At 41.2% G+C, this 288,358-nt stretch overlaps 1 pseudogene; it reads right to left on the bottom strand.

The window, feature by feature from the left end:
* Positions 1 to 151,542: 151,542 nt before the first annotated feature.
* Positions 151,543 to 257,402, bottom strand: LOC125458649 (solute carrier family 2, facilitated glucose transporter member 8-like; annotated as a pseudogene).
* Between the last annotated feature and the right edge of the window lie 30,956 nt (positions 257,403 to 288,358).

Raw genomic sequence — 288,358 nt, 5'->3', positions numbered from 1 at the left:
GCAGTATTCCAAGTGCGGTCTAACCAAAGTTTTATAGAGCTGCAACAAGATCTCACGACTCTTAAACTCAATCCCCCTGCTAATGAAAGCCAAAACACCATATGCTTTCTTAACAACCCTGTCCACTTTGGTGGCCATTTTAAGGGATCTATGTATCTGCACACCAAGATCCCTCTGTTCCTCCACACTGCCAAGAATCCTATCCTTAATCCTGTACTCAGCTTTCAAATTCGACCTTCCAAAATGCATCACCTCACATTTATCCAGGTTGAACTCCATCTGCCACTTCTCAGCCCATCTCTGCATCCTGTCAATGTCCTGCTGCAGCCTACAACAGCCCTCTATACTGTCAACGACACCTCCAACCTTTGTGTCGTCTGCAAACTTGCTGGCCCATCCTTCAATCCCCTTATCCAAGTCATTAATAAAAATTACAAACAGTAGAGGCCCAAGGACAGAGCCCTGTGGAACCCCACTCACCACTGACTTCCAGGCAGAATATTTTCCTTCTACTACCACTCACTGTCTTCTGTTGGCCAGCCAATTCTGTATCCAGACAGCTAAGTTCCCCTGTATCCCATTCCTCCTGACCTTCTGAATGAACCTACCATGGGGTACCTTATCAAATGCCTTGCTGAAGTCCATATACACCACATCCACAGCTCGACCCTCATCAACTTTTCTAGTCACATCCTCAAAGAACTCGATAAGGTTTGTGAGGCATGACCTGCCCCTCACAAAGCCGTGTTGACTGCATTTGATCAAGACATGCTCTTCCAGATGGTCATAAATCCTATCCATCAGAATCCTTTCTAACACCTTGCAGACGACAGACGTGAGACTTACTGGTCTGTAATTGCCGGGGATTTCCCTAATTCCTTTCTTGAAGAGAGGAATTACATTTGCCTCTGTCCAATCCTCAGGTACGACTCCAGTGGAGAGCGAGGATGCAAAGATCTTCTCAAGTGGCGAAGCAATTGCATTTCTCGTTTCCCAAAGCAGCCGAGGACAAATCTGGTCCGGGCCTGGCGGCTTGTCAATCTTAATGTTTGACAAAATTTTCAGCACATCAGCTTCCTCTATCTCTATCCATTCCAGCATGGACACCTGTTAATTATGAATTTATTGACTGAGAAAGAAGGAGTAAATGCTGGACAAGGAATGAAATTTTAGAAATGTGCAAAATGACTGTTTACGTAAACGAGAGTAATACAAAAACAGAGGCATTGCTAAAGTTTACTATGAGTTATGAAATCAGTCAAACAGATGGGAGTCTGCAGTTTGAGAGTAATGACTGCAATATGGCAAAGTTTAAGACTCAATGTGAAAAACTGCCAAAGCGCAAGTTTAGTATATTTCCTGAAAAAAAGGAAAGTATTACTATATTTAAGGTGTCATGCTCAATAATATGAAAAATTAAAATTAGGAAAGCCATGTTTAAGGAAGTTAATTGGACAAATAATGGAAAGAATGGAAAATATGAGAAAATGTAAAGCTGAGTTGAATAAGGAAAGCCAAGAAGAAGAAAAAGGGGAGAAGTTAAAAAAAAATGAAAAAGATCAACAAAATAATTTGGAGGTATGACCGAAAAAAGATGGATTTAAAAAAAGGTAATGTATCAATGAAGGGATAATAGTCACTTTGCAGATGATGATCAAAAAACGGCGAGGTATTTAATAAGAATTTCATGTAGGTCTTTGTTAAAGAGAAAATGTCAGAAAAGAAGTGAATCCTGAAGTGGTTAAGACGATGATTAAAATCATGATGGATGAAAGGAAAACCTTTCGTTAGAATAAAGGAAGACAAAGTGCTTTTGCTCAACAGAATATATCGTAGGATCTTTAGAGAGATGAGGAGGGAAATTGCTGAGGCACTAGATACATATTTCTAGGTTTTCTCTGGAGTGGATGTGTCCTGGAAGAAATGAGAGTGGCTAAGATTTCATAAGGAAAAAAGGACGGAGTTAAGTTGGGTAATAACAGAGCAGTGAATGGCTGGTGGTTGGAGATAAAGTCTTTAATTTGGATGACATCAACAAATTCTATTTCATCAGGCTATATTTATGGGGAGTCAGACTGCTCGTCCAGACTTACATGGAAGCAGCAATGCATCCCTGGCCATGCTTCTTCCATGACACTCACTTCTGATGTGGGTCGAACCTGTGAGCTGTTTGCTGAGCCGACATTATGCTGGGTTCATGTCTAGCAGCCTGCAGCATTAGCTTCATGTCCTCGGCCAAACTTCTGTTCCCATTTGCTGGCCACATGCTGATTCTGGTTCAGGAAATTGTCTTGGAGTTAAGTATTGCCTTCAAGCTAAAATCTTTGTCTCATAAAATCTCATAACATCTAAATATGTTGCATACCCTAGTTCCTTCCACCTCTGAAATGATCTTACCCAAGTGAAATTGATGCAAAAGAAAACTATGTAACAGCATCAATCTAATGCCTGTTTTATCTTCCATCAAATGTCAATGTTCAGCCATGTTAACATTCCAGATTACATGGAAAATGGTGAAATGGGAATAAGATGGGTAAATGTGATGGGAAATATATGTTCTCAAAGAGGGGGAAATGCTGGCAAAAATGTCGGCTGAATGTTTCTTCTCCACGTGGCAAATCTCGGCAGTTCTTTTCTATGTTTTTCCAGCTTTGCTAAATTTTTGGAAAGCGTTGATGCTGAGAAGGGCTAAGACCTATAACTGAGTTCCATCACAAATTACTCCTCCCCACTCCAGAGAAAGATAGTCTAATAATGCCAGGACACTGCAATTTGAGGGCTTTGGTATCCTTGACACCACATGATCCATTTCCTTCATTCGCCACCCACCCCCCAAAAAAAGCAAACATCTATTTTTTGAATAAATGCAAGTTTAGCTTTACAATGTTACATGCTCTTGTATCTAAAATGAACCCTATTCAACATGCCAATACTTTTTGCAATGCTATAACAGAAAGTTGCATACAATTTTTCCACTGTACCTCATGCCTCAGAATCTGATTCATCTGCTGGAATCATGAGCTAAAGGTTTACCCTTGGCAGTGGCCTTTGGTGCACATTTCAGGCTGAATGCAATCAGTTCAGCCAGTACCAGCTGCCAGACTGACAGTGCTTAACATTTCTTGTCATAGGGACACAATAGTTTTCACACAAAAGAAATAGTTGATTCTGTAATGAAAGTTCAGATCATGCACTAACCACTCATCAGATATCTGAGATTAACATTGACAGTATTTGCAGATTAGGACTATTTTGATTTCTTCACTAACCTGTGAAGGATTCATTTGACTTTCTTATATCTTCCTTTCTGACAGGTTATATGTCAGTGTCTGGTATGTAGGCCATTGCTTGGCAGATGAATTATTGAGCTGTCAGATAGTGGAAAACTAGAATTTCATCTGAATGGATGGTGATTTCAACAGAAAAAACAAAGCAGTCAATAGAAAATAATGCAGTCTGTGAGATGCACTTTGGATATCAATGGGTGATCAGAAACCTTTACAGAGACAGGGATCACTTTAATTGATGCTAACTTCAGACAGGCCTTGTTTACTTGAGAAATTCATACCACAGTCAATCAATACAGCTATGTCTCAAGAAGCCAACTCTGTCTTTTTCTTAGCAAATTACCTGTTGAATAAGCAAAGCTCAGTGGATCAATAAGTCATTTTTTGATGGATAAGTTAACACAATATTTTGTGGGATTTTATTAGATTGTCAAGTTTGTTTTAGTTTACATTAAGTAGTTCTAATATCTAGGCCAGTGTAGAATTTGATAAAATGTCATAATATTATGTTGTGGTGGTATGAAAATTAATAGATGAAAATAGCAATACCGATCCCTGCACTTCTGTTACATATATAATTAATTGCCTGTGTGACTCCAAGTGTATTTGGTTCAAATTTATGGTTAAAGCTCATGAAATGAGAAAAATCATCAAAAGTATTATGAGTGCAAAATCAACTAAGTGTAATATTTCACTTCAGCACAAAGTACAATGAACAGAACTATTTGATTTATACATTTATCTTACTAATGTAAGATGACATCAGAAAATGTTGATGATACTAGGCCAGAAAGCCCACAACCTTCCTTCAATGATATAAGACTGACAGCAGACCATCCAAGTCATTTCAGTGACCTCTGTGCTCCACAACAACAGAATTCCTGGTGTCAGACCATTAGCACAGCCCTGGCAGGCATTTTGCCTGGTTGTCAGAGCTGCTGAGATACCCACTGAGTGAATATATGCCAGTAACCAGCTAAAGCAGCGTAGTGCGAGCAGGTACAAAGCAAATATTTCTGGACAAACTGAGGTCTGGCAGCATCTGAGGAATGAAAACACAGTTAATGTTTTAAGTCCAGTGACCCTTCTTCAGAACTGATAGTATATAGCAAAAATATGATATTTATGGTGAAGACAAAGAATGAGGTGGTGTAAACCGGGGTGGCATGGTGGTTCAGTGGTTAGCACTGCAACCTCACAGCACCAAGGACCCAGGTTCAATCACAGCCTCAGGCAGCTGCCTGTGCAGAGTTTGCACATTCTCCCTGTGTCTGCATGGGTTTCCTCCAGGTGCTCTGGTTTCCTCCCACAGTCCAAAGGTGTGCAGGCTAGGTGGATTGGCCATGCTAAATTGCTCATCGTGTTCAGGAGTGTGTGGGTTATAGGGGGATGGGTTTGGGTGGGATGCTTCAAGGGGCGGTGTGGACCTGTTGGGCCGAAGGGCCTGTTTCCACACTGTAGGGAATCTAATCTAATCTGAAGGAGAGAGATAGTTTTCTTAAAAACAATTTTAGACCCTAAACACCTTCCGTGTCTTTTACCCACTCCCAGACTTCAGAGCCTATCTTTATCATTGCTTTACAGTGCAGCCAATACATTTTCACCTACTTATGGTTCTCATTATCAGATTTTCTGTCTTCTGAACATGCTGTTAATGCCTTCTTTTTCTCCCAAACTGTTATTCTCTCTTTCTAGGCTCCATCTCTGCCTACCATCTCCTCCCTTTTTCACCTCAACCACCACCACACTTCTTCAGCATAAATACCACTTTTCCTAGTGATCATCAGTACTGACGAAGAGCCACTGGCCTCAAAGCAGTAACTTTACTTTCTGGCCACAGATGCTGCCAGACCTGCTGAGTTTATCCAGCAATTTCTGTTTCTAAGTCACATCGCCAGCATCTGCAGTTCTTTGTTTTATTGAGGATGACTATAAGACAATCACTGTGTGTTAGGTTGCTGTAAACAAACAATCTTCAACAACCCAATGGACCCTTTTGCCATCATTATAAATGACATGCACATGTGCAGGAGCAGGGATTCTGGTGCATGGTATTGTACTGCTTGAAGACAGCCTCCCTTCATGTTGTTCCACTTCAAAAGGCTGGACATAAAAGGCAATCCCTCATCCTCTCACATCCCATAGGAAATTTCAACACATTATGGAATTGTATAACTGAGTACCTGTCTAATTTCCACCATGGCTAGTCAGCAGTATCCTTTTAACATGTTCGTTTCATCCTTCTCTCAAGGTAACTCAAGTATTGTTTGCAATGATAATTTTGCTTCACTGTAGTGCAATTTCAGCAATAACAGTATTTAACTCAAATGTTACATCAGAACAAAGAAACATAGGAACATAAATAGGTCAAGCACCCTTTAAGACAGTTCTGCTATTAAAATCACCATGGCTAACCTGTACCTCAACTCTATTCACTTGACCTTGTTCCATATCCTTCAATACCTTGCCAAAATTGAATTCGATTGAACTAGCTGGGGTAGAGCTGCAGATTTAGAGACTATAGCAACAAAATTTGATCACACAGTACTTGCATCTTTTGTGTTACCGTTTTGGGTTCAAGATGGCATCCAACCCACATATATGCGCATCTAAGATAACAAAGTGTGGAGCTGGATGAACACAGCAGGCCAAGCAGCATCTTAGGAGCACAAAAGCTGACGTTTCGGGCCTAGACCCTTCATCATAAAAGGGGGATGGGGAGAGGTTTCTGAAATAAATGTGGAGAGAGGGGGAGGCGGACCGAAGATGAATAGAGGAGAAGATAGGTGGAGAGGAGAGTATAGGTCGGAGGTAGGGAGGGGATAGGTCAAGGGAATGGGATGAGGTTCTTCAGGGCATGGTTGAGTAGTTTCAAGGCCGAAGATATTACAAGAGAGTTCCAGTGGGAGAGAGATCCCCTGAGGTTGGTCCGGAGGGAGGAGGGTAACTTCTTCAGGTTAGGCATCCCTAGAAGTGACTTCTCTCGGTTATCTCGGTTATTTTGGTTCTCCAGCATCTGCAGTTCCCATTATCTCTCATATGTGCATCTAACTCTGATTGTGCTGGACAGCTGCTTGGGCAGGTTATTATAGCTGGTACAAAAACGCACTGTAAGTATGACGAAGTTGTGATATACAACATTGGTTTGAATCCATGGTGCCATGTTTGAAGCTGACTGGTTCGGCTAATACAGCTAACCTTTGACACAACATAGCTGAACAAATGTTCAGCAACAGGAAACATTCCAAGAATGAATTATTTAAAGGGATCACGTTCATGTTAATTTTTGACTGAGAATAGAGGCAAGCTTTGGTAGCACTTCAAGTAGCTTACTACTCTGTTCTGATGTTAAAAAGCAGACAGTATTAAGAGTTTAGAACTATATAATTAAAACTATTCAAAGACATTAAGAGTTTCAATTATATAACAGGATTCCTAGATTTATTGGTAGTTCTATTGCCTCAGATCAAAATCATTGTATGTTGGAGGAGGGAACTGGAGGTGTTAAAATAATTCAGGAATTTCAAATTTTGTTGATGCTGTCTTTATTACCAGTTCAGGATTTGAAACAAATAGTGTGTGTCTTAAGTGCCCACTGTGTTTGCAGCGCCCCTTTAATTATAGGCATCAAACTGAGATAAATTGAGTTGAGGATTGAATTCAAGTTGAAATCAGCCAAGATATTATTGAATGGTACAGATTCAGTGGGTTGAATGACTTACTTCTGCTCCTATGTATTATTGTTGTATTCTAGCAATTTGTAAATTAAAACAGATTAAATAATGGTGGGGACAACAAAATGTAAGGCTGGATGAACACAGCAGGCCAAGCAGCATCTCAGGAGCACAAAAGCTGACGTTTCGGGCCTAGACCCTTCATCAGAGAGGGGGATGGGGTGAGGGTTCTGGAATAAATAGGGAGAGAGGGGGAGGCGGACCGAAGATGGAGAGAAAAGAAGATAGGTGGAGAGAGTATAGGTGGGGAGGTAGGGAGGGGATAGGTCAGTCCAGGGAAGATGGACAGGTCAAGGAGGTGGGATGAGGTTAGTAGGTAGATGGGGGTGCGGCTTGGTGTGGGAGGAAGGGATGGATGAGAGGAAGAACAAGTTGGACTAGTTTTGGGATGCAGTGGGTGGAGTGGAAGAGCTGGGCTGGTTGTGTGGTGCAATGGGGAAGGGGACGAAATGGGCTGGTTTAGGGATGCAGTTGGGGAAGGGGAGATTTTGAAACTGGTGAAGTCCACATTGATATCATTAGGCTGCAGGGTTCCCAGGCGGAATATGAGTTAGGGTTAGGAAATGCTACACCTGTCCCCACACCTCCTCCCTCACCCCTACCCCAGGCCCCAAGATGACATTCCACATTAAGCAGAGGTTCACCTGCACATCTGCCAATGTGGTATACTGTATCCACTGTACCCGGTGTGGCTTCCTCTACATTGGGGAAACCAAGCGGAGGCTTGGAGACCGCTTTGCAGAACACCTCCTCTCAGTTCGCAACAAACTACTGCACCTCCCAGTCGCAAACCATTTCCACTCCCCCTCCCATTCTTTAGATGACATGTCCATCATGGGCCTCCTGCACTGCCACAATGATGCCACCCGAAGGTTGCAGGAACAGCAACTCATATTCCGCCTGGGAACCCTGCAGCCCAATGATATCAATGTGGACTTCACCAGTTTCAAAATCTCCCCTTCCCCAACTGCATCCCTAAACCAGCCCAGTTCGTCCCCTCCCCCCACTGCACCACACAACCAGCCCAGCTCTTCCACTCCACCCACTGCATCCCAATACCAGTCCAACCTGTTCTTCCTCACACCCATCCCTTCCTCCCACACCAAGCCGCACCCCCATCTACCTACTAACCTCATCCCACCTCCTTGACCTGTCCGTCTTCCCTGGACTGACCTATCCCCTCCCTACCTCCCCACCTATACTCTCTCCACCTATCTTCTTTTCTCTCCATCTTCGGTCCGCCTCCCCCTCTCTCCCTATTTATTCCAGAACCCTCACCCCATCCCCCTCTCTGATGAAGGGTCTAGGCCCGAAACGTCAGCTTTTGTGCTCCTGAGATGCTGCTTGGCCTGCTGTGTTCATCCAGCCTCACATTTTGTTGTCTTGGATTCTCCAGCATCTGCAGTTCCCATTATCTCAAATAATGGTGGGGAATGGGATTTGGAAAGCTGGCTTAGATGAAAGACATGTTTCAGTGAGTAAAACCTCAGTATTAGTGCCACTGAAGTGATGCTGACTATTTCCCCTTGTTCTTTGTGGCGCTCATTCCTCCACCAGTTAAGTGGCATGGTTGCAGTTGTGCACTATATTATATGAGAGATGAAAGTTTGCTGTAAGTATCATACAATTCATTTGAGTGATATCCCTGTCATGAATACATAACTAGAAATATGTGCAGGTTATAGCATGTGAGAGTTGCAAACATGTACAAATATGAATTACTTTGAATATTGTGTAAAGGAATGTGTGGTAAATGGACCAATGTGTGATGTTACAGATTCAGTTAATGGGTTATAGCATTTGAAAACATATTCGTTATACTTGACCACTGTTCTGGTGTCACTGAATGTCTTGCAACACTGTCTCCAAATTCTTGGAATGAAACTGATACCATTGACCATAGTTGTCTGCTCCCAGTCCTTTTCAGAGTCTGAACAGGGAACGTACAGCTTCTCCGTGAATAGAGGAATTTTCTTGATTATCCATGGACTGCGCAAATGTCTCCAGTGCTACATCAGAAAATTGTGGATACCACTCTCTGCCAAGTTATGCCATTCTGGCCTCTTTCTGAGAGGAAACGGACTGATAAGCTGACAGACTCCATATCTGCTTCAGTCAAAAGCACCTCTCCTTTGAGAGATTCAGACCAGTTTTATGCAGTGCAGGATAGACTGAACTTCTAATAGCTTCTCACGATTTTGCACTTGCTGCCTAGGAGAGCATTTTGTGCTGACTGCGATCATGGAAATGGGGAGCCAGCACAGCATTTGCACACAGCTGCATGAAAAGTAATGGACGCAATTAACTGGGTAGTGCAATTTCCAGTTCCACTTTGGGCCTTATCAGATATCCCCACCTGTACTGCACATTCAGCTGCTTAATATTCTTCAATATGACATAAGTGTTTTCTACCCTTGCTATTCTTCACAGTACATTTTTAAATCTGTTAACATACAGTTCTAAATCTGTCATTTCTTCAATGCTCTGACACCATGGGGTATTATCCTAAGTCACCTACACATCGTTATGAAATACTTTTATTTTATTATTAATACAGTTTTCGCCTGGTGAGTCATAATTTACACATACTCTTGAGAAGCTCAAATAATCCTTCTGCAAATAACTCACATTTGACATCTCAACTGGTATTGTTCAATTTTAATTACTTACAAACTAAACTTGAATAGTCACTTTTTAAAAAAAAGTTATTAGAATGAATCATTATTAATAGATCAGATAACTTTGAATACAACATTTGATAACATGTAAAGGTGTGCCTGTTAGGCAGATTGGTCATGCTGAATTGTCATAGAACATAGAACATAGAAAATTACAGCACAGCACAGGCCCTTCGGCCCTCGATGTTGTGCCGACCTGCCATACCGATCTGAAGCCCATCTAACCTACCCTATTCCATGTACATCCATATGCTTGTCCAATGACGACTTAAATGTATTTAAAGTTGGCAAATCTACTACCGTTGCAGGCAAAGCGTTCCATTCCCTTACTACTCTCTGAGTAAAGAAACTACCTCTGACATCTATCCTATATCTTTCACCCCTCAATTTAAAGCTATGCCCCCTCGTGCTCGCCGTCACCATCCTAGGAAAAAGGCTCTCACTATCCACCCAAACTAACCCTTTGATTATCTTATATGTCTCAATTAAGTCACCTCTCAACCTTCTTCTCTCCAATGACAACAGCCTCAAGTCCCTCAGCCTTTCCTCGTAAGACCTTCCCTCGATACCAGGCAACATCCTAGTAAATCTCCTCTGCACCCTTTCCAAAGCTTCCACATCCTTCTTATAATGCGGTGACCAGAACTGTACACAATACTCCAAGTGCAGCCGCACCAGAGTTTTGCACAGCTGCAGCATAACCTCATGGTTCCGGAACTCGATCCCTCTATTAATAAAAGCTAAAACATTATGTGCCTTCTTAACAGCCCTGACAACCTGGGGGGCAACTTTCAAGGATCTGTGTACATGGACACCGAGATCTCTCTGCTCATCTACACTACCAAGAATCTTACCATTAGCCCAGTACTTTGCCTTCCGGTTACTCCTACCAAAGGGCATCACCTCACACTTGTCTGCATTAAACTCCATTTGCCACCTCTCAGCCCAGCTCTGCAGCTTATCTATGTCTCTCTGCAACCTACAACACCCTTCGTCACTATCCACAACTCCAACGATCTTAGTGTCGTCTGCAAATTTGCTAACCCATCCTCCTACGCACTCATCCAGGTCATTTATAAAAATGACGAACAGCAGTGGGCCCAACACCGACCCTTGCGGTACACCACCAGTAACTGGACTCCAGGATGAACATTTCCCATCAACCACCACCCTCTGTCTTCTTTCAGCAAGCCAATTTCTGATCCAAACTGCTATATCTCCCACAGTCCCATTCCTCCACATTTTGTACAATAGCCTACTGTGGGGAACCTTATCGAAAGCCTTGCTGAAATCCATATACACCACATCAACCGGTTTACTCTCATCTACCTGTTTGGTCACCATCTCAAAGAACTGAAAAAGGTTTGTGAGGCATAACCTACCCTTCACTAAACCATGCTGACTATCCCTAATCAAAATATTCTTTTCTAGATGATTATAAATCCTATCTCTTATAACCTTTTCCAACACTTTACCAATAACTGAGGTAAGGCTCACTGGTCTATAATTACCAGGGTTGTCTCTACTCCCCTTCTTGAACAGGGGAACCACATTTGCTATCCTCCAGTCTTCTGGCACCATTCCTGTAGACAATGACAAGTTAAATGTAGTATCCAGGAATGTGATGGTGAAGTGGGTAACCCAAGGTAAATACAAGTTATAAGGATGGGTTGGAGTGCTCTTTGGATGGTTGGTGCAGATTTGCTGAGCCATATGGCATCTATCTGCACTGTGGACGTTCAATGATTCTATTGTACAATAACTTTCAAATCTACTTAAGAGTAAAATGTATTCTTTGTAATTTTATTAAAGCAAACATGCTCAATCAAACTTTTTTTTTCAGATACTGATGCTGAAGCAAATACTTTTGAAGCAATACCATGAGGCCATTTGAAATTGAATACAATGACTTTCACTCTTTGATAATAAACAGGGGTGTAAAGAACTTTGGTTTATTTGTGAGAAACACTAAAGGCATCGCTATTGTAAATGGTTGTCCGTAATGATTTGGATGTGAGACTTAAGTGCAATTCTTCCAAGGTTGCAGATGACACAAAATCAGATGAAACTGTAAACTTGAGGATGATTGAAATATGTGCCAGGGCATTTAGGGAGACAAACTGAGCAGACGGAAATTTGGCAGAAGGAATATATATACATTTGTAAGATTTCTAAAAGGTGAGAGTCTGGAAAATAGTAAATTTCAAAGGGACCATTGAAAGGACTTCTGAGAAAGGGTCACCAGACCTGAAACGTTAACTCTGTTTTCTCCTCCCCAGATGCTGCCAGACCTGCTGAGCTTTTCCAGCAACTTTGTTTTTGTTCCTAATTTACAGCATCCGTAGTTCTTTTGGGTTTGATTTGGTGGCTATTTCTCCAGATTGGGGGAGGGCATTCTGTGACCAGGGACACTCTTAAAACGATGGGGAGGCTATTTCAGGGCAAATCCTTCTCCCAGCGATTGGTGAATCATTGAAAGTCTCTGCTCCAGAGGGCTTTGGATGCTCAATGATTAATTATTTTCAAGACTGAAATTATTGGATTTCTGCATATTAAGAACGTTCAAGGATGCAGGGATAGTGGAAGAAAATAGTGTTCAGGTAATCAGTCAGCCATGATTTCCAAGCAAAGGTGGAATGAGCTCAAATGACTGAAAGGTCCATTCCTATCCCTATTTCATACATTCTTACAATTGACACAAAGTGTAAAACATTAATTCTGTTTTGCATACTTGGCATATAAGTCAATTCCTCTTTCCACTTGGGCATGTTACACTCATATTAGTAGTCAGCTTCGATTGTGAATCCCACAAATACATTTTACTCACTGACAACTGGGTTGCAATGGGTCAAGCAGACAATACAAGTTGTGCTGCAAAGATGCACAGGGCTTTAAGGCATGCCCTTTCCCTACATTGTATGGTGTTTGGCTTTTCAAAATGGCAATCACCAAAATCTACATTCACTTTAATATTTGGCATTGAAGACAATCCCTTTATTTTAGCATTATTTGAGGCTCCGAGTGTTGCCTTATACACTGGCATCTGTGGTAACTCTTGTATGCTGAGTGATCTATGCTATGTTCGTCTTATCAGAGGCCCTTCCTCAACTCCTCCTGAAGTAATATGATGTAGAGGAGACATATCATTTCTATACCAATTAACATGCCCTCTTCTAGATATTGGAATCATTCATTCTTGGGCAATCTTTGGAGGTGCAGATTTTGTTGACCTTATTTTATCGCATCTTGCTGACAGTCGGAGAACTGTATCTTTCCCCTTAATAGCACAGAATCAACATGAAATGCATTAATAGCTGAAATAAATCATTGCCACAGCTTCCCTGGTTTAGAATATGGTTAATTCATGAAGGTCTGAATTCTTTGTGAATTTTTTAGAAAGCAATTATACATTCAGTCCGTGTAACTGAACAAAAAAATGCAATGGCTACAGTAGAGATCTGTAGTGGAGCATGCTTGGAAATCATAAACTTTAACATTTATGTGCTAACTGAGTCACTATGTTGACAAGAAAATGTATCTACTTGGAGTCGAATCTTGTGAAAGATACAGGGATCTCAGCTGCAAGGCTGGAGAGCCAGTGAGATTCCAAAGTTGTCTGTGCCATTTGGACACTAATGGGACATACGTGGGTATTCCCTTAGGATCAGGTGGCTGCTGTAAGTCCAGCATCCATCTGAGGCCAAGTTTTGTCACCGGTTCCCAGGTTAGAAGTGGGTAATGAAAAGAAGCCATGATGTGGAGGTGCCACTGTGGGATTGCTGGGCACAAAGTCAGAAGTCATATGACACCAGGTTATAGTCTAGCAGGATTATTTGAAATCACAAGCTTTAGGAGAACAGCTACTCACCAGGTGATGAATCTTCATCTCTTGAAGGAGCAGTGCGAAGAAAGCTTGTGACTTCAAATAAACCTGCTGGGCTATAAACTGGTGTCATATGGCTTCTGATAATGGTGGGAAGGGTTAGACTGAGAATGAGATGGTGGGGCAACAGCAATGGCAGAATGATGGTTCTCTGTGCCTCACACCGCCACCAAAGCTCCGGTCTGGTATCAGGTACTTTGATTAGGTGCTGAGTTGTTTTGACATAGGCAACGATTCTGCCTTCTCTCCTCACTCTCCCTCGGATTGACCTGCTTGCCATGTTTTCCAATGGAGAATTCCCTCATCACTGCATGATGAATCCCAGCAAGGGAAAAATGAGGCCCTTAAGGATAGAATCTTTGGAAACGCAAAGGATATTGCCTTTGGTTGGGTAGCCAGCAAGAAACTTTTCGCCACTTCTTGCGCCAACAGCAGATCTTCCCTGAAATCAAGGGCCCTGAGACAGAACTTCAACTTACAGAGAGTTGCTGGCTGCTCTTTTCTACACAGCAGCACAACTAGGGAAGTGGTGACTGCTGCTAGCACAACGTTACCTGAGTCTTTGGGTACAGGAGGGTTCCAGGCACTGACAAGTGAGGGCTAAAAGAGGTGTACAGAGTAGGGGATGTGGGAAAATGGTCAGCAGCAAGGGTAAAGTGTGGCCTTCCGCAATGTTCTATCACCAGGCAATGAGCGTGTTGAATAAGGACCCTGGCTGTACTTACACTTATACAGGGCTTGCTTGTTATACACTCCACCAAACCCTATATAGTGAGTCCCTCACCCACCTTTGTGTTCAAATCAATAATGGCAGAACTTATCAGTTGAGGGTGCTATTGGCTGAGAGCCTCAGATAGCAGCAGATGGAGAGGCTGACCATCCTCCTGCTTAATTAAGTGCAGGCAGCCCCTGCATTGCAAACAGATTCAGTTTGTGAGACTGTTCACATGTCTGTTGGTACGCATGTCAGAGCACAATGCAGGGCAATTTAAAGGAGCTGTTCACAAGTCCAGGAGATGCCTATAGATCAGATCTTTAAGCTTAAACCTTTGAATGCAATTGCATTCCTAAGTTGGGTGTTTGTAAATCAAGTACCCTCTATATTGGATTTACCACCAAATGCCCCGCAGGAGAGAGCTTTAGACTGCAGTGACCATGCAAGGACTGGAACTGGGCCATGAGATGTCCGCTTCGGATACTCCTCCATCTCCAGTAGAGTAATGGAGGCACCAGCTTTAAGTAGAAGGTGTTTTTCTCCCACACAACTGAAGAACCATGAGATAAGGTTGATTAACCTTGAGTCAATGTTAAACTATGAGGCAAGGAGGAGCTCATAATATTTCCTGAATGCAGTGACTTGATGGCTTCCTCAAAGTCTTTTATTTATTTAGGGGTTTTGTGGGCTTGATCAGCAATTATTCCCCTTCCTTAGTTGCCCTTGAGAAGGTGGCAGTGAGCTGCCTCCTTGAACTGCTGCAGTCCATTTGGTATAAGAATAAGCGCAACACTGTTAGGTAGGGAATTCCAAGCTTTTGACACAAAATGAAGTGAAATATTTGAAGACTTATCTGAAGTGAAGTACAGGCCAAAGTGGCAGGCCATCCATGCCAGCTGATCAGACTCTATGATGTTAAAGGTCCATTGCAGGTATATAGTTGATGTTTATGGAAGACACATTCCACAGAAGCACAAGCTCATGGACGTTTACAACTGAGGAGGCATGATGTTGACACCAGTCAACAAAGATCTGTCTATACTAATCCCATTTTCCATCTTTTGGCCAATAGTCCTGGAGGCTTTGGCAACACAAGTGAATATCTAAATACTGCTTAATTGTTACAAGAGCTTCTGATTCATCTGTCCCTTCAGGCACTGAGTTTCAGATTCCTACCACCTTCTAAATGAAATGTTTCTGTATAAATCTCTTCTGAGCCTACTGCCTCTTCTCTTAAAACTATGCACCTTGTTATTGACCCTACTAATGGAAAATATGCCTTTCTATCCATCTCAACTGTGTCCCACAATTTATACATCCCCACAACATCCTTATTTGCCTTTGTTGCTCCAAAGAAAACAACCCTGGCCTATCTCATCCTATTCAATCTTTTCTCTGAGCTCAGAACCCCCAGCCCAAATGGCATCATGATTAATCTCCCCTGTACCTTCTCTAGCACAACCACACCTTTCCTATGATACCATTACCAGAACATCTATGAGGTACTCCAATTTTGGCCTAATCAGTATTTTATATGGTTCCCATATAACCTTTTTAGTTATTTGTGACTTTCCCAAACCACTTTCAGGAACTTGTGAATATTCACACCAAGGTCCCTCTGATGGTCAGCACTTTCCGGTGCCCTACGATTCATAGTGTAATCCTTTACTTTGCTTCTCTTCTTCAAGTGCATTACCTTATACTTTTCCATCCTGAATTCAACTGCTTTGTCTACCTGATTCTCCCAATGTTTACTGCAGCCCTCCTTACTATTTGCCACCCTACTAATTTTCATGTTGTCCACAACCATTTTTATCTTGTCTTATATCTTTTTATCCTGTTTTTCAGTCCCAATCATTAATACACACCCAAAGTGTAAGAGTCCAAGCAGCAAGCCCTGCAAAAATTACATTGGAAACAAACTTTCAGTCATAGAAACATTCCATACCATTACCCTCCGCCTGCTGCCTCTCAGCCAAATGTGGATGATCCAACATTCTGCCTTGCCTTGGCTCCCATTTACCCACTTATTAGTCCAACTATGAGGGACTTATTAAAGTTCATGTATTCTGCATGAAATGCATCAGGACTTCCAACTACCTCCTCAGAAAATTTGAACAAATGATCAAATATGACTTAGCCTTGACAAATCCATGCTGAAAATCCCTGACTAACCTATGCTTATTTGAATGTAGACATGGTCTGTCCCTCAGAATTTTTTCTACACCACCAATGGTGGACTGGCTAGGCAGTAATTCCATCACCTATCCTTTTTTAAACTATATAGTACTTTAATCAGGCTGGCCCTCCATTACCCCACTCATGCCCAAACTAGAATTGAAAATTCTGTCTTATATTTTTTCTCTCCCCCCGCCCCCCCCACCCCCCCTTACAGATTTGGATACAGCTCATCAAGGACTGTGGATTTATCCACTTTTCAGAATGCTAAACTTGCTTGTACCTCCTCCCAATCTATGTTAATTTCTTGAAATACTTCACAATCCTCCACTCCAATGTCAATGCCTGCGTTGTTTTTTTCCATTGTGAAGACAGACACAAAGTATTCATTGAAGCCTATGTCCATGTCTTCCAGGTCCACAGACAGATGGCCTGTATCACTCTCAATTACCCCCTTACTTTAGAGATAGTAGGAACTGCAGATGCTGGAGAATCTGAAATAACAAGGTGCAGAGCTGGGTGAACACAGCAGGCCAAGCAGAAGGGTCAGTTTTCCTGCTCCTCTGATGCTGCTTGACCTGCTGTGTTCATCCAGCTCTATACCTTGATACGCCTTTACTTTGTCTGGTTATTCTGTTGCTCTTTGTGTTTTTCTGTTTTCTATGTGTCAAAGCTTAATATGCATTATTTTTAACTCCTTAAGGGGCTCTGATCTCAGTGTCTGATTTAAGGTTCTCTTTTTTTCTTTTAACTATAACTTTGTATGACCCTTGGCATCCAGTTCTCTGGTCCCACCTTTTATCTTTTTGGAAATGTATTTGCCCTGCACTCTTGCTATTTCTACTTGAATACCTCCCACTGCTCTGACAAAGTTTGATCCGCAAGTAGCCTATTCCTAATCCATTTCGACCAAATCTTACCGTCTCTTTGTCAAATCATCCTTTCTCCAGTTTAGAACTTTTATTCCCAGCCCTTCCTCATTCTTTTCCACAACCATCTTAAAACTAGTTAAGTGACAGTCACTATCTCCAAACTGCACCCCAACTGTTATATCTTCTTCTTCGAGGACTCAATTCCAAATATTAGGTCCAGAATTGGCCCCTCCTCTGTTAAGCTTTCTGTACGTCAATGAGAAAAGATCTCCTAGATGCAGTTTAAGAAATCAATTCCCTCCCTACCTTTCACATTATAACTATTCCAGGTCATATTTGGGTAATTAAAATCCTTTAATATTGCTACCGCAGTATTCTTACATTTGTGTTTAATTTGTTAACATATTTGATCCTCTGTCTTTCCACATCTATTTGGAAGCCTGTGGCACATTTGCAAGGACATGTTTGCCCATTTAGTTGTTTTTACTTCTTCTCTTATGGTCCTAATGATCTTGCAAGATATAAACCCTCCTCATGCTGTAATTAATTCCTTAAACAATATTGTAACTCCTTTAATTTTCATTCTCCATTTGTTCCCATCTTTAGCGGATCTGAATACCCTACAGCCAGGAATGCTGAGCTGCCAATCTTTCAACTAAGTTTCTGTCATAGCAATGATACTGCCTTCTGCCTATCAGTGCCTTTAACTCATCCATCTTATTCTTCACTTGAGTTGCATTAACTATATATTCCATTTAATTTCTTAAGCAAACATAGAGAATGCTGGAGAAACTCAGTGGGTCTGGCAGCATCTGCAGAGAGAAAGCAGAGTTAGTGTCCTGAATCCAATGTGATTATCTTCAGAAACAGTAGCATTAGCAAACATCCTTATGAGGATATTGTTCCAGTTCATGTTCAGACATAATCTGTACAACTTGTAACAGTCCCATTTACTCGAGAAATGGTCCCATCATTTCAGGAATCTAATGCCTTCACTCTCGCATCATTTCTCCAGTCATGCATTCATCCAATCTATCTTTCTATTCATATACTCATTATCCAGAGATTACTCCGCTTAAAGATGTGCTTCTCAATTTTCTAACTAACTCTCTAAGGTCTATTTTCAGGACTTGATTTCTCTTTCTTCCTATATTCTTCCTTGAAATATGGGCGATATACTGTTCACCCTGCCACTTTGAGAATGCTCTGCTGCCATTCTCTAATATCTCAGAGGCAAAATACCACCATGGAATCACATCTCTGGCTGCACAGGCATCTGTTTACTCCCCTCACTCATGGCTCACCTATCATTATTGGCCTTCCACATTTCTTCCTCACTAGCCAAGCAACAGGGCCATCGAGGGACAATGCTGTGGCTGGCCTCCACAGAGGAACCGTCATTCCCACTATTTTCCAAGGCTAAGAAATGTTTATGAGTGAAATACACTTAGGTGATTTCCCTACTGCCTGCCTAGTCCCCTTCTTTGGCCTGATGGTCAGCCACCCCTCTCTTCTTGCACCTAATTCAACTGTGGGATGATTACATCCTGCAACATATTCTCCACTGATCTCCCAGCCCCATGGATGCACTGTAATGTGCCCAGCTGCTGCACAAGCTCCAACTACCAGAGATTGAGTTGTATCAACCAGAGGCACTTCCTGTACACATGGTCATCCAGGCCATGAGGACCATCGAGGATTTATTACGTAGTGCATGACATCCAAATCATAGGCCTGTTCTCCACAAACATACCTTGACTAAATAGAATAAAAATAAACTATTGCTTTTATTTTATGCTTTCTCCTACTAAAGCATAAAATAGAAAAATCTTAATCTTGTTTACAAACAAAGGCCCACTCAGGCCTGTCACCAGTCTGTCTGCTTCACTTTAAGGTTCCTCTCTTCACCCACTCCTCTCAGTGAAACTGACCTTTTACTTTGTTTCAAAAATTTACTTCATTGATAAAAATATCTTTAAGTATATTCATAATCACCAATGTAGTTCTGTTCTGTACAGTGGCAAAAGAAGAACCAAACATTGGAGTTTCACTCTATCCAACAAACAAACCAAAGATATTTCTTTATTTCTTACTCATACAAGATTATATTCATATATATTTGAGCACCAGAAGGCTTTGGATAACTGAACAGACTCCCATCTACATTCAGCAGCAAGACCTCAGACAATGGTCTTTGCCCACTGCGCCTTGGCAGCAGCTGCCCCAAGCTGTAGTGCATCCTTCAGCACATTGGCCTGGATCTTGGAATGTGCCAATCTGCAACACTTGTTCAAGGTCAACGCCTTGCTCTGGAAGACCAACAAGTTTCAGGCAGACCAAAGAGCATCTTTCACTGAGTTGATGGTCCTCCAGTCGACATTTGTCTTGGTGTGCATCCCAGGGAACAGGTTGTAGAACACATAGCCCTGCGTCATGCAACGACTTGGGATGAACCTTGTCAGAAACCGTTGTATCTTTCTCCAGCTTCCTCTGCAAAGGCACATTCTAGAAGGAGATGTGCAACAGAATCTACTTCTTCACCACACAGCCACTTTGATGACAGTGTGCGGCGACACAGACATACCAGGTGTACAAGAAGAATCTCACAGGAAGTGTTCTTCTCATTACCAGCCAAGCTATGTCTTGGTGCTTGTTGGAAAGCTCTGGTGATGAGGCATTCTGCCAAATGTCTTTGACAGTCTGCTCAGGGAACAACCTGATCAGATCCACCCTCTTCTTTTCCTGCAGGCTCTCAAGGTTGCTATGTGCTGACCACTTCCTGATGGACTGGTCGTCAAAGATGTTTCTCTTTGTAAATTTCCCCACAAATTATGCAGCATAGTCCATGTACTTGGAGAATTCCATAGCAACAAGGCCAAACCCATCCTTAGTAATACCCTGGACAGGTAGAACATCAGTACATAGTGATACTTGGTGTTAGCGTGATGAGGGAGTACACACCATTTGACACTGCCACACACAAAGGTGGCCGTCAGGATGAGAGCTGCATTGGGTACGTTTTTCCCCTGCTTATCCAGAGTTTTGTATATGGCGTCCCTGTGGACATGGCCCATCCTAGACCCCAAGATGGAACAGAAGATGGCTTGGGATACTCCAATGTCGCAGATTCTGGGAATGGATTAGACATGTACAACAACAAGAGAGATTGCTTCCCACCTGATGTCTAGGTTCTTACCTGCAATGAAGAGGGAATAGCGCTCCCAGAACCCTAGTTTCTGCCTCCCCTCAGTGATAGGCTCTTCGTAAGTTATTTTGTCCAATCTCCAGTCCCTCCAAACTGTATTCCTAGCACCTTCAAGTAATCTGTCCTGTCCCATTCACAAAGAACATCACCTCTATTTACTTTGGGTTCCAAGGCCAATTCAAACTGGTTGCAAATGCTCATGAGCCCGCACACAGCCAGTAGATCGGAGCAGAAAATAGCAACCTCATCCATGTACAGGGAGGCTTTGACCAGCAGGCATCTTCTGCCTGGAATAGTCACCCCCTCTCAAGTTTACATCCTTTCTGAAGGACAAAGTGTCTATACAACACACAAACAAGGCAGTAGTGAATGGCAGCCCTGCCTGACTTTGGATCTGATCTGGATCTTTCTGATTCCCACCCATCAATTGACACTGCATTGACAATGTTGGTGTAGAGCAAATCTGGATCAAATTAAGGGTTCTCTCCCCACAACCCATGATGGAGAGCACATCTGACATGTAGAAATGCAGGATTCTATCAAATGCCTTCTCCTGGTCCAGGCTGATGAGGCAGGTGTCCCTCCCCCTGTCCTGTACATAGGTGATCCTTTCCCTGAAGAGTGCAAAACCCTCAGAGATCATCCTGCCCAGTACAGCACAGGTTTGGTGGGAGTGAATCACCAACACACGGGCAGACCTAACCTGGTCGGTGATGACCTTAGACATGATTTTATATTCCATTCAGCGTTGGAACTGGTTGCCAATTTCTAACTTCCTCCCTCTTCCACTTCCACTGGTAATGCGGACAATGCTACCTTTCCTCATGGATTCACACATGCTCCCCACCAGGACCATTTTGTTGTGCATCTCTAGCAAGTACTGGCCAATCAAATCCGCCTGAGCTGAATACAACTTGCCTTGTAATTCGTCAGTTCTGGGAGCTTTATCATTTTCTAATGATGCGAGGACCTTGCTCAACTCTTCCAGAGATAAGAGTAGGTCCTGCCTCTCCCATGTGCTGTCATCTAGGACTGACCACCTGTCAAAAGGTCCTCACTTCACCCACTTCTTGCAGAGATGCTGATCCTCTCTCTTGGAGTCCTATCTTCAACCACTCTGCTCAGTGAGGCTAACTGCCTGTCACAGAGACCTCACATCATCTGGCCTCCAATGTCCCTCAGGCCTCAGATGAGCCTTAGGTTTCCATTCAAACCATCTACAGGTTCAACTCAAAAATTTTTTTATGCACTAGATTCAATTGCCGTTTGACATCTTCATCCAGCAAGGTATGAATGAAATGGCACAGCTTTTCAATCAGTTTTGATTTCTTTTTATATTTAGTTCCAAAGAAAAACCCCTTATTTAATGTGCCCACTCAAACAGCAGTCTCAAAAGAACTGGCTGCATTCTTTATTAGTGACTTCTATTGATTAGCCAGTTTACTAGCTGCATGAAGTGTCAGCTAATTCAAATTAACATGGTGCTCACAATCCTTGACAATGAGCTCACTGATATTTTGGAGTTTAAAGGTGACTTAATATTAGAGCAAGTTGTCCAACATTCTAGGTAGACTGGACGAAGACCCTGTAATAAGGATGTGATTCTGCATAATTCTGAGCCTTAGTCCAAATCCCTTGTTTGGCTGGCCCAAAGCTGCATGCCTCAGCCAACAAGAAGCCACCAAATATGAACAAAAAGTTAGGAAACACTATTTTGATGTGATGGCTTTGTGCAGCATGGAACCATCATAAATGGAAAGATTGTCCAATAGTGACAATTCAGAGCTTTCAATGTAGTTGATTTGAACAATTTAATAAGGGTTGCAATGCAAAACCACTTCTTTAAAGTAAATTCAGCAGATCACCATCACAATGAAGGAGAACCAAGCAAACTGAACAAGTAGAAGTGAAGAAGGTATGGAAGTTATGCACTGGGCCATATTGAGTTGATTAGCCCTAGAAGGGCCAATCAGAACTTTTGATCAATCACTTCAAAATTTAACATTAGTTTTCTTTCTTGATTCTTCATCCTACTGTACAGTGGCCTTAACAGTATACATTCAATCGCCATCTGTAAAGTTACAAACTCTTGCTGGTATTGACCTTTTGGCACTATAGAAGCAACAATTACCTACAATGATGGCATTTTAAAATAGCATATTTATATTTTAAGGAATCAGAACAAGCCTTGGTACATTAGCAGCCTACTATGCAATTAAGTCTTTAGCAGGTTCAAGACATTTGTGTCAGCAAGATAATTTCTGGCTTGGTGATAACTCCAGATGAGATGAAGACTAAAGACAAAGACAAAGACAAAGAAACCTACAGCACAGGAACAGGCCCTTCGGCCCTCCAAGCCTGCACCGATCAAGATCCTCCGTCTAACCTGTCATCTATTTTCTAACAGTCTGTGTCCATTTGCTCCCTGCCCGTCCATGTACCTGTCCAAATATATCTTAAAAGACGCTAACGTGTCTGTGTCTACCACCTCCGCTGGCAACGCGTTCCAGGCGCCCACCACCCTCTGTGTAAAGAACTTTCCACGCATATCTCCCTTAAACTTTCCTCCTCCAATTATTCTATTCTATTCTATTTTGTGAGGAATTTCCATGCCCAGAAAATTGCTTCATTCCTTTTTGTGAGAACTTACTCAGCTCCCTGCGAAATATGAGCTTTTGCCTAAAGAAAATTGGACAGCATTTTGGAAAGATTTCTGATAGCTTCTTCCTTGATCTGAAGCCTATTGCTCATAAAAAATGATATTTTGTTAAATAAAAAAGATTTTCAAGTTGCCCAAGAGTTTAGCAATGTCATGAATCCAGTCTGGTTAGTTTAGCAGAAGATGAGTCTCTTCATTTTTCAGGGATTCATAACCATGTTTTCTAAACACACACACACAACACATACACATACACACATATACACAGATGCCAAATCGGACCTAGTTTCCTTGCTTCAAGAAATAGATGCTGTGGTGCCTAACACTTCAATTCTTTATACTTATATGTCAAGATTCCTCTTACTCTCTTGCAGATCACCGAGAAAAGAACTGTTTAGTTAGTCTTATGGGAAAGCAAATTTTCATATCTGCTGCTGCTAATGAGGAAGCTCTCCATATTGAAGAAATTATAGAATTCCAGTACTTTCTTCTTTATAGCTCGGTCATTTTGGTGGTCCTCCATGCAGCAATTTGGCAGGATATTCCTGCTCAATTTTTCCAAGTGTACAGGGGACAGGAAATTGCATATGCAGGAAATTTGTTCAATGATATTCAAGAATGACAATCCTGTCCTACTTTTGTATGAGCATCCAGAAAATTCCTTGTCTTCCGTTCATGCTCCAGAGGCACTAACAATTGTGATAACAGATAATATTAAATTTCCTCTTATCCCTTCTTTTCATCTTGGTCTCCAGATGCAGTGTCAGCAGTCCTGACTACAAATCTACAAGTGAATGCAGCAATCTCATGAAGACTCATTCATCTCTTCATCCAAAAATTGAGAGTGCAACACAAGACCCCATGATGCTATGGGTGTTGCAGTTGCAATCCAATGGTGACCCTCCTCAACTCTTTGTCAATGGCCCAGCTCTACCATTCAGCAGTCTTTCACTGTCAAATTGCGCCTTCATGAAAAAACTTTGTGAAAAGAGGTAAAATTCCTTATGGTCTACTGAAGTGGAAGTATTGGCCACTCACTGAGCATCCATCAGTCTTCATCCTGATGAATTAACTCGCTGGCCACCAATCCTTTTCGTGTTATTATCTTTGGGAAACTGTTACAATTGCTTTTTTTTTCCTTTCAGCTACTGAAAATATAGTTCCAGACTAGCCTTTCTACTATTATCCTATGCCATTATGATTGATCACATCAGGGAATATTTCACAATTGTCGTAGCATTTCAATCTGCGAACAACGGAACTTGAGGGCATATGGTGCTGTTGAGAAAACTAACAGTCTTAAACTGAATAGCTTAGTTAAATGTTTCATTTAATAAAAAAAAGCTGAAGTGCTTTTAGTTGGAAACTGGAAAAGTATTGGTAGGGGTTTTAGATGTAGAGATGTGTTAAAGTAGTATAAAATTAAGACTTTGAGGTAATTGGTGGCATTGCTGTGACCTTAGTAATTCTGTGTTCGCACAGTGCATGCTGTTTTGTACTGTTACTATTGGGTATAGAATAACAAGAAATATAGATCAACTCATTAACCTGAGAGTTGGCCTGAGCTTGTATCAAGACCCAAAAAAAATCCACGGTGGAATCAAACCAAACAGGTAATAAATCTGATGTGGACGATACACGGTCTGTTAGTGGCTGTACAGCTGATGATTACTGAAAGTATCTCTGAACCACTTTACTATGAGCTTCCCCAGTATGTGTGGACAGATGGAGTGGATAAGTTCTATCTGGATGACTTTCCCTTCGCTGACTACTATCCATTGAAGCATCGCCCAATTTCTGACAACTCCCTTCTCTTTCACAGTCCTGACTACCTCCTACACATGTTCATTGGCCTCCTCTCGCATTCTGAGAAATGTTTGCATTCCAATGGCAAGCAGCTCAAACTGGGATGGCCTTCCCCTCAGAGTCTGAGAACTGGCTCTGGGAACCATTAACTTTTAATGGTCAGAGATCTGAATGGCCATGATCCCAGTTTTTTAATCATTAAATCCAGAGAACAGCATGTAATTGAATTCAAAGGTATGTTAACTTGACTGAAGGGCCTTTAAAATGGTGTTATCAGTCAAGCCGCACAGCCTCCCTGTCACCATATCATTCTATAGTTCCAATTCTCTACCAAAACCATGGTTCCCACTCGAGCGGGCTTTTATAAATTTCATGTGGTGAGAATGTAACAAAAGAGACAAGTCTGGTGCAAGTATGTGTACATATTCATGGGCGCAGATAAGTGGCTTCCTGATTTCTTTGCTGCTTGACTAATAAGTGAGCAATATTCCCTTCTGCGCTTTCATCTGTTTGAAGAGAAAGACACATCCATAAGCCACATAGAATTCACAAGGTAAAATTTGATATTTGCACTAGAATTTAGAAAAAGGAGCTGTGAGATTGTTATTAAGGGAAGTACACGTGGGAAATAATGGATATTTTTGTACAAATCACATGTTTATTTTCATGTTCATTGTAAAATCATAATGTAATAATCTTATAATATTTTAATAATTATCAATCTTGCAGAATAAAAGTTGTGGGCAATGGTACTCACACTGACACTTGTAGTGCAATGTGAATGGTTCAATGTCCAGAAAACAGAGGTGAATTGATGAGCCTAAACCTCTTCATGTGCTAATCTTTCATTTGCCTATCTCACTGATTTTGTTAGAGTAAGTGCATAGCTATTTCAGTGATTACTTTCTTCCATCTTGCTTCTGGACAACGCTGTCACAAGTTTCTGTTGAATGAGTGAAAATCTGTTGAATCCACTTTGTTGAAGTTAAGACCTGCACTGTGTTATTAACTTATAACAGAACTGTGGTAACGATGCATAATCTTGCTCACTATTCAGCTATGCCTGTTCTGAGCTGAGGCAATGAACACAGGGTTTATTTATATCCCAATTCCTCACACAATTGTGCACCAGTTTCTATGGTCTGAAGCAACGAGCACACAGTCTTTAATCTGCAAATACATATCAACATATTTTAAAATACAAAAGGAATATATCAAATTAGAAATGGGCAAGAATTTCACTACCACTTTCATTTTCAACAGTTATTCTTTGCTTGTTTGTCATTACAATTAACATGTGAAATATAGCTATAAAATCTAATATTTTAACTAGTGGCATTGCCATTTTCAAAGCAATGCATCCTCATAAAAGATTCGTAAACCTAAGTTGCTGTTTTTGTAAGTACACTCAAGTGCTTCACAACAGATGTAGTATTTCAATTATAGTTGCTGATGCAATTTCAAAGAACAAGCCAGCCAGTTTATAGAATAAGATCTTCAAAACATCATTTGAATTCATGATGAGATAGTTTGATTATTTGAGGGAGGGCATCGAATTGGGTTCACTGATCACCATCAAATGTTGGAATGGAATATTGTACAGTCACCTGTGAGGGCAGATTGGTTCGCAGCTTAAAAGCTCATTTGAAGCACAGTAGCTCTAATAGTGCATCAATCTCTCCTACTACACTGAAAAATTAAATTAGATTTGATTAGATGCCCAAATCTCTGTAATTCAGAGCCAGAAGCCCTCTGATTCAGAAGCAAGAGCACTTCCACCAAAGCTGGATTGGCAGGTAAGCCTCAAAGCAATGAAACTGTAGATATTACACTGATTACAATTACTTAGCTCAACAACAAAACAGCATTTACTGTGCGGCTGCAGGAAGCAAAACACGCCCACATATGATATCTGGTTCTGGTGTTGTCTTTAGCTGCGGGACTATTTTTGAGAGATTGTTTCATACCACATTGGCAACAAACTGACTGCAATATAATTCAAGTATCTCCCAGGCACATGGTGTAAAACTTCATTTTATAGTTTATAATACCTCTGAGTGTTCTGCTGGACTTTCATGGTTTTTAATAATAGCAACAGCTGTCAGGCCAGATTGTTCCCATCCAACACAAAAAAACTTACTAGAACTCAAACATGATTCACAAAGCTCTATATAGTCTGTGAATACTTGAGAAAGGAAATAAATTCATCTTTAGCGAATCAAGGCACTGGTGATAGAGGATTTTATAAGTTTCTTGAGTTAAAGTTCCATAATTTCAATAACGATCAGGAGAAAAAGCCAAGATGAGTTCCCTATATGTTTAAACTTGGAAAGAATATTTAAAAACCCTTTGCCTACCCCATCAATAAAGCAGTGAATGAAGTCAAAGAGCTATCAATGGCTTCTGAATTGGTTCTGTGCAATCATCGGTGTAAGTTTCACACCTAGGTTTCAGAAGATATGTGAGAGTTCCATTACAGGCAGCTAAGGATCAAATAAATTATATAATCACACTGATGATTATATATAATCACAAAGGCACTGACAGAGGCCATTCAGTCCATTGTGTCTGTACCAGCTATCCAATCAGTATTATGACTCAATCCCATACTCTGGCCTTATCCCCATTTCGTTTCACATTGTTTCTATTTAAATACTTATATTGAATGCATCTTGAATGCATCAATTGATTCTGCTCCTACCATACTTCCAGTCATTGCATTCCAGTGCGAGCCACTTATTGAATCAAAAGCAGTTTTTCTCTCACTTTACATTTGCCACATTTGTCAACCATTTTCGACCTGGCATCTCTCTCGATTTTGATCCTTTTATGAGGGAGAATAATTTCTCACTGTCAACTCTAACCAGACTTCTCATGTTTCCGAAAACTTCCAGCAGATCTCGTTTTAGCCTTCCTGTCTCCACAGAGAAAAGGACCAATCTCTACAATCTATCCGTATAACTTATGTTTCTCCTTAGAACAATTTGCTAAGCCTTTCCAAACTCTCTTCACCTCCTTTCTATAATGTGGAACACAAAATGGTACACAATACCTGAGGATTGACAAGTATCTCATATTAGTTTCATATTGCCTCCTTGCTCTTGTACTCTAGACACCTAATGATAATACTTGGGATACTGTATTTTCTATGAACTAATCTCTCCAATTGTTTTGATACCTTCAATGATCTATAAAATATATATCTGCTGCTCCTCTATGCTGTTAAATAATGTAAATGCTATTTTGTTTTAGTCCATGTTCATCTCATCAAAATGTATTACCTCACATTTCTGTGCATCAAAACTCAGCTGCCGCCTATCAGTCGACTTAACCAACTTGCCTCAGTCCTTTTTGGAGTTCTACACTGCTCTTCTCACAGTTTACATTACTTTCAAGTTTAGCATCATGCACAAACTTTGAAATTGCTGCTCAAAAACCAATATCAGTATCAATTCTAGAGTCCAATACTGACACCTGAAGACTCCACTATAAACCTTCCTTCAACCAAAAAATATCCGTGGAAAGCTGCTGTCTGGTTCCCATCAGAAGCCAAATTTAAGGTGGAATTTCTTCAGCCAGATGGTGGTGAATCTGTGAAACTCATTGCCACAGAAGACTGTGGAGGCCAAGCCATTGAGTGTAATTAAGACAGAGATTGTAAGGGGATCATGATTAGTAAGGGGATCAAAGGTTACAGAGAGGAGGCAGGAGAATAGGGGTAGGAATCGTATCGGCTATGATCGAATGCCAGGGCACACTCGGTAGGCTGAATGGCCTAATTCTGGTCCTCTGTGTTAAAGTCTTATTATTTAAGGTTGCTTGGCAGACAACAATTACTCTGCAATCCCACAGCTTCCAAAAACCAGGCATGATTTGAATGACCCCCTTGATCAACAGTTGGGCCTAATGCTTATTGTTGCCAATGTAAGCAGAGATCAAGTGGCCTTCCTTATCAGATATCGAAGTTCATGGCCCTCTAATCTGCTTCTAACAGCTCTGATTAGACATGAGTGTAACATGGATGCATGGAATGTGGCTTTTACACAGGAAAAATTAGCATGTCTTTTTTTCATGAGTGGCTTCCCTGCATATCAGCCATTCTCACAATGTTGAGGGGCTCTTTGTCATTATAAAATTCCAGGGACAACACATGATGAAAAGAAGTGAGTTCTTATTGCTGCCAAATTGGTTGAGTACAACTTTTAAATCCTTCCACAGTACATTAATGGCAGTCACTACAAGTGGGAGAAGTTCCTGGTTAATCTTGTAACAGAAAGAAATTGGGGCCTCTACCATCATCATTCATAACTCTCACCTACAACATGCCTGTGACTTCTTGGAAGTCTGCTGATTGAGTTAGTTACCTGGAAGGCCAGCATATATCAGCTTAGTATCACCAACATAGTGTTCAATCACTATCTGTGTTGGAAATCATAGAGTTGTGGGTCAGCTACTTTCAGGCTCAAGAAGAACATAGTATAAAAAGGAAGTCCTGAGGCATGTCAAGGAAATGTTCAAACTTGCCACCAGTTCTTTGTTAATTTGTGTTGAAACTACAAGTTATTACTTTCTTGTGCATATTGAAATGGCATCTGAATCGTAAGTGCTGCGCCTTATTTTCCCCTAAAATCTGCATTATTCCAAAAGCTATTCTCAATGATGCACCAGCAGTTTTTTTTTTCTTCTTTTTCCACAAAACTTACCATATAGACTTTCAGAAGGGGATTAATCCAATTTAGTATCAAACAGACCTAGTTTTGCCTGTGGCAATGAGATTAGAATTATTTTGTTCCAACTCATTTTATTTAAGCACCTTAAATAGCTTTAGAAAACAGAGGCTTCAATTCCATCTGTCTAGGCTGGACTGAATCCCAAGTTCGAGACATAAAAACATTTATATTCTCACCCACTGTGCCACCTAGTCTCTCCATCAGCTGTTTTATGAAGCATTATTGGCATCAGAACTCTAGAGCCATGAAGGAGTTCATCGCCTTTCCATCTGCTATATCCAGGTGCAGAAGAATGAATAGAAGTGAGCAGTTACATGAAGTGTGGGGGAGGAGGGTGGAAGAGAAGGTAGAAACTCAATACATTTGACAAATGGACCATTTCCAGTATGATTTGCCATTTATCTTAATAGGCAGGAAGCAAGTATGAAACTGTAAACCAGAGAACAATTTCTCTTTTGTCAGGAAGTAATGCAAATTAGTGGCACGGTAACAGTTATCACGTGAAATACATTTGTTGTTTAAACTGAAAATTTAAGTTATCACCTTGCTGAAGGTAGTCATCATTATGGCTTGTTGGTGCCCATTTGTGTCACGTTTTGGGCAATGTTGCAATATGGAAATCTTTTGGAGAAAAACATTTGCAAGTGGAGGTTGAGCATCAATTTACAAGATAATAGAATAGCTTTAAATTTAACTGTAAATTCCCTAAAGCCTGGTCAGTAGGATATTTTTGCCATTATCCAAGTTACACTTCACATGTTATTTTATAGTACATGATCCCCTTCATTGCCACTTAATCGCCTTAGTCAAGAATAGCTTTCACTGCCCCAAGGGCAAAACCCTCCATTACGACCTGGTGATAAATGGATCAGCCAAACAGTGACAAGGCTCATTACAACCTTCTAAAGAAAGCCAAACAGGTCTTGTGAAATTAAAGAGCAGGCATTTAGAAAACCTTAAATCCTGAGCTGTTCCACACAATGCATGTATCTGTTTCATATAACAGTTACTTGCAAATACCCTAATAAACATCAGCCTTTTGTTTTTTTTGCTTCCAGCATGACGCACAATTTTCAAGGTTAGTTGATAATAAGACATTAATGGATAAACACGTAAATGAAGTTTCAAAATCACATTGTGTTGAAGCCGATGCTTCAGTATCCCATAGCTGCAGAAGTATTTATATATCATTTGGCTTGTTTATAAAGACAGATATGAGTGATAGGCCGTAAGTAACTCAATATGTTGTCTCAACCTGACAATTCAGGCTTCATTCATTTTCATGAATCGAGATTTGATGTTGTATGAGAGCAATCAATTTCAAAGAATAATTTTTACTAATTTGTTCTCTGTTTTAATGAACCTTCGAGCTATGAAATTAGAATGATCGTGATTGACAAATCTGTTCGCTTCTCATAGTTATGCAATTTTCTGCCTGCTATCAGGCTTATGCCAATTTAGTGGCATTTGGAGATTAACACTTCAACTTAAACCTTCCTGCAAATTCTGGCATAGGTGTAACTGATGGAATCAAAACATCAATGTGTTCAATTCTTGGAACCTACTCAATAGATGTTCCCACACTGGAAATTTAGCATATTTATAGATATAAAATCATATTTTCTGACTCCTTACTCAATAATGTATTTAAATGCCAGAAGGCATATTCCAAACCAGTAACCTTCTACTTGTGATTTTATATTCAATAAAATGGAATTGGGTATGACGCCAGAATAATGACGGTGGGGTGGTTGGATTAGGATTGAATGCAATCTCCAGATTTTGGTCTGGAGATCTTTGCAGTAGTTGTATACTCTTGAGGAGGGGAGATGATGGCCTAATGGTATATCCCTGGACTGATCGCTTGATGGTCAACTGAGAGCTACAAAGGAGACGATGGTGAATTGGTAATGCTATTAGACTTGGAATTCAAAGGACCAGGCTAATGCATTGGGACAGCATAAGATTAAATTCTAATATAATGAAGAGTCACAAGACTTGAGAAATTAACTCTGCTTTCTTCCTGCAGTTGCTACCTGATCTGCTGAATTTTGCCAGCAACGTTTTTGTTTCAGATTCCAGGATCCACAGGTTTTTTTTAATTTTTGCTGAATATAACATTTATACTCATGTACAATAAATAATTGGATTGAAGTGTAAAAGAGTGGTGAATTTTTCAAGGCTAAAAAACACTTAAAGCACTATATACTGGAGAATTAAGTAGTAAATTAGATAAGGCAGTATAATGATCTTATGACATGTAATGAGTTCCCGCTACAGCTTGTAGCAGGCAAAAAACACGAAAGTGAGTAGGGTAAAAACATCTGTAGTTAATGATTACAACAAGGCAGATTTAACAAACAAGTTGAGGATTTGGAGTCTTTGCTGAAGACATTGAGCTACACAACAGGGAAGAGGAAAGCTACCTGGACTCTTTGATCCAAGACCCAGACAGTTTCAGTAATTAAAATTCAATGTGTTAATTCAGGGACAGGAAGGTGTGACTGCAGATGAGGCAGGTAAGTGAACCCAGGAGATAGCCTCAGGCCCTGCAATTTTCCAACAATTACAAGAATCTTTTGTAAGTTGTGTGGGTAAGAGTAGGAAAGGCAGGGAGGATGAATGAGCTGACCACGGTAGGGAATCCTTCAATTGGGGAAGAAATATGTTTGTAGCCATGATAGGTCACAGTAAGAATAGAGGGACAGATACTATTCTGTGCAGCTGTGAGCGGGAGTCCCAAAGGCTGTGTTGCCTGCTCAGTACCAGGGTTAGGGACATCTCCTCATGGATCCAGAAGAACTTAGAGTCTTAGAGGAGAGTTCCTTTTGTCATTGTCCACATTGGAATCAACAATATTGGCAAGAGTAGAAAAGATGTGCTACTAAAAAAAAACTTTGAACAGGTAGAAGCTGAATTAAAATGCAGAACTTCCAATTTTAATAATGTCAGCCTTACTACCTGAATCACATGCCAACCGGCATAGGGTAAATAAAGTGAAGGACTTAAAGGCTTGGCTCAAAGATTGGTGCAGGAAGAGTGAGATTCAGTTCTTGGTGTACTGGCACCAAAACTGGGTTAGGAGGAAGTGTTTATAATGGGATAGACTTCACTTAAACTATATTGAGACATGTGATGTGGTGAATCAAAATATCAGAGCTGTGGAGATAGATTAAAATAAAACTGGGGTGGAGGGAGTAGTTGGAGTGCATTTTTTTGGGGGGGGTGTTCCTGGAAAAGGGAAATGTGCCTTAAATAAAAAAAATGAAGGATGTGGTAGTCAGTCATGGTAGTGTGGGATCAGAAAGACAGAGTATATAAACTCTAAAAGAGAGGCCAGTAGAGTCGAAGGGAAAATAATGATTAAAAATAAGCTCTTTAGTTAAATGTACTTAACATTTGGAACAGCATAATTGAATTAATGACACAATAAATGTTGATAGGTGTGATCCTATAGGAGATTGTGGAGAATTGGGTGCAAAGAGTTCAAAATTGGGAATTAAAAAGAAACAGGTAAGTGATTTTTTGAAAGGGCAGGAAGGAAGAAAAGGATCTGTTGGGTCTGTTCGTACAAAATGGATAAAATATGATAGCAAGGCATGATCTTGGATCACAAGTTGGAGACTTCATATGAGTGAAGGGAAGAGATTAAAAAAAGGGAAGGAGAAATTGATGCAAGTCATCTATACTCCCTAAAAAGCGTGGGGGTGAAAATGAGAAAGGACTATTTTTGAAAGAATGGTTGTAAAGGATGGCTGCAGTTTAGGAAGCTGGTAACCTGACACCCACTGCAAGCAACATGTAAGCAGCTATTTAAGCAAGCAATACTTGAGTTTTAGGTTGTAGATAATTTGGAGTCAAAAGGAGAAAGATTGCAAAGGCAACAAGAAAATAACTTGTCAATGGTCTAGTAACTATTTGTCAATATATGTATCATCCCATGAAAGTATAAAGTTAATGAACCTAAATTCAAACAGATTTGAGTTCCTTTTGGATAACTGAGTAGGAAGATGCTGTAGCTAAAATTCACAGGCACAGGAAATGAAAAGCGACAATACTTTTGAGTTGGAACAGTGTTGCATAGCATGATGGTTCTGAAAGAATGGGTGATGATGTTACATTAACCGCATACCAAACTAATAAAGTTGTACTGTGTTTGGGTGGAGTGGTTGAGATCTGCATGAGTCTCAGAGAGCAAAATATACATTTTGCAAAGCTCCTGATAATCCAAAGTAATTATGTCAATCAATAGATCATTTAAACAATGCATATTGTTATTATGCAATAAATTATAATTGTTATGTAAGAAAACTGCCTCTTCTGTTAAAATTCACCATTATTCTCTCCTTTATCACTGATAATTAAATAGATTCTAGGCTCTACAGAAAGAAAGGAGAGATGGTGGAAATTAACCCCTCAAAACAATATCCAGCATGAAAATCAGTGGTGGGCAGAGAGAATCCATTTCACTGTGAAGAAAGGAGAAAGAAATTTTTGAAAAGTATTTACCACTGTAAGAGCACTAACACTTTAGAAAGACCCAGAATCATGACAGTTTCACCGCAGACATCATCTCCCTAGCCCTATACTCATCCCTAGAAGATCTGGATTACTAGGACACCTACATTAGGCTCCTATGTATTGATTTTAGCTCTGTCTTCCACACCATAATTCCAGCTGAACCCATGTCCAAACTCCGAGAGCTAGGACTGTCCCCCCCTCTGAAACTGGATCGTCAATTTTCCAACCCTCAGACAGCAATCTCAATTCTACAGCTTCTGACAACACCACCTCCACAATAATCCTCAACACCAGTGCCCCACTGCATTATTCATCACCTTACTATATTCTTTATTCACTCAAAAATGTGTTGTCAAATTGAGCTCTAAATCCATTTACAAATTTGCTGATAACATCGCTGTCATGGGTTGGCTCTCAAATGACCAAACAGCATCCAGGAAAGAGATAGACAGGTTAGTGGTATGGTGTAAAGACAACAATCTCTCTCTCAATGCCAAGCAAATTAAAGGAGCTTGTCATTTACATAAAGAAGTGGAGTGGAGTACATGTTGCTGTCTATATCAATATTACTGAGGGGAAGATGCTTGAGAACTTCGTATTTCACCCGTGATCCACCCTGGTCCAAACATGTCAATGCTACAGTCAAGAAACCATACCAAGACCTCTACTACCTCAGAAAACTAAGGAAATGCAGTGTATCCTCAATGACTTTGACCAAATTTTATAGATGCACCATAGAAAGCATCCTATTCAGTTACATCACAGCTTGGTATGGCAACTTCTCTGCTCAGGATCACAAGAAATTACAAAGAGTTGTGAACTCAGTCCGATCCATCACAAAAACAAACCTTCCTTTCATTGACTCCACCTACACTTCTACTACCTTGGGAAAGCAGCCAACACAATCAAAGACCTCTCCTACACCAGTCATACTCTCTTCCACCTTCTCCCATTAGGCAGAAGTTAAAAATTTTTAAAAATTGTACCAACAGATTTAAGAGCAGCTTCTTCCTCACTATTATCAGACTTATTAATTGACTTATCATCAATTTGAGTCAATCTTTGTTTGCACATTTTCTGTTACAGTAACACTATATTCTACGATCTATTCTGTTACCCTGATCTACTTACGTAAAGTATGATTTGTCTGGTTAGCACGCAAAACAATACTTTTCAAATCAAATCAGCAGCTGAAACACAAAAACTGGCACTGAGCAGAGGCCATGGGAGCATTATCAGGCTGAGTTCAGCACATCAAAAATTAAACCTTCACCAAGAACCTGGTAAGATTTGCAGAAAGAATAGTGTGGGCTTAGGAGAGAGAAAAGACTGGTCATACCAAAAATTGAGCAGAGGACTTAGAGCAGGAGACTATGAAGGCAGTGTGTGAAGATTTTGAGGGAGCAATGGAAAATGTTGTAAAGATGAGGTATGGGAAGTGAAAGGAATAAAAAAGAGAGGCCTCAATTCTCAACACAAGCATTTCACCATTGCAAATAAACTCCAGGAGGCACAATTGCAAAGAACAGTGTAAGCATCAGAAAAATAATTTATAAAGAAGCTGTAGAATTGAGAAGGCTTCATAATTGACATGCGATGGAAAATAGTAAGTTTAGAGCAATTTGGGGGGAAAAGAAACTAAGCAGAAGAACAGAAGTCAAAAGAAAATTAAGTTTCAAAAGAATTGGAGTACCTCAGATTTAAACTTGGATTCTGACAAGAAGATTTAGGTATACCACAGCGAAAGAGGTTTAATTACAACATTGTACAAAGTCAAGTGCATTGTTTTTGAGCAGACAAAGGTGGGAATATGTTCATTTTGCTCATGAAGAAAGGGGCAACTCTCATCTTGCAAAGTTAAGGAAACTTTCTAGAAGGCAGGATCCACCATTTGCAGTGTTTAGAATGGTGTAAAAAGCCAGTCAGCAAAACAGAGATTTCGTATTGTGGTAAAAAACAATTTAAACACTTTAATCTTGTACTTCACTACAGAACATCCACTTAACCGAAGTTAAAGCTTCATTAGAAGAACTTGCATGTTCAATATCATTAGTGTTATTGGAACACAGAATTTAAAAAGGAAGAAGACATTTTAGTGACAGAATTTAACACCATATTAATGAAGGCACAAATGCAAGTTTAAAAACAGCAGATACTTTTGTCAGTGTCAATACTGTGGTACACCAATGCTTTTCAGGCTCAGATAATGCCCATCCATAACAAAGGAACTGTAAGTTCGTAAAACTGTACATTTTTTTCTGAGAATGTGCTGAAGTAAGTTGCGGTTTTAGAGCAGAGAAGGGGTAAAAATCCATACATGCAAATGTCAACGTGGTAGATTTTCTGCCTTTCAAAAAGATGCCCCAGGCACTCCTGGGAGAAACTGATGGTTCAAGCAATACAAATTTCACAAAAGGTGTTTATGCCAATGGTCATTAGTCAGTTTTAAACTTAAGACAGATTGAGTGTCACTATCCTTTCAGATCAATTACTGTAGCCTGAAAGAATAGAAGATACAGGTTAGAGTAATGAAGCTACGTGGCATAGCAGGAATATCATTTCCCTATGAGATACATTTCAACATAAGCATTTTCAGATAGAACAGATGGCACATATGATTTATAGTCGGGAATGCCCCCTTTTGAGCACCGCCGTATATTGTTGTGCACATTATTCATAAAGTTGAAGGACTTCGACAGTGCAGTATTAGATCTTCCTTTAAATGGGATACTACAAATTGGTCACACGATTAGACAACCTGAATCCTTGATGCAGCATCACATTAAGGCAAGTTGCTAAACCCTGATCTTGTTACCTGCCCCAGAAATGTCCACATCCCTTTATAAACCAATTCCAGGCACAATTTGAGGAAGCAAGCGGAATGAGCATCCATGTACTTGTTGACTAATACAATGAGTGGTGCTCAGGCATAGTTATCTACCCAAATCAGATGGGTCCATCAGTATATGCAGTGACTTAACAAAGCTCAGGGTAGCAAGCGAAATTCATCCCATGATTATAAATGATGAGAGATTAGTGAAATTATCCAAAAGCAGAATTTTTGACAATGTTGATGTCTATGATGATCCGGCAGGTCTCATCAGATCAGAAGCTAAGGCTACTTACTACGGCTATCATTCCATTTCGAGGTATTTTATTTCACAAACTGCCATTCAGGACTGTCTCTGCCTCAGAAATATTCTAATATACGATGCCAAATATATGACAAGCCGAAGAAGAGTTCATGTGCTACAAGGGTAGTATAAAAATATATGATCACTTGCCTCAATGTGATGCTGCATCAAGGATCTTTACAGCGATCTTTACAGTTTTCAAGCAATTACAGTTTGAACAGCTCAGTCTTAATAAAAAGTATTGGTTTTCAAAGGAATCTCTTTGCCTCTTCAGGCATTGCATTGACAAGATAGGATAAGGCCAGATCAACAAGAAACAAAGGGTGTTAGGTCTCTGAAATTGGCTTGGGACCTGCTGAGATTTCTAGGTACAGTAAACCAGTTGTCAAAATTATTGCTTCACCCAGCAATGATCACTGAAACCTCAAAATATCTTCTTAAGAAGACACAAAACACTTTTGGGACTCACATCATGGGGGTCTTTTCCAAAAGATTAAGATATGCTCATGTTTACAGACATCCTGAAACATTACACTGCATCCCTTCCAGCTACCAAACATGCAGATACTTCAGCTATAAGCATAGATGTGGTGTTTCTTTAGGAGCAAGCAGATGTATTTCAGTAACTGTTGAAATATGCCTCTAGACTATGATTAGACATGGAGAAGTCTTATGCACTTATCAGTAGGGCCGATCAAGGATTGTCAAGGGAATTTATGCACAGAGCCTAAAGAGATAGAAGAGGTCCTTGATGAATACTTTTGTTTGGTATTCACAACTCAGAGGGACCTAGTTGTTGAGGAGGACAGTGTGAAACAGGTTGGTAGGCGAGAGGAGGTCGCTGTTAGTAAGGAAGATGTACTAGGAATTTTGAGGAACTGGAAGATAGATAAATCCCCCGGGGCTGATGCAATTTATCCAAGGGTTCCATGGAAAGCGAGGGAAGAGATTGCAGATCCTTTAGTGATGATCTTTTCATCCTCACTGTCCATGGGTATAGTGCTGGAAGATTAGAGAGAGGCAAACATCATTCCCTTGTTCAAAAAAGGGAATAGGGATAACTCTGAAAATTATAGACCAGTTAGTCTTACGTCAATGGTAGGCAAATTATTGGGAAGGGCTCTGAGAGATAGGATTTATGATCACTTGGATAGGCACAGTTTGATTTGCAATAGTCAGCATGGATTTGTGAGGAGTAGATCATGCCTCACAAACCTTAGTGAATTCTTTGAAGAAGTGAGCAAACACGTGGGAGGAAAGTAGAGCAGTGGCTGTGGTATACCTGGATTTAAGTAAGGCATTTGATAAGGTTCCCCATGGTAAGCTCATGTAGAAGATAGAGAGGCCTGGGATAGGGGGAAATGTGGCAGATTGGATTCAAAATTGGCTGACCTTTAAAAGGCAAAGGGTGGTAGTGGACGGAAAATATTCAACATGATGCTCAGTTAGGAGTGGTGTAACTGGGCCTATCATGTTCTGTTCTCGATCCTCTTCTATTTGTGATTTTTGTAAATGATTTGAATGAAGGAGTGGAAGGGTGGATTAGCAAGTTTGTGGATGATACGAAAGTGGGCCATGTTGTGGACAGTGCGGAGGGCTGTTCTAGGTTACAAAGGGACATTGATAGGATGCAAAGCTGGGCTAAGAAGTAACAGATGGAGTTTAAACCTGAAAAGTGTGTGGTGATTCATTTTGGAAGGACAAACCTGAAAGCAGAATACAGGGATAATGGAAAGATCCTTGGCAGTGTGAAGGTGCAGAGGGATCTTGGGCTTCAAGTTCACAGTTTCCAAAAAGCTGCTACCCAGGAAGATAGAGGTGTTAAGAATGCGTATGGTGTGTTAGCTTTCATTAATAGAGGGATTGAGTTCAAGAGCCGAGAAGCTATGCTCCAGCTAAACAAAAGCCTGGTTCAGCCACATCTGGAGTATTGTGTCCATTTTTGATCACTTCATTCCAGGAAAGATGTGGAAGCATTGGAAAAGGTGCAAAGGAGATTTATCAGGATCTTGCCTGGAATGGAGGGAAGGTCTTACAAGGAAAGGTTGAGAGAGCTAGGGCTTTTCTCTTTAGAATGACGAAGGATGAATGATAACTTGATAGAGGGGTACAAAATGATCAGAAGTATAGATAGAGTGGACAACCAAAGACTTTTTCCCAGGGTGGAGGTAGCTATTAAGATGGGGCATAGTTTTAGAGTGAGTGGAGGTAGATAAAGGGGAGACATCAGAGGTAGGATCTTTACTCAGAGAGTGGTAGGGGCGTGGAATGCATTGCTGGAGAGCGTAGTGGAGTCAGCCTCATTAGGGGCATTTAAGCGGCTATTAGATAGGCATATCTCTGATCGTATAAGGTAGGGGTGGAGGTTAGATAGACCTTAGGATTAGGGTAAAAGTTCAGCACAACATGGTGGTCTGAAGGGCCTGTACTGTGCTATACTGTTAATAAAGTGTGAAGCTGGATGAACACAGCAGGCCAAGCAGCCTCTCAGGAGCACAAAATCTGCCGTTTCGGGCCTAGACCCGTCATCCTCTCTCTCCTTTCATCCAGCTTCACACTTTATTATCTTGGATTCTCCAGCACCTGCAGTTCCTATTATCTCTGTGCTATACTGTTCTTTGTTCTATGTTCTATGCTCTATCAGAGAAGAAGGCTGCCCTGGACACGTGGATATGCAGGATATTTTCAGCTTATATTGTTGGCCTAAAAGTGCTCCTAAAAAACGAATGATATACAATTGTTCGGCAAAGGTTCTTCATAGCATATAAAGATTCTACGTCTATCTCATAGAGTTTGCTTATGAAACAAAATTGATACAAGGGAATTTACAAATAGTAAATGTGGTCTCCCATACAACTGTTTATAGACTTAAAATAAATAGTGAAGCATTTTTTGGTGAGGCTGAAACCCATACTCAGACCACAGTGATACAATGGCCAACAACTCCAAACAGGTTCAACTACACACAACAAAAAAAAAAGACTGAGAATATGACTTCATTAGTCTGTAGCATGTCAAAGATTAGTCAGATTAAAGGCTGAGCGAAGAACTATTTTGAGTCTCAACGATTTTTCACAATTAAAGATAATTTTTTGGTGTTTGATGAAAGCCTGGTCACGCCAGCTTTACTGCAGCAACATACTCGAGACAAGATGCACTAGTTCATACATCTAAAAGGAGATTGAATACCTCATAGGTGATTGTGAAACTTATGTTATTCAGTGGCCTGTACACTGGAATCCATTGATCCCCATGACATCCCCCACAAAACTATGAAAGCAAACAGGAACATACCAACTTATGTTCAATGAATATTCTTACCTTATTGCTATCACCTTTTCTTCTCAATGCATAGAGGTAAGAAAAGTCAGTCACTACCACAACAAGAACACCAGTCAAATACCAATATTTTCTCTGAACTCTGCCTATGTTGCCATGCAATAAATTCCCTTGCTATGTGAAAAAAAAACTCACCATCCTCTACCATTGATAATTAGGTAAGCCTCAGACTTGGCAAACAGAAAGGATTTGTGGTAATTGGTACAAAATACTGCTGATAAAGAAAGGAAGGTTTGGATTATTTTGTACTACTCAATAGAGCCACCAGTCAAACACTTTGATACAGTCAAAAGAAATAAATAATGTTTAGTAGAGTTAACAAGAGGATTAAATAATTGTTGCAAAAGACAATGCCTCAGGCTTTCCCTCAAATATTCTGTAGCTATTTAGAACATAGAACATAGAACATAGAACAGTACAGCACAGAACAGGCCCTTCAGCCCACAATGTTGTGCCGACCATTGATCCTCATGGATGCACCCTCAAATTTCTGTGACCATATGCATGTCCAGCAGTCTCTTAAATGACCCCAATGACCTTGCTTCCACAACTGCTGCTGGCAACGCATTCCATGCTCTCACAACTCTCTGCGTAAAGAACCTGCCTCTGACATCCCCTCTATACTTTCCACCAACCAGCTTAAAACTATGACCCCTCGTGCTAGCCATTTCTGCCCTGGGAAATAGTCTCTGGCTATCGACTCTATCTATGCCTCTCATTATCTTGTATACCTCAATTAGGTCCCCTCTCCTCCTCCTTTTCTCCAATGAAAAGAGACCGAGCTCAGTCAACCTCTCTTCATAAGATAAGCCCTCCAGTCCAGGCAGCATCCTGGTAAACCTCCTCTGAACCCTCTCCAAAGCATCCACATCTTTCCTATAATAGGGCGCCCAGAACTGGACGCAGTATTCCAAGTGCGGTCTAACCAAAGTTTTATAGAGCTGCAACAAGATCTCACGACTCTTAAACTCAATCCCCCTGTTAATGAAAGCCAAAACACCATATGCTTTCTTAACAACCCTGTCCACTTGGGTGGCCATTTTAAGGGATCTATGTATCTGCACACCAAGATCCCTCTGTTCCTCCACGCTGCCAAGAATCCTATCCTTAATCCTGTACTCAGTTTTCAAATTCGACCTTCCAAAATGCATCACCTCGCATTTATCCAGGTTGAACTCCATCTGCCACCTCTCAGCCCATCTCTGCATCCTGTCAATGTCCCGCTGCAGCCTACAATAGCCCTCTACACTGTCAACGACACCTCCGACCTTTGTGTCGTCTGCAAACTTGCTGACCCATCCTTCAATTCCCTCGTCCAAGTCATTAATAAAAATTACAAACAGTAGAGGCCCAAGGACAGAGCCCTGTGGAACCCCACTCACCACTGACTTCCAGGCAGAATATTTTCCTTCTACTACCACTCGCTGTCTTCTGTTGGCCAGCCAATTCTGTATCCAAGCAGCTAAGTTCCCCTGTATCCCATTCCTCCTGACCTTCTGAATGAGCCTTCCATGGGGAACCTTATCAAATGCCTTACTGAAGTCCATATACACCACATCCACAGCTTGACCCTCATCAACCTTACTAGTCACATCCTCAAAAAACTCGATAAGGTTTGTAAGGCATGACCTACCCCTCACAAAGCCGTGTTGACTGTATTTGATCAAGCCATGCTCTTCCAGATGGTCATAAATCTTATCCCTCAGAATCCTTTCTAACACCTTGCAGACGACAGACATGAGACTTACCGGTCTATAATTGCCGGGGATTTCCCTATTTCCTTTCTTGAAGAGAGGAATTACATTTGCCTCTCTCCAGTCCTCAGGTACGACTCCAGTGGAGAGCGAGGATGCAAAGATCTTCGCAAGTGGCGAAGCAATTGCATTTCTCGCTTCCCAAAGCAGCCGAGGACAAATCTGATCCGGGCCTGGCGACTTGTCAATCTTAATGTTTGACAAAATTTTCAGTACATCAGCTTCCTCTATCTCTATCCATTCCAGCATGCACACCTGCTCTTCAAAGGTTTCATTCACTACACAGGTCGTTTCTTTCGTAAAGACAGAAGCAAAAAACTCATTTAGGGCTTCCCCTACCTCCTCAGGCTCCACACACAAGTTCCCTATGCTATCCCTGATCGGCCCTACTCTTTCTTTGACCATTCTCTTATTCCTCACGTAAGTGTAAAATGCCTTTGTGTTTTCCCGGATTCCTTCTGCCAAGCCTTTCTCGTGCCCCCTCCTGGCTCTCCTCAGACCATTTTTGAGCTCCTTCCTTGCCTGCATGTAATCCTCTCTAGCTGAACTTGACCCTAGCTTCCTCCACCTTATGTAAGCTACCTTCTTCCTTTTCACTAGAAGCTCCACCGCTCTCGTCATCCAAGGTTCCTTTATCTTACCCCGTCTTGCCTGTCTCAGAGGGACATATTTACTCATCACTCCCAACAACTGTTCCTTAAACCATCTCCACATGTCTATAGTTCCCTTACCATGGAACAACTGCTCCCAGTCCATGCTTCCTAACTCGTGTCTAATCGCATCATAGTTTCCTCTTCCCCAATTAAATATCCTCCCATTCTGCCTAATCCTCTCCTTCTCCATAGCTATGTAGAATGAGAGAGTGTTATGGTCACTATCACCAAAATGCTCTCCCACCACAAGATCTGATACCTGCCCCGGCTCGTTTCCGAGCACCAAGTCTAGAATGGCCTCTCCCCTCGTCGGCCTGTCAACGTACTGCGTTAGGAAACCCTCCTGAACACACCTTACAAAAACAGCTCCATTCAAATCTTCTGCTCGAAGGAGGTTCCAATCAATATTAGGAAAGTTTAATCTTCATGGAATCCCTTCGGCCATCAAGTCTACACCGACACTCCAAAGAGCATCCCACCCAGACTGTCCTCCTTGATCCCATCATCCTGCATTTTTCATGGCTAATCCACCCAATCTTGCCTGCTGGCAACAAAATTAATCAGGGCAGTTGACAGTTGAGGCTTTCGAGTCGTTATTAATAAATCAATTAAAGTCCTTAATTGATGGCAGGCTGGGAAGATCGAATGTGGATCCTCCTGCCTAGAATCTCCTATGTATCTCCCTTGTGCCAACTCATCCAATTACTTACCGTTGCCCCAATACTTCTGGGATAAGAAACATTCTGAGCAACAGTAAAGAAATACGATGTATCTCGATGCCTCATTAAGTACAATATGAAATGGTTTATATTTTGAGGACCTGAACTCTGTAACCTTAGGCAGATTGGGCATTTTAGAGCCTTAACACAATGTGTTTGTTCTGTTAGAACACACTTCGTAAGTCTTCATTAGTGACCCTTGTAAACTTTTTACTCATGACCAGTGTGGTATTCTGCCTTACTTATTCTTGTCAGTCTTCTTCCCTCTGCTTCATGTTATAAAGCAATAATTTTAGACACCTGTGCAAAGATATATTGAAATAAGGCAGTAAAGTGCCTACTGCTTGGTAGTTGGAATTGTTAAATAGTTTGAAAATGCTAGAGATCACTGTATGTCAAGAAGCATCCATGAGGAGAAAGCAAGCTGATGTTTCAAGTCTAGATGACTCTTCATCAGAGCTGAAGTCAAGGGTGGAGGGGGCAGCATTTATGGAATAATGGGGTAGTGGGGAGTAGAGGGTGGAGTGCTGGAAGAGAAAGGATGCTGCTAATTCAGATTAAATGATCAGAATCTAGAGAATGACTGAACAATAATGTGTCTAACTGCCATTGTTAAAAACAACTGAACCCATTATAATGGAGTGTCAGTGGTTCACCTCTCCAAGACACTGCTGACAGAACACATTATTATTGTCTCAATCTTCAATTCTTGGATCCTTACAGAATACAAAGTAGAGCTAAACTTAAAGAAACTCTCAGTAAGAAAGAACTTCTGTTTATACGATATCCTTTATGACCCAGAGTGTTGCATAGATCTTCATAATTAACAAGCTATTCTGAAAAAAAATTACTGCTGCAATGTTGAGAAAGAAAGATTTAGCAGTTTAGTACAGTCAGATTTAAACACAAAATGATCACATTTGCTGAATAAATATTGACCGAAGCACCAAGAAGAACTCCGTTTCTTTTCAAAAGGAATTGGCTACATTCAGGAAGGCTAGACCAAGGGATTCTGTTGTCAGCCTAACCAAGAAAGTAAGTAACCACCAAACACGGCATTAAATAACTTTACTTCTACCTTATCATTTTCATCAGCACCACCCATCCACTCTTTCATTTCCAATGTAGCTCCTGACCCCAACCAATGATACAGAGCTCAGTTTCACACGAACTCAATCCCCAGGCCTAGGTCACTGTATCCAATTCCCAGATGTGATTCTAGATTCCTTTCCCTGCTTGTTCTCTGGTCCCAATACAACCTACCCATCAATCTGGGCCCAAATCCCATTTATCTAAGGGCCACTGCAATGTTAACAGCAGCTTGATCTTTCACTATTTGTTGTTGGTGGATCCCCGTTGCCATTCTAGCTCAATATCCAAAAATGCTCAATATCTCTGTGAAGTGCAATGTTTCACCAACAAAGACTGTGTTCCAGAGATCACAAAATTCTGGGCCATTGTGATAACCATTCCTTAATTTAAAATTAAAGTTAGCTGCAGGGCCCAGAATTACACAATATGAAACATTGGCATCCAGTGCACAAGGCAAGCACAACCATTATTGGCCTTCATGTATCTTGCAGGCTTTGGACTAAAATTCCCAAGTGATGCTGTTGAATAAGCAGCAGTTTTAATGAAGCAAGAAATAAAGATGATAAATGTTTTCCTTCTTATATATTATGTAAATCCAAGCATATTCTGTGAACTGAGTTGCTGTTCACTTTCACAGATATTTATCACTGCTTTGTATAAAGGTTACAATTTACATAATTTATTTCCTCATTCCTGGAACATGTAATCTATATTCAGGCAGAATAACATGAAAATAATCATTTGTTCAATCAAAAGTTATGCAATAGAACCTTCAGACTCTTGACATTTCTTAGAATCACTTCATGGGGCAAGTTTAGCATACATTGAGCTAGTGAAGGAAGGAAAGAATATTAACTTGAAAATAATTGTCTCCTTATCATACATTGACTTGTCAATAGATTATAACAGATATTTGACTAGAGTTTTTGTTTGTTAAATTTCAAAATAAATCAGTTTGGTTGTCTTTGATAAGGAGTTGCCATGTAAGATTCTCAATGGATATTCTGCATAGAATTTTCTCTTCCTACAGCCCCATTCTCAGAAAGCAATTGGACAGAAACATATGAAGGGTCTAGACCTGAAATGTCAGCCTTCCTGCTTCTCTGATGCTGCATGGCCTGCTGTGTTCATCCAACTCTACAGCTTATTATCTCTCACTCTGAATCTCTTTCTTTTTGCACTGCTGTAATATATTTGATATGCACCTCCTTTACCAGCTGTCAAAACCACCCACCCCAATACAGGGAGGCATATTTAAACAGCAAAATAAAGATGTTCTTATGTGTTGTGTTGTACTCCCCATCATTGCAGCATTTCTGAACGAGAACAGTTTCTCCTTGTCTACTCTACCCAGGCATCTCATGTTTTGGAAAATCTCCATTAGATCTCTACTTAGCCTTCTTCTGATTATGAAATCCCAATCTTTCCAATCTATCCTCCTGAGTGAAGATTCTCATGCCTGGACCCAGCCTTGTACATACCGTTCATGTTTTTCCTTTCCTAATCTTTTCTGAACACTTTGTACCCAGGAATATTTAACACCCATTCCTCATCTTCATTCAGAATCTTAAGTAAGGGTAATTACATACAAATGAGAGTAGAGTGATGGTTTGATGGGCAATGGCAGACATTTGTAAAAATAATTCATGACTCACAGCAAAGATATATTCCAGTCAGGAAGAACGATTCGAGGAAGGGGATAACTAACCATGGTCAACCAAAGAAGTTAAGTGCAGTACTGAGCTCTTCCTTAAGGTCTTTGTTACCGCCACAGCATCATATTTTCATGTGGCAATCAGCACTTGTTACTCTCCAATCGCACTTACTGTACTCCACATATTCACATTTGTGCACAGTAACATTGGTTTAGATTTTTATTATTGGCTCTGATTCTCCATCTTCATCTGTTGACTCTCTATTCCATATATCAGGGCTATGTGGCTCTTCAAGTATTTTGTACCTCCTGGCATTATTCTCTCTTGGTTCCCACTCCACATGCTTTTTTAAAGTCCTTCCACTTGCAAGGCACCCTCCAAGAAACTCAATTTTTGCTCTATTCATGTGTAAAGCTGTTTGGTTTGTATAACTGCTATCTCTCTCAAAGCTGTTCTAGTGTTCTAAAACACTACCTCCTGCACCATCTTTCTACCCACACATTAATTTGCTTTATTCTCCTATGTCTGTACTCACCTTCATATGATTCTGGGATTCATCAAGCAATTACTACATTTGAGGTCCTGCTTACTAACTTTCTACCTAGCTCCCTACATTCTAATTGCAAGACCATATCCCTCTTCCTATGCAATCCACATGACTTCTCGCTGTTCACCTTGATGCACAAGAATGCCATACAGCTATCTGTGCCAGTATTGACCCTGGTATCAGAGAGATAACATACTAACATGATACCCATGTGCGCTCCTCTGATTTTCATACCATTGATCTTGCTTTCTTTTTCCTTCCTTCCCCTTTTTTATTTCTTGCCCTTGACCATTCTAATCCATGATCATTCTTTTTTTCATGTGAAGCCTATTCCACCAGAAAAGCTCCCTTCCACCCCTAGTACTGGTATCAGTGGCCCATTATCGGAAACCCCTACCGCCCACACCAATATAAAGCCTTGCTTTTAATCCAATGTCATTATTTATAGTGTTCAGGTCTATTGGTGGCTCAGGTTGTAATCCTGACATTATTACCATAACAGGTTTAGGTCTTAACAGTTCACAATCTTTCGGCAGAACCACCTTGTTTTTCCTATCAATGTTCTTGGCATCAATGCTATATGAATCATATAATTGACAATTTATTATCTTAAGAAACAAAAGAAGAAAAAGACAAGGGTCCTAGACTCATATGGAAGACTTTGTTTTTACCTTGAAGACTGGCATTATTGACCAACTGCTTCCCTGTACTCATGTTATGTTGTAGTTCATAACGTCACTCAGTCGCTGGTCATACTACAGGTAGGCACCTCAAACTGCTCCTTTATACTCTCTGAGTCATATCTGAATCTAGAGATTTTATATATTGCAGGAAATTTTACTTAAAAAATCTCTATTCCCCTCCACACCAAATTCCCACAACAAAATAAATTCCTCGATTTTCCACCACTTCATGTCAACATTTACACCTATCATACATATTTACTGATCATCTTACATCAAATTCATTTCTTAGTTGGAGCTATAGTAATCTGTATCTCATTTAAACTCATATAACAGAATCTTAAGTGTTATTGGAATATTATTTTTATATTCCTTAATAATCATAATTTCACTTACATTTCTCAAAAGTTTCTCCAGCTTCAGTGCTTGATACCACTGATGCTATATCTATATCATTTATTTTTTCTTGCTAATTTTGCAAATCTGACAGCTTCCTTTTCTTAAAGCCCTAAATTTAATTGATAAGCTTCATGAAGAGAGAGTCTTTTTCTAAATGCTGTCATAGTCTACAGATTGCTCTTCTGACAAACTGGTATGTATATTCATAGATGTACATATCAAAATACCTCATGACAGCCAGATTTAAAAAAGTACCATTTGGTCATTTTTCCTGCCCAACCACCATTTCAAATGCGGTAAAATATTTTCTTTCTTCCTTTATTCTTGGTTTTTTCTCTCTAAGTTGTCTGATCTCTCTCATATCTTTGAAGTTCCAGCATTTTGGGTTACATTTTTGATGTTATTTTCTTTTCATTCTCTTGCCTTTCCATTGCTCTTTCTCATTTTATTTCTCTAATTAAAAATGTTGCTTTTTTTATTGGATCTTAGTTGATTCTAGTGGTTACACATCCAGTTCAGGTTTCCCTCCTTTTAATTAAAATGCTTGATAGACTTTTATCAATATTGCACCCCACAACATCCTCTATTTATTTCAGCCTTCAATTTATCTGCTAAGCTTTTCAGTTTAGCCTCAGTAGAGGTTTCAAATAATCCACCATTATGTTTTCTACTCTTAGCAAAGTCTTAACAACATTCCAAGGCACTTCTGAAAATCCAATCTATGCAATAAACTTCACCGGAACGCTCCTGCCTTATGTCTAGAACCACCCTATTCTTATTTATTAAAAGAAACACAGCCCATTTAATGATTTTTGATTTAATAATAGGCCTTGCTTTGCTTTTATCCCTGTTTATGATAATACTGGACAAGTCAAAACCCAGAATGACACCCAGCTTGATAGATTATATGGTTAATTTATATTGCCGGTAGTCATTTTAATGGAAGAACATAAGGTTACTGCACAAAAGAAAACTAAAAGTTTATATATCAAAGACAGAAAAATCTTGCTACAAACTGCAATACATGGTTTCAATCTATTTCTCAACACTGTCATTTTAGAGAGATTATATTCCAAATAAATATCATTCTTATCTCAAGTTTAAGTTTTTTTCCTGAACTGACTCTTTCCTATGTGCTGTTGCAACTGTTTTATGATTCCTTTTTGAGCAAGCTGGCATGAACAATTCTGATGGCCTAAGCTTTTTCAGTTCTAACAACTTGAAAACTTCCATAAAAACTTTCTTGGCTTGACAGTTTTGCAAAGTAAAAACACTTTGACTATCATGATTGGTTCCTCTGAATTAACTGGAAAAAACCTGATTCTCCTGCCTGGAGATAACTATACTATTGGCCCGTGATTTGTTTGTAAGCTCAGCAATATAGATATTTTACCCATTAATGCTACAGGTGTCTTGTCAGCCTGACAGACTGATTGAAGTCACATATATCCTTAGAAATGATATATTTAGTTCACTGCTTCAGAATAACTTTCTGACCTTCTTAGAAAAAGCATTAATAATCACAAAACTGATCTAAGTCCATCTGCCATTACTTTAAAACCCAAAGCCAAATGATAATAATCTATATTAGATACCTTTAATCACATACACCTCTAATTATAAATTAACTAAATCTTAAAACTAAATTAAAACAAGCACCAGAACTTACCACATGTATAAGTCATATTCTGATGATGTAATTTGAACTTAGTTGATCAGCAATGATTCCAATTAAGTTTTTCTGCCTGGTAAAGATAGCTGGAGTTAAAGCCTAGGCCAAAATAAACCTTAGCAGGTGCATATCTATAGCTGCTGTAAATTTGAAATAAAGGCAAAAAAAAGGAAATATTCAATAGGCCTGGCAGCATTTGTGCAGAAAGAAATAAAACTAACAACTCAGATTAATGGCCTGAATGCAGATCTGGAGAAAGGTCATTGATCTGGAGTATTAGTCACTCTTTTTTTTCCACAGATGCTGGCAACCTCCTGAATAACTGTGGCATTTATTTGAAATAAAATGTTTTACGTTCCTTGTCAGGCTAGGAAGAAACAGATTCAAAAGAAGACGTTTGAAGCAGATTTATATCAGGCTTGAAATGTTAACTCTTCCTCTCCTCACAGATGCTGCAGGCTTGTGGGATTTCACCAGGACTTTTTGTTTTATTTCATGTTTCCAAAACCTGCAGTTTTGGCTTTTATATTACATAGGATTGGGTAGGGATGATCACACATTGCAGGATCGTGGCCCATTTCAGACAAATTGAGGATTTTCTGATAGTGGGGTTCAAATTTGATGTAAATAACCTCATTGACCCTGGGGAAAGCTCCTATACCTCTTGCCCTAGAAACTGCAATAAAGTCACTTCTTTCAGGAATCTGGCTCTTTTTATTTCCTTTAATCTTTTGACAACTCATTGTTAAAAAAAAGTATTATAGTGGAGGCATTCAGCTTTCCTGAAAAGATTTTACTGACCAACATAGGTCCTGAGAGTGGATTTGTCACCTGTCCCCATGAACAGCTCCCATTAAAATCAGATGTGGACCGGTGACATCAAGTTTTGTACATTTCATTTTTAACTTCACTTCATCCGATAGTTTGCAAAAATAGGCTCTCATTGTAATCCAGTACAATTGAAATGGTAAACTGCTGGATTGGTTTCACTTAATTTATTCTGCAGATCAGATTACACAACAGAGGCTTCTTTAGGGATAACTGCATCAGTGGCGTCTGTCTCTGATCTGGATTCCATACCGAAAAACATAACTCATAGTTTTCATTCAAAATCTGGAGATAATCTGTAATAAATATGTTTAAAGACAAAAACACTTCTAGGAAAATGATGGCTGTTTGGCGATTACATGTGAGTTTGACATCAAACATAGAAGATAATCTTAAACTACAACTTTGATCAAGGCAGGCAAAACCAAACTTTGACTTTCAACATTTAGTTTAGACTTTGTTAACTATTTTATGAGGTCATGAAACAAAACTCAAAGTAACATGTGATTATGGATTCATTAATTCATTGAGTCATAGAGATATACAGGTCGAAAACAAGCCCTTCGGACCTACTCATCCATGCTGACCAGGTGTGCTGAATAAATCTAAATAAATTTATTTATCCTAAATAAATAAGTCCCATTAGCCAGCATTTGGCCTATATCCCTCTAACCCCTTCCTATTCATATACCCATTCAGATGCCTTTTAAATGCTGTAATTGTTCTCCCCTCCACAACTCCCTCATTCCATTCCTATGGCAGTTCATTCCATGCCAATTAACTGCAAGATAAATACAATATCATTATTCTGAATAATTAAAACTCTTAAGACTGAGCAGAAATATTCACTAATTTTTGAAATTGTAGAATATCACAAAATGAGAAACTTTTGTCTTTCTATAAAACATTTAGCTCTTGAGTAGCTAAGTTCCTGCTAGGCTTCTAAGGTGATAATGGGAACTGCAGATGCTAGAGAATCCAAGATAATAAAATGTGAGGCTGGATGAACACAGCTTCTAAGGTGATTGCTTTGCAAAACATTTCTGCAAGAGAATGCATACATTGGACAAAGCCTATGATCAAATAAATTGTACTTGGTCAGCTGGAAAAAAAAATTGGTTTTGTTGGGTGAATAACTTATTTTCAATCCATGCTTTCTAATTTTAATTTTCTCCTGTTCTATCCATTAAAATAAATGTTATGTTGGTGCATTTTTCCCTCTTGGCCAAGTATATAGCCATATTACTTGTCATGAAATGGAAGTAATTTTCTGTGTGACACTGTGCCTGGAGAGGAAATCATCTATATTGTGGATGATGCTCCTTAAGGCTACTTACTGGAAGATAGGCCATTCGAGAAAGGTGTTGAGTGCTTGTGTTCATGTCTTTCATAAACTTGAATTTATTGTAACAAGACACTTGAAATTAGAACCATGTAAAGTTGAAACACTCTGTTCTCAGAGGCATGTTCTGGAAAGGCAATTCAATGGATAGTTTTGACAGTACAGCTCCACTTTGGTTTTTTTCCCCCCCATGCACACCACATAACATAAACTAATCCTGACTGATGAAATGTGATGTTCACTTATTTTGGGGGGATTTCTTTCAAGGGGAAGGTGAATTGTTGCTCAATTGTGAAGTTATTTTAAGAGACATAAATTCAGTTGTACAATTCAGTACCTAAGTGTTTTATGTTGGGAAAGTTGCCTAATTTTCTGTCAAATAATGTTGCCTTTATTCCCAGGCTATTTATGTTTAAATGCAATAAGTTCTGATTGTTGCCATTAACAAGAATTTTAGCCACTGATTTCATTGCAGATCTTCTTTCATCATTTGGCTCCAAGGCTGGGAACCAGATTGTTTAGTTTATTTGTTATGCCTAATTACTGGTAATAAATTAATTCAAGGAAAGCCATAGTGCCCAAACTGCAGCTTCATGAATTAAACCTGAAATAATGCTGCAGTATCCACTTGTAAATGAGTGTGTGTTTTACAGCTTTTAAAAGTGCAAATAAAAACCAACTAGATTAGTGTTATTAGCATCAAATTTTGCATCAGGGTTAAGTGGACGGATTTTGTGCCGTCAATCCACAATATCTATGTAGAATCTCATGCACTTATAGTGTTTGAATCCCCAGAACCCTGAGGTTTCAGGATATCAGTTTCAGCAAAATGTAAATTAGCAATTTTTTGTGACTTTCTTTCATTAGGCTATTGTTCCATTCGGGCATTAAAATAAAAACAGAGATTGCTAGAAAAACTCAACGGTTCCTCAGAAGCCTTCCTTAGAACTGGAGAGCTGTGCTGAAGAAGGGTCACTAGACCCGAAAAGTTAACCCTGATTTCTCTCCACGGATGCGGTCAGATCTGCTGAGTCTTTCCAACAATTTCTGTTTTTGCTTCTGATTTCCAGTGTCTGCACTTGTGCAGCTTTTTTACTCCATTTCATAAATTACTGAGAAAATAGTGATCGTGAGGGGACGGGAGGACGAAGGGGAGGACAGCGGAATGTGGACAAAAATAAAGTTGCTGGAAAAGCTCAGCAGGTCTGGCAGTATCTGTGAAGAAAAAAATCAAAGTTAATGTTTTGGCTCTGGTGACCCTTCCTCAGAGCTAGAGGAAGGGTGACCAGACCCGAAATGTTAACTCCATTTTTTTTTCTTTACAGATACTGCCGGGCCTGCTGAGCTTTTCCAGCAACTTTATTTTTGTCCCTTGTTTAGAGCATTGCAGTTCTTTCAGTTTTTATAGGAGAATGTGGAAGTTGATCAACTTGCCTTTGGTATCAGTTTTGCAATTTGGGCTGGCAGACTGTTGGCCTCCTGTAGGAACCAATTAACTCTGCTATTTTTTAAAACTGATTCATGAGATGTGAACATCACCAACAGAGTCAGTGCTTATCACCCATCTCTAATTGTCGTTGAAGAGGTGGTATTTAGTCACTTTAATGAATGGTTGCACTCTTTGTGATATGCACTTGATGTTGCAAAGATTTGGAGCATTTCAGGTTTTTGTCCTGATGACAAGAAAGGAAAAGTGATATATTCCAAGTCAGGTGTGTGATTTGGATAGGCAGATGCATTTGTGATCCTTGTTCTTTTAGGTGGCAGAGCTTGAGGTTTTGGAGGATGTCGTCAAAAGAGTTTTAGTGAGTTACTGCAACTCATCGTGTTGATGTTACACATTGCTACCATTTTGCACTGGGTAAGGGAGTAAATGTTTTTGATAGTGATGGTTTGCCAATCAAACACTGCTTTGTTCTGGTCACTGTCAAGCTTCCTGGGCATTGCTGAAACAACGTTCAGCCACGTCAGTGGGGTGTATATCATCATACTCCTGGCTTGTACCTTGAACATGGCAGACATGCTTTGATATGTAAGACTCTCATTTGCCCTGGAAAGGTTCCATCAGGCTAGAAAGTAACAAATTAAACTCTCCTATTCAGGAAGGGAAGGAAGCAGAAAAGCGGAAACAGGCCAATTGGTTTGATGTTCATCATGGTGAAGATATTCAAATCAATTATTAAAGAAGTTATAGATGGGTACTTAGGAAAGATTCAAGGCAGTTGGGAAAAATCAGCACAGTTTTGAGAAATTTATCCAATTTTTTAAAGTCCTTTGAAGGAGTAATATGTATTGGGACTAAAGGGGAGCTAGTAGATGTAATATACTGAGATTTTCAGAAGGTATTTATTATATAAAGTAAGAGATCATGCTGTAGGAGACAATACAATAATATGGCTATTAGATTGGTTGGCTAGAAGAATATAAAGAGTATGAATTAATGGTCATTTGCTGTTTCCAATGTGTGCTGCGTCAAGCCTCAAAGGGATCTGTGTCAGGGCTTTAGCTTTTTATAATTTATATCAATGGCCTAAATGATGGATACAAAGGAATAGTGGATAAATTTGCAGATAGCAGATAAATAAGGTAGTAAAGTGCGCAGTAAAGATAACACAAGGCGGAAGCAACAAAAACAGAACTTGCTGGACAAACTCAACAAGTCTGGCAGTATCTGTGGAGACAAAGCAGAGCCAACTTTAAGAAGAAGGATCACTGGGCTTGAAACATTAACTCTGCTTTCTCTAGACAGATGCTGCCTGACCCATTGAGTTTTGCTAGAAATTTCCATTTATCTTTTCAATTTCCAGCTTCCACTGGGAGCAGGGCTGGGAGTTGCAGTGGATTGAAGAGTGGGGCTTATTCAATTGACAGAACATGGATGTTTCATCATTCCTGCAGGATGGTCCCAGTCTCCTCCTATGAAGGATAGAATTCTCTCTTCGTAAGGTACAAGGAGCATCATGACAGGAACCCCTGGGCCTGTCCAGGCCCTTCCTGCCCTGTTCTGGGCTGTCTGCTCCTAGAATTAAAAGGAAGGGGATGAAAGTGGGTGGCATGGTTGTTTGTAGTTTGTACCTGTTCAAATCACAATGTAATGCCCCAGGCATTGCAAAGACCATGAAGGTTGAGTGGTGTGAGAATTTGGACAGTGAATATGAGCCAGTAAGTGAAGGTGTTGCAGGCAACAAGGAGACTGGCAAAGCTTTAGCCTTGTTAAAGGATGGTTGCAACAGTAGAGATAAAGTAAGTGTGAGGGAGCAGAGGAAAGAATGTGACACTCACCCCAGCAGAGTGGGGAAGGTCATTGACCTACTTGCGGCTCTGCTAGCCATTTGTCAATACTATGTAGACTATACTGAGCTTTTTGCTAGCTTCGGAACAGACTGTCAGGGTGTGATGTCATGGGTTTTGATGCTAGCTCTTACTCTGGGCCGTTAGGTGCCTGCTGGAGAATTGTGGCGACACATGTCTGACATCTTCAGAATGCCTGTCTACCAGCAATGAAGGCAGGTTCAGTGTGTCAGTGCTCATGCGGGTGCACAACAGCCTTTTGAACATGGTACAGGCATTCAAGAAGTTAGCCCTTCAACAGATATTCACTGAATCGCAAGCTATTCCAGGACACAGTGCATAGTAAGATGGTAAGTCGGTCCATCAGTTTGCTAACAGAGAGTGAGAAATCTTGCTAGTCCTCACAGCATTGTCGCAAACTCGGTATCAAATACTAATCCTGTCTCTACACTGTCCCTCTTGTTCAGTTCTTGCCCCATGTTACCATGCTAGTCAGCACAGTGAATAATGCATCAAAAAAGGCACTAGGCCAAAAACAAATAAGGGGTTCAGTTCAAAGCCTCAGTCTGATAAGGTCAGGAAAAAGGCTAATTCTTAGATTTATCTCAACTAGTATAGAATACATAAGCCACAGGAAATAAATATTAAACTAAGATGAAACCTTGATAAATCATAGTATTGGGTTGCACACTTTAGGATGTTTCAATTTTATAGAGTTTAGTTTTGAATGCCCAAAACTCCAGGCTTTTCTGGAGGTACCAGGAGTGAAAAGATTATCTCCTAAGTTCTATTGCAAGCAACCCGGAGAAAGGTATCATTTTCATGTAACTACATTTGCGGTTTGTACTTCTGCTTCTCTGAACATCTTACCTGACAGCTGCTGGCACAATAAAGATACTTGATTACTGAGGTCCCAAAATTTACACAATAAATAAAATGATATTTTCAAACTGCAGGAGAGCGTCAAAGTATTGCATACCCTGTGATCAAGACCTAACCCTAAAAGTAGTTGCAACCTATTGGATCAGATCTGCCAGTGAATGGACCATTCCTGTTCCACTGAAACCATGCGAAACCATTGTGTCAGTGAATACATGAAGAAGTGTCACATAGACATGGTCTATGAATGCAGACCTCACTGGTGAAACAAGACTCCAACACAAAATTACTGCTTTCAGCAGCAGCTTGCAAACTGGAGAACAGGACTGTTTTCTGACTGAGGGCTTGCAGCTGTTTTAAACTAACATTCTAATCTTTTGATCCACTTTTATCAGATATATGTTTTGTGATATTTTACCGAGCTTGGAAAGTTCAGCACATTTGTTCTGTTAACTGATTTTTATCCTTGTAGAATTATTGTGTGTTATGACCAAGCAGAGAGTTCAAAAGATACAGAATAAATATATGGCAGGAAGTGAAAATCTTGCCAAACATTATTGAAATATGTGACAGCAGATACGACAAAGTGATAACTAACAACAAAATACTCCCACTTCTTGGCTTTGAACTGAGCCCACATTCAGGAAATGTCCATCTGTGAAACAATGCATATAACTCACTTCTTAAAAAAAATTTTGGTCATGAAACAATCCATGGAAACAATAACTTTTTTTTCTTCTTCTGTTTCAGTATTGGGAAGATTCAGCAGGTGTACAAGGTCAGTTCATGTTGCGTAAGCAGCTCAGCAGAATTATGAAGGCGGATGAGGGGGTGTGGGGAGGAAGGAAATTAAACATATTGGCTAGTACTGAAGAAGTTGCAATTCAGAATTAAGGAGAATGAGGTCACTTTGAGGTGAGTGGACACAAGAGAATTTTTTTTTACGTTTTTCTGATGTTGCTTGCGATTTAGAATTCCCTTTCAAAATGTGCATGTGTCGGGGGAAATCACAGCCCAGCTAAACTGTAAAACAATGAGAATGGCTAGAAACGAGACCAGGACTCGTTGTACAGGGTCACGACTTTCTGACCATATTTCTAAGATGACAGTCTGACCAGTCTTAAACAAAACCATTAAAATAAAATCAGGTGTAGAGCTGGATGAACACAGCAGGCCAAGCAGCATCTGAGGAGCTGCTAAGATGCTGCTTGGCCTGTTGTGCTCATCCAGCTCTAAACCTTGTTATCCCGGATTCTCCAACATCTGCAGTTCCTATTATCTCTGAAAATAAAATCAGGAACTTCTGAAAGTCTTAAGTTTAAGTGATTCCATGGAAGACACCTGATGCACCATAGGGCTACTAAAGATATTCTAATGAAATCTAAGCGACCTAGCAAGCAGAGGTAAAATTCTGAGCTGTGGAGATCCACACTGGTGTGTGTGTGCGTATGTGTGTGTGTTTGTTAGCTTTCATTAACTCTGACTATTTTAAAATCCTGTCGTTAAAAAGTACATATGAGAAGGGTGTTGCTATTTGGGGCTACAAATTACCCAGATTAATGTAGCAACATTGTAATCAACAGTGATGCTGTTCGAAAGAAGGCAAAATTCCTCCTGACTACTGCAGGTTTTTCTAAGGATTCTAAGGTATGAATCCAAAATGGGAACGCATGATCCTTCTGGCAGATTGCACTCTCTGCAGATCTTTAGTGTACACTCTTTCATTTTACCCATGCATTATATCTTCCTTTGCAGGTGAATAGAATGGAAGTACAGCCTTCACAGTCCAGAGATAACATTTAGGTCACGCTTCACCTTCATGTTGTTTGGGCACTGCCCACTGTATAAAAGTGAAAGAGCCATGATTACTATGTCAGAACTGGGCATTCCCCCTCCTGAGATAACAAGATGTAGAGCTAGATGAACACAGCAGGCCAAGCAGCATTAGAGGAGCAGGAAAGCTGACATTTCAGGTCTAGACCATTTCTGAAGAAGGGTCTAGACCCGAAAAATCAGCTTTCCTGCTCCTCTGATGTTGCTTGGCCTGCTGCGTTCATCCAGCTCTACACCTTGTTGTCTCAGATTCTCCAGCGCCTGCAGTTCCTACTATCTTTGTAACATGCTTAATTGGTCCATCCGTGCACTTCAGCTGGACTTAATTTGGAATAAATCTAGAGTCAAAATGTTCAACATTGTGCCTACTTAGTTTATCATTGGCAATGGTGTCACTCTGATGCTTGTTTGCAGTTCAGATTCCAGTAGAGAGTGGCAGACCATTGTGCTCCCCTGATGAAGCAGAGGAACATGACGGAAAGATTTTTCCTCAAATATCGTTTGCCTAAATCTGTAGACATTTGTGCAAAGGTCAACAGGAAATTTAATAAGTTAGAACATTTTACGGTAGGGAGGGTTGTACACAGTCAGAAAAGGAAATGGATTTGACATAAATATTTTTTCTTATCCCATTCAGTCTGGCATTTTTGCCGTAACTTTGTTGAATGCTGATACTTGAATGATATAATATCAATCTTCTAATGGTCCTTTATCTTTAGACCTCAGCTGACAAGCTGAATAGGTATGATCAAACAAGTGACACAATGGGTGAGAGAGCTCCTGTAGGTACAGCATGTATTACTGGGGTTTTACATGAAAAAAAGCTTGTATTTCTGAGGTTTAACTGGCTGAAAAATCAGAGTTTCAGATCAATACCGCCGAACAATTGTGATCAGAGATAATGGGAACTGCAGATACCAGAGAATCCAAGATAACAAAGTGTGGGACTGGATGAACACAGCAGGCCAAGCAGCACCTTAGGAGCACAAAAGCTGACGTTTCGGACCTAGGCCCTTCATTAGAAAAGGTGGGTGGGGAGAGGATTCTGAAAAATATAGAGAGAGAGGGGGAGGCGGACCGAAGATGGAGAATACAGGGGGGTTGCAGTGGGAGAGAGATAGTACAGGAGAGTTGGAGAGTTCTCCCTATTTATTTCAGAACCCTCTCTCCGTCCCCCTTTTCTGATGAAGGGTCTAGGTCCGAAACGTCAGCTTTTGTGCTCATAAGATGCTGCTTGGCCTGCTGTGTTCATCCAGCTCCACACTTTGTTACCTCGGATTCTCCAGCATCTGCAGTTCCCATTATCTCTGATCACAGTTTTAACCTCACTGTGAAGCCTCTTCCAGGATGCTTAACCTGAAGAAGTTACCCTCCTCCCTCCGGACCAACCTCAGGGGATCTCTCTCCCACTGTAACCCTCCTGTATTCTCCATCTTCGGTCCGCCTCCCCCCCTCCCTATTTATTTCAGAATCATAGAACATTACAGCACAGTACAGGCCCTTCGGCGCTCGATGTCGTGCCGACCTGCCATACCGATCTGAAGCCCATCTAACCTACACTATTCCATGTACGCCCATATGCTTGTCCAATGATAACTTAAACGTACTTAAAGTTGGCGAATCTACTACTGTTGCAGGTAAAGGTTTCCATTCCCTTACTACTCTCTGAGTAAAGGAACTATCTCTGACATCTGTCCTATATCTTTCACCCCTCAATTTAAAGCTATGCCTCCTCGTGCTTGCCGTCACCATCCTAGGAAAAAGGCTCTCCCTATCCACCCCATCTCACCCACTGATTATTTTATATGTCTCAAATCACCTCTCAACGTTCTTCTCTCTAACGAAAACAGCCTCAAGTCCCTCAGCCTTTCCTCGTAAGACCTTCCCTCGATACCAGGCAACATCCTAGTAAATCTCCTCTGCACCCTTTCCAAAGCTTCCACATCCTTCTTATAATGCGGTGACCAGAGCTATACGCAATACTCCAAGTGCAGCCGCACCAGAGTCTTGTACAGCTGCAGCATAACCACATGGTTCCGGAACTCGATCCGTCTATTAATAAAAGCTAAAACACTGTATGCCTTCTTAACAGCCCTGTCAACCTTTACCACTTTACCAACAACTGAGGTAAGGCTCACTGGTCTATAATTACCAGGGTTGTCTCTACTCCCCATCTTGAACAGGGGAACCACATTTCCTATCCTCTAGTTGTCTGGCACTATTCCTGTAGACAATGATGGGTTAAAGATCAATGCCAAAGACTTGGCAATCTCCTCCCTGGCTTCCCAGAGGATCCTAGGATACATCCCATCTGGCTCAGGTGACTTAGCTATCTTCACACACTGTAGGATTTCTAATACCTCTTCCTTGTGAATCTCAATCCCACCTCGTCTCGTAGCCTGTATCTCAGTATTCTCCTCGACAACATTGTCGTTTTCTAGAGTGAATACTGTTGAAAAATATTCATTTAGTGCTTCCCCTATCTTCTCCGACTCCACACACAACTTCCCAGTACTATCCTTGATTGGGCCTAATCTTACTTTCGTCATTCTTTTATTCCTTAAATACCTGTCGAAAGGCTTAGGGTTTACCCTGATCCTATCCGCCAACAACTTCTCATGTCTCCTCCTGGCTCTTCTGAGCTTTTTCTTTAGGTCTTTCCTGGCTACCTTGTAGCCCTCAAGCGCCCTAACTGAGCCTTCACATCTCATCCTAACATAAGCCTTCTTCTTCCTCTTGACCAGAGATTCCACTTCCTTCGTAAGCCACAGCTCCCGTACTCCACAGCTTCCTCCCTGCCTGACAGGTGCATGCTTATCTAGGACACACAGGAGATTTACCTTGAATAAGGTCCACATTTCTAATGTGCCCATCCCCTGCAGTTTCCTTCCCCATCCTATGCTCCCTTAATCTTGCCTACTCTCATCATAATTGCCTTTCCCCCAGCTATAACTCTTGCCAAGTGGTATATACCTATCCCTTTCCATCACTAAAGCAAACACAACAGAATTGTCGATAATAAAGTGTGAAGCTGGATGAACACAGCAGGCCAAGCAGCATCTCAGGAGCTCAAAAGCTGACATTTAGGGCCCAAACCCTTCATCAGAGCATCAGGTCAAAACATCAGCTTTTGTGCTCCTGAGATGCTGCTTGGCCTGCTGTGTTCATCCAGCTTCACACTTTATTAGCTTGGATTCTCCAGCATCTGCAGTTCCCATTATCTCTAACAGAATTGTGATCGCTATCACCATCCACCTTTTCTGATGAAGTGTCTAGGCCTGAAACGTCAGCTTTTATGCTCCTAAGATGCTACTTGGCCTGCTGTGTTCATCAGCTCCACGTTTTGTTAAGTCGAACAATTTTGTTTGTATTCTGAACTCTGGCTGTTCTTTATTGAGGAACATCGTGTTTTTTCAAAGTTGATCATCATTGTGATTTACCAGATTGTGTATGTTTTTTTTTCTTTAAAGAGCAAAAGGATTGTTGTTAAAATTGAAAAAAAAACACTAAGATGTGCCCTGACAGGTATTGCAGATCATGAAATCTCAATGATACAGGATTCTCAACAGACTTAGTGAGCTATTGATTGATAAGGTTCTTCTACAATCTGACTGTGTACAGCAATGAAGTTCATCAGTGAGATTCCGAGTACTTTGCTAATAGTTTCTACTCATACCCAGGAAACTGACTTGAGATAAAAATAACTTCTTTGGTTGTGAAACACAGATAGTTAGATTCTCAGAAAAGCTTTTAATTAAGTTTGTTGTATCTTGTTGCAAGGCAGAATGTCATAGGATTGGATCCAAATTTACCTCTGTTGGCTAGAGGGCTGGTTTGCACTGTACAGTGACTTTGGCAGTGTGGGTTCAATTCCTGCACTGGCTGAGATTACCATGAATGTCTTTCCGTCTCAACCTCTTCCCTTGCCTGAGATGGGGTGATCTTCAGCTTAAACCATCACCAGTTGTCTCTGACGCGAGTAGATGTTCTCTACAGATCATTTAGGCCTTGAGCCCTAACCTTCTGTCTTGAGCCCTGCCAGACTTTGACTGATACATCTGAGAGATGCTGAGAGTGACGTGCTGTCTGGCTCTCTTTTTAACACCACACTCAGAATTTGGAGCCTGGAACATCCCTGTTGGGGGCACCTGCTGCTTAGCTGCCTCTAAAATTTGGTGTTTATGTCTGCATATGTTTGTAAGCTTGTCAGAACACAAATATAACACAAAAACACTTGTCTGTCTGTCAACTAGAAGTAATTCACACTTTCAGGCCACCTCCAGACGTCGTTTCGAAAACATTTTTGCACATTGCTGTTTTAGACATTATTCACTTTTTTCATACATTCTGCCCAATCCTCTCTTGATCACTCAACTTGGTAGAATTATATCTTTTTATTTTAGTTTGATGCTATCTTTAACTGTCCTAGTTACTCAAGGATGGGAGTTGTGTCTCTCCTTATTGCTCAAACATGTGTTTTCTTAATATTCTGAGCTATCTGTTTAAATGTTTGTCAAAAAAGCTCTGCTGACTAGTACCTTAACCTAGTTTCCCAAATCCATTCTCAAGTTGGCTTTGTCTTTATACCTGCATAAATGCTTTACTTCAGTTTAAAAGAGTTGTGTCTTAGTGACTCTTCGTTCTGATAAACTGAATGTGAAATTCAATCATATTATAATCACTGGCTCCAACAGGTGCCTTGCATTTAGATAAGGATCTATGGATAGATCATAGAAATCATTAAACTGTTCAGCACAGAGACAGACCCTTTGGCCCAACTCATCCATGCCGAGCAGATTTCCAAATAAAACGAGTCCCATTTGCCAGGATTTGGCCCATATCCCTTTAAACCCTTCCTATTCACACACCCTTCTCGATGCCTTCTAAATGTTGTAATTGTACTAGCCTCCACCATTTTCTCTGGCAGCACGTCCCATACATGCACTACCCTCGGCATAAAAAGGATGCCCCTCAGGTCTATCTTAAGTCTTTCCCCTCTCACCTTAAACCTATGCCCTCTAGTTTTAAATTCCACTACTCCTGGGAATTCACCCTATCCATGCCCCTCGTGAATTTATAAACCTCGATAAGGTCACCCCGGGTCTCCAACACTCCAGGAAAAGTAGCCCCAGCCTATTCAGCCTTTCCCTAAAGCTCAAACCTTCCAAAACTGGCAACATCCTTGTAAATATTTTCTGAACCCTTTCAAATTTCAGAACATCCTTCCTGTAGCTGGGAGTCTAAATTTGAATGCAGTACTCCAATAGTGGCATAAACAATGTTCTGCACAGCCACAATATGAGCTCCTAATTCCTATACTCAATGCACTGACCAATAAAGACAAGCGTACCAAACAACTTCTTCACTATCGATTTTTATTTGGACTTCTTCACTATCCTATCCACCTGTGACTCAACTTTCAAGGAACTATGAACCTGCACACCAAGTTGTCTTTGTTCAGTAACTGTCCCCAGGACCTTACCATTAAGTTTACAAGTCCTACAGTGATTTGCTTTTCCAAAATGCAGCACCTCACATTTATCTAACTTAAAATCCATCTGCCACTCCTCGGCCCATTGGCCCATCTGTTCAAGATCCTGTTATCCTCTGTGGTAATCTCCTTCACAGTCCACTATACCTCCAATTTTGGTCTTATCTGCAAACTTATTAACCATACCTGCAATATTTATATCCAAACCATTTCTATAAACGATGAAAAGCAGTGGACCCAACACTGATCTTTGTCATGGGCCTCCAGTCTGAAAAGCAACCTTTCACCACCACCCTCTGTTTTCTACCTCTGTGCCACTCCTGTACCCAAATAGCTAGTTTTCCCTGTATTCCATGTGATCTAACCTTGCTAACCATTCTACCATGACAAACCTGTTGAAAGCCTCACTGAAGCCCATATAGGTCACTTCCACTGCTCTGCCGTCATCAATCCCCTTTGTTATTTCTTCAAAAAACTTAATCAAATAAGTGAGACATGATATCCCACACACAAAGCAATGTTCACTATCACTAACCAGTCTTTGTTTTTCCAAATACATCTAAATCCTGTCCCTCAGGATTCCCTCCAACAACTTGTGCACCACCAATGTCAGGATCATGCATCTATAGTTCCCTGGCATTTCTGTATCACCTTCCTTAGATAGCGGCATAATGTTGGCTAATCTCCAGTCTTTCGTCACCTCATCTGTGGCTATCGATGATTCAGCAAGGGGCCCAGCAATCACTTTGCTAGCCTCCCACAGATGTCTAGGTTACATCTGATCAGGCCCCAGGGATTTATCCACCTTTATGTGTTTTAAGTTGTACAGCACCTCCTCCTCTGTGATCTTTCAAGATGTTGCTACTTATTTTTCCGTGTTCTATATCTTCCATATCCTTCTCCACATAAACACTGATGCAGTATACTCATTTAATATCTCCCCCATCTCCTGCAGTTCTACACATAGGTAGCCTCGCTAACCTTTATGGTGATCTATTCTCTCCCTTGTTATCCTTTTATCCTCAACGTATTTATAGGATCCCTTTGGATTCTCCTTAACCCTATTTGCCAAAGCTATCTCATGTCCTTTTTGTGCCCTCCTGATTTCCCCCTTAAATATATCCCTACTGCCTTTAAACTCTTTTAGAGATTCACTTGATCTCTGCTATCCATATTTGATAAATGCTTCCTTCTTATTTATAACCAAAGTCTCAATTTTTCTAGCCATCTAGCATTCCCGCCACTACCAGACTTGTCCTTCACTCTAACAGGAACACATTATCTCTGGACTCTTGCTATCTCATTTTTGAATGCTTCCCATTTTCCAGCCGTCTTTTTACCTGCAAATATCTGCCCCCAATCAACTTTTGAAAGTTCTTGCCTAATGCCTTCAAAATTGTCCTCTCTCCAATTTAGAACTTTAACTTTTAGATCTGGTCTAGCCTTTTCCATCACTGTCTTAAAACTAATAGAATTTTGGTTATTGGCCCCAGAGTGCTCCTACGCTGATATCTCAATCACCTGCCCTGACGCATTTCCCAAGAGCAGATCAAGTTTTGCATCTTCTTTAGTAGGTACATCCACATACTGATATAGAACATTTCCTTGTGCACTCTTAACAAATTACTCTCCATCCAAGCCCTTACTATTATGGGAGTACCACTGTACATTCAGGAAGTTAAAACCCCTTATCATAACCACACTGTTATTCTCACAGATAACTGAGATCTCCTTACAAATTTGTTTCTCAATTTCCCACTGACTATTGGTGGGTGGGCAGTGTTCTTTCCTGTCAACTGCTACAGGAAACTATACACCAGAACAAACTAGCCTGGGCCCAAATTCTAGTTCGATGTCAGTTCAGTGTGCTGGCTGAGACATAAGGATCAGTATTATTGGAAGAATGTAAATCAACTTTTCCGCTCCACTCGAGTAATTACCACCAACATCTCTCTGTAATCACATATCCCAAAGCTGCCACTGTACATGCCTTTCACTAAAGTCCATAGCCCTCTGCTCTCGCTATTCCATGCTGTATGCCCACTCACACAGCTCGTCCTCCCAAACTACCAAACCTCCCCGTTCTTTTTGCTTTCTACTCACTCACTCACTCACTCACTCGGGGCACCTATCTTGCTTGTGCATCATCACTAACTGCTCTTTCATTCAGTTCTATCATAACCAATCCCTCCCTTCATCTCATTGCATGAAGAATTGGGTATTAGCTGGATTTATAACCCCACAGCACTCCAGCTGACCTGCCTGTAATCCTTGGACTGATTGTACTTGATCTGCAAGACTGGCCATGACTCAGTCCTTGGATTGCGAGGACATAGGTTCTCCAACTCTACTAAGAGCTAGCTTCTGATTGACCATGACAAACATCTTGGACCAGAATTGGATGAGGTCTTTGACTGAATGAGGGTGGATCTCTGACTGACAGTCGACACATTCTCCAATGGTCACTGCTTGTCTTTGAATTTCACACACAGCCCTTTGTTTGAAGCACATTGTACTGTGTAAGCTGCTGTTGTATATGTGAGATCGAATTTGGACCGTTCCGAAATGCGTTCAGCCTTTTGATTGTTCAGTGCTTTCTTCAATTACAGACAACCAGCCTGATCCTCTATGCTAAACAGCAATGTAAGCTGCTGATATTAACAGTCTGAATTTGAGCACTGGAGACCATATTTGATAAGAAAGCAACACTGACCCACGCAGAGGCTGGCAATCTGTAAATCAACACTGAAATCAGTGAGAATACATTCAGAAAGAATTGTGAATACACTGAAGCAGTAGCCTCCAAGTTAGTGTGAAGTGAGTGAGTGCTAAGAAAGCCAACTAAGAGCCACATGATGCATTTTATGCAAATTCACAAGATGGACGTGTGACCTACACATAAAATGACCTTGCAAAAGCGTACAAGTCAGCAATGTCCTTCAACTTCATAGCAAAGTGTTGAAAGACTGGAGTGGTGTGCGAGTTGTCACAGAGCATGCATGATTATATGGTAATGCTGTTTGTTGATGCCAATTTGCATGTACAAGTAATGAGGGGGATAGTGCCATTGGCATGGAACAATGTTAATGTGAAGCAGCAGGTGGATGATGGTGGTGACAACTGCTTGGTGAGATGCAGCCAGCAGATACAAGCAATGATATACAAGTTGGGAATTTGTACTGGCTAGTTTCTTGAGGAAGGAGAGGAGAATCAGAAGCACCATATGAATAACATCAATTGGATATTTAATGAAATGTCTTTGCACAACGGAGGGGGAAATTCCACCATCAATCCTGATCTTGAAATCTTAGGATCTTCTTTCTCTATTGTACAGTTGCTGACCTTAATTAACAGAGCTACCCCTTCACATTTTCCTCCTTTCCTTCCTAACTGTCATACACTCTTGAATACTCAAGTCCCAAGCCTTGCCATTTTGTAGCAATGTTTCTGACTGGCCATTAGATCATAAAGACTTACTTTAGGTTGCATTGCTATTTCATCTGTTTTGTTACAAATTATATGTGCATTCAAAAGTAGAGCTTTTAATCCTCTCTTTTTGCTATTATTTTAATCTCAAACGCTATCAGCTGTTTTGCCCTTCGATTTACACCTTCTGTCTCTGTCTGCCCTCTACCACCCATTGAAGCAATTTTCTTGAAATTACATTCTTTGTTTCTTTCTTTCATGGGATGTGAGCATTGCAAACTATGCCTGCATTTGTTGTCTATCCACAGTTGCCCTGGAGAAAACAATATAACTCACGTGGGACAATCCATCTGACATACCCACAGCGCTGTTAGGAAGGGAATTCTAGGATTTTTACATGGGGATAATGAAGGAATGGTGATATAGTTCTAAGTTAGGATGTTGTTTAGCTTGGATAGGAACATGTAGGTCATGGTATTCCTATGCACCTGTGCCCTTATCCTTCCAAGTTTTAGAGGTGTGAAATTCATTTTAAATATTTTTATCTCCTGTCGGAAAACCAATAATTGTAGACTGATGAGCATTTATAAAGGAAATGATCTGAATTACAACAATATGGTGTGGTTAATAGTATTGACTGTCTGCAGTGTACCTGTGATAATGATCGTTGCTTCTCTGAAGCAGCTAATTTCTCTTTTCACTCCAATGAAGCAGGAAATGTTTGACATGCCAACCACAGAGTGCAGAAATCTCAAAAAATGTGGCAGAGAGAAACACTTACAAGTCTTGTATCAGAAAATTACTTGAGGTGGTGTGGTTTCAAATACGTACATGCAAGTAACTGCACTAAGACAGGGGATTCTGAATTTGGGGCAATTCAACCAGATTACACATGATGTACATTTATTACATTTACAAGTTGAAGAGTGTTCTGATGCCCAGGTTGCCCATGGTTCAAAAAGGAGATTGCCACTTGTTATCTGCCTTATCATTGATAATTGATCACAGGTCTCATTCTTGGAACAGAGTGTGTTGGAAATCAATGCCATTCCACCTTCTTTCCACCTGCTAGAACTAACCTGCCACTGACACCCAAATTCCACCTGATTTCTATTTCATTGATGGAGGCTTACAAGTCCACCTCCACAAAATTGTTTCATATTTTCTGGATCTCTGTCAAATTGTTATCTCTCTTTTAGCTCTCACTGCTAAATTGCCTTGTGTTTTTCCTGTAAAGCCACAAAACAGTGTTACAGCACCCAGTCAAGCCGAAAGTCCACACAATGAGCCAAGTGCTGATTTCTGTTATGGTGGTCCAGCAGCAATTATCATCTAGATTTAATATTTTGAAAACTGCTCTTTCATTTATGTGAGGTTCCGGCAAATTACTCCCATTTTACAGTGGTTCTACGCTGATCACTGGAGGCAGCATATATGCAGATCATTAAGAAAATTTATCTTTCCAAAACATCAATCATATAACTCATTTCCATTGGAGTAAAAGCAGGTCAACTCATCAAGACAGAAATACTAGATCGGGACGGCATGGTGGCTCAGTAGTTAGTACCGGCAGCCCGGGTTCAATTTTGCCCTCAAGTGACTGTATGTGTGGAGCTTGCATGTTCTCCCCATGTCTGTACTGGTTTCTGTTGGGTGATCCACGTTTCCGCCCACAGTCCAAAGATGTGCAAGTTAGGTGCATTGGCAAGATGAAATTACCCATAATGTTCAGGAATGTGTGGGTTAGGTGTGTAAGCCATGGAAAATGCAGTGTTACAGAGATGGGTTGGGTCTGGATGGGATGGTCTTCAGAAGGTCAGTGTGGACGCATGGCCTATTTCTACACTGTAGGGATTCTATTCTATTTTGTTCTAAGGAGTAATTCAAACTGCTCCACTGAATGTGATTTGTAGCTTCTGGGAACTGACTGAAAAAAATCCCGAAATCTTCATCAGTTTAACTGAGAGGGTGAAGAGCATCAAGCTCCTCAGAGTGACGATAAACAATGACCTGTCCCGGACTTCCCACGTAGATGCAACAGTTAAGAAGGCACAACAGTGCCTTTTCTTCCTCAGAAATTGGGTAATTTGGCATGCCCATAAGGACTGCCGCCAATGTCTACAGATGTACAATTGAAAGCTTACTGTCTGGGTGCATAACTGATTGGTATGGCAACTGCTCGGACCAGGGCTGTAAGAAACTGCAGAAGACGGTGTGCACAGCCCAGACCATCATGGAAGCCAACCTTCCGACCACAGACTCCATTTACAGGGCTCGCTGCTGCGGAAAGGTTGCCAACATCATCAAAGACCCATTGCACCCTGGGAATGGCCTCGTACAAGCTCTTCAATCAGGCAGAAGATACACAAGCCTGAACACACACACCAGCAGGTTCTTCCCAACATTATCACACTGATGAATGGACTGTCTAGCCTCAAATAACATGGATCTTGCTAACATTAATCTCACCAGCGTATACCTGTGCAATATAACATGCATGACCTGTATATCTTTTTGATCTGTACATCCGTTTCTTGCTGCAATCTGCCTGTACTGCTCATACACAAAGTTTTCCACTATATTTTCTGAAGAAGGGTCTAGCCCGAAACATCAGCCTTCCTGCTCCTCTGATGCTGCTTGGCCTGCTCTGTTCATCCATCTCTACTCCTTGTTATCTCAGATTCTCCACCATCTACAGTTCCTACTATCTCTAAATCAAATTTCTGTCAGTTTAGGTAATTTGGGGTTGACTAATGCATCATTTATAAGCATAGTTATATTTGAATTGATCTTTCAATGTGCTGCATGTAATGTAATGTAGAGTGTGCACCTCTTTAATACAACCATGCACTCTTCCTTTGTTCTGTGTGCTGTTATATATTATAAAGTAACCTTCACAAAAACCATATGAATATTTATATTCCATTCTTTCCTACTTTCTGAATCGACATCAAGATTTACAGCAGCTTTATTTACAAGGGATTATAAACAAGACTTACATATGTGTGAAACTGTTTGGCTAACTAGTCCAGCCTACTGGTTATATTTCACTCAACTTCCTCACACCTTTTTACATCTGAACCATCTACTGTCATAAGCATCTATTTCCTTCTCCCTCACAATCTTCCCTTTAATTTCTACCCAGTCTGGTCACCCAATGCTGTTTCCCATTAGTATATACTATATTAATATATATTACTATATTACTACATAGTTATTATATTAATGATAATGCATTAAAATGTGAATATATTATCATTAACATAATAACTATATGTTACTTTTTAATGTCCATAATAATTTCACTTGCAACAATAAACATGAAAGTTTAGAAATTATCAGTGATGTTATTTATGAAATGTTGAATGCATCTGTGCCAATTTTTTTGTCCATAATGTTAATATGAGTGTCATTAACTCTTTTCATTTAAATGTGTGACATTTCTCTCATGATAGGAGAGACAGAGAATAGCAGCCAGAGGACGTTACCTCCATGTTGATGTAATCTTTCAACTCTGTCAGCTGCATCAGAAATATAGTATTAGAGCAGGTGGAGGGTTAGAAAATGTCAAATCTGTGCAGAGATAATGTCTTTCAAAGGCCATTTCTTCTAAAGTAACTTGATTATGCAAAGATTACTGTTCTTGGAGAAATACATATACCACCCTTAAATAAATCTTTACAATTTCAGCACTAAACTTGCTGATGATGAATAAATAAGTTGGGTAAAGTTTACTGGCATCATAGGTGAAATTAACAACTCTGTGATATGATCATTCAAAACCAGGTTGTGCACTATTTTTAAAATCTATGCAGATTGTTGCTGCATCTGCAGTTACTTAATTATGAGTTGTGTTTCATTTTCTCAATTGGATTGCATGTGGTTCATTTTGAAAGTGTAATTTTCACACATCTCTCAACATTTGAATTGATAAATGTGTCTGTTGATTGACTAGGAATGATGCAATGATTTATAACAAGGCTCTAGCCTAATCAAGGAACCCATATGGTATTATAAATTGTAAAATTGATGCTCGTGTATAATTTATAAATGGCATTGATTTAAATTGGCTTTAAAGTGTTTTTGTGCATCCCTTAGGTGGGTGCCACAATACAGGACTTTACTTGTGACTTTGTGGAAATAAAGGCCAGTTGCTGTGAGGTTGAAAGTTAAGAACAGTTGACCACTATTCCAAGAATAAGATTGTGAAGACTGGAAATTGGTATTTCAAGATAATTAGCCAAATCTCATTTCCTGAAAACGATAGTTCACCTGTACCATTGGGCTGACAATATAGAAATTGTGTCAAGCCTTTCAAAGTACTTTTTTAGAATTCATTTTTCGAATGTGTGTGTTAATGGCTGGGCCAGAAGTTAATCCATATCCTTAGCTGACTTGAAAAGTTAGTGCTAAGCTGCCTTCTTAAACTCTGCAATCCATCTGGTTGGAGCAAATCCACAATTCCCTTGGGAGGGAATTCCAGGATTTTGAACAGCGACAATGAAGCATCAGTGATACGAGGTTATTGACTTGCTCACTGAGCTGGCTTGTTCTCATTCAGACGTTTCATCACCATGCTACGTAACATCATCAGTGAGGCCTCTGCTGAAGTAATGTTGCCCAACTCCACTTTGAATTTATACTGTCCGGTGAGTAGCGTCATTCCCAGTTCTGTTCTGTATGGGTTTGTATGTGGGGTCCAATTCTATGTGTTTGTTGATTACAATATGGGTTGAGAACTATGTCTCTAGGAATTCCCACGCATATTTATGTTTGGCTTGCGCTGCAATGGGAATTGCTAGAGGCACAGTTCTCCACCCGTAATGCAATCAACAAATATATAGAATTGGACCCCGTGTTCAAACCCATACAGAAGAAAACCAGAAAAGACACTACACACCATAGTGGACCAGACTGTATAAATTCATCATTTCATCGGACCCTCACTGATTAAGTTACCTAACATGATGACGAAACGTCAGAACGAGAGCAAGCCAGCTCGGTGAGCAAGTCAACAACCTTACCCGCAACCCGAGCTACAAATCTTTGCTAAAACCTTAAACAGTGATATATTTCCAAGTCAGGATGGTGAGTGAATTGAAGGGGAACTGGCAGGTGGTGGTGTTCCCATATATCTGTTGCCCTTGTCCTTCGAGTTGCAAGTGGTCATGGTTTTGGAAGATGCTGCCTAAGGTTCATTGGCAAAGCTCTGCAGTACATTTTGTTGCTGTACACAATGCTGCGACTGATGGTCTGTGATAGGGTGGCTAAATGTTTGTGGATGTAGTGGCATTCCTGTGGGCTGTTTTGTCCTGGAAGGTGTCAAGCTTTTTGAGTGTTGTTCACCTGCACTCATTCAGACAAGTGGAGAGTATTCCATAACCCTCCTGACATGTGCCTTGTAGATAGTGAACAGGCTTTGGGGAATTAATCCCTGCAATGTTCCTAACCTCTGACCTGCTCTTGCAGCTGCTGTATTTATATGGTGAGCCCAGTACAGTTTCTAATCAATGGCAATCCACAGGGTGTTGATCATGGGGGATTCAGTAATGATTACACCATTGAATATCAAAAGGCATTGGTTGGGTTGCTTTTTGTTTATTGATAATGGAGCAGGGTTGTTTCTTATCAGTATGGGCAAGTTCAACAAATTACTGCGTTTTGCCAAAGTAAATTTTCAAGATGAATTTTAACAGTTTTTATTGGGAAAGCTGTATAAAGGACATGGACCAAGGATAGGTGAAATGGATGAATAAAATTTAGATATAGATTCTCCATAATCTAACAGATTGATACAACTAAATTGAACGGCTGAATGATCTACTCCTCTGTCTCTTCTCACATTTAACTGTTTACTTCTAAGACGTTGTGCATTTCAAACACATTTCATTAACGTTGTTGATTGTTTTTCTGGATTACATCTAATTATATTTTACTCAGCTACCTTGAATACTTAAAATCTGCCGGTTCATTCTTGGATTCCAAAGTGGTGACTACGTGCAGGTGATGCTGCCCTGTATGACTGTTGTTATAGAGGAAGAGAATGTTAGAAAAAGGAAGTCCCTTGACATTACAGAAGACTGTGAAAGGTTCTTAGCTGAATTATGAAGCAATCCTAAATAAAAACTGCAGATGTCGTAAATCAAGAATAAAAACAAACGTTGTCTACACAGGGACAAGGACTGCCTTATAAAAACAGAAGTCGTTGGAAAAGCTCAGTAGGTCTGACAGCATCTGTGAAGAAAAAGAAATCAGAGTTAACATTTCAGATCCAGTGACCCTTCCTTGGAACTGGACTGAAACTTTAACTCTGATCTTTTTTTTCCACAGATGCTGTCAGACCTACTGAGCTTTTCCAGTGACTTCTGTTTTCATAAGGCAGTCTTTGTACCTATTTAAGCTGCTGGGTTAACCAGCTGGCAAGTGGACTGTGCCCTACCACTATTCCTGGCAATGTGTTGATTTCCTAACCATGACGCACTTCACATTTCTGCTAAAACCAAACAGCTGGGCAAATGGCAGGGAGTAGATCCTAGATTGAAAGTTTTTACATTATGTTTCCTGCCTTCACTTTGAACTACCTGCTTAGGGAGTTTAACGCTACCCCCAACACCAAATGGCTCACACTAAAGAATCCTCAATTCGAAGATGGAGATAGGTAGTTACTTGTACTCTTCTCATAGGTTCCAGATTCCCTCCCAAAGCTGTTGTACACTTCAAACATCTTACTACAAGGAACAACAGGATGGTGGGAAGATATAAGCATAATCCCTGGCTTGCTATTGGCGAACAAATTCTATGCCCTTGTTTTGGAATTGTATGTATTCCTAACATCTGTTGAAACTTTTCACGACTCACATTTTTCAATGTAATTTGAAATAAATATTTTAGCTAATTTTACTTAAAAAAAACCCTTGGCCTACAATTGGTCTCTGAATTCAGAGAAAGTTTATTTTTAAATTATTATTTCATAGGATCTGGGAGTCACTGGCAGTGCCAGCATTTGTAACTCATCTCTGATTTCCTTTGGACTGAATGAATTTCTGAGGACAGTCCAGAGTCAGCTGCATTACTGTGAATCTAGAGCCGCATTTAAGCTAGACAAGGTATTTTTGGCAGATTGCCTTCCCTGAAGGATGTTAATGAACCAGGGATACTTTAACAACAATCAAAAATACTTTCATGGTCACCATTAGTGAGACTAGCTGTTCATTCCAGATTTATTAGATTCCTGAATTTGAATTCCATCAGCTGCTATGGTGGGATTATGAATTCATTTCAACAGGACATTATTTTGGATCTCAGAATTACTAGCACGTTGAAAAAGCCAGCATCTCCCTATATTGTGTTGTATATCATAGCACAAGGACACAGTCAATCCATTATGTGGATGACTACAGATAGAGGAATCATTTATAGCGTAGTTCATGCATGGCTTGAAAAGAGCTATGGAAGGAGAGGTCAAACCCATCTGACAATTAAAGTTGGAACACAAGTCCTCAGTCTGTTATATTGGGAATAGAGATCCCCTCCTAATAATTAAACCTGAAACACCCAGAGAAGCTCACCTCACCTCGCCTAATCCGTTAAACTGTTATAGAGAGGGGGAAGTTAAATGATAAAAATCCCTGATATATTATTTATAATTAACAAGTAACAATTTATTTGTTTAATCCTGAGAGTGAACAAATTACCAGAATTACTAACTAACAGGACAATTCCCCCTTAACTACTAACTATACCCTAAGTGAACAAAATTCTGCTGGTATGCTGTGCCAATAAACATAAGTCCCACTCATGTAGACCCAAGTAAGAAGAAAATACACTAAAACTTACTCTCTCAAAGTCTACATGCCTTTCTTCTGTTATTCTCAGGCCATAAATGCTTTCCTTCTGTGATTGGGCTGTCAGGAATGTTTTCTCTGTGAACTCCTCTGTGAGGACTCTTAGCTAGTAGTGCCACAATATCTTTCATGGATAGATGGGGCTTTCTCAGCAATTTGTTGTGAGAGTGAGATGCTTATTTCTCTGATGATGATTTGCTCTCACACCCATTTTTAAAATCCCTCTCTTTATATATCTTGGATGACGTTTCAATTTTCTTCCAGCCGCGTTTGTCCAAGGTTGTCAAAACCATCAGATTTAAATTCAATTGGTTTTTAATTGTGAAGTGTTTGTTTTAAATTAATTAGCTGATTCCAGCTAGTTGCCAAAACATCAAAACAAGCCTAAAGTTTCCAATCACACAGCCAATTGATGCATGTTTCAATTTCAGAACTGGCTGTGCATCTTCAGCTGCTTAGACGCATTTTCTCTATAAATATCTAAGCTTAGAAAAGCACTTTACCTCTTAAAGGAGCCACACACTCTTCTCTTCTTTTTGCAAACAAATTCTAGCTTCCTGCCTTTTAATTCATGATTGCTCTGCATAATTTTGTAACAAAAACAGGCAGCTTTTGGAAAATAGGGGACAGGTAAGGGAAACATCAAAATTCATCTAGAATAGGTTCAATTTTTCAGAGTGGGTTTACTGCCCAGTTTGAGTCATGTTTGAATTAGCTGGCAATTTGCAGCTCATTACATGATCACTCTGCTATAGCTGAGCAGATGTGTTGAAATGACAGGCAGATTGAGTCAAGAAGGGGGTGGTGGACAGTGAACACAACCCAGCATTCTTGATGGAGCTGCAGCAATCCTATAAATAAAAGAGACTTTCAGTAATTCTTTTCAGGCAAACTGCATAAGGCAGGCCTTGAGCACCCAACCAGGCAGACAGGATTCTCATTCCAGGTCACCCATAAGATGACAAATGACAATTGAAAAGTGAAACCCATCTTTACTTACAGGAAATGCAAAACGGTCACTTAAGGAGAAATTATTTGATACGAGCCCCAATATTAAGAAATAAAAACAGAGTCTCTCAACTTCAGTGATAATGGGAACTGCAGATGCTGGAGAATCCAAGATAATGAAATGTGAGGCTGGATGAACACAGCAGGCCCAGCAGCATCTGAGGAGCACAAAAGCTGACGTTTCGGGCCTAGACCCTTCATCAGAGCGGGTCTATGCCCGAAACGTCAGCTTTTGTGCTTCTGAGATGTTGCTGGGCCTGCTGTGTTCATCCAGCCTCACATTTCATTATCTTGGTCTCTCAACTTCAGATGGGTGCATGCAGTGGACACACGTTTGCAGCATGGACTGAATACTGCTAGTGGGATGACATGATTCAGAAAAGGACAACCCGTCTCTTCATGGAACAAGTGCTGTTTTAAAACCAATCTGAAATATTATTTGCTTCATAGCATATACATGAGATAACAAAAATGAAACAATGTGAGTGCACCTTCAACAAGGATCAATACAAACATGTCAACTGAAAAGGCACCAATGTTTTAAAAAAAAATTCTTCAAACAATACTTTTATTATAATTTATTCTTGGAATGTAAGCATTACTGGGAAGACTAGCAATTATTGCCAATGCCTAGCTATTTTAAAGATCTTGTTCTTGAACAGTGTACTAATATTAGTTTAGTAGAGCTGACAATCACAAAACTACGATACAAGGGCAGCTAAGAAACAAACACATTAATATGAAAATACGTAAAAATGAGCCCACTTCTGCTAATATAAATGCTCATTTAGCACAAATGGTTAGTTTAACATTAAATGTTACTTTAAATGTGATTACCACAAATTTGCATTTTGTATGGTCAATTAATTGCTGGAGAGAAAAACTCCTGTATGAAGAGAAGAAAAAAGCCAATGAGCTGTTTATTAAATGGCTGATCTAACTAAAATAACTCAACCAGTTACTTAGCATAACAAAATGTCAAAAAATGTGCTTATGCTGTAAGTCAAAATTGTGTACGATTAAGTAGTGCGAACATGAACCAAATCTTTAAGTCATTACATTGAAGAACAATAGTGTCCTATACGAACGGACTATCCATTTAAGCAGCAGATATCTTTTAACAGAATAAAAAGGGAAATCTTGAAGTTGAGCTGTATCCATCTAGTTTAATTTACTACCTCAGAAGAAACAATTTAACACTAACAACGTAGTAATGTCCGTTTTTCAACTCAGTAGATATTCTATTCATTTATACATGCTTAGCACTTGCATGGAGACCTTAAAATTACACTCAGCTACTGCTTTGAATGTGCAAATTGAAGCAATCATGATTCATATTCAATTAGATGAAACCATTAGATGTTTTCACAGGAAATGACAACCTTATTGTTAATGATGTTTGTTAATTGTGTATTTTCCAAATAATTACACAACTATAGTTCACTTCCTTGATGGAGTTCTAAAAGTGGTGGTTGTTATTTACAGCATGTATGTTGTGAAATGTGTATCCAGTTGTAATGTCTTTTCCTCTACAGATACTCAGGTGATGGTTGCTAGTGGAATCACCTGATTCAGTTACTGATAATCTGTTTATTCAACAGAACCATTCATAGAGTCATACAGCATGGAAACAGACCCTTCGGTCTAATTTGTATGCCCTAACCAGGCATTCCAATCTGATCTAAGATAATAAAGTGTGAAGCTGGATGAACACAGCAGGCCCAGCAGCATCTCAGGAGCACAAAAGCTGATGTTTCGGGCATAGACCCTTCATCAGAGAGGGGGATGGGGTGAGGGTTGTGGAATAAATAGGGAGGGGGGGAGACGGACCGAAGATGGAGAGAAAAGAAGATAGGTGGAGAGGAGAGTACAGGTGGGGGGATAGGTCATTCCAGGGAAGACGGACAGGTCAAGGGGATGGGATGAGGTTAGTAGGTAGGAGATGGAGGTGCGGATTGGGGTGGGAAGAAGGGATGGGTGAGAGGAAGAACAAGTTAGGGAGGCAGAGACAGGTTGGACTGGTTTTGGGATGCAGTGGGTGGAGGGGACGAACTGGGCTGGTTTTGCGATGCGGTGGGGGAAGGGGAGATTTTGAAGCTGGTGAAGTCCACATTGATACCATTGGGCAGCAGGGTTCCCAAGCGGAATATGAGTTGCTGTTCCTGCAACCTTCGGGTGGCATCATTGTGGCACTGCAGGAGGCCCATGATGGACATGTCATCTAAAGAATGGGAGGGGGAGTGGAAATGGTTTGCGACTGGGAGGTGCAGTTGTTTATTGCGAACCGAGTAGAGGTGTTCTGCAAAGCAGTCCCCAAGCCTTCGCTTGGCTTCCCCAATGTAGAGGAAGCCACACCAGGTACAATGGATGCAGCATACCACATTGGCAGATGTGCAGGTGAACCTCTGCTTAATATGGAAAGTCATCTTGGGGCCTGGGATAGGGGTGACGGAGGAGGTGTGGGGGCAAGTGTAACATTTCCTGCAGTTGCAGGGGAAGGTGCCGGGTGTGATGGGGTTGGAGGGCAGTGTGGAGCGAACAAGGGAGTCACAGAGAGAGTGGTCTCTCTGGAAAGCAGACAAGGGTGGGGATGGAAAAATGTCTTGGGTGGTGGGTTCGGATTGTAAATGGCGGAAGTGTCGGAGGATGATGCGTTGTATCCGGAGGTTGGTGGGGTGGTTTGTGAGAATGAGGGGGATCCTCTTTGGGCGGTTGTGGCAAGGGCAGGGTGTGAGGGATGTGTCGCAAACCATTTCCACTCCCCCTCCCATTCTTTAGATGACATGTCCATCACGGGCATCCTGCAGTGCCACAATGATGCCACCCGAAGGTTGCAGGAACAGCAACTCATATTCCGCTTGGGAACCCTGCTGCCCAATGGTATCAATGTGGACTTCACCAGCTTCAAAATCTCCCCTTCCCCCACCACATCCCAAAACCAGCCCAGTCCATCCCCTCCCCCCACTGTACCACACAACCAGCCCAGCTCTTCCCCTCCACCCACTGCATCCCAAAACCATCCCAACCTGTCTCTGCCTCCCTAACCTGTTCTTCCTCTCACCCATCCCTTCCTCCCACCCAAGCCGCACCTCCATTTCCTACCTACTAACCTCATCCCACCTCCTTGACCTGTCCGTCTTCCCTGGACTGACCTATCCCCTCCCTACCTCCCCACCTATACTCTCCTCTCCACCTATTTTCTTTTCTCTCCATCTTCATCCGCCTCCCCGTCTCTCCCTATTTATTCCAGAACCCTCACCCCATCCCCCTCTCTGATGAAGGGTCTATGCCCGAAACGTCAGTTTTTGTGCTCCCGAGATGCTGCTGGGCCTGCTGTGTTCATCCAGCCTCACATTTAATATCTTGGATTCTCCAGCATCTGCAGTTCCCATTATCACTGATTCCAATCTGATCTATTCCCATTTGCCAACATTTGGCCTATATCCCTCTAAAACCCTTCCAATTCATAAACCCACCCGAATGTTTTTAGGTCATACCTTCATTCATGTTCCTCCTCAATTTTTTATTAATCTAAATCTAACATTGAACTCCAGTTCGCATTTTCATCAAATGTTTACCAGATTTTCCATAAATGAATCTGTGCTGTGTGCTTTAAACCTACTCCTTGCTAGCTGCCAACTCCTAAGTCTTTGTGCTGCAGCTTTCCTGGATTCATCAAGGCTTCCCCTTAGAAAAAGGTTTGATTCCATAATTTTTCAATTTATCCGTTACCATGGCGATAAAACTATAGAACCCCTACAATGTGAAAACAGGCCCTTCAGACCAACAAGCCCACACTGACTCTCATAGCATCCCACCCCCCTGTAACCCACCTAATCGACACAACTCTGAACACTATGAGCAAACTAGCATGGACAATCCACCTAGCCAGCACATCTTTGGACTGTGGGAGGAAACTGGAGCACCTGGAGAAAATCCACACAGACACGGGGAGAATGTACAAGCTCCACACAGACAGTCAGCCAAGGGTGGAATTGAACCCAGGCCACTGGAGCTGTGAGGTAGCCATGCTAATCACTTAGCCACCGTGCAGTCCTTCCTAGAAGTCTGTGCCAACTACCCTGTAGGATACCTGTAGGGGAGGCAATCACCTAGCAGCATTATCGCTGGACTGTTAATCCAGACACACATTCTGGGCTAATGGGAACTGCAGATGCTAGAGAATCTGAGATAACAATGCGTGGAGCTGGATGAACACATCAAGCCAAGCAGCATCTTAGGAGCACAAAAGCTGACGTTTCGTGTTTAGACCCCTAATCAGAAAAGGGGAATGGGGAGAGGGTACTGAAATAAATCAAGAGGGGGTGGAGGTGGATCAACGTTTGATAGAGGAGAAGATAGGTGGAGAGGAGACAGACAAGTTAAAGTAGTGGGGATGGAGCCTGTAGAGGTGAGTATAGGCGAGGAGGTAGGAAGGGGATAGGTCAGTCCGGGGAGGACGGACAGGTCAAGGGGGCGGGTAAGGTTAGTAGGTGGGAAACGGAGGTGCGGCTTGAGGTGGGAGGAGGGGATAGGTGAGAGGAAGAACAGGTTAGGGAGGCGGGGACGAGCTGGACTGGTTTTGGGATGCAGTGGGGGGAGGGAGATTTTGATGCTTGTGAAGTCCACATTGATACCATTGGGCTGCAGGGTTCTCAAGCAGAATCTGATTTGCTGTTCCTGTAACCTTTGGGTGGCATCATTGTGGCAGTGCAGGAGGGATTTAGTTTGAATCCCACCATGCCGGATAATGGAATTTGAATTCAATAAATATCTGGAATTGAAAATCTAATGAGGACCATAAATCCATTGTCAATTATCAGGAAAAACCCATCTGGTTCACTCATGTCCTTTAGGGAAGGAAACTGCCATCCTTACCTGATCTGGCCTACATGTGACTCCAGACCCACAGCAATGTGGTTGACTCTTAACTGCCCTCTGGGCAATGAGGGATGGACAATAAATGCTGCCTAACCAAGAACATCATCATCCTGTGAATGAATTTTAAAAAAGACACATGATGCTTGTAATTTTGACAACTCTTATTTTCCCGGAACATTGAAGGAGCTAGATGCCTTATAAGGATGGTCACTGACACACAACGGCTATCATCTGAAGCCATGGCTGATGACTCTGTTATGCAACCCCAGACTGATACAAATCATAAATATTACGCAGCCCGTCCTTTGAGCAGGGACATCTTGAGGCTGACGATAAGCCTTCTGAAGACGAGGCTCTGCTTGGGTCCGTCTAGGGAGTGCCTTGCAGTACACACTGAACGAAGTGAGGCACCTAATCCTAGAGTTCTGTGCTCTGCGTAGGGATATGATAGAGGTTGACAAGCTGGGAAACCAAGAACAGTCTTCTGAAGGGGAAGATGAGGACATTGACATGAGAAATGTCATCTTCTGCATGATTGAGTGCTGCAGGTTCCAGTGTTACAAACCAGACAGGATGTAAGTGGCACCCAGTTACAGTAAAGGAGATTTGGGTGCAGTAATCATTCATTTGCTTTTGAAATTTTTCTCAAAAGGCAAGCAGTCAGTTTTTCTTATGAAAGGCAAATGTAGTTTGTGTTTATTTTGTTCAATATTACTGGTGTTGACTAAAAAATTGATTGGTTTGAAGTATTTGAAGGTGGTCCTACAGTGAATAATGATACGATGCTTGCCTACAGGCAGCATTGATGACATAGAGCAGGATATAAGACGAAAGTGGCGAAGGATGAATCAGCTGTATGTTTTGGTACTTAACCAGCAATAGATGTAGGAATATACACTTGAATGTGGAAGGAGGTGTTAGCCTATGCACCCTGAGAGGCATTCCGTTGTGAAAGCAGTTCCTTTAAGCACACAATGAAGTGCAACTCCAGACTGCCAATGCTTTGGTAGGTGCACAGCTCTAGTTCAAAGATGACATTGGTGCAAGGGATCCCAGGATAGCTCAGCAATGATAAATGTTTCTGCTTATGATCAGTCGGAGAGTCAGGCTGGCTTAGACAGTTGGGAAGCCTTAAGAGAATGGAAAGAGAATTAAGAATACAGGGGTTGAGACAAGTTTGGGGTAATAGTTAAAAAAGAAGCTTTGCAGAGAAGAACCCTGCATAAAACTTAACAAAAAATGACATTTCAACAAATCTGGGCAAGATTTAACCCAGACTGTTTCCTGAGCGATTCGTTGTCTTGTTTTCCTTCCCCAGAGCATCACCTCACATTTTTCTGATTCGGTTCCATTTGCCACTTTCCTATCCACTTGACCACTTCATGAATATCTTCCTGCAATCTACAGCTACCTCCCTCACTATTCACAACACAGTCAATGGATAAACCGACATTTCCTAATTACCATCAGTTATGAGGAAGCGTGACCGGACCTGAACCACTAATCCTGATTTTTCTTCACAGATACTGCTAGATCTGCTGAGCTTTTTCAGCAATTTCTGTTTTGCTTCTGATTTACAGCATCTGTGATTGTTTCATTTTTTGCGGTCAACTGTTGCTTGTTTTCAAACTTTTTGATCGCAGCCCACATATATAAATCAAAATTATTGAAATAACTGCAAAGATCAAAGGAATTAGATCTGTATCATGCAGAATCTTATTGCAATAATATCACCTATTGACCATTACCTTTGCATCTGCCAATTCGCTAATTTTGCATCCAACCCATCGCTTTTAATCAAATCCTAGGATCTTCTACTATTCCGACTGTTCATATGAGATTTTGTCAAAAACCTTGCTGAATACCAGGAAGACTATAACAACTGCAGCACTGTTAGAGTCCTCATTGATTTTTCATTATTTTTACTTTATTCTTTTACCAATTTTGATTTGGAGCTGTGAACTGGGAACTGTGAGCTAAAGTTGACTTTTGGGCTTGGCTAACAGCTTGTGTGAAAAGATAAACAGACCAAACAAGTTTTGGTTTATTTGTGAGACCAGATCTGAAAGTTAATTGTGGGTTGGTCCATCATTTAAAGGTTTTGCATACACTTCATCACTGGGGAAGAGCATTATGTTTAAATAGATAACCAAGGTTTCCTGTTAACAAGGTCAAAACCTTAAATCGATTCCGGCAAGTCTGGAAAAGACATCATGTTAAAGCCAATAACAGATGTTGAACGGTGACTGTGAGCTGATGGAGGGGATGGGCAGTCTGTCAGGGAGTGGTCAGAGTTTGAATTGGGTTTTGGACTGATATAATTTTCTGTGAAAAGAAACCTGCCTATTGAGATATGCCATGAAGATTTGAAAACTCCCTGCTCAGCGTCCTGTACCAACTCTTGGACTTTCAGAGAATGAAAAGCTAAGTTATGTGTAACTACCTGTATCTGAATGAACTGTATAGTGACCCTGATTGACATCTTCAGACATCAAGCAAGAAACCATTATCTATGCCTGCAGAAAGAAGTGTTGTGAAATTCACGTAAGCAATTTTGACAGCTTTGATTTAAAAAAAAACCTTAACAGTGCTTGTTTTTATTTGGGTGAATGAGGCTGAAAATGAAGGTTTTTGGATTTATTGAATAGGCCAATTACTTTGCTTGGCTGTTTAATAGCCGTAACTCTAGTATTGTCCTGTTAATAAATTACTGGTTCTTCCGTTCATGACGCAAATCAGTATCTGGTCTTGGCTATTTGCAGAGTCGGAGACTGAATTTTCAAAAGTCTGCTGAGAAACCATTGGCGTCAATTACGAGGGTCTTCGAAGGCTTTAAGTTTATTATGTTACAAACACAGAGGTAGAAAGGCTAATTTCTGGCTGTCCATCTCTGTGACACTACCCTCACTCGTCCTCTTACTCAAATGGAGCTAAATAATCCAATGGCACTATTTTGAAGAAGAAATCTCCCTGCTGTCCTATCCAATATTTATCTCTCCATTATAGTAGCAAAAAAACTTCTTTGTTATATGGCTGTTTAAGAGTTTCCTGTGTAGTGGTTGGCTGTTGTATCTACAAGTGACTGCACTTCATAACTACTCACTGAACTGTAAAGTGTTTTGCAACATCTTGTGGTCATGAGAAAACATTATATAAATACAAGCCCTTTTCTCATTTAGCAAATACTTCACACTTCCCTGTTAACTGCCAAACCTGACTCACCTCCTCCCCCAACTTCCTCATTCTCTTGATGTATTCATAAATCATCTTCAGGTATTAGTTGGCTTTTTTCTCACATGTTGCATGTCTTCTCAATGCTTTCCTCATGTTCTTTTTACTTTAATTCCCACACTTTCTTTTCATTCAAGGGTCTCTGCAGAAATCTGTTCTTGATTTTTGCATCTGTTTTTGCTGCATCGTACATTGTTTGCTCCTTGACAGGGAGGGAGGAGACACATCTAGATTTTGGATGCCAGAGAACATCTATGATATCCTTGCCCACCTGCCTGAGCTGCAGTGCACTCTTTCTTGGAGTCTCACTGTAGACCCAGTCTGTAATCTCTCAGATGCATATTATTTCAATATCTAAGCTGATATTTTGAGTATAGGAGCAAAGAGGCCCTTCTGCATAGGAATTGAGTATAGGAGCAAAGAGGTCCTTCTGCAGCTGTACAGGGCCCTGGTGAGACCGTACCTGGAGTATTGTGTGTAGTTTTGGTCTCCAAATTTGAGGAAGGACGTTCTGGCTATTGAGGAAGTGCAGCGTAGGCTCACCATGTCAATTCCCGGAATGGCGGGACTATCATATGTTGAAAGATTGGAGCGACTGGGCTTGTATACACTTGAGTTTAGAAGGATGAGAGGGGTTCTGATTGAGACATATAAGATTATTAAGGGATTGGACACTCTGGAGGCAGGAAGCATGTTTCCGCTGATGGGTGAGTCCAGAACCAGAGGACACAGTTTAAAAATAAGCAGTAGGCCATTTAGAACAAAGTTGAGGAAAAACTTCTTCACCCAGAGAGTGGTGGATATATGGAATGCTCTGCCCCAGACCGCAGTGGAGGCCAACTCTCTGGACACTTTCAAGAAAGCGATGGATAGAGCTCTTAAAGACAGTGGAATCAAGGGTTATGGGGATAAGGCAGGAACTGGATACTGATGGTGGATGATCAGCCATGATCATAATGAATGGTGGTGCTGGCTCGAAGGGCCGAATGGCCTACTCCAGTACCTGTTGTCTATTGTCTATTTTCAAGAGTGGAAACACATGGTGATGCTATGTCTTAATAATCATTTGATTTTCTGTGTTACTGCTAATGAGCCAAGATATGACCAGAAGACCAGTATCCATAAAGAACATAAACTGCAGCATACTAATCTAAAGATGGTATGTAAGTTGCTCTGTAAATAGAAGTTATCTGTTTGTCGGTGAAGTAAATCTTATTGCATTTTTTAAAAAAATAACTTGAACCTAAGCTGCTTCCCAATCCAGTGTGAGATTGGTAAATCTGAGTTTAGAAACAACATACAAGATTAGAGCCATTGAGTCTTCCATTTGTTTAACTGTGCTTCTTATCTATGTGAGAGAAGAAAAAGGGCAAGGTTGTGCTGATGTGGAGAGAGTTATGAGATGCTTGGTTAACCCTTCTGCAATTTGTAAGTTTAAGAAGATTTGTGGATGAGGATAATGTTCTATATGAGAACAATGCATATTGCCATCATTATTGATTTAAACTGAATCATTGGCTATGGGTTCAGCATTGCTACTTTCAGTCACGACCAGCGTGATCTCCATCCTGAGAGTTATCACATTCTCACCTGTCTGTCTCCTGCCAGTTAGTTCCTGCCCCCTCCATTTTTACATGCTACAAGGGTAAGTGGAGTACAACTTGAGTGTGTGGCACTCCATTGGGTGATATGGCTGCCATTCTTGTCTGGCTGGTAGTGTATGAAACCTGTGCAATGTGATTGTGAGGCTTGCAGCAGTGCTGAATGTGCTCTGAGGAAGGGTCGCAGGACCTGGAACTCAAATTTTTTTCTTCACAGAAGCTGCCAGATCAGCTGAGGTTTTCCAACAACTTTTGTTTTTGTTCCTGAATGTGTTGGGTTGAGATGAATTACATGAAGGTCAAGTCTGAGCCCCGAGTCTGCAGATTGTTGCTCATGTTGTGTTGTATCTCACAGTCAGTATGTCAGTATAAATTTCAGAGTTATGTCCCTGACATTTCCACAATCATCATGTCAGGTGGCCTGAAGGTATAAAGGTCTCAGCCACCACCTCAACCTAGATCTCTTGAAGAACTGCTACCAGAAGAATTCTCACCTGCTATAAGCAACAGCTTAATACTAGCTCGAACATTTAGGTCCTCTTTTAATTGTTTTATCTAATAACCATTTGTAACAAATGTCTGTTGGACATTTCAATACATTATCTACACCGAGTTTTTTTTTCTGATATGAGGATAATACAAATATTGCTAAGAAAGATAAACATCAGGTAAAGACACCCAGCTGAAGATAAAAGCCTACATAATGTGAGTTATAGGTATCTGATTGATTGAGCAATGCCAGAAACAAAGGCTGCAGTTAGTGGGATATGACATTTGAGGACGCATTCACTGACTTTGACTACTTGCGTGGGGATATTGAATGCTACTGAGCATTGCAGCCAGCTTCTCAGGGCTTGATTCCTGGCATTGAACTGTATGGCTAACCTACAAACTTTCGACCGTGTATGTGGGTGGTTGCTGCAAAATCTCCAGCATTATTTATTTATTTATTTATTTATATATCTATCTCTATCTACCTACTTATGTATCTATTTATTTATTTTTGACCAAAAAGTATAGACATAAATAATCTGCTAAATGAAAGAAAAGAGTGAACAGACAAGATACAATGAGACTTAGAGTTCCATGTATACAGATTGCTAAAACACAGTAGCCAAGTAGTAAGCCTACTGGTAAGTAAAGACAAGGATATTTTTCTATGCCTATACAAAGCCCTGGAGCACTGTATACAGTTTTGGGACAGGATACATTGACTTTGGAAGGAATTTGGTACAAGTTCTCTGGAATGTCACCTGGCTACCAAGAATTAAATTGCAGGAAAATATTACATAAATTGGATTTGTTTTCCCTGTTATATAAAAAACATTAAGGTGCAATTAAATTGCTGATTTAGTGCTATGAAAGGAATTGTTTTGGTCTAGCAATTTTATTTCTGTTGCTCATGAAATCAAGGACGAAGGGACATAATATAAAATCAGAGCCAAGTTGTTCTGGAGAGAATTTACAAAAAACATTGTTTAGAATGTGGAAATTACTACCAGCAGACATGGTTGAAACAAATAGTTTTGAAGGTCCAAAGGAAAATGATACATCAAATAGGGAACAGAAAAACACGCCGAAAGGCTGAGGTGAGATATATTGAATGAGAGGGAAGCCATGTGGGATATAAACACCTGCACAGGCCAGTTGGATTAAAATGCCTGTTTCAGCATTCCTTCATATTTCGATGTACCTTTTTTAAAAGACTGAAATTTTCTCCAAGGAATCTGCGCAATTTTTAAGCTCAATCAAAAGTTTTAAATTTCAGACCTTTCTTTTGTCAGCCAGGTGAGTACGGATCAGTCCTGATCTGATTAAATTTGTGAGCACGCAAAGGGCATGATGGGCCTTCTTTTTTGTTCCAATAAATGTCATTGCTGATTATTATGCAACAGATAACTTCTAAGCTGATAAAACAAACTGCTCATAAATCTGAAATTTTGGTTAATGTGAGGAAGGAGCAACTAATCCTCTCAAAACAATGATACAATGCTTTTTAAACTATCAACATACCTGTATTTACACACATACAATGTAAAATATATCTCCTGAAGTTTTCTCAGTGCAAATTTCTATGATACTTCAATCATATTTAATAAAATTTTAAATGATGCCAATTCTTTCAGTTTAGCAATAATTCTAAGGGGTAATTGATTATTAAGGGTTTTTAACACCAGTACACCACAGCTCACACACTAATCTTCCACCAGTTATGTGGAATTCGGTACAAACAATAGACAATAGGTGCAGGAGTAGGCCATTCGGCACTTCGAGCCGGCACCACCATTCTTATTATGATCATGGCTGATCATCCACAATAATATTCTCTCACATTCCTCCAAAATAACTACATCGGAAGTCACATGGCACCAGGTTCTGGTTCAATAGTTTTAATTGAAATCACAAGCTTTCAGAGTGCTGCTCCTTCATCAGGTCCACTTTCTGTCACTTCTGACGTTGCCCATCCCAGTCCAACTCGGGCACGTCCACATCAAAATAATTGCAGTCAGCTTAAAACACAAACATGGGGCGCCACGGTGGCTCAGTGGTTAGCCCTGCCGCCTCACAGCACCAGGGACCCAGGTTCGAATCCAGCCTCAGGCAACTGTCAATGTGGAGTTTGCACATTCTCCCCGTGTCTGCGTGGGTTTGCTCCGGTTTCCTCCCACAGTCCAAAGGTATGCAGACTAGGTGGATCGGCCATGCAATATTGCCCATAGTGTTCAGGGGTATGTGGGTTATATGGGGATGGGTTTCGGTGGGATGCTTCAAGGGGCAGTGTGAACTTGCTGGGCCAAAGGACCTGTTTCCACACTGTAGGTAATCTAATCTAATCTAAACTGTGTTGTTGTCACATTAACCACATATGCTTATTTTGGAGAAAACACATACCCAGGCCATTCTCATACTGTTATAATTATTTCTGAACAGGGAAAGGTCAAATTCTAACACTTACAGAAACTGAAGAGGAATACCCAGTGCTAAAAACCACTGTCTACACCAGGGGGAAGCACTGCAAATAATAGGTAGTCAGGCAGGAGAAGATCTGGCAGGCATGATTTAATTTCCCATTGTGCGGTTCGGAGCTCTGAGACACAGCAGTCAAGATTAGTAGCTAATAAACTCTGCTCATTTTGATAGGACTGCTGGCAGTCCCATAGTTCAGTTTGCAAATGAAACAGAAGTTCTCTCCTGTGATCAGTTGCAAGGATGCCACAAGAGATCTCTCAACACTTGTCTTCCTGCTTGAAGTATTCTGCCTTGGTATAGAAAAGAGCCCTTCCTGGACATGCTGAGAACAGATTGTTTAGCATGACTCTGGGGGTGTTCTCCTTTCAGCAATTGTAAAGATCCTTCAGAATGATCATAGCCATAATTATCTTCCTTAATTTGCACCATTCAGAAAGAAGTATCACAGACTGTCAACAACAGCAGATTGTAAATCAATTCCCATGGATAGGAAGCAATAACTCATTGGAACAAAGTGATTTAATGTCCGGGAAATTTTGGCTGCTCTCATTTCACCAGCATTGAATCACCAGAAGTCTGGAACACAAAACCCTATTACAATGAAAGTTTTGAAAAATTCCCAGGAAAACAACAGCAATGCTTCCATTTTGTGATTACAACATTGAGGTCGACTGCAGAAATCTTTGCTGCTAAAAGTTCATTGATTTTATCAAGCACAGACTATGTAACAGAAATAACATACTATCAACTTCTGAAGAACAAAAAGGCGAGGCTCAGCTGCATGTACTCCATTGGCACTGCTTCAGACAATAAGTGCAAAAGACAAACATTTATTTTTACAGGTGCTGATTGGTCTACAGATTATTGCCAAATTTCAAGTCAGATTTCTGGACTTTTTACCTAAAATGCAATCACTTCATGGGAAATGAGTGTGAATCTGAATCTGACAGCGAGTCCTGAATTATTCTAAGATTTTATACTATACAAAGTCAGTAGATGCCTTACTGGATGTCTAGCATTCATGTTATGGGTGATGCAGAAATCAGATATGTGAGCTACTCAGTGACTGTAACGTGGAGAATAGATAGCATATGCTGCTGGTAATAACCTGGAGGATGCCTTGAAGACAATCTTACTCTTTCAGAGTTGAGGGGATTTTGAAATTTTACAGCAAAAGCATTTGCTAAACTGGCTCCACCCATTCTGCCGATGTCACATACAGTCTGTGGGTGGAGACAAGGAGTTTGAAGCTAATTTACAGAAGAAACAAGATGCCTGTGCCAAATAAAGACAAAGAACTGCTGATGCTGGAAATTAGAGCTCTTAATGACGAGCCACTGGACGCAAAACATTCTCTCCTCATGTGATGCCAAACCTGCTGAGTTTTTCTGGCATTTTCTGTTTTTCTTAATCTGTGCTAGCTTCCTAAGGTCGTAGTATTTATGCCTGACCAAATGTAGTTGTGATTATTGCCATCATGCAACAAAGCTTCTTGTTTTCCAAGAAACAGTGCCTCAGATACATCACTGTGGTATATCTTCTACTGCTAACAGGTGCAAGATAAAGCAAAGAGAGGGGGAAATGGATAGCTGTGAAATACCTCAAGCAACATTTGGCATGTATCACATATTGATAAAAGGATAAGTACCATGAGGTTCCAGTAGTGGTCAGCCAGGATAATACCACAAGTTTGTAGTTGCTGAAATGAGACAATGACCATGTACATATTGTACAAAATGCAGCGAAATGGGATTGTGGGAGATATAGCAGTTTGGATCAGAAATTGTCTTGCTGAAAGAAGACAGAGGGTGGTAGTTGATGGGAAATGTTCATCCTGGAGACCAGTTACTAATGGTGTACCACAAGGGTCGGTGTTGGGTCCACTGCTGTTTGTCATTTTTATAAATGACCTGGATGAGTGCGTAGAAGGATGGGTTAGTAAATTTGCAGACGACACTAAGGTCGGTGGAGTTGTGGATAGTGACGAAGGATGTTGTAGGTTGCAGAGAGACATAGATAAGCTGCAAAACTGGGCTGAGAGGTGGCAATGGAGTTTAATGCGGACAAGTGTGAGGTGATGCACTTTGGTAGGAGTAACCGGAAGGCAAAGTACTGGGCTATTGGTAAGATTCCTGGGAGTATAGATGAGCAGAGAGATCTCGGTGTCCATGTGCACAGATCCTTGAAAGTTGCAACCCAGGTTGACATGGCTGTTAAGGAGGCATACAGTGTTTTAGTTTTTATTAATAGAGGGATCAAGTTCTGGAACCAAGAAGTTATGCTGAAGCTGTACAAAACTCTGTTGCGGCCACACTTAGAGTATTGCGTACTGTTCTGGTCATCGCATTATAAGAAGGATGTGGAAGCTTTGGAAAGGGTGCAGAGGAGATTTACTAGGATGTTGCCTGGAATGGAAGGAAGGCCTTACAAGGAAAGGCTGAGGGATTTGAGGCTGTTTTCATTAGAGAGAAAAGGTTGAGAGGTGACTTAATTGAAACATATAAAATAATCAGAGGGTTAGATAGGGTGGATAGGGAGAGCCTATTTCCTAGGATGGTGACAGCGAGCACGAGGGGGCATGGCTTTAAATTGAGGGGTGAAATATATAGGAAAGATGTCAGAGGTAGTTTCTTTACTCAGAGAATAGTAAGGGAATGGAACGCTTTGCCTGCAATGGTAGTAGATTCGCCAACTTCAAGTATGTTTAAGTCATCATTGGACCAGCATATGGACGTACATGGAATAGTGTAGGTTAGATGGGCTTGAGATCGGTATGACAGGTCGGCACAACATCGAGGGCCGAAGGGCCTGTACTGTGCTGTAATGTTCTATGCTCTATGTATGAGTAGAAATCCAGAACCGCAAAAGAAAATCCAACCCAAGACATCATTTTCAGTATTTTATTTCCCCTTTTAAGCAATACCGAGGGTGAGGAGGTGCACACAATTGCTATCTGAGAGGTGAATGGTAATTGCTGTTCATCCACAGCTCCCTGCAATATCAAGGCCATAATTTTCACCACAGTTGCTTAGATGAAAAGCACTTCAAAATGGAAACTGTCCATCAGAATACCTTTTCTAAATGCCAGCAATTTTAGCTTCCATAATTGTGGGAATATTTAAATTAGAACTATTACCCATTGACTTTCCATCACTTATGTCTGCTTACAATTTAACAAACAAATTATATTTATATCTTTTCATTCTTTATCCACCTGTATGTATCTTCTATCAACAATTAAAGCAAGATAAAGATCAGATAAACAGGATTTTCAATCTTGAAAAGGGAAAACCATGTCATGTGATTACTCATCATTAGAACAGAGGCAGCCTGTCGATGCAAGTTAGGAAGAAAGAGAACACTTCAAGAGAATTTTTGGAAATAAAATGGCCACAACTGTCATTGGGGAGGGATCTTCTCCTCCACTCGATAGCTTACAGTTGCGACCTGCTGTACCAGTACCTGGAGTGGAAGTGTTTTAAGTATTCTGGATTGCTCATCCCTACCCCTTTCCCCAGTCAGCTTCAGGAAGACTACCTCCTTTCAGCAGCCGTGTTCCAGTCACTGTGGGGGTCTTGCCACTAAACAGTAAATTCATAACTTGTTTGAAGTGGCTACCTACCACTTGTGAGGAGATAACCATTGCATTTCTGACCTGACCCTCTTGAAATTGGCCCAGAGACAAGACAGAGCTGAACAAGATACATGCTCAACCTCAGCTGGAGCATTGTATACAGTTCTTGGCACCACATTGTAGGAAGGTTGTGAATGCATTGGAGAGAATGTAAAAGCGATTTAAAAGAAGGATTTTAGGGATGAGCAACTTCAGTTTTGAGGATCTTTTTGACCAGGTTAGAACTGTTCTCTTGAAGTGAAGAAGACCAAGAATGGATATGATGGATGTTTTCAAAATCATGAGTGGCCCAGATAGAGAAGATAGGGATCATCTATTCCCACTTCTAAAAGGAACAAGACCAAGAGGAAATAGATTTAAAATGATTTGCAAAAGAAGCAAGGGTGACATGAGAAAAAAAAGGCATTTTTATTCAGTAAGTGGTTAGGGTCTGGAATGCACTGCCTAGAAATGTGGTCAAGCTAGGTTTAATTGAAGCATTTAAGAGAGCATTGGATGATTATTTATATTAAAATAGTCAAAGATACGGGGGCAAAAACAGATATGATGCTCTAATATTTTGGGGTAGATCTGTAGCTCGGGTTGTGGGTGTTGAGGTTGTTTGGCTCGCTGAGCTAGCTTCTTGTTTTGCAGACGTTTCATTATCGTGCTTGGTAACGTCTTCAGTGCAGCCTCGGATGAAGCTTCTAAAGCTGCACTGAGGATGTTACCAAGTATGGTAACGAAATGTCTGCAAAGCAACAAACCAGCTTGGTGTGCCAACCAACCTCAAGATATGATGCTTGTTTGAAGAGCCAATGAATGGTTCCCTTCTGTGTTGTAATATTTCAGTGATTCTGTGATATTGGCATAACATTCTCTGTCCAGCCACTTCTGGTCCCAGATAAGACCGCAATTTGCAAAGAGCCTCTCATGAACTGGAAGTCCATGAGGGAGTATCCAAGGTGATGCAGTAAAAAGCCACAAGTAGGCAATTAACTAGATTGAACGATTGAAAGACAAGCAGACTGGATGACAAGTATATTTATCATCATCTGCCAATTACATTGGGTCATCCATTTGGGTGGTAGTGTGTCTGGTATGAATTAAGAAAATTCACATATACCAGGGTTTTGAAAACTATGACTGACACATTTTTTATAAAATGTTTTAGGAAGACATCACTCGTGATGCACTGTGGAGGACCGCCACTGCACATTGTCAGAATCATAGAATCTCTGCAAAGTGGAAAGAGGCCATTCAGCATCTCCAGTGCACGCCAACCCGCCAAAGAGTATCCCACCCAGCTCGAACCCTGATCATATCCCCGTAACCCTGTATTTCCCATGGCCAATCCACCTAACTTGCGCATCTTTCAACTGTGGAAGGAAACCCATAAAGACATGAGGAGAATGTGCATACTTCTCAAAGATAGTCACCCAAGGCTGGAATCAACAGGTCCTTAGCACTGTGAGGCAGCAGTGCTAACTACTGAGTCAATGTGCTGTCCCTAAGGTTATTAACATGAAATCTAATGTATAAAAATACACAAGACAGCTGAACAAACAAATATCAGAGATAATGGGAACTGCAGATGCTGGAGATTCCAAGATAATAAAATGTGAGGCTGGATGAACTCAGCAGGCCAAGCAGCATCTCAGGAGCACAAAAGCTGATGTTTCGGGCCTAGACCCTTCATCAGAGGGTCTGATGAAGGGTCTAGGCCCGAAACGTCAGCTTTTGTGCTCCTGAGATGCTGCTTGGCCTGCTGTGTTCATCCAGCCTCACATTTTATTATCTTATGAACAAACAAATATGTTTGCTATCCAATGCTTTCTTTTCATATGATACACACGATCACATCTCAATTTTGTTGTCAGGAGTGAGGTGCAACCTGAAGTATAGCCTTACACTCAAGTCTCTACTTAGTTATACATCATCTATGTGTGAATGAAGAACAAATGCATTATGAGCAGTGGCAATGTTAAGCCAACAATATCAGTGCAATAATGGTTAACATGTTAGCATGACCCACTTTAATGAACTTCTAGGTTGCTGTGATTGGGTATCAGAAGCAGATCTGCTTGCAATGCTACTTTTAATAAGATCAAAACTATAAAAAAAAAGAAAAAGCACACTCCTGCAGAACATTTATGCTGTATTGTCAGTGCTTAATATATGCTTAAAAATCCTTTTTATCATGAATACTAACATCAGAAATAAGTGATGAAGATAGTCTCAACCACTCTGTTAAAATGACCCAAAAATATTCTATAATGTAGCCTGGCGCTGAATTAATTGAAAAAAAACTACTGTTCTAATTATTTTGTTACTGGCAGACTGAATGTGCATGAATAAGTGGTGCTTTTCGTCAGAACATTGCAAGATATTGACGTACTGTTATTTATCAAAGCTGTAGGCTATACTCCTACAGTTACTATTGAGATATAAGATGACTTATGCATAACACCTTGACAGGGAATAGATTATCCCTTAAAATCAACCACTGGAAAGAATACATTCAGTTCAGTTTAACTGATCATTGTACTTTATTTCCTTTGAGAGATTGAAGTTCTTTGTCTTAAGAATAATGTCAATCATTACCAAAATGGCTACTTACAGTAACCAGAAGAATTTTGTTGAATGTATTTGCTATTTCTCCCACTAATTTCACCAGAATGAAAATCGAGACATTTCTACAACACACAGCAAATCTAATGTATGAGGTCTTTAAGCAACTAACAAATACAAAAGTTACTGCAGGATTCATTTTATAAAGTGATCTCCTAAAATCTATTGATTGGTTTCTATGCATTTCTTCTCATGCTATCTATTTGAAATATTTTTTTCTAAACTCAGTAACATGCTGCTTAAAGCACTGATATTAGCTGAAGCACCAAGAGTTCCATACCTAATCAGCAGGATAGTTTGATAGCACATTTTGACAATGCACATTTGATCTAGACAGCAGGCAGATACTTTAAGCTGAACCTTATATTTTTGTTTTTGGCTAAGTGTCAGTTTCATAGAGATTCATGAGTGGTTCCTCTCCATGAGGCCGTGCAAGACCACTTCTCATATCTTTTGAAATTTGCTTTATCAACTATGTACCCTACCCTAACTGAGCCCTCATATTTAATTCTAGCCTCAGTGGACCCAGACTCCATCGGCCCAGCCATTGGCCTTCCCAAATGAAGGAATGGCAACTAGGGACAGGAAATCTGCTCCGCTTTTCAGGTGCCAGTCCCTTGGCAGGAGACAGGGCTGTGCGAGGATTACCCAAACCCCTGAGTGATGGCTCCCTGACTGCTTTAACCCTACCTGTGCCTGGACTTAACATGACCCTACTTCAGAGGCACTAAATAGGCAACTTATTGCTCACTGGAAGAATCTTGTCGGAACTTAGCTAAATGATGCATCACGTTGCTCTTGACATCCACAAAGGCTTCACTGGGCTTCTTGCATGATTCTGCCTCATTGCCTTGCCCACATCAGTGAGACCTCTATCAGATTCCACTCTTTAGTTGCAGTGATGTTATTGAGGCTGTCAATCTAACTGTGAGGTGATGAACAGAGTAAACATAATTTCTTTTATTTGTTGCCCTTTAATTTATTTTCTATTACAAGTGCAATCTGCTCTCTTTCTCCTCTTGCATTTCCTACAGCAGAAAACCCAGCACATTTCCAGCTGCCTCTGTTCTGAAGAAGAATCCTTTTGGATCTGAAACATGAACTCTTTCTTCTCTCTGTTATTAAACCTTTGTTTTACTGGTTTTGCATTACATGCTTTCCTCAATGAATCATCTCACAAACAATTCTTCCAATGTTGTGCAGATCGTTCCTGACCTTCAAAATCAAGTTCTCTGCAACTGTTCTTATATCTGCCCCCAGAAGATTTCTCTCCAGCTTCACGGAGGTGATTTTTCATCTCCATGTGTAAAAGCAGTTCTAAAAGGTGCAGAACTGCTGCTTATCTCATCAGAATGGTAACGTGCTAATAGCAGTCAAATTTTGTGGGTCATACTATTTGCATAATTATTCACAGCATCCTGCTTAGCTTTGGGACTGTTACAGGGAGCATGATGCTTGTGGGAATCTTTGTGCAGTGAAATTTTGAGTTAGCGGGACAGTTAAAGGGAAATGTCACAATTCTGAATTTTTTCAGTAGGACAAGTTCAAATTTATACAAATGATCTCAAACAGTTGTTCAGGCTCCTATTTCAGGCATGGGCTCACGATTATTCTGCCTGCATCGATATAACAGATGGTACGTTTCCAGCTGTCCATCAGTGTGCATTCACCCCACAAAAATTGATTTTTCTTCACAAAATTGACGTGTCACAAAATATCCAGGCCTCTGTATGATTCAAACTCAAAAAAGAGACTACTTTTGACACCAAGTACTGCGCACCCCATTGGATAGTTCTAAGTTTAGAACAGAGTTATCATGTTTTAAGAAAGGAAACTCTACCTTCTAATCTCTGAAAACATTAAAAATGACTGGTCCAGAAACGGTGTTCCACATGGTTATGTCCTTTGCTGGCAAGGGAGATTCTGCCCGTTGTGTTCGGCATCCAGCCTCTATTTATCTTAGACCAGCAATTTAATATAGCCAGAGCTTAAAGTGGTACTATACCAATTTTTCAATGTAATTGTAATTAGGAAGGTTATGTTTGTGATGTTCCCAACAGGCAGGTCATTTAGGTCCATGTGCTTTTCATTTACTAAGTCAGCATGAAACAAGGAGGTGTGGGCTGCAGATTCCTCAGAGGAATCTTTTATATAATTTTAGAAACTCTGTCTTATAATTGTAGATCTGTATCTTTTTAATCGTTCCCAAGAGTATTAATTTTTAATAAAACAGTGTTCTGCTTATTTATTTGAAGGTAATTGAGAGGTTCTGATGATAGTAAGGTATTTGACACTGTGTAGGACTGAAGTAAAATGAAGTAGAAAACTTATAAACTATTGATAATTGAAATTTTGTGGGTAACGTGTGTCATAAAGTATCTGTCCAGTGATTAGCTTTCTTTGTCATTGTCAAACATTGTCATGGTTCATGAGCCACAAGTGTATTCAATTTCAGTGACCAAGACATCCAAGGACAACATGCTGAAATAGCACAAATGCTGTGAAACACACCTCTTTGCCATTCACTGTCCAGACTGTAAGCCATGGCTCAAAAATCAAACATAAGTGTATTTTCATAGTCTGCGCAGTCCACTAATTCCTCTAAAAATTGCCCATTTTTGTCTACAGATATTAGATAGTACCATCATTTTAGGGATTTATTACAGGGCTGAAATATTGAGTAAAGTAGTATTCTTCTGGATGTGAGTTTGCTCGCTGAGCTGGAAGGTTAGTTTTCAGACGTTTCGTCACCATTCTAGGTAACATCATCAGTGAGCCTCCGACGAAGCGTTGGTGTTATGTCCTGCTTTCTATTTATCTGGTTAGGTTTCCTTGGGTTGGTGATGTCATTTCCTGCATTGGTGATGTCATTTCCTGTTCTTTTTCTCAGGGGATGGTAGATTGGCTCCAAATCAATGTGTTTGTTGATGGAGTTCCAGTTGGAATGCCATGCTTCCAGGAATTCTCGTGCATGTCTCTGTTTGGCTTTCCTAGGATGGATGTGTTGTCCCAATCAAAGTGGTGTCCTTCCTTATCCGTATGTAAGGATACGAGTGATAGTGGGTCATTAGCTGTGGTTAATTAGCTGCTGTTTTAGTGTGCTGGTGGGTTTGTGGGCTACCCTGATGCCAAGAGGTCCGAGTAGTGTTCTTTAGTTTTCTAATACAGAAGAAGTTTTCTTATTAATGTTATTTAATGTTGATTATTGTTCTCTTATGTTCAGAACTAAGTTTTACTCCTAATTTAAAAAAAGGCCATAAAATCATAATAACATGCAGCATAGAAACTGGCCCTTCAGGCTACCATGTCAATGCTAACAAACAAACACCAAACAACACTAATCCCATTTACTTGGCCCATAGCCGACTATGTTGTGGCATTTTAAGTACTCAGGTTTTGGTGCTCATGAAATGAAAATGCAAAAGGCGGGGTGGGGGGTGGGAGTATACAAGAGTTATTAATCCAACCTTGTAGACCAATCCAGCAAATGGCAAATTGTCACTTGGAGAATATTGAGCAGACTTTTCCCATTTTCTGCTGAAATGTTTCTTTGCATGAGATTCATGATACCCAATGACCATGGCTCAGAACATCTTTCTTCACGCAATCTTCCACTTTTCACTTCAGCTCCTGGGAGGGCTTTTATTGAGGAAATCAACGCTGCAGAGACCTTCTGCCATACACACTGCTGCTGACACACTTAAAGTCCAACTGTGTACCATTCAGGTGCTGCCAAACAGGGAGTGCCCTCACACTATACTGCTTGAGCATTCCCACCAGAGAAAAGAGAAGTAAACTTCTTACCTTGTGGACAGAGACCTGGAGGTGCTGATGGGTGGAGTGATGGAGAGAACAAAAAGGCATTGAGTTTGTGGCAATCCTTTCTCCTGCAGACCTGCACAAGAGGCCACACTTTCAGACCAAGCTAATCGAGATACAGATTGCAGTCTGGGTTCAGTGCTGTGTCCCAGGAATAACAGCACACAGAAGTGTAGAAAGAAGGAGATCTTCTACACTCTGCAAAAACAGGAGTCACCTCCTTCTCCTTACTGTGTCACTCTCATGGGTTAGTACGTATTCCATCTCCATCACTCCACATACCACTCACCAAGGATCATGGGCCACAATTCTCAAGACTGCATGCACCATTTCCTCTTCATGACTCTCTCCCACATCATATTCCAAAACTACAGACTCTTCCTGCCTCCTGAACCTGCTACTCACTCTTTCGGAACAGGTCCCCACCTGTCCTCCTCCTGCTAACTGCCACTAAATGCCTTTTCTTCTACTTCCATCATACCCAACCCTCTCTTTGTCTCATTTCAGAAAGCAGGGGCCCATTTCTGGATTGATGTCTACATAGCACCCCGAATGACCTTCCTGTAATCCATAGAGTGGTTGTATTTGACACACAGGACTAACCATGGCTCAATTCCTGGCCTGCAAGGACATGGATTTCCAGATCAGAGGGATAATTTGTCTAATTGACCCTGGGAATATATTGACTGGATTAGGAGCAACCTCTTCATTGACTGTGACAATACCTCGTGCGTAGCTCACCTTCACTGCACTAATGACGACTTCTCTCTGATTTTCACACATGCCCATTTGTTTGAAGCATATGCAGTTTAAATTTTTTGAGAAGATTTGTAGTTTGGGTTATGGATGAGCTTGTAGACATGCTCACCGAACCGGTGTGTTTGGTTGCAGACGTTTTGTCAGCCTGCTAGGTAACATCATCATTATGCCTTTGGTGAAGGGTCGGTGCTCTGTCCTGCTTGTTATTTAGGCACCGCGGTTTGCTGGGATGGTTGATATTACTTCCGGTTTCATTATTCTGCGGTTTTTACATAGGGTCGAGTCCGAAGAGCGCTCCTCGTTATCCAACCCAAACTCTGGGTCTGCAATGTAGATGACACCTTCATGATTATCAACTGCACAAGACTAGAAGAAACCCACCAACACATAAACAACATCCTCGCCAGAGTAAAGTTCACAGAAGAAGAAGAGAACAATAACCAATTATCCTTCCAAGACACAATGGTAGAACGTGAGGACAGGGAACACCAGACTAGTGTATACAGAAAGACGACATATACAGACCAGATGCTTAATTATTCCAGCAACCACCCCAACGTCCATAAACAGATCTGCATCAGCAGATTATTCAAATGGATCACAACACATGCAGTAACCTGGAATTGTGTAAAGCAGAACAGGAGCACTTATACAGAGCCTTTAAATGGAATGGTTACCAAAAAGCCAAATCTGCCACAGGCCACAATAAGAAGATATGAAATGGCCAGGCATGCTAATAAACCTACTGTACATCAGAGGCATATCAGAGATGACCACAGGACTACTCAGACCCCTAGGCATTGTGATAGCCCACAAACCAACAACCACCCTGCAACAGCTGCTGACAAACGTAAAGGATCCCATGCCCATAACAAATAAAATTAACGTAATATACAAAGAGCATGCAAGGACTGTGAGAAACATTACATAGACCAAACTGGAAGACAACTGACAACAAGAATACACAGACACCAACTAGCCACTCAGAGTCATGACCAATCGTCACTGGTCCCAATGCACACAGGCAAAGAAGGACACGAATTCAACTGGGACAACACATCCATAATAGCACAAGTTAAACAGAGACATCACAGGGAATTTCTGGAGGCCTGGCATTCCAACTGGAACTCCATCAACAATCACATTGAACTGGACCCGATATACAAACCTCTGAAAAACAGAACTGGAAGTGATACCAACCACTTAGCAAATCAAGGCATATAAATAACATATGGGACAGAACACCAAAGCTTCACTGGAGATGCACTGATGATGCTAGCTAGCAGGATGATGAAATGCCAGCAACCAAACCCACTGGCTAGATGAGCAAGTCTATCACTGCACATGTAATTTGTTTGCTGCATAAATGCTGGTAATACGAGAGGAGCACTGTTGATCTCGCACCATGCCAAACATTGACATGTCCATCCTCTTTGACTATTAGTTCCTCTTCTCATGATAAGTTGCTGACAACTTGAAACTGAGCACTAAGCACTTTGTTTGCAAAGAAAGCAACATAATGATCTACAGAGGGCAAATCGGTCAGTGCTACAGGCAGCGTTTACACCAAGAAAGCAATCTGATGTGTAAAACGGCTGGCAATCTCCAAGTAAGCAGTGAAATGAGTAAGCATTAAGAAAGAAAGCTCAGACCCATCACATACAAGCTGTGCAGGCACATGAGATAGCCAATCCCTGAAATCCCTGAACAAAAAAATGTTCTGTTCAAAGTAAGGTCCAGAGGAAAGTGTGAATCGTGAACCCCTACAGTGTAGAAGCAGACCACTTAGCTCCTAGAGTCCATACCGACTGTCTGAAGAGCATGCTATCCAGATCCACACCCCCACCATTTCCCTGTAACCCTCCATCTTCCATGGCTAGCCCACCCAGACCGCACCTCCCTTGTCAAAATGGGCAATTTAGCACCTGAAGGAAACCCACACAGATATGGGGAGAATGTGCACACTTAACACAGTCACCTGAGGGTGAAATCGAATCTGTGCCCCAGGCGCTGAGAGGTGGCATTGCTAACTACTGAACCTATGTGCCATCTCTGAAGTGGGTGAAATTTTGTTTGAGAGCAGGCAATGATGTGATGAGGATACTGGCTTTCTGATGCCAATATGTGTGGGTAGAGAGTCAAGGAAGATGGCAGCAGTGGATCATGCAGAGGTGCTGCTGTGAAGAGGCAGTTGTAAGGTGACTGAGGCAAGTATTCAACATCTGCAGGCACCAGGTACCTGTTTTGATTTAAATAGAGAGAGTTTGCATGAACTATTTACTCAGTGTAAGAGGTGAGAATTGCAAGTTGCATTAAATAGGCAGGTTGTGGGCTTTAATAAAATGGAAATGCATGAATATAAAGTAGCCACTGCTCAGTGGTGATATTTTGAAATTCCCATTTCAAGTTTGAGGGGAAAGGCTTTCTTAATATCAAAATTCTGGCTTTATTGTTCTCTTTATTTCCCTATCTTTCTCACTATTGCTCATGCCAGCAATGTGACACAAATACACCATTATTATAGTGTGGTGCCCAAGGTGACCCCATTAGTTCAAGGGATTTGAGCATTTACTACACAACACGAATTGGAAAAATTGTAGCTGTATACATAATCAGGTAGAGTTCCTGCATTCAGTACAATCATTTCCAGAGGAGAGTGCCCAAGATAGTGTATGGTTTGAATTCTTTTCTCCCTGAATTTTCAAATCAAATATATCTACACAATTATGATATCAGGCAAATTACATTGAATAAGATGTATGACTGACTAACAACTCTCAGGTCTAAGTACTGTGGATTTCTGTAAGTTAAGGATTTAAAGATGAAATGTAGATAAGGAGCGAATGAACTAGCTTTAGTATTGTTTCTGCACAGATTGAAAATCAATGATTTAGCAGCTTATTTTGCAACCATTTATTTGGGAGTCAATTAAAAAAACATTTGCAGCCCATTGCAGAACAAGTCGGGGGTGGAAGGACTGGAAAAATTGAAAGGAGTCACATTGGGATAACACGGATTTTCAGAAAAAGGGCTGGATGCAAGCTGGCTGCCCACTCAGTCGAGGTGGGTGGGCAGGCTAAATATTTAACACTCTAATCGATATAGTTGTTCAGGCTGACTTGGCATTTTGACTGTGTTGAAGAGATTTCCTACGACTTGGAAAGGTCACTGCCTGCATGGAGGCACCATTGATTTGGGTGCAAGAAAGAAAGCTCACAACATCCCTAATCCAGGAGTCCGTTTGCAGAGCTTTCCATATTCCTAGCTATATAATTTGATGTCTCTGAGGACATGTCCATGTTGAGGTGCCCTTGACATCTCTTGACAGCCTAAGCAATATCTACATCTCCCTGAGGAACTGTCATTATTCCACAGCTGTTGGCCCTCTGGCAGAGAATTCATCCAATGGTGGGCACGATCAATGGGGCATCCACTTCTTGAGTATCGGCAACATCACTCCTGCTGCTAGCAAAATGCAGTCTCTACATCCCAACTTGGTCCCAGGCCAGAATTCCAAAGCTCCAAGTTAAAATCTTGCTGAATGACTTTATGTATTTCAGTGGAGGTCTGACAGGTGTTAATATCCACCTGAGAATAACAAAGCAAGAAGTCAGGGAGACAGAGAAACAGAATATTGCAATGTTTTTAAACCACTTTGTAAGAAACTCCATAGTGAAAACAAAAAGGCAACAAAGTTTCGACTTCAACTACTCATCTATCAATTGGGATGCAAATAATGTGAAATGCACAGAATTGCAGCACTACAAAGCAGAAGTAGGACATTGAGTCCATCATGTCTGTACCAGCTCAATAAATGATAATCATTACTTAGTGCCAATTTCCAACTTTTTCCCTATACCCTTATGTGCTATTTTTATCCAAGTGATCATCCATAGAACATAGAATATTACAGCACAGTACAGGCCCTTCGGCCCTCGATGTTGTGCCGACCTGTCATACCGATCTCAAGCCCATCTAACCTACACTATTCCATGTACATCCATATGCTTATCCAATGACGACTTAAATGTACTTAACGTTGGCGAATCTACTGCCGTTGCAGGCAAAGCGTTCCATTCCCTTACTACTCTCTGAGTAAAGAAACTACCTCTGACATCAGTCCTATATCTTTCACCCCTCAATTTAAAGCTGTGCCCCCTCGTGCTCGCCGTCACCATTCCTAGGAAAAAGGCTCTCCCGATCCACCCTATCTAACCCACTGGTTATTTTATTTTTATGAAAACAGCCTGAAGTCCCTCAGCCTTTCCTCGTAAGACCTTCCCTCCATACCAGGCAACATCCTAGTAAATCTCCTCTGCACCCTTTCCAAAGCTTCCACATCCTTCTTATAATGCGGTGACCAGAACTGTACACAATACTCCAAGTGCGGCCACACCAGAATTTTGTACAGCTTCAGCATAACCTCTTGGTTCCGGAACTCGATCCCTCTATTAATAAAAGCTAAAACACTGTATTCCTTCTTAACAGCCCTGTCAACCTGGGTTGCAACTTTCAAGGATCTGTGCACATGGACACCGAGATCTCTCTGCTCATCTACACTACCAAGAATCTTACCATTAGCCCAGTACGTTGCCTTCCGGTTACTCCTACCATAGGGCATCACCTCACACTTGTCCGTATTAGACTCCATTTACCACCTCTCAGCCCAGCTCTGCAGCTTGTCTATGTCCCTCTGCAACTTACAGCATCCTTCGTCACTATCCACAACTCCACCGACCTTAGTGTCGTCTGCAAATTTACTAACCCATCCTTCTACGCCTTCATCCAGGTCATTTATAAAAATGACAAACAGCAGTGGGCCCAACACCGACCCTTGTGGTACACCACTAGTAACTGGTCTCCAGGATGAACATTTCCCATCAACCAACACCCTCTGTCTTCTTTCAGCAGCCAATTTCCAATTCAAACTGCTATATCTCCCACAATCCCATTCCTCCGCATTTTGTACAATAGCCTACTGTGGGGAACCTTATCGAACGCCTTGCTGAAATCCATATACACCACATCAACCGGTTTACTCTCATCTACCTGTTTGGTCACCTTCTCAAAGAACTCAATAAGGTTTGTGAGGCACGACCTTCCCTTCACAAAACCGTGCTGACTATCCCTAATCAATTTATTCTTTCCTAGATGATTATAAATCCTATCCCTTATAACCTTTTCCAACACTTTACCAACAACTGAGGTAAGGCTCACTGGTCTATAATTACCAGGGTTGTCTCTATTCCCCTTCTTGAACTGGGGAACCACATTTGCTATCCACCAGTCATCTGGCACTATTCCTGTAGACCAATGCCCTCTTGAATGCCTCAACAGAAAACAGAGGGCATGGAATTCTCGGATTGCATTCGAGAGTTTTTTTTTTAGTGAGCATATAAAGCAAGCAGCAAGAGAGAGTACGGAATCCCAGATTTAGTCTGAGGAAAGACTATCATCTTCTCGAGGGCAACAAGGGATGGGTGATAAATTTTGGCCCAGCTAGCAACATTTACATCTGGAAGCGCAGTAACAAATGAAGCTGAGGAGGTGGATAAAGTTGCAGTGGGTGATCATTTTGGAGTTAGTAATCAAAATATAGTTAGATGTAGGATCATTGTGGAAATCAAGAAATGTAGAACTGGAGTAAAGATTCTAAATTGAAGCCAGTTTGACTTTACCAAGCTGTGGTAATATACAACAATTTTGAAAGTACATCTGTTGCAAATCAGCGGAAGGCATTCAGAAGTGAGATTCTACGGGTACCATGCAGACAAGTGTCCACAAAGATTAAGAGCAGAACTGCAAACTGTAAAGCTCCCTAGTTATACAGAATCTTATAGTGTAAGATAAGCAAAGAAGAGAGATCATGACATTGCCAAAAATGCTTTATGAAGCTTAGAGGAGTATTGAAGAGACTGTGTATAGAAAGGAGACTGGGAAGTCAAAGAAACAATACCAGAAATTAGTGGCTGGTAATATTAAGAAAAGGCCAAATATATTTTATCAGTACGTTAAGAACAAGAGAATGCCTAAGGAAAAGGTGAGTCCTATTAGGAATATAGACAGCAACTTGTGTGTGGATGAAGAAGATTTGGGCAGGATTCTTAAAGGCTTCTTTGGATCGGTCTTCAAAAAGTAAAAGGATGACACAGGCATTCTAGTTGAAAAAGAGGGGCTGTGGAATATTGTGTAAAATAAACATAATGATAAGGGAAATACTGGAAGGACTGACCTCCTGCAAGAAGAAGATATCATCTGGGCCAGATGAATTGTATCCCAGCCTGTAAATAAAGCCAGGTAGGAAATAATGGATATTCCGAGGATAATTTTACAATCCTCACTTTATGGAGGCCAGGCACCAAAGCATTAGAGGTTTGTGAACATTGTAACATTATGCAAAAGTAATGCAAGGGATTGACTAAATAAATATTGGCAAGTCAGTCTGACTCTGGTGGTGAGAAATTTGCTATCATTAAGACTGAGAGGCAGGTCTAACTGTTATTTGGAGAGCTACAGATTAATCAGGTGTAGCCTACTTGGTTTTGTTCAAGGAAGGTTATTTTCTTGCTGAATTCATTGATTTTTTTGACACAATAACAAGAAGAATTGAAAAGGATAGAGTAGGTGATGTTGCCTGCAAGCATTTCAGTAAGGCATTTGTCAAAATGGTCAGAAAAAAACAAAACTCATGGGCTAGAGGAGAATGTGATGAGTTGGGTACAAAATTAGTTCAGTAAAATGAGACAATGGGTAATGGCCAATCAGCGATTTTTGCAAATGGAAAACAATTTCCAATAGTGTTCCACAATATTCAGTGTTGGGTCCATTTCTGTTTGTGGCATGTATCTGAATGGCTGAAATGTGGGAGGCGTGATTGGGAAATGTGCATATTACACAAAAATTGCCCAAGTTGTTGATTATGAAGAGAATAGCTATTGACTGCAAAATGATATTAGTAGTTTTGTACAGTGGGTGGAAAAATAGCAAATAGGGTTCAATCAGAAGGAATTCAAAGTATGTCTCTAGAAAGGCAAACAAAACATAATAGTATGCAATAAACAGAAGGCTAATGAGAGGGTTAGAGGAATTTAGAGACCTTGGACAACAAGTCCTCTGGGAGTGACAAAATAGACAGATAAGCTAATAAAGAAAGCATATGTGAAACATTCCTTCATTAGGTGAGGTATTGAATAAAAAAGCAGGGATGTCATGCTGTACCCGAGTAAGACAATAGTTCGGTGAGAACAGGAGTTAGGTGTACAGTTCTTCATTCTACCGGAAGGGCGTAACTGCTCTCGCGAGACTACATTGGAGATTTATAAGAATGTTGCCAGGGATTAAAGATTGCAGTGATGAGGAAAGGCTGGAGAGGCTCGGATAATTTTTGTAAGAACAGGTGAAGTTCAGGAATGGCTCAACTGAGGTGGACAATATAATGAGGGTCTTGGTTCGAGTGAAAAGAGAAGGCCTGTTTCTCCTAGCAGACAAGTAAATTACCAGGGGCAGAAATTTAAGTTAATAGGTAAAAGGATAAGAGGGAACATGATAAGGTTTTTGACCAGAGGCTAGTGGTTGTGTGAGATTTGCTGCTTGGTTGAAGGTTGAAGTGATAACCTACGACTCATTCAATAGGAACCTGAATCTGGACCAGAAGCACTGTAACTTGCAAAGCTACACCTGATAATGTTTTGGAGAAGATTTGTAGTTCAGGTTGTGGATGTTATGGTTGGTTGGCTCGCCGAACTGTCTCATTGTTCAGCAGACGTTTCATTACCCTGCTGGGTAACATCATCAGTGCAGCCTCCGATGAAATGCTATCAGAGATAATGGGATCTGCAGATGCTGGAGAATCCAAGATAATAAAGTGTGAAGCTGGGTGAACACAGCAGGCCAAGCAGCATCTCAGGAGCACAAAAGCTGACATTTTGGGCCTAGACCCTTCATCAGAGAGGTGGATGGGGTGAGGGTTCTGGAATAAATAGGGAGAGGGGGGAGGCGAACAGGAGATGGAGAGAAAAGAAGATAGGTGGAGATTACAAGAGAGTTGCAGTTGGAGAGTGATTCCCTGAGGTTGTTCCAGAGGGAGGAAGGTAACTTCTTCAGATTAGGCATCCCTGGAAGAGGCTTCGCTGTGAGGTTAAAATTGTATCAGAGATAATGGGAACCTAACCCTATCTGCAGTTCCCATTATCTCTGATACAATTTTAACCTCACTGCGAAGCCTCTTCCAGGGATGCGTAACCTGAAGAAGTTACCCTCCGGACCAACCTCAGCGAATCACTCTCCCACTGCAACTCTCTTGTAATCTCTAAGCCTTGACCACCTATCTTCTTTTCTCTCCATCTTCGGTCTGCCTCCCCCTCTTTCCCTATTTATTCCAGAACCCTCACCCCATCCCCCTCTCTGATGAAGGTTCTAGGCCCGAAACGTCAGCTTTTGTGCTCCTGAGATGCTGCTTGGCCTGCTGTGTTCATTCAGCTTCACACTTTGTTATCTCCGATGAAATGCTGTTGTGTTTTCTCACCTGGTTTTTAAGCTCTGAAGTCCGTTGAGCTGGATTACCTCGCTTCCAGTTTTCCTTCGCAGTGGAATGTATATTGTTTAAACTGGAAAAAACACACTGCAGCAGCACAGAGCTACGCCAAGAGAAAGAACAGTACCTCTTCCAGGCGTTCAGGGACAATGGATATCTGAAAAACTGGGTCAGAAGATGCCTACTAAATGAATGACATCAGGAAAATACTACACGCCTCGACTCATCACCCTACCTTACATCAGGAACACATCTGAACTAACCACAAGACTCCTATGACCACTGGGCATCAGAATAGCACACAAACCCACATCAACCCTCCAACAACTGCTCACCCGAACCAAAGACCCACTACCCACCATGGACAGGACCAATGTCATATACAAGATTCCCAGCAAAGACTGAGGCAAACACTATGTCGGACAAACAGGAAGGAAATTAACAACAAGGGTGCACAAACATCAACTGGCTACAAAAAGACACGACCAAAACTCACTCACGGATAAGGAGAACCATCAATTCGACTGAAACAACACCAAAATCCCAGGACAAGCAAAACAGAAACAAGCACAGGAATTCCTAGAAGCTTGGTACTCCACAAAGAAAGCCATCGACAAACACATAGAGCTAGACCCCATGTACACTCGACTGCAAAGGAAAACCGGGAGTGAGATAATCCAGCTCATCTGACTCCAGAGTTCAAAAACCAGGTGGGATAACTCAACAGCGCTTCATCGGAGGCTGCAGTAACGGTGTTACCCACCACGGTAATGAAACATCTGTGGAATAACAAACCAGCTCGGCGAGCCAACTAACCACAACTACAACCAGATAACTGGTAAATGAGTGAAGAGCTAGCTTATTCAGTTAGTGCAGTCATGATGGACTGAATGGCCTCTTTCTGACTATAACTGTTCTATGATTCTAACTAAAGCTTGGAACCCAGGACTGAATGATATGGACTTATGTGTTTGATACAACAACTTCCTTATTTGGAAAACATTGATGTTATTTACTTTGTAGTTTATGCAAAGATAACTGGCATTGCTTTTAATAGAGTCCAATTATAACTGCTATTCTTTATTTTCACTTTACTGCAGCTTATTCATTGGTGGAAAGTCTCATCTGGTGAAAAGGATACTCGATCAGCCTTACAGAGAATAATGAAATGTACAGGTGCTAGACATGAATTCTGAGTTCGGGTCAGAAAGGGACACTCAAGCTGCATTCCCAGGCCCCACTATTATATGATCAGACATGGAGCACCGTATGTCAGTAGTGTCAAAATTAAATATTTGGACAGCTTAGGAGAGCAAAATATTCCATTGTGTCCAAGGAGCATTTGGGGTTCTGGTTTGCAATCAATTATTTTCTGATTTTTAAGTGGCTCAAATCACTCCCAGATCCCTGGTTCCAAACATTGGACTTATTTAGGGAATGTGAAATGAAGAAGGCAGTATGCAGATGTTTCATGGCAAAAAAACCTCTGCATTTAACCTACAAAAAGTAAGCATAATAGGAGAAATACAGGTAAATGCAAGAAACAAGAGAATTGATGCTATCAACTATACTGAGGATATTACTACTATTAAATACACTCTGCGCTCTATTAGCTCTATTAGACACTATGAGAACCTAAAGACAACAGGTTTAATTACAGAATCTTTAATCAGGCTTCCTACCCTTGGCGGCCCAATGCACTGTCACCACCTGCCTTCCCCTCCCTACTCGCTAGGTCAGAACTTTGGGGTCTTGAGAGTTTCAGCTCACCACTGAGGAAAACAATGTTTTAAAGTGCATCCAGTTGCTGAGGTTCTTGTCACTGGATCTCTTCCTTTGTTGTAGGCCCATGACTGGAAGTCCTTGTCCAGATAGCACTTGTTTGGCTGTCTCCCTCTTGAAGGTCATGACCTTTATTCCAATTATACTGTTGGTTTTGCTTCCCAATTATTGCCTCTCGGTTCAGCCTCTGTGGTTCTTGGTTCTGAAGCTGCTTGTTGGGGCTGGAAGCCAGTGGGGAAGCTGTTTGTGTAGAAGCTTGCTGTTGAAAAAAGCTCTCCCTCAAGTGAGAACAGACTGGGCATTACACATACTGTTTGTCCCATTATCTCCCCTCAGATCTGTGTTTCGTATTATGTTTCAGGCATTTCTTCTGAAGTCAATTGCTTTCCTGATCATTAAGAGTATGATGGGCGGCACAGTGGCTCACTGGTTAGCACTGCTGCCTCACAGAGCCAGGGACCCGGGTTCAATTTCGGCCTCGGGTGACTCTCTGGTTTGCAATTTGCACATTCTCTCCGTGTCTGCGTGGGTTTCCTCCGGGTGCTCCGGTTTCCTCCCACAGTCCAAAGATGTGCAGGCTTAGCGGGTTGGCCATACTAAATTGCCTCAAGTGTAGATTAGGTGAGTTATCAGGGTATAGGTCTGGGTGGAATGCTCTGAGAGTTGGTGTGGACTTATTGGGCCGAAGGCCCTGTTTCCACACTGTGATGATTCTGTCATTCTAAAGTATGTGAGAATGAATTTTGATTGAAGTTGAATGTTTGGTATCTCTGTAGGCCCCATATTGTCTTTGCAGGGTAGCCTGAGATGTAAAAGTTGCCTCGGGCTAGAGTATGATCAGTGTTGGTTGATCGCTCTTTCAGAGAGGAGGAGTAAATTGGAATTCCAGGCTGAACAATAGTCACAGAGAGAAATTGCCATTCTTCTGGTTCTGCAGTGCAGCTCCAATCCAGGGTATTTGACCAATATTTTAGACATTGGAGAAGTCAAGGGCCTTGTCCAGTATTTTAGATGATGGTAATTTTTGATCGATCCTACAAGGAGTCTCCAAAGTGCCAAATATTTACAGACTCATTTTTAGATTTAGAATGGTAAAATTCCACATCATCGTCAGCCTGGTGAAACATCGCAAAACACTTCACAGGAGTGTGATAAAACAAAATTTCGACAGGGAGTTCCACAGATCAGGGTGGCTGACAGCCCAGCCAACAAGGGTAAAGGCATTCAAATCAGGGGCTAGCATTGTTCGAAAGCAGATATCTCAGATGTAGTGATTGTAACAAGGTCACCTGGGGGACCTTGTAGAATATCAATTCGCTAATTGGGGCTGTTAATCTGGCCTAATTAGGGAGCCCTGGCTGACAGGTAAAAACAGGAGAGTCAGACTTCTTGTTCATTCTGAGTCCTGGCTCTGAGGGAGCTGGATCAGTGTCAAGGACTTTCCACATGTAAATAAAGAGTGACTTGCTGACAGGATACCGGTAACTGTGGAGTTAGTTCATCAAAAGTTTATAGGATGGGAAGATTGTATGAAAAGAGGTGGTGTGAGAGTTGGAAGGAGAGTCCTGTAAATTTCTGCTTCATCATATAAAAGCAATATACTGTGGCTGCTGGAAATCTGAAACACAAAGGATGCCAAGGGACTTAGCAAGTCTGGCAGAATCTATGGGCAGAGAAACACAGTTAATGTTTCAAACCTGGTATGACTGTTTCTGCTTACTTATTACTGGCAACTGTAACATATTCAGTGAAAACGTGCAAGTGGGCAGCATTTTTGGACATCATTGTTTATTGTTCCCTTTCAGTAAAAAATATTCATTATATATTTAAGAGTGAAAAACTGATGCAGTTTTATTCATACACTTGAAAACATCTTGAAATAAAACATGCTACAAAGAATCACATCTCCCACCTGTGAACAACTAATTTTAAAGCACTCAAAATGACTAATACAAACGATGCAGAGACATTTACTATTTTTACTGGCTGTGCCTGGTTCTTAGCAAATTGTAAGAAAAGCAAAATGCGGCACTTGCTGAAAGTCTGAAATACAAGCACTAAAATATTTAAGAGGCCGAGCAGCATCTCTGAAGTCATCCATAAAGCTAAGGCTTTAAATCAAAGGCTTTTCATTAATGATCTGCTGATCATTTTCAGTTTTCTGTTTTTGTCTTAGGAAATTGATTTCACTTCAAAGCTTTTAAGTCTTCCTGAAACTAAAAAAAATAAATGTTAAGAACCTACTCAAGGGCCCGCAGTTCAGTTTGCTCTGGGACCATGCTTAGTTTGTGGATGGGGTCAAATATTACGGCAATAGTTTTAAAACCAGTGCAAGTAGATTGCACAGAACTGATTTGCATCTGATGTAATTTTTGCTTGAAATTATACTCCACAATTAAGCTTCTCCTGCCTTCTGTTCGAGACTTCTGGCTAAAAATTGCAGCCTGTCCTTCAGCCTTATTTTTTGCACTGACATGCTAGGCTGTTACATCATTGTTTATGGAGACATTTGTGGAGCCTTCTCCCGTAGTGAGTTACTTGATTGTGCCACCATTCATTACTAATGTGACAGGACTGTAGATCTTAGATCTTATCCATTTGATTGTTTGATCATTTAACTCTGTTTATCACTTGTTGCATGCACTGTTTAGCATGCAAGTAGTCCTGTTTGGTAGCTTCTACCAGGTTAACATCTCACTTTTAGATAAACCTGGTATCGTTCCTGGTGTGCCCTCCTGCATTCTCCATTGAATCAGAGTAGATCCCTTTCTTGATGGTAATGGTTCAGTGGGAGTTGATAAATTTATATAATTGGAAATTTGTAAGCCTAAATACGAAAAAGTGATGAACCAATAATTGTTCCAGATGGGAGCCTCTTCCACTGGATTCCAAAATAAATCTAATTTGGATGTAGTGAAACATTTCTCGCTGGGCAGGAAAAGGATAAAGCATATCAAAACTATCAGATGGGACTCAAATTGGCCAACATAAGAAGCTGTGTTCTGACTAATTTCACCATACTTTCGGTGAAGTTTAAGGCTGAGATCTGCAAAATCTATGTGATCTATTTGAGCATTGATGGTTTGCACAAAAGGTGAAGAGTTTTTTTGCTTTAAGCAGTTATTATATATTTTTTCAGCAACATCGGCACATCGTTCTATGATGAAAAATACCTCAATAAACCTCTGGAATATTTATTGAGAGCCTGAACTTTAGCAAAATCAAGTTGAAAATAATAAATCACCACACTTCAAAGCTCTGTCTTATTTTGATGCCAAATTAAAAGTTTAGTGTGATGTCACATTTTAATAAGTATCGAACAAAAGTGGAAGTCGATTCTCATCACTGAAAGAAGTGGGATCTGTGTTGGGAAATCTAAAATTATGATTTTTATCACTGTAAAAACAAACATCCTCTACTTCCCTGAGCCTATGCTATTTTCTTATATCTTTTTCACAGGTTTAGAAGGCTGTGGGCTAGCTTAGTTGGCTAATTGGCTGATTTGCAGTTTGGGTGAATGCCAACAGCATGCGTTCAATTCCTGACACTGACCGAGGTTTCTTATGGCATTGTGGCTTTCAAGCAAACCACCACTGGATGCGTCTCTTCCTAGTGAGAGAGAAGGACTGTGGTAACTTTATCTTCCCATATTTTAGACTAAGATTTAAATGTTCAGGTGCCTTTCACTTGGAAAAATATTCCTATGTTTTTGATACCCTAAAATATCTCCAAGTCTGCCCCATTCCATTGAGTGTTTTGAAATAGGAAAGACATGATTTGTTTTTCAGTTTCATGGGCATTTGGAGCTGAAAGCTACTATGTTGATATCTGTGGCCATTCTAAAGACTAGGCTGAGTTCAAAAAGTTACTGGAGTACACAGATCTATTCACAACTAAAGTTAGCTAGCTAATCAAAGGCAGACAGTTGGAATAAAAGGGTCATTTTTCAGGGTGCAAACATGTGACATGGAGTGCCACAGGAATCAGTGCTGGAGTCATAATTATTTACAAAAAAAAATTAATGACTTGGATGAGAAAAGTGAATGTGTCATTTGCAAGTTTGTGGATGCCCTAAACAATGGGAAAGGCAAGTGTGAGTCTGCAGATGGATATAGACAGGTTTAGTGAGCGGCTGATCCTGGATATGGAAGAATTAACTTATCAGGAAAGGTTGCATAGGTAGAGCCTGTATACAATGGAATTTAGAAGAATGAGAGTTGACGTTATTAAAAACACAATTCTTCGGGCACATGATGGATAAATATGGGGAGAATATTTCCCCTGGCTGGAGTGTCTAAGACCAGAGAGTATAATCCGAGTAGAAGGAATCGGAGATGTGAGGAAGAATTTATTTTCTTAGAAGGTAATGAATCTGTGGAATTTTTTTGAAGAAGAATATTCAAGGTTGGGAGAGAGATTTTTAATCAGTAAAGGAATCAGGGAAAAGTAGGAAATTGATGTTAAACAGCTGTCAAATCAGAGATATTAGGAACTGCAGATGCTGGAGAATCTGAGTTAACAAGGTGTAGAGCTGGATGAACACAGCAGGCCAAGCAGCGTCAGAGGAGCAGGAAAGCTGACATTTTGGGTCTAGACCCTTCTTCAGAAATCAGTTGTGATCTCATTCAATGGTGGAGAAGACATGTCAGGCATACTCTGTATGATCTTATGGACACATAATTTGCCTTTGATGTTATTCTTTAACATATTGTTCTTTGTTTATACCTGAGATCTCATCTAAGAGATCTGGTACAGCAGTATTGACACAGGTTTGAATGAGAGTTTCAGTGGAGTGTTGCAGATATTTTGTTCACCTGCTTCCATTGCTATCACTTGACTGCTGACAGCAGGACTGGTTGAATGGCAATATATTGTATGACAGAGTGAGATGAATGAGGGAACATGGGGTGGACACGAGGAGTACAAGGGGAAATAGAGAGGCACAAGAGTGGTTAAGGAAATTGAGATTTATGGGGCACAAGAATGATGCTTGGCCAATTTCTTTGAGACCTGAACTAGTCTTCTGCCTAAAACATTTTATTGGATAGGCTTTGACTTGAATTCACCACCTGACAAGTAATAATAAATTAGTAAATTAAGAGACTCTGATTCTTTAAATAAATTGATGGCCTTGAAATCTGTGTGACAGGACATGGTGCTTTAGCAAGAGTTGGTACTAATATAAATAGACCTGTTGCATCCACAAGGGATAGAAACACTGAAGGAAGTTGAAAACTGATGTAAAACAAACAATAACCTTGCTCTCACTTCTTATTGTCTTATAAACAGCAGACTTTAAGACCGGGTTTGAACAAAGAGTTAGATGCCCCAGTGGACAATTGTAAGTTAAGAAAACTTGTGAAAGGAGAGCATGAAGCTGTCAATTAAACATCCTGCATATCTTGCAAAAAAAGGTATGCATATAATTATAAAAGGTGACGTGGGACTGCAGCTGAGCACTTTAGTCAATTGGTGAAGAGTGTATTCAACAAGGTTGACCACTTACTGGATGAAATGTTTCAATCCTTGTAACTTATGTGCAACTAACATTACAATTAATTGTTAATTGATGCTCCTAACAAACCTAGGAAATACATTACTCAAAGAAAAATTAAACAGTAACATTTCATTTTTTTCTCATGAATCTCAAATCTGAACAAGAGGGTAACCTGCCAAGGGTGGAAGATGCTTTCTTATACCAATAGAAAATCGTGAAGAATGTGTCATCTTTTCAGAAGTAAATCATGATATTATAAGAAGAAGCGTGTGCAGCATAGGACATGTGTATTGTATGGGTAAGGAATATTGTACTGTGAAGATGATGGAATTTATCCCTGCTACTATAGCCACATGGTAGGCTAAGGTCAAAATGAACTGTGTGGAGGAAGGTTTAAAGTAGAAATCTTTGAGGAGTGCAAAGGGAAGAGTATAGTTACCAATTAATAGTACTCAGCTTTCTTTTGACTGTTAATCTTTAGAGTACTCTCTTATATTAATCTTCCAAAAGTAAGTTGAAGATTTTCCTTTCAGATTTTTGTGTTGCTTCAATTATAGAATATAGAACATAGAAAAGCACAGCACAGTACAGGCCCTTCGGCCCACAATGTTGTGTCGTGGAATAATCCTAATCCAAAAATAAAATAACCTAACCTACATTCCCCTCAGTTCACTGCTGTCCATGTGCACGTCCAGCAGTTGCTAAAATGTCACTAATGACTCCGCTTCCACGACTATCACTGGCAAATTATTCCATGGCTCACAACTCTCTGGGTGAATTAGTAGTCTTGAATCTACAATAGAGTCAGTCCCAATTGTTTTAGTATAATCATTAATGTTTTTGATGTTGTAAAATAGTTCTTGTCACTCTTTTCCCCAAAATATTGCATGATCTGCATTTGTGAAAATAATAATCTAAGTGTCTTAATTTACTGTTGTACAAATGGATATGTTGCTAAGGTGGAGCTGTTATCACAGCTGGTATCCACTCTTATGGATGTCATTAGTGATGCTATTCTGTTTTTTACATTTCTGATCGGCAGTTTAGTTAAAGTCAGTACAAATAGCTTTAAAAGGTTTGGTGTGTTTAGGAAATGCAGACAGGTACAACATTAACAAATGTACAAATATTTTATTTATATAATCATCGAGAAAGCATTTTATATCTCATGCTCTGTTGAAGTAAAACCAGTACATTTATATTCAACTAACTTAGTTACATGCTTTACACTTCTTTAGGAAATACTACAGGGGTGGGGAAAGGTATCACTATAAAGGCAGCACAGAGACACGAGGCAGAAAGTTCAAAAAAGGAACATAGAGAATGAGGGAGAAACTTTTCTGTAAAGGAGTGTCTACCTAATCAAGTCTATGGTAAGTTTTGTGTATATTTGCCTTGCAATTACTAATATATTGCCATGTTTTGAAAGAAGTTATTATTAATGTTTACCAGCAATGATAATGGTTACTGTGAGTTTTCGTATTCATCAGTTATAAACAAATTTATAAAATTGTTTTAAATCCATTCCCTCATGGTAAAGTTGGCAGGGCAGTTCATGCATTGTGAGTGCTGGGTGTGGGAGCTCCTGGACATCACTGTGATTCAGGATAAATATTAAATGCATCTACTGGTAAACATAGTCAATGTTAAAGATGGTGACATGGTGCTAAGCAAGCAGTCTGCTTTGTTCTAGTTTGAGGTGAGTGTCTAAGGTGTTGTTGGAGATTAACTAAGCAGGTAAATAATGAACATTCCATTGCTCTTCCAAATGCACAAGTCGTCATTGTTGTAGGTGTGATGGTTCAGAGCTCCTTCAATAAATTTGTGCTTTTTCTCACATGTTCACCACAGATGACCTGTTCAGAGATGTAGCATATGGAACACTGTCATAGGAGTCATTGCAGTCTTGGTGCTACTGCAGACAAAGCATGGAAGGAGACAGCAATTGCAACTAAGTCAGCAAGCTCAGCAATGTCCAGCAGCTGCAACTCAGACTCAGAAGATTGCTTAGAAATCCCTTAATTGGCTGGATACTGGAAAAGCAGCAGGTGAAGATCTACTAAGAAACAGGAGGAGAATGATAACAACCCAAATCTACATTCTCACAGCCAGTTTCTTCAACTGTCTGAAAGACAGTATACATGCTGATTCAAGATGTGCTACCCTATCTTCTTGGAATTGTATCATCTGCTGCTCAGAAGGACTGGTACCTGTCAAGGTTACAGCTGCCCTAAATTTTTATCCTTGCAGCTTATTTCAAGCTGCAAATGGGCATCTCTGTGGAATCTTTGAAGCTTCTACCTGTAAGTGCATCTCAGGTGAAACAAATATAATTTTCTCCATATCATAACCGTGCATACTCCACCCTGTAATAATGAGAGTTGGGCAGCTCAGGCAATAGGATTGCCCATCACTGGTGGTAATGCCCAACTACAGACCTCTTTAGAATGCACCCATGTCACCAACTGAGAAAGCTTACACCCCATGAATACCCGATTTAGCTGTGGCCATTGATGCCAAATTCTAGATAACTGCACCTGATACCCTGTGAGCTGCTGTAACTCTTACAAGGAATAGATCTCTCAGCTTCCTGCATTGCTCTCAGTTACTTGGGCCATACAAGGATGGCTGCTTTGAAACCACGGGGCATCTGCTCCAAACATAGCTCAAGATACTGATATAAGACCCTCAGGATGACACAGAACAAATACTCCTTACTCTTCAACCAGAGCCAGAGTTGACCATAGCTCTTCTTAAAATGACGTTTCAATGCTTAACCCATTCCAGCAGAATCTTACATTATACCCAGAAAACGTGTCCTGCACCTTTGTGGTGTGATGTGCATTTCACAACTGGCGCCAAGAAAGGTGGGGGTGTCCTGTATCCAGCCAATTAAGGGATTTCTAAGCAATCTTCTGTGGATGAAGATGAAGCTGAGGATCAGGACATCAACAATGTTGATTGTCCAAAAAGCATGGAGGGTCAAGAGAAAATGTAATTGATGCCTACTTCCAGGATAAGTGAGCTAGATTTCAACTTTCCTTAAATGTTTAACGTTTTGCTGGTATTCTAGCAAGCAGCCCCTCCTTAGCATAGAGGACATGTCGACCTTGTGATTTTTGCAGTCCTTGTTTTCGTGCTTTTGAACAAATGCCTCATTATCCAAATGATTGCATGGTTAATGTCGTCATATGATCCCATGTTAATGCACATGCACATAACAGCATGTGCTGAGCACTGGGCGAATAAGTAACAGTCAGTGCTACATTGCACTAACAAAGCTTAGTGTCAGTTTAAATCTAAGTTTAGTTTGCACTTGAACAATCTGTCTAAATCTCATATTGTTGTGCAGGGAATTCCATTACCTCATGAGAGGAACCCTGAAGAATTTCCTTTTGATTCCTTCGTCATCAGTAACCTTTCAATGTTTCAGAGTATGTGTAAACTGAAAAGTTAAACTGGCTGATTTGGATAAGAATATAAGATTTATGACTGGTAAGTTTGCAGATGACATCAATATTGGTGGTATAATGACAATGAAGATGGTTATCTAACAGATGAAAGAGATTTGATCAGATGGGCCAAGGTCCAAGGAACAGCAGATAAAGTTTAATTTGGATTAATGTCAAGTGTTATATTTTGGTAAGACAAACCAAGGCAGGACTTACATTGTTAATGGTAGGGTCTTGTGGGCTATTGTTGAACAGAGGAACCTAGGAGTACAAGTTCATAGTTCCATGAAAGCACTGTTGCATATAGACAGGGTAGTGAGGAAGGCATTTAGCACGCTTACCTTCGTTGCTCAGAGCATTGAGTCAAGGAGTTGGGGTGGTAAGTTGCAGTTGTACAAGACATTGGTGATTCCATTTTTTGCACACTGCATACAATTCGAGTCACCCTGCTATACAAAGGATGTTATTAAACTAGAAAGGGTGCAGAAGAGATTTACAAGAATGTTACCAGGACTGGAAGGTTTGCACTATAAGGAGAGGCAGGCATGCTGGGAATTATTTTTTCCCTGGAGCGTCGGAGGCTGAGGGATGACTTTATAGAGATCTATAAAATCATAAGGGGCATAGATAAGGTGATTAGCCAAGGTCATTATCAATGGTAGGGGATTCCAAAACTAGAGGGCATAAGCTTAAGGTGAGAGAGGAAAGATTTCAAAGGGGTCTTAAAAATGTATATGGAATGAGTTGTCAGAGGAATTGGTGAAGGTTGGCACAACTATAACATTTAAAAGACATCTGGATAGTACACAAATAGAAAAGGTTTAGAGAGATATGGCCTAAATGCAGGCAAATGGGACTAGTTCAGTTTGGGATATGTGGTCAGCGTGAGTGAATTGGACAGAATGGTCTGTTACCATGCTGTGTGTTTTATAAATGTTTTAACATCTTGAAAGCCAGCATTGAACCAGCAGCATTTAATGTGATTTTTCTTGCAGATTGGTGTGTTAAGGGAGACTGGGCATGTAAAATGTATATCTTCAATCCTCGAATGACAGCATGCTCCCTTGAAAAGCTGATGGATAGAATGAGCTTTTCCCTCCAGAGATATTGTGGAATCCTCATTCCATAGTCTCACTCCTAAGGTGTGTGTAAGTGTGCGATAATTAGTACTCCATTTATTTGAGTGTGCAGGTCTCTGCTGGCTGCACGTAGCACCAGCTTCCGAAACTGGAATTCAATGCGTCAACATAACAATCACACCAACCAGCTGTGCAGCCCCTTAGAGGGAACCCTAGTAATGATGTGAGCAGGCCAGGCCTGAGCTCAATTCCTGCAAATTATGGATAACTTCATTGGTTATCCACATGAAAGGGCAAAGCCTCAGCTGCGTCCTCAACAGCACAGTTCAACGATCCCTGATGCTTAATTCTATTTGCATTCAGAGATTCAGTTACTTATGAGACAATGCGCAATGCTTGGCCATTGCAACTTCTTTTATCCTCAAGATTTTGGAAAAGGATGCTCAGCTCTCACATTGGTCTGGCTTAATTGCATCTAGTCATGAAAGTTGTGCTGCAGTAGACTCTTTAACAGTGCAGGTGAACATGTATTTACATTGGTACGATGATGTGTCACCAGTGTTCCCTTCAAATTTTCTGTCCCGATCTCCAAGGCCTGTGAAATGCAAATCACCACACACAGAATGTTGCATCAGCCATGCATCTTCGAGGGAACATAATGTGTGATGTCTGCAATCTATATCCCCTCAATAAGTTTTCTTCATTCTCTGCCTCCCAGTAGAAATAAGTATAGTCTCAAATTCTACATCTTCTTAGTTCACCCTAAAGGTTTGGTGGACATAGCCAATCATTCCCTGGTGCCTGCTGACAGAGACCTGCCCAGTTGGATGATGTGGAGGTGCCGGTGTTAGACTGGAGTGGACAAAGTCAAAAATCATACAACACCGGGTTATAGTTCAACGGGTTTATTTGAAATGACAAATTTCAGAGCACTGCTCCTTTGTCAGGTGCAGTGAGAGAGGGCGCAGAAACACAGAGTCTACAGGCAGAGAGATCAAAGGATCATACAACCAGTGTGAGTGAAATGAACAAACAAAAACTGACTGATGGAGAACTCTGTTAGAAAGGACACATAAGTTCCAATTGATTAAGATGCAAATTCCACAATCTGTTTCAAGTCACTGCACTGAGATAATTAAAGGTTTTCTCAGTGTCTGTCTGACTTTCCAAACTTCAATCAGGCAGAGATGCAAAAGGTGACATTTCAGGTCAGACACAATTGTTGGAGTGAGGCCTCAGTAAGAATCTGTCTCTGCCTTTTAACCTGGAAACAGGCTAGTTTTACTCCAAAAGCATGAATTTATAAAATGCCATGTTGACTGACTGTGATTACAAATTGTGTGTTTTATAAATATAATGTACCTGCAAATGGGAAGTGTGTGTGTGTGTGTGTGTGTTGTGTGTGTCTGTGTGTGTGTGTGAGTGAGACACAGAGAGAGAGTGTGTGTGTGAGAGAGGTGATGCTGTCAAAACAGGGCAGTCGGGAAGAAATTACAGATTCAGAACAGTGTGGTGAGGACACCTGTAACATGACCTGATTCCAAGATCATAGCTGAGGCCGTCTTCACAGATATGGAAAGTGGCTATCTGTCTCCGATTGGTGATTCTGCGTTGTTGTGTATCTTGAAGTCCACCCTGGGGGATGCTTCTCTGAAGATCGGAAGCTGAATGCCTTTGACCACTGAAATGTTCCCCAACTGGGAGGGAACACCCCTGTCTGGTCATTGTTGTGCGGTGTCCATTCATTTGTTTTCGTAACGTCTGCATGGGCTCACCAATGTACCGTGCCTCAGGGCATCCTTGCCTGCAGCATATAAGACAGATGATATTGGCTGAGTCACATGAATATCTGCCGTGTAAGTGGTGGGTGCGTTTCCATATGTGATGGTCATATCCATGTTGAATATCTGACATGTCTTGCAGAGATTGCCATGACAGGATTATATAGTGTTGTGGTTGATGTTGTCCTGAAGGCTGGGTAGTTTGCTGCGAACAGTGGTCTATATAAGATTTGGTGGTTGTTAAAATGGATGAGTGAACACCATATATGATTTATGACTCTGACAAGCTGCATCTCCTTGGTTTGTAGTGCTGCAGACTTGGGGGATGCAGTGAAGGTAGAGAAGTTGAATGCGTCTGGAATGTCTTGAGAGGAAGCATCTGGAGGTTCCTTTGTGTTGCTCCTCCCTCCTATGTGTATCTGCTATACCACTCTAACTCCCCTGACAGGGAGGGCTACATGGGATAATGTTGAGGTCCCTTGTTCGCTTGCCACTTTGTCATGGATACTGAACACCCACAGTTACAGTGATGGTACATATAACCTGAAGACACTATTTGTGCTCGATCTGAGTCTCTAACATAGGCACCAACCTGTCTGTGAAAACAGCCAGACACATGAATACTGGAGCCAGCAGGGGACTGACAACTGTGGTGGACTCCCTCATCCTTTAATTCAGTTTACCAAGTGCCTCTGACAAACTTCCCTGCTGTTCTTGCACAAAATACATTTTGCCAAATCACTACAGAGCTTGAAGAGGGGCTCGTCTTCTGCCTGGAGCTAAGCAGATGCCTGGTTTCTGGCTATCTTCAAAGTGTCAGAGGCTTGGGTGTCTATTCCTCGACCTGCTGTGGAAACATGTTGGTGATGTGCTGAGCAGGCTGGACACCTGATTCTAATCTAGAAAGAGAATCAAGAAGGTGAAGGTCACAAAGATGGTACAGGCTGCAGTCAAAGCCTTGTCTGTGAATCCTCTGAGAATTAAATGGCTTCTTCTTCAGAGGTGAAAATGGAGCTGAGGGTCTCCTGCATTGACCTCTTCCTAGTGAAGGTCTGCTGGGTGTCATTAGTGCCTGTATGAGAGAAGAGAGGGACTAGTTGTGTAAGAGTGATTAAAAAAAAGGTTTGTGCAGTTTAAAAATGAATGAATACTGATGATAATGGGAAAGCAACATGAGGCAGCATAATGAAAGTCCCTGGGTTGGTTGCCCGTAGAGATTCCCAGCCCTCAGATGGGATGTTCTGATCTCCTCCAGATAGATTGACTTTTTTCCTGTGTCTGTGGAATGTGGAGCCTAATATCTGCATGTGTTGAACCTCTCATCTAGATTGTGGGTCAAAATTTCTCCACTGAGATGAAAGGAGGGGCTATAATGGAAGTGGATGGAACAGCGATCAGTGGTTATGTGTGAGCTGGAGAAGTGATAGTGTTTCCCAATGAGTGAGTAGGAATGGCAGATTTGCAGGGTAGTTTGAGCGATGGAGAGGCTGAGAGCCATTGAGAGGCCATGCTGCTGCATTCAATAGTGAGAACTGTAGTCCATGCATCTTGGTGTGAGGTGTGCACATTGTAGGATTGACAGAATACTGGTCCTGAGTGTGAGGTAGTAGAGAAAAGATGGTGTTACTTACCTTCAACAGGCACAGAATGCATCCTTCTTTCTGGATATTCCTTTTCCTTCTGGACACAGCACTAACCTGGGCTGAAATGGATGTCCACGTTGGCTTGTTCTGATGACAGTCTGCTCTGGCAGTTGCTAGAGCAAGGATTACATTCCCCAACACCACCCTGCCCAGCAGCAAAATCATGTCTCTGTCTGTGAAGCAGTTAGCGAGTTTTGTCTTTCCTCCGGGTCATTGTTCAGCAATATCAGAGAGTGCCACAGTGTGAGGCCTAGTGCCTGGTCTGAGGTGTCTGAAGTGGTGTGTATCTGGGCTTTAAAAATGACATCAGAGGTGTGCACCGCAATGATGAGAACTTGCACCTCTCCATCAGCACAATTCCCCAAGAAAGGAGGCCTATTGAAAAATTAATGAGGTGAAGACTGTGTGAAAAAAAAGTTTGCTGCAGGCCATGGCACCAATTTTACTCCAAGATATACTTTAACTGAAACGGGAAAAATCTGCCCCACTTACATTTTTATTCCAATGCGTTGACACTATTATTTTTAGAAGGATGCAACCAAGTACAATTTTGCACCTGAGGCGATTCACAACATATTTCCCTTATAGAATTTGAATTATTAATAAGTTACCGAACAATGAGTATCCTTTCTAATAGAAAAACAAAAGGAAAGTTCAGCTCCTCCTCGTTGAAAGAGCTGTTTCCCAAGAGTTTCACTTAGACTGGTCTGTGATGATAATTTATTTGTCTCATTTGTTTTATTCTCAACTTGAAACAATAGAGAATTAAACTGTCCAACCATTGAATACAATAAATTCCCACCGCTCAGGGTGGTTGCATTCTTTGAAAGCCTCATTTTTTCGGAAATGGTGAACAGACTGCACATATGCAGTGCACACCTTCTCTCACCCCAGGAAGTAAATTTTCTTTTATCTCTCAATTAAAATGAAGACTGAACTTGCAGTGGGTAAAATGCTATACGTTTTCTACTGTGCAGAAAAGGAAATTCATGAAAGGTGGATTATTTTTCATGGTCAAATACATCAGCCAGCCTTTGTGTGAAGTCTTAAACTCTGATACACAACAAAACAACAGCCTCAGTACAGACCTAATTGGAAATTATGTGCCTTAACTAAAAAAGGAAACCTGTATTTACAAAGAGGCAGAGATAGTAGGAACTGCAGATTCTGGAGAATTTGCGTTAACAAGGTGTGGAGCTGGATGAACACAGCAGGCCAAGCAGCATCAGAGGAGCAGGAAGGCTGACATTTCGGGCCGAGATCCTTCTTCAGAAATTCTCCATTTCGATACCTTGTTATCTCTTTACCAAGAGGCAGCTTTGATGCTAATGGCCATTATAGGTATGAATTTCACACTTATATTCTGCATAATCAAATCAACGAAAGGCATGCTAAGAAAACATGAAAGACAATCAATGTTTGCCAGGGACAAATGTATCTGCAATGAACAAAAACGATTGATGTTGCACAACACAGACCACATTAAAAAAGAATATTTACAAGGAGACAAACATGCAGAGAAAAAACAGCTATACAGTTGACAAAGCTGAGCATAAAATGGGTTATCACATCAAAGGAAAACAGTACGAAATTGTTGGGCTTCCATTTAACAAATGCCTGTCAATTGTAGTGTTGGTGACTATCAATACAAGTATAAAACCATGCAAAAATGTGAGCCTTTCTTGAAAGAAATGTATTTAAATGTTTTTTTTTATGTTGACATGATTACAACAAACTTGCTAGATATTTCTAAAGCCTTTTGAAATCAATTTTCTCATAGCATATTCAGCACCTATTTATACTTACATACACATTATAACTCATCAGTATTGCATGAACATTTGTTTGACAGTATAAATGAAATAACTTATCCTTCTGTATTTGTTTCTCTTTGTTAAATTTGTTCCCAGAAAGTACATAGAACATAGAACATTACAGCACAGTACAGGCCCTTCGGCCCTCAATGTTGTGCCGACCTGTCATACCGATCTCAAGCCCATCTCACCTGCACTATTCCATGTACGTCCGTATGCTTGTCCAATGACGACTTAAATGTACCTAAAGTTGGCGAATCTACTACCGTTGCAGGCAAAGCGTTCCATTCCCCTACTACTCTCCGAGTAAAGAACCTACCTCTGACATCAGTCCTATATCTTTCACCCCTCAATTTAAAGCTATGCCCCCTCGTGCTGCCGTCACCATCCTAGGAAAAAGGCTCTCCCTATCCACCCTATCTAACCCTCTGATTATTTTATATGTTTCAATTAAGTCACCTCTCAACCTTCTTCTCTCTAATGAAAACAGCCTCAAGTCCCTCAGCCTTTCCTCGTAAGACCTTCCCTCCATACCAGGCAACATCCTAGTAAATCTCCTCTACACCCTTTCCAAAGCTTCCACATCCTCCTTATAATGCGGTGACCAGAACTGTACGCAATACTCCAAATGCGGCCGCACCAGAGTTTTGTACAGCTTCACCATAACCTCTTGGTTCTGGAACTCGATCCCTCTATCAATAAAAGCTAAAACACTGTATGCCTTCTTAACAGCCCTGGCAACCTGGGTGGCAACTTTCAAGGATCTGTGTACATGGACACCGAGATCTCTCTGCTCATCTACACTACTAAGAATCTTACCATTAGCCCAGTACTTTGCCTTCCGGTTACTCCTACCAAAGTGCATCACCTCACACTTGTCTGCATTAAACTCCACTTGCCACCTCTTAGCCCAGGTCTGCAGCTTATCTAGTAGATTAGGACTATTGTACAACTTAGGCACATAGTCAGTGGGACCAAATTTCCTAATATATCTCTATTTGTTGGGCATGATACAGAAGAGTGGGAATGAAGGACAAGTGATATGCATAATCCATGATTCCATATGGAAACTGGGCAACGATAGAGACCTTGGATTTGTAGTAATTTGAACGAAACTTCTGAGTACATAATTTTCATTTCTAAACTGGATGTTAGATATGGTGTTCTCTCAAATGATACACAAGCAATTCTATCCAAAGGGCCAGTCTGGGATTGGAATTAGAAGAAGTCAGAAAGTGTTTGTGCTGTCTTTGACAAGCAACTGAAACATCCAGATTTAGTGATACAGATCTGACTTAAATACAGGATATAGCCAGATTGGACGGACATACATTTCTCAGCAATGGAAGGAACGAGAAGGTATGGAGCTTCTGAAGAATTGAGCAACAACAGCACTCTGCCTCAGCCTTGGTTGCAGAGTATGAAATGGCTGAATGAACTAACAAGTACACTGGTTATTTCATATGCCCAGGTTTAATCTTTCCTCCCTGCTCCCAATCCCCGATACACACATACACATCTCACCTTATCCTGCTTTGCCAAGCATATTTCATCTCGTCCCTCTTTACATCCACTCAAGTCTCTGGGACATTCAGCTTTCAAAAATTCTGTACTTCAATGTTTCCCTTTTCATTCATCCAGTTGCCACATATCCTAATCCATGTGTTCTGAATGTCTCACAATGGCCTACGTTGGCCCATGATTTGGCTTCCGTACCTACATTGGCCCTAAACCCCACCTCTTCCTCTGTTACATTGATGACTGTATCGGCGCCACCTTGTGCTCCCACGAGGAGCTCGAACAGTTCATCCACTTCACCAACACCTTCCACACCAACCCTAAGTTCACCTGGACCATATCTAACATCTCTCTTACCTTCCTGGACCTCTCTGTCTCCATCTCTGGCAGCCACCCAGAAACTGATATCTATTTCAAGCCCACCGACTCCCACAGCTACCTAAAATACACCTCCTCCCACCCACCTTCCTGCAAAAATGCGATCCTCTATTCCCAATTCCTTCGCTTCCACCACATCTGCTCCCAGGATGAGCCATTCCACTCTCATACATCTCAGATGTTCTCGTTTTTCAAGGACCGCAACATTTCCCCCTCAGTAGTCGAGAACACCCTCGACCGTGTCTCCCGCATTTCTCGCAACTCATCCTTCACACCCTCAATCCGCAATACAAATCAAAACAGAATCCCACTCGCGCTCACGTACCACCCAACCAACCTCCAGATCCATCGCATCATCCTCCGACACTTCCGCCATCTGCAATCCGACCCCACCACCAAAGGCATTTTCCCTCCCCACCCTGATCTGCTTTCTGGAGGGGCCACTCACTCCTTGTCCACTCCACACTCCCCTCCAGCCCCACCACACCCGGAACTTTTTCCTGCAACCACAGAAATTGATACACCTGCCCCTACAACACCGCACCCCCCCCCCACCTCGATCCAGGCCCCAAGAAGACTTTCCACATCAACCACATGTTCACCTGTACATCTGCCAATGTGGTAGACTGCATCCGCTATACCCGGTGTAGCTTCCTCTACTTTGGGGAAACCAAGCGGAGGCTTGGGGACTGCTTTGCAGAACACCCATGCTTGGTTCGCAATAAACAAATGCACCTCCCAGTCACGAACCATTTCAACTCACCCTCTCATTCCTTAGATGACATGTCCATCCTGGGTCTCCTGCAGTGCCACAGTGATGCCACCTGAAGGTTGCAGGAAGAGCAACTCATATTCCGCTTGAGAACTCTGCAGCCCAATAGTATCAATGTGGACTTCACAAGCTTCAAAATCTCCCTTCCCCCTACCAAAACCAGCCCACTTGTCCCTGCCTCCCTAACCTGTCCTTCCTCCCTATCCCCTCCTCCAACCTTAGGCCCCAGCCCCATCTCCTACCTACTAATCTCATCCCGCCCCCTTGACCTGTCCATCCTCCCTGGACTGACCTATCTCCTCCCTACCTCCTCACCTACACTCAACTTTGCTGGCTCCATCCCCACCTCTTTAACTTGTCTGTCTCCTGTCCACCCATCTTCTCCTCTATCCATCTTCTATCTGTCTCCCCCTCACTCCGCCTTTGTTTCAGAACCCCCTTCCCCTCCTCCATTTTGGATGAAGGGTCTAAGCCCGAAGCATCAGCCTCCCTGCTCTTCTGATGTTGTTTGGCCGATTGTGTTCATCCAGCTCTACACCTTGTTATCACATCGAATGGCTTCTGTGTTTATTGTGGCCACTGTACATTATATACATATCTTTGACTGGCTGATGTTTCGGGCTTAGACCCTTCTTCAGAAATGGACACTTCTTCAGAAATTCTCCATTTCTGAAGAAGGGTCGTGGCCGAAAACGTCAGTTTTCCTGATCCAGTGATGCTGCTTGGCCTGCTATGTTCATCCAGCTCAATACTTTGTTATCTCTAATCCATGTGTAATCTGAGTCACCTCTCTTATAGGGGAAACTTCAATGTAATTCCCTACTGCTCCAAATTTATCCAGGACAAATTAATCATGTGAGAGGGTGCCAGTTGGACACCATGCCAAATTCCCACTTCTGTCTCGCTCTTGGTCTTCTCCCCATTAAAAATTAAAAATCCCAGCCCAAAACTATCCAGTCTTCACATTTGTGGTATCTTGTCAGATGACTACTACTGATGGATGTAAGTTTGCTCGCTGAGCTGGAAGGTTCGTTTTCAGACGGTTCGTCACCATTCTAGGTAACATCATCAGTGAGCCTCCAGTGAAGCACTGGTATTATGCCCCGCTTTCTATTTATCTGTTTAGGTTTCCTTGGATTGGCGATGTCATTTCCTGCACTGGTGATGTCATTTCCTGTTCTTTTTCTCAGAGGGTGGTAGATGGGCTCCAAATCAATGTGTTTGTTGATAGAGTTCTGGTTGGAATGCCATGCTTCTAGGTAATTCTCGTGCGTGTCTCTGTTTGGCTTGCCCTAGGATGGGTGTGTTGTCCCAATAAAAGTGGTGTCCTTCCTCATCTGTATGTAAGGATACGAGTGATAGTGGGTCATGTAATTTTGTGGCTATGATTTTGATTGGGACAACACATCCATCCTAGGACAAGCCAAAGAGAGACATGCACGAGAATTCCTAGAAGCATGGCAATCCAACTGGAACTCCATCAACAAACACATTGATTTGGAGCCTCTCTACCACCCTCTGAGAAAAAGAACAGGAAATGACATCACCAACCCAAGGAAACCTAAACAGATAAATAGAAAGCGGGACATGACACCAGCGCTTCACCGGAGGCTCACTGATGATGTAACGTAGAATGGTGACGAAACGTTTGAAAACGAACCTTTCAGCTCAGCGAGCAAACTCACATCCAGAATTCGCTAGACTACTACTGATGTTTGTCACCTTGTCCAGTTTGTGATACTGGTAGGGGTTTTCTTCTGTACTTGCTTTGTCTTGGTCCTTTTGAGTCAATAGTGGTAGAGGATATACAGACAAAAAGTATCTACAATGTTTGGTTAGATGTTATTTATTGGACCCTGGGGAGTCAATCAATACATTTGCTTCCTCTGCAAAATAGAGCAGAACCCATTATCTCCACCCACAGAAAATGTGGGATTTCATTGTATTAGGTAGACCGAAGCAAGATGGGAATGATCTTCTGAAGAACCATTCCCCTCTCCGGAAACATTTCTAAGTCTCTTTGAAATATTGAGTCTATCATTACTGTATCTTTTTAGTTGGATTCCTTATTGCTCAGTGTGACACATCAAAGGCAGATATCCGCTGTCCACTTCAATCTTAGTAAATTTGCAGACAACACTAAGGTCGGTGGAGTTGTGGATAGTGACGAAGGATGCTGTAAGTTGCAGAGAGACATAGATAAGCTGCAGAGCTGGGCTGAGAGGTGGCAAATGGAGTTTAATGCATTCAAGTGTGAGGTGATGCACTTTGGTAGGAGTAACCGGAAGGCAAAGTATTGGGCTAATGGTCAGATTCTTAGTAGTGTAGATGAGCAGAGAGATCTCGGTGTCCATGTACACAGATCCTTGAAAGTTGCCACCCAGGTTGACAGGGCTGTTAAGAAGTCATACAGTGTTTTAGCTTTTATTAATAGAGGGATCGAGTTTTGGAACCAAGAGGTTATGGTGAAGCTGTACAAACTCTGGTGCGGCCGCACTTGGAGTATTGTGTACAGTTCTGGTCACCGCATTATAAGGAGGATGTGGAAGCTTTGGAAAGGGTGTAGAGGAGATTTACTAGGATGTTGTCTGGTATGGAGGGAAGGTCTTACGAGGAAAGGCTGAGGGACTTGAGGCTGTTTTCATTAGAGAGAAGAAGGTTGAGAGGTGACTTAATTGAAACATATAAAATAATCAGAGGGTTAGATAGGGTGGATAGGGAGAGCCTTTTTCCTAGAATGGTGACGGCAAGCACGAGGGGGCATAGCTTTAAATTGAGGGGTGAAAGATATAGGACTGATGTCAGAGGTAGTTTCTTTACTCGGAGAGTAGTAAGGGAATGGAACGCTTTGCCTGCAACAGTAGTAGATTCGCCAACTTTAGGTACATTTAAGTCGTCATTGGATAAGCATATGGACGTACATGGAATAGTATAGGTTAGATGGGCTTCAGGTATGGCAGGTCAGCACAACATTGAGGGCTGAAGGGCCTGTACTGTGCTGTAATGTTCTATGATCTATGTCCTTCATTATTGAAATATAAATGTCTGAAAGATGGGCTTCTAGAGTGTGAAGGCATTGCGATAGCTTGTTTTTACAAATCTGTTCCATGGGATGTGGAAATCACTAGCAAGGCTGACACTTGTTGCACTTAATTGAAATGAGTGGCTTACCATTTCAGAAATGTTTTGATCAACCATTGTGGGCCTAGAGTTACATGTAGGCTACACCAATTGAGGATGGTACATTTCTATCCCTGAACTGCATTGGTGAACCTGATAACTTTTTCAACAATCACTGGTAGCTTCATGTTCACTATTTTAGACACAAATATATTCTAAATTTAATAAATTGATATTCAACACCACCAACTGCCCTGGTGGGATTTCACCCAGGGACCTCTTCTAAACATTGCATGTCAATGTTCTGTGCATTTCTGCCAAAAAGGTGTGCTCAAGACTTTTACCCAGGTATTCTTCCCTTACGTGACACACAAAAGGAAGGGAACCAACTCAGAATTTATTTGAACAAACCCTTCTTTATTCTTCAAGCACTAATACTTAATATAAAACATGCATTCATTGCAACATTTGCTTCTTATTTCATCTAATTTAACTTCAACTCATTTCATTTAGCTTCACTTTATGTTAGCTTTAACTTAATCCACATTTAACTCTAACTCTTACTTTAACTCAAGAAGTATGGCTTGAATCGAATGCTCCTCCAATTTGAGTGAAATGGCCAACTTTGCTCTCCATGCTCATCTCGCTTATGGTTCCTTGTCTTCCCTGAAAGTTATTTCAGGGCATGTGCTTCTAAAATGTGGTCCCCAAAGGCTTACCCTGAAAAAAAATTTCCTTTATACTGCTAACTTATCTCAAAATGTGCTCAGTTTCCAGAAAATTCTCTGGTGCTCAGCTAATGAATTAATCAGATCCCGGTCACATTGTTCAATCCTAGCCAATGTTTACTCTAAATATTTATACTAGGCCATAAAGAGCAACATTCCATACTCCATACAAGGTAATATGGTACGAGTATGTCTAGAGATGCCATAGCACTTGCCCTATTTGGTCAACACGGGAACCTGCAGGCCTTGATATGTCCTGGCTGCAGTTTTAACTGAGTTTAGAGTTTGAACTAGCTTGACCAAAACTCCCAGCATGCTTCATTTTAGCCCTTAACTAGTAGAATAACCATTCCTGCTGCTGGCCATCTGACCACAGCATTGCTAGAATATCAGATAATGTGGCATATAAAAGCCTGTAGTTTTTATGATAATGCTTGAATTGCCACATGTAACGGGACACTGTACTGGTGGTAAGTCAGAGATGTAAAACTGAAACAAGGACTGAGAATAAGGGAGAAACTCATTAGGTCTGGCTACACCTTTTGAGAGTGAAACAGAGTTAATGTTTCAAGTCCAGTATGAATCTTCAGAATGATTAGCACTGCTGCCTCACAGTGCAAGGGACCCAGGTTCAATTCCAGCCTTGATTGACTGTTGGTGTGGAGTTTGCACTTTCTCCCTGTATGGGTGTGGATTTTCTCCAAGTGCTCTGTTTCCCTCCCACAGTACAAAGATGTGCAGGTTACATGGATTAACCATGCTAAATTGTAAATGTGGGTTTATGGAGATAGGATGGAATGCTCTCCAGAGGGTTGTTACAAACTTGATGGGTCGAATGTCCTCTATCGGCATTGTAGGGAATCAATGCTCTATCTATGATCCATGACAGTATTGTACCTTTATTTATGTGAATGTGAGTGCTTTCTCATTTAGCATTTATTAAACCATCCAACCCTGACAAATTATCAGTCCATAGGATACCCATCATTTACATTTATATATTCCTGATTATTTGTGCAGCTGCTAAATCATCAAGAATTTTTTTTTTCCATTGGTGCTTGAGAATGACTGAAAGGAAATACAAATAGCTTAATTTCTCAGTTAACACCGTGTGGAGCTGGAGGAGTACTGTAGGCCAGGTAGCATCAGAGGAGCTGGAAGTTTGATATTTCGGGTCGGGACTCTTCTTCAGTTTTTTTCCTGAAGAAGGGCCCCGACACTAAACATGAACCTTCCTGTTCCCCGATGCTGCCTGGCCTGCTATGTCCCTCCAGCTCCACGCCGTGTTATCTCTGACTCCTGCATCGGCAGTTCTTACTATCTCTGGCTTAATTTCTAAGTCACTGTCTGTTCATCACTACCAGGTCCAGACGATCTTCTACTTGAAGGCTGTGAGTCACCTGTTCAACATAATCAATTTTCACACAATCATAAGTCACTTGACATCCAGTAGGTTTATTTGAAATCACACGCTTTCACCTGATGAAGGGGCAGTGCTCTGAAAGCGTGTGATTTCAAATAAACCGGATGGACTGTAACGTGGTGTCACGCAACTTCTGATTTTGTCTCGCCCAGTCCAACACCTCTGCATCAGCTCTGCACAGAAGCCACTTTTCTGTGAGGGCAAGGAAGCTGTCCCTCAGCCTAGGACAAAGACAGTTCAACTTGAATTCTCGACAACGTGTCCATCATGGGCCTCCTGCAGTGCCACAATGATGCCACCTGAAGGTTGCACCCCCTCCCATTCCTTAGATGACATGTCCATCATGGGCCTCCTGCACTGCCACAATGATGCCACCCAAAGGTTACAGGAACAGCAACTCATATTCCGCTTGGGAACCCTGCAGCCTAATGATATCAATGTGGACTTCACAAGCTTCAAAATCTTCCCTTCCCCCACTGCATCCCAAAACAAGCCCAACTCGTCCCGTCCCCCCACTGCATCCCAAAACCAGCCCAGCTTGTCCCCACCTCCCTAACCTGTTCTTCCTCTCACCTATCCCCTCCTCCCACCTCAAGCCGCACCTTCATTTCCCACCTACTAACCTCAGCCCGCCTTCTTGACCTGTCCGTCCTCCCTGGACTGGCCTATCCCCTCCCTACCTCCCCACCCATACTCTCCTCTCCACCTATCTTCTTTTCTCTTCATCTTCGGTCCGGCTTCCCCTCTGCCCCTATTTATTTCAGAACCCTCTCCCCATCCCCCTCTCTGATGAAGGGTCTAGGCCCGAAATGTCAGCCTTTGTGCTCCTGAGATGCTGCTCAGCCTGCTGTGTTCATCCAGCCTCACACTTTGTTATCTTGGATTCTCCAGCATCTGCAGTTCCCATTATCTCCCTCCTTTTGTGATCTCAGTCCCTTTCTTGCATGTTATCCCATTAGCTCCTACCACACTGGCCACTGCCATAGATGCTAATAATCATGCTCTTTTTGAAATGCAGATTTGTCAAACATATCTGATGTAGCCTAACCTTATCAGATTGAAAAGCTCCAAACTTTAGAAGGAACCTTATCACCAGCAGAACTCTTTGACAAAAGTTTTCCAGAAGGCACAGAGGTACCAGCTGTAATAACTGAGCCTTTATTCAGATGGGGCAATCATAAAGTTAAATACCCAAATGAACTGCAGTGCAATCTCTCCTTTATTTCACTGTTGAGATTCATGACCGATGGGAAACCCTTGCTGGAGCCATTAAATTTAAAGGTCAGTGAAATTCAATTTAAAATGTCCCAATTAACATCTCATAAGGATCTTAGTTGCTTGGATAATTAGCTGCCTGCATTAATTAAGTTTCAGGCTGCAGCGAATGGTTTACTCTCAGGTGCCATGGCATCAAAGCCTGCCTCTGTTAAACTTTAAATTGAGCGTGTTGGAGTCAAATCAAAAGCCAATTATTTTAACCACCCATTCATTTTTGGAAGAGTGAAACCCTTCCCATTGAGCCTGGAGCAGGTGCTGATTATAATTTGGTTTCAAAATAAACCAAAATGTTTTTCAAAATGCTTTCCAGAACATCTTTTTGGCCTCACATTGAATACAAATAATGAGGTGAATTTTAATCACTCTCCAGGATTGATCAAAGGGCTAGGTGGAGTTAAATTTTCGCAGCTCATAAACCCAATGATCTTCAAATTTCAACACTGTCTGCTCTGCAGCAACACACCCATAATGTAAGCACTGGGATGATGCAGCATGCTTTAATTGTACCACAAATATTTTAAACTTTAAAAATATTTGGATCTGCTTAGGCCTCAGAAAACACGACACATGGCAGAGAACATTCAGATTCAATCGCTAAGTGCTGTTCCACCAAGTGTTTGTAGACTCAGAGGAGCATGAATGCTTCATTACAACTCATTCACCAACATCCTTCAATCAACGTCCTACCGCTTTTTTGGACAAACCTTGTCCTTGCTATTCATTGACCATTCACAAAGCTCCATAGATGTCCTACCTCTGCCAAGTTGATCGGAGGTAAAAATGTGCTGTGACACTGACCTGACACCCTTATTTCCAAATTTGCTCCCAATGCTGCCTTCAAATTCCTTGCGAAGGACCAATTCTGACACAGGAACCTCATCCAGAATGAACTGCCCATAACATAGAGGTTAATATAAAGGGGGTCCCAACAATGACTGTAAACAGATACATAGTAAGAGCAGTAAAAGAAGGCATTGAGCTGATTAGGAGCAAAAAGCGGGGTTTACATCTCGAAGCAGTGAAATGGCTGATGAATTAAAGGAACGCTTTGCATCTGTCTTGACTAAACAGGAAGATGCTACTCAGGCCATGGCAACTCAGCAGCAAATGCTACTACTGAAAGAGTAAAAGGTTGTTACAAAAGAAGAGTTGGATAAACTGATGATACTTAAAATTGACAATGCGCCGAGATGGATAAGATGCATCCTGGGATATTGAAGGAAATGAGGTTTGAAATTGCAGGGAACAGACCATTATCTTTCAATTTTCCCTTGACTCAGGAAAGATGCCAGAAGACTGAAAAACTGCAAAAGTTACAGCTTAGTTTCAGAAAGATTGTGAGAATAAATCCAACGGTCACACTTTAACTCTAATGGTGGGGAAGCACCTAGAAACAATATTTCACAACAGAATTAGAAGTCAGGCAGAAAAAAGATAAATAAAAGTCATTGGGGATTTCGGAAGGCAAACTTATATTTGATTAACTTGCTGGAGATTTTTTTTTGAGAAGGTAACACCGTTGATGTGGCATAGATGGATTTCCAGAACACACTTGATACAGAGCAATTCGACAGACTTGTAAGGAAAATTACAGGTCATGATATAAAAAAGAAAATTGCAAGTTGTGTACAACATTGGCTCAGCGATCATAAACAGAGAGCAATGGCCAATGGATATTTTTGGGCTGTAAGAATGTTGGCAGTAGAGTTCTCCAGGTGTTGGCATTAGTCCCTTGTTTTTCCTGATATATATTAATAATCTAGATCTTGGTGAGTAGAGAATAATTTCAAAGTTTGCAGCTGACATGAAACTTAGAAGAATTATAAACTGTGAGGAGGACTAGAATTGCAAAAGGACATGGGCACGTTACTGGAGAGGGTTGATGAATGGCAAATGTCTTTCAACGCAGAGAAGTGTGAAGTGATGCATTTTGGTAGGAAGAACTTTGAAATACAATATAAAACAAAAGGTGCAGGAACAGAGGGACTTTGAGTACATGTGCGCAGATCATTGAAGGTGGCAAGAGACGTAGAGAGAACATTATGTAAAATATACAGCATCCTCTGCTTCATTATTAGGGGCATAGGGTAGAAGCATAAGTAGGGTCTGTTCAATTTGTATAAGGCACTTGTTGGAAAGTAGTTGAACAATTACATTTGAGGTACATTTGAGGAGGATGTGAATCATCAGGAAGAGTGCAGAAGTGATATATAAGAAATACTTCCAGAGATGAAAATCATCAATGATTAGGATCAATTGATGAAGCTGGGACTGTTCCTCCTGAAGAGAAGAAGGCTCCGATGTGATAGAGGTTTGCAAAATCATGCAGGCTGGATAAATAAGGAGAATCTGTTCCTGGACATAAAATGATAAAAAATTGGAAGGCACAGATTTAAACTGATTTGCAAAAGGAGCAAATGTGATGTGAAAACAAAGCCTTCTCCCATAGCAAGTCGTTAGAGTATGGAATGCACTGCCTGGAAATGAGATGAAGGCAGGTTCAATGGAAACATTCAAGAGGGATTTGGATAATTATATTGATAAAACTAGAATGTAAGAGTAAGGGGAAAAGGCATTAGATTGGTGCTAAGTAATAGAACACAGAACACAGGACAGTACAGGCCCTTCAGACCACAATGTTGTGTTGAAATTTTACCCTAATCCTAAGGTCCATCTGACCTGTAACCCACACTATTATCCATATGCCAATCTAAAAGTGCTTAAATGCCCCTAATGAAGCCGACTCCATGACCCTCTCTGGCAATGCATTCCATGCCCCACCGTTCTCTGAGTAAAGAACCTACCTCTGGCATCTCCCCAATATCTACCTCCTTTCACTTTAAAACTATGTCCCCTCATAAAAGCTACCTCCACCCTAGGAAAAAGTCTTTGGCTGCCCACTCTATCTATACCTCTGATCATTTTGTACACTACTATCAAGTTATCTCTCATCCTTCGTCATTCTAAAGAGAAAAGCCCCAGCTCTCTCAACCTTTTCTCGTAAGACCTTCCCTCCATTCCATGCAAAATTCAGGTCAATCTCCTCTGCACATTTTCCAATGCCTCTGCATCTTTCCTGTAATGAGGTGACCAAAAATGGACATAACACTCCAGATGTACCCAAACCACATGTGTATAGCTGGAGTATAATTTCACGCCTCTTGAGATCAATCCCTCTATTAATGAAAGCTAACACACCATACGCCTTCTTAATAACTCTATCCACCTGGGTGGCAGCTCTCAGGGAACTGTGAACATGAACCCCAAGATCCCTCTGCTCCTCCACACTTCCAAGATTCTTTCCATTAACCCTGTATTCTGCTTTCTAGTTTGTCCTTCCAAAATGAATCACCTCACACTTTTCTGGGTTAACCTCCATCTGTCACTTCTCAGCCTAGCTCTGTATCCTATCAATGTCCTTTTGTAACCTAGAACAGCCCTCCACACTGTCCACAACATGGCCCACTTTCATGTCATCCACAAACTTGCTAATCCACCCTTCCACTCCTTCATCCAAATCATTTACAAAAGTCACAAATAGAAGAGGACCCAGGGCAAATCCTTTTGGTACACCACTCATAACTGCACCATGTTGAATATTTTCCATCCGCTACCACCCTTTGTCTTTGAAGGGTCAGCTGATTCTGAATCCAATCTGCCACATTTCCCCCTATCCCTTGAGATAACAAGGTGTAGAGCTGGATGAACACAGCAGGCCAGCAGCATCAGAGGAGCAGGAAAGCTGACGTTTCGGGCCTAGACCCTTCTTCAGAAAATTCTCAGCGCATCGTCCTTACTAACAGCAACCTCCTCTAGCCTACCAGCCTGTTTCACACTGTCCTCCTCTACAACCAGGTCCCTCTCAGTTGTGAATACTGAAGAAAAGTATTTATTAAGGACCTCTCCTATCTCTTTAGGCCCTGAGCACAGGGTGAGTATAGCAGCTACTGAAAGGTAGGTTGAGAATGATATGCCTACAGAGTCAGCTTGGGCTGAGGTCCAGAACAAGAAAGGAGCAGTCACTTTGTTGGGGTGTTTTTTTCAGACTGCCTAATAGTTGCAGAGAAGTAGAGGAGTGGATTGGGAGGCAGTTACTGGAAAGGTGCAGAAGTCACAGGGTTGTAATCATGGGTGACTTCAACTTTCCAAATATTGATTGGAAACATTTTAGTTGTAATAATTTAGTTGGATCGGATTTTGCCCAGTGCATTCAGGAAGCATTCCTGACACAGTATGAAGATAGACTAACATGAGGAGAGGCCACTTTGGATTTGGCGCTTGGCAATGAACTGGGCCTTGTGTTAGACTTGTGGTAGGACAGGAGTTTGGCAGCAGTGATCATAGCTCTGTTACTTTTACGATAGTCATGAAAAAGGGTAGGTACAAACAGCAGAGTAAGTTTTATAATTGGAGGAAGGCTAATTTCTTATTCCCTATTTCTTACCTCGTTATCATGTGGCACTGGTAACAATCCAAAGATAACTATTCTGTTTGTCCTGGGCTCCAGCTTCCAACCTAACTCCCTGTACTCATTTTTCACGTTCTCTGTCCTTTTTCTACCTACGCCATTGGTACCGATATATACCATGACTGCTGGTTGCTCATCCTTCCCCTTAAGGATCTTGAAGATACGATTCGTGACATCACAGACCCTGGGACCCAGGTGGCAACATACCATCCGCTCATCTCGTTCACGTCGTCAGAGCTGTCTGTCTGTGCCCCTTACTATCGAATCCCCCACTATAATTGCTGTCATATTCTCCCCCTTTCCCTTCTGTGCCACAGGGTCAGGCTCGTGCCAGAGACCTGTCCGCTATGGCATTCCCTTGGTAGGTCGTCCCCCGCAACAGTATCCAAATTGGTATACTTATTACAGAGGGGAACAGCCACAGGAGATCCCTGCACTGTCCACCTATCCCCTTTTCCCCTTCCTGACAGTCACCCAGCTATCTTTTTCCTGTGATAACAAAGTGTGGAGCTGGATGAACACAGCAGGCCAAGCAGCGTCTTAGGAGCACAAAAGCTGACGTTTAGGGTCTAGGCCTGAAACGTCAGCTTTTGTGCTCCTAAGATGCTGCTTGGCCTGCTGTGTTCATCTAGGTCCACACTTTGTTGTCTTGGATTCTCCAGCATCTGCAGTTCCCATTATCTCTGATATCTTTTTCCTGTGCCTTGGGTGTGACCACCTCCCTAAAACTTCTCTCTGTCACCCAATCAGCCTCCCGATTGATCTGGAGTTCATCCCACTCCAGCTCCATTTCCCTAACGGGGTTTGTGAGGAGCTAGAGTTGGGTGCACTTCTCACAGGTGAAGTCAGAGGGGACACCAGTAGTGACCCTTACCTCCCACATTCTGCAAGAGGAGCATGCAACAGCCCTTGCTTCCATTCCCTCTCCTCTAGATTTCCAGAAGAATAAAACAAAAGCCTTACTTCACCAGCCCTCCACACAGTCTTTTTTTTGGTTAGAGGACGAGGATGGTGGGGGGGGGGGGGGGGGGGTGGGGGGCACTACACGTGAAGTGTTTCGGGTTTAGCCAATGCCCGAATATATCAGTTCCTTCCTGGCTCGCGTTCTCTCCACACACCCACTACTGAAAACAAGAGGGCCACTGCTGCACGAGGGAAGTTTTTGTACTGGAGGCAAAAAACAACCTTACCGTCCCGTCAACACTCTGATGCTGTTTTGAAGAGCTTGTGCAGACACGATGGCCTAAATTGCTTCCTTCTATGTTGTAACACTTCTATGATTCTACAATAAAAACTGAAAATGCTAGTAATACACAGCACGTCTACCAGCATTTGTGGGGAGTTAAGCAGAGTTAATGTTTTGAATTGAATCTAGCTCTTCCTCAGATCATTTTTGTCCATTGAACAATTTAATCTGGTGTTTCGGTGTTTCAGTGTCTGATTCCTAGAACACCCATACACGACTGGCTCCCGGAACATTGGGCCTTTTCTGACATAAAAGTAGACCAATGGACACGGCGGGGGCTGGTTGATGAGAAACAATGCGGGTGACCTCCTGTAGATGTGGCAACAGACTGATCATAACTTCATGTGAAGTATGTGAAGTCACCAAAGATTGTCCAAAGACTGGTGTAGATATGTTATTATCAGATTGTTTAATAGTTTCAACAGTATTCACTCTAGAAAATGACAATGTTGTCAAGGAGAATACTGAGATGCAGACTACTAGACTAGGTGGGATTGAGATTCACAAAGAAGAGGTATTAGAAATCCTGCAGAGGGTGAAGATAGATAAGTCCCCTGGGCAGGATGGGATTTGTCTAGGATCCTCTGGGAAGCCAGGGAGGAGATTGCTGAGCCTTTGGCATTGATCTTTAACTCGTCATTGGTCTACAGGAATAGTGCCAGATGACTGGAGGATAGCAAATGTGGTTCCCCTGTTCAAGAAGGGGAGTAGAGACAACCTTGGTAATTATAGACCAGTGTGCCTTACCTCAGTTGTTGGTAAAGTGTTGGAAAAAGTTATAAGGGATAGGATTTATAATCATCTAGAAAAGAATAAATTGATTAGGGATAGTCAGCACGGTTTTGTGAAGGGAAGGTCGTGCCTCACAAACCTTACTGAGTTCTTTGAGAAGGTGACCAAACAAGTAGATGAGAGTAAACCGGTTGATGTGGTGTATATGGATTTCAGCAAGGCATTCGATAAGGTTCCCCACAGTAGGCTATTGTACAAAATGTGGAGGAATGGATTTGTGGAAGATATAGCAGTTTGGACCGGAAATTGGCTGCTGAAAGAAGACAGAGGGTGGTAGTTGATGGGAAATATTCATTCTGGAGACCAGTTACTAATGGTGTACCGCAAGGCTCGGTGTTGGGTCCACTGCTGTTTGTCATTTTTATAAATGACCTGAATGAGGACGTAGAAGGATGGGTTAGTAAATTTGCAGACGACACTAAGGTCGGTGGAGTTGTGGATAGTGACGAAGGATGCTGTAGGTTGCAGAGAGACATAGATAAGCCGCAGAGCTGGGCTGAGAGGTGGCAAATGGAGTTTAATGCATGGTAGGCTCATTCAGAAGTTCAGGAGGAATGGGATACAGGGGAACTTACCTGCCTGGATACAGAATTGGCTGGCCAACAGAAGACAGTGAGTGGTAGTAGAAGGAAAATATTCTGCCTGGAAGTCAGTGGTGAGTGGGGTTCCACAGGTCTCTGTCCTTGGGCCTCCACTGTTTGTAATTTTTATTAATGACTTGGATGAGGGGATTGAAGGATGGGCCAGCAAGTTTGCAGACGACACAAAGGTCAGGGGTGTCGTTGACAGTATAGAGGGCTGTTGTAGGCTGCAGCGGGACATTGACAGGATGCAGAAATGGGCTGAGAGGTGGCAGATGGAGTTCAACCTGGATAAATGTGAGGTGATGCATTTTGGAAGGTCGAATTTGAAAGCTGAGTACAGGATTAAGGATAGGATTCTTGGCAGTGTGGAGGAACAGAGGGATCTTGGTGTGCAGATACATAGATCTCTTAAAATGGCCACCAAAGTGGACAGGGTTGTTAAGAAAGCATATGGTGTTTTGGCTTTCATTAGCAGGGGGATTGAGTTTAAGAGTCGTGAGATCTTGTTGCAGCTCTATAAAACTTTGGTTAGACCGCACTTGGAATACTGCGTCCAGTTCTGGTTGCCCTATTATAGGAAAGATGTGGATGCTTTGGAGAGGGTTCAGAGGAGGTTTACCAGGATGCTGCCTGGACTGGAGGGCTTTATCTTATGAAGAGAGGTTGACTGAGCTTGGACTTTTTTCATTGTAGAAAAGGAGGAGGAGAGGGGGCCTAATTGAGGTATACAAGATAATGAGAGGCATAGATAGAGTTGATAGCCAGAGACTATTTCCCAGGGCAGAAATGGCTAGCATGAGGGGTCAGAGTTTTAAGCTGGTTGGAGGAAAGTATAGAGGGGATGCCAGAGGCGGGTTCTTTACACAGAGAGTTGTGAGAGCATGGAATGCGTTGCCAGCAGCAGTTGTGGAAGCAAGGTCATTGGGGTCATTTAAGAGACTGCTGGACATGCATATGGTCACAGAAATTTGAGGGTGCATACATGAGGATCAATGGTCGGCACAACATTGTGGGCTGAAGGGCCTGTTCTGTGCTGTACTGTTCTATGTTCTATGTTCTATGTTCGAAGTGTGAGGTGATGCACTTTTGTAGGAGTAACCGGAAGGCAAAGTATTGGGCTAATGGTCAGATTCTTAGTAGTGTAGATGAGCAGAGAGATCTCGGTGTCCATGTACACAGATCCTTGAAAGTTGCCACCCAGGTTGACAGGGCTGTTAAGAAGTCATACAGTGTTTTAGCTTTTATTAATAGAGGGATCGAGTTTTGGAACCAAGAGGTTATGGTGAAGCTGTACAAACTCTGGTGCGGCCGCACTTGGAGTATTGTGTACAGCTCTGGTCACCGCATTATAAGGAGGATGTGGAAGCTTTGGAAAGGGAGCAGAGGAGATTTACTAGGATGTTGCCTGGTATGGAGGGAAGGTCTTACAAGGAAAGGCTGAGGGACTTGAGGCTGTTTTCATTAGAGAGAAGAAGGTTGAGATGTGACTTAATTGAAACATATAAAATAATCAGAGGGTTAGATAGGGTGGATAGGGAGAGCCTCTTTTCCTAGGGTGGTGATGGGAAGCACGAGAGGGCATAGCTTTAAATTGAGGGGTGAAAGATATCGGACAGATATCAGAGGTAGTTTCTTTACTCAGAGAGTAGCAAGGGACTGGAACGCTTTGCCTGCAACGGTAGTAGATTCTCCAACTTTAGGTACATTTAAATCATCATTGGATAAGCATATGGACATACATGGAATAGTACAGGTTAGATGGGCTTCAGATCGGTATGACAGGTCGGCATAACCTCGAGGGCCAAAGAGCCAGTACCGTGCTGTAATGTTCTATGTAATAGTATTATTGATTTCTCAGTCTGCTCCTATTCAGCCCCAGTGTTATTGGTGAGTAGAATCCCTAAGGCAAAGCCTTCACCAATGCTCCCTCTGTTCAGATAGGGGATCAGATTCACTCTACCGGCAAAACATCACACTACAATTGGCAGCATTTTCCACACTTCACAATAAGATTGTTAAAAAAAACATAACATTCTCCAAGGCTTTACAGAGATAACATTTTGATGTATACTTTGCTAGTTTCGATCAAACATTATGTTGTTGACCTTGTAAAATTGGCGTCAAAGATGTGAGGAAGCCAGGAATGAAACATTGTTCCCAAAACTTCCAACTTAGAGTTTTCACAGAGAAATCAGACACAACAGAGACAAATTTCTCCACCTTTATGTTATTTCTTCATTCTTCCAAAATGAATCATGTCCTTACAAAATGCCACCTACCTTTCAATTCAACTTTCTTATCTGTGATCTTTTTAAGACACTTATTGTTATTTTCATCATGAAACACTCTTCTGATTTTTGTGACAACTGCAAATTTTGATAGTGTACTTCCTCTTGACTGTCGGGATCATTTGCATCGGTAGTCCATAAAGAGCAGTGGGACCAACACAGTAAAACGCCATTGATTTTACCCCATTACCTCAAACAAAACAAACCCATCAATGTGTGTTTTCCGTTTTTTTTTGTCCAAGCCAACTTCTTATCCATAATATCACATTTCCTGTAAAAGTGTAAAACTAATTTCTAACAGCACGCTACAGCCAATGGCAACGTGTCCTTTGCAGCAACTACTAAAACAGCTACTTTTGGGCACCCTTGAGGTACTGAATGCAAAATGAAAGCATGTGTAGAGAAAGAAAAGTTAATAGCTGTGTGTATATTGTAAAAATATGAAAGTATATTCTGAGCAAAAACAAAAGTTGCTAGAAAAGCTCAGCAGGTTTGGCAACATGTACGAAGGAACATCAGAGTTAACGTTTCAGCTCCTGTGACCGTTTGCCAGAATATTCTGGGTCCATATCATGCTCAAAGAGTCTGACTAATTTACTAGTGTACACTATTGCTGTTATGCTGGTGGAATTTCTGCTATGAAATTTTCTGCACCTTCTTACTAACCAAATGCATGTCTCAGACTGAGTTTCTTATCCCTCCAGTGCTTCTACACACAGTTTATTGGTAGAACTGTTATCTAAAGTTAGGCCTGGAATTTTGGGTTGGGAACAAAATCTTGTGAGAAACCCTGGCATCCTCGAGACAGAACTTCAAAGATGGCTACTTGCACTTCTCATCCTCAGTTCTTCTCTTGAAAGGGGAGAGGCTGGCTGGACTAAGAGTTGACCCCGGTGACCTGGAAGGAATGGAGGATGTTGCCGGTTCCTGGGGAAGGTTAAATCGAAATCGATGTTGGGTCTCCAACATTGTATTCAAAATAAAGATTAAAGCATAAAAGCATCCTGTTGCCCTAACACCTTCCGTCCCCTTACCTATCCATGCTAATCCATTCTCGTCTACTAGTGCTGCATGGCCCTTATATTCTCTCAGTCAAACGAAGTCCATCTACTCATCTTCAATGGCTACTGATATACCCCTTACCAAACTACCCAGTTCACATTACTCCTTTATACCCAATATGCTCCAAATCATTTCCATAGCCCTGTATAGCTCTTACATCGAATCTATGCTAAAGCATTCCCCCAAATGGTCATCTTTGCCCCTTCCCTCTCCTGCCAACACACCTCAAGTGATATGCTAACAGAAAGTAGACTTTTGAGCCAATTTAAGCTGTTAATATTACACCAAGGTAAACTTGCATGAAAATATTCAAGACATTAAAAAAACTTCAACTGATCCCTTATGCAAGCAAGCATGCATTTCCATTCTATCAGAGCTAAACAGCAAAATTTTCACTTGAAAGGAACCCCATTGTGAAACGTTGATTTGGAAAGTTAGTCATTGAGCACCAATCCTAAAAAAAACTAATGTGTATATGTACTCAGAAATACCTAACATTGTTGGATTTTTTTTTTCAATTTTTTTGGTGCATTTGCTTGCAAACCTTGGCAGTTCTGATGAGTTTATGTGTGCTTTTTGCACAATCCCAAAGAGTGCCTGTTTCTCCCATTGGGTGTTTATCCTTGCCGAAGGTATCATAGGAGCGGATCCAATAGGATAGCTCACTTGGAGAGGAATAGATAACATTCCTCCAGCCCCCAGCTCTCAAAACCTCATTCCACTTCATCTACCATGACAATACCTTGACTGGCCACAAACACTCATGCATTTTGAAGGGAAACTAAAGGTTTATCATTTAAAGTTCTATGATGTATACTACACTTTAAAGACTGATCAAATCTTGTTGATACTTCTACACATATCTTGACAAGTTGGACTGATACAAGTGATTTATGGGTCATTTAGGCAGAATTGTTTCCATAGTTGCAGTCCCGAAGGCACTTTCCCTTTCCATAGAATTTCTGATCCCATTTCCAAATGATACTTGATGCTGCCACCGCACCTCCATCCCCTTCGGCCAAAGGATCCCTGAAGACCACCCGTAAGGTATCATGAGGCCTTAGCTGTGGGATTAACCCAAGCTCTACATTGGTGTGCCCTGACAGTATAAATGAAATGCATTGAGTAGAGATTTTTCTTTATCTTGTATAATCCCACACTCCAGGATACAGATACTGGGGACTCCAAAACCCGATCTCAGTGGAGGCATTTGTATGGCTAGCTGCCTCTGGGAGCCTATGCACTACAAACTGCCCTACAAAATGAGAAATGCTGGTTTCAAAGACATGACTTGCATTTTCCAATTTCTTCAGGCACTTTTTGTTCCAACAGAGGCTTTCCACAACAGGGAAAAAAAAACTAAGGTTTTTAAGTTGCTTCAGGACTTTATAGCACACACTGTTCTCAATAACATTTTAAAATCAGCAGGGTCAAACATCTTCAAACCAGTTGCTTCAAACCAGTTGATTTCTGTAGGTGCAGAACAATGGGAGAACCAGCTCCACTGTGTACTGTGCTCGTACACATAGCAGGCAGATTATTATTACAGGTGCATTGTAAGTTTGGTAACTTGGAAATGCACATTGCAGCAGAATCAATATAGTCCACCCGTGGTTCATTATCAACAAGCACCGCTCCTTTTGTGGGATCGCTTGACACTGAGATTGTTCCTCATTTCTGTTGCCTCTGTAAGGGTATAACAGCCTGATCCTGAAAAGCAATTTCTGCAACTGAAATTCGCACCTGCAAATTTTTAGAGTCATGGCAGATCTGGCTGGACACAAAAAGTATTTTGTTGCTGACATCCTGTTTTGCTAACAAGTTCAAGAGACTCTTCGAGGATCAGCCTCCTGATATTAGGTCTTGTTCTTTGCGTGTTTATCAAACTTTCCTGCTGTTCCTTTTTAAACAGATTTATTTCAGCCATAAGTAATACAAACTTGATCACATTTGCATTTATATTAGGGATTTTTGGTCTCAGTCATCAGCAAAGGATGATTCCACTGGGAGTTGTGGAAGACCTGACACAAAAACTGACTGCTATCAGAAAATGACAATGCATTTGAGTGAATGTGATCTGCCTTTTCCCATAAGTGGCAAACGTTAAGTTAAACTGTATCAGAAAATGTATCTTAGCGATAATATATTCCAAAAATTATTAATGCCACACTTTCTATTTTCTAGCTGGTGCTCTGTCAGCAAAAAAAAGAAATTGCAAGCAGTCAGAAACTACATTCTTAAGGTCACCTGAGTTTTTTATATTTTTATTTCGTGAATGGAAAGAAGTGTCCGTACCAAACACTTTGTTGATAGAGAGTGTTCTCTGCCTATAACAGGGTCCCCCCGCCCCTATTTCCCTGATGCCTCATTGATTCCTACTCTGTGGAAATGACTAAGCTAAGACCGCATGCCTTGGGCCCAGACCTTGTCTGACAGTGTTTACATGGCTTTGATGGGAGTGAAGAACTGAAGCATCCACCAGTTGTAAACAAGCTAATTGCTTATTGAAGGAGCACATGGCAGGGGTTGTGACCTCCAAAATAAACAGTTCAGTGAAAATATAGAACCCTTCCACAAAAGACAGAGCTATTGTCAATTAAAAATTTTGATACTGAGATCGGCAGCCTTTTGATGGCTAAAGGTATGGAGAAAATGTAGATAAATGAATGGTACGGATCACCCTTGATTTAATTGAATGTTGAAACATCTGAGTGTCAGAATGGCTAAATCCTGTTCATAAACCCCTATTGTCTCAGAGGACTAGACAGTCAATTGAAGAAATTTCAATTCAACTAACAAAATCTAGGAGGCTGATCTCAGTACCAGTGGCCATAAAGCTATCAGCAATCATGGTAAAACCCATTTCATATGCAAATATATTTTAGGAAAGGAAGTCTGTTGGCTCAGATCAAGTGTAAGCTCAGACTTGCAAGTCATCAGAGGATTTCAAGATCATCACTGGATTGACATTGATTATGGGAGGATCAGTGGTTGTGCTAAATTGCTATTGGTGGAACGTTATGCCGGTTTCAGTCTAACTCAATTCACATTATAGCCAACCAGAGCTATGACCACTGCAAGCACCCAAACCCCAGGTCAGGCTGTCCAGAATATTCAGGATGACTGTGAAGAAGGTACACAAGTCAACTGGATCTTATTTGTGTAGAAGATTTCCTGGATTGCTGCAAGTTCCAAGTGCTAAGGTCTGTTCCCAGGATACACATAAAGACAAACATTGACTGCACCTGGAAGATCATCAACTTGATGAAAAACACTCTTTGCTCTGCCTGAAACTTGTCAGTTTTCCAGTGTAACAGCTGACATCAACTGAGTATTGCGAACTGGCAAGGACTATGTGCTGAGGGATACACTAAATCTTGGGGCAGCTGTGCCAAAGCACAGTGGGGATGGACTACCATGTGAGTTCTTTCTGCTGAAGTATAACAGGGTCACCCCTGCCCTGCAGACTATTTGCCTTCCCTGCTACCATCCTCGTCCTCCTCCCATTGCAACAGATGATTGAGGAACCCTGACTGCCCTGCCATCCATTCCAGCCTCACCCTCTTGCTCTTCATGCCTGCCTGGGTCAAACCTGGGCTTATCAGGCAACCATGCCCCTAGCCTGGGACAGAGCTAGGCTCAGTCTATGAATGTGTTCCTGGCAAGGACCATGATCTCCCCTCTGATACCCTTCACTGCGGGTTATCTTGTCAACTGCCTGAGATCCCTTAGCTTCTCCTCTTGCATATTGACTGGCTTCTCTAAGGAGAGCCAGTCTGCTGAAATTTTCCAGAAATTTATGTTTCTTTCTCTGGCTTCTGGAATTTGCAGCCCTTTGGTTTTCCATTTAGATATCAGTCCCTCTCAGCGCCTTAAAATGTATGTAAATAGTTTCCTGCATGAGTAAAAATTGCTTATGGGTTTTTAAGTTGGAAGGAATATCAAATTCCAATGTTTGTTTTTTTTTACGTGGAGTCAGAGATTTATATAGCATGGAAACAGACCCTTCAGGCCAATTCATCCATGCTAACCAGGTTTAAACTAAATTATCCCCAATTGCCTGCGTTTGACTCAAATTCCTCTTAACCTTTCCTATTCATGTACCTGTCAAAGTGACTTTTGAATCTCTAGAGTCCTGATTTTCACGCAGTAATTTGCTGATTTTAGATGATTCAAGTCACCTATAGATTCCTGGTCCTAGACACTGGACTTATTTAGGGAATGCAAAATGAGAAAGGCAGTAGATGGATGTTTCAGGACAAAAGAATTGCTGCACTTATTCAAGTGAAAAAGGTAAGTGCAATACAAGTAATATAAGTAAAAAAAGAATTTCACTAAACAGCAAAATTGAAACCATCAATTACACAGAAGGCAGTAATGAAAAACTGTTAAATTAAACACAGGTTGAACACTATTAGAAGGTAAATAGCAGCTTTAATCACAAATTGTAATCAGACTTCCTACCTTTGGGGCTTCCTGCATTGTCAACACCCACCCTCCCCTCCCTGATATCTAGGCTGGAAAGTTTGCAGTCTTGGGTATTTAAGCTCACCATTAGGGAAAGAGCAATTTTGAAGCCGCTTGTTGAGGTTCTTGCTGTTGGTTATCTTGGCTCAGAACAAGCCTGTTTTTGGAAGTTATTTTGCAGATAGTGCTTGATTGGTTTCCCTGCTCTCGGATGTCGTTTGTTGCGATAACACCCTTGGTCTGGCTTCCCGATTCAGCTTTTCTGTTCGGCCTCTCAATTCAACTTCTCAGTTTCTGTGGCTCTTAGTTCGGAAGCTGCTTGTTGATGCTGGAAACCTGTGGGGAAACTGTGCAGAAGCTTGCTATTGAAAAACTCTCTCTTCCAGGTGAGATCAGGGCTAGCAGTTATACAGACGGTGTGCCCCATTATCTCCCCCTCAAATCAGTGAAGTCTGTTATGTTTCTGGTGTTTCCTTCTGAACTCAATTGGTTCACCGATAGTTAAGAAAATGTGTGAATGGATTTTGGTTGAAGTTGCATATTCAGTATCTGCGTAAGCTGTGCTGGGTAACCCAAGACGTAAAAGTTACCACCAGTATAGTGTGTTAGGTTTGGTTGATTGTTTCTGTAGAGTGGGAGTGTAAATTGGAATTCCAGGCTGAACATTGTTTCCAAAAAGCCATTTCTGCAGTTGCATATTTTTCCACAGAGCTCAGCCCAGTTGTCCCCTTTACTTTTAAAAATTTTGATAAGTCCAGGGTCTTGCCTAGCATTTTAGAAGATGGGTATTTTTGGCCACTCTTACAAACATTGCCACTGTACCTGCATCTACTGCATCTTCTAGCAGTTCATTCCAAATACACACCACACTTTCTGTGAAAAGGTTGCCCCTCAAGTCCCTTTTAAGTCTTTGCTCTCACCATAAATCTATGCCGTCGAGTTTTAAACTGCCCAGAACTGCTTTAGTACCTGTGTGGGCACATAGAACATAGAACAATACAGCGCAGAACAGGCCCTTCGGCTCTCGATGTTGCGCCGACCAGTGAACTAATCTAAGCCCCTCCCGCTACACGATCCCATCATTATCCATATGCTTAACCAAAGGCTGTTTAAACGCCCTCAGTGTGGCTGAGTTAACTACATTGGCAGGCAGGGCGTTCCACACCCTGACCACTCTCTGAGTAAAGAACCTGCCTCTGACATCTGTCTTAAATCTATCACCCCTCAATTTGTAGCTCTGCCCCCTCGTACAAGCTGAAGTCATCATCCTCGGAAAAAGACTCTCACTGTCCACCCTATCTAATCCTCTGATCATCTTGTATGTCTCTATTAAATCCCCTCTTAGCCTCCTTCTCTCCAATGAGAACAGACCCAAGTCCCTCAGCCTTTCTTCATAGGGCCTGCGCTCCAGACTAGGCAACATCCTGGTAAATCTCCTCTGCATCTTTTCCAGTGCTTCCGCATCCTTCCTGTAATGGGCCGACCAGAACTGCACGCAATATTCCAAATGAGACCGCACTAGCGTTTTGTACAGTTGCAGCATGACATCACGGCCCCGGAACTCAATCCGTCTACCAATAAAACCTAACACGCCGTAAGCCTTCTTAACAGCACTATCAACCTGGGTGGCAACTATCAGGGATCTATGTACATGGACACCAAGATCCCTCTGCACATCTACACTACCGAGAATCTTTCCATTGACCCGGTATTCTGCCTTCCTATTATTCCTCCCAAAATGAATCACCTCACATTTATCCTTTTAAGGTAAACATGAAATTAACAACATACTTCATTCTTCTGACATTATTCAGTGAGGTAGTGTGTGAAATATGGTTAAAAACAGAAACTCCAAGTATGTAATCTCCTGTTAAAACATGAAACATATCAAAGCAACAAGGAATAAGTAGCCTTGTCAATTCTCTTCAATTTACAATAGTACGATAATTACACATTTTTGAAAGAAATTAGGCTTGCATTAAGTAGTTGCTTTGGATAATGGGCCTTGCTATTTGTTTTTAAACAAATTTGCTGTAGACACTGTGGTGGCAATTTTGACTTTGGATAGTAGGGAATTGGGAGAAATGAAAATGGACCCCTCATTCCCTGGTTCCAGTTTACACAGTCCTTCAAAATACCCCAAATAAATGTTTGCGTGCAAACTTGGCCAGTTGAGATTCTTCCACCAAATGACTCATACAAATTTGGCTTTCTATAGTGACCATGGACAATTGTCAAAGCAAATTTAAAATAAGATAAAATTTTAAAACAAAAATATTAATCTGTGCAGTACTATTTTCGCTTGTGTCCAGTCTTCTGTTTCTATATATATCAGTGCAGCGTGGCTTCTGGTCCTAGAATTTGTGTTTCGTGTTAAAACAGATTATAGGGGAAGTTGAGCAGGGAACCAATGCAAGGAAATAAACAATGATAAGATATGATATCGACAGTTGCAGTATCAACAGGGGCCCAGGGTTTGATACTGTTTAATTACCACTTTAAAAGATTTGTATTCAATCACAGTTATACAATATTGAATAAAAGCAGCTTTAAAATAATTGATTCATTTAACTGCCCTTAAGTAGGTGCTTTAAAATAGGCCTCAATTTGTTCCAATTTTCTCCCTTTTGTTTCAGGGACAAAGAAAATGGTGAAGAGCAGATTCATGAAACCGAAACTTGGAAAGAGCCAGAAGGTCCTATACTAGGTAATGTTTTCAACAAGGTCATGGAATTCCTTGGTTACCAGAAGTGCCGTTGACAAGTTTGTCAGGACACATGCTCCACTTGCTATGCCTCTCACCCTGACAGGAAATATCTCTGACATCGCCAACCATGGAATAAGGCCACAGCCAAGTACAAAACCTGTTATAAAGACGACTAGACAGACAAGAGGTAACCATGTCAGAACCTCAGAAACTGAATTCACAACAGTTAAAATGTCTGTTTTATGTAGACAGGAGCTGCTGATATGTGCTTGCCAGATTTTAAAATATACCCCAAAGACTGCTGCACTGATGGCCATGATCAACACTGAAAATTTGGCTGTTCAAAGATGCTTTCAGCATAAAACATCACTGCACTGATTCCACTTAACTGCTGAAATAGCATCATAGATATTCCTGTAAGTAAAGGCTTGTAAATTTTTGGATTTTTTAGCTCTGAAAGTACAAACTTGGTATCCTGCTCATCATAATTTGCTTCAATCTGTCTGCATTCCCATTCAGAATCTACTTCAGGTCCTCTCAGCCATGTCAGGACCCTTAGTGCTTCAGCACGTTTGTTCTTTCTAAGCAGGTACAGGGGAGTTTCTGGCACGAAGTACATTAGTACGACCATGAGGGTTGGTGGTAAGGAACGTAACACAACAAGCCAATACCAAGTCAAGACCATTCCACTGACATATGCACCCATGATTCTGGTTACCACCATCAGCTGAACACTGGATCCAAACAGCCCTCGTATTTTAGGGTGGGCCATTTCAGAAATGTAGACCCCAAACCAGGAAGCTTGAGTAGAATCAAGATTCAGATGCAAGTTTGAATCAGTTTGCAATTCCAGAATGGCAGGAGAACTGTAGCCAAGGACAAATCCAAAACTAATGATTGTGTTTCTGAATACAGCCTTTGTTTGCAATTAATAAAGATATTTTATGACTGCAGGATGTTCCCAGCAGGGGCAATTTTGGCATAACCTTCCACAGCGTGAAGCAGTGTGAATGTCTCCTGAAGGTTTTTGAGAAAAATAGGAGGTGAGGGTCCCCTCTCTGTCCCACCTGTGGTACCACTTTTTCACCTCCCATGCTGAGAAGCAAGTTGTTACAACCCATATATACAACACCTTATGTACAGGCAGCAGATACCCTGACCTTTCTAGGAAGGTATATACAGCTTGAAGGAGGCAGAACTGATATACTGGACTCTTCAGAATCTGAACCAGCAAGGAGGAGGTCAATGGGACCCTGAAGATGGGCATCGATGAGAACATCCTTCACCCACCCTCCAGATTTACTGTTGAAGAGAGCTGAGGCTACCTGATGTATGTCGGGCAGCCTAGGGTGTGCCAAACATGTGGCAGGTCACAGTGCATGGCAGCGGTTTGTAAAATGACAGCCTGCATGGAGTGCAAACAGGCAGGGCGCCTGCCTAAGGGCTGCAAAGAGACCAAGATCTATAACCGTGAGGGAACCAGGTCATCAGTATAAGGCCTGCCAAGATGGGGGAGATTGGGGTGTGGGGGCCACATATGCACAGATGGACAGAAGTCACAAGACGAGCAGTGGACCCCAAAATGACAGTAAGGTGCCACCCTCCAGTGAAACAACTGAGAAAAGAAACATTCAAAAGGAAGGCAAGACTTTCAGGAAAAAGAAAGGATGATGCTCCAAAGGTGATCAACCAACTGAATCTCTGCCTGAAGATACCAAGTCAGTGGAGGAGGAGACAGTAAGCAGGCAGGAAAACCTTTCAATTACAAAGGGCCAGCAGAGGCCAGCAGCAGAGTGGAACGAGGCAGCTGTATGAAAGACACATCAGCAGCTTTTCTTCTGATAAGGGCATATGGGAAGATTGCAATAAACAGAAGGAGAGGCAAAGCACCAAGAGGACGGAGGAGAGGAGCAGACGCTGAACCGGAAATGCTGGACATCTCAATGGTCCCAGAGAAACCTCACATCCTGACATCAGGAACCACAAGACACAGAGCACAACACAGCCTAGGAAACCAGGAGCAGTGATGCTCTGAACCTCAACCACAGCTCTGCTTGATTCAGAGCATGACATGAAACTGGAGCTTCCTGCCTTCATCCTCATCCTGATAACACCTGACCAGGACAGTCCACCAGGGAGAAACAGTGCAGCTTTCTCAGCCCTGCAAAGGTGTAACAGTTCACCCACACCACAGAGATGTGGGAGCTCACCCAGAGAGAGGACTACATTTAAACCTTTATAAGACAGTATGGGGATCTAAAACTCATAAAATAGATTTAAAATTGCTAGTGTAAATGAACATGGCATAAAGGCCACTAAATGACATGTCTCCACATTGGTTTAACTGGCCAATGCCACTGCTGACCTCCCCTTTCTGCTCCTGCACCTCAGCAGCTGCAGGAAATGGTTGAGCCCACGGGCCATTGGTTTGGGCAGAAGGTAACAATTGTCACACGTCTCCTTCTGGATTGTGCCCTTTCAAAACAAACCTGGAGACAGATGCTTAGGTTTTTGTCAAGGCTCGTTCCAAGCAGCTCCAAGACACAGGAATCTGCGCTCATCACGCAGTTCCCCAGGATGCACAGTGGGACAAACATCGACTGGATGAATGAATACATCCGGGAGTGAGGTCCAATATAAGCGAATTTGATGCCGAAGAAGAAAGTATGTTTGAAGTTAGGTTTACTTCACAAATTAACATGATAAGTTGGGAGTTGTTGAAGGGCAGGGAGGAAGTGCTCTGTTACTTCTACCCTTTTTCAACAAGTTTATTTGTCACTCAGAAACTGTCAACAAAGAGTTTAATTTCTACAAACAAGTCATGGATCCATTATCTATATATCCAAAAACAGAGAAGACCTAATAACTGAAAGCCTTTTTCAAAATGGACTCAAATAGACCTGTAGGCATGCAGAGTTTCGGCAGTTTGGATAAGGAAACTTTGCTCTTAGGTCCATTTGAACCCATTCAGCAAAGATTTTTTTTTCTAAGGGCCCTGATGGACCTGAAGATGCCCAAACATATCTCAGTGATAAGAATAGCAACAAATGGAGGCAAAGAATAATAATTGTCGCGGTAATGAAAGGGAAAGATTTACCGATATTACCAGGTTTTTGGTGACGTAATGTGAGCCCATTCCCCAACAGGCTAGAGTACGAGTTTAAGAGCAACATGAATATATTGCCTTTGGTTGTGAGATGATTAGAGAGCCAATTAAGTGCTTCCAAAACTTGAAAATACCCTTCATAGAAATAATTGGTCTCCAGCTGTTTGAATCCCAACATGTATTAGAAAAGTGTTTTATTTTTAAAGAAGCAACTGTACTTGTATTTCATGGAGAAACATCAGGAAGGCAAAATTTAGGTCAATATAGTAGCGTAAGTAATTCTAAACAGTTTGCGTAAGGGAAGTGAAGTCAAGACATGGCAACATTGATCAGTCAGGTGGAATATGTGGCCTATAGCATATAGAAAGTTGTGGATTATATCAGTGTCCCAGCTGACTGCATGTCCAATAGTGCTTCAAACTGCAGAAACTTGAGTTCCTAGTTTCAATGTCTATGTACAGCTCGATCCATTGTGGCACAACTATAAGACTGAGAGTTACGTGGAAAATATGTTCAGAAAGATAATCACAAGAAGATACCAAGAACTACAGATGCTGGAGTCAGCGTCAACACAGTGCAGAGCTGGAGGAACACAGCAGGTCAGGCAGCATCAGAGGAATAGGAAATTTGATGCTTTAGGTCAGGACCCTTCTTTAGAATTCAGTTCTGGAGGCTGGTCTCAACCTGAAATGTTGACTTTCCTACTCCTCTGATGCTGCCTGATCTGCTATGTTCCTCTGGTGCCATGCTGTGGTACCAAGATAGTTGCAATATAACTTGAAGCCCGAAGGCAGAAAAAGAATGGAGACCATCAGCAGCCCAAGAGAAACAGGCAGATGGTGCAGGAATCCCCTAGGTCCGGCTCACAATTTGGCTTCCTCTTTTGGAAGCAGACAAAAGCCTTGGTTCCTCAAGGGAGTGCAGTCAAAGCTACATTTGTAAAGACACTATTGATTTGGCTGTACACAACGGGAGGAAGAAGAAAGGAAGAACAATAGTAATGGAGAATTTGTTGGTTAAGGGAAAACAAAGACATTTTTGTAGCTGTAGCCATGACTCTAAGATGGTAATGTTGCCTCTCTGGTGCCAGGATCAAAGATGTCAGAGAGCAATTTCAATATTCCTCTGGGGCAGGACTAACAGCCAGAGGTCATCATCCATGTTATCACCAAGGATTTAGGTAGGAAGGGAACCAGGTAGAAAGTTAGCCAGCAGAGCATTAAATATAGTTATTTCTGTATAGCTCCTACTGCTACATGCAAGTAAATACAGAAATGGGAGGATTAGTATAGTAATATGTGGTTGAATAGATAGTGCAAGAGGGAGGGCTTTAGATTTCTGCGAAAATGGGACAGGGTCTTGGGGAGATGGAATCTATACCAGCCAGGTGAGTTGTACCTCAGTAGAAAAAGGACTGAGCCCCTTGTGGGGTGTTTAGGTAATTTTATTAGAAGGGCTTCAAACTAACTTAGTAATGGTGTAAAATCAAGAAGGGCTATTATACAAAGTTCCACATAAAGCCCCCTTTGAATCTTTCTCCTTCACCTTAAACCTTTGCCCCCCCCCCCCCCCCCCCCAGGTTTCGACTCCCCACTCCAGAATAGCAAGTGAATGAGTGAGGTTGGAGTGAGGGAAAATGTAATGAAGCCAAGATCAGGATTACTGTGCATGAATATGAATGCATGGAATACAGTAAATAAACCTGGAGAGTTACGGGCACAGATTACCACGTACAATTATGATGAAGTGGGACTAATAGAGACCTTTCTCAAGGTTGGGCAGGCCTGGGGATTAAACATTCCTAGGTACAAGTATTCAGTAAATGTAGAACAGGAAGGGAAGGGAAAGGGGAGAGGTGGCGGTATTGGTTAATGAGAGCGTGGCAGTGCTGAAGAAAGATAATGTCTCAGAGGATTCAAGGACAGAATCAAATTGGCTCGAGCGAAGGAGCAAATCAAGACACATTACTCGTTGTAGCTTGTGGACAACCAACTCGTGGAAAGAATATAGAGGAACAATTCTGCAGGGAAATTACAAAGAGATGGCAACATCGTAGTGTAGTTATACTGGAGTACTTCAATTACATAGCATACAGACTGTACACTGGTAGTATAGGGGGCATCAGGAGACAAACACTCCTAGATTGTTCAGGAGAATATCCTACAGAAATGTGTGTCTGGTCTGATGCGGGAAGATGCACTGTTACACCCGCTTCTTGGAAATGAGGTGAAATAAGTGGATCCAGTGTCAGTGGGACAATATTTTGAAGAGAGTGGCCAATGTATTACAGAATTTAAGATAAAAGTGGAAAATGAAAATAGTCAATCCAAATCAAGAAAATCCGAATGACAAAGAGCCTATATCACTGGAACAAGAACGGAGCTGTGTTGGGTAGGTGAGATCAATAGGTTGACAGGAAAGTCTGTAATTGTAACTTTAAAGAGCAGCTGGTTTGAGTGCAGTTAAAGTATATTCCCTCAAAAGGGGAAGAAAGGGCAAACAAATTCAGAGCTCTCTGAATTACAGACATGCTAGAAATTAAAATAGAGAAGAAAAAGTCAGGTAATGGCAAGTGTTAATGTGAAATAAATTGAGAAACAAGAAGAATGCATAAGTTTCAGAGGGCAGGTGAAAGAAGAACATGAGACAAGCAAAGTGGGATTATATATATTGGCAGCCAATATAATGGGGAATTAAAGTCTTATTTAGGCAAATAGACAGTAAAAATAAGGCAAAAGGAGAAGTAAATTTGATTAGGGAGCAGAAAGGGGAATTTACACCTGGAGGCAGAAGGCATGGCTGAAGTAAAAGATGAATGGCTAACATTTGTCTTCACCAAGGGATATACATACCACTTCAACAATGGTGACAAAGGAAATAACTCATTTATAGAGTTAGAGAGTTGGATAGCTGTACAGCGATGAAGCAGAACCTTCTGTCCAATTCATTCATGGCAATCAATATCCTAAATAAATCTATTCCCATTTGCCAGCATTTGGTCCATATCCCTCATATACCCATTTAGATGCATTTTAAATATTGTAATTATACAAGCCTCCACCACTCTCTTTGGCAGCCCATTCCACGTACGCAGCACCCTCTATGTGAATAAGCTTCCCCTTAGGTCCCTTTTGAATCTTTTCCCTCTCACCTTAAACCTTTGCCCCCTAAGTTTAGACTCCCCACCCCAGAGAAAAGACCTCAATTATTTACCCTGTTCATACCCCTCATGATTTTATAAGCCTCTATAAGATTGCCCCTCACCTTCAGTTTTTCCAGGCAAAATAGTCCCAGCTTATTCAGCCTCTCCCTTCAGCTCAAAACCCTCCAACCCTGGCAACATCCTTGTAAATCTTTTCTAAACCTTTTCCAGTTTCACCACATCCTTCCTATAGCAGGGAAACCAGAATTGCATGCAGTATTCCAATAGAGCCTGAACCAATGTCCTGTATAGCCTCAACATGACTTTCCAACTGCTATACCCAAGCCACTGACCAATAAAGACAGGCATACCAAATGCCTTCTTCACTATCCTATCGACCTGTGACTTCCCTTTCAAGGAACTATGAACCTGCACTCTAAAGTTTCTTTGTTCAGCAACACTCCCCAGGACCTTACTATCAAGTGTATAAGTCCTGCCTTGATTTGCCTTTCCAAAATGCAACACCTCACGTTTATCTAAATTAAAATTCCAGGTACTACTCTTCAGCCAATTGGCCCATTTGATCAAGATCCTGTTGTACTCTCAGGTAACATCCAGTATGCCTCCAATTTTGGTGTTATTTGCAAGCTTACTTATCTGTATACCTCCAACATTCACTTCAAATCATTCATGTAAATGACACTCCAAGAGTTCAAAATTAATAATGGAGGAGTGTTGCAAAGACTGTTGGTACTTAAAATTGAAACGGCATTAGGACTGGATGAACCATTTTCAGTCATCAATGACTCTCTCTCCATTTTAAGATCCGAAGTGATTGCACAGTGTTCAGCATCATTCTTGATTCCCCAAATGCTAAATCTTATATTGTCTAAACGCAGCTAGACCTGGACAATATCCAGGTTTGGGCTAATAAGTGGTAAGTTACATTTACACCACACAAGTGCCAGGCAATGACCATCTCCAATAGGGGATTATTTAGCAATCAATACTTGACATACAATGGCACTATCATTGCTGATTCCCTCACTATTAATGTCTTGGAAATTACCATTGACCAGAAACTGAACTGGACTAGCCATGAAAATACTAAGGGTACAAAAGCAGTTCAGAGGTTAAGAATTCTGCAGCAGATAACTCATCTCCTGACTCCTCAAAGCTTGATGCCCATCTACGAGATACAAGTCAAGAAAATGCCATGAACTTGGATGGATGCAGCTCCAACAATATTCACAAAGCTTGACACCATCCAATTCAATGCAGCCCACTTGATTGCATCACATCCACAGTCACTCACACTGAGTATCAGCAATGTGCCTCATTTACAAGATGCTCTGCAGAACTTCACGAAGACTCGTTAAACAGTACCTTCCAAACTATCAGCTCTTACCATTGAGAAGGACAAGGGCAGCAGATACACAGGAACACCACCACCTACAAGTTCTCCATTACTCTTCTGTCCAACCTGGCTTGAAAATATTTAACTGTTTCTTCAATGTTGCTAGCTTAGAATCCCAGAACACCTTCCCCAATGGTTTTGTGTGTGTATCCACAACAAACAAACAACTGTGCTTCAAAAATGCATCTCACCACCACCTTCTCAAGGGCAACAAGGGGTGGGTAATAAATGCTGGCCCAGCCAGAGATACCCAAATTCCATAAATGAATATCCAAAAAAAAATTAAAGGGAATTCCCAATTTTATGGGAAAATGAAATTGGGCACTTTCTGCAACATACAGTATATATCAAGTTCTGACTTTTTTCATTTTCTTTTGCTGGAGGTGGGCATTGACTGGCACTTGTGTGGCATAAATGTAACTTGCCATTTGTCAGACTAAACCTGGATATGAGTGATCTGTTCCATCAATTTACTGATCAAATATTGAAGGTGCCGATGATATTTATTGAATATGAATAACTTAGTATATAAATTATTCTCCCTGATGTCTTTGAGGAATTGACATCTTTGAGGAAGTGACAACTTAATCAAATTGTGGAAAGCTTTATTAACTGGTGACAGTAAATTTCTTCTTTGACTTATTGACAATGAACTCAGAGAGTAGATCGCCAGCTGGCGACAGAGCAAATTAATTCAAAAATTAGATCAGTGTGCAGGAAATCTGGCAGCCAAAGTTAACTCATAAGTTTCACATAACCAATCAGGATAAGAAACCCTCTGACTACAGAGTCAGTTTTGAGTGTTAGGGTAGATTTGAATTTGTCCAGCTTTTCCATGCCAACTATTCAGGTAAGTCGGCAGAAGCCTCCAAAGTCTCTGACTGCAGTGTTGGGGTTCCAAGCATCAGTAATTATCCATCAGCAATTAAGCTTCTCTGTCAGTTCCAAGGTAGTTAGTTTGTCAAGGCTTCCATGTGGCCCTCAAACCACAAAACAATTAAAATATACTATGATAGTAGGAACTTAAATGAATCTGCCATGTACTTCATAGACAAAAACTTAGCATTTGACTTTATATGACCTCACCAGTTGTGTGTTTTTGACAGGGAGGGCATATAAAATGAATCAGGTGACTGGTCCATTGCCTTCTCATTGACTCGTGTGCTCATTTGCATAATGCAGAGAATAATCAACAGCCGTCCCCCTATGTATAAAGAAATCATTAATCCGAGTTAGATTGTTAGGACTTTTAAGCCCGGAAAGAATGCCTCTAAGAGCTGATCTTATAGTGATACGCAAGATTAATAAGGGAATGGAAAACTTAACCCAACATGTTACCTATCTTAGGGAACAGAAATGAGCAGGGAAGAATTTTAAGACAGATATCAGGATCTACTTCTTTACAAAAAGAATGATCAATGCTTGGGATAAATCAAACAGTGGAATCAAATTTTACTTACAAAATAGGTAGAATCTGCAAAGAAAGACAACAAATGTTAAGCTATCTTTGTATAGATTAATTAACTCGGATCGAGTGACCTTTCTCATGACGACTTATTTTACAATGTTGTGAACTGCAAAATTTGGGTTCTGGGACTCAAAAAAAAATGAAAAGGGCAACAAGGGTCTAATTTTCTGACGTTGTATTTCTGACAGAGAGTCTTGAGCACCAGAAGCATTGTTTGAAATTTCAAGTGCATGTAAAATGTAATGTACAAACTGGTACAATTTAAGGTTCAGAACTGAGTATTGTATACATCAATATTTGAATAAAAACTGCAGAGGTTCTATGCTAGGAGCATAAAGTCAGGAGAACATCCCTTGAGAGCCATTCTAGGCAGCGCAAGCATCTATCCAAATGTATTTTAAACATTGTAATTGTACCCACATCCACCACTTCCTCAGGAAGTTCATTCCACAAGCAAACCGCCCTCTGTGTAAAAAAATTGCCCCTTATGTCTTTTTAAAATCTTTCTCCTCTCATCTTAAAAATGTGCCCCCTAGGCTTGAAATTCCCCATCCTAGGGAAAACACCACTACCATTATCTCTATCTATACCTCTCATTATTTTATAAACTTCTAACAGGTCACCTCTCAACCTCATATGCTACAGTGAAAAAAAATCCCAGACTTTCGCTATAACTCAAACCTTCCATATCCAGCAATATCCTGGTAAATCTCTCCTGAACACTATCCAGCTTGATAATATCCTTCCTATATCTGGGGACCGGAACTGGATACAGTATTGCAGAAGAGGCCTCATTAATGTCCTGTACAACAACAACATGATTTCCCAATTCCTATCTTCAAAGAAATGAACAATGAAGACAAGCTTGCCAAATGCCTTTTTAACCACCCTGTCTATACGTGACACAAGCTTCATAGAAATATGTGCCTTCACCCCTGGGTTCCTCTGTTCTACAACACTGTCTAAGGCCCCACCATTAATTGCATAAGCCCAATCCCTGTTTGTTGTACCTTGCATTTATCCAGATCGAACTCCACCTGCCATTTTTCAGCCCATTGACCCATTTGATCGTTTGATTACCCTTTGTAATCTTAGAAAACCTTCTTCACTGTCTACCATGCCACCAATTTTGGTGTTGTCTGCAAACTCACTGAATTTGCTTCTATATTCTCATCCAAATCATTATATAAATGATAAAGAAAAGAGGCCCCAGAACCCATCCCTGTGGAACACTGCTGGCCATAAGTCTCCAGTCCAAAAAGCAGCCCTTCACTGTTACTCTGTGCCTCCTGTGTCTAATTGGCAAGCTTATCTCGAATCCTATGTGACCTAACTAATTAGTCTACCATGTAGATCCTTTGCCAAACGCTTTACTAAAATTCAAAGAAATAATGTCTACTGCTCTGCTGTAATCAATATTTTTGGTAACTTCCTCAAAAACTCAGTCAAGTTTTTGAGAGACGATGTTCCTCACACAAAACCATGCTGGCGATCTCTAATCAATTTTTGTCTCACTAAATGTCCATAAATCCTATTTTTTATAATCACCTCCAACAGTTTACTCACAACTAAAGTCAGAATCACAGGTCTATAGTTCCCTGGTTTCTCCTTACAGCTTTTCTTAAACAAAGGTACAACATTAGCCACCCTCCAGTCATCAGGCACCTCACCTGTCGTTATGGACCAATGCAAATGTTTCTGCAAGGGATCTCATAATTTTTTCCTTATTTCCCACTTGTTCTGGGATACATTATATCAGGTCCTGGAGATTTATCTACCTTTATATTCTCCAAGACTTCTTGAACTTCCTCTTCTGCAACATGAACTATTTTTAAAACACCAAAGTTAATCTGTCTGCATTCTCTAGACTCCATTTCTTTCTCTGCAGTAAAAACTGGAGCGAAATGTTCATTTAGCATCTCTTCCATCTCCTGGGGTTCAACACAAAGACAAACTCCTTGATCTTTAAAAAGTCCTACCCTCTCTGTAGTTACTCTCATGCTTCTAATGTATTCAATTGTGTTATCATTAACCTTATCTGCTAAATCTATTTCATATCCCATTCTTTGCCTTCCTGATTTCTCGCTTAAGAATGTCCCTATTCTCTTTATGTTGATTAAGAGATTCTATTGAACCATATTGCCTACATCTAAAGTAAGATTCCCTTTTATTCTTGACTAGAACTTTAATACCTTTATTCATCCATTGTTCCTTAATCTTACCAGCCTTATCCTTCACTCCATCAGGAACAAATGACATCTCATTAAGAATCTTGTTAAAGACATTTTAAGGACACTGTGTGGTATGTTTGAACTAGCTTTCCATTCCTGTCTTGACAGGGAACAATTGAAATGCAGGCAATCAGAGTGATCACAGTGGAGGGGCAAGATCTCGAAGTACTCCAATAGATCATCCCTATCTACTTTAATGTGAGAGCAGCTAAAGATAGCCATGTAGCGAGATCACCCCTCCCTGGTCACCCATTCAGCCCCCCACCCTCCTCCCACCCCACCCTGCCATACATATGCACACTCTAAGGTAGACTTTAGTGTTTTTTCTCTTCCTGCTGTGATTTTTTTTTAAAGTTGGTGGAATGATACACTCTGACTGATCCACCCTTTCAGTAACTTCCTAGCAGCCTGTTGCTCCATCAGGATGAAGGCTTTTGGTCAGCTCTTCAGCTTCAAAGACTGGCAAATTATTTTAAACGGCATGTCAATTCAGCTAATTTCAAAAGGCAGAGTACCGGTCATGCCCAACCAGTCTGCGCTGTCATTGTACAACATTAGATGTGATTCTGTGACAACATTTGTAAAACGTTTATTAAATAATCCCAAGTGTGTCATTAATTGCACTAATAACCACTTTAAGATTTTTTGTTTGCTTTGCAATATGTGTGCTTGCAACTATTATTCTACATGCAGAAAGAACTTGCACACTAAACCTGTTTCATCTGAACATAATAGGTGACAGCCACTAGCTGGTTCATTTATCAGGGCAATGCCTTAAACAACTAGAGTCATCCTGCCTGATTTAAAAATAAATACAAATATATATTGGTAGTTAACTGTCTGTCATCATCTAACTGGTCTAACTGGTTTATTTCCAATGGCCACATCTCCAGCAATCAAAATCTACTTGCTAACAGAGCAGCACACAATATGTTATTTCCATTTCTCTTCTTGTGAATTGTCTTGGAGAGTGTAAGAAGAATAATTACAGCAAAATGTAATTTTTCTGTATTACCGAAGGCATGAAATCTGCTGTAAAATCACAGCAGATTACAATGAATGAAAGTGATAGTTGCTAAATATAAATGCAGAGGAAGTCTGTGCTGACACTGAGATTTGTTAACAAGGATGTATGTCGTGAAAAACAGCAGGGTTATGCAAATTGAGTTACACATGCCAGAGTGGGAGTGAGAATGTATGTGGCAATCCTTAATGCAACCCTAAATGATTTTATATTTACAGGAAAAGTGTACAATGTTGAAAGTTAAGAAAACAATAATGTAGATGTCCCTGACCATAAAATACTGACCAGCATGTAAAACAAGTAGCTTTGTCAAGCTTAGGAGGGATACCTTTTGCATTTAAAGTTCATGATGCTGTGAAAGGGAATTTGGGGATTCCTTCTTTCCAAAATAATAGAATCATCTCAGTTCCATTGGTAGCATTGTTGCCTCCGTGTGAGACTGTTATAAATTCTCATCACGCAATAGAACTTGAACGCATATACTTAGTGAATAATTCACTTGACAAGGAAGGAATACCAGATTGTTGAAGGTGGTATCAAAGCAAGAATCTGAATTCTTTGCTTTGTTTGCCTGGGCTAGGCTTCAGAGAAATATGCAGTTTCATGAGTCCACCCAATGCTTTTGGCTGAATTCCTCATATTAATCGTTGACCACCTCATGTGGAATAATACTGAAAAAAATAACTGGCGCTTGTTGACAATGAATCTGTGCCAGAACGTAGCCATACACAAGCAACAGGAGGAAATGAAAGAAAAAAAAATCGCACAGTGACTCTAGCAAAGGAAACGCTGGCACTGAAAGACCCACTGACAGAATAGCTTGCTTTCTGCAGACTTTGAACAATGTGACTTCTTAAATAAATGTTATGTATTATCCATAAAGATCACGAAAAGCACACAGAACTCATGACACAAGAGGGGCAAGCAAAAGCAACTTACTTGGTCTCACGTGTATCCATTTACATTTCAGAGTCTCATTGGTATCTTCCTGAAGTTACAGAAGGATCATAGAATCCCTTCAGTGTGGAAGCAGATCATTTGGCCCATTGAGTCCACACCAATTCTCTGATGAGCTCCCACCCAGACCCACCCCCTATACTACCCGTCAAATCCTGCATTTCCCACAGCCAATCCACCTAACTTGCACATCTTTGAACTGCAGGAGGAAACCGGAGCACACAGGAGAAACCCACAAACATGGAGAGAATGTACAAACTCCACACAAACAGTCACCCAAGGCTGGAATTGAACCTGGGTCCCTGGCACAGTGAGGCAGTAGTACTAACCATTGATACACTGTGCTTTTTGGGCTAACGTTTGTACCTTATTTTCTGACCCTACTGATGCCAATACATGAGTTCTGTACCTGGGTCTGAAATTCATTGCAAATGCAAGACAGGTACAATTGGGATTGTGAATTCAAATGTCACATTGTTTTCTAAAGAGTCTCATTAGCCATATTCCTGACAGCCTTTCTCAGTGACAAAATATCATATGTGACTAAGAGATTACAGCCAATTATAATATAGTGAGGTAGTGGGCATTCCTGAAAGGACTAAAAAATTTTTGAATGGGACAATACACTAATACAACATGATGTGCAGTAATATATTCTCCAATATATCCCAGTAATGTATGCATCACCTTTCATATCAATTTCATTTTACATATCCAACAATGCTGTGATTGTATGGTTTTGATGTACACAGTGTATCACCAGGAACTGGGTTAGGAATGCCTGCAGTCATTTTTCTATCAGTCTTTGTAATTCAACGAAGATCATAATTCCATCAAGTTATCTGCAATTTTTGAAAGGTCTGGTTCGTCATTATATTAAGTTAACTGCAAGCTAGGCTGTTCCTTTGATTACTGGTAATTAATCTGTTTTGAAACATTATGACATACTTCCAGTGGCGATAGGACTTGAACCTGACTTTCCAGTGCTGGAGGTAAGAACATTGCCACTATGCCACAAAGTCCTCTCGCCAATCTTTCAGAGACACTATCACACACATCTGGAGCAGGTGAGACATGAGCTCAAGTCTCTCGTCCCAGAGGTAGGGCCCGACCACTTTGCCACTAGAGCTCCTGATGTACTCCACTAGTTAGGTAAACTGACAGCTCAGAGTAGATTTAGTGGACGAGGGGCTGTTAACAGTTTTACCTTACTAATATTAATTAACACACAATGTTTTCCTTTGCTTTATACTACCTCAAAAACATCATCCAAGCCAAAACTAATCCCTATCAGGATTTGGGCTGAGACAGCCTGCAATATTCTCTATTTGTTCTGGATTTATGAAGCTGAGTACTCAGTTCAAGCCAAAAGTAGAAGGAATCCAGATACACTGTAAACTAAACAGCTCCAAAACTCTGAAAACCAGCGTCATAAAGCCATGGATTAAATATCACAGAAATCAGTCAATTGGTATGTGGCATTAAAGGAATTCAGTTTTCATAAAATAAAATTGATGGATGCTGAGTGGGGAATTTGCAAAAAATGAAGAACATTGTTTTTTATCTTACCCTGTTAGCATCACCTAAATGTGGGCTTATTGACCATGATTTACACCTCTACAGCAAATATTTGCAACAAACAAAAACAGCTGTCTTTCAAAAAAAATTCATATCAAGATGCTCCTCTTTTAAATTGAACTATGTTGAAAGCAGCACAAGTTTACCAAGTACTTTTGCAGTAGATATCAACTACCTGTAAAGTTGTTTTAAAATCAAATCAAATCACAGATAAATATTTGAAGTAGCTTGATAATCTTTTCAGCATAAGCAGCACTGGGGTTAATTTATCTGACAGCTGATGCCCACTGTCAAATGGTGCAATTTCTGTCTTTCCTCCTGCAGTGCCTCAGCAATGCTCAATGATTCTTACCGGAAGCTGTGACTCTGACACTAGCAAGCTATTAAGTAGAATTCTGTCAAAGTAATGTGTGTCCTGCCAGCGAGACTGGAAGTGAACACCCAGTAAATTAGTAATACACATTCGGGGTGGTCAGGAAGTTGCCAAACATGTTGCTACTAGTTCGTGTCAACGGTGGAGCACCATATTTAAACAGCAGACAAATAAGCATCTGTTGTAAGAGGTAAAGGCACTGAAATGGTTAATGTTGAAGACTGTGTTAAATTTCACCCAATCTTCTGATGTCATAAGGACTTGGGTGAGGTAAAGTCAGAACACGTTGGTTCTTGAGGCATGAAGACCACAGGGCTGCCGACACTCTTCGTAACAATGTTTAACTTACTGAAGTAACTTGTGCCTGATTACTCGCAAGCAATAAATTACCTCTTGCTCACTGCAAAAATTTCTTCTCTCGCTAAAACTTGCAAACGCTTTTAATCTACCATCGTAAAACCAAAGGGATTTTAGACCCAGTCAAGGAAAGGAGATGTGGCAGCAAATCCCAAGCACTGTTTTTTTTAATCTGAAGAAGGGTCTAGACCCGAAACGTCAGCCTTTCTGCTCCTCTGATGCTGCTTGGCCTGTTGTGTTCATCCAGCTCTACATTTTGTTATCCCAACCACTGGGGGTAGTTTTGTTATTACAGCACATACAATACTATCCTGCCCCTGCAAACTAGATGCATTATTCTCCTTGTCACAGGGGAGGAATTTGCTTTGAATTCTTACCACCTCTTCCCCAAATGTTAATCCCCAATACCTGCTGTCACCCTATTCAAATGTAAAAAATTTTCTCGGTGCAGAGAATGAGTGACCCTATGGTTTAGTGAAGCTTCTTTCCCAGTTTTCCTCCAGGTTGTCTGAGAATGGCAGGGGATTCTGTTTTCCTATGGTGGCAGTAGCAGACCAACTAGCTGAGGTGACCTGGACTGATATCCTTGCAGACAATAGCATCCATGGAGTCCACTAGTGAAATTAGTTAGATGTCACAAAAGTTTCAATGATATCCTGGCCCACAAGTATTAAGGACGTCGTAGCAATTGCGATGTGGCACTCATGATAACATCAACCAATCAAATACGTGGGTTGAGACATCTGACGGGTAGGTTTGAGTTCAAGGTGTCAGCCTTGACTTGTGTTCAGTTACTTTGAATTTCCCAGATTAAGTGTCACAGAAATCAAACAAACATGAGTGCTATAGAATGGATGCCCTTGCCTATGTTGGTCACTGACATTATCCTACCTTTGAAGGCTCATTTTGTGAGTTGGCAAATCTTAATCGAGCGTGAAACCACAATGTGGTTTCTGAGAATTCCTAACATACAATAGGTTATGAAAACAGCACATTCCTTTTTCTCATACAGCACTTGAGGTTTGAACCATTCTAATATGCTTTCGATGATTTGGAGTGGTTGGTGTCATAAAAGACACATCATTGAACTTCTTTGAACAATATCTCTACATCTGAGCCATTCTTTGACATAGTACAGTAACAGTTCATCTCTGTCAACCACATTGGGCACTGAAAATGTGTCACCCCATTCTGTGGTGTGACTTGTATACAGTTTTTCAACATTACTTTTATTGTTCTCTTTCCTCCTTTCAACTGCTTCAGAAGACTGTGAATGGCAGTTGATGTGTAATTTATACTTGATTTTCAAAGGTTTTTGCAGCTGAGTAAAAATTTTTTCGATAAAACAAGCCTTCGGCACTACTTAGATATAATGGGAAATGCCGATGCTGGAGAATCTGAGATAACAAGGTATAGAGCTGGATGAACACAGCAGGCCAAGCAGCATCAGAGGAGCAGGAAAGCTGATGTATCGGGCCTGGACCCTTCTTCAGAAAATTCAAAACATTTTTCTGAAGAAGGGTCCACACCCGAGACATCAGCTTTCCTGCTTTTCTGATGCTGCTTGGCCTGCTGTGTTCATCCAGCTCTACACCTTGTTATCTTAGGCAACTTGTGAGAGGATACTCCACATAAAGATCACCTCACTCAACAACATTCTTATGCAAAAGGTACTACTCAAGCTAAATTATTTCAACGTTGCAAAGACACATTTTATCATAATTAGATTAGTATGGAATTTAAAAAAAACTTACAGCTTTACCATTATAAACCTTGTGGATAGTTCTTACTGGTCCTTTGACCTTAATTGTCCCAATTCAAATTTTATCGCTTTTTTTTGACTTTTAATCACAACAAATATCAAAGAATTTAATTCTATCTTGATTTTTTGGGTGGCACGGTGGCTCAGTGGTTAGCATTGCTGCCTCACAGCGCCAGGGACCCGTGTTCGATTTTACCCTCAGGTGACTGTCTGTGTGCAGCTTGGGTTTTGCCCTGGTGCTCTGGTTTACTCCTACAGGCCAAAGATGTGCAGGCTAAGTGGACTGGCCATCCTAAATTGCCTGCAGTGTTCACGGATGTGTTGGTTAGATGGGTTATTAGGGGATGGGTCTGGTCAGGATGCTCTGTAGGTGGGTGTGGACTTGTTGGACAATAGGTCTGTTTCAACACAATAGGGATTCTATTTTATTCTGATTTCTGCCAGTTTTCTGTGGAATTTGTATCACTGACCTAATGATATGAAAAATTTATCAGTCTACTGGTCACATTACCCATTTCATACCATGCTGTTGTTAAGTTGTTATACGTGTCAGAAACTCATTTTTCAGTCCATCTTTTTCTCTTCCGGGCTTAAATCTGGACCAACGATGCAAAATGGATGATATCCATTCTTCAGGTGCAGCAGCAAAGAAATCTCAAGAAAATAGCAGCATCTGGACAAAGAGAGACGTGGGATCAAACACTGAGCAGCACCCCTCCTCTTCAAGTAGAGTTCTAAACAAACACAGAGATACAAAGAAGCTAAATTCCGTGTATGAAATCTGAAATAAAGGCAGAAAATGTTGGAGAAACTCAGCAGGTTAGGCAGCATCAATGGTAAATGAAAGAGAGTTGACATTTCAAATCTAATGTGACTTGTCTTCAAAACTTACAATTTGCATAAATGATCTGGATGTGAATGTACAAGGCATGATTATTAAGTTTGCAGATGATGCAAAGTTAGGAGCTGTTGTTGATAGTGAGGAAGGTTACCGAAAATTGATCAGATTGGGAAGTGGGCTGAGAATTGGCAAATGCAATTCAACACAAGTAAATGTAAGATGTTGCACTTTAGAAAGTCAAACCAAGGTGGGACTTTTACAGTAAATGATATGGTCCTGAGGAACAGAGAGACGTAGGAGTACCAGTACATAGTTCATTGAAGGCAGCATCACTGATGGGCAGGGTAGTGAAGGAGACAATTAGCATGCTGGCCTTCATCGATTGAGGCACTGAGTGTAGGAGTTGGGATGTTAGGTAACAGTTGTATTAGTCATTGGTGAAGCCAAATGTGGAGTATTGTTTCTAGTTTTGGTCACCCTGTTATAGGGAAGACATAGTTAAACTGGAAAGTATGCAAAGAGGATTTACGAGGATGTTGCCAAGATTAGTCGGCCTGAGTTATCGGAAGAAATTGGCCAGAATACGATTTTTTGCTTTAGAATGTAGGAGAATGAGGGGTGACCTTATTGAGGTGTATAAAATCATAAGGGGCACAGATAGGATGAATGCATATAGTCTTTTTCCCAGGGATGGGGAAATTGAAAACTAGAACCTGAGGGGCAACTTCTTCATGCAGAGAGTGGTGAGTATATGGAACGAACGCATGGAGTGTTGCCGGAGAAAATGGTTGAAGTAGGTACAATAGCAACATTTTAAAGATATTTGGATAGATACATGGATGGAAAGGGTTCTGATAGATATGGGCCAAATGCAGGCAATTGGAACTAGCTGATTGGGTGCCCTGGTCAGCATGGACTAGTTTGGGCTGAAGGGCCTGTTTCCATGATGTATTACTCTATGACTCTCAAAATGTTTTGAAGAAGAGTCATACTGGGCTCAAAATATTAACTTTGTTTCTCTCTCTTTCTCTCTCCACAGACTATGATCAGGCCTGCTGAGTTTTTTCAGCATTTCCTCTTTTTATTATGCATTATTTCATTTTATGTATTATTTTATTATTGTTTTGTTTTTACTATCCTATTCCCAGAGCTCATGTAGACTTGCGCTCAGTGCATTATTCCAAGAATCTCTTCCTGAGGTCCCTGATATCACTGTTGCTCCAAATAATATCAACAACAATTGATGATACTAGACACTACATTTGCTAAGAACTTTGACTTCTGCTTGAGAGATAGCTGTGTCCTTAGCCAAGCTGCTCCAGCATAGCTGCAACATTGACATCTACCTGACAAGGTGGAAAATTGCCCTGGTACATATTGTCCACACAAAGCATACAGATCTAGGCTGGCTCTTTGGTTTATTCTTAATGTAGTCATGCAAAGTGACAGCAGTTGGCATCAGCAGTGCTATCAAGCAGCATTCAGTTTTAACTTGCTCACTGACACTCAATTTGTGATCTTCTGGGGCCACCCAGCTCCTGACATCAGGAGAATTTTGATTCAAGCATGATTAAAAAATCTGAACTCTAAAAAATGAGATGAGAGTGACTGCCCTTGACACCCAAATCTCCAATTCACAGAGTGTGGTTTCAAGGAGCCCTAACAAAATTGGAGTAAATGAGAATCAGGGGAAATGGGGGAGAGAAGTTACATAACAAAACAATTGTGTCTGTGGTGGTCATTGTTGGAATCATCTCAGTCCAAGAACATCACATCAGGAGTTTCTCAGGGTAGCTAGTGTTCTAGGCTCAACCACTTTCAACTGCTTCTTCAACAGCCCTTTCATTCTATTGAAAGTTTAGAAGTGGGGATATTTCCAGTATATTCTACTTCAATCACAATTTCATAGATAATGAAGCAGTCCATGTCCATGTGCAGTGTGATTTGAACAAAATCCAGTCTTGGGTTAATAAGTGCCATGTTAAACTTGTACCACACATGTGCCAGGCAATGCCTTTGCTCAACAAGAGAGAATCTAATTGTTTCCCCTGGCAGTTAGTGGAGTTAGCATCATTGAACTACATAGTATCAATTTCTTGGAGGGCATCATTAACCAGAATCTGAATTGGACTACCCATACAAATAATGGGACTACTGGAGTAAATCAGAGGCTGGGAACTCTGTGGTGAGTGACTCACCTCATGGCTTCTCAAAACCAGTCCACCATCCAAAATCCACAAGTCAAGAGTGTGATGGAACACTAACAAAAACTGAAGTTGCTGGAATAGGTCAGTATTTCTTGCAGCGCCTGTGAAGAAAACAGTTCTGAGGAAGGGTCACCAGACCCGAAATGTTAACCCTGATTTTTTTTCCACAGATACTGCCAGATCTGCTGCATTTTTCCAGCAATTTCTGTTTTTGTCCCTGATTTACAGCATCCACAGTTCTTTCGATTTTTATTGTGTGATGGAATACTCCCCACTTGCCTGGATGAAAGAATGCAAGGGATTGGAAGCTGTGCGAAATGGCCTGTTTATTCTGAATACCTGGAACAGAGCTGAGAATTGAAAGACCCCCTTGATAACTTGGGTAAAGTTGTTAAGTTTCTAGCATTTACCAGCCATGTTTGTGCATAAATACTACACTTGCATTGATTTCTCCAAGCCCTTTTTACAGGCTTCTTCCACCTGAACATCTTGCTGGCCTTCAGAGGAAAGGATTCTCCACTCTCCTCTGATCGTCTTGACAATTTACTCCATCTCCAAAGCTACATTTGAAAATCTGAGGGCTTTCTGGCTTTAGTTTAATATATACTCCTTTTCCTACTTAACTGGCAGTAGTTTAATATACACTCAATTTATACAATAAACAGGATCCACTTGATAATGTGGTAGGAGAAGCTATGAGGAAAATCATCCTCAATATCTCATAAACCAGGAGAAATTTATTATTTTGCATTATATAGAGGGTGGAACTATTTTATTTTGCACTGAAAGCATTTTCTCTTATGTAATCTTTCTCCTCTAATGCTTCCTATAATTATAGCTAAAAATACAAAGATCATGCTGATGGAATGAAACAGTGAAGTGGAGTAAAGGTTAATGCTATTCTAGCCACTGAACATCGAAAGATGTGACTAATTCGTACATTACTGAAAAAATTATCCTTTTTCAATCTATACTGCAATATGAATAATATCCCTCATGGACTGCATCATCCTTTATATATCTGAAATAAGTACAAGCTCCAGTACAATTATATGCATTGTAGCTCTTTGTTCATGGTGAAATTAGAAAAAGTAAAATTTCCTGTGGTTAGATGGACATTGATGTTGCTGTCAATAGCTGCTGCTTAATTAGTTGTCATTTAAGAGGAAAAGGGCTTTTACTTTTACACAATAATCGCACAAATGAAAAGGTTTATTTAGCTGTCAATTCAGTGGAAGAACCTGTTAGCAGAGCAAATATAAATATGTGTTATGGGAGGCATAAAGGTTCTGCAGATTACGTACACTGAATTAATAAAATATTTCTCTACATACTTATGTTAGTGTGTAGTTCTGTTTCTGTTTCTAGACATCATTGGGTATGTTTTCCACTAATGGCACTGAGCTAAACTTGAAGGAAAAACCAGAAAATAAAAACAGTAACATCATCTGTAACACTGCAGCAAACAACATTCACGTTGCATAGGTAGACAATGATCAGATCCAATTAGATATAATCCAATCATCTCTCCTTGAATTCAATGGTATTACCATTGCTGGGTCATCCAATTTCAACATCAAGGTTGTTAATATTAGTCAGAAACTGAAACAGTCATATAAAGAGTAGTTCTTGTAGTAATCTAGAATCTAGTGATCAGAAACTTGCCTCCTGACTTTCCAAAACCTGTCCAATATTTACAGAGCACATGTCAGGAGTGCAATAGAATGCTTTCCATTTCTTGAGTATGTGCATCTCCAACATCTCTCAAGTAGCTCAGCACATTCCAATACAGGGCAACTCCTTAACTGGAAATATCATTCACTACCATAAACATTCTTTTCCTCCACCGCCAACAGCTCAAGAGCTCTTTCGTTTCAATAGCATCATCATTCTGCCGTCCCCCATTATCAACATCCTGAGGGTTATCATTGACTAGAAATGCAATTTAACCAGTCATATAAATACTGTGGTTATTACAGCAGGTCAGAGACTAGGAACTCTGCAGCATTCTCTTTGCTAACTATTAATGCTTGGATGTCAACAAACAGTACAGTGTTGACGTTGTTATGAAGAGAGTTTTGGGGTTTTGACTCAGCTGCGATAAAGGAATGGAGATATATTTCCAATTCACTGCCTATCTTCGCAATGTCTGTCTACCACCTACTGCACAAGTCAGGAGTGTGGCACTGTCACTGTACCAACATCCAAAGGTCTGTGTTGGTTGCAGAAAACAGCTCATTACCACCTTCTCCAGAGTAATAATGGGTTGTCAATAAATGCTGGCTGAAGCAGTAATGACCAAATCCCACATTTTTTTTCAGTAGTTCTTCCGATAGCATCACAATTTATGTTGGAATTATACTATGCTTGGCAAGAACAAAATAATTCTGGGGAGTGTATTTGTTGGAATTACTGTTCGTTGTATCTAAACACTAATGGTTAGCAAAGAATATGCACAAATCTTAACTTGCTTCCTCAAAAATAGTCATAAACAATATGAAAGCTTAGTTTCTTGAGTACAGTTCTGACTGTAGAGCAGCTGAGCTCTCCCAGAAATCAGTCACAATGCGGCTATGCCAAGGTTTTTATTTTATTTTGCATTGTAAGCATTAGAAGGATTTGAATCTCCACCTACTCCTGTCTGAAAAGATCACACTAAGTTGTAGATCGGGGGAGGGAACTTCCAAACCTCAAATCCTTCTTACTGGCCTTGGTCAAGATCCAAAGTATATTCACAGTGAGATGACTTAGACTGGCTTCTACATGGAAATAGATGGCCAGAATTTTCAAAGAAGCAGGAACAAATATGCCCAGGGGTTGGGGGGCCGGTGGGGAAGGCTGGTGTCAGGTGGAATATAGCTGGGGTGGGGATGACTGTGCAAACCTTCTGATCATTGTTGACTACCAAAACTTCCAGTAACACAGAGCAAGCAAAAGGAAGGAATATCTAGAAAGTGACACTTTCAATTTGCCATCTATATGGTTTTCCTTTCATTAACACCACAAATACTGTTACGACTACAATAGAAGGATGCCACCCAGCAGGATGATAGTGTAAGGACTATGACACAGCATATTTGAAGAATTTTAACCTCAATTAATTACTGTCAATACTAATGAATTAGTACAATCATCATTATCATGCAGATCTCCTGACATGTTACAGTCAATTTTGGGGTGGGGTAGAAATAGATTTTCACTCATTAGTCTTGGCATTAGTAGGATGATGAAGGCTGCAAAATGGAGCCACTAATCTATAGTCAGGTTAACACTGACAATTTGTTTGAGTAAAGCACCAAACTGTCTCAGGCAACTAACCTGTATTAATATGAAATCGGGGCCGTCTGTCACATACAGGGCTCACCATGATTAGTATTTTAGCTTGAAAATAAGAAGGAAACTTGAGCCAATTCCACAGGAAATGGAGTCAAAAGAGGTTCATCAAAGTTTTGTGGACCTCGAAGAAGGACCGCTTCTTTTGTTTTAAGGCTTCCTGAGATAATCTGGTTTTCTGCTCTTTCGGAACACTCACCTTCAATGATTAATATCGCCTTCCAAAGATGTAGGCTGTTATCATCTTGCCCAGGCTCAAACTTGAGGCCTCTACCAACATGAACCAGACTGGGGTGCATTTTTACTGTCCCAGAGCTGACGAGTAAAGGTAAAATGTGGTTAAAGTCTCAGGGCCTCTTCATTGCCACCCGGTTACCTTAATGTCACAGTGTACCCAACTGAGTGTATTTTATGCTGAACTGATTGAAAGATACATCAGTGTTACTGGATTACGACACCCTATCATGCATGTTTTTCTTTTTAGCACTTAGAATTCAAGCTTACCTTTTGTCTCTGGGGTAGTGTATTTTATTAAAAAAAATCCAGATATGTAAACTCGTCCCCTGCATCCTATTAATCTGTTGTAACCCCAGCATCTAAGAAGATAAGACCATGTTCCATTGATATCTAAGCAGAGCTTGATTTGGCACACCAGTCAGAGCAAAAAAAAATGCACCTGAAAAATCCTGCTGTTATTACTTGGTGTGTGTGGTGAAGTGCTGATCTGAAATGAGATTTTACACCGGTATTCCAGTGGCTGCCATCTTGAAATGGGATATTTGTTTGGCCATATGAGTGTCAGCAATGAGCATATTTATGCAAATTGAATGCTTACATCATGCAGTCTGTGCCCAGATGACTTAGTTTATTATTTAAAGAAAAATGACTTCAAGTTGTTTTTCATTCCAACATTGGTACTTTGGGTTTTTTTTTGCACACTGAATGATTTTTCTTTCCATTGTCTGGATGTGAAATGAGCTGCCTCTTTCTGTCAGCTGCTTTGTGTTGTTGTTAATATGAACATAAAGCCCAAATGTCCCTGAAAACAGAAGGAATTATGACCACATTATTCCCAAATGCGTGGCCAGTGGAATTTTGATAAATTATGACTGGTTCTAATTATGTCATTAACATAAACACCAAAATGGTGAAAGTTTGCTCTGAGTTGAGTTATGACATCTAAGAGAATAAAACTGTTAAGACCAACACCAGCCTAAGTAGTACCACTATTTCCTTTTGTAACATGTATCATTTTGACAGTTCTTTCAGACCATGCAGGCATACAAGTAGCCAAATGTAGAAAAGTAAATATATTGGTCGAGCTATATAATTCTGGTATAACATCATATATAATTGGTAATGCTTGAAAAAGTAGCATGTGGTGAGTAAATCCTCACTCGACAGCACAACAATGATTCTATTTCTGCTGTGATTGCACAAATATTGACCGGTTGCCACAGTTGGTATTTTTCAAGATACCTAAAGAGTCCAGTCATAAAGTGTTTTTTTTAGGTGACCTTTAGCACTTAGTAGCCATTCATTATCTGAAATAGAATCCTGCCAATTGAATTTTAAGTATCTCTTGAATTTTGGCTTCAGGAAATGGAATCAGGTCCTCTGTTGGATAGTTCCCACTTGCATAGAATGAACTGTAATTAACCTATGGCACTTATTATTTTGTCAGGTGTGCTCAGTGGCAGCATCTTATTTTGTGAGTCTTGAAAATTGTGGGTTCAAGTCCCACACAGGATGAAACACAAACAAACAAAACTAAAGTATCAGGACATTTTGGTATTGTGGAAAGTGCCATCCTAATGATTTGATTTTATGCCCAAGACCTGCCTGCCTGTTCAAGTGAAAATAATGGGCTGAATTTTCCCATAGGTTGGCTAAATGTCAATTTCAGTCAGTTTCATGCAATGTTTCTCTCTGTACAGGTTCTGGCAACCTTTACCACTCAATTAGCCGTTGTTCACTCCATTAAGTATGCACGCTGCCTCCACAGTCCCATTCTCATGTAATCTCGCATCCAGCTACACTGGGTTGCCCGTCTCAGTGTGTTGTTCTTCATTCCAAGAATAAGAAAGTCAAATCGGCAGCTCTCTTTGCTGACAGAAAACTGGACATTCAGCTGGGAAGCATGGTGGAGGTAAAGGGTGTTTGCTTTGCCTCAGAGAATATCACAGGAAAATCGCCTCCTGCCAACTTTGTCCAAAGTTCTCACCCAGTCAGTACAGTATATATGGTCAGAGATATTTGTAGCAATGTTGAAAGGACATTTATGACCTTGTATGCTCTGAAAGGATTAGCACCCCTTTCTCCTCTCTCACATTCACTCTAACTCCAAATATTGCAGCCTACTTCCATCAAGGCTCATAGTGTGCCATTCTCAGTTGTGCTTATAGCATATTCACTCAGTGGCTTTGATTCATGCAAATCTGTCCTGCACCTCTTGCAAGTGAGATTTTCGTTTACCTATTAAAAAGAACCTTGTTACATATCTCTCACTATTTCTTCCCAACTCCTCTACCATTGTCCACATCATTCAGACTCTGGGAAAATTTTGCCAAACTTGTATCATTGAAATATCAACCAATTTTAACGGAGGTCTTCCAGCATTCCATTTCAGATATAAAGAAAAATTAAAATGTTGTAGATGCTGAAAATCTGAAACAAACACGAGGACTGCTGGAGAAACTCAGCATTTGTGGGGAGAGGAACAGACTTAATGTTGCAAGTCTGGTGTAACTCTTCTTCAGAGTGGTTCAGAGCTGTTTAATGAACTCACTGCTACATGTGGAAGTGTCCTGTATACAAATTAGTTGTCATATTCACTTGCAGTGCTTGCCTTTTAAAAGCAACCCACTGACAGTTTTTGGAAGGTTCTAAGAACATGAAAAAACTTTATATGACTCAAAACTTTTGTGGAAATGTTTCTACTACTTTTTATTTAAATGCACTCTAGCAGATACCTGTTTTTTGCCTCAAACATCATCATTGTTATTTTCAGACCTACAGCTCCTCATGTTCTTTCACCTCACGTCTCACCTGCTTAAATCAGGAGTTGTGAGCAATTAGTCAAATATTGAGTGAAAATTGTTAGTTTTGAACTTTAGTTGATTCAGAAAGCAATAAAGTTAGAACCAATTTACACTGGAGCCAAAAACAGCCCTGATATTCCAATTTGGTTCAATCTCAATAGAACAGGTTAATTGAAGGACATTAAGTTTTCAATGTTGAGGAATGATATATAAAAGTTACACAAATTGAAATTTAATAAAATAACACCAAACAACTACACTGTTTCTTAAGGGCTTGTTTTGAAAGGCCAATATTCTGTTGTGGCGCACCTCACAACACTTTGCTTTTAGTCCCATAATTGGATTTTTAACTGAAGCCTTTCCCAAACAATATATGTTGCACCATGATGAGTCTATTCTGCAAATACTCAAGTGTTAGACAGTCCTTACTAGTGGGGCAGACAGTGATGATGTCTTTTCAGCAAGGGCATTGGTTTGAAAGACAATGTCTTCAGAAAGCAAACAGTGTGTCCTGTTACTGTGCTGTTGGGAGCGGTTTTACACTGACACAATCAGTCAGTACAAACTTCTGTTGCTCCGATTTTATCCCTGACATGTTGAATAAAGCAAGTCTTTGATTTGAATGCTTAAATGACCATTTGTTTCTGATTTATAGTGAAATCTTTGATTTTGATAGGGAGACTGCTGTTCAATTCAGAAACTGCTTTGAAATATGGTAAGGTCTTTAGTATATGAAACTTGTATGAAACATTAAAGATGTGGGTATAATCACAAATGGCTCCACCTCCTGCTGAAGGAAAAAAAATGTAGGCTGAATTTGATAGCCACAGTGGTAGTCCTGACAGATGTAACAACCCGGTGGTGGCTGTTTCCAGAAGACCAGGTGCAATTTTATACAAGGTCAGAAATCACACAACATCAGCTCATAGTCCAACAGGTTTATTTGAAAACACAAGCTTTCAGAGTCTTACTCCTTCTAAGTGGCAGGGTTTCTGCAACGTTAAGAGTGGAGATCCCATTCCCAACAGTCCCCAGCCAAACTGAGACTTACAGATCTTCTGTCTCAGCAGTTCACTGAGAGTGGTAGACACTGGTTTTGTTGAGGTTGACTGCAGTAAACAATAATTGAGGAGGCCTCAAATAGAGGTAAATCTGTTAGGCAAGGCCTAGGGTGGTCTTTTGATGATTGTTGAAGGAAGGTAAAGCTTGTGGTGGCAGAAGAAGGCCATCCATTAGCAATCAAAAAAGACCCTTCCTCATGCCCTGCAAGGAGGCTGCCAGGATTTAGTGGATGGTCTCCCCATCAAGCAGAGGGCTGTTGTGCCTTGTATTCTTCCATCAATTGACCATTGAAGTACCTCAGTATATTTCTGAGCTGGAAGGTCATGGCCAACATTTCTGAACTTTGAATGAATTGCAGAGAATCGGGTGAATGATGTGTACACTGCTATCACCCTTCCTCCAAATTTAATGCCCCCAGCTTGGTGTCTAGGATGGAATTAAATCATATTCATGTCTAGCCATGCATGGGGCTATGCTCTCCTTTATAGATTCTAGCTCATAATTCTGAAAGAATCATCGATCCACACATAAAACAAGAGCCCATACTAAAACTGTTCCACAAAGCAAGTGATCTGTGCTGGGGGCACTCACACAACCTAATAGGCTCTACTTTGTCTGCTTTTAACTTGTGCTTTCTATCACATGCTCCACGTCTGTTGTATTCCTCCCTACAGCTCCTGGTCTGCCTATTTCCTCTCTCTAAAATGGAGGTGATTTTAAATAGTAAGGCTGATTTTATAATCAAATGTTCCTAATGAGACACAACATTTAAAGAGTGCATGAGGAATAAAATTCTGGGAGGCTTCTCTGGTCTCTATTCAAATTCAGAAATTTGGTTGTATGTTATGCATCGTTTCTTTGAATAAAACAACTGTTTTGAAAATATTGGAGGATGGGTACCCAAATCTCTCTTTCGTAGAAAGTATTTTATTTTGTAAAACAGCAGAATAGCATCTCTTGTTTTTAAGATGAAAAATTCTCTCATTCACCAAATTCCTGAGATTTATACTCTGCTGAAGCTCTACTCAATTGATCCAGCCTCTTTGCTATCCTTTAAGTTTAGTAGCTGAAAAAAAATGCAGTTAGTGAGCCTTTAATTCAATAATATGATAACTGGCAAGCAAGCTTTGTACTGGTAGCCTAAATTCAAAAAAATTGATCTTGTCAACATTTGTAAAAATTGATTACGGTGGGGGAATTTTCAGGGTATGGACAAACAGGCGTAAGAAATTCAAGGAAACAGCAGAGTTACACGAAAATGATTTTAAAGCACATCATAATTTATAACAAAAATCAGATCATGCATAACCTTCAAAACAAGTACAAAGTCAATGACGAGCCCAAAGGATACTGCAGAAAAGCAACTGGTCTGGCTGCAGCTTTGGAGGATAAAGCAAAAGTTAACATTTTGAGTCTAGTTTGACTTTTCTTCAGAACTGAAACAACAGTCGCTGGAACTGACATCAGCCCAAAGGAGACATGAAGAAGCAGAATCAATATTCAGTTCAAATTGTATTATAACGCAAGCAGAAAGTTGGAGATACCAATCAGTTTTGGGTTGGGAAGTGTTAAAACAACAAACCGTTATACTATGTGCAGCAGGTTGGGTCCTGGTGGTATTGTTGAAGCCAATAGAGGGTTATTAAAAACACAGGGAAAAAGACCTGAAAAGTGCTGAAAATCTCCTCAGTTGGGCTTTGCACATTCCACTGGTGGTTGAGGTGCTACCTTTTGAATTTTTGTGTTTGGCCAGCAGTTATAAATGACCCATATTTCTACAGGATATCACTATAAGCTTCTATCATGTATTTCTTTTCGATTAAATTCAAAGTATTCGGCAATACATTCAAAATATATTGAAGAAGCTTGCCCCATTTTTAAAGGGCATTTGTAATTCACTGCATTACTTGTATTGTTTATACTGATCTATTTATCCACGAGCTACAGACTTGAAAGGTTATGTCATGTATCAATGGAATGAATATTTAAATGATACTCGGAATATTGAGTGTAGTTGTTTGGACCACATAATTTGAATGCAAGACAGAAGGATTTCACGGAAATTTCTACCATGAACTCAAAAAAAACTCAAACGTTCTGTTTTGTCAAAAGAAGAGTTGTAAAGCTTTATTGAAAAGCAAATCCATGGTCTCTGCCACAAACTACACAAATATCTGAGAGAAACAGTACAGAATACAATGGCAACTATTAAAATTTAAAAAATCTGTTGACATAATCAGTAGGTGAATATAATGGCTGCATTCTTTACTTCAGCATCAGAATCAGTCTATAAGTGAAGTATCATTTCTTCAGCTCAGAAAGTAATTTCTGAACAGAGCATGTCAGTCGACAGAAAACGATTCAGCATATCTTGCCTTTATACACAACTTGAACAAAAGAAAATGTTTGAACATTATATTTTTTTCTCTTCTCCCTCTTGATTAGTCTGTTTACTGCACACTGATAACCTCCAGCCTACTGTTATTTTGTCCTATTTAGTGAGCATCCACAACCTTCAAACATTCCATGATCACAAAGGTAGTTGAGTGCGTGGTATTCCTGTTGATTGGAATGTTTCATTGGCAGAACATCAAGCTTCAACTCCAAGATCTTGCTTCATTTGTGAACACACGGATGGTTGCTAGGTTTTACCTGAACTCTCTGTCCTGAAGGTCAACATCCTTCCTATGCCTTGGCACCTCTCAATTTGAAATCAGTGTCTGGATTAAATTGACAAAAATTGAGCAAATTTTAAAACCACAGATTGATGACTATTTTGGCTTTAAGCAAACATTGTAAGATGAGTGATTGCAAACCCTTTTCATGTCTCTCCTGATTTCCATTTGCAAAGATGTCACTAGAAGTAAAAGGAAGAATATGAATTGTTCTCGTGATTCATTACTACCAGTCTTACATTACCACACACAACCAAAATTATCCCGATAACGTTCAACAGCTAATTGGACTTTAACTAGCTTGCCCTCAAAAATTACCAGTTGAAGAAAACCCAGATCTTGTGAGTCAGCATGAGATTCATTAAGGAACCTGAAGAATATCTGCTGACCCAGTTATGTTGATGTGAGAGATAGCTTAGATACTGCTGTGGACTTTATTGCAAGTTACTTTCCTGCACAATCATTATTTATCAAAGCTGATGGATGAAAAATCATGGGAGACATGTTTGTGATCTGTTCATTATAGAGCTTGCCAGTGCAAACTTGGAAAATGGAAAAATAAATTGAGATAACAAGGTGTAGAGCAGGATGAACACAACAGGCCAAGGAGCAGGAAAGCTGACGTTTTGGGTCTGGATCCTTTCTGAAGAAGGGTCCAGACCTGAAACATCAGCTTTCTTGCTCATCTGATGCTGCCTGACCTGTTGTGTTCATCCAGCTCTACAACTTCTTATATTAGATTCTCCAGCATCAGCAGTTCCTACTATCTCCAAATATATATATATAATATAGTTCTATTAAGAACCAAAAAAGTCCATGGTGGGGGGGCGCTTAGGCAATTAAATTAGGCTGAAAACTATAGATGAGATGGTAGCTGTGATGCATAAACCACACCTGTGGGCTTATGTTAGTATACACTTCCAAGGCAGGTGGGCCATGAAACCTGATCAGCTATCCCAGAGGCAGAGGCAATACCATTGTGTCACAAGAATCCTGTCCATTGTATGCTGACTGACATCAAAGGCTGCCTGCTTTGCATATCACCAATGGAAATTATTGCAAATCCATTTCTCAATCTCGCTTCCAGAGCACTTGACATCAGAAATGTGAATCTGGACTGCGAATACCATTTTGAAACCTTAAGGTTATTCAAAGCCAGAAAATGTGTTCTACTGAGTCTAATTTCACCACTTCCTTATTCCCTACAAGTGTTACAGTGCTGTTTGCAGTGCATTCCTGTTACATCCTCAATACGAGAGCATGATATGTGATATAGCAAGGTGCAGAGCTGGACGAACATAGCAGGCCAAACAGCATCAGAGGAGCAGGAAAGCTGACGTTTCGGGCCTAGACCCTTCTCCATCTTCAGATTCTCCAGCATCTGCAGTTCCTACTACCTACTGATCATTATACGTGTTGCTTTTTGTAGATTTGCCACCTAACAAGCAGGTTACATTTTACAAAAATAGGGCTCCAGAGCCATATTATCAGCAATGCCAATGACCTACAACTTTGTGCAACCAGTTTAATAATCTAGCCCATTCTTTCTTTTAAGACCCAATTCTTCATTCCCATATATGCAATGAACAGGAACGATACGCTTTCATTAGCAGAGGTATCAATAACCAGAGACTTCAGACTTACAGCAGTTGGTTGAATGATGCTTGAAGTGGAATTATTTCCACCAATGGCTAGTAAGGGTGTAGAACTCAGTGCCCGAGGGGATGATGCAACTGGATACCTTTCTTGTTTTCAAGACATGATTGAATATGCAATCAAAGTGCTGTAACCAACTGGCTAGGAGCTGGGGATTAGGATTGGGATAGTTAACACTTGGGCCAAATGCATTGTAACTTTTCTTTGTTTTTTATTATCCCATTAAGAAACATCACTGGGCAATCTTCACTTAGACACTCACTCATAATTGATCTATTCATGAAAGAAAAATTCGAGAACGCGTTTTTATTGATCAATAATTGTGGGATATTCCTCTTCTCTGGTTGCCTGATTTACTAAATTACTCATTTTTTGTGCCAACCACAAGCATAGTGGCATTTTATTCTGATGACAATATCCTACTTTTAATCTTCATACAACATCCCTTCTGCAGCATTCATTAATGGAAGAGACGCATTTTCATTTCTTTCTCATACATGCAAAATTATAAAAATAAATTAGCAGATTAAATAGATATTGGAGAGCTGTTCTATCTTGTTAGGATAAAGTTACTTTAGGCATTCCCTTTAATAATATTCAGCAATTAGTATAGCTCAGCCCAGTAAAATAAAATTGATTCCTTGAGGGAAAGAAAAATTAATGCACAGCTAATTTTGTGTCAGGAAACCTGATCTATTTCACTGCATGGGAGAAGTCATGTTGATTTAGAACTCAGTATGATAAAATACAAAGCATGATTCTGAATGCTGTGATACAGACTGCTCAGGGGAAAAGAAAAACAGAAGTTGCGTGAAACTTTAACTGGAAATATATAGCTGTTGTGTTTTTAAGCACGGTAGATAAACAAAAAAAACTAGTCAGAAATTGAATATTTTCAAGATGGAGTGAGCATAGTTTTTGGGTCTGAAGGGGTCGAAGGGTATGGGTAAGTGGGAACAGGGCACTGCACTGGGTGATTAGCCATGATCATATTGAACGGTGTAACAGACTTGAAGGGCCGAATGATCTACTCTTGTTCTCATTTCCCATGTTTCTAAGATCAGAGCCCATGGTATTCAGAGTAGTTTATCAGCAATGTGTAGAGGATTGACTAACTCATGGAAGACAGATGATTTGGATAAGGAAGCATTTCAATATGATAACCTGCAACTAATGGAGAGCCATAAAGATCAGAGCTTTCGCCACAATTATTTCCAATATCAATTAATGACTTCATGATGGAAGGGAATGCATTGTCACCAATATTTCAGATACAACAAAAATAGGTGGCAAGAGGCGAGGATGGCACAAAGAGACTGCAGAGAGATATAGAGAGCTTAAGTGAGCTGGCAAGAACTCAGCAGCTAAAATATAGCATGAGAAAATATGAAATGATACACTATGGCAAGTAGAACAGCAAAGCTGAATATAATTTAAATGCATGAAAAATGCAGAAAGCTGCAGTAAAGAAGGATTTCTGAATCCTTTGACAAAACCTAGCATCCATGTTCAGTGGGTCATAAGAAAAGCAAGCGGTATCTTAACCTTTATTGCAATGGAAACTGAATTTTAAAAATAGGAAAGTCTTCTTAAGACTAAACAAGTAACCAGTTAGATCTCACCCAGAATACTGCGAGCAGTAAAATTGTCTGCAAATTACTAAAAACATCTTTATCTGTAAGGTATTTGAATTAATTGTAATTGTTGACTTTCTCTGATTGCAATAGAAGCACTCTCGTTATGTGTTCGTTTGGACCCTATTATATACTGACACTATACTTTTAGTAGTGACTAGGAAAGTATCGAGTTTGTAAGGGGCACTAAAAACTAAGAGTTCATCCTTGTGAGACATGAACAAATTCTTGTAAACCCAAGTGAAGGTAATTAAGTGCTCTTTTAGCAGCTCAAGCACAAACATGTCCATTATGTAGAAGTAAAGTTGATTGATGTATCATGATCCTTAGACTAATAATGTTGCCTTGTGCATCATTATTAGTTTGAATGTGAGAAAATTTCTTGGGTTTCGGCAGCACCACCACAACTTTGGCAGTATTTGATGGAATTCACACATTTATGCATAAGTTGTCAAAGAATTACTATAGAACAGGACAATCTGAGGGAACTCTCAACAGGACCCTGGTAGAGAGGAAAAAAAGGAGCAAAAAAAAGATTAGAAATATGTAACAATAACCATAATTTTTCAATTATACTTAGCAAGTTGGTCTCTGGTATATTTTCTGCAATATACTTTAAAGTATGTGAGGCTAAAAATCATTTACCAGAAACAGGAATGTTCTGAAAGCTCAGAGAGGGGTTACAATTTTCATCTCAGAGCCTGGAATTGGAAGGCAGACAAATCCATTGTCACAATCCCATCTCTGTTGCCAGGCTACCAGGAAATATATTTTGTGGCACCCATTATCTTAGTTGTCCTGGCAACAGATCTTTTATGAAGCAGGGGCAGAAGTCAAATAATTTGAGGCCTGGCAGATGAAAACAGCTGTCCCCATTCCCAAATATCAGTCCAGCTCTTCCAACAGAATTAGCTGTGGAACTACTTTGAAGATACTTCGCAGTTTATGGAATTGGAGAGCCTATAGCTCCTGGTTACTTTTTCAATAGCAACATCCTGGCCGGTCAGAGTTGATTTGTCGATCAGCCCTCTTTTTATTTGTTAAAAAAATGCTATGATTATTTGAAATTTGGCATTCTTGCATCTGTCTTGATGAACATTTTCAGCAACATGCCACAGTTTGCAGCAATATTTATTTCCTGGACAAGCTTGTGAATATCAGTTCTGCAGCTGCTAACTTGCTTATTACAATATTAAATAGAATATATTGCCACAGGTTTGGTGGTGAACTGGGAGTGGTTCAGTCAATAGCAAGTCATACTCCATATTATCACCATTTCTTGATTCCCATCTCAGCTCTCACAGGGATATGGGATCAATATGAGTTAAGAAATTTCTCCTCATCTTAATCCTGAATGATTGGCTGCTTCACTGTATTTTAAAGAGGATTGGAGCAGCATTAATGTCTTTCATGTGAATCTTCCACTCTTATCTCAGGAGCAAGTCCTTCATTTGAGAGTTGGATCATATGTGGTGTGCACTTTGAAGCCTACTGGTAGGTAAGCAATTAATCAAAGCTCTAATTGTAAGGTTTTTATTCTTGTCCCTAGTTCTAGACTTTGGAGCCAGAGGAAACAGCCAGAAAGCATCTATGCATTTATCCTGAGACATTTAGGCCTGAATTTGGAGAAAATTCCCTTTCAAAGATTTGAAGACATTTGTCGTCGTTCTCAGTGTCAGAAATCTTTGGATGTTCAGTCATTGAATACATTAAAGGCATCTCAATAGATTTTTTGCTACCAATGAAGTTAGGGATAATGCAAGAAGATATAATTGAGGGAGAAGATCAGCCATGGTGGCATGATCATGCTGGATATTGGAGCAGACACAAAGGCCTACCATCTTCTATTTATATCCCTGAAATTTGTCTTGTGAACCTTGTTTGCACTCTCTCAAAGATAAGGTTATCTTTGATTTGATTGGGAGACTACAAGTGGGCAAAGTGCTTCTAATGAGCTGTCAACAATAATTGCAGGAAGAATTCTTTACTCTTAGCTCCAGCTCCTTTATAATAATGTTGCTGCAACTTCTTTTAACTGTAGAGATAAATTGTTCCAGCTCCTGGCACTAATGTATACAGTGTGCCATTTTATTCATTGATTTTCTGAAGTGGTCATTGAATTCAGTGAGGTCTAATGCTGGTAGTCTTGTAGCATTTTTGTGAAGTATCAACTGACATGATGGTTGGAAAAGAAAATGTTGATAGGTTATTTAAATCTTAGATGGATCGGGTTTTATTATGGAATCATAAAATATGCATTGAATGACTGCTTTGAAGTAAATCATATTTACTGCAAGTCATTGATAGCTAAGCAAATTAAGCTCAAATCAATTGGAAAGGATCTTGTTTAAAGACCTCAACAAACATTCTTGAAGCAATAAATCATGCTGCTACCAGGTTACTAGTGCCATTACTTTTAATTCCAAGTTGCAGCCACGTGGAAACTGTCTCAAATGTGAGATATTCGTGATTGCCAAGGATTTAAATAAAAGCAAGCTTGAATTGTTGGTTTTAAGCAACTCATAGCTAGGATCAGGATAATTTAATCAGAAAAAGTAAAGATTTTGATTACAGAAAGAACAACAGACGGTAGCAGACGACCATAAATGGATGGACATAGTGAAGGGCTCCCTAAGAAGAGGCCTGTTTCTGAAGAGGCCATCTTGGATTACACACTGTTCATGATCTACAACCTGTAGACACAAAAAAACTAGATCTACATTATCTTTCAAGCTTAGCTTCACATTTATGAATTCCTCCCGATATAAAGGAGCTATTGTTTGCCCTGGCATACACTCAGGGTAACCGAGTCTTATGAAACAAAATAAGAGACGTTGCAACTGAGGGATCAAAGGGGAAGGTGCTGGTGACATGGACAATCAAAATAATGGATATTACCTTTAAAATGGACAGGTGGTTACCCTGGCTAAACTGAAAGACCTCAACTTCTCTTTGCCTTGCTGATCTTCTGTATTTTTTTCGAAAATAGATAATGTAATCTCTATGTTTAGGAAAAGAGGAAGACTGAAAGGAGGAAACTACAGGCCAGACAGTTAAATATCTGTCAAATGTTAGGATCTGTCATTAAGGAGGCTGTAGCAGGGTACTTGAAGATTTTAATGCCAACAGGCAGAGTCAAAATGATTTTCCAAAGTGAAATCATATTTCAATTATTTAATACAATTCTTTCAGCCAGTAACAAGCAATGTGGATAAAATGAAACCTGGCACAAAGTTTTTTTTTGATGACCAGGTACAACATCAGTAAGAGTCCACAATATAAGGGACAATATATTAAAATGGACAGAGAATTGGCTAACTTAGACAAAACCCAGGGTCGGGGAAAATGGATAATTATCTGTTTAGAAAGCTGTAAGCCACGGTGTGCCCCAGGGATCTGTGCTAGAGCCTCATCCATTTATAACTATATCAATGACTTGAGAATAAATGGATGCACGGTTCCTACATTTTGCGATGATGCAAAATTATGTAGGACAGTAAGCTGCGAAGAGGATACAAAGCGACTACAAAGGGATTTGAAGAGTTTAAGCAATTTGACAACAATTTGGTAAATGGAGAGAAATGTGAGAAAATATGAACTTGTCCACTTAGAAAGGCAATATATTAGTTAAATTGAGGAGGGCTACAGAACTCTGGTATGAAGATATAGTTGCCCTGATAATTGAATCACAAGCAGTACTATACATACGGTTAGGAAGGCAAATGAAATGTTAGCTTTAATTTATTATTAGAATCCCTACAGTACGGAAACAGGCCCTTTGACCCAACAAGTCCACACTGAACCTCAGAGCATCCCACTTAGACCCATCCCCCATAACCCACCTAATCTACACCCCCCTGAACACTATGGGCAATTAAGCATGGCCAATTCACCTATCCTGCACATCTTTGGACTGTGGGAGGAAACCAGAGCACCTGGAGGAAACCCACGCAGACACAGGGAGAATGTGCAAACTCCACACAGGCAGCCATCCAAGGGTGGAATTGAACCCGGGTCCCTGGTGCTGTGAGGCAGCAGTGCTAACCTACTGTGCCACTGTGCTGCCCCAAAAAGGACAGCATTTATTTATTTATTCCCATTGTTGAAAGGGAAATTCAGTATGAAAGAATGAAACATTGCTACAGCTGTTCAGGACCTCAGTGAGACCATGTCTAGAGTTTGGCTCTCCTTATTTAAGAAAGGATGAAATTTCTTCAGAAGCATTTCAAAAAATGTTTACTTGATTGATTCCTGGGTTGAACCAGTTATCCTGTTCGGAACATTGGATAATTTGGGCCTGCTCCAATTAAATTTAGAAGAATGAGAAATGATCTTATTGAAACATACAAGGATAGATGCTGAAATGATGTTTCTCCTTGTGGGCGAGACTAGAACTAGGAGACAACGGGTTGAATTTTTTTTTAGCTAAGTTTGATTTGCATTGACTATTTTGGTGAGATTCTTGCTTCAAGGGCCAGCTGGTTTTCTTGTTGTATTTTACCAAACTTGCCATCTAGTTGCTGATCCTTCCTCTATCGTGTCCCTCACATTCAATTTCCTCCCCATTTTCCTGTGAACCATACCTGGAAGAACTTGCCACACAGAGGTATCTACTCTAAGACCAGTAATCCTTGCATTTGAACTGCTGCTGCTGACTTGATGGCACGCTCTCATTTGGTAGATGGTCTCCTTGGTTTCACTGACAGAGAAGTGGGATGACCAAGAAGGGGAAGCTGGGACAGTCTTTCTCCAAGAGATCTATAGATCAAAACCAAAGCACAATAATAAAGGAACTGAAAATGAACTTCAATTTGCCTGAGGCATCAAGGAATAAGTTGAATGTTGAAATGCATTAGTAACACGTTTATTTAACTGCGTGTGCAATAACATGTTAACTACTGTGACAAGGTTAAATAGTAGTGATTATAGATAAAGTAAACTAATACTTCCTATCGTTGAAGGAGATGCATATCAACATAAGTGCAACAGTAATTTAGTTATGCCTGAATCTGCTGCAGTAGCTCAGTGGAGCACCATTTTTTATACATTCATGGGATGGGGATGTCGCTGGATAGGCCAGCTTTTATTGCCCGTCCCTAAACCACCTTTGAGAAGTTGATGTTTAGTTGGCTTTTTGAACTGCTTTAGTCCATGGCGAAAGTACACATGCAATGCTGAAAACAAGGAAGTCTCAACGTTTTGATCCAGTAATAGTGAAGGAAAAGAGATGTAGCTACAAGTCAGGACGTTGTGTGACTTGGAGGAGTTAGTGGTCCCCTTGTTCTTCTAGATGTTACAGGTCATGGAATACCTGGATGGAATTGAAGGAGCTTTGGTAACCTGTTGCAATGCATCTTGCAGATGGCATACACTGCTGCTAGTGTGTTAGTGTTGAAGATAGTGGCTGGGACACTAATCAGTAAGATTGCTTTGTCCAGGATGGTGTCAATTTTCTAATGTGGTTGGATCAACATTCATCCAGGCAAGTGGAGAGTATTTCATCAAACCCCTGACTCATGCCTTGTAGTAGACAGGCTTTTTGCAGTCTGGAGGTGGGCCGAGTACTGCAGAATTCCCAAATTCTGACCTGCTTTCATAGCCACTATGGTCCTGATTAGTTTCTGGTCACCCTCAGCATGTTGATTATGGGGATTCAGTGATGGTAATACCATTGAATGGCAAAGGGTGCTGGGTGGATCCACTCTTGTTGAAGATGACAATTGCTTGGCACTTGTGTGACAGGAATATTACTTCCTATTTATCAGCCCAAGTCTGAGTATTGTTGCATATGGACACAGACTGCTTCAATATCTGAGGAGCTGTGAAGGATGCCTAACATTGTATAATCATCAACAAACATCACCACTTCTGACCTAATGATGGAGGGAAGGTTGTTGATGATGGAGCTGAAAGTGATTAGCCATAGGATTGTACCCTGAGAAACTCCTGTAGAGATGTCCTGGGACTCAGAAAATTGAAGTCTAACAACCACAAGCATCTACCTATCTGTAGGTGTGACTTCAATCAGTGTAGCGATCTCCCCCTTTTTCCCATTGGTTGCTGTTTTGCTGGGAATCCTCAATGCCATATGGCAAAAAGCAGTGTTGATGTCAAGTGCAGTTACCCTTAACGGTAGTATAGTGAGGTCAAGAGATGAGTGGCCCTGGTGGAACGCAAATTGGGTGTTACCAAGTAGGTTATTACTAAGCAAGTGCAGGTTGATATTATTGTTGATGACACATTATAGCAGTTTACTCATGATTAGGAGTGGGATGATAGGATAGTATTGGCCAAGTTGTATTTGTCCTCCTTTCTGTGGACAGCATTCGCTTGAGTAACTTCTCACATTGCTGGGGTAGATACCAATGAAGTACTGGACTGGAACAGCTTGGCTAGGGTCACAGCAAGCTCTGAAGCACATGTCTTCAGTACTATTGCTGGAAGGTTTAATGTGTCATAGCTTTTGCAGTATCCGATGTCTTTGCATTTCTTGGTATCAAGTGGAGTGTATTAACGCCTAGCATCTGTGAAGCTTTTGACCTCAGCAGGTGGCTGAGGTAAATCATCCATTCAGCACATCTGCCTGAAGATGAATGCAAATGCTTAAGGCCTTGACTACCAATAATCAGTCAAGTATTTTGCTAAATCTACCTTAAAAAAATTCAATCGTCTGTGTCAACGTCTCTCTGGAAAAGAAAAACGAGATGAGTAACAACCTACAGAGAGAACTTTTCTTCTCATCTCATGTCTTAAACAGGCAATCTCTAATTTTTAAACCTGTAAATCCTATAAAGCTCTCGAGTCATTAGTATGGATTGTGACTTTTTTGAAGTTGACTGTAAGACGGCAGCCTCCAGTCAGTGTGTCATGATGAAGGTCACATGACTACTATGCACAGGGAAGTATATGGGAACTAAGTGCATTTCTTTCCCAAACATCACCTTTTCATGCAAAAAGCAAACAAAAAGGCATGAGTTATTGAGTTAATGAGTTACCCAAGTTATGCAATACACATAACCATTCTCGTGCACTAGTAGTTTGTTGTTCTACATATGCACTATAATGTAATTTTTAAATGAAGCCCGTCTCTTCATGACGTGCATATGTGTTGTCATTGGCAGCTGAACTGGATGATGTTCCTTTCCTAGGGAGTTAATTTTTATCAGCTGGAATCTCAAACACAGCTCCAGGACTTCTGCGAGATTCCTGTTCCAGGCACTGACTCTGCCACGGTAAGAGTCAGCGCATTAGGCTACTGCAGCCAGGAGAGCCCGCTCCACCATCACTGCAGCCAATACCCTGCCAATTCCAGGAGTCCGAGCCAGGTGTCACTGCTGACACACCGTTCTGGCCACCCCACAACGTCAGGAAGATGAAGAAAAGAAAAAGAACAAAGGCGAAAAGCGGAGAGCGAAAAAGAATGTGGCTGGCCTGGAGTGGATGGGCTTAGCCCAAACTCTACCCGCTGTGCTGGTGCCTCCATCTTATGTGTTACCTTTCTCACTGCTGGGATCTTCAGAGCATTTTTCAAGCCATTGCATGACTTGCCAGAACTCTAGTGCAGTGCCACTTTGTCCGATGCCATTTCAAATCACGCTTGTTTGTGACCCAGGCATACCTATGTCAACAATCGGAGGATCTGAATTAAAATACTGAGTATTCTATTTCAATACTTTCTTCTTACTCTGTTGCACCTCAAAATGGTGCTGGATTGCTGTGAAAGAACACTTTTCCCTGTTTCTCCCTAGGTACATGTGATAATATAACATGCCGCCATAAATCATTCATTCATTCATTCACATATAACACTAAACCTGAACACAATATGTACGGAGGTGTGAAATTTACACTTTGATTTTTTTCTGCTCCTTTTGTTGTGAGAGCTGAACCTGATAGGTTGCAAATCACTCCAGTAAATTTTCCCATATGTGCTGTCTAGCCTTACAAGCTGATCTATATCAGTAGAGATAAGCATAATTGCAGTACCTTCAGAAAATTAAACAGGAAAGCTACAATTTAACTGAGGATGCCATTTGATAAATATATGGGAAATTTAAATTGCAACTTTGAAGCTGGAGATTAAAATTGTTATCAAGGTAAAAGTAAAGAATGCAAACCCATGATGCACTGGGATCCCTGTACTTACACTGTAATTAAGTACAGTCGCTCCTTGAGCTTTCAATTCCAAGGCAGTCAGTAACCTGTTATTAGGAAGGCTCCCTTCATATTACGTGTACCAATACTAGACAGCTCAAGTTCCACAAAGAAAGTCCTCTTTCAGATTCTGCAAGGATAGGGAGAAAATATCAGTGACTGTGATATGTCAGTTTTAGCCGTTCCAGTCAGTGTTGCTTGGTTACCTGCCAACATTTTCTCATGTCATAAACAAACTACTTGGTATATAAACATCCTCATGGTTTGGAAGGTAAACTTCTCAATCAGGTTTACAGTGAGTTTTTTTTTAAGACTGCTGAAATCAGGACCTGTCTGTCTTAATTTAGAAAAGCAAAACTTGGCACCAAGTGAAGCCTCTCAGAGAGTTTAAGAACTCTTGATATTTGTGGAAAGATGTGAAGCTGTGTTTGGCACACAGTGAATGCAGCTTCTATCATGATTCTTGCGTGATAAATAGCAGTTTGCTCAAATTTAGTTGAGTCACTTGGAACAACAAATGCAATATTATTCTTTGCATGGCAGAGTGTATTTCAACATTTACTTACTACTGAAGAGCATAAATCTAAACAAATTTCAAATGAAACTTTCCAAATCTGTCTGGATGCTTTCGAGTTTTAGTTTACTCGTTTTATTTTAAATAATCTATAAAATGGCAGACACTATACGAAGGTTTTGGCACACTGCACCGAAAGTATTTTTGCACTGTAAAGACATGCAATAACATTTTGACTCAACCTTCTTTTGGCCAAAACATCAGGTAATGTTTGTACTTTCTCTATAATTAATATATCATGAGTGAAACCACATTCATAAATCATATGTTTCATAATTGTTCACTACTGTGATTTAATATGCATTCTCAACACTTGGTGAAGAAACAATTTCACCACATTCATTAAGAGTAAACAGAATTTGGAAAAGGAGCCGAACATCTAACGGTTGTTGAGACATTTTAATAACTATTTATGTGTCTCAACTTTTATCTGTTACAATCTGAAAATAGTTGGGAAAATATATTGAAGTCAGTCAGTCCATCTTCCCAGTTACTAACTTAAAATATTTTCCTTAGAGAATAACAATTATGCAAAGTGCAAAGTATGTAAATTAAAATGGCAACTCATTTAAAGCCTAAAAATCAGACTTTGAAATTTAAAAAAAAAGCAGGAGATCTGCAAGAATTTCCTCAATAGTGACATTTTTGGGAAGGAACTTTCTCAACCAGAGTAGTTGCTTAGAAATTTGATATATCTGAAAAATCTAGGTGGGCTACATATTGCTCTCACCTGTTTGAGTTCAAGGGCCACATAAAACTAGTATTTCTAGTTCATTATCAGGAGACAAGCAAACAGCCCTTTGGATATACAATTTATTAGCTGTATGTTTTTCTGGAGAGGATGGGAAAGCAATCTTATCACCTCTTAATGGCTGGCAAACACCACCCAAAGTTGGGGCACATTCTAACCGCAGAGAACAGGGTATGATTGCAAGGAGAAAAATGGCTCCAAGGCATATAGATCAAGCTCTCTTTCTTAATGTTATTTTGGATCTCTAAGGAGACAGACAGGTTACTTGGAAATTGTTATCTCCCGTAAGCAAATTCTCCAGATAACATGATAGCTGCCAGTAGGCAAAGGTAGGAGAGGAAATTAATCTCCAGGGACATTTGTACAAGATTGGAAAAAGTCCAATGAGTCCATCCTATTAATCTAACAAGGGCAGAAAATGATGGCTTTGGTCTTCCCAAAATTTATTCGAGCAAAAATCCCTCTAGTCCAAAATTATAGATCAGAGAAGAATTGAAAATAAGAGTTGTCTAGAGGAGAAAGCAGGGCAGTCATTTCAAAAGCAAGAAGTCAGTGTTGTTTTTAACCTTTAACTGTCCTTTGGATGATATTATACTCCATATCTAAGTCTTTACAGCAGGGTCTGACATTTGTGTGAAGCACATGGCAGGAACCCCAACTTTACAGGTCCTGATTTTTAATTTAAAAAGGAAGATAAAGGGAGAGTTACATTTATATATCACCTTTAATACCTATCAGACATCACAAAGCACTTTGTACCCACTAAAGCACTTTTGAAGTACAATTGCTCTAAAGGCAACTAGAAAACTTCAATAGTATGCAAAATATCCGGATACTCTGTCATGATATTGATTGAAGGATAAATATTGACCAGGATGTGGATTTTAACTCTTCTGCTCTTTTCCAAAATATTGCCACGGGAGCTCTTCCATCCACCTGAGAGGATAGCTGGGCATTGGTTTAATATCTCATCCAAAACATAGCACTTCCAGCAGTGTAGCAATGCCTCAGGTACTGCAGTGGATTGGCATGCTTGATGTTTAAGGTCAAGTTCCAGATAATTTACACTTGGCAGAGCATTCATGGGAGAATAATTGGTTGCTATGCAGAGCAGACCAAGCTGCTGGACGAGTGAGGAGGAGAAGGAGAGCTATTAATAGCAGACCATATCCATATAGGGTGTATAGGGAACAATTCTCTCAATTAAACTTAGAAAGTTACCAAAGCTTGAAATGTCCGCACCCTGACAAAGATTTTGGGCTGAAATCTGTCAACTGCTATGACCAAACTGTAGCCAGCATACAGGATGAGAACATCATTGCCAGTGACTATTAAAATGACACTGTCTCTGAACCTGCGGGCTCTTTCCAGGTTGCTGCTGGTGGTATACTCAGTGTCACAGAGTTTGTAGAGCACTGGATGGCAAGTCAGAGGATGGATAATCAATGAAAAGAGTTATCCAGACATGGTCTGGCTCATCACTTCAGTCTAGAACCTATGCACACAGCTCCAGCAGATTGACAGTGGGAGACACACTGCCACAGGGAAGCAATATGACAAACTAGTCCTGTGCTCAGTAATAGTTTCTGTTGCCCAGGCTGCAGTGGGGACACACAGTGAGAGTGCATGCTGAACAATTTGACCACCAGGAGGGAACTTCAACCACTTTCAAGCAAGAAGCTAAGGAAGAGGAGCATGAGGAAAAGGAGCAGGAAAAAGTTCATAATAAAATGAAGGAACATGAAGAGGAAGGGAGGCTGCAATATAGTTATTTGTTTTCTGCTATGGCTTTGCATAATGAAATAATCCATCAGTGACACTAGTAACCATAACCACATTTCAAGCACCAGCTATGAGAAACTTCTTTACCAAAGACAATCACATTGACCTTTTGAAAAAATTCCCCAAAATAAACAAAAATCAGAAAACAAATTTTGCAATCTATATTTATAAAAGCAATCGTGAATTCAAAAAAAAAGTAATCTCTCTTAGCACTTGTCTTCCCTGTATCTTTACCTCCCCAGGGGTTCCTGCAACTTACTTTCCCAATGCATCCAGTATGACGAGTAGAACGCTATTGATCTCCAAATTAGAAGATTGCTGATGGCCTTAGAGGAAGATTGGAGCAGCTCTGGGTAAGGAGGGCTGGTTTCAGCATCATCTCCTCCTGGGGCACAGCAGTGTGGGCTGGCTGGAAGGCAGGAAATAGCAAAGCACTGGCAGAGTGACAGAGGTGAGAGAAGGAATGCTGTTGTCCCGAGAGAGGACTGTCAGTTCTGACTCTTTCTAAGGTGCCACGATCGCCCTTATAGGGCGGTAACTTAGCATTTCAACTGATCAATTGGAGAACATCTGTCGGGCCCCTTCGAACAGTTGATGTCCAGAGCTATGATAACATCAGACTGAGATTACTCTGTAGCTCTTAGACCCTTAATGGAAACAGTTTCCACTGCATGAGAAAGTGTGATATTGTCCATCAGATGCTACAACGTGGTTAGGCAAAAGGTGCATTGACGGAAGTGACAACATATTCTGTGTTGGATGGGATAGAAACCAAACTCTACATAAAGCCCTGTTGCAAGTTGAAGTTGGATTTCTTCAAAGTTTCTTGACAGTGAGCAATGATAGGTTTCCACATGCACAAAGCATTGCTTATATCAACCCATCATGCTTCTGGCGTAGCAGAACTGCAAAGTGACATTTTCCAATTGTCAGCCGGAACTACAGTCGACAGAACAGTTCTGAGAAAGAGTCACTGGGACTATACTGTTAAGTCTGGTTTCCCTCCACAGATGCTGCCAGCCCTGTGGAGATTTTCCAGAAATTTCTGATTTTGTTCCCGACTTCCAGCATCTGCAGTTCGTTTGGTGTTTTACTTGTCAGCCAAAGCCTGGATATTGTCCAGATCTTGTTGTATTTGACTGCTTAAGTATCTCCAATGGTGCTGAACATTGTGCAGTCATTGGACAACATCCCAACTTCTGATCTCAGGATGCAGGGAAGGTAATTGAGGAAGCAGGTGAAGATGGTTGGGCCGAGGACGCTACACTGATGAACTCCTGTTGAAATGTCCTGGAGCTGAGATGACTGACATCCAACATCCACAACCATTTTCCTCTGTGGTAGCTGTAGCTCCAGACAGCAGAGAGCTTTCCTCCTTATTCCCATTGATTTTGGTTTTGCTTGAGGTCTTTGATGCCTTGCTGTCACTCTCTCTCTCTTCACTTCTGGAATTCAGTTCTTTTTTTCCATGTTTGGACCAAGGCTGTAATGAGGCCAGAACTGAGTGGTCATGGCTGAACCTTAGCTGAGTCACAGTGAACAGGCTAATGCTAAGCTAGTTCTGCTTGATGGTACCATTGATGACATCTTCCATCAATCACTTCTATGTTAGAAGAGATTGTGAGATTGAGGTTAGATTAGAGAATTGACGCAGATACACATATCTTTAATTTGAACCTCAGCCTATTTCCAGGATAGCCAATGTTGACCCCTCCATGGTGTTTAAAATATGCAATTGTGCTTGTCTTTCTCTAGTTCTTATTGTTGCTGGCTTTTAGCCATCACTGTTTCCTGTAAGAAAGTGAGAAGTGAGTAATATGTTAGGGTGATATGACTATCAGTGTTAAATAGATCCCAGTGTGGGAAAATTGTAAGATGTGGATGCAGACTTTATAATTGGCGTGATTGGGTAAAGCCAATTATATAAATTGAGAACTGGTTATACAGAGTTTTGGTAGAAGGCTAATGGGACTTTACTAAAATGAGCAGTGACTGAAGCTCTGGGTGCGTCTGGTAAGATATGCCATTTGCAGCTGATTTCACTCATTTTGACAACTGGCATCAGCTCATTAAATTTCTCCCTGCACTGCAGCTTTGATCGCACAGCAACATTCCTGCTATTAATCTTCAGTGCTACTCGTTACAGTTTCCTCGTCAACATTTGCCCAAAAGGTGTGCTTCCCAGTAGGGCCCTGGGAAACATCGAGGATCAGAGGGACCGTGGTGTATGCATCCACCAGTCCCTTAAGTTAGTGGGACAGGTCGATAAAGTGATTAAGGAGGCGTTTGGGATACTTGGCTTTATTAGCTGAGACATGGAGTTTATGAGCAGGGAGGTGATGCTGGAACTGTATAAAACATTAGTTAGGCTACAGTTTGGGTATTGTGTGAAATTCTAGAATCCATAACATAGGAGGGATCTGATTGCACTGGAGAGGGTGCAGAGGAGATTTACAAGGGATGTTACCAGAATCCATTTCCACCACACATATACTTCTTTACCCTCCTTTGTCAGTATTTCAGAGGAACTATTCCCTCCAGGACATCCTGATCCACTCCTCCTCCACTTACCAACACATCCCCATAGCACCACAGAACATAGAACAGTACAGTACAGGCCCTTCGGCCCACGATGTTGTGCTAACTTATTATCCTACTAAGATCAAACTACCTTGCATACCCTCCATTGCACTATCCCCCATGTGCCTATCCAAGAGTCATTTAAAATTCTTTAAAGTATCTGACTCCACTTCAGTGGGCAGCACGTTCTACACACCCACCACTCTCTATGTGAAGAACCTATCTCTGACATCTCCTCTGTAACTTCCTCCAAACACCTTAAAATTATATCCTCTTGTAATAGTCATTTCCCCCTCTGGGAAAAAGGCTCTGGCTATCCACTCTATCTATGCCTCTCATCATCTTGTACACCTCTACCAAGTCACCTCTCATCCTTCTTCGCTCCTATGAAAAAAGCCTTAGTTCGCTCAACCTTTCCTCATGAGACCTGCTCTCCAGCCCAGGCAGCATCCCGGTAAATCTGCTCTGCACCTTCTCTGAAGCTTCCACATCTTTCCTGTAATACAGTGAACAGAACTGAACACAATATTCCAAATACGGTCTAACCAGGTCTAGCCACCTACCCGTAGAATCACAGAAGATGTAATACTGACCTGTTTACAATCTCCCTCTTCACTGCTCAGGTCTCCAAACATACCCTCACGGCGAAGCGGTCATTTACCTGTACTATACCTAATCTAGACTACTGTATTTGGTGCTCATAACATGGGGTCCTCTACAATGCAGAGACAAAACACAGACTGGGCATCTCTTTGCAGAACACCTATGTTCTGTCCACAAAAATGACATTGAACTTCCTGTTGTGTGCCATTTTGACACACCACCATGCTCCCTGGCCAACATAAAACATAGATCATTTTCGAACAGGAACAAGTCCTGTGGCTCACCATTTACGTGCTGGTCATGATGCCATTCTAAACTAATCCCATCTGCATGCATAAGGCCCATATCCCTCTATTCTCTGCCTGATGGAATCTTTTTAACAGTTACAGTTTAATAATTACTCTGGAATCAGTTTAGATATTTAAAAGTCTAACTTTTTCTGGCTTATGACTAATTTACTGTAGTGAAGTATTCTTTTATTTTTTCCTTTACAGTACTTCATCGAGTCATAGAGTCATACAGCATAGAAACCTTATGCATTAACCTTCAGTGCAATGTCTGAAAACTTTGGTGCGTGCTTTCCTGCATGTTCAGCCACTGCTCAAAGTATCTCAACCCAGAATCAGTTTCAAACTGAAAGCACCCATAACATTTCCTGGAGCTACAATGCATACATGAAAGGATGCAGACTGCCTTTAAGTAACACTAACCACTAACATCATCAGGCCGCTGTTTCTGAATGTTTCCACCAACAGCATGAATAGCGCTGGCTGCAAGTAGGAATGTATTAATCATAATGTCACCTGAATATGACATGCTCCCTGCAACATGGCAAATGGCTGCCAATTAATCAAGTACCACGAATCCCATACCCTTTGTCAGTGATCAGGCAAATTCTCCTCCATTATCTTTGCAAACACATTACTACACATAATATCAACAGGAGTTTTTTTTGCTGATATTAGGGAATACTGCAAAATTAAATATTCTCAAATTCTTGAATGAAATGCTAATGTCACCTTCCACATTGATAGCGCGCTCCTTTCTTTAACGTTCCAGATTTTCCACTTTCTTTTCGGCCCAGTTGAATTTGGCTTTTAGCTATGTTTAACTTTCAAGCATCCAGTCAAATCTAAAATGGACACATAAATTGCAAGTTCTGGAAATCTGAAACAGAACATTCTTGAAAAATGCAGCAGACTTTGCAGCAGCTGGAAAAAGACGAGAAAGGAAAGCTCATAGAATGCATCAGAGACTCAGATAACATTGGTAACACACAGATACAGCAGAAACCACAATACTGCTTAATTTATAGCATATAAGTTTCAAACAAAAAACTGCATACACCAAGGCAACTGACTTCTTGAATCATGAAATTCATTAATGGTGACATTGGAAATAGTTCTGAGAACAGGTCTGAGCAGTTCAGTTAGTACTTTGATGCTCCTTCTGGAGGAAGTAAAAGAGAAAACAAATGGCTTTTGAAATAGTAGAAAAGACCACAAGAAAGAAGTAAGGAATAAATACAATGACATATGCACCCAGCAAGGCAAGATATGCAAAGGCTATTTAAAATGGGTCACCTAGCAAGATACATGCATTCAGCCCAGCCAAATAAGGGGGCAAAAGGCTAAATGTCAGTGCACCCTTAAGCCTCCTAGTTCAGGCTCACTTTCCCCAGCTGTACAAATGGGCTGAGATAATGGGAACTGCAGATGCTGGAGAATCCAAGATAACAAAGTGTGGAGCTGGATGAACACAGCAGGCCAAGCAGCATCTTAGGAGCGCAAAAGCTGACGTTTTGGGCCTCGACCCTTCATCAGAGAGGGGGATGGGGAGAGGGTTCTGAAATAAATAGGGAGAGACGGGGAGGTGGAGCGAAGATTGATAGAGGAGAAGATAGGGGGAGAGGAGAGTATGGTTGGGGAGGTAGGGAGGGGATAGGTCAATCCGGGGAGGACGGACAGGTCAAGGAAGCGGGATGAGGTTAGTAGGTAGGAAATGGAGGTGTGGCTTGAGGTGGGAGGAGGGGATAGGTGAGAGGAAGAACAGGTTAGGGTGGCAAGAACGAGCTGTGCTGGTTTTGGGACGCTGTCGGGGGAGGGGAGATTTTGAAGGTTGTGAAATCCACATTGATGCCAATGGGCTTCAGGGTTCCCAAGCGGAATATGACTTGCTGTTCCTGCAACCTAAGGGCGGCATCATTATGGCACTGCAGGAGGCCCAGGATGGACATGTCGTCTAAGGAATGGGAGGGGGAGTTAAAATGGTTCGCGACTGGGAGGTGCAGTTGTTTGTTGCGAACCGAGCGGAGGCGTTCTGCAAAGCGGTCCCCAAGCCTTCGCTTGATTTCCCAACGTAGAGGAAGCCACACCGGGTACAGCGGATGCAGTATACCACATTGGCAGATGTGCAGGTAAAGACATGCTTGATGTGGAAAGTTATCTTGGGACCTGGGATGGGGGTGAGGGAGGAGGTGTGGGGGCAAGTGTAGCCCTTCCTGTGGTTGCAGGGGAAAGTGCCGGGTGTGGTGGGGTTAGAGGTGAGTGTGGAGCGGACAAGAGAGTCATGTAGAAAGTGATCTCTTCGAAAGGCAGACAAGGGTGGGGATGGAAAAATGTCTTTAGTGGTGGGATCGGATTGTAGATGATGGAACTGTCGGAGGATGATGCATTGTATCCGGAGTTTGGTGGTGTGGTATGGGAGGAGCAGATGCGGCAGAGGCGAGCGAATTGAGAATAGGGGATGGAATAACCAAAGTCCATTTCAAGCCCAACGTCTTCCACAGCTACCTGGAATACACCTCCTTCCACCCACCTTCCTGCAAAAATTCCATCCCCTGTTCCCAATTCCTTCGCCTCCATCGCATGTGCTCCCAGGAAGAGGCATTCCACTCGGGCACATCCCAGATGTCCTTGTTCTTCAAGGACTGCAACTTGCCCCCCCCGCAGTGGTCAAGAATGCCCTCAACTGTATCTCCCCCATTTCCTGCACCTCATCCCTCACACCCCGCCCCCGCAATAACAGCCAATAGAGAATCCCCCTAGTCCTCACATACCACCCCACCAAACTCCAGATACAACATATCATCCTCTGACACTTCCGCCATCTACAATCCGACCCCACCACTAAAGACATTTTTGCCTCCCCACCCTTGTCTGCCTTCCAGAGAGACCACTCTCTCCGCGACTCCCTTGTCTGCTCCACATTCCCCTCCAACCCCACCACACCCTGCACTTTCCCCTGCAACCGCAGGAAGTGCTATCCTTTCCCCCACACTTCCTCCCTCACCCCATTCCAGGCCCGAAGATGACGTTCCACATCAAGCAGATGTTCACCTGCACATCTGCCATTGGGGACCGCTTAGCAGAACACCTCCAGTCGGTTCGCAATAAACAACTGCACCTCCCAGTCGCGAACCATTTCAACTCCCCCTCCCATTCCTTAGAAGACACGTCCATCATGGGCCTCCTGCAGTGCCACAATGATGCCACCCGAAGGTTGCAGGAACAGCAACTCATATTCCGCTTGGGAGCCCTGCAGCCCAATGGCATCAATGTGGATTTCACAAGCTTCAAAATCTCCCCTCCCCCGACCGCATCCCAAAACCAGCCCAGCTCATCACTGCCTCCCTAACCTGTTCTTCCTGTCACCTATCCCCTCATCCCACATCAAGCTGCACCTCCATTTCCTACCTACTAACCTCATCCCGCCTCCTTGACCTGTCCGTCTTCCCTGGACTGACCTATTCCCTCCCTACCTCCCCACCCATACTCTCCTCTCCCCCTATCTTCTCCTCTATCAATCTTCGCTCCACCTCCCTCTCTCTCTTTATTTATTTCAGAACCCTCTCCCCATCCGCCTTTTCTGATGAAGGGTCTAGGCCCGAAACGTCAGCTTTTGTGCTCCTAAGATGCTGCTTGGCCTGCTGTGTTCATCCAGCTCAACACTTTGTTATCTTAGTACAAATGAGCTGAATTGAGTTTATATATCACAGGTCACACAATTCCTTGGATTTTCTCCTAAGTCACCAATATTCCTTAAACTAACCTGTGTTTACACACATGTTGTGCATATCAGCCTGCCAGTGAAGGAAAGCTGACAGAAAGGCAGAGGCTGGCAGAGAATCTCTGGGCCATTAGTGGTCTCTTTGATTGATTTTATGGATTAACTTTTGATGTAAAGATTATCACATGGTCATTTGGAAGTGGAATCAGTGCAAAGCACACAATGTTCTGTCCACTGGAATGTGCTTAAATTAGTTGGTAATTCTGGATACCCTCACTGCTCCTGAACTTTATTGTTAATGTTTCCTGAATGACAAAATCTCCACTGCTTGTGTGATATCACGGCAGAATTTGAATGGAAGGAGAGACCGACCTCTACTGAACAATCTGAAAAACAGAAATGTCCAGGTATCTGATAGATTCTTTTTTACACTCTGTAAAAATTACCCGGAGAAAATCACGTGGCTTTGTTCTACATTCCTATGACCACAAAAGCCATTGGGAAGACTTGACTCTCATGAAAAGTCCAAAGCCGTATAATATTTGTTGCCACCTCCCGCTATTGTTACTGTTACAACGACAATTGAAGCTATTTACAGAAGCTAACCTGTCTTCCTAATTAGTTGTTTCCACATAACGTACAGGTCATGAGGAACATCATGAATGTACACAATGTCACATTAATCCATATCTTGGCTGGTATGATAAAATTTTTAAGCCTTTTATTCTTAGTTTAAAAATGGCAAAATTCTTTCTCTTTTGTTCTGTGTTTGATTTACAAATCATTTGCCCAAACTTCTGTGGCACAATAATTGTTTCCCTAGATTAACTGCACCTTTAGATGTGAAATCAATGTGAAGTGGGAAAATTAACCAAATGCGCATTAGATCTCAATGTTCATAAAGGTGGAGTCATTCAGTGTAAATTATACATTTGCACTAATTAACAAATTGATTCATTGATGACCGACTTAATTTGTCTATGTAAGCTTCGAGTGCTTTTTAGATTCCGGCGACTAGGAGATGATTGCAATGTGTCCGTGCCCATATTGCCCCAAGACCTACAAAACATTCAGGCTTGACTTTGCAAGTGCCAACTAACATTGTACCAAATACATAAGTACCAGTCAATGGCCACCTCCAAACTGAGAGTGATTAACCATTCCATCTTGTTATTCAATGACATTACGATTGCTGAGTTCCCATCAACATTACGGGAATTAATATTGCCTTTAAAATTAACTAGACCAGTCACATATAAAAATGGTTAAAGAGCAAGCGATTGGGAAATCAACATTGAGTAAATTACTCTGTGACTCTTCAAAGCCAGTCAACCATCCACAAGCCAGGTATGTAATGCAAATGTATGGATGTGTGCCGCTCCAACAGCATTCAGTATAAAAAAATGAAGGGTCTAGGCCTGAAACATCAGCTATTGTGCTCCTATTGGCCTGCTGTGTTCATCCAGTTCCACACTTTGTTATCTCGGATTCTCCAGCATCTGCAGCTCCCATTATCTCTGAAGAAATACATTTGTTGGGCATCTCATTCACCATCTTAGAAATTCAATTCTTCTAGCAGTCAGTTGTATCAGGGTGTGCCATGCATGAAATACATTGCATCAATTTACCCAGGCTTTTGTTGACAGCAAATACCAAACTAACAGTCTCTAACATCTGGAAAGATAAAGGATTGTTCTTCCCTATAGATTTGTAAATCCTGTTGCCAAACTTCAATCAACTCTGCCTTGATCAATCCCTTTCCTAATCAGCTTGGCTCACTCTCCCAGAGCTCCAAGACCTCACTGATATTTGAAAATGATCCCTACTTTGCCAGTAAACAAACTGAGCTCACTGGTCTAATTTTAACATTTTGAACTATCCTAGATTTCACTGACAGACTAAAACCAAACAATCTCTACCACCATCACAAGAATGGATTGTTTTGATCAGTCACTGAGGCATGACTCCAATTGTGAACAAATCAGTGCTGTTGTCAGTTTGATGGCACTGACTGATTTTATTGCAACAACCTCATTTGATTTGTGTCAGCAGTGAGTCAATAAATATTGGGAGCACTGAGGAGGGGTCAGGAAAGATGGGACTAGGATGTGAATGTGGCAACATATGGTAAGTTTTTACAAATGGTTCTAACGTTTTTAGAACACTGCTTTATATTTAAAAAATATTAGAATGCTTAGCATTAAAAATGGCAACAATCTATGATTGATACAGATATTGTGGAGTAATTAAACTGGGCTCTTCGTCAAAGAAGAGCAGAGTAACACTTTGGTTCCCAGTTCGTTGGCTGGTGAAGTCTTGGTGATGCATTATGAAATCATAACAAAGATGGAACCCATTTTTCAAAACAGGGTATGGCACTGATGGGTCCCTGGAAAGAGGAGAGGAAGACAACTTTGGGGCTCTTTAAAGTTGACTGTAACTGGCACTGACTAACACTGACTCAAGTGACAACTGCAGTGAGCTTTCAGCTCGGTGAAGTGATCACATTCATGTCTTAGGGCTAGAGGTTTGTCAAATGGGATACAAACGCATAAACTAAAAAGTGGGCATACAAGCTGGCTGCATTATGAGCAAGAAATTCTTTCCTCTTCATTTTCCTCATTACATAACATCAAGATAATGTTTTATTCCCAAACATTACATTGAAAAAATGGACAACATATAACTTAGTATTCAAGTTTATATCTGTCCTGACAGACAGGGTTGATCATGCAGCAGAATTGTCGGCTATTTATTTGGGATTGAGTTCTTTCATTACATATTCAGCACTGCACTAAGGTGAGGGCCATGCAATGCCAAGGCAGTCGTGTTGCACAATTCCATTAGTGAATTGATTGACTGAGCTCAGCAATGCATAGGCAACCTATGCTACTTCATTTGCGCACAGCTACTTAGCAGCTCTGGCAGATAGCTCCCTGCTGTTGTTTAGAAGGATTCAGTACAATGAATAGCCACAATGACAGTTCCTGTGACAGCCTCCAAGTGTTTTCACTGTCCAGAAATAAATTCTGTTCTGGCTGCTCGAAGGTATAGAGATTCTTAAGAAATCAAAGGAGGCAAGTTTGACCTTCACCTCTTATTGGTAAACAGACAGATCCCTCAATCTCCCTATTATTGAATCCAATTGATTTTCATTTCCAATGTGGAAAGTGAAAAATAACTCCTTATAAATATAGTAGAAATCACTTCTGCATGCAACTTATTTACTTCATTTCAAAGTTAAGGTGTTTGGTCCAAATTCTGGAAGGCAACAGACAGGTTATTACACATTTACGGAAATAAAGAAAGGAGAAAAAGAAGGAGAACATTCAAAATGGAATGTTGCAAGTCAAAACAAAAAAGCAGAAATTGAAAACAGGAACAACTAACTTTGAGAAGCTATTAGATTATATCTGGAAAATAGCCAAGTAGTAGAATAAGTTACCATCTAAAGAACAAAGAAGTACTGAAATAGATGGAAACAAATAAAGCAGCTAGCAGGAACAAGTCAATCTCCTTTTAAACCTTACAAGAAAGGCTTGCCATGAAGTTTCTCTTTCATAAAGGCAATGAGTGTTTGGCATTGTCTTCAGATGCTCAAGAGACATCCTGCTGAGAGTCTTTAAATTATTAAAGATCAGAGCAGTATTAAGCTGACTGCACAGGTGGTACAGAAACTCTGAGAACCATGGACACTTCATTCTTTCTCAAACTCACTGGAGTTACATGGTCGAGAAAAGTTAACTGTTTTCTCAGATATTGGTACATTTCTATTCTTGGCCTCCAAAACGTTCATACAAATGTATAGCCCCAAAAATGTACTTTAGCATGGAACACATACAGATCGCAAATATATAGAAATTTCAGGAAAGGTGAAAATGTAGAAATGTCATTTCATCAATCTGTACAATTTGTAGCTTTGGGTTTAAGATTCATGTTGCAAACAGAACATCATCAAAGCATGATAGCACGTAAGCTAAATAGCTGCAGTTCTGAACGTAACTTGAAGAATTCCAAAGACTGTCTTTGCAGTGCCAGATGAAGTTTAATTCCCTCCCTAGGTCAGCAAAAGTAAAATTTTATCAAACAAGGATAAGGGCAGAGGATTGAATCACTTACATGATTTTTTTGGCAAGAACAATAATTGAGTATTATATGTTTTACTGTTTTAATCCCTTTTCTCTGGAAAATCCATTGCTCAAATATTTTGTGCTTTTCTCTACAGGATCTGGAGATAGTTGCTGCCAACTGACAGTGTGGCTGTGAACTATGGGTCTGTTCTGCAAATGTAACAACCAGTGTAATCCGGAAGATGGGGCACATTCTAAAGTACAATTATTTAGGACTGAGAGAAGAAAAAAGACCAGCAATCAGTGGGTTCTATATTTTTCCTATTCTCTATCGCAGAGCATTATGAATGCTATGTCACTCAATACTAGCATAATTAGATCGTCCTCTCCCTGGGAATCAAGGAATATGGAACATGGATGAGGAAGGGAATTGAGGCAAAAGATGTGCCATGATTTTATTGAACAAGGAGAAGGCTGAGGGGCCATATTGTCTACTTCAGCTCATTCCTTATATCCATATTTTCCAAAAAGAGAAAACGTTATCATCCTGCATCATGCAGGGATCAATATAATTTTGTTTTTGAGGGGTCCTCTTGAGATTTTCTCCAGTATAAGTTTTTGATTTTTGAAGGCCACTTTTTCATTCTCACTAACTCCTTTGGTGGGTGATGCAGTCACCAAATAACGTTAACTTTAGTATTTTTTCTGAGGTATTGTGTATTTGGATTTACATCAACAGAATTAGAAGAATTCTATAGAATATTCAGTGATCATCTCCCAGCACACAAGGAAAACATTAATCGCAAGTACCACTGCATTTGAATTGGCGTGCAATAACAGGCATAAGTTAGTACCAAATGTTTTCTTTTAAATTTTTGAAACACACCTAGATACAAAAAGTCATTATCAACAACATTCTTTCTGCTGACTTCTGAGGCTGCATGTAAAGGATTGGATGTTTGTCTCAACGTCAGTCACTGCACATCAAATAATTCATAGGATGTCAGACACATTGAGATGCGATAACACCAAAATGTAAACCTATGTGATCATTATTAAATTATCCAGTAGACAGTGTTCATTATAATACTAAAGTTCATACAAAACCCTGTCCTTTTATTGAAGAAGTTAAATTTGTCATCTCCACGTTACTGCTCCTCTTCTCCGCTAACCTCCCCCTTCACCACCTTTTTCACAACTTCTTTCTCCCATTTGTAGACTCAGTTTATGCCCATTCTCTAAACCCACCCTCAGGCCCCTATCTCACTTCCTGCCCTGTCTCTTTCTAATATTGAGCCTGAGAAGTCATGCTTTGCCTGGCTGGTCCTCCTGTCTCCTCACCTGTGGCCCCATTTGCTCAGGCCTCAAGTTAGATTTGCTCCAGTTTCCCAACCTCCAACACCACGCAGCTACACGGAACAGTGGGAAGCAACAGGGATGGTGCATTACCCACCACACAGAACGAGAAGGCCAAACTTCAGCTTCTTCAAACTCTTTAAGTTGCAGCACCCCTGTAGGCTGCAGCTGTCATGGCAGTTAGGCCCTGACCTTTCAACCTCCTTGGAAAAGACTGAACACTGATTGAATGAATTGTTCCCCTATTGAAGTCAAGGTAATATCAATTCTTCAGCATTCAGCTCATTCCGTGTGCAGTAGTGACATGTATAATAACATACTATGGCACAGAACTGAAACAGCCAAGTTACAGACATAATGTTGGCAAAAACATACAACTACATTGACTTTGAGATGATGAGATCAGTTCACCTCAAAGAGATGCCAACAACTCTGGCAGGATATCCTCAAGTCCAGATATTGTAGACTGTAGCCACGTGCCAGTTACTGGAACTGCCAGCCATTAATGTCAATCAGGATTGATTCATCATTGTGCAACTTGAAAGAAAGGTTTGTATATATGGTGTGCACAAAATTTTCGGGAATGTGCCGTGATCAATTCATCCTTCAGCTTTCTCACATGTTGCAGCTCCTCATCTACTATGTAGATTCAACAAAGTGCTCCTACGGCATAAGACCTGGCTTCTGACTGTAATGAGGAAGACCACCCCATATGACAAAGAGAGATACAACCAGAGCAAACAACCTATCATGGCCACAACAGTAGCAGCCTCATTATTCCATGGCTTTGACCAATCTTGAATTGCCTTTCAAACCAGCTAGCCTCTATAGTAATGGACTGCCATATCAGAGATGACAAGACTGAAGCTGGAGCCAGAGCAAGGTGGAGAGTGCCCAGCATCCTCAAAAGAGGATGAGGAACTCCTAAAGTGCCACTGATACTTGTAGCTATGGACTTCCGCACTCACAAGAAGCCCTGGATGCCCTCATCCAGGCATTTTTCAGCATTTTCCTTGTGGAATTAATCCCCCACTCCCTAACTTCACCCACAAGCAGTCTGACACGAATCCATTACATTCTGAACCTTACTTTCATGACAATGTGTCACAGCCATTCATTGACATTGGCCTATCCATTGTTAATGTGGTATGGAATACAGACTGTGACATACAAAATTATGCAATCACTGAAACCAACATCATTCCCATGATGCTAATAGTACAAAAACCACCGAAATGATTCATCTTTCTGTATCAAGTGTATTCGCCTCCTTCATCTCCTACTTCCATCTGATGCTGTTGTGTTACTAAACCAGAGCCAGAGGGGACTCTATGCTCTGCTGTCACATGAGATACCCAGAACAGACAACCACAGTTTGAGCCTGTGAGTTTTCCATCAAAATCGGTGCAGAGGACACTCTGTTATGGAGGTAGAGCACAACATGTTCAGCTCTGTCAGAGGGGCACAGGTTGAATTGTTACATGATAATGTCTGAAGAAGAGGAGCCCTCTGCCAATCTCATCCCATCCTCCATTTTCTCTCTTAGAGTGCAACTGCAATTCAGAGCTAACCAAGAGTGGGAGAGTATTTGGCTGTGTTAATGATGACCTCAGTCTCTAAGGTGATTCTTTGCAAAGTTGTCGCCATGGTTTGGAGGGCATGGTTGTGTCACTGTATCTGGCTATTGACCTGCCCAGTGTGACTCTCCAAGCGCTAGGCTACTCATTCCTGGAGGTGGTCAGAAATAGCTGAACCATCATGATATTCGTGGTAGAGGCGGCCTAATCTCTGTGTAAATGCATGCATTGCCGCTGGAAATACTGAAAGATACTATTTATTTCCCAAGAAAAGATATTAATCTGTTTAGTATATGACCCCAGAATTACTTTGTATGTGTCCAGGTGTGCAGTGCTTCAGGTATTTCCGGCCTGCAAAGGGATCTCGTCATTGTGTCATGACCAGATTGTTGGTGAGATTTCTCTCCCTGTAACAGTTATGTTCAGTATACCAAAAACTATTTGGCTCCCAGATGAAAGAGATGAACTGTGTGCCCTTCTTTATTCACCCACTTGCTTGATTACAAGAAGGCTAATTGGAAAAGAATCCATTCCTTTGTGGATAATTTTGTCCCAAGCCAAAATAGGCTTATGTTTTTAAAAGTGTCAATTTAACCAGGCTTTCTTGAGTGAATAATAAGAGTGATAGCATTAATTAATAAACATGAGAAGAAACATAACACACATGTAAACATATTAAAAGTAATAGGAAATTCCAAAAACATAACAGTTAAAAGAATAAATACATGGATTATTCTCTGAATGTTCATAAGAAGCGTATAGTCAAACATTCAACCATCACAGTGGAGGCTACCAATAACATTTTCGCTCATGGACATTATGGATGAGACTAAATCCCCTCAAATTACATTAGAAAGATGACCTAGACCTCAATATTTTCGTACTTATAAAAAACAAGTTTAAACCATTGTGTTCACAATGCAATTCAATTGGCCAAACTATCAGGCTTGAAGCAAAATACACTTTACTCTTATAATATAACTAAAGAGCAAACCAAAGAAAGAAGAGTTGGAATAGCTTAACTCTATTGGAAAACATAACAATATAGTAGATTGTTTAACTACCCAACAGCAAATCCTCCAATATAGTAACATTCCATAAACACACGCTTGGCAAAGACAAATTCAGTAAAATAGATTGTCTCACATGCAATTCTTGGAGCAGAGAGAGCTTCAGCTTTTGGCTGTAACAGAAGAGGAATAATAGATTCCACATTCAGTGGCAAAATCCCAGCCATTATGACTGAAAGCTAAAATTTAAATCCTGTTTCTATGGGGGTTTGACCCCACACCTTCATGTTGCTTTGAATCTTCCAACTTAAAAGTAACAAAGCTTGATGGGCTCAGAGCAAACAGCTTGGCACAAGGCTTACAACACTCACTTTCAAAATACACAGAAGAGAACAAATCCTTCTGAAATGCACATTTCATAACATAGGCGAATCTGGCTTCTTGACCCTAAGCTTTAGAGATTGGTTGATGTTCTGTGGTTGAGATTGTTTCAATTTTGATTGAATTCCAGCTTTCAGTGTGCAAGAATATCTTTTCTTGTCCTGCTTATTTTTAACTGATTCGCAGCACTCAAAGTGAGAAAGTTTCTTTATCTGCAAGACAGGGGTTACTGAGAGAATATTCTTTGACTGTGACCATCATAGTACACTAATCCTTGAACATTGGCTGATACAGATGAGAACATTCAGTAACACTAGTCATTTCCAGTTGGGTTGAAATTAACTTTTTAACACCTGTCCTTATGTATGCCGGGAATGTAAAACAGACATATCTGCAAGAGTTGGAGATAACAAAGTGTGGAGCTGGATGAACACAGCAGGCCAAGCAGCATCTTAGGGCCACAAAAGCTAATGTTTCGTGCCTAGACCCTTCATCAGAAAAGGCGGATGGGAGGAGGGTTCTGAAATAAATAGAGAGGGGGGGAGGCGGACCGAAGATGGATAGAGGACTAGATAGATGGAGAGGACAGTATAGGTGGGGAGGTAAGGAGGGGATAGGTCAGACCAGGGAGGACAGACAGGTCAAGGGGGTTGGATGAGGTTAGTAGGTGGGAAATGGAAGTGCGGCTTGAGTTGGGGGCGTGGGATAAGTGAGAGGAAGAACAGGTTAGGGAGTCGGGGACAAGTTGGGCTGGTTTTGGAATGCAGTGAGGGGAGGGGAGATTTTGAAGCTTGTGAAATCCACATTGATACCATTGAACTGCAGGTTTCCCAAGCGGAATATGAGTTGCTGTTCCTGCAACCTTCAAATGGCATCATTATGGCATTGCAGGAGGTCCAGGATGGACATGTCGCCTAAAGAATGGGAGGGGGAGTTAAAATCGTTCGCGAATGGGAGGTGCAATTGTTTATTGCAAACCGAGCGTAGGTGTTCTGCAAAGCATTTCCCAAGCCTATGCTTGGTTTCCCCTATGTAGAGGAAGCCACAATGGAGTATAACGGATGCAGTATTCTACATTGGCAGATGTGCAGGTGAACATCTGCTTGATGTGGAAAGTCATCTTGGGGCCTGGGATGTGGGTGAGGGAGGAGGTATAGGAGCAGATGTAGGACTTCCTGCGGTTGCAGGGGCAAGTGCTGAGTGTGGTGAGGCTGGAGGGGAGTGTGGAGCGCACAAGGGAGTCACAGAGAGCATGGTCTCTCCGGAAGGCAGACAAGGGTGGGGATGGAAAAATGTCTTTAGTGGTGGGGTCGGATTGCAGTGTAGGTAGGTACGGTGTAGGTACAGAAGAGGGACTGTTCCACGTAGCCTTCAAAGAGGTATGCATAGCTTGGGCCCACATGGGTAGCCATGGCCACCCCCTTTGTCTGTAGGAAGTGGGAGGAATCGAAAGAGAAGCTGTCGAGGGTGAGGACGAGTTCGGCTTGGTGGATGAGGGTGTCAGTGGAGGTGGACTGGTTGGGTCTGTGGGACAGGAAGAAGCGGAGGGCCTTTAGACCATCTGCATGATTTTTCCTCCGCTTCTTCCTGTGGCAGGAAGTGCTACAGCTGCCACCACAGCTTCTCCCTCACCCCCATCCCATGCCCCAAGATGACTTTCCACATCAAGTACCTGTTCACCTGCACATCTGCTAATGTGGTATACTGTATCTGCTGTACACAGTGTGGCTTCCTCTACATTGGGGAAACCAAGTGAAGGCTTGGGGAATGCGTTGTAGGACACCTACACTCGGTTCGCGACAAACAACTGCACCTCCCAGTCGCAAACCATTTTAACTAACCCTCCCATTCCTTAGACGTCATGTCCATCATGGGCCTCCTGCAGTGCCATAATGATGCCACCTGAACGTTGCAGGGACAGCAGCTCATATTCCACTTGGGAACCCTGCAGCCCAATGACATCAATGTGAATTTCACTGGCTTCAAAATCTCCCCTCCCCCCACTGCATTCCAAAACCAGCCCAGCTTGTCCCCGCCTCATTTCATGTTCTTCCTCTCACCTATCCCCTCCTCCCACCTCAAGTCGCACCTCCATTTCCTACCTACTAACCTCATCCCGCCCTCTTGACCTGTCCATCCTCCCCGGACTGATCTATCCCCTCCCTACCTTCCCACCTATACCTTCCAATCCTCCTCCCTTCTCCTCTATCCATCTTCTGATTGCCTCCCCCTCCCTCTCTGATGAAGGGTCTAGGCCCGAAACGTCAGCTTATGTGCTCCTGAGATGCTACTTGGCCTGCTGTGTTCATTCAGCTCCACACGTTGCTATGTTGGATTCTCCAGCATCTGCAGTTCCCATTATATCTGCAAGATTTGGTTTTCTGCTGCCAGAAAAGAGGCAGTCAAGCCTCTCATTATCTACATTTGTTAAATCTCTTACTGTTAAAATTTTCCCTTACAACTTAAATATCTGAAATTCCATTGATTCCACCCATGACTTTACCAGACATTCCCTGAATCAAATCTGCATTTTTTTCTCTCTCTTGCAGTACCTCTTTTAAAACAACACGTTCTGGAATGAACATAAATTAAAATGCCTAGAAGCACTGACGTGTTCTGATCCATTCTTATTACTGTCTCTACTATCTGCTCCTTCTAACACGTGATGCGCTCTTCACCTACTGCCTTCTACTATTTGTAAAACAGGACTCACCGATGTGAGTGTGTTTGCAATGGTGGAAGAACCTAGTAATAGGGCTTCTTAAGACTGATGCTCCTCATTTGAAGACTGTACTGCTTCATCCCTCATCTCTAATTGTGGTCCTGGCAAAGTTCTTGCAAGAGATGAAAGATAAATATTAGTACTACATGTTGGTGAAATTGGATTTAAATTTGCCATGCTGTAGGCTATGACATTAATGTGCGGTTGACATTGATTCAACACTAGTCATAATTTAGGGCCACATAATCTTTGCAGCAGCGAGAGCTCATACTGCTGCCACATTGTCAATTTCTAAGGCTTCCCCTTCCATCACAATCAGGATGCCCATGGATGCAGCCACAACCCCAATCACACCCCCACGTCCCATTTCTTGTTTTTTTCCAGACGTTGAGGCCTCCCTTTTCCTGCAAAGAGATAAAACAGAGAATAAGGACTGCTTGCTGAGGATTGAGGTGAAATGTTTGAGGGTGAGGTTGGGCCGTGACTATGGGTTGGGGCACAAGAGGGCATCAGTTTGCAGGTGAATGTTAATGCTGTTTGTCGACATGGAAATTGGAATAGGAGCCAAGGAAGAAAGGAATACGGATGACAACAAAGCATGAGGTTCAGAGTATGTCCATGTTGAAGTTTATACAGCGAATAGCAGAACTCTTAGATGCTTTGATATGCAGAAGGATCTGGGTGTGCAGATCCACAGATCACTGAAAACAGCAGTATAGCTAGAAAAGGCAATAAAAACCGCTTATAGCTTGCTTCCCTTCATTGGAAGTGGTATTTATGCTGCAGCTTTATAGAACTTTAGTTCAACAATACTTGGAATATTGCGTACAGTGTTTGTGACTGCACTACCAGAAGGATGTGGATGGTTTGGCGAAGGTACAGAAAAGGTTTACCAGAATGTTGCCTGGTATGGCGGATTTTAGCTCAAAGAAGAAATGTTGGATAAACTAGGTTTGTTTTGACTGGAACACAGAAGATCGAGGGGTAACCTGACCAAGGTTTATAAGATTGTGAATGGCGTAGATAGAGTGAAAGGCGTGAGGCTATGTCCCAGAGTGGAGGGCTCAACTATAAGGGGACTCAGGTTCAAGTTGCAAGGGAGTAAGTTTAAAAGAGATGTGCGAGGCATGTTTTTCACACAAAGGGTGGTGAGTACCTCGAACACATTGCCAGAGGAGGTGGTGGAAGTGTACACAATAGCAGCATTCAAAAAGCACCTGGATGATTGCATGAATAGGAAGGGAATAGCGGCATACGGATCTTGTAAGTGAAGACAGTTTTAGGATGGAAGGGAAAAATGTATTGGCATAGGCTTTGAGGCCTGAAGGGCCTGTTCCTGTCCTATATTGTTCTTTGATTGCTGAGGAGGTGAGACAGTGATATCTTCCAGCAGAGAGTTACACTACTTTCAACTTGTTGGATCTCAGAAGGTTATGGAAACATTTACAACACTGTGTATCTACCCCATGCTGGCTGCTCACCTGCTTGGAAAACTCAAGTAAAGCCTACTTGCCGAGCCTAGCTGCTCTCTTCCTCAGTTTCCAATCTTACACACAAGAAAATGGGCTACGAGCTGGAAAGAAGTGGGAAAGATGAGGCAGAGATAATAGCAACTGCAGATGCTGGAGAATCTGAGGCAACAACGTGTAGAGCTGGATGAACACAGCAGGCCAAGCAGCATCAGAGGAGCAGGAAAGCTGACGCTTTAGGTCCAGACCCTTCTTCAGAAATGGTCTTTTCTGAAGAAGGGCCTAGACCCTAAGCGTCAGCTTTCCTGCTCCTCTGATGCTGCTTGGCCTGCTGTGTTCATCCAGCTTTACACCTTGTTATCTTGGAAAGATAAGGCAGCTGCCTTTCATTCAGTGTCCATCTCCTTTCTGCTTCGTGCTAAGTGATTAACAACTCACCATGATGCCATTGTGTGTACTGCCAGAGACTTTAGTGTAGAGATTATTCTTTTGTGTATAAGGCACTTTCTCTATTTGCTCAGTGAACCCAGGAACAATCTCTTAATTGGTTGACTCTGAGAAAGAGCAACTGAGGAGGCATGCTGATCAGACAGTCACGTCTGCAAATAACAAACTGGATCACTGTTGATCCAACGATTAAAGTAGTAGGATTCTGTCCACTATTTCAATATGCAAATGAACAAAATTATATCTGTTGGAATTCACCTGGACATCTACTGCTCTTTTGGCATAACTCTGGAGATGAGCTGCAGTAATCTGGGATAAATGTAACGTAATTCAAAGCATTTGTTCAGTGCTTTCACTGATCTTCCTGGTCTGTGTCCCAGCATCCACTCACCATTGAATTGAACCCATCCAATATTCTGCAGTTCATATATTCATTTATTGTGCCTGTGCTCACTGACCTAGATTGGCTCCCAAACCCCGAACGCCCAACTTTTAAACTTTTCACCTTCATGTTCAGGCTCCTCCTTTGTTTCTGTTCTTGTTGCTGAACTTAAGGCAGTTGGAGTTGTTGAGTCTATTATCATTAGTCCCCATGGGTTTTGTATGCAACCTACTTTGAACAATGCTGCACATGCTTTCCACGGCTTTGTGTTGAACTCAATATTTTTCTTTAATTCTAGCATTATGAGCTGGTTTTTATTGTCTCAGTTCTGATACAGATGTTCTGTTAAATAAATGGGTGCACATTCACTCATCTATAAAGTTGAAGCTTCTTTTCAGACTATTCCACAATAATAGGTAATTTTCTTTTCCATTGGTTTTTTTTACCATTTTCATACAATTCCCACTGATGCTGTGAATGATTTAGTGTGGGGTAGGGGCCTTTAAGCTCCCATTTGTCCACATTTAAGCAACACTGCGCATTGCTAAGCTCTTGTCACTGCTGATTTGTGTAAAATGTCAATTGAGATTCAAAAAGTGTTCTTACATTCAATTGACAAAGCAGTCCATTCTCTTCTTGCATTGCAATTTCTTCTGGTTTTGTAATCCCAATAAATAATTAAATGCACTTAGTGTGACTTAATCATTAGGGAAGCTCTCCCAGGAATCCTGCTTGACCTCACTTAAATACTTCTCAGTTGTAACACACTTGGCAGAGGCTTTACACATGGCAGAACATTTAATAAATATTCTGAACCACAACATTTAACAACACAGTTCGAAAACTGTAGATATCAACAAAAATGCGAGTAAGCTGTATTCAGGACCGTTGCTTTAATTGATGTGCTACAGTTACAGATCAGGTCAGCATGAGCACGGTCATAACTTGATTAAGTTTGACATTCCAAGCACATATTCACAAGTCATTCAGCCTTTACCTTTCCTGGCACTAAACATACATCTGTGCTCTGGGCCAAGTATGCCAGTGTTGTCAATTCAGGATAAAGCAAGGCAGTGGGTGGTAGGTTCTTTTAGTGTATGTGATGTATTGCCTTTGGGGATACAAGCCTGTCTTTGTTACTTATCTTGCTGCTGATTTTCATAGAATAGTACCAGACTGCATAAGATTTTGCAAGTCACTTGGAATTTGTACTAAAAGTACATTTTTTACAGGTGGACAATTTGACACAGAGATCTTGTTTAAAAAATATTTTTACCATGTTACTCCTGAATGCACTGATTCCTCCTTCTGGTATTTCATCCAGAAACTAAGCAACACAGACTGTTTGAATTAATACCACAAAGATTGGGAACCTTTCTTATGTCTCTTCCACCATCCCTCCTACAAACTAAATTGAAATAATTTAATTGCTGTCCTCACTGAAATTAGTTAGCACTGAGCAGCCTGGTCTGTACAGGTCAGGAACACACTTGACAATGCATTTATCTACTTACCTGTCCATGAAACAACCATCAATACAGAACAATTGTGATAATGCATTTTACAGGACATTATATTGATTTTGATTATTTTGTATTTTGATTTTGATTCTTTTATCTCATGTACCGAAATACCGTGAAAAGCTTTGTTTATGGGTGGTACAGGCAGATCACAGCAAGCAAAGGATGTACAGATCAAAAAGACTTAGAGGCATAAGTTACATTGCAGATTACATTATTTGAGGCTACAGTCCATTCAACAGTCTGATAACAGCCAGAAAAAAGCTGTTCCCGAACCTGCTGGTGCGTGTGTTCAGGCTTCTGTATCTTCTGCCTGACAGAAGAGGTTATAGGAGATCATTACCAGGGTGGGAGGGATCTTTGATGACGTTGGCTGCCTTTCTGTGGCAAGAAGCCGTGTAAATAGAGTCCATGAATGGAAGGTTGGCTACTGTGATAGTCTGGGCTGTGCACACCACCTTCTGTAGTTTCTTACTGTCCTGGGCAGAGCAGTTGCTATACAATGGTATAATCCGCATGGACAGTATGTTTTCAATGGTGCATCATTAGAAATTGGTGAGGGTCCTTATGCACATGCCTCCCTGCCTCTTCCCTGCAAACCCAGCAAAGTGTTGGTCAGGAGTTTGCCCATGATTAAGCCAGCTGTCCTACAATCATTTTATTTTCAACACAGCATTACTTGACTTGGGACAAGGCTTCTGCCCCCTACAGGGGAGGGGCTCCCATCTATATGGTCAGTCATTCTGACTATCCAACAGCTCTGTAGTTCTTATTGTGCCAGACTCTGTGTGTGTGTGTGTGTGTGTGTGTGTGTGTGTGTGTGTGTGTGTGTGTGTGTGTGTGTGTGTGCGCGTGTGTGTGTGTGTGTGTGTGTGTGTGTGTGTGTGTGTGTGTGCGTGTGTATACACATAGACAAACGGAATGTCAGTAAGAGTAGTTTTGTTACTACACGGAGCCATTTTGATTCAAAACTATCATACAAAGTAGCAATTATATTGTTATAAGCGTTCATTATAAAATTAGCGTTCAACATCAGTTACAGTGTACCGACAGAAAGATTATACTGATTCCCCAACACTGTTGACACAAATGAAAAGATGCCTTCCCACTCTCTCTGATAAAATGATGCCAAGACCAAAGAGAGGAATATCAGTAGTACTGTAAACTCAGTAAAATCACAAGATATCTTTGCGTTTTGGACCCAGAGATTAGTTAAACTCAGCTCCAGGCCATAGGATAAATAATTTTTGACCACCAGATATTTCCAAGATATTTTACACGTCACTTACTCCTTAAACTTATGCTCCTGACATCTGAACTCACATTTTCTTTAGATCTTATTTGTATGAAATTGCTGAAGACAAATTTTCTGTAGCATTTCCCTCTGGTAAAGCAGTGACTAAACTCCAAAAGTGATTTGGGAGATATTGACATTGTGAAAAGAGCAAATGAATGCCCATTTTCCACAACTTCTAAACCCCTTCTGTTTTGCCTGACTCATACTTGTAATATCAAGTCTGCTGTCGTCTTACAAGTAAGCACAGACTACAATATATTAAGACCATAAGACTATAGATTGTAGGAGTAGAAGTAGGCCATTCAGTTCATTAAGCCTTCACTGCCATTCAATGGAATAATGGCTGAACAGAAATCTCATCAGCCTGAGCTTGGTGAACCTGTGCCACAGAACTGCCACAGAAAACAGTGGATACCAAAACATTGAATGTTCTCATGAAGGAAATAGATGTAGTTCTGGGATCTAAAGTAATCAAAGATTATGGGATGAAAGCAGGAGCAAGGTACTGAGTTAGACAATCAGTTATGATCATGTTGAATGGTGGAACAGGCTCAAAGGGCGACCCCAGCTCCTATTTTCGATGTATCTATGTTGCTATGGCTAATCTGATAATCCTCAGCTCCATTTTCCTCCATTTTCTGTGTAACTATTGATTTCTTTCCTGATTAAAAATCTGACTCGAATATGCTTAACAATATTACTTCCACAGCCCTCTGCAGTAAAAATTTCCACAGATTGACTATCGTCTGAGAGAAGGAATTTCTCCTCATCATTGTATTAAAGGCACAACCCCTTATTCTGAGATTATATCCTTGGGTCCTTAACAAAAGGAGAAACAACTTTTCCAACATCTTTACCCTGTCAAGTACTTTAAGAAACTTGTAAGTTTCAATAACTTCACCTCATACTTCTAAACTTCAACGAGTTCAGGCTGAAATAACTCAATGCCTCTGCATTGTAAAGACCCTCCACAGTAGCCTAGTGAACCAATTGTGGAAAGCCTGTAATGCCAGCCTATCATTCCTTAATAAGGGGCCTAAAAGGGCTCATAGCATTCTATCTATATTCTGTCCAGTACTTTGTATAGTGTTAGCAAAACTTTACTTTTAAACTCCATTCCCTTTAAACTAAATTTTTTGATTAATTCATGAGGACTCCCAAATCCTTCTTTTGTGTAGCTTTCTGCAATCTTTTTGTCATTTAAATAATATGCAGCTCCTCTATTCTTCCTGCCAAAGTGCATAGCCTCACATTTTCATATACTATATGCTATCTACCGTATTTTTGTTAACTCGTTTAAACGGTCTATATCTCTCCTGACTCTTTGTGTTATCCTCAAAACCTACCTCACCATTTATTTTTGTGTCACCCACAAATGTGTCTAGAATTCATGCACTTCCCTCAACCATGTTATCAATATACATTGCAAATATTTGTGGCCCCAGCACTGATCCCTGTGGCACTCCATTAGTAAGAGAGTGCCATCCCTCAAATGCCCCCATTTTTCCCAGCTCTGTGTCTTCTATTATTTAGCCAATTCACTATTCATGTTAATATTTCACTACCAACACCATGAGCTGTAATCTTATCTTATACACATTAATTCATCAAATATCCTCTGAAAATCTAAATATGTTAGATCCACTGTTTTCCCTTTATTAGCCTTTGCAAAAAAAATCTAATAAATTTGTCATGCATGATATTCCCTTCATGAAGCCATGCTGACTCTACTTGATGATATGATGTATTTCTAAATGTTCAGCTACTATTTTGTTTTACGATAGACTCTAACATTTTCCCAATTACAGACATTAAGCTAACTGGTCTTCTTTTTAGTCTCCTTCCCTATTTAAATAAAAGTATCACATTGGCAGTTTTCCAATTTTCTGTAACTTCTTTCAGAATCTAAGGGTTCCTGGGAGATTACTACCAGTTCACTCAATATATCTGTAGCTACTTTATATGTTATTCTAGGATGTAACCCATTAGGGTCTAGGGTACTTGTCAGTCTTTAGTCCCATTGGTTTCCTAGCATTTTTCTCCAGTGATAGCTGTTGCATTTGTTTCTTCTGCTCATTTTGCTTCTTCATTTATTAGTAATTTTGGAATACTATTAGCTCTTCCACTTTGAAGACTGATGCAAAATATTTATTCAACTCGCCTACAATATCCTGATTCCCATTATTATTTCCCCAGGCTCATTCTCGAAGGGGCTTATATTTAATTGGTTTCTCTCTTCTTTTTTAATATATTTAAAAACCCTGTTGCTTTCCATCTTGATGTTACTTGTGTATTTACTCTCAAATATTATTTTCTCCCTCTATTATTTTTTGTCCATTTGCTGACATATTGTGTTTTGATTAATCTATGCTAATCGTCTTGAAAATGGATTTATGTTATCATTAGGAACTGAACATTTTTTCTTTCAGGCAACTAATGCAAGCTCCAAGCTTTCAATGTCAGGAACATAACACAGTAAGATACAGGCTACATCAGCGTTCACGCTGCTTCAAGATATGCTACAATTCCAACATCAACCACACAGCAGCATTTGCTCACTAGATTCCCTGTTTGACTTTTATAAGTTGGTACATCGCAACTGTTTTGTTTGCTTCACCCGTGCCCGCCAGGACATGCATTGCGAATGAACAAGTCTATTTTCCATAGGCGCCTCATAACAAACAGCCAAAATGGGCTTTCATCCTGCTTGACTTATTAATCTTAGTCACAGAGATGAAAGCAAATGTTTTGCACCAAAATCCTCCACTCTCCCACCTAGCCCCATTCCATCGCTGAGATAACATTGAATTTAATTGAATTGAATTAGCTTTATTGCCACCTTATGTACATCTTATGTAAAAACTGACATGACATATATAACAAATGAGAACTGTACAATATTATATACAAGAAACATATCACATCCATGTGGCTGCTGCACTGATTGCAATTGCTAAACATGAATACTTACCATCCTATCGGCTTATCCAGAAGTCAATATTTGCAAACCATTCTGTAAAATGCCATTATAACTCTCACGGGCACTGGACACGTTAAATTGCTTTAGATTTCACAGTTGTAATGTCTTTCGGGCATTGTTTTGAACATTCTCTTCAATTTCTTTTGAGGTATTACCTCATGTTCAGATACACTTTTATTTCAGTGAATGCAGTATATGATCTTATTTTAGTTTATTTTCCCATCTGCATAATTTCATTTGTGTGGATCTTTTAAGAAATGGTCTAAGAGGAGGGAAATCTTGCTAGCCAAGAGCTGAGGAAGAAATGACATATCAATAGCATGCTGAATTATTGACAGGCATAGGAAAAATGGTATAAGCAAATATTGAGGGTTCCTGCTAACTTTGGAAGAAAGTAAGTGACCATCTGGAAAACAGCTCTTGCAGCTGCTTGGAGGGATTGTTTTGCTGCCTGCTCAGCTTCATTAGGCTGATCTACTTCTTCCTCTAGCCATGCTTCATGGGGTTTTTGCTGTAACTGGAACATATGGATGCCTCTTTCAATTACCATATAAAGATGACTGTAGCGGACTATGATTGTCATAGAAACTTCAGTGAGGTTACAGCAAAAGGATGCTCCATGACCCAGTTTTGGCACTAGTTTATTTGGAACACTCTCTGGTATGTTGTATAGTGGGTTTTATCAGGTGAAAGAATGGCACACAGGAGTCATATACGGGAGAGCAAAGAATTTTGTTGGTCATTCAATATCTAACTTTTAGCTTTGTGGATATTAATAAATATCAGAGGTAAAGCTGACTAGCGTTTTGGAAAAATCATTTGCCTACATTAGATGTTGACATTTATTGCTAATCTCTAATTACATTTGAGGGCTTGGTGTTGGGCCACATTTTAAACACAGCTAAAAGACTCACTTGACCATTTATGAAGACAGTTAAGAGTTAACCATGTTGCCGACGACATGGAGTCACATACTGGCCAGGCCAGACCAGGTAAGGTGCTGGATTCTATCCCAAAAAGATATTCATGAACCAGATGGATTTTAATGGTATCTGTAATTGCATGATGGTCATTACTACCATCAGCTTTTTATTCCAGATTTATTTAATACCCCCGCTGCTGCAGTGGGTTTTGAACTCTTGGTTCCATATCATTTGTCAAGGCCTCTGGATTACTAGCTGTGACCATGGTGAACCAGCCATTCTTCATCTCCCTCAAATGGTCTGCAACTTTTGTCACAGTTGAGCACATATTGCAACGCCATCGCTATAATTCCACCCTCAAACTAATTCCATTCCAATCTGTTCATAGCCAGATAATTGATTCTTCAACATTACTTTTGCTGCCTTTTAGGGAACTGTCGTTGGCTCCTTTTTTATTTTGCATCTACATGTTGCCCAGGTTGAAATCATTCAAAAGCACTGAGTGAGTCATCACATTTAAACTCAGGCAGTACTGATGCCAATATCTGTAGTTCCTGCCACAAACTACATTTCATACACAATTGCATCCCTTGTCGTACAAACTGGCTGAGGCTGCACCAGACAGTTCACAAGGTTGGTGTCTGCTTGGCTCCAAGATGAACTACCTCGGTTTGACAGATAGTAGGAACTGCTGATGCTGGAGAATCTGAGATAACACGGTGTGAAGCTGGACGAACACAGCAGGCCAAGCAGCATCAATGGAGCAGGAAAGTTTGACATTTTGGGTCAAGGCCCTTCTTCAGAAATGGGGGAGGGTAAGGCAGTTCTGAAATAAATAGGGAGAGAGGGGGAAGAGGACAGAAGGTGGATAAAGGAGAAGATAGGGTGAGAGGAGACAGACAGGTCAAAGAGGCGGGGTTAGAGCCAGTGAAGGTGAATATTGGTGGGAAGTTAGGGAGGGGATAAGTCAATCCAGGGAGGATGGACAGGTCAAGGAGGCGGAATGAGGTTAGTGGGTAGGAGATGGGTGTGGGGCCTGAGGTGGGAGGAACGGTTAGGGAGGCAGGCGCTGGCTGGGCTGGTTTTGGGATGTGGTCGGGGGAGGGGAGGTTTTGAAGCTTGTGAAGTCCACATTGATACACTTGGGCTGCAGCGTTCCTAAGCGAAATATGAGATGCTGTTCCTGCATCTTTCGGGTGTCATCATTGTGGCAATGCAGAAGGCCCAGGATAGGCATGTCATCCGAGGAGTTGGGGGGGAGGGAGTTGAAATGGTTTGCGACTAGGAGGCGTAGTTGTTTGTTGCGAACTGAGCGTAAGTGTTCAGCAAAGCTGTCCCCAAGCCTCTGCTTGGTTTTCCCAATGTAACAGAGCCTTGGTGACCGCTTGGCGGAATACCTACGCTCAATTTGCAACAAACAACTACACCTCCCAGTCACTAACCATTTCAAGTACTCCGCCCGTCTCCCGCCAAATCTTCGGATGACATGTCCATCCTCAGCCTCCTCCATTGTTACAATGATGCCACCTGAAAGATGCAGGAACAGGATCTTACATTTCGCTTGGGAACCCTGCAGCCTGAGGGTATCAATATGGACTTCACAAGCTTCAAAATCTCCCCTCCTCTGACCACATCCCAAAACAAGTCCAGCTAGTCCCTGCCTCCCTAACCATTCCTCCCACCTCAGGCCCCACACCCATCTCCTACCCACTAACCTCATTCCGCCTCCTTGACCTGTCCATCCTCCCTGGACCGACCTATCCCCTCCCTAATTCCCCACCTACATTCACCTTCACTGGCTCTAACCCTGCCTCTTTGACCTGTCTTTCTCCTCTCACCCTATCTTCTCCTTTATCCACCTTCTATCCGCCTCTGCCCTCTCCCTATTTATTTCAGAATTCCCTTCCCCACCCCGTTTCTGAAGAAGGGTCTCAATCCGAAACGTCAGCTTTCCTGCTCCTCTGATGCTGCTTGACCTGCTGTGGTCATCCAGCTTCATACCGTTTTACCTTGATTTGATACCTGTTTCACTATCGAGACCACTCATTTCCACCTCTGCAACATTTCTTATCTCCACCCATGTTCTTGTGATGTTAAAACTTTTAACAAAGGAGTGCAATGGCCTAGTGGTATTATTGCTGGACTGTTAATCAGGAGACCCATGTAATGTTCTGGGGACCCAGGTTTGAATCCCACCATGGCATTTGAATTCAATAAAAAATCTGGAATTAAGAATCTAAAGATGACCATTGTCAATTGTCAGGAAAAGCCCATCTGGTTCACTAATGTCCTTTAGGGATGAAAACTGCCATCCTTATCTAGTCTGGCCTACGTGTGACTTCTGACCTACAGTGATGTGGCTGACTCTTAACTGTCCTGCGGGCAATTAGGGACAGGCAGTAAATGCTGCCTAGCCAGTGACATCCTGATCCTTTTAATGAATACAGATTTTGTTCTTTTTTGGAGTTCAGGAGAATTAGAAATGATCCTATTGAGAGTTATAGGATCCTGAGAGGACTTGACATGCCTGATGCTGAAAGGCTGTTTCTTTCAGCGGCAGAGACTAGAGCTAGGGAACACAGTTTTAAATTAGAGGGGCCTCCTACTTAAGACTGAAGTGAGGCAGAATATTTTCTCTGAGGGAAATGATACTTTAGAGCTCTCTGCCCGAAACAGCTGTGAGGGTCACTCGTTACATATTTACATTATACCTGATGAGTAAGAAAACCTGGGGCTAAAGCCTCATGATACCTGATCAGCATTGCTTGTGAAACTCTGAAACTGATCAGGGACTCAACCCTGTAGGCTTTCAGAAACAAATCTGAGAGTTCATAATTGCTGTAATTTTAAATGCATTCTGCCTTTTAGAAGCTGCACTCATAGTCTATTCCTCGATGATTTCCAGCCTTCTGAATTCTGAATGAGAAATTGAAAATCTGATTGACACAGGGCAATCTGCATATCACCTGTGGCCAGTGGGATGATGGAAATTGATGCACAGATGGTGATGCAGTCAGATCTTTAAAGAGAAATTAAATGCTATTGACTATTCAAACCACAGTGGAGCAGTGCCCACCAACCTACAGATGGAGGTTCAAGGGAGATGCTAAACAACTGAAACTCACACAAAGAATCTTCATTACTTTTTCCACTGCCGTGTTCCCAAATAGGTGGAGCATAAGGTATGGGAAAATTGGATTCCCCCCAACTTTTCAGTCAGAGCATTCTTCGTTATGCAAAATCGCATGCACAAAATTGACCTAAGTGTAATTTAATATTCCGCAAATAGCTCTGACCATTGATCCTAAAGTAAAACTGTATGAATTAGGCCTTTTGGGTAAAAACTTCAAAATACAGCTGGTCCTGAAAACGTACTGTGAATCTTCAAGTCAGGTTTAACGCATTAATGAAAGGGGTATTAACGCATTCCCTAAGTTGGAAGCAGATGTTATTAATTCATTATAGATATCAAAGTGTGGGGCTGCATGAACACAGCAGGCCAAGCAGCATCTTAGGAGCACAAAAGCTCACATTTTGGGTCTAGGCCATTCAAAATTTTAATTCAATAGTTTTCATTCAGAAAGTAACATTCCATGCCTAAGATGTAGTGTGGAAATCTGTGGTCATCTTTTGTGTCACAGTACAGATTTAAATGTAGAAGAGATTGGTGACAGCAACAGACAGAAATACACCAAAACATTGACATTGAAACGTAGGGCATGTTTGATAAACCTTCTAAGTGCAGAGGTGAAAAATTATTTGGTAGCCACCATGCAGTCTCTATCAGTGAGGTAACTCATTGAAAGCTGACAGGAGAATGAGGGTGAGTACGTCACTTCAGCACAAACCACAACGTTTGGAATGTGGATTATTAGAAGCTGCTGGCCTATCAGAAGTCACCATTTCCTCCATCATAAATTCCGCTGGGTTGAAGCCTACTGCTCTGTGAGCAGGTTAGTCGTTTAATTTTGTTTGTGGCAGGGAAGAGGTTGTGCCAAGAGGGATTTCTGTGGACTAGGAGGCAAAGACAAGGGTGTGGCATTCAGAGACCAGCCTGTCATCCTCTATCTGTGGTGAATATTGCCCCAAGATTGTGAAAGTAGCTCCACCTTTCTCACCTGCCATGGGGGCAGTGAGTTGAGGCTCGCAAATTAACAACATGAGGGCATCTATTCTTCATGATCTGGGTCACTCACAAATGATCTTCCTGACTGGCAATAAGTTGCATAGATAGAGAGAAGGGTGTGAGTTCCTGCCTAGGGCAAACCAGGCAAATTATTTCAGCTCCCTTGCCACCCTCACCTTCAGTAGAGGAATATTCCCCTCCAGCCTTCAGTGTTCAAAAGAGATCTGTAAGAAAGCCCAAAATGGGAGTCCAGGACTAAGAATAGCCTGCTGCTTTTAGCAACCGCACCTTATGGTAATAACTTGTTCACCAAACCATCAGATCCGACACCTGTTCGGCACCCGGGAGGAGGTAATTAACAACAGTGTTCTATTTACTCTGAAATAAGTTAGGTGTTGAAGGGATCTTTGACAAAGTAATCATAGAATCCCTACAGTGTGGAAATAGGCACTTTGGCCCAATAAGTCCACACTGACCCGCAGAGCATCACAACCAGGCCCATCTCCCTATAACCCACCTAAACTGGACAGCCTTGAACAATACAGGCCAATTTAGCATGGCCAATCCACCTAGCCTGCACATCTTTAGACTGTGGGAGGAAACGGGAGCACCCGGAGGAAACTCATGCAAGCATTGTGAGAATTTGTACAATCCACAGACAGTCATCCAGGGGTGGAATTGAACCTGGGTCCCTGGTGCCGTGAGACAGTAGTGCTAACCACTGAGCCACCGGGACAAACCCAGAAAAAGAATGAAGGTTTAATCTCCAGATTACTGCCTGAACCACAAGATAATTGATAGCGGGCCAATGAAATTAAAGAGTTAAACAAGTGGCTCAAAGATTGGCATGGGAGAAACAGATTTGAATTCATCAGACATTGGCACCAGTACTGGGGAAGGGTAAAAATGTTCTGAGGGAACGGGCTCCACTTGAATCATGCAGGGACCAAAGTCCCGGTTAATCACGTAACGAGGGCTTTGGATGGAGCTTTAAATTAGATAATGGGACATAGGGTCATTTGCATGGAAAATTATGGGAAATGTTAAAGGTGGGGAGGGCTTAGAAGGGTTATTTAAGCTTCCTGAAGAAGTAAAAGGACAGAAAGTATGGAATGGGTCAGGAATTCAACTTCAGACACAACAGATAAAGGGGCAACTTTGAAAAGGGGAGCAGTCAATGCAGGACTGAGGCTGTTATACTTAAATGCACTCACTTTATGAAACAAGGTAGATGAGCCTGTAGCACAGATTAAAATTGACAGACACGACGTTATGGGTATCACAGAGAGATGGCTGCTAGGGGGTCATGACTAAAGATTAAGTATCTAAGGAGATGCATCCTATCAAAAGGACAGGCAGATGGGCATAAGGGACAGGGTTCCCCTGTTAGTAAGAAATTAAATTACATTGATAGCAAGAAGCGATATAGTGTTGGAAGGTGCAGAATCTGTGTGGGTAGAATTGAGAAACCGCAAAGGGAAAAAAGACCCTGATGAGATTTGTGTACAGGCCTCCCAGCAGTAGTTAGAATGTTGGACTTCAATATGCATGTGAACTGGGAAAATCAGGTTGGTAGTGGATCCCAAGAAAAGGGATTTTTGGAATGGCAGCAAAGTTGTTTTTTGGAGCAACTTGTGGTAGTGTCCCCAATGGAACAGGGAATTCTGGATTTGATAATGTGCAATTAGGCAAGCTTGATGAGGGAGCTGAAGGTGAAGGAATCCCTAGGGGGGCAGTGACTGTAATATCATAGAATTCACTCTGCAGTTCGAGAGGGAGAAGTTGGAATCAGATGTAATGACATTATAATTGAATAAAGGTAACTACAAAGAGATGAAGGAAGAGATGTCTGGAGTGTATTGGAAAGGGAGCTGAGCAGATAAGACTGTGAAGAGCAACGACAGGTGTTTCTGGGTGTAGTTTGGGAGACACAGCACAAATTCACGTCAAGGAAGAAGGAGTATGCGAAGGGCAGGTTGAGCAACCATGACTGACAAGGGAAGTCAGGGACAGCATAAAAGCAAAAGAGAAAGCACAGAGTGTGATGACATCAATGAGAAGCCAGAGGATTGGGAAGCAATTAAAAACAAGCAGACAACAACTAATAAAGTAATAAAAGTGAGAAAAGGTGAAAATGATGGTAGGCTAGCTAGTAAAATAAAAGAAGATTGCAAGAATATTTTTAGATATATAGCAGGCAAGAGAGAAGCAAGAGTGGGCATTGCACCTCTGGGAAGCTAAGGTTGACAAAGTGGTCATGGGGAACAAACAAATGGTGGAGGAAATGAATAGATATTTTACATTAGTGCCATCATTAAGAAGAAGATGTTACGGAATCGGATAATAAATCACCTAGACTGGATGCACCCAACATTCTGAAGAAGATAGCTGAGGAGACTGTGGCATCATTCATGGTGATTATTCAGTAATCACCAAAATCAGAGGGTCCGAGAAGGCTGCAAAGTGGCTAATGTAACACTCCTGCTTAAGAAGGGAGGTTGGCAGAAAACAGAAACCACAGGCCAGTTAACCTGATGTCTGTCATTGGTAAGAATATAGGGTTCATTATTATGAATGAGATTGCAGGCTACTTGGTAAAAATGCACAGTAAAATAGGATTGAGTGAGTATGGCTTCATCAAGGGAGGTCACACCTCACAAGTCTATTGGAATTGTTTGGGGAAGTGACAAACAAGTTACACAAAAGGAAAGCCAGTGGATATGACCTATTTGGATTTCCTGAACAAAAGGTGGCAGAGGAGGGTGCTAAACAAGATAAGAGCCCGTGGTGCGACGGACTAGGTACTGACACAGATACAGGATTGGCTTACTGGTGCAAGGCAGAGGTTGGGGGATAAGCAGGTAATTTTTCAGGATAGCAGCTGGTGACCAAGGGAGTTATGCAGCGATCAGTGCTATGGCCACGACTATTCATGTGTACATTAATGCTGTAGAACTGACACAGTTGTTGTTAAGTTAACAGATGACACAAAGATATATGGTGGGACAGGTAGTGTTGAGGAACCCGGGAATCTGCAGAAGGACTTGAACAGGCTAGTGGACTGGGCAAATAAGTGGTGGATGGGATGCAATGTGGAAAAATGTGAGATTATGTATTTTGGTAAGGTGAGTACAGGCGTAGACTATTTTCTAAATGGAGAAAAAGCTTCAGAAGCCTGAAGCGGAAAGGGGCTTGGTTGTCCTATTTCAAGTTTCTCTTCAAGCTAAGTTGACAGTTAGGAAGACAAATGCAAACTTTTCAGTTATTTCAAAGGACTGGGTTATAAGAGTAAAAGCTGACTGTAGAAAGTTCTGGTCAGAGCACATTTGGAATATTGTGTTTTGGGCCTCCATATCTAAGGAAGGATGTGTTTGTCTTGGAGGAAATCCAAAGAAGGTGTAACAAGAATGATCTCAGGGATGAATAGCCTGAGGATTCTGGGTCTGTACTCAATGGAATTCAGAAGAACAAGGGGAGAACTGACTGAAACTTACAGAATATCGAGAAGCCTGATTAAGTGGATGTGGAGAAGACGTTTCCACTAATAGGAGAGACCAGGACTGAGGCCATCACCTCAAAATAAAGGGACAACCCTTTAGAACTGAGATGTGAAGAAATTTCTCAGCCAGAGGATGGTTAATGTGCAGAACTAATTGCCACAGAAGGCTGTGGAGGCCAAGGTGTTGAGTGTTTTTAAAACAGAGATAGATAGGTTCTTGATTAGTAAGGGGATCAAAAGACATGGGGAGAAAGCAGGAAAATTCAGGGGTTGAGAAACAGATCAGCTATGACCAAATGGCGGAACAGACTCGATGGGCCAAATGGCCTCAGCCTGCTCCTATGTCTTATCATTATGGTCAGGGTAAGAGAGATCTAAGGCTCCATTATGAGACCCAAGAGAGCATTCCGACACGTATGATTATCTAAAAAGAATATAAACTGAGTTTCTTTAGGTTGACACTCCAGCTTCTAATGGCTTTAACCTGTCGGGAAATTACCACTCTTCACCTATACTGGTGTCTGTTAAATATTGTGCATTGATGACTAATGTCATTTTCAGGTCCCTGTTTGTACTTCAAATCAGAGCCTACTGCCTTTCCTTGAGCTATTCCATTCATTGTCGGGCCATGGCATGAAAGTGGCAACTCTGTGATGATAAATGATTGCCTTTTCCTAATTACTGCCATTCCAGTGTCTGTCAGGCAAATGCAAAGTTTTGTCTCAAGGAGGGTAATTTACCTGATTTAGGAATTCTCCTTGTAACATAAGAAACAAGGCTGTGAAAATCTCCGTTTGGTAAAAGTCTCTGAGGTTGCTCAAGTCCAGAGGTGAAGAAGGTGGGAGGTGAGTCCAGAATAGGCAAAGGGAGTGGCAGTGGCTCCGCAGCAGGGTAGTTTGGGAGTAAAGAGTTAGATCAGGTCCGGAGTTGGGGCATGGATGGGTTCTGGGTCAGGAATGAAGAAAAGAGGAGGAGAGGAGTAGGTCTGGAGCAGGAGAGTTGTGTCAGGTCCCAGGGAGAGAGAGTGATATTTCAGATCAGGCTCTTAGACAGGATTTAGCCTATATATTTAGGACTGTAACTTTTCCTGAGTAATTATTTACTTGTTTTCATCAAAACCCGCTCTATTAAGTAGTCATTTTTTTTTGCTGGCTTCAAACATAGAGGGATTGTTTAGCAGATTTTTTGATTTCCAGGGCAATTCTTTTGGAGTGTCTGCAGGGTTCCCACACATAATTCCCTTTAAAGCCGGAAAAACATCAGCCTGTCAGTGAAAAAAAAAGCAGGTTCTTACTTTTCTCAGGAATGTGAGTATCTGTGGCTAGCATTAAGGCATCAGATTATAGCAGGACTGCATTGATCACTTTGTGATCTAGGTTAGCATCTGAGATCTTTGTACCAGAAGGTAAAATGGTACAATACTGTAAATATATCATGAGCATGTCACTTAAAGATATGCTGACATATTTATCATGAAGCATAACACAACAGAAAGCAGAATACCATTCAGAGCTTTTGAGAATAATCATGGTGTAAGAACATTTATGAACATACAAATGTGGATGACACTTCCTGCATTATTCAATGGAATCACGGGAAAGTGAAAGGGAAAATAAGGGTCTAAGAGAAAGTGACAATGGTTCTAATTTTCAAAAATTCCTTAAGTTCAGGCAAGGTTCCAGCAGGTTGGAAGACAGTGCATCTAACTCCTTTCCTCAAAATTGAAAGGAAAGAAAACATAGAATGGACAGACCACCTGATTTAACTTTTGTCATTGGAAAAATATTAGAAGCTTTTGTTACAGATATTATACTAGGGCATGTGGAAAAATTAGTAATCAGGCAGGGCCAACTTGGTTTTATGAAAGGGAAATCATGTTTAACCAATTAATTGAAGTTTTTTGAGAAAGTGTCTAGATTACAGGATGAAAACCATTAGGACTTCGGGATATTTCAGCCTGTAGCTCTAACAAGTGACACTTGATTTGATTTGATTTGATTTATTTGTTGTCACATGTATCTTGGTACAAAATACAGTGAAAAGTGTTTTATAGTGTGGCCGCTGTCCTGCACCAATATATAAGGTAAGGTTAATCTTATAGACAGACAGTCTTCCGATAATTCAGGTCAGTTAAGTTCAGTTAAAATTAATAAGGGCCAGGAATGGCAGTGGGCATTAGCAGCTGAAGTCATTCATTTCTGAAATTCATCTGCGTAGGGTATGAAATGCCAAGTGGAAGGCCTGGCATTTCTCAGCAGACTAAGTTCAGAGGCAACAGCAAAGTCTGAAGCGAAAGGCTTCAGTAGTGCCTTCGGAACAGCTTCTACAAATGCCCCCTCAGTTCAAAGGATGCCAGATTTGACCTGGAGAGACTGTTCCCTGGAGATTGTGAATTTTCCTGGGTTTCTCCCTTTTAACGACTTCCTGAATAACAACCATTCCCAGGATGTTATTTGTATCTTCTGTCATGAAAATCAATGCAAAATATCTGTTCAGTTCACTTGCCATCTCTTTATTTCGTGTCACTCATTTGTCTCTCGGTGCATCCAAGTTGATAACCCCCGAAGGATATGAATTTTTCAATGTCAAGTGTCTCATTTTTAAAATTTTCTGAACTTTCTCACCATTACCCACATCACTCAGCTGCTTGGAAAATTCTGCCCATCTGCTGGTGCTGTCTGTGCTCAGCTCAATACAAAAGTTTGGAAGTTGCTATCTGAGGTACCCCATTTAGCTGTAATTGAGATACTTTATGGTGCATTATTAATCTAGTTTCTCTTGTAGCTCCCAGTTGCTCCTTTTCTTCCCTTTTATAGTCCTTCATACCAGACATGCCAAGCTGTGCACCCTACCCACCTGTAATGGCCTCTCACACCCATGCCAGTTTTTGGCAGTTCCATGTCCATCAACCAATGACACACTTGCTTCATAATACCCACCCCGCCTCCCCCACCTCATGGCTTAAAGCTAGGCTGACGTCTTATCCTAAGATAGCAAGAACTGCAGATGCTTGAGTCAGAGATAACAAAGTGTGGAGCTGGAGGAACACAGCAGGCCAGGCAGCATCAGAGGCACAGGAAAGCTAATGTTTCAGGTCTGGATCCTTCTTCAGAAAATGTGAATTCATCTTATCCTAATGCTACATTTGACCATGGCAGCTACAGAAACCAGGCAGATTTCCTGTCAAGGATCTGCGCCAAACTATTCCTATATTAAACTGTGCCACTCAAAATAAAAACAAAATAGGGCAGATTCTAGAAATTTGAAACAAGTACAAACAATGCTGGATAAATTCAGTAGGTCTGACAGCATCTGCGGAGAGAGAAACAGAATTACTGTGTCATGTCCAGTGTGACTTTTCATCAAAACTGAAATCTCAAAACATTTACTCTGTTTCTCTCTCCCAGATTCTGCCAGACCTGCTGAGTTTCTCCAGCTTTCTCAGCATTTGGTTTAGACTTTACAAGTTAATACATGATTCTATAAATTCATAGAGTCACTGAAATTTCATTTCATCTGATTAACTTTTCTTACAAACAATGTTCTCTTTGTGACAAATTAGCCAGCTGGAGAAGAAGCTCATTTTCATTTATAGTTGATTACCATCCCAAAGATTAAGATTACTGGAATAGAATTCAGACAATAACATAATTCAGACATTACATAACCAATTATGACAAAAGACTGTTATGCATAGTCATAAACAGTAATTACATTCAGCTCTGTCCCTTTACATTATAAGTAATGAAAGCAATAAGTTAAAAATAAAGTTTGAACATATAATTACTAAACATTTAGACACAGCACACACGGAGAATGTTGTGAGATAACAAGGTGTAGAGCCGGATGAACACAGCAGGCCAAGCAGCATCATAAGAGCAGGATGCTGCTTGGCCAGCTGTGTTCATCCAGCTCTACACCTTGTTATCTCAGATTCTCCAGCATCTGCAGTTCCTACTATGTCTGAATGAATGTTGTGAGCTTCATGTTATATTTTCATTCTTTTCTGTGGGAATAACTGCAACCACTCCAATAGACACAGAATTAATACAATTTCTGGAAAAATGCCAGTCATAAAGATTTGATAGATTTATGAAACAAAGTTTATTTGGCTCACTTGCATTAATCTTGTGGTTTTTTTTGTGGCTGCATGTTCAACAGAAATTGTACAATTGCCTCACGATAGGTATTAAACAATCACATGATATTCAGGATTTCTAAGGATTAGTATTCAAGACTGCACACTAAAGTAGGGGTTTTCAAGTTGTCACATTTTTAGTGCAGCAATTCACAAGGACTTTAAATTCTTGGTGTTGGTACAGTAACACACAACATCTGTGCGTACTTTCAATCATAATGCACTGTTACCAGTTCTTTAACTTGAATGCTTTGAAGGAGGTTTTGTTTTTGTGCATCAATGTATAACAGGTGACAGTGGACCATAATACAGCTCCTGATTTCCACTTCCATTGTCATAACGAAAATAAAATTCAAGAGAGATGTAAAATGTGCGGCAGACTTTTTATAACCTATTTTATACCAGTAGAAAAAGACAAGATCCACCTCATTTAACTTCAAAGGTCATATTTCACTAACTTAGACCCCATCAATTGAATGAGCGATTTAATTCTGGAGTCACAATAGCCTCAGTGTTGCCGTTTGCAGAACAGAGTTAAAGGTTATTTTTGAACTAGAAAACATCTCACAGAGGTCTTTACCTGTTTAGAGAGATATGGTGCAGGCACAAGTGACTTGCTTCTAAAATTGCTCTAAGGTGTCATTTTGATTTTGGGTGACAATGTAAAGCAGGTTATCTATTGCATTTGCCTGTTACACATCATTGCCACCTCTATTTCTATTGACTTTGATGGTAATGAATTGTTGATCCAATATCACCCACTTTACAGAAACTCCCAAAGTCAAATTGATTCTGTCAGCAACTGCAACAAATGTCTGCATGCACGTTTGAATAGATGTGCTGATTGGTGTCCAAATGTTCATATTATTTTAAAGGTTAGTCTGAACTAATCAGGCCAGCATTATAAAATTTGAAAATAAGGCTTAAAGCATTTAGAAACAATTCAACCAATTACCTGGAAATACTTTAAAATTTTTTTTTCAATCAGCTATATTTACCCTGCATCCAGTCTACCACTATGTTTCAAGCTAATCTCAACTGTATTCCTGGATGGTACCTGCACACATGCATGACACTGGTTTGGCTCCAAACAGGTGACTTACCAGATGTGGCAATGCTCTGCCATCTGTCATAAGGTAAGAAAGCAGCCATGGATATTGTGGGATTGAAGAATCAGACAGACATATATTATAACTAATGATTAACAGCTAACGCTGCTGGGAAGGGTTTAAACTAATGTAGTTAGGGATGGGAACTAAATGATGAGGTTAGTGGATAGTAAGGAGGTAATAACTAAAGCCTGTAAGGAACTAAATAATGAAGTCATTGAGATTAAGGGGAAGAGTAGGCAGAGAGCAGATGATGAACACAAAGGGACAGGTGTCTGAGGTGCATTTGTTTTGGTGTGAGAAGTGTGGTAGGTCAGGCAGATGAACTTAGATCTTGGATTAGTACCCGGGAGTAGGATGTTATTGCTATTATTGAGACTAGGTTCAGCAAGGGGCAAGATTGGCAATGAAATATTCCAGGATATAGAAGCTTCAGGCGGGATAGCAAGGGAGGTTAAAGGGGTGGAGGAGTTGCATTCCTGGTAAAAGAGGATATCATAGCTGTACTGAAGGAAGGCACTATGGATGACTCGAGCAGTGAGCCAATATGGGAGGAGCTCAGAAATAGGAAGGGTGTGGTAACAACGTTGACGCTGTACAACAGGCCTCCCAACAGCAAGCGTGAGGTAGAAGAACAAATCTGTAGACAGATTATGGAAAGATGCAAGAGCAACAGGGTGGTGGTGATGGGAGATTTTAATTTTCCCAACATTGACCAGGATTCAGTTAGAGTTAGGGGTTTAGATGGAGCAAAATTTGTAAGGAGCATCCAGGAGGATTTTATGGAGCAGTATGTAAATAGTCCAACTCAGGAAGGTGCCATACTGGACCTGGCGTTGGGGAATGAGCCCGGCCGGGTGGTTGAAGTTTCAGTAGGGGAATACTTTGGGAATAGTGATTACAATTCCGTAAATTTTAGAGTACTGATGGACAAAGATGAGAGTGGTCCGACAGGAAGAGTGCTGAACTGGGAGAAGGCCAACTATAGCAAAATTCAACAGGAGCTGGGGAATGTGGATTGGGAGCAGCTGCTTGAGGGTAAATCCACATTTGATATGTGGGAGGCTATTAAAGAGGGGTTGATTAGAGTGTAGGAAAGACATGCCCCTGTGAAAATGAGGCATAGAAAGGGCAAGATTAGGAAACCATAGATGACAGGTGAAATTGTGAAACTAGCAAAGAGGAAAAAGGAAGCATATATAAGGTCTAGGCGACTGAAAATAGATGAAACGTTGGAAGAATATAGAGCAAGTAGGCCCAATCTGAAATGAGGAATTAAGAGGGCTAAAAGGGGTCATGAAATATCTTTAGCAAACAGCGTTAAGGAAAAGCCCAAAGCCTTTTATTCATACATAAGGAGCAAGAGGGTAACAAGAGAAAGGGTGATCAGAGATAATAGGAGCTGCAGATGTGGGAGAATCCAAGATAACGAAGTGTGAAGCTGGATGAACACAGCAGGCCAAGCAGCATCTCAGGAGCACCTGGAATGCTGCTTGGCCTGCTGTGTTCATCCAGCTACACACTTTGTTAACTAGAGAAAGGGTTGGCCCACTCAAGGACAAGGGAGGGAAGTTATGCGAGGAGACAGAGAAAATGAGTGAGATTCTTAACTTTGCATCGGTAATCGCTGAGGAGAGGGACATGAAGGATGTTGAGGTTAGGGATAGATGTTCGATTACTCTAGGTCAAGTCAGCATAAGGAGAGGGATGTGTTGGGTATGCTAAAAGGCATTAGGGTGGACAAGTCCCCAGGCCCGGATGGAATCTATCCCAGGTAGATGAGGGAAGGACTGTATATGCCATATACATGGGCTTCAGTAAGGCATTTGATAAGGTTCCCCATGGTAGGCTGATGGAGAAAGTGAAGTCACATGGGGTCCAGGGTGTACTAGTTGGATGGATGGAGAACTGGCTGGGCAACAGGAGACAGAGAGTTGTAGTGGAAGGGCGTTTCTCAAAATGGAGAACTGTGACCAGTGGTGTTCCACAGGGATCTGTGATGGAACCACTGTTGTTTGTGATATATGTAAATGATCTGGAGGAAGGTGTAGATGGTCTGATTAGCAAGTTTGCAGATGACACTAAGATTGGTGGAGTAGCAGATAGTGAAGGGGACTGTTGGAAAATGCAGCAGAATATCGATAGATTGGAGAGTTGGGTGGACAAATGGCAGATGGAGTTCAATCCAAGCAAATGCGAGGTGATGCATTTTGGAAGACCCAATTCAAGAGCGAACTATATGGTAAATGGAAAAGCCCTGGGTAAAAATTGATGCACAGAGAGATCTGGGTGTTCAGGTCCATTGTATCCTGAAGGTGGCAACACAGGTCGATAGAGTGATCAAGAAGGCATTCGGCATACTTTCCTTCATCGGACGGGGTGTTGAGTACAAGAGTTGGCTGGTCAGTTTGCAGTTGTGTAAGACTTTGGTTCGGCCACACTTGGAGTACTGCGTACAGTTCTGGTCGCCACATTACCAAAAGGATGTGGATGCTTTGGAGAGGGTGCAGAGGAAGTTCACCAGGATGTTGCCAGGTATGGTGGGCACTAGCTATGAAGAGAGGTTGAGTAGATTAGGATTATTTATATTCAAAAGACAACGGTTGAGGTGGGACCTGATTAAAAGTCTACAAAATCATGAGAGATATAGACAGGGTAGATAGCAAGAAGATTTTTCCCAGAGTGGGTGAATCAATTACTAGGGGTCACGATTTCAAGGTGAGAGGGAAATGTTTAAGGGACAATGCATGGAAAGTTCCTTACGTAGAGTGTGGTGGGTGTCTGTAACGTGTTGCCAGCGGAGGTGGTAGAGGCAGGCATGATAGCATCATTTAAGATGTATCTAGGCAGATACATGAATGGGCAGGGAACAGAGAGATACACATCCTTGGAAAATAGGCAGTAGAGGGCCTGGATCGATGCAGGCTTGGAAGGCCGAAGGGCCTATTCCTGTGCTGAAATTTTCTTTGTTCTTTGTTTTTTGTTCTTTATATTGCACAGGCATATAAATATCTGGGCTAACATTGAAATACTAGGTTACATCAGAAATGCATGCTTCCAATATTGTGTCAAGCTTCAAGTAATCTGAGGTAAGATAGTATGTGGCACTTTGATACCCTCAAGTCACATGCAATGATATGGTAATGATATCACGTGCATACATCTTAGAACATATTAACATACTGACAGTGAGCCACAACATAGCACTCCAAATGATTTCGACTGTGGGCCTAGGGATCCCTGCAGATACAGTATGTATTTCTTTTTCACCCCATCGACACCAAACCACTTCTGTGCAGCATAGGAAAACCTTAAAACGCAATGTGTCCAAAGTTGTGCAATTGGCCATTATTCTCCAAACCAAAATGACTTTGTGTATGAAGCACGCTGTTGTATCAGTTAATAGTTCTGAAAGTATTAATGTTTGAGCCATCCTTCCATTCTAATGATGATATACAGCCTTGCATGGAGCATCATTTGAACTTTCACATGTCCTCTCCACTTTTTTTGGGTAAACATTGCTGTCCAATAGAGTTAATGTAGTTTACATATGATTATATGCAATAACCTACATGTTGTTATCGGGACAAGAGGCTCTTCATGGCCTTTTCATGGCCCATCCCTCTTTGCATACTATTGAATTGGCTTTACAGATTCATAGAGATGTATAACAAGGAAACAGACCTGTTGATCCAACTCGTCCATGCTGACCAGATATCCTAAATTAATCTAGTCCCTTTGCCAGCATTTGGCCTATATCCTTCTAAACTCTTCCTCGTCACGTACACATCCAGAGGCCTTTTAAATGTTACAATGATACAAGGTTCCATCACCTCCTATGGCAATTCATTCCATACACACACTACTCTTTGTGTGAAAACATTGCCCCTTAGGTCCCTTTTAAACTTTTTCCTCTTTCACCTTAAACCTGTGACCTCTAGTTTTGGACTCTCCTACCCTGGGGAGAAGACATTGGCTATTCACCCTCATGATTTATAAACCTCTATAAGGTCACCCCTCAGCCTCTGGCACTCCAGGGAAAATAGCCCCAGCCTATTCAGCGTCTCTCTATACCTTAAACTGTCCAAACCCGGCCATATCCTTGTAAATCTTTTCTACACCTTTTCAAGTTTAACAACATCTTTCCTACAGCAGGGAGGCCAGAACTGAATGCTATATTCCAATATTGGCCTAACCAGTATCTTGTACAGCCACAACATGATCTCCCAACTCCTATAGTCAATGCATTAACCAATAAAAGCAGGTAGGCCATTTCTGAAGAAGGGTCCAGATCTTAAACATAGCCTTCCTACTCCTTTGATGCTGCTTGGCCTGCTGTGTTCATCCAGCTCGACACCTTGTTTTCTCAAGCATACCAAGTGCCTTCTTCACTATCCTGTCTACCTGTGACGCCACTTTCAACGAACTATCAACCTGCACTCCAAGGACACTTTGTTCTACAAATAAATTAAGGAAAAAAGAGTAACAAGGCAGCTTCTGTGTGGAACCACGGGAGATGGGTGAGATACTAAATGAGTACTTCGAATAAGTGCTTACAATGGAGGTGGATATGGAAGCTAGAGAACTTGGAGAAATACTAGTGATATTATAGAGGAGTAGATATTGTGCTTCTTCAAACACATTAAGGTGGATAAATCCCCAGGCCCCGATCAGATTGTCCTCAGAGCTTTGTGGGAAGCTGGAGAAATGATTGCTGGGTTCTTTGCTGAGATATTTGTATCATTGATGGGGCGTTAGATCTCTGGAGATTGATTAACGTGGTGCCATTGTTCAAGAAAGGTGGTAAGGAAAATCCAGGGAAGTATAGACCGAAGAGCCTGACATCAGTGGTGGGTAATTTGTTGGAGGGGGTTATGAGGGATAGGATTTACTTGCATTTGGAAAGGCAAGGACTGATTAAGTATATCTATCATGGCTTTGTATTTGCCTCTTAGGCTAGCATAGGTAAAAGGATTCTATCCCCACCACAGGTAACCAGTGGTCTGTACTCAGACATCATTCTGATTACCACAGAGTATTAACAGTGGGCATCAGTAACCAGTGCCTGCTGCAGCCACAGTCCTTACCTCCCCTTCCATCCCAACATAAATTGTGAATAGGCTTCAAGAAGTGCAGGTTAGCTTTACGTGGTGCTTGGGATTTACCTTGTTTTGGTTTGGCTCCTGTTGCTGTGTGCAAGCCAATAACGGTATGGTTAGTGCACAGCAATCATGCTGATCAGCTGGCAACAAGGAGACGGTGTACTGGCTGCATTTTGAATGAACTGGCACAATGTCGGTCTTGTGCCTGTTTGTGAGGCTTATCCAATTTTGTCCCCTCAGTAATTAAGTGGCTTTTACCAAAGCGCCAGTTAAGGGATTTCTAAAAGTTATAATAAGCATGCATTTGGCCATGTCTGAAATTATAAATTTTCACTTTTTAGTGACAGCCTGCTTATATGTACAAGAATGTATAAAACCTGGACATACACAATCACCGAAAATTGTCAGTTTTATTTCTATTCTGTAAAATTTAGAAACTACAACTTCAAACTGTGGTATAATCTCTTTAAACAAAGATCAAAAAACAGACAGCACTGCAACATAGGAACAAGCCCTTCGGCCCATCAACACTGTGCTCTACTGAAAACATTTTCCTCCCACACTGTCCATATCCCTCTACACCCTGTCCATTCACATTTCTTTTAAAATCTGCCATTGTATCTGCTTCTTCCACATCCTCAGATATCATGTTCCAGGCAAATACCATCTTCTGTGTAAAAGACTTGTGTCTCACATTTCCTTTAAACATTTTTCCTTTTACTTTAATCCATATCTCCTGGTAATTAACATTTCTACCCTGGGAAAAAGAGTCTGATGATCTATTCTATGCACGCCTCTCATTATTTTGTAAACCTCTCTCAGGTTGCCCCTCAGCCTCTGAAGTTCGAGTGAAAGCAAAGTTTGTCCAATCGCTCCTCACAGGAGTAAACTGCTTCTGTACCCTCTCTAAAGCCTTCACATCTTTTCTAGTTGTGTGGCAACCAGAACTGAATGTAATATTCCAAATGTGACTTAGTAAAATTCTGTTATACTTCATAGAAGCTGTAACATGACTTGCCCATTTTTATATTCTATGTCCCGACTGATGAAGGCAAGCATACCGTACGCCTTCTTGACCACATTATCATCTTGAGTTGCCATTTTCTGGGAACTGTGCACCTGTATGCCTAGTTTGTTCTGTATGTTGGTGCTTCTAAGGGATCTGCCATTTTGATGTATGCTTTCCTCTTGCATTAGGCTTTCCAAAATGTAATGCTTCGGATTTGTCCAGATTAAACTCCTTCTGCCATTTCTCCACTCACGTCTCCAGACTTTCTAAATCCTGGTATCCACTGGCAATTCTCCTCACTATCAGCACCTCCCCTAATTTTTGTGTTGTCTGCAAACTTACTGATCAGATCATTTACATTGTCCTCCAAATCAACTAAATACTTTACAAACAATGGGGATCCCAGCACTGATCCCCGCAAAATGCTACTAGTTGCAAGTCTCCATTCAGAATAATACTCTTCCACTGCTAATCTCTGTTTCCTATGACCAAACCAGCTCTGTATCCATTTTACCAGCTTACTGGGGATCCCATGTGACTTCACCTTCTGTATCAACCTGTCTTATCAAAGGCTTTGCTCAAATCCATGTAGACAACATCCATATCCTGCTTTCTTCGATCACCTTTGTCATTTCCCAAAAAAAAACTCGAACAAGTTTCTGAGATACAGCCTTCCCTGCACAAAGCCATGCTGCCTATCACTAATATGTCCATATTTTTCCAAATGTGACTAAATCCTTTCCCTAAGAATTATCTCCAATAATTTCCCCCTGACTGATGTACGATCCCTCTAGAGATCACCTAAATAATGAGACAACACAAAGGCTTACCTGAGGCATTTCTGGTTAAATTGAGGGACCTTGATTAGTTATCAGCTCTCTTATTTATGTATGCAGTGAGTTTAACATGTACTGATTTTGTGGCCTTCACCAATATAGCAGTGCAGTTGTTTGTTTGGAATGAGTGTATGCTCACTGCCCATGAATTGAAGGTTTAGGAGTCTATTTAGTGTCAGAAAAATCACTACTAAATAGATGATTTTCTGGACCAAACTCTCTCATAAATGAATATCAAAATCCAGACTGCAAATCATTTATTAGATAATGTTGAGGATATTTCATTCTTCAAGTACTGTGACTGTTCATAAGTCACAGATGCTGAAACAAGAGACCATTTGGTGGAATATAAAACCAGTCAGCTGTGTGTAATTGTCTTCTTTATATAGGAGTGTGTGCATTCCCAGAAGGAGAGACATCCAAAAAATCTCTTCTCTCACAAAAGCAATTTCCGGTGAATGTTGTACTTTATTCTTGAAAAACTTGTGTAGTAATGCATTTTTTTCCCCAAAGTTCTTAGAAGATTACAAGTATGGTGCAAATGCTTCTATCCACCTATACACCACAGAAAATTGCCTTCACCAAAATATCTATTTAGGTTCCAGAATAGTTTAGGCTAGTCCAGATTTCAGGCCTTTTACTGGACAAAAGAGTTACTAGGGGGAGAATAGGACTCTTTAAAGATCACGAGATTGTCTACATGTGATACGACAGGAGATGGGGAAGATACGAAATGAAAATTTCTTCTCAGTATTAACTGTGGAGAAAGATGTGGTGGTGAGGAAAAATTGGGAAAATAAATAGTGACAACTTCAAAAGGGTCCACATTGCAGAAGAAGAGGTGCTGGGGGCCTTAAAACGCATAAAGATAGATGAGATCCTGGGACCTGATCAGGTGTATCCCAGAACTTTGTGGGAAGCAAGGAAAGAGATTGCAATCTCCTTGCTGAGATATTTGTACCATCAACCTCCACAGGTGAAGTGCCTGAAGACTAGATGGTGGCTAATGTGGTGCTATTGTTTAACAATGGTTGCAAGGAAAAGCCAGAGAACTTTAGACTGGAGAGCCTGACACCAGTGGTGGGTGCGTTTCTGGAGGGGTATCTGAGAGGGAGGATTTACATGCATTTGGAAAAGCGAGGGCTGATTGGGGATAATGTGGAGGTGCCAGTGTTGGACTGGGGTAAACAAGGTCAAAAACCACACAACACAACGTTACAGTCCAACAGGTTTATTTGAAAACTCAAGCCTTCAGTGCTCTGCTTCCACCCCAGATGTAGTGTGAAAGAGAAGGTATACTGACCCAGAATTTATAAGCTGAAAGGTAACCACCCTAAAAGTGGCTTGCTGACTGTTTCCTGTTGAATCTTTAATCATTTAGAAAGGTGTTGCAGGTTTTTGTTGATTAAAATGCAAATCCCAGAATTTCTTTCAAGTCATTGCCCTGAGATAATTAAAGGCTTTATCAGCGTACAATGCATTTAAGATGTGAAGCCTTGTTTAGAATCTGTCTGAATTTTGACCTAGAGTCAGGCTGGTTTTATTTTGAACTAAATAGAAAGTATCTGTAAACGCACAAGCATTTTGGGTGAAATAATCCACCCTATAGGTGTGTGTGGTGTGTGTGCATGTGCGTGCGTGCGTGTGCGTGTGCGTGTGTGTGAGAGAGAGAGAGAGAGAGAGAGAGAGAGAGAGAGAGAGAGGGAAACAGTGTAGTAGGATTCAGCTGTATGTGACATGAGCCCAAGATCATGGTTGAGGACATCCTTGTGGGTACTGAACTTGGCAATCAGCCTCTCCTTAGCGGTTTTGCATGGTTGTATATCTGGAAGTCCATCTTGGAAAATGCTTACCCAAAGATCTAAGGACGGATGTCTTTGACTGCTGAACTGCTCCTCCACTGGGAGAGAACATTCCTGTCTGGTGACTGTTGCACAGTGTCCATTCATCCATTGTTGTAGCGTCTGCATGGTTTTGCCAATGTACTATGCACCAGGGCATCCTTGCCCGCAGTGTATGAGATAGACAATTTTGGCCATGTCACATGAGTACCTGCCGTGCACGTGGTGGGTAGAGTTCTCACATGTGATGACAGTGTCCAGTGTCGATGATCTGACATGTCTTACAGAGGCTGCCATGGCAGCATTCTATAGTTGTGTTCGAGGTTGTCCCGAAGGCTGTGTAGTTTGCTGCGAACAATGGTCTGTTTAAGGTTTGGTGGCCGTTTGAAAGTGAGAAGTGGAGGCGTTGGGAAGATCGTGGTGAGGTGCTCATTGTCATTGATAATGTGTTGAAGGCTGCGAAGAACATGGTGTAGTTTCTCCGGTCCTGGGAAAAACCGGCCGATGAAGGGAGCCCTATTGGATGTATCCCATGTCTGCCTTCTGAGGAGGTCATTAAGGTTTCTCACTGTGGCACATCAGAACTGGTGATCAATGAATTGAGCATCATATCCTGTTCCTATGAGGGTGTCCTTCGACCCCTTCAGGTGTCTGTCTCATTCCTCCCCATCCAAATAGATCCTATGTTTGCATAGGGCCTGTCAGTAGGGGATGGTTGTAGGAACAGCAACTCATGTTCTGCTTGGGAACTCTGCAGCCCAATGGTATCAATGTGGACTTCACAAGCTTCAAAATCTCCCCCTCCTCCACTGCATCCCAAAACCAGCCCAGCTCGCCTCCTCCCCCCACTGCATCCAAAAACCAGCCCAGCTCATCCCCGCCTCCCTAACCTGTTCTTCCTCTCACCTATCCCCTCCTCCCACCTCAAGCCACACCTCCATTTCCCACCTACTAACCTCATCCCACCTCATTAACCTGTCCATCCTCCCCGGACTGACCTATCCCCCCCTACCTCCCCACCTATTCTCTCCTCTCCACCTATCTTCTCCTCTATCCATCTTCGGTCCGCCTCCCCCTCTCTCCCTATTTATTCCAGAACTCTCACCCCATCCCCCTCTCTGATGAAGGGTCTTGGCCCGAAACATCAGCTTTTGTGCTCCTAAGATGCTACTTGGCCTGCTGTGTTCATCCAGCTTCACATTTTGTTATCCTGCATTTATCAGCACAGAACATTTTACCAAGCTGCTGTAGAGAGAGTAGAATGATAACCACTGAGTTAGTATTAGTGTTAGGAGAGGCAATTGACAACTTGATCAAAATGTCTTTAAACAGGTTTGTTAAAGCCCAGTAGAGCGAGCAAAAGCAAAGAATTTTTAAGGAGATGGTTTTAGCCAATGCAGACTCGGGGCTCGAAACAATGAAAGTTGTCAAAAACTAGGAACCACAAGACAGAAATTACTTTGATAATCACTCATTTATTCTCTCACCTCATTCCATCTTTTTTATGTTGAGTATGAAGTAAAGGGTAAAGTAAGAGACAAGAATAGCCACTGAGCATGTGCGAAAGGAGGTATGTTATTATGATGTCAGATCTCATGGAAGCAGAATATGAGTTTGGAGCGTTCTAGAAGATTTCCTGTCTTGCCATGCCATATAAATCATGTTTAATTAAACTTGTTAATACTATTCAAGTCAGTGTAGATCCCTTCTTACTGGAATTCATATGCAAATTCTTGAAATGATTATTCTGCATTGTAAAGCAATTAAACAACATGTTCCAGGTGTCCTTTAATTCTCCTCTATGCATTGTATGGGCAGAAATTAAAATGTGCAACAGAGATTCTGCTCACTCATCGAAGTACTGTTATTTCTCTCCAGGAGGCCAGACAAAATTACCATGCAATCAGGCACTTGCATGGATAGCGTCAGGCTCCCAATAGGGAAAAATCATTGGCCTTTAGAGTGGCTGGTCAAGTAAAGAAAGGCAGCTATCCAGTACTAACAGCGCCACTGAGAACAGTGGCCACTGCCAACACAACACTCGATTCCAACTTGATGACTGCCTCCTAATCCTCATATAGAGATGTGAAAAACAGGGATGGGGAAACGGAATCGAAGGGGAGAAGATAGAGAATTGTATATAAGAAAGGGAAGAGCCAAGAATTGATAATGGAAGGCTGAGGCATGGGTGAAAACAGGAATTTTTTCCAGGTTGGATCATGAGGCAGGAGGAACACCAACATAGTCTTCCTCGTAATTGAAGCAGAGGCCAGGAGTGACCTAAATGGGATTGCTTCAAAGAGTGTTACACAACTCTAAAAACTCTAGACAAAGTCAGAATTGACTTAGATTGGCTTGGCAAAGCTGATAATCTGCAAAAAGTGAGTGGAATTTAACAACATAATTCCTCAAAGAAAGCAAACTTTCATTAGATGGAAGAGAGCGGACTTGATCTAGTTGATTCACGGTTAAAGGAAGAAGAATCAGGAGCTCTGGGACTGGTATGGAGAGGGTCACTTTACATCAGGAAAAGGACAATGGTAAGAGTGAGAGGACCTGAAACAGTTCCATTACCTCGGGACATCAGAAGGACCATGGATATAAACATATAGAGATAGGACAAGAGGGAGAAAAGGATGACGTTGAAATAACATTAGCACAGTGGGACAGAAATAGGCTCAATGATCTGTCATTAGGAGACAATACTAATGAAATACCTTGAGACTGAGATAGATTGAGCTGCATTGAATTTGAGAAAAACAAATTTATCAATAGTCGGAAATAGAACTTTGAAAGAGATTATCTCAGTCATGGTCCAGAAAATGATTGTTTGGTATTCTATACTGGGGATGTAATAGTAGAGGCTAACAAATAGTTGATTTTCAATTTTACCTGATAATAAAGTGACCCCTTCATCAATAGTTGTGAGAACACTGACAGAGCTAAGAGCTGTAAGCTCAGAACTGAGAGAATGGACTTGGTGATTGTCATGGAGATTCTGAGACAGCAGTTCTCAATGAGAAGATCAGGAGAAAGCAAGAATCAAGAGGAAAAATCTTTGGAGACTAAAAACAATAAAAGGGCTGATTTAACACAGGCAGCTTCTTGGTCCACAAATAAATCACAGAGGTATTTGGGAATATAGCATCATGTCAAGCATAGGATTTATTAACTGTGAGAAAATAACCAAAAGAGACTTGGTAATAGTTTGGCTCAGTCACAAATAAAAAATGAAAATTCAAAAGATATTCTGGAGAAGATTAATCATTGAAATGGACAGCACATCTTTGACGTAAACAAAATGATTGAGATCAGAAAATCTGAAATTTTATACTTCTCCCTTGGAACAGGAAGCAGGTTTGGAAAAGTTGGAGATATAAAAACCTTAGGCCTGGAATTTCCCAATTAAATTTAAACATTGGCAGTGAGTGAGTTTCACAGCATCATTTCTTCCACTGTCCTGCTAACTATTTTTTGAAATTTTGGTCTTCTCACAACACTATTTTTACAAATATGATATTGGGTGCATTACTCATTGAATTGTGCAGCCAGCAAGATGAAGTTTCTCAATGCTGCTGGAACCTTCCAATTTTACAAGCTGTGATGCTGTATTGAAAGCTGAGCTAGGTATTAACTCTGCTGCTGCAAGTCAGGAACTGTCCATCACTCAGTGCAATCACTCCCAAAATCCCAGCACATGGTACGCAAGAAAATTAATCTAACTCCCCTTTTTATACAGGATGATCTCTTGATGCCACAAGATGCCACACCGGCAGATGCATCTAGCCTGACAGAGAGACCAGTACACTGGAGTACGAAATGGCTCGCCAACAATATTATGAGAAGGTCAACGATCGCCTGCATTTCAGAAGGGTAAGTGATGCCACCATCTCCCTGTTACCTTATGCTTGCAAGACCAGCACTCAATCTAAAACTGCCACTGCACACACACCTCGAGGATTATGGACCACAGTCCCCAACATCACGTGCATCATATCCACTTCATCTTTAATAACGACTCATAGATGAAGAGATCCAGCATTACCTCCAGCGTGTTAGCACAGACTTTGGCCACCAGAGGAAAAGGGTTTTTGAGGACAGTAACATCAGATCCAACACCAAGCTCATGGTTTACACAGGTCTGGTGGTTCCTGCCTTTCTATAAAGTTCCGAGGCATGGACTATCTATAGCAGGATCTCAAGGCGCTAGAGCAGTATCGCCATTGCTGCCTGCATAAGGTCCTGTCAATCCACTGGGAAGAAAGACACGCCAATTCCATTGCCCTCAATCAGGCCAACATCCCAGCATTGAGGCACTGACCCACCCTTCATCAGTTATAATGGCTGGGCACGTTGTCCACATGACCAACATGAGACTCCCCAAGCAGGTGCCCTACTCCCAGCTTCAAAACAGCAGGTGGGCCCCAGGTGCACAGTGGAAGCGCTTCAGATACCATCAAGGCCTCACTGAGCAGGTGCAGCATTCCCATGGACACCTGGGAATTATTGGCTCAAGACTGTCCAAAGTGGAGAAGGAGCGTCCGGGAAGGTATCAAGCGCCTCGAGACTTGCTATTGGGAATAAGTGGAAGCCAGATGAGAACAGCAAATAGAGCTCACTGCCACACCCATTTTCTCACATGATCACCGCCTGCCCCAAGTGTAACAGAGCCTGCAGTAGCTGGATCAGCCTGTATAGCCAACTATGGACTCACCCTGAGAGTGGAAGAGAATCATCCTCGTCTACAAGGAACCGCCAATAGTGATGATGATAAATGCTGAGCCTTCCTGCCCTCTGAACTTCCTACTCATTCAGTGGAGGCACCTCACTCTCCATCTCTCCCATTCAAGCATGGTAACTACTGTTCTTGCATCCTCTCACATCACACTCAATCCTTCTCTTTCTGTCATTGCTGGTAAATCTTGCCACACAATGTAACAGTGTGTGGGCATGGCTGTGACATTGGGCAACATCAGACATTAGGTTCCTCGCTCCCTATGAAAAGAGGGTAGTGGAGCTAGCTGGCCAGGGAATATCAGGACTGCTCATGTGCAGATGGCAGCACCAATTGGCAAACAACACAATAAACTCCATCATGTCATACTCCTCTCCCAATATCACTAGTGCTCACTCACTCCTTGTTTTTCTGTTATCAGTTTTTATCCACCTTCTCTCCAACTAGTTCCTGGAATGAGCAGGTTGATTTTCCAAGGAAAGAATGGCCAGATCGGCAAATTTCACTGGCATTGAGAAAAGTGAGGGATTACTTGAGCTAAATGCATGAGATCCCAAAAGATCTTGACAAATGGAAATCGAAATGATGATTCCTCTTGTGGGAGAGTTCAGAACTAGAGGACATTATTTTAAAATTAGGGCTCGCCCTTTGAGGACTGAGATGAAGGAGAACTTAATTTTCTTTCAGAGGACTGTGAAACTTTGGAATTCTGTCTCAGAAGTTGGTGGAAGTGGGGTCATTGGATATGCTAAGGGGGAAATGAACAGGTTTTGACAAGGAAGGGAATCAAAAGTTGTTGGGATTAAATGGGAATGTGAATTATAAACACAAAGAGATCAATTGTGAATTCTGAAGAAGAGTCATTCAGTCTTGTAACATTGACTGTTTCTCTCCCCACAGACACTGCAAGAACTGTTGATTTTCTCCAAAATTCCCTGTGTGTGTTTCCAACCAGTGGGATCTTATTGAATGGCAAAGCAGGCTCAAGGGGCCTATTTTTGCTCCTCATTCACAAGTTTACATGATCTCTCCCTTCACCTACGCAGGGACTAGTGGCACTCACTGAGGCTCCACAAGGAAGTGGCCACGGCCTCAGCAGCGCCTCCATCTCTGAAGAAGAAACACTGAACCCTTAGAAGATGCACCAGCAAGGCTTTTATCTGCCCCGTCTACCAGCTCAGAGACTTGCACCCAAGTGCATTATCTTTCTGGATTAGATTCCAGGCCACAATCTGGTGAACATATCTCAGAACCACGGACCCAAACAAATGATAAAGCACAGTAGGGGGCCATTTGTCCCACCAAATCTGTGCCAACCCAAAGAAACTCAGATGCCCTTTCAAATGCCATCTGCTTGCACATGGCCCATGGCCCTGTAGCTTATAGCACTCAAGGTTCTTTTTAAAAGAGTTTAGGGTCTCTGCCTCCAACACCAACTTGAGCAGCGAATTCCAGATACTCACCATCCTCTGCATATAAACATTCTTCCTCACATCCTCTCTATCCTTCTGCCACTTACCTTAAACCTATGACCCCTTGTTTTGAACTCTCTGCCAAGGGAAACAGGGTCCTCCTGTCGACTCTACCTCTATTCCTCATAATTTTATGAAAAGACCAAGGTCTCTGATATTCAGAGAACCTCCGAATACGAGGCAGAAGAGGTGCATCTGTGCTCAGTCCTAAGTGTCTTTGTGAACCTGTGGAGACAGACACAGTAACATCAACCACATGTGCAAGAGATACTCTGTCAGCTGGAATGAAAGGTGGAGGAATCCTTCAACATGATCCCTTCTATGGCGACACTGATTTGTGATCAGCTGGCTGCCTCCATGGAGAGGACAGCTGTTGCCTTGGAAACCCATGTCGAGTAGAATGGTCAGTGCCTGCTGGATATATATTTGCTCCTGTATTCCATCACTTCAAGTGTCGGAGCAGCTTCAAGGAAAAAAATGAGAGGAGGACAAGGGACCTTGGCCTCACTTTGGGTCCCCCTTTCTTTCACGGAGAATGAGAGGTGCCAGCCCGCACCCAAGAAACTTCTACTCAAAATATATCAAAGATGGCTTCACCTTCTGATTCCCAACTGTCTGTGATCCCAAAGCCTATAAGAGTTCAACCTGAGGAGGATGAGACTGCAACTGGGCAGGAGATTGTCAAGACCCCTGGCATTTCTCAACCTGAAGTTATCAATTGACAACTGCCAAGGTCTTCCAAGTTAATGAGGCCATCCACAAAGCATGTTTCCTCTATTCTAAATGTGGAAGTCACTTTTGCAATTCCACATGATGATAAAACAAGTTTATGTTTGCTAGAATGGAAAACAGTTGAGGTCGTTTGCAGGTGTGAGAAGGAGAGACTGTGAGCTGGGATCGAGCTGATTATAGTGAGAGAAGATGCCGGTGCACAGCTTTGAGCGTGGAGCTGAGGATCCGCAGGGAAAACAATTTCTGGAGGCTCTGGTTGTTCTGTAGACAATAGTTGTTGTGGTTTAGTCCAAAGTAGGATGGTCTGAACATTGCTTGGAGTCCATGGGGTATGAGTCGTCTGCATAGACAGGTACCGAGGAAGGAAATATGGTTGTAGTAATGAGTTTGCTTCAGTAAGTAGTCGAAGAGTCCTGTTGAAGGGTGTAAACCTGGAACATCAACTTTCTTGGTCCTCCAATGCTGTGTTTCTCCAGCTCCACACTATATTGACTCTGGCTCCAGCATCGGCAGTTCTTGCTATCTCCTTTCATTTGTGCTATTTGTTTACTGTGGTGGTCAGTCACTGAATCTAATCATAGCACAGAAGTCACATGACACCAGGTTAAAGTAAAACACGTTTATTTGAATTCACAATCTTTTGGAGTACTGCTGACCTGACGCAGGAGCAGTGCTCTGAAAGATTGTGATTTCAAATAAACCTGTTAGACTATAACCTGGCATCATGTGACTTCTGACCTTGTCCACCCTCATCCTACACCAGCACTTCCACATCATGACTACTTATAGGAGGCTTCCAATATACTTTTAACACTAGAAACAGCAAGATCTATTGCTCACAAAAGGAAAGAAAATCTGAATCCTATTAGATTATACAAGAAATATTTGAAGTGGATTGGGTAATGCCACATAAGTTCTCAACTACTCCGTGCCAGAAACACTGGCATAAATATTGAGGCGTTGTATGACACTGTGATGGGGCTGCTACCCAGTCCTTGAGGGTGCAAATGGGAGGCAAAGGCCTAGTGGTATTATCGCTGGACTGTTTATACGAGACCCAGATAATTTTCTGGGGACTTAAGTTTGAATCCTGCCATGGCAGATGGTGGAATTTGAATTCAATAAGTATCTGGAATTAACAATCTAATTACGACTATGAATCCATTATTGATTGTCAGGAAACCCCATCTGGTTCACTAATGCTCTTTAGGGAAGGAAACTAGCATCCTTACCTGGTCTGGCCTACATGTGATTCCAGGTCCACAGCAGTGTGGTTGACTCTTAACTGCCCTCCTGACAATTAGGGATGGATAATAAATGCTGCCTGGCCAGCGACGCCCTAGTCCCATGAATGAATAAAGAAAAAAAAATCCTTCTCCAGGAGTTGGCAGACTCTGAGATGGTAGAATAGGACATCCTTGACCCTCCATGGTATGGCTAATCTGCCAACTGCAGGTAACTGCAGTGATGCTTGTAAATCCTGATACTCACTATTCCTCTGTGCTTCCTGGTAGATCTGATCCTGCTGCTTCTCCCTCTGGATTCCATGCAGCAACCATTGGAATTTGCTGATTGCACTGAGTTTGTTGAAGATCTTGTCCCTACTGACTGTTTCTCTTGTTAATTGTCAGGAATTGTAAGTCCACATCAACATTTGGTATTACATCTGATGTTTCAACTCTGTTAACAGATAAACCGTGAGGTAAGTCAGACAGTTCACCCAGTGCCATTGAATCTCCCATCGAAGAAATCCATACCCTATGCTTCGAATGTTCCAGCCAGGCTGAGCCATTTTGTGAACTGATTGCACTGTTGACCTTTGTTCCAACACAGTGCGGTTCCAGCTTTGTCTCACATGAGTAATGTCAAGACCTTATCATTTTATTCCTCGCTATTGTTTATTTGGACTGTAATGGAAAATGGACTGTTTTAAACATCATGTATTGCTGAAAGATTGCTACACACTGTTAAAGACAAGTGATCGGATTCCCACAGCAGGTGTTGTTTACAAAGCCACTTGTTTTAGCTGGAGTAAAAGCTCAGTTTGCAGATGAGCTGGAGCCAACAGGTGTGTATGAATAGAGTTTTGGCCATAGCCAGGTGCTGATTGGAGTGTGGACTCGTGACCAGTTATCAATGAACACAACCTTCTGTCTGTCAACAGCTATGTGATTGACTCCCATGCAGATGTGAGAGCCCTGCACCAAGCTACACAGGCTGACCAACTATTGACTCCCATCCTTAATGCCCATGACACTGCTGCTTCCTAAAACCTTGCTGGTCCTATGTCCTCCCCCGTAGATGTCAGAAGGACCAGCTTGAACGCCAGCTTCAAAACCCCTCCCCCAATCGATTCCTCTCTTGTCAACTCGGGCATGAGAGCTTAATCAGGAGAACTTTTCTCAAGAATCTGGTTTTTGCTCACTCTGTCAACTAAGTCATCATGCTTACTATCACGCATAATCTCAGAAAGGAGAACATTCTTCCTTTAATACGTTATACGTAAGGAAAGAAGGGGATAGTTATAAACATGAACAGGATGAAGAGACAAATAGGTTTCTCCCATCACCGTTTGGACACCTCTCCCAGTCTCTCTACCATTTTTATTATATATAGCTCTCGGCTAAGTAATTTGCAGTCATTCAATAGTTTTACACTTGTATCTCTCCTTTTCAATTTTCATTTCCTCAATTATTCTTAAACGTTCAAAAACAAAACAGCCTTGCTTAATAGTCACCTTTCAATTCTATAGAAGAGTTGGCATTGGAAACATAAAGAACTGCCTTTTCCATTGGCAGGTGTTGAGTGGGAGCGGCCTACTGCTTTCTCTCAGAATGTTCTGCACTTATTTCACCAGTAACAGGGTACAATCTAATCATTCAGTATCAGCTGAAGAAGAACAAAACAGAAATCTAATTTTGCGGTGAAAGTGGGCAGTTGAAACGATAAAACCTTTGTTTTTGAAACGTGAGTAAGGTGAGATACAGCCAAAAGATATCACTGTGCAGGGATTTCTCAGGCAGATTAAGCTGCAGAAATAATAGAAATCCTGTTCTGCAAAGGAGCATTGTGTTGTCTGTCAAAGTGAATTTGTGCTCCTACAGCATCCTTTCCCACTTTCCAGGGAGGCTAAATGATGATCAGACTGAATCAGACAGGACAGCAGCTGTACGTTAATATACTGCCACAGTTTCGATAATGAAGACAGTGGAAGTAGCAAAAAGAACATTAGCTCAGTCAAGATAGATAGCCATGTTTCCATTTTCCAGCCAACTGTTATTCTAAATTTATGATGGCCTCAATTAACTTACGAATACGTGAAAATTACAGAATTGTGGGTAAAACATGAATAAAAGCCCCTGATTCTACCAAAATGCATTCAGAGATGGGGAGCATTGAATTAAGTGCTACTCCTAGTGGTGCTGCTGACCAATACACAACTATTGGCCTCCAATGGGTCAGCAGCTCTTGGGGATGATATTTCAGACTCAAAGGTAATCAATCACAGGCTAAGGCCTGCCGCTGCCCAGTGATCATTTGATTAGCCTCAAGTTACCCTTGATGGGCTTTGCATATAAATTAATCAACTGGATTAAGTGGTGTTGGTTTTGGGAAAGAAAAGCTTTCATTTTTGGCTCAGAACACTTCTGGATATAAAAAGAAAATTGACTGGCCTTACCAAAATCAGTTAATTCAAGCCTCTCACCCAGCCCACAACCACCCCACCCCAGTAATGGACAGCCTCTCATCACTTCTGTTCAACACTACCTCATATCTCTCAAATTAGATGCAGTATAATGCATCAGAGGCTAACATGGTTTTAGACAAAAAGAGGAGAAACATTTACAATATTGACCTGTCTGGATGCAGGTAGATTTTGAAGGTGTATATGAGGATTTAAGGTTGGTCAGACAATATCAGGTAACATTATTTGATGCTATCAACTGCTGTAGACTGAAGAACATATGGACATGAATGTTCCTGTTACCTGATGAGGTAGCATTATGGGCTGGCTTTTATTCTCCCAAGCTGTACATTTAAAAATTGTGGGGCAGGAGGGGTCAAGTAATATCCAGGAGGTGGCCTACCGGCTGATGGTCTTTATGTCGGGAATTTCACGGCAGGAGCTTTATCTGTTTGGGTTGCTGTTAAGAAAGAGATGCGGAGGGAGAGAGTTGTTCCCTGAAAAATTCATTGATCTTTTGGAGGCACCCTGTCTGAAATAACTCCACAGTGGCTGCTATCCCATCACCAAGTCACCCTTTATGCACACGTGCACACTACTGTCACTGGCCCAGCATCCTCACATCCAGGTCTCAGAATGAACAGAACCTCAGACACTCCTGCTCTAACCAGTCGGCCAGGGCTCCCTGATTAGACCAGATTAACAGCTCCAATCAGAGAACTCATATTCTATGAGGTCCAGCTGCCTGACCTCATTGCAATCATTACATCACTCACCCTCTGAGTCCAGGGAGTTTGGCCTGTTCTTTCTCTTGTAGCTCCTCATGGGCCGTTTTTGCACCACTTCAGGTTCCTTTGACTCAGCCTTGGTCACGGATGGTGCGTACTGGATCATAGCCCACCTCTTGTACCTGGAGCATCACAAAATAGATTCGTCCTCTTTGTCAGGTGGCAAAAGCTTCGAGTCTGCAAAATCCGAGGCATCCATCTCAGAGTCTGAGGTTTCTTTGATGCTTGACAAAGGGGGAGAACCCATAGGTTTGAACAGCCTTTCCAGTAGTCCTGAGTGTTCCAGCCCCATTTGCAAGATTGTCACTGTCATGTGGTCCACATGCTTGATCATGGCCGCCTCAACTACCCAAACTTTATACAACATAGGACCTGACCCCATGTCAATCATGTCCCTTACCCATGCAGGGCCATTTCCATGTTTTCGGCACCAAACATCAGCCCCTGAAGAAAACTGTCTCTTGCTTACAGGAGTCTTTCCAGGACGATCAGATTTAACCTGGTACAGAGTCTTCTCCCCATTAGCAACTCTGCTTGATACCAGCCTATGAATTCTCTTACTCAAATTCAGGGTTAGTGGGAATCATAAATTATAGAATCCCTACAGTGTGAAAATAGGTCTTTAGCCCAACAAGTCCACACTGATCCTATGAGCATCCCACCCTGAAACCATCCCATAATAACTCACCTAATCTGCTCATCCCTGAACACTACAGGCAATTTAGCATAGGCAATCCACATTGACTTCATATCAATCATCGTAGAATAATAGAATCCCTATAGCATGGAAACAGGCCATTCAGCCCAACAAGTCCACACTGCCTCTCCGAAGAGTATCCCACCCAGATTCATTCCCCTAATTTCCCATGTATAACCCACCTAAATCAAATATCCCTGGACACTATGGGCAATTTAGCATGGCCAATCCACCTAGCCTGCACATCTTTGGACTGCGGGAGGAAACCAGAGCAGCCAGAAGAAACCCACGCACACACAGGAAGAATGTGCAAACTCCACACAGACAGTCGCCCAGGCTGGAATTGAACCCAGGTCCCTGGTACTGTGAGGCAGCAGTGCTAACCACTGAGCTACCTTGCTGCCCATGAGTCTGCGTACCTGCAGTAACCACAATGGCTTCCCGGCCTGGGCTCTGAAAAAACACTTAACCACGTGGCCAAGACTTGGCTTTGTTTTGGGGTTTAGCTGTGGGCTGGCCTGGAGTTTCTCTGTTCAGGATAAGTCCTTAGTGAGACGACATAACCACCTTCACTCAAGTGATGCCCTCAAGCTCAGTTGGAACAATCAAAGCTGTGCACTTCCACCAGAATACCTTACAACACTTATGATCCACTTGCCACATCTTCCAATGATAAAGCCAGTCATAGTGCCTGTTTGAAGTCCAGTTGAGCTTCTGCTATTAGACACTTTTGGATGGTGACATTATTAATTCCACATACCAAATGGCCTCTCGACATCTCATTAGGCGTTAAACCATAGTCACATTCCTCTGCCAGTCATCTTAAACTTGTCAAAAATCCGGACATGCATTCCCCTCAAATTACGAGTAAAACCAATGCCATCTCAGATTCAGAGGAAGCTGGGGATAGTATTATTCCTTAACTAAATCTGTCAGCTGTTGAAAGGTTTCATTATCTGGTGCCTCAGGAAATGTAAGGCTCCTCATAACCAAAAAAGCTATCGGCCCTCAAGCTGTGAGGAGAATTTATTGCTTTTCATCTGCCCCAATGTCATTTTCACAGAAAAAAAATACATTCTTCACACATACTAGGCCAATTCTTTGACAGCAGGATCGAACAAGTCAAGCTTCCCAAATAATGGCATGATGCCAGAAATGCTTAGCTCAACTCAAAAACTAAACTGAGAGCAAATTTCTTCAGGAGCATATTTTCTTCTCCTGCCACCACTGAAATAAATCTGCAGAGGCTGCTATCCCATCACCAAGTCACCCTTTATTAACATGTGCAGAGTACTTGACAATTATCCAGCTTCCTCAGAGCCAGATCTCAACACAAACAAACTCTGATACTCCTGTTCATATTTGTCAGCCAGGGCTTCCTGAGTGGGCCAGATTAAAAGCCCCAATCAGGGAACTCATATTCTATGATGGACACTTGGCTGATCTTGTTACAACCCTATACTGTCTTCTCAAGGATATTCTACACCCACCCACAGTCCCCAACCTAAACAGTATTATCGTTCACTATGTACAAGATTAACAAACCAGCTGATCCCTTCAACTCTGCAATAGAGAAAATCGGCCCACTCTTGAGCATTACCAAAACAAAGACATCTATTTACACACACTGGCAAGGTCATCCACATCCTAGATATTTGAAGCAGAGAATCTGGAATAAGGAGGTGATAGTATAGCTTTAATGCCAGTGGATGTGTAATCCAGAGCCCTGGGCTAACATTCTAAGAACATGGGTTTGAATCTCTCTAAAGTAAAAAGTGAAATTTGAATTCAATAAGATTCATGGTCAATTATTGTAAGAACTCATTTGGTTCACTAGTGTCCTCTAGGGAAGGAAATCTTCTCTATTTACCTAATCTGGCCCAGATCTGACTCCAGACCCATGTCAATGTGATTAACTCTTAACTGTCTTCTCAGAAATTAAGGATACGAATAAATGATGGCCCAACTAGTGATGTCAACATCCCATGAATTAATTAAACAAAAATAACATTTCCTATATTTTGGCAACCACCTTTCTTAAATTGCCACCATAGAACCATAGAAACATCGAAGATTGGAGTAAGACCAGGCCACTCACCCATTGAGTCTGCTGTACTATTCAATATAATCATGGCTGATCACCAGGTTCAATAACCTCATCCCACCATCCCCCCATATCCCTTGATCCCGTTAATCGCAAGAGCAATATTTACCTCTATCTTGAATCACATAATATTTTGGCTTCAACCGCATTCTGAGGCAAAGATTCCAAAGGCTCACTATTCTCTGGGTGAAGAAATTTCTCCTGATCTCAATCTGAAAAGAGTTACCCTTCTCCTTAAACAAGACCTCTAGTTCTGAATTCCCCCATTTGGGAGCATCCTTCTGGTCTCTAACCTGTATAGTTAGAAGTTTAACGGTTTTAATAAGATTCCACTCCTCATTCTTCCAAATTCCAGTGAACGCAATCTCTCAATCTCTCCTCATCCAACAGCCCTGCCATTCCAGGAGTCAATGTGGTAAATTTTCACTGTACTCTCTCCATAACAAGAACATCCTTCCACAGATAAGGGAGACCAAAACTACACACAATATTGTGAGCGGAGTTTCACCAATGCCATGTATAATTGCAGCATGACATCCTTGATCTTGCACTGAAACTGTGTCTCAATGAAGGCCATATTACAGTTTGCTGTCTATACTGCCTGCTGCATCAATGTCCTTACTTTCAGTGACTGGCACACAAGTACTCCCAGGACTCACTGCACATTTCCTTGTCTCAATTCACAGCCATACAAATAATAATCTATCTTACTTTTTTTTTGTCCGCATTCTACTATATCTGCCATAAATTTGTCCAGTCACTCATTTTGTACAACTCTTATAACAACATGCCTGCAATCGCTTCACAGCTTATCCTTCAACCATGCTTTGTCACCTGCAAATTTTCAGATATCACATTTAGGTCCTTAATCGAACACATTGGCATCTATTGCGAATGATTGGAGTCCTGGTACCAATCCCTGCAGTACTCCACTAGTCATTTCCTGACATTCAGAAAATGAGGTTTTAATTAATACTCATTCTTTCCTTTCTGCTAACAAATTTTCTAACCATCTCAATACACTACCCCCAATCCTATGTGCTTTAATTTTATACGTTAATCTTTTAGAACATAGAACATAGAACAATACAGAGCAGAACAGGCCCTTCGGCCCTCGATGTTGCGCCGACCTGTGAACTAATCTAAGCCCCTCCCCCTACACTATCCCATCATCATCCATATGCTTATCTAAGGACTGTTTAAATGCTCCTAATGTGGATGAGTTAACTACCTTGGAGGCAGGGCATTCCATGCCCTTACCACTCTCTGAGTAAAGAACCTGCCTCTGACATCTGTCTTAAATCTATCACCCCTCAATTTGTAGCTATGCCCCCTCCTACAAATTGAAGTCATCATCCTCAGAAAAAGACTCTCACTGTCCACCCTATATAATCCTCTGATCATCTTGTGTGTCTCTATTAAATCCCCTCTTAGCCTCCTTCTCTCCAATGAGAACAGACCCAAGTCCCTCAGCCTTTCTTCATAGGGCCTGTGCACCAGACCAGGCAACATCCTGTTAAATCTGCTCTGCACCTTTTCCAATGCTTCCACATCCTTCCTGTAATGGGGCGACCAGAACTGCACGCAATATTCCAAATGAGGCCACACTCGCATTTTGTACAGTTGCAGCATGACATTACGGCGCCAGAACGCAATCCCTCTACCAATAAAACCTAACACGCCGTAAGCCTTCTTAACAGCACTATCAACCTGGGTGGCAACTTTAAGGGATCTATGTACATGGGCACCAAGATCCCTCTGCACATCCACACTACCAAGAATCTTTCCATTGACCCAGTATTCTGCCTTCCTATTATGTGAGTCTTTATCAGAAGTTTTCTGAAAGTCCAAATAAACCATATTTACTGGTTGCCCCAATCAACTCTACATACTCAAATAATTCCAACAGACATGTCAAACATGATTTCCCTTTTGTAAATCCATGCTGACTGTGTCTGATTCTCCCGCAGTTTTCTGGGTGCTGTGTTATAAAATCCTTGATAATAGAGCCGAGCATCTTCCCCACCGCCAACAATAAGATTCACTTCAGAGATAATGGGAACTGCAGATGCTGGAGAATCCAAGATAACAAAGTGTGAAGCTGGATGAACACAGCAGGCCGAGCAGCATCTCAGGAGCACAAAAGCTGATGTTTCGGGCCTAGACGCTTCATCAGAGAGGGGGATGGGGAGAGGGTTTTGAAATAACTAGGGAGACAGGGGGAGGCGGACCGAAGATGGATAGAGGAGAGGATAGGTGGAAAGGAGAGTATAGGTGGAGAGGTGGGGAGGGGATAGGTCAGTCCAGGGAGGACGGACAAGTCAAGGAGGCGGGATGAGGTTAGTAGGTGTGAAATGGACGTGCAGCTTGAGGTGGGAAGACGGGATAGGTGAGAGGAAGAACAGGTCAGGGAGGCGGGGGCGAGCTGGGCTGGTTTTGGGATGCAGTGGGGGAGGGGGAGATTTTGAAGCTTGTGAAGTCCACATTGATACCATTGTGTTGCAGGCTCACAAACTTCAAAATCTCCCCTTCCCCCATTGCATCCGAAAACCAGCCCAGCTCGTCCCCTCCCCCCACTGGACTGGCCTGTTCAGTCACATGAAGAGCCAATGCAGAAACTCTTCACCTTGAGGAGAAGTCACCATTGAGCTGAGGGATAATTTGTAATGTGAACATATTCCCTCTTTAAAGTTAACACAATATGCCTCAACTCAACAATGTTAGAAAATTTGTAAGCAAACATGTTAGTGTTTATGCTTGGAATGGCATTCCATAATGTTATTTATACACTGAGAGAAAGTGGTTAAGAGTATAAAAAAAACAACTAGAAGAATTGCAACAGATGTTGGAAGACTGCAGGAGTTTTTTGACCTCTCAGTTGAAGCCAGGAATATTATTTAAAAAAAAAACACACAGCATCGCTTGAAAAATGGCCAAAAATGTGTGAGGTTATAGTGGTTCACACAGAGTGTGTTGTATCTTGGCTACAGCATAACCTGACCTAGTTTTCATGAAATCATTTGTCTGTGTCACTTTGAATCACTGAAAAACATGATAAAATGTTCGGTCAGGACCTGCTACCACTGAGGCTTGGGAGCAGCAACGGTGTTATACGTTGAAGCATTACTAGGTATGCTTTCCAGCATTTACAAACGAATGGGATTTTTTTTTGTTTTCCTGGCAACAACATGTCAGAAAACATTCAAGAATTCAATTGTAGGTTTGTTCTTTGAAATAGACAAACTCCCTTGCAAAGACAATTAGCTATTTTCGAGGCTATTATAAAATTAAGTGAAGATAGTGGGAACTGCCGATGCTGGAGATCTGAAGAAGGGTCCAGACCCGAAACGTCAGCTTTCCTGCTCCTCTGACGCTGCTTGGCCTGCTGTGTTCATCCAGCTCTACACTTTATTATCTCTGTAAAAACTAAGTAGTCTTGGTTTATGAAGTGTCCAATTTTACAAAACAAAATAGAATATTTTGCAATGTAATTTTTCTCTTTCACTCCTTTTTTACTTATCTGTCTTGAGTTGTGCAGTGTATGTATGTATATCCTTACTGCTAATTAAATATTAGGTGTTGCATTTACAAGAAAATATCATATGTTTGGATTGTGAATGGCTATTTATCAAGAATGTATATTAGTCCTTAGGGTATAATGGGAGAATACTTGGTTTAATTCTTACCACCAGAATATATGGCTCAGGAAAAGACAATAAATTGACACAAGTTTGTCTCTGAACCTCATGCCCTCATAAACCTATTAGACCAGCAGCGGGTTTACTTTTAAGAGAATCCAGTTCATTATTATGAGGACAGAAGGCACAGGAAAATACCTTTAGGCCCATTAGTTTTGACTGCCTTTCATAGTTTACTCCTGCTTTCTGAATTAACCTAGGGTCTGTGGAATGAGGGAGTGGTGGTATTCCATGGGGACAATTGTAATAGGATATCTGACATCAGAAACTGCTGAGCACACTTTGCTCTCAATGTTAAAATATATAAATAAGCAATACTACACTTTCACTTTTACTCTCCCAAGCACATTTCCAATACTTCAAGCTCATGGTTACAACTAACTTAAGCTGATGTCATTTTTGCTTCTGGATCCAAAGATTATTTATTCAAGTACCATGTAAAAGCCTTTGAATACAATTACTGCACCAATCTTCAAGAGAGGAAATATTGAATTTTTGGAAGTTCTACCTTTTGGATGAACTGTGAAGTGAACTCATTACCACAAGGAGTGGTTGAAACAAATATAGATAGATTTAAGATGTGGCTAGATAAATGCTAATGAGAGGAATTTTGTTGACAGTAACAAATGAGGAAATGTGAGATCGAGATTTAAGAGGAATACAGATGCTGGCATAGATGGATTGGGCTGAATGGCCTTTTTGCACTATCCATATCCAAGTCTTTCTATGTAAAATCCTATCTGTGTCTTTAACTGTCATTAAAACTCCTAAAGTATAATTTAAAGAAGCACATCCATGAGAAGGTGTTGGAAAAGGACAGATGGAAGTTAGACTCAACCAGATGGTTGGGAAGGGAACTGATTGTCTGAAAGAAAAGGAAGTATGTTGGTTTTGGTGAAATTCACAGCAATTAGCAGATTACTTTCTGGGCTTCTGGAATATGTTTTTTTTAATTTCTTTCCCTCTTTTATTTTTAATTTAAGTTAATATTCAGTTAATCTTTCTGTTTACTATACATATTTTTTCTGCTTCAAACAGTTTATTGCTTTTAGTTTGTTTCTTAACTCGAGCATATTTGGTTGCTTTGTGCTTTTCTTCTTGTTTGCGTGAGTATAATTTAACTTGTGGAAGCATTCTTAGAGTTCAGCTTCTGGACCTGTGCATACAGAAACATATTGCTTACAGGAGCTGCCAAACAGCTTCCAAAACAAAACAGCATACCTTCAGAAAATCTGACAAATTGTAAAATCAGCCAATAAGGTACAGATAGTCCTGAATATTAGTCTATGAACAGGATCATTATTCTAATTTGATAGAATAACTTGAATTATATTTTTATTGTAAGGGATTTCACCACTTCTTGCTGCAATTTATGAGTGTGAACTTCAGCTTCACATACAGCAGCACAGCCAACACCGAGCTCCAGAGTTGAAACACAATTCGTATCATTCATTAATTCCCATCTGGGACACGTGGCATTGTGTGACTCAAACCATGCAAGCAGATGAGTACCCTACATAAACCCAAAGAGCTCAAAAGGTTAAGTTTAAAGCATCGCTGATTGTGCTACTGCCTGGTGCAAAATGTCGGTACTAAAATTGCCAATGAATAAGCAAAGAATTACTCCACTCCTGAAGCAAAGAAGATTGCACTGGCATGGTGGCTCAGCAGTTAACACTGCTGCCTCATAGTGCCAGGGACCCTGGTTCAAACCTGGCCTTGAGTTATTGTATATTCTCCCTGTGTCAGCTCCAGTTTACTCCCACAGTCAAAAGATGTACGGGTTAGGTGGATTAGCCAATGGAAATGTGAGATTACAGGGTTAGGATGCTGTCTGAGGTTTGAAGAGCCTCAATCTGTACTGTAGAGGTTGTACAATTCTGCAAGCAGGAAGATTCCAGGTTTGTTTAATGGGCCATTCAACAAGTTGGCATCAAGGGCATTCCGACTCTCTTGTGCACAGGCAAAGTTTGGTTGAGCAGTATTGTGGCTTGCTCGAGCAAACTGAATGCTTTGGCTGAGCACAGACGGGGATGAAATTATATTACCCAGTATAGGTAAGTAGGTTGTAGTTTCAGTGTCATTTACTGTATATGGGCAGGACATAGAAGGCAGGACATGGAGTCACAAAGAGAACATTCCATGTGGTGGGGGGAGAACAGCTTCCCAGAAAAAAGTACAGGCCCCATATTGGGATAAACCAGGAGCATTACTTCAGGATGCTCAGTTTCACTTCCATCACAAAAGCCTACAACCTCCAAACAAGGCATTTTCCAGTGTTAGGAAAGATCACACTCACCCTTTTATGCTTCGTAACTGGTTCCATCCAAGGTGAAGGTGCCAATATCATTTTAACAATGACAGAAATATCTGGAAGGTGCCAGGTGTAGTTTACAAATTAAGAGGAGACTTCAAACTTTTAGTGCTCAGAAGGAAAGTTCAGGATGGAAGCGAATGTGGGGTGAATGGAATAGCAGACTTTCTGGTTGTGCTGGATACCATTGGGTCCCCACAGGGGGCGCTGCAGGCACCTCATGTTAATGGGCACATCTAAAAAAGCGAACACTTAGTAAATGCATAATTAGGTGTGAGACTACACCAAAAAAAATCTCAATGAATACCTCCAATCTTGTAGCACCCTAAATATATTTTTTTAATTTCATCCAGAAATTTCTCTATCCAACAATTTTGCGCCTCCAAGATAAACAACAAGATAGTCAGTCAGCAACAAGTGCTTTCTGCTCCAGAAATGGTCTTAAACCACTTTTCTTCCATCAATCAGACAAGATCAGAGACCCTTTAATGAGAGTCTTGGAACCACATGCAAACACGTGCAAGCTGCCATCTCCAAAATAAACATTTTTTTTGTTCACTCAGAAAAACAAGTACAGTCAAATAGCGGTAATCTTTACAAATGTATGCATCAGTCAAACTGGAGTGCTAGTTCGTAATGTACAGCACAATTCAGACACACATATATCATTTACAAGGTTCTCTGGCTTTTTGCTGTGCGTAGGTTGCTCCCGGATCTCTGTAATACTTGCCCGAGAGGGGTCTTCATGTTTCTGGTGGATGTGTTGCCTCCTCTACAACCTTACAATTATAAGCACCCCACCACAACGTCTGTGATCTGGAACACACTTCCAACTAAGGAGAAGAATGAAAGAGTAGAGGAAAGGAAGAGATCACATCCTCAACTCGCAACTGTACGGAATGACAAGGTTCACAGCGTGCAAGGAATTGTTTCCAGGAGGCTTGGGACAGCACAGTGGCTCAGTGGTTAGCACTGCAGCCTCACAGCACCAGGGACCTGGGTTGGATTCCGGCCTCGGATAACTGTCTGTTCAGAGTTAGAACATTCTCCCCATGTCTGCATGGGTTTCTTCCGGATGGTCCGGTTCCCTTCCACAGTCCAACGATGTGCAGGCTAGGTGGATCGGCCATGCTAAATTGCCCATAGTGTTGAGGGGTGTGTGGGTTATAGGGGGATGGGTCTGGGTGGGATGCTCCAAGGGGCAGTGTGGACTTGTTGGGCTGAAGGGCCTGTTTCCACACTGTAGGGGACCTAATCTAACCTAATCTAGTGATGCCCTTCCACTTCTGTAATAAAGTTTCCTTCCTGACCTGGGCATGTCAAGACTATGAATCCTGCACTATGTGATTAAAAATTGAAAGGTTTTTGCTCCCCCCTTGTGTGCCACAGTTCCTCCATGAAAGTCAAAAACTGATTGTCCGGTGACATGAAAGAAGTTTATTGCCAGTGACAGATTTATCATTTCTGAAGGTGGGTGTCATCTGAAAGATGACTACATTTATTTCCAGGAAGGGAGAAGTGAATGCTGGAGCCCTTTCCCAAGTGTATTTAAATTTTTGATGCTTTTCAAAGCATTTTCCAACATTTTGATGCCTATAGTAATTCAGTCTTTGAATGTATTATGCAAGGATTCCAAAACTTTTATAGATTTATTTTTGTATTAAATCAAGGTGATTAATGTACAGAATAACTGATTCTTGGGGTTAGGGTGTTAATAATGCAATGATTTCAATGGCTGTCTACACCAACAATAGGGTTCTGGTACAGTCTGTGCAGCATGAAATATGTACCTTCAGCACAAAATACATCATAAAAATGTCAAAAAAACCAGAATGGTACACCTTTTAAATGCTGGATCCCTAGTTTTTCAGCTGATGTGAATAGTGCTGTATGGATTTTACAAATGTTGTGGAATTCTAATCAACATCATGAGAATAGCTCTTGCAAAAATTATCTCTTGTCAATATTATTTATCATGATTAAAAGCCCCATTCTCTTCCTCCTTAGAACAACGGACAAATTCAGGTCGATCTTTACAGTATCTTGCCCCTTGATACAAGTTATATCACTTAATCTCTTCACAATCAATCTCTGCTTATGTTTGCTGCTAATTGACACTTTGTTGTTTCTTTGACGTGAAGCTGCTGGAATCGGTTTGATGAGTGGTCACCTTGAAAGGAACTGGTTTGATCTTTTCCTTTCCCTGCGCTTTCCCAAAAACTGAAGCAGAATGAGATGTCAGTGGTATGAGAAGCAAATGAGATCACAGATGACTGAAGCAGGTGAATGTTGAAGCAGGCTGCTTGGTCCTCTAGAGATCTGCTCCAGCTGATTTCAAAGCTGTTAAACCCCAAAACCACCACTGCACCCTGCCCCCATACCCCCCAACACACACTCTACCTGTTCCTCAAGGGCTCTCCATGCCAACCTATGCTCCCACAAAGTTGAACACTCCCAAGTGCAAGAATATCTGAATGTGTTCTGAAGAAAAGCCATAATTGTCTCAAAGAGTTAACTCTGTTTCTCTCTCCACAGATGCTGAGTTTCTCCAGCATGCTCTGTGTTTATGGTTAAACACCACTTAAATGAGTTACCAGTGCAACAATGAAATAGTTTTCTGTGAAAAATCAAAAAAAAACTCACAACTTCAAAACTGGGAAGCGATTACTCACAGGAATACTTGATAGCAATATTTGTCTCTATCTGGGTGGGGTTGGAGTGCATTTACTTTTTTGCTCATGCTTAGCAGACACTATTGAGCCCAAGGGAGGACCAGAGACAGCATTCCTGTCTCTAGGCCTGAAAATCCAGCTTTGAGTCCCATGCACTGGAAGGTGTGCACATAATGCATTTAAACCGATTGTCAGCCTGTAAATTCATCCAATAGGCCCAAAGGCAGGTGGTGAGATTGAGAGAGTCTCCTTACTCAGCCATCCTACAGAAAGCAATGGCAAACTACTTCAATGCATTGTTCATAAGCATTGACCAATCCCTTGGAAGTTCAAGATGCAACCTTTTAAGACAAGAATAGGAGGAAAGGCAGGTTGATATAGTTCATTGAGACAAAAGGGGCTAATTATAATTAAGTCCAATTACAGAAGATACAAAGTGCAGAAGACTGTGTTTAAACATAAAGAAATAAGAAAACAGAAAATGAGCTCAAAATTGAAGGTTAACCTATCACTTTCATTCACAAATTCCTGAGGTGGACTATGATCCCTATTTCAAGACCATTTGCCAGTCTCAAGCCTTCGCTCCCTGGTGTACTGCTGGTATAATTTTACAGGACGTGGAAAATTAAAAAAGCTGCCCCCGCTTTCACCAACTTCTTAACAATGGTGGGTGCATCCCCAAGATGGAAAGCTGTGGGGTTTGAGGGGTGGGGCAGGTCCAATCAGAGGATGGACACATCTCCACAGGGAGAGATGGGTGCTATGAAGGCAATCATGAGACAGTTTTAACACAACAGCAGTCCTGTATACCTTCTAAAAATTTGACAATGAAGAGACTTGCAGGTAGTAAGAAATTACCAAGTCGAGGTAAATCCCCTTAACAGGATTGCTTTTGGCCAAGGCCAATAGCCTTTGCCTTGGTGCCCCCCTCATTGGTATATAAAACCTCCACTTCTGACAGTTCTCATTCTGCTCATGGGAAATCATCTGCAAAAAACTGAAAACCTGCCCTCAGCAAAAGTCTCGTCTATTAGTTGGAAACTTTAATCACATTTTGAAAAATACTTCTAGAAAGTGCTGTAAGATGAATCCTCACCACTGCTCATCATTATTGTATAACCTAGCTGTCAGATTTATAAAAATGCAAATTAGGATCAGAAGTGATATATCTGGCTCTTCAAACTTGTTCTGCCATCTAATAATAGTGTGGCTGATCTGTTTGCGCTCCAAATTCCATCTTCCCATCGATCCCTGATAACCTTCAAATCTCTTGTCTGACAGGATCTCTCCACCCCTGCTTGCAAATAATTCAATTGATCCTACCTTCACTGCTTTCTGAGGCAGACAGCTAAGTGCTGCCACCATCCTCTTTATTGGTAAAGACCTACAAGCCCTATTTGGCTAAGTATGGTAGAAGGGAATGTACAATCATCTAACAAGAAGTAGCTTGTGCTTTAAACAACAAGTAGTTCATCAATTATAATAAATATATATCAATTACACTGATATCATAGTTGCAAAGCCATCATTGCAGAGATATGAGGAAGATGTAGAAGATAGGACACTTTTGAAATCACTAACCGTTCTTCCACCAAGACCATATTACATCTTCATAGTGGATAGTGTATGAGGAACTCCACAATTTTACCCCTTTTAGATGTTAAAAAAGATGATAGTGGAATGTAAAATGGATTAATAATAAAAATAACTCAACCATCATGAGCACTTCCTTTTCAAGGAAAGGGCAATGGTTGTAATCCGAATTTGTTGAACTCAGCATTAAGGTTGGAATATTGTAAAGTGACTGATTTATCAGGTGTTGTTCCTCAAGCTTCTGTTGGCCAACAATGTAACAGTGTGAAGTGGTTAAGGCCAGGGAGCTCATAATGGGCTGGAGAATTAAACCAGCAGGTCACTGGGAGCTCTGGGTCACACTTGTAAACTGAAGGAAAGTATTTTGCTCAGCAATCACCTATTCTTTCGAGGAAATGACACTCTGATTGGTGAATACGATATTCTAAACTGAAACTAAAGGGTAGCTGGAAAGAGAGTTTTGTGTCCTTCATGGTGTGAAGGGAGAAAGTGAAAGTGAAGCTATTGCATGCATTTGGAGGTAGGAATACTTATTGACAAAGATAGAAAATTAGCCATGGAGGAAGAATTTACTTCAAAATGCTGAAATTGGAGGGAAAAGGCAATGCATTTGGTAATGACATCAATGTGGATGAGATAAAGATGGCAGAGGATGACACATTGGCTGTGAAGTCTGGTGGGATGGAACCCGAGAAGACCACGGTTCTGGAAGGAAGGAAAAGATGTGAGGGGAATGTCTAGGAAATGGGACAGACACAGTTGAGGGCCCTCTGAACAGCTGTGGAGAGGAAAAATGAAGACATATAGGTTGCAATGGTGTGGCTGATGGCGTCATTGGAACAGATGCAACAGAAGTGGAGAAATGAGGAGAATTGAACAGAGTTATTACAGGAAGTTAGGGAGGGAGTATGGTTCTGGTAGATGTTGGAGTAAGTGGGTTTTACAGCAGAGGTTGGTGATTATCCTGTCCTTAGGTATACAGATCTCTGTATCCTTTCCATAATACAGAGATATCATGGAAAGGAAAGAAAGGATGAAAGGTGATGATGTGAAAATAAGGATAATGAGCAAAGAATTATTTTTCTCTCTGGTTGGGGGAGTAGCACGAGGCAGAAACATAAAGTCATCACTATTTTGTAAGAAGAGTTGGTGGAGAGGACCTGAATATGTTTGAAACAAAGAATATTCCACACAACCTCAAAAGACACGCATAACTTGGAACTCGATGGGTTCCCATAACAACAGCTTTTATTTGAACATAGCAGAGGTCCACTGGCCATCCAGGCAGAATTTGGAAATATACAAGTGTGAGTTTTTGTTTTCTTGTGAAGGAGAACTTTGGTATTAAAAAATTCAAATTGTTGAAGTGGTGAAAGCCATGACAATTGCCAAATGATTAGATGGGGATGTCAAAAACAGATTTAATAATGGAAGAAATATGTTCTAAGAGGCAAAAAATAGGTTGAAACAATGTGTCTACCAAGACAGTCCTGTTATGTATCTCGAGAAGGCAGTTGAAGTAGCTGTACAGCATTGATAGACAGGAGGAATGATGTCAGTGACAGACTGAGAAATGAGCACATTATATTTGGTGGTAGAATTATAGCTCCAAGGAAATAGTAGGAGATGTCTAAAACATGGTATTCAGCCTTCATGAGATTTTTATTTTTTTTTAATTCATTCAGATGTGGACTTCATTGGCTAGGCCAGCATTTATTGCCCATTCCTAGTTACCCTTGAGAAGGCAGTGATGAGCTTCCTTTATAAATCATTATAGTGTCTGTGCTCTAGATAGGCCCACAGTGCTGTTCGAGAGGGAATTCCAAGATTTTGATCCAGCAACTTGGATGGAATATTGATATATTTCTACTCAGGATGGTGAATGGCTTTGGAGGGGGGAGCCTTGCAGGTGGCGATGTTGCTCTCAAGTGTTTGTCATCTTTGTGGTGGTGGCTATGGGTATGGAAGATACTGTGTAGAGAGACATGATGAATGTTTGCGTTGCATCTTGTAAATGGTATGCACTGCTGCTATTGAGTGTCAGTTATAGAAGGAGGAATTGGTGCCAATCAAGGAGCTGTTTTGGCCTGGACAGTGTCAGCTTTTTGAGTGTGGTTGGAATTACACTCATGAGGCCAAATGGGAAATATCCCATCATAGTCCTAACTTATGTCTTGTAGATAGTGAACAGGCTTTTGGAAATCAGGAGCTAAGTTACTTGTTGCAGGCTTCTGAGTCTCTATGCTGTTTCTGTAGCTATATTATTTATATGGCTCCTGTTCAGTTTCTGGCCAACAGTAACCTCAAGGACCTGGATGGTAAGTAATCAAACAATTATAATGTCATTGAATGTCAAGAAGAGATTAATAGATTTCCTCATGTTGCAAATAGTTGTTTCCTGGCACTTGTGTGGCACAAATGTCACTTGCCAATCAATAGTCCAAATCTGCACATCGCCCAGATATCACTGTGTTTGAACAAGGACTGCTTCAATGTATGAGAAGCCATGAATAGGGCAGAACATTGTGCAATCATCAACAAAGAGATGTTTGAGCATAGGAGGCTAGCCTGAGGAACACCTGCAGAGATGTCTTGGAGCTAAAATGGCTGATTTCAAACAAATATCACCACATATTTATCTTAAAAAAAAGGACTACAGTTCTCACTGGGTTATACAGATAAAGTTGAACACAATGCTTCAAATTCCACAGAAGATACTTTAGTCAATGAGGGGAGCAAGGAGGTTAAGATGTTTGATATTACATTTGTTGTTCCCGACAAAAAGATTGAGAGCGATAAAAATCAAGGGAGTAGTGATCAGTCAGAATGTGATACCTGAAGTGTGGAGAAAATGTTTGACTTGCTCGGGAAATATCCCAGACTGAAGTGGTGGGGAAAAGCCAAGGAAAAGGGAAGAAGAACTCAATACTGTGCAAGGCTCAAAATTCATTGAGGGGAGGTTACAAGTGAATGAATCTGATGCGTTTGCTAAGGTTAATTATTCATTTAGGTGAAAGGGAAGTTCAAAGTGCACAGTAAGAGCACAAGAAAAGATGACTATGGACTGGATTGAACATAACCTACCGCATTGGAAACAACGGTGTGCACCCTATTTCATTGTGGGAGAAACCCCACACAGTTTCCTAATGGCAGAGAACTTTTCTTGTTCAATGCTATGGTGGAACAGGCTGATGCCACTGGAATATCAATTAGGCCCATTAATGAGTCAATTGTTACCAATTATCCCTGAGTGAAGACAATTGAATCATCCCTCAAGGATTTAATGTGGGCTTCTTGGCTTTCCTGCACCTTTAATGGCCATCCCACCAATTGCACTGGGTTTGACAGCACTATCCCAGGGATCCCTTCTCATCAGGCAAGCAAGGCTAAGTCAGAGAATCCGGTATCTTGCTATATAACTCCCTCATAGCCCTTCCCTGTGAGTTCCAACCTGTCCCTACCCAACTCTGCTCCCAGGAATTCCCTGAGCCTCTGGTGCAGGCAGTGCCACCAATAGCCTCTGCTTGCATAGATACCGGTTTCTAGTTGCTGAGTAGATATTGGTGGGCCGAAATTTCTGCCACTGGGTACCTCAATCCCCAATGCCATCCTAGAGATTGCTACTTAAGTGCTTAAAGAAAATTTGATTCCATCGGGCTTCTCCCACAGCAGAGAACTGATACGGGTTCATTGCCAGTACCCTGACAGTGGACAAAACACCCTTTGATCCCACAAGCTCCAGCCCTATGCTTTTATTGTTACCTCTGATCCATTAAAGATAAATGCAGCAATGATTTACTGATGTTGAATTTCAGCTATATAATTTTGTAATAGGCATGGTTTCACTGACAGATTAGTCATGTTGCTCGCAAAAGGTTAGTGACATTGTTGAAAATGCTACCGAAAGAGGTTGACATTTCCGGGAGGATTATATGCATTATCTCCTGTGAAATTCAAACAATAGAAGCACAGTGGTAAAATTCCCAAGCATGCACTGGTTAAAGACTGATAAGTTGTTATATTTGTAATTACATTTCCTTTGTAATTCAAGCTTGAAGATTTTTGATTGTTGCAAAAATTCTGTTGTTCCAGAATCATAGGCCCGCTGAGAAAATAATGTTATAAACATGAACTTTCTAATTAGGAATATCTTTCTAATTTAGGGTAAAATGGAAAAAGGAATGAATATCATGGGACCCCTTTGAATTCTGCTCAATGATGAGCTTTAGTGACTTTGTTATTGGATGCTCATAGCGAGTTCAGGTTACCGTACTGGGCAGAATGTGCAAGAAGGTCACACCTAACGCAAACGTAAAGAGCATCAATGTAGACTGTGAATGGACAATTAGTTTCTAAATCCCACATGGAGGTGTCAAGAATGTCAGGTTTAATGTACAGTTATACTTTAAACAGGCTATTTGATTCCAAATGAAAATAGACTTGGTTTCGAGGGAATAGCTAATAAGCATTTCTAATTGGATGCAAGGCTTGTATGATTCGTAATGCATGTAAATAGGTTTTTGAAAGAGAATGTCAGTAGTAAGCCTTACATATTAGTTTTCAGGTTATATGAATATATGAAGCAAGAGCAGTTGTCAGTTAGTTGGCCTCTCAAACCTGCTCTGTCAGTCATGCTTGATTTGTTTGTGCTTCAAATTCCACATTTCCATCTATTCCCAATAAATTTTGATTCTCTATCCTAGCAAGACCCTATTCAACATTGACTTACAAATATTCAATGACCCTACCACCACTGCCTTCTGAAGCAGAGATTTCAAAAGTCATACAATTCTCTGAGAGAAATAAAGATCACTTAGTCCTAAAAGGGCAATCCCTAATTTTGAAAATGTCCCCTAGTTCTGCACTCATATCAAAGATGACATATCCTTTCCATGTCCACCTTATCAATACCTTTCTGTCAGCCAGCCAGACTTCTATCCGTGCTAATATATAATGCCCAAACCATGTGTTTTATATTCCACAATAACCTTTGATGTGGCACCATATAAAATGCTTTCTGGAAATCCAACTACAGTATATATTCAGGTTACCTTTTACCCAAAGCATGCATTCTTTAGACCATAATACCGTAAGACACAGGAACAGAAATTAGATCTGTCAACCCATCAAGTCTGCTCCATCGTTCACTCATGGCTGATAAGTTTCTCAACTCCATTCTCCCCCTTTCTCCCTGTAACCCCTGATCCCCTTGGCAATCAAGAACCTATCTATCTCAGTCTTAAATGTACTCAGTGGCCTGGCCTCCACAGCCTTCTGTGGCAGTGAATTCCATAGATTCACCACTCTCCGGCTGAAGAAGTTTCTCCTTATCTCCGTTCTTAAGGAGATTACTCTAAGGCTGTGCCGTCGGGTCCTAGACTCTCCTACCAATGGAAACATCTTTCCAACATCCATTCTGTCCAGTCCATTCAGTATTCTGTAAGTTTAAATAAGATATGCCCTCATCCTTCTGAATTTCATCGAGTATAGACTCAGAGCCCTCAAACGTTCCTCAGAGCTTTTCATTCCTGGAACCATTTTCATGAACTTCCGATGAACCTGCTCCAGGGCCAGTACATATTTCCTGAGATGTGGGGCCCAAAACTGCAGGCAATACTCCAAATGTGGCCTGATAGAGCCTTCAAAGTACACCCCTGCTTTTATATTCAAGTCCTCTCAAAGTAAATGCCAATGTTGCACTTGCCTTCCTAACTACTGACTCAGCCTGCAAGTTTACCTTGAAAAAATCCCAGACTAGAACTCCCAAGTCTCTTTGCACTTCAGGCTTTTGCATTTTTTCTCTATTTAGAAAATAGTCCATGCTTCTATTCTTTTCACGAAAGTGCATGACTTCACACTTTCCCACAATGTACTCCATCTGCCACTTCTTTGCCCACTGTCCTAACCTGTCCAAATCCCTCTGCAGCCTCCCCAATTCCTCAATACTACCTATCCCTCCACCTATCTTTGAACTGTCTGCAAATTTAGCCAGAATGCCCTCAGTTCCTTCACTGAGATCATTCATGTATAAAGTGAAAATTTGTGGTCCCAACACTGACCCTTGCGAAACACCACTTGTTACCAGCTGCCATCCTGAGAAAGACCCTTTTAATCCCACTCTCTGCTTTCTGCCGGACAATTTTCTATCCATGCCAGTACCTTTCGTCTAACACCATAGGCCCAAATCTTACTCAGCAGCCTCCTGAGTGTCACCTTGTCAAAGGTCTTCTGGAAGCCCAGGTGGATAACATCCATCGGCTCTCCTTAGTCTAACCTGCTCGCTACTTCCTCAAAGAATTCTGACAGATTTGTCAGATATGACCTCCCCTTGATGAAGCCATGCTGACTTTGCCCTATTTGACCATATACTTCCAAGTATTCAGAAACCTCATCCTTCACAATGGACTCTAAAATCTTACCCATGACTGAGGTTAAGCTAATCAGCCTGTAATTTTTCATCTTTTGTGTTACTACCTTTTTTAAATAGGTGTGTTGCGTCAGCAATTTTCCAGTCCTCTGGGACCCCGCCCCCAACTCTAGTGAATCCTGAAAGATCACCAAGAGCGTTTCTACTATCTCTTCAGCTATATCCTTTAGAACTCTGGGGTGTAGTCCATCCGGTCCTCGTGGTTTATGCATCTTCAGGCTATTCAGTTTTTCAAGCATCTTCTCCTAAGTGATGGTCACCATACTCAGCTCTGCCCCCAACTCTCTTGAATTTTTGGGATCTTACTTGTGTCTTCCACTTTGAAGACTGACACAGAGTAATTATTCAGTTCCTCAGCCATTTCTTTGTTTCCTGCTACAATCTCTCCTGTGTCATTTTCCAGTGGCCCAATATCCACTCTTGCCTCTCTTTTGCCCATTATGTACCTAAAGAAACTCTTACAATCCTCCTTTATATTATTGGCTAGCTTACCCTCATATTTAATCTTCTGCCGATTTATTTCTTTTTTTGTTGCCCTCTGTTGGTCTTTGTAAGCTTCCCAGTTGTCTGGTTTCCCACTGCCTTTTGCCATATTATATGCTTTCTCTTTTGCTTTTATGCTATCTCTGACTTCCCTCGTTAGCCATGGTTGCCTTATCCTCCCTGTACCATGCTTCTTTTTCCTAGGGATGAATTTTCGCTATGTCTCCTGAATTACTCCAAGAAACTCCTGCCTTTACGGTTCCACTGTCTTTCCTGTTTGGCTCCTCTCCCAGTCAACTCTGCCCAGCTCCTCCCTCATGCCTCTGTAGTTACCTTTATTCAGCTGTAATAACGTTACCTCTGATTCTACCTTCTCCTTCTCAAATTCAAACATATTATGATCATTGCCTCCTAAGGGTTCCTTCATCTTAAGCTCCCGTATCAAGTCTTCCTCATTGCACAATACTAAATCCAGTATTGCATGTTCCCTAGTGGGCTCCACCACAAGCTGCTCTAAAAAAGCCATCTCATAGACATTCCACAAATTCCTCTTCTTGCAATCCATTACCAACCTGATTTTCCCAGCCCACCTGCATATTGAAATCCCCCATGATCACCATAGCTTTGCCTTTCTTACACACCTTTTCTATATCCTGGTGTATCATAAGCCCCAGCTCCTGACTACTGTTTGGAGGCCTCAACTCTACCTACACTGATTCTATACCATCTCACGCTACGTTGTTTCTTACTATGGATTTAAATTCATTTCTTACTAATGAGGCAACACCACCCTTTCTGCCCACTTTTTGATAAGAAGTATATCCTTGGATGTTCAGCTCCCAATCCTGATACCCTTGCAGCCATGTCTCTGAGATGCCCATTTCTGCCAATTTCAATCTGAGCCACAAGCTCATGTACCTTCTTTCTTACACTCTATGCATTCAGATGTAACACCTTCAATCCTGTATTAACCGTCCCTCTTCTCATTGTCACTCATTTATCCAAAGTGCTTGAAGTTTGATTCCTAACCATTTTAACATTCTGTCCTGTTTGTGTCTGTGCTGGAGACTTAAATAACCTCACCCGAGTTATCTTTTCTTGTCATATTTTTCCACACAGTGGAATCTACCCTATAGATGTTAGCCTGCTGTTTTGTTCCCCACTGGAGGAAGTTTTACCCTCCCCTTCACTTCAAAGAAATCTCATCAATTGATTAAAGACTATTTCCTTTTCACAAAAATCATGCTGATTCTTCTCATTTGCCTTGAGTGTTTTTAAAAGTGCCCAGTCATGACCTCTTAAGTATTGAATCCAGCATTTTCTCCAAGACAAATGTCAATCTATCTGGCCTACGGTTTCTTGTCTACTACATTCCTTCCTCTCTGAATAATTGGGGATATTTTTGGCACTTTCCAACCTCTGAGAAACTTTCTTGAATCTTGTGAATTTCAGAAGGTTAGTGTCAACTCATCTACTCACTTGTTTGCAACATCTTTCAAGATGCGATGATGAAGTCCATCTGGATCAGAGACTTGTCAGCTCACAGCTCCTTCAGTTTTCTCAGCACTGGTTCCCAAGAGATTGTAATTTCATTAAAATCCTTTCCCTTCCAGCACCTGATCCAAAGCCATCACTCAAATGTTCTGAGTATTTACTACAGTGAAGACAAATGCAAATTACTTGTTAATTTCATATGTCAGTTCTTTATCATCTACTATTTATTCCCAATCCTCATTCTTTAGACAACCAGCCCTCACTTTCCTTACTCTTTGCCTTTTTAAATCCATGTAGAAACTCTTCCTGTTCATTCTTGCATTTACATCCAGCACATATTTTAATTTGTTCACTCCTGATTAAACTTTTTGTCATTTTTGTTGTTCTTTATATTCTGAAAAAAGGAACTGGCATACCATTCACAAACAATAGCAGAAAGATGCTGGAAAAGCTCAGCAGGTCAGGCAGCATCAGTGAAGAGATACCAAAGTTACTGTTTCTGGTCAAGTAACCAGAACGGGCCCTCCCTCTGAGGAAGGGTCACTTTACCCGAAATGTTAACTCTGATTTCTGTCCACAGAGGCTGCCAGACCTGCTGAGCTTTTGCAGCACCTTTCTGCTTTTGTTTCTGATTTTCAGCATTAACAGATATTTTGCTTTTTATTTGACATGTTGCTCATCTTTGCACAGTTTTCTTTTCCTCCTTTAAGCTTGATGCCTTTCCTAACTTCTAAAGGTAACCACAGCTGATGGATCCTCATTTTAGGACTTCTTTTTATAGAAGGAATATAATTATTCTGAGTATTCTGAAATCATCTCTGACATTGACTCCCTATTGATCTATCCCCTAGCCTCACATGCCAGTTCACTTCAACTCGCTAAGCTTTCATGCCTACGCAGTTGCTGTTATGTAAATTTAAAATGCTTGTCTTGAATCCACTCGTCTCCCTTCCCAACTGAAAGTAAAATTTAATCATGTTGTGGCTGTTACACCATGGGGTGCCTTTATTCTGAGGTTGTTAATTTTTCTTGTGAAATTACACAATACCTATGAGGCCAGTTATCCCCAAGTTAAATGTGAGCACAACCATTTACTTTTTATTGCACATCACATCATCTTGCTATATGATTGAAACTGGTCCCCTAATTCTGAAAGACCTGTGTCTACTTCTGTTTTATATCAATGTTGATTAATCAGGTGATCAAGATTGATTCTGTAAAGCTGAAACCTTTATTTCAAATCAAACAGAGACCTTTGCAGACTGTGGAACAACGCTGATGATACAATAACTGTCAAAGAAAGGATGTGTCATCTTTGCCTCTCAAGAACTGAAAATTTAAAAGGAAAGTGGACATACTGCAGATGCTGTAAATCAGGATCAAAAACAGAAGTTGCTGGAAAACCTCAGCAGGTCTAGCAGCATAAGTGGAGAAAATAAATCGTTGACATTTCGGGTCAAGTGACCCTTCCGCAGAACTGATGGTTGCTGGGAAAATGTCAGCTTATATGCAGAAAATAGGGAGGGGAAAATTGGAACTGGGCGAAGGGATCTGTGGGACAGGAAGAGGATTCTTGTCCAAAGAAATGGGCATGGAAACACAGATGTTGAAAGAAAACCTTAATATCATCTTGTGCTTGAAATTTGTTAAGACCTGCCACTTTAACACATTATCCTGTTCCCTGGCCAACATCTCTGTCTCCAGCTTGCTGCAGTGTTCCAGTGAAGTTCAGTGGAAGCTGGAGGAGCAACACCTCATTTTCCGCTTTGGGACACTAAAGCCCTCCTAACTGAATTTTGAGTCCAATAATTTTAGGGCCTGAACTCTCCCAAGTCCCAGCCCCCAACCCCACACAATAGCCTTCCATTACACACCCCCTGTTGTAAGTCACTAACAGTCCCCATGAAGAACTATTTGACCTCCGAGGTTGATCGTTATCAGCTCCTTTGTCTGTACAACTGCTTTTTGGACTCTATCCTGCTGTTTACTCCCTACTCCATCCACTCCCTGTTTTCTGTATAAAAACCAACATTTTCCCAGCTATCATCAGTTGTAATGAAGGGTCACTGGAACCAAAACATTAACATTGATTTTTTTTTTCTCCACAGATGCTGCCAGACGTCCTGAGCTATTCCAGCAGCTTCTGTGAAAATTTAAAAGGATTTTGTTTTAAAAAAAAGCCTCCCAGCCTGCTTTGAAAAGCTGCAAGTTCATCTGCAAATAACTTGGACCTCCTGATATAACAGGCAGTAGTATTTGACTATTTGATCTGCTGAACATTCTTCACTTTGAACAGACCCTGCAGTCAATGCAGATCTGACCCCATCCGAACTTACCAGAATTGCACTTGCAGTTGGGAGAAAGCCTCCTTTTCCATTAATTTCTCAAAAACATATGAACTGCGAGCTATTCTGTTTGTTTAATATTTGTATGGTGCAATCTGTTACATATCATTTTCATGAGTGAATCAGGTTGACTAACTTGTTATTAGATTTTTGGGGTGCAAGCTTGAATAAATAATCCTATATTTAAAACCATGAAAGTCTGCATTAAGTCACTTTTTTTTAAATTTGAGCACACACTAAAAGACGTTCAGAAGCTCAAACATATCTTTTTTCTCAAAAACAGAGTGCTCTGATTGTTGCAGATGACCTGAAACTCAAGATTTCAGTTTATCACTCCTTTCCTGCTTTTAACATTGCAGCAGGGATTTTTAGTAATTTCAAAAGTCGAACAAGGGAAGCTTTTCAGTGGTTTAGATTACAAGTTACAATCTTAAATAATGTTTAGGCAAAATTGTTATTAGTGTTTTAGTTATGAGGAAGGGTCACCGAACCTGAAGCAGTCACTCTATTTCTCTCCACAGATGCTGTCAAACCTGCTAAGCTGTTTCAGCAATTTCCGTTTTTATTTCTGATTTACAGCATCTGCAGTTCTTTTGGTTTTTTTATTGTTTTTACTATGTTTGGTACAATAAAAATTTTAAAACTTACGTCCTTGATGTGTGACCCTTCCAGTCAGTCGTTGGAAATTTAAACAGCTTCTTATAGGTTTCTGACTTGTAAAGAGCTATCTACAGGAATCAAGACAACTAATTCCTTTCCAAGCCGCATCGGCTAAAGACAGGATTAATTGAATGAAATACAGCCAATCGTACAGTGGAAAGGTCTGTTAACACTCACTGTCCAGGTTGACATGAATACAAAGAGCTGGAGGCTTGCCAGCGCACTTACTTTCATAAACCAGTTTCTGAAAAGGTGGGAAGAAATTTGGAAAAGTGAAAAACCTCATTAGATTTTGTATTTATTAAGCGGTCAATCATTAGACACTTTTTCAATACTCAAAATGATCATATAATACTCAGTCAATTGTGGGTGGATCTGGGGAAATTGATACATCGAACTGCGAAGATATTCCTGACATAGTGCTCACTGAGTGAGAGTAGGTCCAATGAAGTGAAGTGCACAGATGGGCATATGGGCATACTCAATACCTCACTGTAAGCTGGGAAAATGAGCAATGGCAAAAAAAAGTTCTGCATGGTTCTCGTCTACTGCTGGGGGGGCTGATAGAAAACAGATGTATTCTGGTAGCCTCCTGAGTAGAGCCGCAGTAACCTGAGAAACACTGTGTGACATTGCAGCTTGATTGATGCCCGCAGTTGCACCATCTGGGATCTGAAAAGTGCCAGTGGCATAGAAAGTGACTGCTACATTCACCTTCACAAATATTGGTGTAGCATAACTCATAGGTACGCGATGCCCTGAATCTTCTTTCAAATTCTTACTTGGGTCATAGACCATCTGCTTTCTAAATCTAAATGTAATGATACCAGACACAGCCAGGCAACCAATAAAATAGCTATCCATTTGGGTTTGAATGCATGTGATGTTCTGCTTTTGTTTCTTTGATGTAACTATATGCAGTTATCATCAGCCATTTTGAATCTGAAATGATTACAGTATTGCACTTTGAACATTGATTAATGTTACAGGTCACGAAACAATCAGGCCAGTGAGCAATGACCAGTCAGATTAAAAAATATGTAAAATACAGAAACATATTCATGTTGCCAGCTCTGATTCTATTGATGGCAAACTTGCAACTGAGTTGGAAGTTTGAGGGTTTAAAGTGCACTATTTGACTTGAAGCAAAAGTGTTGCAGCAGTGGCATACATTTCAGGCTGGCTGTGTTAATGGCTCTGGAAGTTCTGAACTTTGACTCTGGATTTGATGACTTTGGGGGAAGCAGGGAAAAGGAAATCACCTGCTGATTAAGACCAATTGCCCTCACAGTTGACTGTCAAATGGGTGCACTTAGAAATGAGGTGGCATTTGGATGAAAATACTACACATGAGCAAATACATGTTAAACAACAAATGAAATGGGCTGCAGGCAGAACAGTAGATTTCACAGCTGACAGATCGGACCAACGCTCTGAAATCAGACCCCACCTCGTCATGAATAAAAGTGGAAAAGTGAGCAACTAAAGATGCAAGACACCGAACAAACATTCCTGCTTTCAATCATGGCTCAAGGACAAGGTTGAATCATTTGTGATCATACCATTTAAAAATAAAGTCACCATTTCAAAATAAGGGACCCCCTTTTAAAGACTGAGATGAGGACATCTTTTTTCTCTGAGAGGTTCATGAGTCTTTGTCATGAGTCGAGTTTTTTACACAGGGAGTGGTAGGTGCCCGGAACTCACTGCCGAGAGAGGTAACGGATGCAGATACGATAATGACTTTTAAAGGGCGTCTTGACAAATACTTGAATAGGATGGGAATATAGGGATCTGGTCCCCGAAGGGGTAGCGGGTATTAGTTGTGACTGGCAGCATGTCAGTGCAGGCTTGGAGTGTCAAAGGGCCTGCTCTTGTGCTGTAATTTCTTGTTCTTTGTTCTTGTTCTTTGAAACTCTTCTTAAAAAGGTGGAAAGTCAAATATTTTTTAGGGCAGAAGTAGACACATTCTTAAGACCATAAGATATAGGAGTGGAAGTAAGGCCATTCAGCCCATCGAGTGCACTCTACCATTTAATCATGGCTGATGGGCATTTCAACTCCACTTCCCTGCACTCTCCCCATAGCCCTGAATTCCTTGTGAGATCAAGAATTTATTAATCTCACCTTGAAGACATTTAATGTCCCGGCCTCCACTGTGCTCCAGGGCAATGAATTCCACAGGCCCACCACTCTCTGGCTGAAGAAATGTCTCCTTATTTCCGTTCTAAATTTACCCCCTCTAATTCTAAAGCTGTGTCCACGGGCCCGAGTCTCCCCGCCTAATGGAAGCAACTTCCCAGCATCCACCCTTTCTAAGCCATGCATTATCTTGCAAGTTTCTATTAGATCTCCCGTCAACCTTCTAAACGCTAATGAATACGAACCCAGGATCCTCAGCCATTCATCGTACGTTAAACCTACCATTCCAGGGATCATCCGTGTGACTCTCCGCTGGACATGCTCCAGCACCAGTATGTCCTTCCTGAAGTGTGGGGCCCAAAATTGGACACAGTATTCTAAATGGTATACTTGTTACCTCTTCAAAGAATTCTAACAGGTCTGTCAGGCACACCTTCCCCTTACTAAATCTATGCTGATTTATTCTAATCCAACCCAGCACCTCCAAGAATTTAGAAATCTCATCCTTAACGATGGATTCTAGAATTTTACCAACAAGCGAGGTTAGGCTAATCGGTCTATAATTTTCCATCTTTGGTCTTGATCCTTTCTTAAACAAGGGGGTTACAACAGCAATTTTCCAATCGTCTGGGACTTTCCCTGACTCCAGTGACTTTTGAAAGATCACAACCAAAGCCTCTGCTATTTCCTGACCCACCTCCCTCAGAACCTCAGGATGTAGCCCATCGGGGTCAAGTGGTTTATCAATTTTTAGCTTTTCTAGCACTCTCTGTTTTGTAATGCCTACCGTACTCAACTCTGCCCCCTGACTCTCCTTAATTGTTGGGATACTACTCATGTCTTCCACTGTGAAGACTGACGCTAAGTACTTATTAAATTCTTCAGCTATTTCCTTATCTCCCATCCCATTGGAAAATTGCTGTTGTAACCCCCTTGTTTAAGAAAGGATCAAGGCAAAAGATGGAAAATTATAGGCCGATTAGTCTAACCTCGGTTGTTGGTAAAATTCTAGAATCCATCGTTAAGAATCAGATTTCTAAATTCTTGGAAGAGCAGGGTCGGATTAGAACGAGTCAACATGGATTTAGTAAGGGGAGGTCGTGCCTGACAAACTTGTTAGAGGTAACAAGTAGGTTAGACCAGGGAAACCCAGTGGATGTTATCTATCTAGACTTCCAAAAGGCCTTTGATAAGGTGCCTCTCGGAGGTCTGCTGAGTAAGGTGAGGGCCCATGGTGTTTGAGGTGAGCTACTGGCTTGGACTGAGGATTGGCTGTCTGACAGAAGGCAGAGAGTTGGGATAAAAGGCTCTTTTTTGGAATGGCAACCAGTGACAAGTGGTGTCCCTCAGTGTTCAGTGTTGCGGCCACAGCTGTTCACTTTATATATTAATGATCTGGATGAAGGGACTGGGGGCATTCTGGCGAAGTTTGCCGATGATATGAAGATAGGTGAACAGGCAGGTAGTATTGAAGAGGTGGGGAGGCTGCAGGAAGATTTAGACCGTTTAGGAGAGTGGTCCAGGAAATGGCTGATGAAATTCAATGTGAGCAAATGCACGGTCTTGCACTTTAGAAAAAAGAATATAGGGGTGAACTATTTTCTAAATGGTGAGAAAATTCATAAAGCTGAAGTACAAAGGGATCTGGGAGTGTTAGTCGAGGATTCTCTAAAGGTTAACTTGCAGGTAGAGTACGTGATTAAGAAAGTGAATGTAACATTGTCGTTTACCTCAAGCGGTTCGGAATATAAAAACAGCAATGTGCTTCTGAGACTTTGTAAAGATCTAGTTAGGCCCCATGTAGAACACTGGCTCCAATTTTGGGGCCCACACATCAGGAAGGACATACTGGCCCTGGAGCATGTCCAGCGGAGAGTCATACGGATGATCCCTGGAATGGTAGGTTTAACGTACGATGAACGGCTGAGGATCCTGGGATTGTATTTATTAGAGTTTAGAAGGTTGAGAGGAAATCTAATAGAAACTTACAAGATAATGTATGGCTTAGAAAGGGTGGATGCTGGGAAGTTGCTTCCATTAGGCGGGGAGACTGGGACCCGTGGACACAGCCTTAGAATTCGAGGGAGTAAATGTAGAATGGAAATGAGGAGACATTCCTTCAGCCAGAGAGTGGTGGCCTTGTGGAATTCATTGCCCTGGAGTGCAGTGGGGGCCGGGATGTTAAATGTCTTCAAGGCAGAGATTTATAAATTCTTGATCTCACAAGGAATCAAGAGCTACGGGGAGAGTGCAGGGAAGTGGAGTTGAAATGCCCATCAGCCATGATTAAATGGCGGAGTGGGCTTGATGGGCCGAATGGCCTTACTTCCACTCCTATGTCTTATGGTCTTATTCACTAGCCTTCCAGCATCAATTTGGAGCGGCCCAATGTCTACTTTCGTTTTTTGTTTGTTTCTTATGTATTGAAAGAAACTTTTACTTGTTAAGCAGCATGTTGAAAGGCTACCAAGATTAAGTCAATTTGAGAGTGTAAAGTGAAAATATTGGGTACGGCGTGGGTTAACATCAACTTATTTGGGGAAGATGAATCGGGATGAATGGGATAAAAAATTACATTAGAGAGAAGCCAGGAACTTAGTCAGCCCGAATGAGAAAGTTTCATTATGCAATTCATTTCATTCTTATTCAAGGTTATTCAATTGTAAGGTTAAATAGAAATAAACATGGAAGCAAGCTTGAAATCCGGCTGATATAGCAGACTGCCAGGCTGAAGGAGTGAAACAGAAGATTGGGGGAATAGGTTAAGAGAAGGGACAGTAGGCACCGCTATCATTTTTGACATGTGGGAAACAAAGTTATTTGCCTAAACCAAACCAGTTTAGAATGAAAATAATGTATTATTGACATAACTTACACGTATAAATATCTGATGTTTCTCACTGGCTAACAGGATCTTAGAATCCTGACTGGGGAAAACTCTCCCAACACTGGCTCAATACATTGTAGTTAACCAGTGCCTGAGGCTCCTAAGATTATTTTGTAAAATAATCTACTACAGCAAGATTATAATCAAATCTGCTATGATCTTATTAATTGTCAGTGCAGGCTGAGGGATGAAATGACCTGCTCCTGCTCTGAACTAGTTCTTTCACGATCAATTTTAATAAGAAAAGAATTGGAAGGAGGAACAAGCCATTTGGATTTAGTACTCAATTTATCATTTAATGTGATCATGGCTGATCTTCCAGCATTTTCACCATATCCCTTCCTTCTCTTAGGAACCAAATCACTCAAGGAATTCCATGAGTCGTGGTGTACAGAAATAATAGATCGCAGTAGGAGATTGTGCAATGGTGTTCTTGAGTGAATTGTTTGGGTTTGGTTTTCAGAGTCAGGGCAGGAACATAATGCCTGGATGAATTCCAGGTCCCAAAGACGTGTTTCAATTACTTCACTCGCAAAACATGATTTTTAAATTTAAGTGAGCTGATTGGGCAAGCGGCATGATAAGTGCATTGAACACTTCCAGACCATGGAAGCTGAGATTCTTGCACCAGTAGCAAAGGTATGTGCAGTTGCCATTGTGGAGGCTGCCTGCTGTCTTGTCAAAGCTGATAAAAGTAACAGAAGAGTAAAGATTGTGCACAGCCACAATGGGTGCTGAGTCAGTGTACACTCCTTCACCGAGTTCTTAATGCTTTCTTGAATTTCACGATAAGTCACATTTGGAGATGAATTTCCCCTTGTCCTGCTGTGACTCAACAGCTCTGCATTGATGTATTCTAGGCTGTTCAGCTTTGGAAAGAAAATTGGAAACAACATTTGGTTGAAGACACGGCCCTTCACAATTTCCTTCAGGGCCGAGAGGATTTCTCTTTTCCACTAGTAGCAGAGCAATACTGCCTCTAATGGTGTAAGTTTCAAATCATGGTTCACTTCTTATCGCGCCCCTCTCCAACCAACCTTCCCATTCTCTATTCCCCCACCACCATCATCAAGTCCCTTTCCCATTGAACATGCAGATCTTTGTCACAATTTCACCAACATAAATTTGTGCCTGAGAGTCAAAGTCAAGTAGGAATCTGTTTATTCTGGGGCCCAACAGCTTGGCTGTTCCCTTGTGGTGCTTTCACATGTGGTATGCATTGAATTGATATCAATGTTAGAACTGCAACTCATTCAGAAAATGTGATGTCCATCATTTATAATGGGATTATTGTTCTGTATTACACAAAGACAAACACATGCTCAACCTCAAGCATTCATTTCTGAACTAACTTTATTCACATCTCCCCAAACAAGTAGCAATGTAAAAAATTACTCAAGTCTTGTCATATATTGCATTCCTTCCCACTGAAAAAAATTGAAAATACCATTCGGCTCCACATTTTCCCTTTACAATTTCCTTAGGGAGCTTATAAGTCATTACATGTTGGCAAGAAGATTTCTCTTACTTGTGCATTAAGATATAA

Source organism: Stegostoma tigrinum, chromosome 1 (genome assembly GCF_030684315.1).
Source record: "Stegostoma tigrinum isolate sSteTig4 chromosome 1, sSteTig4.hap1, whole genome shotgun sequence".
Classification (NCBI taxonomy): domain Eukaryota; kingdom Metazoa; phylum Chordata; class Chondrichthyes; order Orectolobiformes; family Stegostomatidae; genus Stegostoma; species Stegostoma tigrinum.
The sequence above is the reverse complement of the archived record's forward strand: the minus strand, read 5'-3'. Positions and strand labels throughout refer to the sequence as shown.